Source organism: Mercenaria mercenaria, chromosome 3, assembly GCF_021730395.1.
Source record: "Mercenaria mercenaria strain notata chromosome 3, MADL_Memer_1, whole genome shotgun sequence".
Lineage (NCBI taxonomy): Eukaryota > Metazoa > Mollusca > Bivalvia > Venerida > Veneridae > Mercenaria > Mercenaria mercenaria.
Window position 1 is genome coordinate 55,164,361 of NC_069363.1, and position 226,214 is coordinate 55,390,574.

Here is a 226,214-nt window from a genome sequence, read left to right on the forward strand (position 1 = left end):
TAAGAAGTCCTTCCAATGAACATTTCTCACACAATAAAAAGGGACACCGTAGTAAAAAAATGTGAGCGTGCAGCAATGCAAAGATCACAGGTTTGACGCCCTTTCTCTAACGAAAAAGGGGCGACATTTTGTAACTACCATATAACTTTTTGGATTAGGTTTATCATTCTAATATACTATTTTAAAACAAGGACATTATGAAGAATAGTTTATATATGATCTTTTCTTACGTTTAAGCGGGTAATTGTGGCATTTGTTTTGACTTTTGACATTTATAACCGAATATGTTTATATATATTTTTGGAAAAATATGACGATGTTTATTTTTTTTCAGCTCTGCATAATGTTTTATTAGTACTTTTAATTATTCCTGTAGTGGACATCGGTCGATACGTTTAAATTACGTTTTATAAGTTCTATCAGGTGAATTTATTCCAGTACGCTAAAACATACTGAATTTTTGTATGGCAAGCTTTGTTGAGGCAATATGCGCACAATAAATGAATTGCATTGAAAAATGTCTATGGATAATACGACTTTATCCGTTGTCCATTGATAACAAATTATAAATAAAGGTACTATATATAGTATTTAGAACAAATTCTAATCGTATAAATGAACCAATATGTAGCTATTCTGATGTCAGACTCATAATGGATAATAAAATACTTGCTTGGGGAAATACAAAACTTAAAACAGAATAGAAGAAACTGAAACAAAATTGGCTTTTATCCTGCATAAATTGAGGAGAAGAACTTAGACACATTGTAGCAATATGTTAAACTTCAAGTTATTTTCTGTTTACTGCTTGTAATGGATATAATGTCACATTAGTTTGTGTACCTTTTACAAAGTTTTTTATGTAATAAATCATATTTGTAATTCTTTGTATAGTTAATCCTTTGGTGAATTCTTTGAATTCATATATTTTTAGTTATAATTTTGAAATCTACAAATTTGTGATATTGAAGGGCTAAATTTTGAATTGTTTTGAAGGAATTTGACCTTAGACCATATTTTTTTTACTTTAAATGTAACCATTAAATGTTTTACATTTCATGAATAGGTGTGTTGCATTATCTCTACAAAAACAAGGCATGCTGCAGTTTATTTAATCAAGAGATATGAACAAAATTTATGTTTTTTACCTTATTTTTTTTACAAAAAAGGCCCTTTTTATCATTTCATGGAGGCATCTGGGCGCCATCTTGGATTCTCAGGTCGCCACCCTTTATTCCAATTTATTGCCGCGGCACTTTCAGAATTCTGCAAATTTTTCGACATTTCGGTATTTAAACTGCCTTTTTTAAAGATTGGGTCAGGCCTGGCTTGTCTTTTATGTGCTCAACCCCAGTTTTGTATACTACCTTATTTCTAAGGATCACTACTGGACGATGTTGAGTGGATATTGGGTTACAGTAGAACTTTATGAGGCGTCTTTTCTTGTGCTTTCAAAACTAAAAAAAAAAAAAAAAAAAAAAAAGAAACATGCAGACCTCGTCTAGATTCTTCAAAGGTTTTGATAATAATCTGACAAGAAATATGCATTGACATCAGGGATGTTTCAGGTTTACTAGTAGAAATCTACATGTACTTAGCAATGACTGACCGATATTTTCAATGAATTTTATATCATACATTGACTCATCCACATATGAAAAGGGACCTCTGTGATCGAGAGGCGAACGACGCTAATTTCGAATCACTCGCCCCTCGTCGTTCTGAGTTTGCAATAGTGTATAGAATTCTGTTTTGTGAGAAAGCCATTCAGCAGGCTTACTGAAGGACGGTGGTTCTACCCAGGTTCCTTCAGTGCCTTCAATAATGTTCGATGGGGTACTGGGGTGGTTCTCCACCATCACAAGCTGGGAAAGTCGACATATTAACCTATATTTGTATCGGTGTGTCGTAATACCTACAAAATGAAATGGCGGAATCGTAAAATAAATGACAGTGTATATAATAAATTATTAATTAGGTTAAGTAATTATGCTTGCGGCAGTTAATAGGATTTGTAAAGGTCAATAGGGCTTACGACCACTACGCCTTGAACTGCATTTCCTTTGGTGCACTTTTGTGCCGTAAGTTTCAATCAGGACCTGAGTCGTATTTGTTCTAATGAACAGGTGATAAATACACATATAGTTTTGATCAATAAATGTCCATATACTTACTTGATCGTATCATTCATTGTATCCACTCGATTTTTCTTGTTGACGCTTTTGTGCCAATTATCTTTGTTAACAATCTGCTGGAAATCGGATTGTTTTTACTCAACAGCGACTGTAATTTAATTATTTTTTATTACGGATTTGTTTTTGAATCGGATTTTCACCTGTTAATTAGCAATTAGAATGTGGACGGAGTAACATACGTGCTACAGTGCAAGTAAGCTATATTATGAGGGGCATTAAAAAAGTATCGATACGCAGACCGTAACATTTTACTAACATATCCGTTTGATGTTTCGACTTTACGCACAACGTCGCTACCTGCTAAACGGAATGTTTGGCACATTATTTATACAGTTTTGTACGACCAAATTCCCACATTGTCAAATTAAACCTGCAATATTTTTTTTGCGGCTAATGCACACATTTACGTTTATTTGCGTTTCAAGCCATTTGACGTTTTCTGTTTGAAATGGGAGGGGGGGGGGGGGGGGGAATTTTATACTTCGCCTTTATGCAGTAATGTATATGGTTTATGCGTTATTTCAATGCTTAATTATGGAACTTTTCAAATATTAATTGCTTCCAACATTTTAACGCGACTGAAAAGGGAAACGTAGTAATGATGTTAAAAATAACTCTTTTTCTAAAGGCGGCAGTTTCTGTTTCACCTAGTAAAAAGAAAAAGAAAATCAAGGAAAAAAATTAAACAAAAAGTTTACTCATAAAATGTTTGTTTTATAACAACATATCAACTCGGAAAATTTATTAACTAAAATTATTTCTAATAAAACAAAGGGACATGATGTGTATGGCCCGACATTGCATCTTCAGTTACGTTCACGTTCATGTTATTCGTTTTTGTATTGGTTAGGTCCAATCGATATCGATCGAGTTGCATTCTTTAATTCTATTCAGATTCAACCCGCCAAAACTCTTTTAGCTTAAAATATGGACGCACTCAACGTAATTTCAACAGGTATTATTTTCGAAAAAAATTTAATTGGTAAGACGTACTCTTTGTACATAAGTAAATAACTTTATTGTATTCCTTGCAAACATGTCTATAACACAAGCATAAATTAAAAAAAAAATGTATATGAGCCGTGCCTTGGGAAAAACCAACATTGTGGGTTGCGACCTGATGGATCCTGACCAGCTGAACGGCATCGCTCAGTCGGATAAGGATCCATTGCGTTCGTTAACAGTTTCTCAGTTCCAATAGGTTTTGAAGCGAACACAGCATGGTTCCTGGCCAGACTGCGCGGTTGCGCCAGGCTGGTCTGGATCATGCTGGTCGCCAACCCTCTATGTTGGTTTTCATGGCGCTGCTCTTATGGTATGCTTTCATTTTTGCTCATAACAGGTTTAAATTACATGAATATTACTGCTGCCAAACTAGAAAAAAGAACATCTTGAATACCCTAGGACTCTGTGTACGTTAAATATGATACGAACTCTACAGGAAGAGAAATTCAGCATTTTCGGCAGAAGATGGCGCAGCGTGCGAAGCAGTTAAAGAAATGGAAAATGCGTCAAATGTATATCTCTCGGTACAGCACTCCCTAAATAATGAATACAACTGTAGGCGGTCGTGGCAGGTTATATAGATCAACAGTTGGGCCAAAGAAAACGTACTTCTATGCAGATGCCGCTGCAACCAAAAGTAGAAATTTTTTAAGAAGTAAAGCGGTATGAGTATATTTCGCTTCTTTCAGCATGTAGGGTTGGGCGAACCTTGTTGTCGTACGTTTTCGTTTTTGTAACTGTTTCGAGAACGACTGGAAAACATACTGGACAGGTTCATCATTAAAAAAATCAAATGTTTTTAAAGTCACGTCATTGGTAAACGTCTGCACGACCGTTTTTCTTCGGAATAAAAAGTATTGCAAACATGACGTAAACGACGACTTTGCAAAACATGTTTTCGCAGTAAACCACACTGATTTTTTATTTTGGAAACACTTTCGACTTACTTGGTTTAAAAGCGTTTCAGAAACGTAATGAAACGTGTCTACGTGCTTTAAAATGACAGAGTTGGGCAAACGTATGCACAAAATTTCAGTAGGAGTTATAGTTTGGACAACCTGTTTTGCAAAAAAAATTATTGTGATCGTTTCGAAAGAAATAATGCAAAGCGTCATGAACAGGTTTTAAACACATTTTTAAGGCAATCGGAGGCGGGCGAGTGATGTATAACATATTTATGTTACAATATTTATACGTTTCTCATATGGACGTTTGTCAGCATTTTAGTTTTTCAATTAGGGGGCCCTACTCAGGACGTTGAAATGTTCTTTCTAGAGTAAAACACCGCTCAACAAACAATTTGGGGAAGATAGGGTGGGGAGGTGGGCGAGGGAATCAAAACAATACAAAATGCAGTTAAAATAACGGTAGCTGTTTGATTAAACATCGGGTAAACTTAGTCTTTGAAATTTATTTTACCAACTGGATACGGAATCAATCTACGTTTGATACCAAGAACAGTGGAAGAAAATCAACACAGGATGATATTTGTTTACTTATAAAATCGAAGTTTCGGCACTCACAATACAAGTCTTCTTTAGGCTACTTTTATTCTAAATTTGTATTTGCTCAATTAGACGTTGATTAGTCGATTAGTAAGTCCCGCGTGATGTGCACGATTTCCACTTGAAATGCCTGAAAAGTCTGCAATGTGTAGGTAGACTAGCTATTTGTCAAGACAATGTAAAATCTGTCAAAATCAAAACCGGGAAGTCATGCGTAAGGTGGTCTTTAAAAAGCAAAAATTACCCATTAGATGACATCAACAAATATAGAACATGTACGTGTGGGTAGACGTTTCTCTTGTTTTCAACTTGAATTTCAATAACCAATTGCCTACGCACTACGTCATTAGTTTAAACAATTTGCTAACTAAGGTAGTTTCACACTGCTGACACCTGGACACATCGGGCGTGGCTGCTCTTATTTAGCCTCTAGTTGTTTTGTTTACTATCGTGTAACATGTGGATTTCATTTTGAGCACGTGTACTCCGTATTTTAACAGTCAGCGTCTAGCTGATCTGTTTATCATCATTTCTAACATGTGGATTTCAATTTGAGCATGTGGATTCTGTATTTTAAGAGGGTCTTACCAGGGTTTGGCTGATCTGCTTACCTTCATTTCTAACATGTGGATTTCATTTTGAGCATGTGAACTCTGTATTTTAACAGTCTTTGGCTGATTTGTTTACCATATTTTCTAACATGTGGATTTTCTTTTGAGCATGTGGTTTCCGTATTTTAACAGTCTTATCAGGGTCTAGCTAATCTGTTTACCATCATTTCTAACATGTGGATTTCATTTGAGCATATGGACTCCGTATTTTAACAGTCAGGATCTAGCTGATCTGTTTACCATCATTTCTAACATGCGGATTTCAGTCTGAGCGAATGGAATCTACAATTGATAAAGCAATTTCAACAGCGGTCTTACATGAGTCCTTTAAGCCAAGTAGATAAAACTTAAGGAGGAGGAAAACAGTTATAAAATAAAATGTTTCGAAGTTTATTTAGAATTCATTTGTACATTTCCTTTGCAAAAGTTAGTCAAAGCCTTAACACTAAAAATATCAAAGTAAGTTGTTTTTTTATATCTGTACAAGTAGCCACAGTGTTTGTCACATCTATAGATGACTAGAACTTTTGAATTACAGTATCATAAATATCTATATTCAAAAAAATATAAATTTATGAGGTTTTATATACCTTTATGAAAATGGCTTTTGGGCTTGTTTGAAATTGTAAAGAAAAATTACAGAGATAGTCAAGGCTTCGATCAATGCCAATTAAAATTCCCTGATTTTTTCATTGAACATATCATGATTTTCACTGACCAATTCCACTCTTCAGCCAGCCAATTCATATATGTACTGTTTATCCTAATTCCTTTTTCCAGTTAAAACATCTGAAGAGTGAAACCCACAAATTTGTTTATATGAAGAATAGAAGATACATAAATGTATAGTAAATAATGCCCAAATACTGTGAGCGAAGCCCAATTTATTTTAGACAATAAGATATCTTCATCTAAAATCTTTAATTTTATCCAGGAAACTTCTTATCATTTTCCGCTGACTTTTGCCTGACTTAAAATTTACCCTGCTATATTTCTAAAATGGACTGATCCATCATTCAATCTGGGGAGTACCACTTATTTTTCAAAGGGGTTTTCACTGAAAATTTACTGATTGAATAGAGAACAGTGTAGACCATGATCAGCCTGCACATCCATGCAGGCTGATCTTGGTCTGCACTGGTTGCAAAGGCAAAATCACTTGCCGCCAGCAGGCTTATGGTTAAAATTATATTTTTCACCAACCAATCTTCAGAATTCCCCTAGCCAATTCACTGACACTGTTGCAAAATATGATAATACTGTAGTAACTTTAATTCTTGTTTACAAAAATCTCAATCACTTATACATAAATGTTCAAACATTTTTTTTTTCATAACCACTGCAAACTGATACCAAAAAAATGACCAGACAAACAAAAAATGAATACATTGTAAGAGAAATCATCAACTGAAGACAAAAAAAAAAATTAATGCTAATATTGATTATGACGGTGGAAAATATCAACCTTTTTTGCTTATCACCTTAGCAACTGAAAATCAGTAACAGATATCTGCTTGTAAAACTTCTCTTAGATGCATATATACATGCAGGAAAACCATGTATAATTTCAGAAGGGTTAGTAATTGTATGACATTTACATACTTGTATGATATTCACAAAGTGCAGTGCCTAGAACTTACAATGAACAGTTCAAAAATCAGAAACAAAACAGCAACAAACTTAAATAGGAACAGATGCTCTCAGAAAGTTTCTTTTTAAAATGTGATGATGCGAGATATTCACACAAAATGACTTCCGATTATGCCCCGTAAATTGGGTATCCAGTGTTTTTAATATCATTATTTCTCACAACAGTCTTCCGATCAAGACCATTAATTTCAAAACAGTATGTTTTCTAGTAGCTATACAGAAACGCAGCTTCGCAGAAAATTAAAGGCCACTGTTTTTAGTTCTGTGAGCATGAATTTTTTATTTACATTTTTCAAACCGAAAAATGAGTAACACAATGTTATGACAAAATGCCTTCTATCTTATGAGAGTGTGGCTCTGTGCCTGATGCGGTGAGCCTTGAATAAATATCACAGTAGCCAGATCTGTCAATGGTATATAATCTCATTTATCAGCTGTAAATGCCTGCAGACCCGTGATTGCACGTCCAAGGATCAACGCATGGATATCATGTGTACCTGTAACAAACAGGAAAAGTTACAGAAAGGTATTAAATGGAGAAAATATCACATGAACAGCATTGCCATGGTAACCACTCAATAAACTTATCAAAAAAATTATTTTCTTCAATATGAGCTGCTATCTATGTAGAGAAAGAAAAACTTCATCACAAAAAAAAATTCTGAAAGACTGTATACTTGTATTTTTTATATAAATCTAACTCAAAATATTCTTGTTTACCATAAAACAATTCTACAGAACTTGTTTTTTCACATTTTCACCTGCGTACCCAAGTACAGAAATATACTTAACTTTCAATGAAAAGTAACTCGAGACTCTAATTCCAACTGTCATGAGAGACAATTAGGCAATAACTTACAGATAGATAAACAGCACAAAGAAAGAACATCTGGTGCAAATATTTGGCTCAAATAACACAAGTTTCAATGATTTATCTATATTCTTTTTACAATCTATCATGAAGAACTTCTCAAATCTAGGACTATTAAAAACATGTATGTAAGATAAAATTTCTGAAAAGCAGATAATAAATTTTTCATTAAATTACTTTTGAAATTATTTTTTTTAGTAATAATGTAATTGATATATTTCTATCTAATAGTCTTACCTTCATATGTATTGACTGCCTCAAGATTCATGACATGCCGTATGACATGGTACTCATCGCAGATTCCATTTCCTCCCAGCATATCTCGTGCAGTACGTGCAATGTCTAAAGCTTTACCGCACGAGTTTCTCTTGATCATAGAAATCATCTCGGGTGTAATCCTTGACAAAAAATGGGCCAGAATTAGAATTAATCAATTGGTATTCTTGTTGCATTAATTACCATGGCTTTAGATGAGGAAACAAAATAGAATATTGAAGAATTTTACACATGTAGGATTTCATGTTGAAAATAATGTAAATTCTCAAGTGGAAATGCTTAAACATCTTTTTAGTTATAAGCACAGTCATCACTCCTTCACACATTTCACAATATCCATGAATTTTTCTGATTTGTTCTATTCAATAGACACTTGTGCTTTAGCTTACTGTCATTTTAATCATATATTACTTTTTTTTTTTTAACTTTCATAGAGCCTTAGGGTAAAGGTGTCCGTGTACCGCTGGGGGTTGGGGAGGGAAGGATACTACAAAATATCATCAAGAAACACAGGAAAAGATGAAACTGAAAGAGTAAGCGCAAGTAAGTCCCAACAAAACTTCAGGGGCTTAAATTCATACGCTGAAAAACATTCTTACAAAATTTCGTGAGTCAAGGTCAAATACTTCTTCAAATATATGCAACACAAATTGTTAGGACCTATATTCGTATTTTACTAAGTCAAGGGTCATAAATCTGTTCTTGCTGAGTGAAAGCACAAACAAAACCCCAGGTGCAAAACATCACAAGCCATTTTGAGGCAAAATTGAACTTGATGTAACAAATGTAATCCATTCTGGAGAAATCTGCGACAGCCGAATACATCATTGCAGATCAAGGTACTGCTTTAATGACCCTTTTATCATATACATGTCTTTACTGTAATAACAGCCAAAATGAGGCTGAAAATCTGTTTGAAGTGGTAAACTTTTTGACGCAAAATAAATAGTCACAACATTCAATACTTTTCCCAATCCAAAGTGAGTTTAATACATTTAATACAGAGTTTTGTATTTATTAGAGAAATACAGGCTATATTTCATACAGAGAATTTGTATGTATATCATGTATTTGTTTCCTACTCTGATTATCACAATGTAAATCTACTATTTCTAACCAAGATAAATTATATCAAACTTACTGTCCTGCATCCTTCAGTCTGCCTGCCTGCAGACAGGCCTGTAATGCTATTGAGATTTCTGTCAACATGTCAGCCATTTTCTTCTGCATCAGCTGATTCTTGGCAAGTGGTCTGCCAAACTGCTTCCTGTAAAATACATTATCCATATAGCTCGAAAAACATACAGTTAAACTTACTTTTAAATTAGTGGCCACCTGTAATGAACAACCACTTGCCTTAAGCAGCCAATCAGTTAACTCTCTAAATTGGCATTTTGTTCTAATTTCAACCTTTCTTTAGCAGTCAGACTGTGCCACATCCTTGACTAGCTGTTTAAAACAGGTTTGACTGTATGTAATATGTAATGTGTTACACTGTATTGTTTCATTATAAGAAAAAAATTGACAACTCTATCAAAATATTTCAACTTTATTTGCTGGAAGTTCTATAAATGATACAAATATTTCAATACTAACAGACTGTAATGGAACAGGGACTCAAATATACACAACTGTGTTTCTCCAGCTGAATGATGTAACTGCCACTCACCTGTCCAATGTGTACTGTCTGGCATAATCAAGGCAAAACTCGGCAGCACCTAGAGTTCCCCATGCTATACCATAACGAGCATTGTTCAAACAACCGAAAGGACCCTGAAAACAGACACAGTCAAATACAACATCAAACATTTCTAAACAGATCACTGAAGAAATCAGACACACAATAAACACCAACTTCATTAGGTACTGGTAAACTACACTTACAACTAGTATGCTGACGTTTGGTATTGGTATACTAACTTACAGCTAGTCCCCTGACATTAGGTATTTGTATACTACACTTACAGCTAGTCTGCTGACGTTATGTATTGGTATACTACACTTACAATTGGTCTGCTGACGTTAGGTTATGTATTGGTTTACTACACTTACAGCTAGTCTGCTGACGTTAGGTTATGTATTGGTTTACTACACTTACAGCTAGTCTGCTGATGTTAGGTTATGTATTGGTTTACTACACTTACAGCTAGTCTGCTGACGTTAGGTTATGTATTGGTTTACTACACTTACAGCTAGTCCCCTGACGTTAGGTATTCGTATACTACACTTACAGCTAGTCCCCTGACATTAGGTATTCGTATACTACACTTACAGCTAGTCCGCTGACGTAAGGTACTGGTATACAATCCTTACAACTAGCCGATATATTGGCATTAGGTATTGGTATACTACACTTACAGCTAGTCCCCTGACATTAGGTATTCATATACTACACTTACAGCTAGTCCCCTGACATTAGGTATTTGTATACTACACTTACAGCTAGTCCCCTAACATTAGGTATTTGTATACTACACTTACAGCTAGTCCCCTGACATTAGGTATTTGTATACTACACTTACAGCTAGTCCCCTGACATTAGGTATTGGTATATTACACTTACAGCTAGTCCACTGACATTAGGTATTCGTATACTACACTTACAGCTAGTCCCCTAACATTAGGTATTCGTATACTACACTTACAGCTAGTCCCCTGACATTAGGTATTTGTATACTACACTTAAAGCTAGTCCGCTGACGTTAGGTACTGGTATACAATCCTTACAACTAGTCAGCTGACATTATGTAAGGTATACTACACTTATAGCCAGTCTGCTGACATTAGGTATTGGTATACTACACTTACAGTTAGTCCGCTGACGTTAGATACTGGTATACTACACTTACAACTAGTCGATATATACTGGCATAAGGTATCATTATACTACACTTACAACTAGTACGCTGACGTTAGGTATTGGTATACTACCCTTACAGCTATTCCCCCGACATTAGGTATTCGTACACTACACTTACAGCTAGTCCCCTGACATAAGGTATTTGTATACTACACTTACAGCTAGTCTGCTGATGTTATGTATTGGTATACTACACTTACAGCTAGTCTGCTGATGTTAGGTTATGTATTGGTTTACTACACTTACAGCTAATCTGCTGACGTTAGGTATTGGTATACCACACTTACAGCTAGTCTGCTGATGTTAGGTTATGTATTGGTTTACAGGTTATGTATTGGTTTACTACACTTACAGCTAGTCTGCTGATGTTAGGTTATGTATTGGTTTACTACACTTACAGCTAGTCTGCTGACGTTAGGTTATGTATTGGTATACTACACTTACAGCTAGTTTGCTGATGTTAAGTTATGTACTGGTTTATTACACTTACAGCTAATCTGCTGACGTTAGGTTATGTACTGGTTTACTACACTTACAGCTAGTCTTCTGACATTAGGTATTCGTATACTACACTTACAGCTAGTCCCCTGACATTAGGTATTTGTATACTACACTTACAGCTAGTCCCCTAACATTAGATATTTGTATACTACACTTACAGCTAGTCCCCTGACATAAGGTATTTGTATACTACACTTACAGCTAGTCCCCTGACATTAGGTATTGGTATATTACACTTACAGCTAGTCCACTGACATTAGGTATTCGTATACTACACTTACAGCTAGTCCCCTAACATTAGGTATTCGTATACTACACTTACAGCTAGTCCCCTGACATTAGGTATTTGTATACTACACTTAAAGCTAGTCCGCTGACGTTAGGTACTGGTATACAATCCTTACAACTAGTCAGCTGACATTATGTACGGTATACTACACTTATAGCCAGTCTGCTGACATTAGGTATTGGTATACTACACTTACAGTTAGTCCGCTGACGTTAGATACTGGTATACTACACTTACAACTAGTCGATATATACTGGCATAAGGTATCATTATACTACACTTACAACTAGTACGCTGACGTTAGGTATTGGTATACTACACTTACAGCTATTCCCCCGACATTAGGTATTCGTACACTACACTTACAGCTAGTCCCCTGACATTAGGTATTTGTATACTACACTTACAGCTAGTCTGCTGACGTTATGTATTGGTATACTACACTTACAGCTAGTCTTCTGATGTTAGGTTATGTATTGGTTTACTACACTTACAGCTAATCTGCTGATGTTAGGTATTGGTATACCACACTTACAGCTAGTCTGCTGATGTTAGGTTATGTATTGGTTTACAGGTTATGTATTGGTTTACTACACTTACAGCTAATCTGCTGATGTTAGGTTATGTATTGGTTTACTACACTTACAGCTAGTCTGCTGACGTTAGGTTATGTATTGGTATACTACACTTACAGCTAGTCTGCTGATGTTAGGTTATGTACTGGTTTACTACACTTACAGCTAGTCTGCTGACGTTAGGTTATGTACTGGTTTACTACACTTACAGCTAGTCTTCTGACGTTAGGTATTGGTATACTACACTTACAGCTAGTCTGCTGATGTTAGGTTATGTACTGGTTTACTACACTTACAGCTAGTCTGCTGACGTTAGGTTATGTACTGGTTTACTACACTTACAGCTAGTCTTCTGACGTTAGGTATTGGTATACCACCCTTACAGCTAGTCTGCTGATGTTAGGTTATGTACTGATTTACTACACTTACAGCTAGTCTGCTGACGTTAGGTTATGTACTGGTTTACTACACTTACAGCTAGTCTTCTGACGTTAGGTATTGGTATACCACCCTTACAGCTAGTCTGCTGATGTTAGGTTATGTACTGGTTTACTATACTTACAGCTAGTCTGCTGATGTTAGGTTATGTATTGGTTTACTACACTTACAGCTAGTCTGCTGATGTTAGGTTATGTATTGGTTTACTACACTTACAGCTAGTCTGCTGATGTTAGGTTATGTATTGGTTTACTACACTTACAGCTAGTCTGCTGATGTTAGGTTATGTATTGGTATACTACACTTACAGCTAGTCTGCTGATGTTAGGTTATGTACTGGTTTACTACACTTACAACTAGTCTGACGTTAGGTTATGTATTGGTATACTACACTTACAGCTAGTCTGCTGATGTTAGGTTATGTACTGGTTTACTACACTTACAGCTAGTCTGCTGATGTTAGGTTATGTACTGATTTACTACACTTACAGCTAGTCTGCTGACGTTAGGTTATGTACTGGTTTACTACACTTACAGCTAGTCTTCTGACGTTAGGTATTGGTATACCACCCTTACAGCTAGTCTGCTGATGTTAGGTTATGTACTGGTTTACTATACTTACAGCTAGTCTGCTGATGTTAGGTTATGTATTGGTTTACTACACTTACAGCTAGTCTGCTGATGTTAGGTTATGTATTGGTTTACTACACTTACAGCTAGTCTGCTGATGTTAGGTTATGTATTGGTTTACTACACTTACAGCTAGTCTGCTGACGTTAGGTTAAGTATTGGTATACTACACTTACAGCTAGTCTGCTGATGTTAGGTTATGTACTGGTTTACTACACTTACAACTAGTCTGACGTTAGGTTATGTATTGGTTTACTACACTTACAGCTAGTCTGCTGACGTTAGGTTATGTATTGGTATACTACACTTACAGCTAGTCTGCTGATGTTAGGTTATGTACTGGTTTACTACACTTACAGCTAGTCCACTGACATTAGGTATTCGTATACTACACTTACAGCTAGTCCGCTGACGTTAGGTACTGGTATACAATCCTTACAACTAATCAATATATTGGCATTAGGTTTTGGTATACTACACTTACAGCTACTCCCCTGGCATTAGGTATTGGTATACTACACTTACAGCTAGTCCCCTGACATTAGGTATTTGTATACTACACTTTCAGCTAGTCCCCTGACATTAGGTATTCGTATACTACACTTACAGCTAGTCCCTTGACATTAGGTATTCGTATACTACACTTACAGCTAGTCCCCTGACATTAGGTATTCGTATACTACACTTACAGCAAGTCCCCTAACATTAGGTATTCGTATACTACACCTACAGCTAGTCCCCTGACATTAGGTATTCGTATACTACACTTACAGCTAGTCCCCTGACATTAGGTATTCGTATACTACACTTACAGCTAGTCCGCTGACATTAGGTATTCGTATACTACACTTACAGCTAGTCCCCTAACATTAGGTATTCGTATACTACACGTACAGCTAGTCCCCTGACATTAGGTATTCGTATACTACACTTACAGCTAGTCCCCTGACGTTAGGTACTGGTATACAATCCTTACAACTAGTCTGCTGACATTATATACTGGTATACTACACTTACAGCCAGTCTGCTGACATTAGGTATTGGTATACTACACTTACAGCTAGTCCGCTGACGTTAGATACTGGTATACTACACTTGCAACCAGTCGATATATATTGGCATTAGGTATCGCTATTCTACATTTACAGCTAGTCTGCTGACGTTAGGTTCTGGTATACTCAACTTACAACTGGTCAATATATATTGGCAATAGGTACTTTATACATGTATAGAACTCTTATAGCTTGCCAACCCACATTAGGTTTTGGTATATTACACTTACAGCTAGTCCACTGACATTAGGTATCATGTTCTCTTCTGGTACTTCCACATCTTCCATAACAATTTGTCCAGTAATACTGGCTCGCAATGAAAATTTCCCTTCTATCTTTGGTGCTGAAATGAGACAGAATACTTCATGACAGAGGACTTCATAACTAACATTTATAACATGTCTGACATCATGGGAATGAAATACAGCCATTATACAGTTTTGGTATTATACTGTACTGCCACCCTCACTTTTAAAGTGAGGTAAAGAATGTAGAAATTTTGATGTTTCAAAAAAAGGTGACTTATGATAAAAAGAATTTCACATTTCTGTCTTTCTACATTGAATTTAATAACTAAAGCTTGTTATATAGAAATAGAAATTCATAAGGCAAAGATGCTCATGTAATATTCTCTATTTATGACATAAAAAACCTTTTCAATAGCTCATTAAGATATCTATAAATATGTTCGTAAAAAATTAAATTTTATGGCTAAACACGACAGACTGGTAAAATCCAGAAAAAAACATATCTATGAGCTACACAGACCAGTTACAGTCAACCCGTAACAGTAGCATCTAGTGTATACATAAAATTGTTACTTTTGGTTATTGTCAGTTTTTTTTTTTAGATTTCAATTTTACATTTCTGATCTAGCTAAGCTAGTCTAATGACAACTGAATGCACTTTAATCAGAACAGAAAGTTGAATACCACTCTTCCTACTAAACACCAGTTAACACTGTTTCTGTAACTGACACATCTTCCTCTAGTAGACATCTCAATACAGCACTTACCAGATAATCCTTTCATCCCCTTCTCCAGTATAAACCCTCTTATTCTGTTATTTTCGGCTTTATTTTTCGCCCACACAATAAATACATCTGCTATTGGAGAATTAGTAATCCTAAAAACAAAAACAAAAAACCACTACTCTACCCATAAAACATTCACTATTTGCATATTTAAAGTAATTTACATTAAAATATTCATAACTTAAGCCTACTTGATTTAACAGTTTTGTTGTATGCTTCTTATATCTTTCACCACTCTTAAAGACCTGTCTCTGAGTAACAACATCAAATGACAGATATGGCCTTGAATTCCTTCTTCTACAATCTTTTAAAACTGTTTATCCCATATAATTTATAACACATTATTACAGAACTGTCTGCCTTTCTGCACACTAAACAATACCCTTGTAACTAAGCACTCCTCATCAATGAAGACATAATTTACAGGTGTAAAATGTCTATAAAAAACCAGAGTTTTAGATTTACATCACTATGTAGAAGTTTACCAGGGTATAATGAACTAGAAGATGCTTTTGTATAAAAGCGCATGTCTCCCCCAATGCATAGTCACAACAGGCAAGAAGTCAATAGAACACATGAGCGGAAGTCAAAGAGACACTGATGGTTTTCTGCAATAGGGATCATATGCTTGGCATGTCCAATCATCCTATGAAGTTTCAACATTCTGGGTCAAGTGGTTCTCAAGTTATTGATCCGAAACCATTTTCCATGTGCAGGCCCTTTTGACCTTGATCGAGTAATCCCAAAATCAATAGGTGCCACCTACCCTGCATGTATAACTATCCTATGAAATTTCAACATTCTGGATCAGGTGGTTCTCAAGTTATTGATCAGAAATGGTTTTCCATGTTCAGGGCCCTGTGACCTTGACCTTTAACAGAGTGACCCCAAAATCAATAGGGGTCATCTACTCTGAATGTCCAATCATCCTATGAAGTTTCAACATTCTGGGTCAAAGTCATTCTCAAGTTATTGATCGGAAATGGGTTTCCATGTTCAGGTCCCTGTGACCTTGACCTTAAATGGAGTGACCCCAAAAACAATTTGGGTTGTCTAATCTATAAGCTCTGCCACCCTCTGAAGTTCGCAGGTTCTAGGTTAAATGGTTCTCCAGTTATTGATCGAAAATGAAGTGTGACGGACAGACTGACAGATGAACAGACAGGGCAAAAACATTATGTCTCCCCCAGTGGGTTGGTGGGGACAAAATTAAATCTAAAATCTATTCCTCCCTTCATCTATTGAAGTTACAAAAAAAGTAAGTCTAAAGGTGCCATAACTCCAAAAAGTAAATTGTAGCCAAAATCTAATTAGGCCTGTATTTTTTAATCTTACACCTGTGTACCAAATCTGAATTCAATCAATTCATCTTTTCAAAAGTTACCAAATAGACATCGACATTTTGCAAATAACTTAGACAGAAAATGGATACTTTTAGCCAAAAATTGGTGGGTTGTAACTAAAACTGAACTTCGTGATTTTATACCCGTGTACTTAAAATGAACTCAATCCTTTCATGCGTTCAAGAGTTGTTGAAAAGACAAGCAGATTGTAAGTTGAAAAGGTGCTATACTCTGCCAAATATTTGCATGTATTGCATAATATTATTCAATGATCACAATTGACTTAAAACAGCCAAGACACAAAAATAAGGTTTTAAATTACCATGACTTGGATCCATTTAGTGTGTAAGTTTTGGCAGAATCATTGTAAACAGCATTTGTCTCCATAGATGATGGGTCACTTCCATGATTTGGTTCAGTGAGGCCGAAACATCCTATCAATTCTCCAGTTGCTATAAATATACAGTTGCACCAGTTTTTACTATGAGACAGAAACAAATACAATTAACATGCTTTTACAACAGTTGCAGACCCAAAACTGACTGTGTTGCTCTGTAATTTCTATGATATGGTACTAACTCATGTCAGAACAGAGTATTGATTTTGCTAAATACTAGGGCATTACTCTCAGTACTCATGAACATTTTACGAGTACCATACTACAGATTCAAATTTGCAGAAGTTCATCTGATTTTTTTGTTTCTGTATAGTAGAAATATTGTCCTACCCATGATTTTCTAAGTCCAAAAGGGGCCACAATTCTTGCAAAAAGCAATGTAGAGTTACGGTATTTGCTGTGCAGAGTCAGCTTTTAATAAAAATAACTGCTCAAAGTTATAAAGCAATAGCTTTGACTGTAAAGGAGAGAAGTTGACCTAAACGCAAAACTTAACCAAGAAATCTGATATTTTCTAAGTCCAAAAAGGGCCATAATTCTTGCAAAAAGCAGGAGGAAGTGATGTTTCTTGCTTTACAGAGTCAGCTTTTGATGGTGTACAAGTGTTGCAAGTTTTAAAGCAACAGCTTTGATAGTTTAAGAGAAAAGCTGACCTAAACACAAAACTTAACCAATTTGATTTTCCAAGTTCAAAAGGGGCCATAATTCTTGCAAAAACCAGGATGGAGTTATGTTTCTTGCTGTACAGAGTCAGCTTATGATGGTGAACAAGTGTTGCAAGTTTCAAAGCAATAGCTTTGATAGTTTAGGAGAAAAGCTGACCTAAACATAAAACTTAACCAAGAAATCTGATATTTTCTAAGTCCAAAAGAGGCAATAATTCTTGCAAAAAGCAGGATGGAGTTATGTTTCTTGCTGTACAGAGTCAGCTATTGATAGTAAACAAGTGTTGCAAGTTTTAAAGCAATAGCTTTGATAGTTTAGGAGAAAAGCTGACCTAAATATAAATCTTAACCAGGCAACGCCAACGCCAACGCCGACACCGATCAAGAGATGACAATAATTCATCTTTTTTTTTTCAAATGGTCAATAGCATATACTTCTTATTGCTCAGTTCTACACAAACTCTTATATGATAGTAGTTGCTCCATTTCTTCTGATAAATTTGTACCAGAACACCAGTGCAATATTTCAAAATTGATGTTTTCAATTACATATGTATATCTAATTTTTCACTTCAGATAAAGCAGGGGAATTTCATCTTCAAGCGCTCCAGTTCTTGATGCTGGCTTAAACATTTTTACTGTTGAGAGCTTTCAAAAGTTCTGAGCACAAGTACCTTTTTTTTTCATGAGAACCGAGTGCTTGAGGGTACTAGGAAAACTGGTACTTGTACTCAAAATACTTAAGTTCTGAAGTGCTCAACACAACTCTGAATGGTGTACTCTCTTCTGCACAATGTTTTTGGCTATTAAAGGGATATCATGCAAAAATCATATGTCAATAAGTTTGTACCACTGGTCGTTTTCACAGTACCCACATTTTATGGATTATTTTTAAAATCCAGTCAAAAAGATGATTTCTAGGGTGTTAATATTTTTTCGTGTTTATAATATTTCTCTATAGTTTTACCTTCCCGGTTTTAAAATTACCATATATTTCATAAATAGTATAACATTTTCACCAGATTACATGTAAAGGTTTATAAGATTGGCATTGAGAATGATAATGTGTTTTATAATGGTGTAAAAGCAATTTTTCATCATTATATTATGCTATAGAAAGAGTTATGATATACTGCATATTTGGCAGTCTAAGTTTAAGACATTAAATGTTGTTGTATCACAGTACAATACCATTTTTCATGTAGATCTGATACAAAAATATGATTCTAGAATGTTAAAAAGGCCTTTCTATGATTTGACCCAGTGAGCTAAATTCTGACCCTATTTACCACAGCATCAAATTCACACGTGATTTATATATACAAGGAAACATTCTGACTAAGTTTCATTCAGACTGGACCAAAACTGTGACTTCAGAGAGTTAACAGCAAAAGAGACAATGGATGACAGATAGTGAATCATCCACCTGTACTATTAGGTCACTCTAAAACTTGTGGTTCAAATAAGCTTGAATAGAAGACAGCACACGCATGCTTTTAGAGGCTTTTGTAGAATTTTCAAGCATGACTAAAGAAAATTTCATTTGTACAAAGCAAGCATGGAAGCCTTAGGACAATATCTTTTTCTACTTCAGACTGGATGGAAGATCATCAAAACACTATAGAAGTAATGCCATTTTCACATACCAAGTTTTGGGAGGTATTTCTGTCTGTGTTCCTCTGTACCGTAAGCATTTATTGGATGCATGACCAGAGAAGACTGTACACTCATACATGATCTGTAACTACTGTCTACCCTGTAGAGTCATAAAGTACATATTAACTGACTGATTAACTTGTATGACCATTACTGTGTTGTAGTGTCTGTGAATTAATTATCAAAATTGAATACCTTTCATGGCCTAAATTTAGTAACAATTCAAATGACACTGAATATCTAGGCAAGACTGCATAGTTTTGTATAAAAAAACACTCTGTTTTCTACAGCTGGATATGTAAATATTGCCATGGTAACATAGAACAAATGGCAACTGGTTTTCACAATGACATGCTGTAACTGACTTAAAAGATAATTTTCAAGTAAAATAACAAGGTCTTTTAAAGACTGGTTGTATTAATGAGCTAGTCATGCTTTTAAATCAGTTACCTATTGACGGTTTAATGTTTTTTCTATCTCAAAGTTTAATTAGGTTCAAAGCTGATGAAAATTTACTTACAAATGCTATTAAATGTCCCCTTAAACAGAGTTAGTACAAAATTTCTACTTAAACTTAGACAGCAGCTGAAAAAATTTAGTTAAACAAAAATGTATAGTTACCAACTTTATCAATTTTGCAATAACACATTGTAAAATCCAGTTCTTACCTTTCACATTCTCTAGCAATGAGACCATATGCGACTGAAGAAACTCCGGCACAACCATAGCCTTCTATTGTAGCACCTAGCACCCCAACCTCTCCCATCTCTCGCATTATCTCAGGATGAAATACTGAAATACAACTTAATATGAGAAACCATGATACATCTGTGTATGTTTACAGAAAAGGTCACTGAGTGAATAATTTAGTTTATAATAATTTATTTTAGCTTGACTGAGATGAAAGCTTCTAGCTTATTTGAACCTCTCGGTATTGATATCATATGAGAAGGTGTGGTCGTGACCCCAGTGGGGCTCGAACCCACTACCCCCTAGTTGAGAGGCACACCTTAACCACTAGACACCACTCGCCTTCAAATGTGAATAATTTGCTGCTGGCATAGGCCTTGTGTCAATGGTTCACATATCAAAAGTCACACTACTTCTTATGACATACAGTAAAATGCTAATTGCTTTAATTAAGTTCAAAGGGGATAAGCAAAATGTTTGAGTTATCCGGGGTTGCAAATGATTCAAACATAGACAATATAAGGCAAGCAACCTGGGCCCATGTGAATTCCTTGTGTTAGCCATTGATATTCAAACAAGCGTATTTCACTATAGGTACTTCGTTGTTTTTTTCTGAACTTCAGAGTTATTCAAATAAGCGTCAATTTTACATTTGTATCATATGTTAACATTCAAATACATCAGTACAAACAGCATATAATTTTAAGAATATTGGTTACAAAGGTATTCAAATACTTCTCTCCAACAAAATAATGCTTTGCAACCTTTTTTTTTACCAAAAGTTAACCATGAAATTTAGTAGGACCATGCAAATTTCAAATATCCATGTTCTCAAGAAATAAATATTTACCGGTAGGCAAAAACTGCAAATTCTATTCTTAAGAAATTAACTGATTTTGGGAAAGTGACAAAAAATGACTATTAAGATTTGTAAAGAACCAGCAATGGTACTATTTATCCCCAGCAGTCTAAATACAATGTTGACAATCAATCTGAAAGTTGCTACATAATCATGTGAAATATCTGAGTTTTCATTTTCCTTATTTTTTTTGTTTCTGAAACTACTGAAAAACAAGAGGGCCAAGATGGCCCTAGGTCGCTCACCTAAGAAACACTCCATAACAGTGTAAAACATGTTTGACCTAGTGATTTCATGGAAACAAATATTCTGACCAATTTTCATTAAGATTGGACCAAAAAATTGGTCTCTTGCGATAAAACAAGCATTTTCTTATATATGACCTAGTTTTTGACCCTAGATGACCCATGTTCAAACTCGACCTAGATTTTATCAAGGCAATCATTCTGACCAAAATTCATGAAGATCAACTGAAAAATACAGCCTCTATCACATACAGAAGTTTTTTCTTTGATTTGACCAAGTGACCTAGTTTTTGACCTCAGATGACCCATATTCAAATTCGACCTAGATTTCATTTAGGCAATCAACCTGACCAAATTTCATAAATATCAACTGAAAAAAACAGTCTCTATCTCATACACAAGATTTTTCTTTAATTTGACCTAGTGACCTAGTTTTTGACCTCAGATAACCCATATTCAAAACCGACCTAGTTTTCATCAAGGCAATCACTCTGACCAAATTTCATGAAGATCAATTGAAAAATACATCCTCTATTGCATACACAATGTTTTTCTTCGATTTGACCTAGTGACCTAGTTTTTGATCCCAGATGACCCATTTTCGAAATCAGCCTAGATTTTATCAAGGTAATCATTCTGGCTAAATTTCATGAAGATCAGTTGAAAAATACAGCCTCTATTGCATACACAAGGTTCTCTTTGATTTGACCTAGTGACCTAGTTTTTGACCCGAGATGACCCATTTTCGAACTTGGTCTAAATTTCATCAAGGCAATCATTCTGACCAAAATTCATGAAGATCAATTGAAAAATACAGCCTCTATCGCATACACAAGGTTTTTACGTGATATGACCTAGTGACCTAGTTTTTGAACCCAGATGACCCATTTTCGAACTCGGCCTAGATTTTATCAAAATAATCATTCTGACCAAAATTCATGAAGATCAATTGAAAAATACCACCTCTATCGCATACACAAGGTTTTTCTTTGATTTGACCTAGTGACCTAGTTTTTGACCCGAGATGACCCATTTTCGAACTCGGCCTAGATTTCATCAAGGCAATCATTCTGACCAAAATTCATGAAGATCAATTGAAAAATACAGCCTCTATCGCATACACAAGGTTTTTCTTTAATTTGACCTAGTGACCTAGTTTTTGATCCGAGATGACCCATTTTCGAACTCGGCCTAGATTTCATCAAGGTTATCATTCTGACCAATATTCATGAAGAAAAATTGAAAAATACAGCCTCTATCGCATACACAAGGTTTTTCTTTGATTTGACCTAGTGACCTAGTTTTTGACCCGAGATGACCCATTTTCGAACTCGGCCTAGATTTCATCAAGGTTATCATTCTGACCAATATTCATGAAGATTAATTGAAAAATACCACCTCTATCACATACACAAGGTTTTTCTTTGATTTGACCTAGTGACCTAGTTTTTGACCCGAGATGACCCATTTTCGAACTCAGCTTAGATTTCATCAAGGTTATCATTCTGACCAATATTCATGAAGATTAAATGAAAAATACAGCCTCTATCGCATACACAAGGTTTTTCTTTGATTTGACCTAGTGACCTAGTTTTTGACCCGAGATGACCCATTTTCGAACTCGGCCTAGATTTCATCAAGGTTATCATTCTGACCAATATTCATGAAGAAAAATTGAAAAATACAGCCTCTATCGCATACACAAGGTTTTTCTTTGATTTGACCTAGTGACCTAGTTTTTGACCCGAGATGACCCATTTTCGAACTCGGCCTAGATTTCATCAAGGTTATCATTCTGACCAATATTCATGAAGATTAATTGAAAAATACCACCTCTATCGCATACACAAGGTTTTTCTTTGATTTGACCTAGTGACCTAGTTTTTGACCCGAGATGACCCATTTTCAAACTCAGCTTAGATTTCATCAAGGTTATCATTCTGACCAATATTCATGAAGATTAAATGAAAAATACAGCCTCTATCGCATACACAAGGTTTTTCTTTGATTTGACCTAGTGACCTAGTTTTTGACCCGAGATGACCCATTTTCGAACTCAGCCTAGATTTCATCAAGGTTATCATTCTGACCAATATTCATGAAGATTAATTGAAAAATACAGCCTCTATCGCATACACAAGCTAAATGTTGACAGACGACGGACGACAGACGACAGACGACAGACGACGGACGACGGACGCCGGACATTGAGCGATCAGAAAAACTCACCTGAGCATTGCTCAGGTGAGCTAAAAAAAAAGAAATCAATAATTTTATACTGTAAAGTGGCTAAAACTGATATAAGAAAATTTTGAAGCAAAAAGCGAGAACACATTATATAAAATACCTTCATTTCTGTTGGCCATGATGATTCTGGGCATAAGCTTATCATCACAGTACTGTTTGAACTGGTCTCTCACCATCTTCTCCTCTTCTGTCAGCTGACTCTCTAGGTTTAATGCATCCTTCCAGTTGAACTGGGCTGTTTCCACTTTATGTGCTGACTCTACTTTTCTTTCTAAAATATACACAACAAATTCTTCAAAATCAGTGCTTCTAATAACTAGATTTTGTTATAGCCGGAAAACATATATGTGCCCTCCCTAACCTAAGTGTTGTTCAGTTTGTACAGACGTTGTTACAGGATATATCAAGTACATGTACCATGATATGAAGAACTTGAGATAATTGTTATTACCCAAAATTATAGATATATGTTAGTACTAAAAAACATGTGCCCCCTAACTAATGTGTGGCCAATAGCTATTCATAGCTAATGTTGTAATGTTGACACCCGACTATAAATAAAAATTTGCATCTTGTATCTTGTATCTTGTGCTGTTATGTTTGTACACATGTTGTTGCAGGATATATCAAGTACATGTACCATGGGCCGATATGAATTTGACACAGTCCAATTGCTAGTGTTTCCCTCCTAATTCCTATCAATTTACTTGTTTTTGCAATATTTCTGTACAAGCTAGTTTGTGGGTCATTGTGCTTGGTAATCATGGTTGTTAACAGCTTGTTCATGATATTCCCAAGTGTTTGAGGCGAAGTTCGGAACTGTGAAAATTATTTCTGTATGTAGTAGCTGCAGTCATTTTTTTAGGTGTCAGTAATTTTTCTAGAAGGCAAATCAATAGAAATATGACATTTATAATTTGCAGTCTTTTTCTTATTTCTTCATTTGAGTGAAACAACGAAAAGACTACAGATTCAATGCAATGCAGTGTTTATTGGTCTGCTACTAGCATCGTCAGTACTTGTATCTTGAGCATTCCCTATGCTGATAATGGTGTGCTAAAGTGTTGTCTTTTTGTGTTTTGATGATGTGATTTAAGCTAAAAAGCCAGAATGAAAAGACAGAGAAAGCATTGTCTTTTCATAAGCCAAAAGATGACATAAGGAAGAGATGATGCAGACCAGGAACAGCCACCACTGCAGCAAGATAATCATAAACTGAAGTTTTACACAGTATATAGCATAGGTACTCTGCAGCTAAACATATAGATGACGAGTTTACTTCAGTAATTTAACCGATATGTATCCTACAACAAGTAGCCCAGTACTTTTGATTTAAATTCTTCTTTGAAATATTCAGAATTTGCTGAAGATAATAAAATGTCAACTTGACAAAGTATATACAATATATAGTTCTCAAGATAATTTTTTAACCAATGGAAGTGGACAGAACCCGACTTGGCAATGAAAACACCTGCCGCACCAGGAATCTTGCTCTTTCTGTCTATTTCAAAGAATATGTTGTTTTCATTGCCAAGATGGCCAAGCTGGATCATAGCCTTATTCATTTGGCTTATCGGGATGACTTATTTTATGATCTGATATTTTATAGTTGTCATCCCTCTAAGCCTTACCCGTATCTGCATTTTACTGTTAGGAAAATGAAGACATTAAAAAATCCAAAAAAGTCATAATATACTGGTCAGACTTACTTGCTTTAATAAATTAAACATTAATATTCATGTAGAAACTTCAAATGGGTTGAATTTAATCCATGTTTTTAAATAAGAGACTTAAATCTTCGAAAATATGACAGGTGCGAGGAGATATCTACCCTGACACCAGTTTCAATAAAACATCAAACTGACGCTGACACTAAATTGCAGAAACAAAACACAAAATATACATTCATAAAATGTCAGCGAGGCAAGTTTATGCTTTAATGTCAACATAAATTCATTATCAGAGATCAGGGTCTTTCAAAAATGAGTGACCCTGCAGAGATGTAATAATTTCATATACTTTGTACATGTCCCAGAAAACGTTCCCAACAGATTTTCATTCAGGATTTTCTAACAGAAATATGCAGAATAAGTTTGGATGTGACAGAGACAGTGACCGTCAAAAGTTATCACGCTGTCGCGAAACGTCCTATTATTTAGACTAGCCAGGTCCCAGAAAAGTCACAAATTAGCTATATAGCTAAATCCAGCTATATATAGCTAGAAATAGCTATAAAACCAATAACAGTTGTTAAAAATATGTGAATATCAAATATAAAATAGTTATTATCCCGTTCAAGTGGTTTATAAGACAAAAGACAAACACAAAGAATGGAGATCTATGTAGTTTCAGTTTCAATACATGTTGCGAATTTCTGCGATTAGTCATTTATAAATTTTTCTTATACTACGATGATATCACAAGCGAAAAATTCAGTGATGATTTATCGCAAAATACTGCCGCAGTTATTGAAAATGTGACTACAAAGATCGTAGTTTTGTGTTATTGTCTTTCATCTTATAAACCTTTTGGACGTGATTATGACCATTTTGCATCTTATTTTGACATATTTTGCATTATTGGTATTGGTTTTATAGCTACTTCTAGCTATATATAGCTACATTTAGCTATATAGCTAATTTGTGACTTTTCTGGGACCTGCTAGCTGGATCACTGCTGTCGGTGTCACAAATCAACCTTGCTTAATTAGGGCATCAGTGGAAAGACAAAATGACAAATATTAAACTTCATATGAACGAGTTATGCAACCTGATTGGGAAATAGAAAAGCATTTTAATCATTTAAATGGTAAAGGTATGACTTCTCATAAGTTAAAAAAATGATGTAGAAAATTCATGACAATGGAGTCAAAGACAATTTGGGGGCATACCTGCAGAGCTGGATGCTAAACGTTGACAGACGGTCGATACCGGTGCCAGTTTATCAGCTGTTACAAGTTTTACAAGTTGTCGAAGGGCTGCCATTTTCATAAATCTTATTGTATAAAACTAAAAACACAGCTTTGCATAACAAACTCGACCTTGACCGATCTTACTTTTCTGGAGGTGTGTGCTTCCGGGTTAAATATTGACCACGTGACACATTTTGGACAAGATGGCGGACGAACTTGCAGCCAGCGTGCTGAAATACTTGAGTGAAAATGAACCGATTGATACACAAGATCTTGCTAAAGTACTAAATGTTGATCACCAAAAAATTGTTGGTGTTGTAAAGAGTCTTCAGTCACTAGGAGAAGTAAGAGAATCTTTATTTTAAGCTATATTTCTTTTTACAGTGGTTTGACATGTTGACAACACATTGCATCAGAAATAGATAAGCACTGTCAAAGTCTGTCGCAGTATTATATTACACTTTCAGACCATTAAACTGTCTGCCTATGTAGCCCATTAACATACACACTGTATGGGCATTTGAATTGTATTGTAGTGAGATGCGACCAGTCTAGCAGCTGTTCTAGCTCTATCTAATGTGAAAGCAGGGTTTTTTTTGTGCGTTTTAGCACACTGATTTTCAAAATGACCCTCAAAATAATTCTGAACGCGTCATTGTTGACCCAACTCAACTAACGGCCGAAATTACGACGACACGAATTTTCGTACCCACCCTTACGGAATTATTATAGTTTGCCGTGAACACTTGCTGCGATTACACCGCGAATATCCAGCGAACATGCCGCGAAAACTTTTGATACAATTGGTATAATTGTTCGCGGGATGTTTGTTTGGTGTTCACTTTTCACATGCAAATTAGTTTTGCCGCGAACAAGTTGCTGCGAACTTCCCGCGAACAAGTAGCTGTGAACTTCCCGCGAACAAGTTGCTGCGATCATCCCGCGAACTAGTTGCTGCGAACATCCCGCGAACTAGTTGCTGCGAACATGCCGCGAACTAGCTGAAAACCATCACTACAGAAATTGTGTACAAAAAGAATGTACAGAAAAAGTGCAAAAACAAATAAATTACCTAATAGGAATCAGGGATCTGAATTTATTGAATAAACTTGAACACTGAGGTTGTAACAAATTTAAATTGTCTATGTCTGAACTTTTTCATATCATATTTGGAGCATTTTAAACAAAGTTTTAATGATAAAATATGTTTGAATTTTAACTGTTACTTGTCATTTCAATAATGTGTCTGAGTGCATGTATTCATTTCATCCCAATGTTTTCTCTTCACACTGCTTGTAAGTTATATGTATCACTACAAATCTGTCATAACCCGCCCGCTTAGCTCAGTAGGTAGAGCGTCGGTCTACGGATCGCGGGGTCGTGAGTTCGATCCTCTGGCGGGGCGTATGTTCTCCGTGACTATTTGATAAACGACATTGTGTCTGAAATCATTAGTCCTCCACCTCTGATTCATGTTGGGAAGTTGGCAGTTACTTGCGGAGAACAGGTTTGTACTGGTACAGAATCCAGGAACACTGGTTAGGTTAACTGCCCGTCATTATATGACTGAAATACTGTTGAAAAACGGCGTTAAACCCCAAACAAACAAACAAATCTGTCATAGTTTTACATATGTTAATTATCAGACTTATGAAGCTTAGAAATTGTCAAAATAAGCTAGTTTTACATTTCTAGATTATCTGATACAGCTCTGCAAAAGGTTATAAGCATATCTATTTCATTTGCAAAATTCCTTATGTTTATTGAGATTTATGAGTATAGATATTAAACATAAATTTTCTGACTTACCACAAAAAAGTATATATTCCTAACAGCCTCTAAGAATCACTTGTGAAAACTGTCTGTAATGCACACAGATTTCCTTCTAAACATGTCCAGAATATCTGGTTGTAATTAACTTATCAGACTCATACTGTGACCTTAGAGATAATGTTACAAATTAGTTGATCTACAATTACCTGCTCTTATAGATGCTCTTCAGTAACAGTTTACCAAAAGATTATAATCTTCTAAGTTCTTCTCGCGAACATGCCGCGATCATTGGTCTTCCTGCGAATATCCCGCGAACTAATATCAAACCAATCGCGGCATGATCGCGGTAGCAGCGAATATCCCGCGAATACTTCCTGCGAATAGGTATGTTCGCGGCATGTTCGCAGCTTTTTGACCATTTCGTAAGGGCAATATTGTAAGTAAGTACCGATTCGCGCGTAGGTACGAAGTAGTAAAGGTAGACTGCGTTCTATGTTTAATTATCTGCTCGATATCGATGTCTCTTTATACGGTAAACCATTCAACAAAATGGTGCATCAACAAAAGATTACGTTTTTCTTGTCATCTGCACGGAGGAAACCCTGTTAAAAGGTCCTCGACCGAAAATATAAACATTCATATAATCATATGTCATCAATTCGAAATGAAATGCTGGCCATGTATCAGAGATTCAAAACAATCCTTTCGTATTGGGGTGCGAAAAATTTTGCAACACTACACTTAAGTTGGGCAAAAATTCTTTACGAAACTTGTTGAAAGATCCCTCCGTCACGCAGATGCACACAAAAGGTTGAAATTACTGTCTGATATCAAAAAAGTGTAAAAAATTAATTTGTTGATGTATGCTGTTTTCTCCTTGATTCGAGCCTCTTAAATCTTTTAGGGTTGTGCATATTTTTGTAAACCTGTTCAATTAAATATTTTTTGTTTTTAGGTACAAAAATATTTGCATTTAACAATGGACAATAAGAATTACAATGTTACTCATCTTTTATATGAACTTTTTTGCAAAAGACTGAAGGAGGTCAAACTCCACATCATTTTAAACCTTTCTCATCGATTCGAGCCCTTTGTTTGGTAGGTCAATAAGTGTTAATGTTTGCACAGTCTATTTCCATAAAGCAAATTTCTATAAAGATTGACTTTTTTTTCACTTGTTACAACAGTCAAAATATGCTCAGGATGCTTTTAATTTGGAATTTTGGGTCACAATATTGCCCACTGTGTATTTTCCTTTTGAAATAAGCAATTTTTGATGTAAAATATTAAAAGAGGTATTTGCTCAATTTCCCAGTGGTTTCATGACTAATATTTCCCAAGGCATTTTAAAATGTAAATGACACAAGTTTCTGATGGAAGAACATACTACTTGAGCATGATTTTTACCAAAATACAAGGGCTCGAATCGATGAGAAAGCTCGAATCGACGAGAAACAGGCATACTAGTATTTCTTTTTGTTCTTTAGTAATCTTTACAGTACATTGCAAGTTAATTTATGATAAACACACTGTTTTCTTCTGGATTTTTTTTATATAGATTTCAATACCTTTTTAAACTTAAAAAAATGACCCCTTGAAATTGAAAATGACCCCCAAAGTCAAACATGAAGGGGTCATAATGACCCCCTGTCAAAATTTTCGAGGGAAAACCCTGTGAAAGTAAATTATTCAGAATTTCAACATGTGAAATGGTTTTCATTTAACATTCAGTATTCTTATATGAAAAATCCATGCACTCCAAAGTTATTCCACAGAATGTGTTACATCCCATATTTTAATATTCAATGTTACAGATTGAAATTATTCCACAAGTGTATAACCTCATCATATTGTTTTGATATGTTAAAACATGGTTTGCTTTAATATTATATAATATTTTTATATTTCATACAGTCAAGGCTTTTTTACAATTAAAAGAACCATAAAACATATATATATTATGTTCAGGTTTTATAAAGTATTCTGTCAGAAAATAGCCAAGTGAGCATTATTACCATTTATTGATGTATACACATTTAATTACAGATTATTAATGCTGAACAGCGCCTCAACAAAAGTTATGAGTTGACAGAGGAAGGCAAACAAGTGGCAGAAAAGGGCAGTCATGAAGCTTTGATATTCCATGCCATTCCAGATGGTGGAATTCCTCAGGCAGAACTTATGGTAAGCTAGTTGAAATGTACAGCACCATTTTATAATCCAGCTGCCATTAGTTACCCTAGAATTTATTTTGTATCAAATATTAATGAACAGAGTTAGAAATGTCAAAGTCATTGTTCAGGGCATGATATTATGTGGTATTTAGTTCATGTAATGGTAATTCAAGACATTACTATTTCCAAAATGTGTAATTTGTGTAATGTATAAATATCTGCAATACAGTGGTAATTCAATGCATTACTCAGTTGACATGATATCTGCAAACATATGATAAATTTACTCCTGTCTTAGCTGAATTTACCACCATAAAAATGCCATTTCATTAACGGAAAACTTTACTTTCTAGAAAACAGTACCAAATGCCAAGATTGGTTTCAGCAAGGCAATGCAAGCAGGATGGGTACAGATGGACAAGAAGTCTGAAGGAGGACCAAAAGTTTTCAAAAAGGTTCTGTTTGTAATACTTTAAAGTTACTCATATTGTATTAAATTGGGTATATTAGATAGAAAAATGATAGGCATTGAAAAGGGGTTATGAGAAAAGAGAAGCCAGTTTCTCTTTTAAATGTTCAGTACCAAGCAAAGGAGCTACTGGTGCCATTTTTCACGATTGGTGTGACATGTCAGATGAGGGAAGCCATACTCCAAGTAGGTGCTCTACCACTAGGTTTCAGAGGCAATTAATGAAAATCCATCTATTAAATGATAAAAATCTTACTGTGAAAGTGGAATCTGGAATCAAAGTCTTGTATGTAGAAGACTGACATTCTAGAATTTGTCGGTCAGTTGATATTTAAAAATGTATTACCAAGGTTGGTAATATAGAGTATAGTCAACAAGATGATGTTTACTTATTATATTGCATTGTTTAGGTTGACAAAATAGAGGACAGTGTACAAGATTGCATGAGAAGAATACAGGACCTAAATCTTGATGGTATTACAGATAACCAGAAAAATGAATATAAGAAGAGAAAATTGGTACAAGAGGTGTAAGTACATTTCTTATACAGTAATACACTGATTGCTTAAGTCTTATCATGCTGGATTGATTCTGCCTTTGCGACCAGTGTAGACCGTGATCAGTCTTTAACAGTTGGTGGTGTTGTCCAAATTGAAAGATGGACAAGTTCATTATAATAATTTGGCAGGATAAGGGTTAAGCCCACAAGGGTATGAACAAAGTGCTCCAGTTATTCAGAGTTTCAAGTGATCTATATGTAGAAAACATCAGGAAAATAGTCAGGGACAATATGAATTGTTGGAGTAAGCCTGGGTGCTTGAGCCATTGATGGGTGCTTGAACTATTGATAGGGGCTTGAGCCATTGATGGGTGGTTGAGCCATTGATGAGTGCTTGAGCCATTGATGGGTGCTTGAGCCATTGGTGGGTGCTTGAGCCATTGATGGGTGCTTGAGCCATTGATGGGTGCTAGAGCCATTGATGGGTGCTAGAGCCATTGATGGGTGCTTGAGCCATTGATGGGTGCTTGAGCCATTGATGGGTGCTTGAGCCATTGATGGGTGCTTGAGTCATTGATGGGTGCTAGAGCCATTGATGGGTGCTTGAGCCATTGATGGGTGCTTGAGCCATTGATAGGTGCTTGAGCTATTGATGGATGCTTGAGCTATTGATGGGTGCTTGATGGTAGAACATTTACTAAATTGATAGTTTGGCAGCCTCCCAACTGGGCTGAATGAGCTTTATATAAATTGCAAACTGTTGCTGATATATATTTATATGTATGCTTGAGTTAGATTGCAATATTTTTGTTTCTATTAATAACACCTTATAATCAATGTTCAAGTTAAATGATTCAATATAACTTACATATACATGGAGTCTGCAATCCAGCAGTAGAAAATTAACAAGCTACCTTTTATCAAATGTGTTAATGTCTATTTATCTCTTGTAGGAAATTTGCAAGCTATTTATTGTCAAAGGGAGCTGACTTCAAATTGTCTATAGCCAAACAGGAAGTAGATCTTACGCCAGAGATGATATCAAAGTATGCAGTTTTCAATAATTTTCATTTTTACAGTGGAAAAGCATTGTTATAAAAAAAATCATGAATTGAAAACATGCATTAGTATTGTCCGATAATAAAGAGAATAATGTTGCTGACTATGCAGTCATGAACTTAAAATTACATGGGTGGGGAAAAACCAGTAGTATTAAACTAGTGTACCTTGTAATAAAGACAGAAATATTGTACAAGTGTTCCTCTCATGGCAGTAATATTGGATCAGTAATCGAATACTGATACCACATAGCTACTTGGGTTAAAGTAGTATTAATTTATATGGAATATTATATTTATTTATTTGTCTGATGTAAACAGTGTTGTTTTTTTTTCAATGTGATAAGCAAGTTTAAATGTTTCATTTGGGTTAAATGACTGTAGAACATTTACTTTGTCAAAACCCTTCGTGTGTCTGATGCTTATTGTATACACTCTTTATAACACAACTTTTGATTTGAATTTAAGATTAGACATGTGGAATCAAGATAGAAAAAAAATATTAGAGAGCTAGTGAAGATATCCTGAACCTTTTAATGAAGGAATAACAAAGATTATTACAGAGCAACTTCTGTTTACAGGGGCAGCTGGAAAGACAAAACATTTAAGGAATATAATTTTAATGCTCTAGGAGTTATGCCTCATTGTGGGCATCTTCACCCATTGATGAAAGTACGGGCAGAATACAGACAAATCTTCTTGGAAATGGGGTAACTTACAAACTTTTTATATTTCAAAATACTTGAAAATTATGCCATATTGTTTTAGTCATTACACGAGGGCTGCAAGTGCCTTTTTTTCCTGATATTTGACTTAACTCAGTAGAAAATCCGGCATTGTAAAACGGAATAGAGAAAATATTTTCCAACACTGACAACAGCATGTGTTCATATAGGGCTAAGTTATTAGCAAGTTGTTACTATGAGATATTTATTTGACGAGTAAAGGTATTTGTATTAAAGTATGGTTTTCAATGCTTATAATGTAGGTTCACAGAAATGCCAACAAACAATTTCATAGAGAGCAGTTTCTGGAACTTCGACGTCCTTTTCCAGCCACAACAACATCCGGCAAGAGATGCTCATGACACTTTCTTTATATCAGGTATATACGGGGTATGAGAGAGGTACAGAATTCATACTTGTATGTTTATTATTCATTTCTAAGCACTTGTGGTATCAAAGATCGGAACATTACAATTTTTTGTTTTTACAGGCTGACCATGGTCTGCACTGTTCCCTATTGTCAGTAAATTTTCAGTGAACACCCCTTTGAATAAGAAGTGGTATTGCTCAAATTAAATGATGGACAAGTCCATTTTAGAAATTTAGCAGGGTAAAAGTTAAGTGATTAGCTTATTCATATACAATTGAATGATTCAAGTTCCTACCACATAAGATATTACTGCAAATAACTTGGGTTTTTGGTCAAAAGGACAGATGTAGTCACTTATTTACTGCCAGGTATATATATAATAATTACCATAGTAACAAGATTATTTTGGAAATAATATTTTATCACTTTTAATTCAGATCCAGCATCAGCTCACACTTTCCCTATGGATTATCTAGAGAGAGTGAAGAAAGTGCACTCTGTGGGAGGATATGGCTCACAGGGGTTTGTAACTTTTAACTTGCACAGTGCCAATCTTATTTCATTTTTAGCTCACCTGTCACAAAGTGACAAGGTGAGCTTTTGTGATCGCGCGGTGTCCGTCGTCCGTGCAGGCGTCCGTCCGTGCGTCCGTAAACTTTTCCTTGTGACATCTCTAGAGGTCACATTTTTCATGAGATCTTTATGAAAATGGGTCAGAATGTTCATCTTGGTAAATTCTAGGTCAAGTTCGAAACTGGGTCACGTGCCTTCAAAAACTAGGTCAGTAGGTCTAAAAATAGAAAAACCTTGTGACCTCTCTAGAGGCCATAATTTTCAGTGGATCTTCATGAAAATTGGTCAGAGTGTTCACCTTGATGATATCTAGGTCAGGTTCGAAACTGGGTCACGTGCGGTCAAAAACTAGGTCAGTAGGTCTAAAAATAGAAAAACCTTGTGACCTTTCTAGAGGCCATATATTTCACAAGATCTTCATGAAAATTGGTCAGAACGCTCACCTTGATGATATCTAGGTCAGGTTCGAAACTGGGTCACGTGCCATCAAAAACTTGGACAGTAGGTCAAAATTATAGAAAAACCTTGTGACCTCTCTAAAGGCCATATTTTTCATGGGATCTGTATGAAAGTTGGTCTGAATGTTCATCTTGATGATATCTAGGTCAAGTTCGAAACTGGGTCACGTGCAGTCAAAAACTAGGTCAGTAGGTCTAAAAATAGAAAAACCTTGTGACCTCTCTAGAGGCCATATATTTCATGAAATCTTCATGAAAATTGGTCAGAATGTTCACCTTGATGATATCTAAGTCAAGTTCGAAAGTAGGTCACGTGCTGTCAAAAACTAGGTCAGTAGGTCAAATAATAGAAAAACCTTGTGACCTCTCAAGAGGCCATATTTTCCATGGGATCTGTATGAAAGTTGGTCTGAATGTTCATCTTGATGATATCTAGGTCAAGTTTGAAAGTGGGTCACGTGCCGTCAAAAACTAGGTCAGTAGGTCAAATAATTGAAAAACATTGTGACCTCTCTAAAGGCCATATTTTTCAATGGATCTTCATGAAAGTTGGTCTGAATGTTCATCTTGATGATATCTAGATCAAGTTCGAAACAGGGTCATGTGCGATCAAAAACTAGGTCAGTAGGTCTAAAAATAGAAAAACCTTGTGACCTCTCTAGAGGCCATACTTGTGAATGGATTTCCATAAAAATTGGTCAGAATGTTCATCTTGATGATATCTAGGTCAACTTCGAAAATGGGTCACGTGCCTTAAAAAAGTAGGTCAGTAGGTCAAATAATGAAACAAGAGTGCAAGAATGTCACAATATACGCCCGTCACAGCAAATTTCTTTACTCTAGCACCTGTATTTGCAAATGGAATTTTAATTTTGTGGTTGTATAGTAATAACTGTAAGTGTTTTGTTTTTCTAAGTCCACAAAAAAACTCCTTACTAGGTAGAGATACCTTAAAATACACCTAAAATTGGAAAGTAACATCTATGTTGTACCACAGAAAAGTGGTCTTGGTTTTTCCCTATGGTCAATTATAAAAAAGTTACAATATAAGTTATTTATAGTAACAACTAAGGGAAGTTAATCTTAAAAAAAAAAAAAAAAAAAATAAATAAATAAAAAAAAAAATTGTAAGTCCTCATAAAAATCTTTACCAGGTAGAGACTGGTCAAAATACACCTCAAAATTGGATGTAGCATGCATGTTGTACTACAGAAAAGTGGTCTCGATTTTTCCCTACGACTTGTAATGAAAAAGTTACAATATATGCTATTTATAGTAACAACAAAGGGAAGTAATTCTAAAGAAGGGAACTGCGCATGACAATTCGTCTCATGATGGTGCATAATTGTGTCAAGTTACATCAAAATCCCTCCATGCATGAAGAAATGCTTCAGACAAAGTCATTCTTGTATCTGACCTTTGGCCTCTAAGTGTGACCTTGACCTTAGACCTAGGGACCTGGTTCTTGCGCATGACACTACGTCTCGTGGTGGTGAACATTTGTGCCAAGTTATATCAAAATCCCTCTATGCATGAAAAGAAATGCTCCGGACAAGGTTTTCATTCTTGTATCCTTTGACCTCTAAGTGTGACCTTGACCTTAGACCTAGAGACCTGGTTCTTGCGCATGACACTCCGCCTCATGGTGGTGAACATTTGTGCCAAGTTATATCAAAATCCCTCTATGCATTAAGAAGAATTGCTCCGGACAAAGTTTTCATTCTTGTATCCTTTGACCTCTAAGTGTGACCTTGACCTTAGACCTAGAGACCTGGTTCTTGCGCATGACACTCATTCTCATGATGATGAACAATTGTGCCAACTTTCATCAAAATCCCTCTATGCATGAAGAAGATATGCTCCGGACAAAGACATTCTTGAATTTGACCTTTGACCTCTAAGTGTGACCTTGACCTTAGACCTAGGGACCTGGTTCTTGCGCATGACACTCCGTTCCATGATGATGAACAACTGTGCCAAGTTTCATCAAAATCCCTTCATGCATGTAGAAGATATGCTCCGGACAAAGTCTGTGGACGCCGCCCGCCAGGGGCGTTCCCATAATACGCCCCTTTTTTTTAAACGGGCGTATAAAAACGTTGTGACCTCTCTAGAGGCCATATTTTTCATGGGATCTGTATGAAAGTTGGTCTGAATGTTTATCTTGATGATATCTAGGTCAAGTTTGAAACTGGGTCAACTGCGATCAAAAACTAGGTCAGTAGGTCTTGAAATAGAAAAACCTTGTGACCTCTCTAGAGGCCATACCCTTGAATGGATCTTCATGAAAATTGGTCAGAATGTTCACCTTGATGATATCTAGGTCAAGTTTGAAACTGGGTCATGTGCCTTAAAAAACTAGGTCAATAGGTCAAATAATAGAAAAACCTTGTGACCTCTCTAGAGACCATATTTTTCAATGGATCTTCATGAAAATTGGTCAGAATTTTTATCTTGATAATATCTAGGTCAAGTTCAAAACTGGGTCACATGAGCTCAAAAACTAGGTCACTATGTCAAATAATAGAAAAAACGACATCATACTCAAAACTGGATCATGTGGGAAGAGGTGAGCGATTCAGGACCATCATGGTCCTCTTGTTTTCTTTTTTGAATTAGAAATTACTTTTATTTGTTAGTAACTAAGAAAAATTTCAGTAAAAATAATGCTGTTTGTCAAGTTATGTTCAATATTTACTTACAAAAATACATGAATGTGCAGTCTGTGGAATGCTGTCTACTGAATGAATCGTAGAGTAAAAACCTGTGTAAAATAACTTAACACCATTTCATTTCATGAACACATAATTCGATGGTTTTTGCCACTATGCAATTAATCAGAGTTATGAATTCGTGGATGTTAACTTTTGAATATAAAATGAATGGAAATTTACTTTTTCTTTTGATTAGCTTCTGTAGGTTGACTAAACCACAAAGTTCATAAAAAATAGTCCCCCACGAATATTACTGATTTCACAGTTGGAGAAATTTAGCTGTATACCAGTATATATCTTAATAACCACGGATTATTTATGATTTTTGATGTTTTACTTATTTTTTTTTAATTATGTCAATATGATGAAGATCTGACAGTGCAATTACGCAATTTTTTTCATTTTCTCTGAGGGGATATGAAATGAAGAAGCTAATTGGCTTTAATCATGTATTTTGACTGCAGGTATAAGTATGACTGGTCAATAGATGAAGCAAAGAAGAACATCCTGAGAACCCATACAACAGCTGTCACCTCCAGAATGCTGTATAAAGTAGCTCAGCAGGTAACCTCATATTCAAATATGATTGATGCTGATACAAAATAGCTCTTGCTATGGCATAATATTAGTAATACACTGAGAAATGCAAACTATAAAAAAACTGGCCAATTACTCAGTCATATGGTATGGAAAGAGAAATCTTTCTCTTATGGTTGGTGTAGATGGTAAGAAGAGCTTTGAACATCTAGTAACTGGAAAGTCTTAAGCACTTGTTCTCTCATAGGGTTGAAATTCCTCCCTTTGATGTATGATGTTGCATATTTATTATCAAATATTTTGAAATAATTTGTATAGGAATTTTTATGGAGAAATGCATGTGTCAAAGTCATTAAAATTGAATTGTAATAAAGTTTGAATATTCTATGTTTATTTCAGCCTGAGTTCAAGCCCGTGAAGTATTTCTCCATTGACAGAGTGTTCCGTAATGAGAACCTTGATAATACACATCTTGCGGAGTTTCATCAGATAGAAGGTGTTGTGGCCGATTACGGACTCACACTTGGTGATCTAATTGGAGTCATCAATGAGTTCTTCAAGAAACTAGGTATTATATTGCATAGATATACAATGCACTTATTATGCCCCTTTTTAGACTAAGCAGTTTTAGGAAGTTTTTGTATGTGAAATGGTATCTCATTAAGCATTAAAAAAGGGAAAATCTCTGTGTCATGTTTAAGAAAAATTGTTGACCCCAATTGTACTTATTTATGTTTTATTCTTGTGACATTACGGCTTTTAAATGGTTTAGCTTTGCTGTTGTTAACTAATATTGAGACAACTTCATTTTAACATACAAAGTTTGAATGAGTTTCTGTATTTTTACAGGTATAACAAAGCTTAGGTTCAAGCCAGCATACAACCCATACACAGAACCTAGTATGGAGGTCTTCAGCTATCATGAAGGTAACTTTTAAATTAAACTTAAATTTTAAAACACTGTGAAGTCATTGATATTTGTGGGGGACCAAATTTTGTATCAATCCACAAAATTTACCCTTAACATACAAGCAAAGTTCTTATTCTTTTATTTTGATATGTGAGGTCTATATGAAACAGCTATTTTTGGGTGAAACCACAGAATGTAATACCCACTAAATTCAGTGATTTTGCAGTAGTCCAGAGTTAGATAATGTGTATAGTTCATTTGTTCAATAATCACATAGCTTTACCCATCATAGAATTCTTTAGTTACATACTTTAATTTAGATTTTATACTTGACTGTAGCTCTTGCATTTATATCCATATATTTCGAAACATTGATAGATAATATTTGATTTATTTGAAAAAATTGGAATATTGTTATTCTTTTTAAGGTTTAAAAAAGTGGGTGGAGATCGGAAATTCAGGTATATTTCGTCCTGAAATGTTGCTGCCAATGGGTCTACCTGAGGGTGTGAATGCTATTGCTTGGGGATTGTCCCTAGAAAGGTATGTTTTATTGTTATGTTTAAAGACCAACCACACAGTAACTGTATTCTGTTGTGTTTCAACCTTGGTAATTATTCATTATTTCAACAGAAAAACATGTCGGAGTAAAAAGTTATTTTGCATGGTTTATGAAAAGCCCATTAATAATTACAGGATTTGAACATATAGCCTTTTTAACAAAATCAGTTCGTTTTATAAAAAATTCTATAAAGAGCGATTTATAGGTCAGTTTTTATTAGCTCACCTGAGCATGAGTTTTTCTGATCGCTCAATGTCCGGCGTCCGTCGTCTGTCATCTGTCATCTGTCTGTCAACATTTAGCTTGTGTATGCGATAGAGGCTGTATTTTTCAACTGATCTTCATGAAAATTGGTCAGAATGATTACCTTGATGAAATCTAGGCCGAGTTTGAAAGTGGGTCATCTGGGGTCAAAAACTAGGTCACTAGGTCAAATCAAAGAAAAACCTTGTGTATGCGATAGAGGCTGTATTTTTCAGTTAATCTTCATGGAGTTTTGGCAGAATGATTACCTTGATGAAATCTAGGCCGAGTTCGAAAATGGGTCATCTGGGGTCAAAAACTAGGTCACTAGGTCAAATCAAAGAAAAACCTTGTGTATGCGATAGAGACTGTTTTTTCCAACTGATCTTTATGAAATTTGGTCAGAGTGATTACCTTGATGAAATCTAGGCCGAGTTTGAAAGTGGGTCATCTGGGGTCAAAAACTAGGTCACTAGGTCAGATCAAAGAAAAACCTTGTGTATGCGATAGAGGCTGTATTTTTCAATTAATCTTCATGAATTTTGGTCAGAATGATTACCTTGATGAAATCTAGGCCGAGTTCGAAAATGGGTCATTTGGGGTCAAAAACTAGGTCACTAGGTCAAATCAAAGAAAAACCTTGTGTATGCGATAGAGGCTGTATTTTTCAATTAATCTTCATGAATTTTGGTCAGAATGATAACCTTGATGAAATCTAGGCCGAGTTTGAAAATGGGTCATCTGGGATCAAAAACTAGGTCACTAGGTCAAATCAAAGAAAAACCTTGTGTATGCGATAGAGGCTGTATTTTTCAATTAATCTTCATGAATTTTAATCAGAATGATTACCTTGATGAATTTAGGCCGAGTTCGAAAATGGGTCATTTGGGGTCAAAAACTAGGTCACTAGGTCAAATCAAAGAAAAACCTTGTGTATGCAATAGAGGCTGTATTTTTCAATTAATCTTCATGAATTTTGGTCGGAATGATTACCTTGATGAAATTTAGGCCGAGTTTGAAAATGGGTCATTTGGGGTCAAAAACTAGGTCACTAGGTCAAATCAAAGAAAAACCTTGTGTATGCAATAGAGGCTGTATTTTTCAGTTAATCTTCATGAATTTTGGTCGGAATGATTACCTTGATGAAATTTAGGCTGAGTTGGAAAATGGGTCATCTGGGGTCAAAAACTAGGTCACTAGGTCAAATCAAAGAAAAACCTTGTGTATGCGATAGAGGCTGTATTTTTCCATTAATCTTCATGAATTTTGGTCAGAATGATAACCTTGATGACATCTAGGCCGAGTATGAAAACGGGTCATCTGGGGTCAAAAACTAGGTCACTAGATCAAATCAAAGAAAAATTGTGTATGCGATAGAGGCTGTATTTTTCAATTAATCTTGATGAATTTTGGTCAGAATGATTGCCTTGATTAAATCTAGGTCAAGTTCGAATATGGGTCGTCTGGGGTCAAAAAGTAGGTCACTAGGTCAAATCAAAGGAAAAGCTAGTATATGCGATAGAGGCTGTATTTTTCAATTGATCTTCCTGAAATTAAGTCCAAAATGATAACCTTAATGAAATTAAGGCCGAGTTTGAAAATGGATCATCTTGGGTCAAAAAGTAGGTCACTAGGTCAAATCAAAGAAAAACCTTGTGTATGCGATAGCGGCTGTATTTTTCAATTGATCTTCATGAAATTTGGTCAGAATGATAGTCTTGATGAAATCTAGGTCAAGTTTGAATATGGGTCTCATGCTCTGGGGTCAAAAATTAGGTCACAGGTCGAATCAAAGAAAATACTTATTTATACTCAAGATTTTTGCTCCAATTTTAATGATAATTGGTCAGAATTTTTATTTCCACGAAATCACTAGGTCAAACATGTTTACAACACTGTTATGGTGTGTTTCTCAGGTGAGCGACCTAGGGCCATCTTGGCCCTCTTGTCTTGATAGTACAATGTAGCACTTTAGTAGAAACATAGCTTCTTAAGTTGTGAAGTATAGCTCTTTAAATGCCCATTCAGTAATTTATTCTAAATGCTTAGATCACAGACTGGCTTGGTAGATAAACCAAAGGTTTTTTCCACTAGTATATAAAAGTTTGGAACTGCACCAGTTTTATTTATTATCTCAGTCATAAACCATTTACATTTCTTTTTTTGTTACAGACCAACAATGATAAAGTATAAGATTGACAATATAAGAGAATTGATTGGTTCTAAAGTAAATCTACAGATGGTATATGACAATCCTGTATGCCGGCTAGACAAGTGAACATTTAGTCATATGACCTTCACCTTTAGGACCAGACGTCTTTCGCAAACAATTGTCGTGCGACAGCTGCAACATGCAACAGGGAATCTCCACTGATCTTTATTTTGTGCTGGTGTATACTTTATTAAATGAATAGTGAGAAATGGCTGTGCGATATTGCTTGCAAAAAAGTAGTTCAGATGCATTCTTACTTTACTACAGGCAAAAATTGTTCTGAACCGGATTTCATTCATTCATCAGAATGGACAGTGATTATGACATAGTGAAATTTTATTACTGTTTTAAGTGCTCTTCCAGTGTTACTATACATTTGTATTGGTAGACTGCAATTGTTTATTAAGATGAATTGTAACTGGTGTTATGAGGCACTCAAACTAGGACAGTGGTTAATACTGTTACATTTCTGTTACTGTTTTGTTCAATAATGAAAGGCTTAGACAAGTAGTTGTTGATCAGTTGTTGAAAAAAAAAATTGGTCTTAAGTAGCAGTAATTTGTTCTAAGGTTGTCAGAAAGAAATATTTCAATTTACATTAGTGTTGTTTACATTTCTCCATTATAATCATTGTTAAAACATAGATCTAATATCTTTTTTTTTATTATTCATGACCTCCCAACACTGTCACAGTGCAATACACACTATATCTTTTTCTCAAAATGTGAAAAAAAATCTTCGGCAATGCCTTTTTTACAGTAAAAAGAAATTTCTACATTTCTGCTTTGAAAGCTCAATGAATTATGATGCATGCCTGTCAATTCATTTGTTTATTCATTACATTTTTATGATTTTCTTTTGAAATAATCAAATGGAATTTCGACTTTGGGTTTGTGTTTTTGTCTTATGTTTTGTGTACATGTAGTCCCAATCTGGAACTTGTTACCTCCCCTGATGCTCCATCCACAGATACCAGACTGAAATGAAAGTGATAATGATGCCGCAAGTTAGATTACTGTACATGTAGATGTACAAAAATAGAATTTGGCAATAATTATAATGGGAGTGTTGTTCATACAAACTGATACTAGGCATCTACCAGTTTTATACAAAGGTCACATGTCACAGAAAGTCTACTGCTTTTATTAAAACTGTAAATTTCTTGACATGAGTTTAACATTATTGTGGACAACAGCTTCCAAACATCAGTTGTCCATGAAACAGTATGCTTGGCTACTCTAAACACTTTCTAAATGAAACAGTGGAAAGGCCTTGTGTAATAGAGTGATGATGACAACAAGTTGCATGCAAACTTTCTGCCTTGCGTAACAGAATGATGATGACAACAAGCTGCATGCAAAACTTCAAACTTTCTAAGTAAAATAAAAGCCTATATTTGAAATAATTCCAACCAAGCATTCTCTAACTTGGTTATATAAGTAAGTTTGGTAAGAAGAATGATTTGTGTAAAGTTCCAATCCAGTCATGATGAATGTTTCTATGTATAAATGGTAAACCTTATAAAACAAGACTATTGCCTAGGAACATGTGTCCCCTACTGGTAGCTGACTTTTTGTCACGTTTTTAGACTATTTGTTGCTATAGCATCCATGTATGGACCTCTCTCACAAGTCTGGGCAAACTGTTCCATATAGCCATTTACAGGGGAGCTTAAAATAGAAAAATTATATAAATTGGTTCTCATGATGGACATTTGTATAAATGCTTGATCCCTTCTAGTGGTGGAGCACATAATGCATGTTCATCAAACTTGGCCAGAACCATCCTCTAAAGGTTGGGCAATGTGTTGAGATGAATGTTTTTCTAAGTAAACAAAATTGTTGCATTTCATGATAGTGTGCAATGGGCGTATGTTATATTTAGTCAAAAGGTCCTGGTCATACCAGTTAGGGCTATCTAGGCCTCTTAAGAATTTGTATGGTAATCACTTAACTTATACAGTGTAAGATTTTAGTACTAACCTGAAAATGGCAACTTCCAGGATAAGAGATGGAGGACGAATGACCTTGTTACATTTTGAGAGAGAACATTTGTTACTTATTTGAGGGTGGAACATGGGAGCTCTGGATTGTCCGTTTTGTGTTGTCCACATTCAGCTAACACTGTGGGCTTTGTAAACCCTATATATCATGCTTTTGTGTAAGAAATCTTCAAACATTCTTTATCCAGACTTTCTGCCAACATACTCGATTGTTAATAACAGCATATATTGTTACTACCATGTTCATCGAAGCCCATACTGGCCATGTACCTTTTATATTTGTTTCCTTTTTGAACATATTATTAGCTCACCTGAGCACGAAGTGCTCAAGGTTAGCTTTTGTGATCGCCCTGTGTCCGTCGTCCGTCAACAATTTGATTGTTAACACTCTAGAGGTCACAATTTTGACCTAATCTTAATGAAACTTGGTCAGAATGTTACCCTCAATAAAATCTTGGACGAGTTCGATATTGGGTCATCTGGGGTCAAAAACTAGGTCACCAGGTCAAATCGAAGGAAAAGCTTGTTAACACTCAAGAGGTCACAATTTTGGCCCAATCTTAATGAAACTTGGTCAGAATGTTACCCTCAATAAAATCTTGGATGAGTTTGATATTGGTTCATCTGGGGTCAAAAACTAGGTCACCAGGTCAAATCAAAGGAAAAGCTTGTTAACACTATAGAGGTCACATTTATGACTATATCTTCATGAACCTTGGTCAGAATGTTAATCTTGATGATCTTAAGGTCCAGTTTGAATCTGGGTCATGTAGGGTCAAAAACTAGGTCACCGGGTCAAATCAAAGGAAAAGCTAGTTAACACTTTAGAGGCTACATTTATGACCATATCTTAATGAAACTTGGTCAGAATGTTAATCTGGATGATCTATAGGTCAAGTTTGAATCTGGGTCAGGTGGGGTCAAAAACTAGGTCACTAGGTCAAATCAAAGGAAAAGTTTGTTAACACTCTAGAGGCCATATTTATGACTGTATCTTCATGAAACTTAATCAGAATGTTAATCTTGATGCTCTTTAGGTCAAGTTTGAATCTGGGTCATGTGGGATCAAAAACTAGGTCACCGGGTCAAATCAAAGGAAAAGCTAGTTAACACTTTAGAGGCTACATTTATGACCATATCTTAATGAAACTTGGACAGAATGTTTGTCTTGATAATCTTTAGGTCAATAGGTCAGGTGAGCAATACAGGGCCTTCATGGCCCTCTTGTTTTTTAAACTCTTTAATTTTGTTAGCCAGGCAGCCAGCCTAAGAGACCATGTAAAATATAAAACAATGTTTAAAAAGATTCAACTGAATATATGTGTTGGCACAAATCTTAACTGGTAATTCAGAGGCTTCCATGGCAAAGTGGTTAAAGTTTCTGACTTCCAGTCACTTGCCCCTCACCACTGTTGCTTTAAGGACACGTCACGCCTGAGATAGTTTAGCATTATTGCAATACACCATCGGTATTGTGTTTCCAATACATGTGCTCATTAGATAAATCCTCAATATCTATGTGGAAATAAGGGATGTGTTTTGTATGATTGCAACACTGTGAGTTGCTCGAATTAGTGACAAATGACTGAAATAATAGGAATTCGTACGTGACTTGGATAGACAAAACGACAGTGAGGTAACAATATATTCTTTTATTTTATGCTAACTAATGAAATACTGTATTCTATCAGTTAAATATTTTTATATCTCATCACTCACACTGTGAAAATATGAAATCTATATTTTCACACTGAGAGATATAGCTCCGCCCCCTCATACATTGTGCATGAATTTTAAATTATTTGCTGAAAACAGGATGAAAATTGTAGTCGCACTTTGTTCTTTATAGTATACTTCTCGATTCAAATTATTTTACTTAATGAGAATTTCATAACGTTATGCATGAAAAAATAAAATAAAATGGAACTTTATGTTGTGTGCGTCTTTCTAACGTCACAACAGGTCCGACGTCATGTCTGTTTACGCGTGTCTGTTTCCCGCGCTGAGATTAAAATTGTTGCAAAATGCATATTTCAGCGTAATTGAGCATAAAATAAAAAGAAAATTTGTTTGTTTTGAGTGAATATGGAATATATCTCACTGAGAAGTGAAAATTTTCTCACTTCGAATATCCTCTAAATATTGTTTTTATTCATGAGTTGTAAGCTACAATATAGAATACCCATTTTTAAGAAAATCAAACTGGAAGTTAGAAACAAGAGGGCCATGAAGGCCCTGTATCGCTCACCTGACTTATTGGCCCTTAAAATCATCAAGATTAACATTCTGACCAAGTTTCATTAAGATATGGTCATAAATGTGGCCTCTACAGTGTTAAATAGCTTTTCCCTTGATTTGACCTGGTGACCTAGTTTTTGACCCCCACATGACCCAGATTGAACTTGACCTAAAGATGATCAAGATTAACATTCTGACTAAGTTTCATGAAGATACAGTCATAAATGTGGCCTCTACAGTGTTAACAAGATTTTCCTTTTATTTGACCTAGTTTTTGACCCCGCCTGACCCAGATTCAAAGTTGACCTAAAGATCACCAAGATTAACATTCTGACTTAAGTTTCATGAAGATACAGTCATAAATGTGGCCTCTAGAGTGTTAACAAGCTTTTCCTTTGATTTGACCTAGTGACCTAGTTTTTTAACCCACCTGACCCAGATTTGAACTTGAACTATGATCATCAAGCTTAACATTCTGACCAAGTTTCATTAAGATATGATCATAAATGTGGCCTCTACAGTGTAAACTAACTTTTCCTTAGATTCTGGTGACCTAGTTTTTGATCCTACATGACCCAAATTCAAACTGGATCTTGAGATCATCAAGATTAACATTCTGACCAAGTTTCATGAAGATACAGTCATAAATGCGGCCTCTACAGTGTTAACAAGCTTTTCCTTTTATTTGACCTGGTGACCTAGTTTTTGACCCCGGATGACCCAATATCAAACTCGTCCAAGGCTTTTTTGAGGGTAACATTCTGACCAAGTTTCATTAAGATTGGGCCCAAATTGTGATCTCTAGAGTGTTAACAAGCCTTTTCTTTAATTTGACCAGGTGACCTAGTTTTTGACCCCTGATGACCCAATATCAAAGTCTTCCAAGACTTTATTGAGGGTAACATTCTGACCAAGTTTCATTAAGATTGGGGCAAATATGTGACCTCTAGAGTGTTAACAAGCTTTTCATTTGATTTAACCTGGTGACCTAGTTTTTGACCCCAGATGACCCAATATCGAACTTGTTCAAGATTTTATTGAGGGTAACATTCTGACCAAGTTTCATTAAGATTGGGCCAAAATTGTGATCTCTAGAGTGTTAACAATCAAATTGTTGACGATGCTGCCGCCGCCAACAGACAATGGACACAGGGCGATCACAAAAGCTCACCTTGAGCACTTTGTGCTCAGGTGAGCTAAAAACAGAAAAAATTTAATTGGGTCACGAGTCATCATATACCTGTCAAAATTTGTCATTAGTTTTCACAAGCTGTCAAAATTATTTTTATCCCTCTATTTTGCAAATGCATTGTTTTTGTAAGTATCTTGGTCAGATATTGTAGTGTGTAACTTACTTTACATTCCACATTATTATTTGTGCTTAAAATTGCTTTGATTAGCTCACCAAAGTCACGTATGAATTTCTATTGTTTTAGTTTATTGTCTGTTATAAAGGTACCAAACCTCAATATTATGATATAAGAATTGTTTCTTTCTGGTAGACAAAGGAAACTATTTGGTTGAATCATAACATAACGGTTTTTGGAAAGAACTGAATATTCTTTGGTTTTTTGTTATTCACCGGAAATTCAAAAAGTGACATCACCTTAAAAAACCTGGCTTAGGGTGTAGAATCCTTTTATATGAAGACAGCATCCAGCTGGCTCATGGAAGGTAAGTAGTTCTGTCCTACATGTGCCTCTGCCTGAAACAAAGCTCAGAAGAGAATTTTCAAAAGCTGAAACAAGAGGGCCATGATGGCCCTATATCGCTCACCTGAGTACCAAACAAAATTTTGACTGATGAAGCCCAAAGGACAGGAACAATAAAGGGAAGAAATTAAAAATAAATCCTCAGAAAAAATATCCAAGTCCAAATGACAGGAACAACAAAGGGAAGAAATTTAACCAAAAAGAAAAAATAATTCTTACAAGGTACAGATAGTCAAAATACACCTAAACATTGGAGGTACATCAATGTCATCCGGTTTCTTTGAAATCCTTCAAGGGGTTCAAGAGTTACAGAGCGGAAGGGAAATTGCTAACCAACAGACAGACAGACAGACATCGAGGAGATAACATAATACGTCCCTTCGGGCGTATAAAAAGCAATCAAGATCTTATGGGGATACAAGTTGTGTGCAAGTTTGGTTAAAATCAAATCATAAATGAAGCTGCTATTGTGCAGACAAGGTCAAAATAGCTAATTCTGGCCCTATCAGGGGCCATAACTCAGGAACCCATAAGGGAATCTGGCCAGTGCAAGAAAGGAACCAAGATCTTGTGGTGATACAAGTTGTGTACTAGTTTGGTTAAAATCAAATTATAAATGAAGCTGCTATTGTGCAGACAAGGTCAAAATAGCTAATTTTGGCCCTTTCAGGGGCCATAACTCTGGAACCCATTATGGGATTTGGCCGGTTCAAAAAAGAAATTGAGATCTTATGGTGATACAAGTTGTGTGCAGGTTTGGTTAATATAAAATCATAAATTAAACCACTATCATGCAGACAAGAAATTGTTGACGGACGGACGCATGCACGGGAGGACAGACTGATGACGGTCGAAGGGTGATCACAAAAGCTCACCTTGTCACTATGTGACAGGTGAGCTAAAAATTCTATACAACCCAAAATTGTGTAGGTGTGACACAACCCCCCAACAAAACACAAACAACTGATAGTTCAGATAGTGTGTGAAGACCTTGAGATATCTCTTTAAAAGTATTTCACTTAAAACAGACTATATTTAATAGATCCTAGAGAAGTTATGTTGTCATTTTTCTTTCACAAGTTATCAGTAGTTTTATCAACCAATTATGTGATAAAGCATACTTTATGAATTACCATGTTTTTTCTCTGACCGATGTTTTACTGTGCTCAGATACTTGTGAAATCTTCAAGTAGTATGCAAATAAAAGTATCTTATCTTAGGCAGATGTTTCACAAAAATTTGTATAATAGATAGCACAGTATCAATATTACAGATATTTAAGGTTAGAAATTCTGAATAAAATCAGTATTTTTATTGAAACTGTTAATTGTTTTATTCACAATGGATACAAAATTCTGGCCGTACATAATCAGATGCCCAAACAGGAGGCTAAAAAAACATGTGTAAGTGCTTTTTGTATACTACTGTTATTTAATACTTCAATTGAGACAGACCCTTACCAAATTTCATTATTTATGTCTATTGTATTTAAGTCTCTTGATGTATATAAATGACATGTGAACTTTAACATTTTTACTAAGTTATTTCATTTTTAATTAAAGCAATTCACTGGAAAAAGGATACTTAAGAGAGAATATTTTATAAATGTTTGCACATTTAAACAAGAGTCCTGCAAAGCGGGGCAATATATGCCCGAAGGGTTATATCAGAGGAGGACAGAAGCAAAACTTAAAGAAAAAGCAATATCAATATTTAAATTTTTTTTGGTGAGAAGTGGGGAAGCATGATGTGTGTGTGTAGTGGTGTTGACTGGATACGAAAGGGCTAGAAACTAAATGAAATTTGTTTTCAATCTTTTATAGATTTTTAAGAAGTTAATTTTTCTGAGTGCCACCTTAATCATGAGAATTTTTTTAACAATATTTTCAGTGTTTGCCTTGTTTTTGGGATGTGCCTAGTTACAGCAATGTATCTAGTGCAAACACACAATGGCTGGATTATGGACAAAATATTTCAGCTACATTCACAGCAGTGTACAGAAATACAGAACATTGTTTTTTTGAAAGTTCATAAAACAGGTAGCTCAACAGTGGCAAATATTCTGCAGAGATTTGGCTACTTCAGGAATCTAAACTTTGCACTTCCAAATAAAACTGCTGGACAGTTGCGGTATAATTATTTTGGAGGAGTTGGAGAGACTTTAAAACCTGGTGGGACGATCCCCTCAAAACCGAAGTCAAAACAGTACAACATATTGTATAACCATGTTATCTTCAACTGGAAGCCTTTCTTGAAAATATTTCCGAAGAATACTACAGTTTACGTGACGACGCTACGGCAGCCCGTCAACCAATTCCTGTCTTCATTGTTATTCTTTTTGCATGAGGAAATTCTGGATGCAGCTAAGGAAAATATTACTTTTTACCTGAAGAACCCCGAAAAATTTGAACCAGAAGAAAGCCCGTATCTGTCATTCACAAATAATAGGCAGGCCCTTGACCTTGGACTTCCACCATCGAAAGTCAGAGACAAAACCTACATAACCAGGTATATAAATATGCTTGACAAAGTATTTGACCTTGTTTTGATAATGGAATACTTTGATGAGTCCTTGATACTGTTAAAAAGACGAATGTGTTGGAACTTTAAGGATATTCTACACATACGGAAAAACAAAGCATATCAGTCTTTTGATTTTCAACTGAGTTTTAATGATAAAACTTTACTCAAAGACTGGGCACTGGCCGATCATCTGATATATGAACATTTCTATAAAAAATTTCATATCATTTTGAAAAGGGAACCAAATGTTATGGAGGAAACACACGACTTTAAAATGATCCTCTACAAAACACAAAGGTTTTGCAACAACAGTGGAAGTGAAACCCAGCTGGTTATACAGAAGAGCAAATGGAACGAACAGTTTAAAATTACTGCCCTTGACTGTGCCTACATGAAGTTAGGAGAACTACAGTTTTTAAATAAAATTTTGCATGATATACGTAGATAAATAAAAAGTTGTTTTGCTTTATTACAGATCTACTTGTTCTCAAAAAAGTATTGTCACAGTGTCGTAAAGTTTTGTTATTGTGTATGTTACATAACCCTGGACATGATTGATTCCGCCTTTGTGATCAGTGTAGATCATGATCAGCCTTTACATAACAAAATCAAATAATTAACCCAATTTCACTAGTAAATTTCAGCCACATATGTAACATATGCAATAAAAAAGTTATAATGCAGGACTGGTGTCACTAAAGCCCTCATCACCTTATGGCACACAAATCCTGTGTTAGTACACCCTATGGGTCCCGCCCCTTGTCCCAAGAGCAATAATTGATGACATTTTGAATGTCTACTGCTCAGAGACCCATTCATCAAAAAGTTAAATTTCATTTTCAGTTTAACAGTCATAAACTGTTAAACCCTTACTACACCATGGGGGCCTCATCGCTTATTCCCAATCCACCAGAGCCTTCATTTGTAGAAACCTGAAGCCCTATCATAAGGATTTTGCAGCCACAACGTCCATCTACACTAATAGCTTACACTGGAGGCCACAGCATCCACCTGCCCAAGTTGTTCACACTGAATGCCACAGCATCACCTGCACAAACTGTTCACACTGAAGGCCACAGTATCCACCAGCACAAGTTGTTCCGTGCATTATTTCATCATAAGCAGGCACCTGGGTAGAACAACGGCCTTCCGTAAGCCAGCTGGATGGCTTCCTCACATGAAGAATTCCACAGAATCAATATACACCAATAGTTCACACTGGATGCCACAGAATCAATATACACCAATAGTTTACACTGGATGCCACAGAATCAGTATACACCAATAGTTCACACTGGATGCCACAGAATCAATATACACCAATAGTTCATGCTGGATGCCACAGAATTAATACACACCAATAGTTTACACTGGATGCCACAGAATTAATATACACCAATAGGTCAAACTGGATGCCACATAATCAATATACGCCAATAGTTAACACTGGATACAACAGAATTAATATATACATATAGGTCAAACTGGATGCAACAGAATCAATATATATACCAATAGGTCACACCGGATGCCACAGAATCAATATACACCAATAGTTCACACTGGATGCCACAGAATCAATATATACCAATAGTTCACACTGGATGCCACAGAATCAATATACACCAATAGGTCACACTGGATGCCACAGAATCAAAATACACAAATAGTTCACACTGGATGCCACAGAATCAACATACACCAATAGTTCACACTGGATGCCACAGAATCAATGTCACGGAATTAATATACACCAATAGTTCACTCTGGATGCCACAGAATCAACACACACCAATAGTTCACACTGGATGCCACAGAATCAATATACACAAATAGTTTACACTGGATGCCACAGAATCAGTATACACCAATAGGTCACACTGGATGCCACAGAATCAACATACACAAATAGTTCACACTGGATGCCACAGAATCAACATACACCAATAGTTCATACTGGATGCCACAGAATCAATATACACCAATAGGTCACACTGGATGCCACAGAATCAATATGCACCAATAGTTCACACTGGATGCCACAGAATCAATATACACCAATAGTTCACACTGGATGCCACAGAATCAACATACACCAATAATTCACACTGGATGCCACAGAATCAATGCCACAGAATTAATATACACCAATAGTTCACTCTGGATGCCACAGAATCAACACACACCAATAGTTCACACTGGATGCCACAGAATCAATATACACAAATAGTTAACACTGGATGCCACACAATCAGTATACACCAATAGGTCACACTGGATGCCACAGAATCAATATACACCAATAGTTCACACTTGATGCCACAGAATCAATATACACCAATAGGTCACAACTGATGCCACAGAATCAATATATACCAATAGGTCACACTGGATGCCACAGAATCAATATACACCAATAGGTCACACTGGATGCCACAGAATCAACATACACTAATAGTTCAAACTGGATGCCACAGAATTAATATACACCAATAGTTCACACTGGATGCCACAGAATAAACATACACCAATAGTTCACACTGGACACCACAGAATCAATATATACCAATAGGTCACACTGGATGCCACAGAATCAATATACACCAATAGTTCACACTGGATGCCACAGAATCAACATACACCTATAGTTCACACTGGATGCCACAGAATCAACATACACCAATAGTAAACACTGGATGCCACAGAATCAATACATACCAATAGGTCACACTGGATGCCACAGAATCAATATACACCAATAGTTCACACTTGATGCCACAGAATCAATATACACCAATAGGTCACACTGGATGCCACAGTATCAATATATACCAATAGGTCACACTGGATGCCACATAATCAACATACACTAATAGTTCACACTGGATGCCACAGAATCAACATATACCAATAGTTCACACTGGATGCCACACATTCAATATACACCAATAGTTCACACTGGATGTCACAGAATCAATATACACAAATAGTTCACACTGGATGCCACAGAATCAATATACACCAATAGTTTACACTGGATGCCACAGAATTAACATACACCAATAGGTCAAACTGAATGCCACATAATCAATATACACCAATAGGTCACACCGGATGCCACAGAATCAAGATGTCACATAATCAATATACACCAATAGGTAACACTGGATGCCACAGAATCAATATGCACCAATAGTTCACACTGGATGCCACAGAATCAATATACACCAATAGGTAACACTGGATGCCACAGAATCAATATACACCAATAGTTCACACTTGATGCCACAGAATCAATATACACCAATAGTTTACACTGGATGCCACAGAATCAATATATATCAATAGTTTACACTGGATGCTACAGAATTAATATACACCAATAGTTCACACTGGATGCCACAGAATCAATATATACCAATAGGTCACACTGGATGCCACAGAATCAATATACACCAATAGTTAACACTGGATGTCACAGAATCAATATACACCAATAGTTCACACTGGATGCCACAGAATCAATATACACTAATAGTTTACACTGGATGCCACAGAATCAATATACACCAATAGTTTACACTGGATGCCACAGAATCAACATACACCAATAGTTCATACTGGATGCCACAGAATCAACATGCACCAATAGTTCACACTGGATGCCACAGAATCAACATACACCAATAGTTCACACTGGATGCCACAGAATCAACATACACCAATAGTTCACACTGGATGCCACAGAATCAATATACACCAATAGTTTACACTGGATGCCACAGAATCAATATACACAAATAGTTTACACTTGATGCCACATAATCAATATACACCAATAGGTCACACTCGATGCCACAGAATCAATATACACCAATAGTTCACACTGGATGCCACAGAATCAAGATACACTAATAGTTCACATTGGATGCCACAGAATCAACATACACCAATAGTTTACACTGGATGCCACAGAATCAATATACACCAATAGTTCACACTGGATGCCACAGAATAAATATACACCAATAGGTCACACTGGATGCCACAGAATCAACATACACCAATAGTTCACACTGGATGCCACAGAATCAATATACACCAATAGTTTACACTGGATGTCACAGAATCAATATACACCAATAGTTCACACTGGATGCCACAGAATCAATATACACCAATAGGTCACACTGGATGCCACAGAATCCACCCAGACCAATAGTTCACACTGGATGCCACAGAATCCACCCAGACCAATAGTTCACACTGGATGCCACAGAATCCACCCAGACCAATAGTTCACACTGGATGCCACAGAATCCACCCAGACCAATAGTTCACACTGGATGCCACAGAATCCATCCAGACCAATAGTTCACACTGGATGCCACAGAATCAAAATTTACCATTAGGGTCACACTGGATGCAGAATCAATATACACCAATAGGTCACACTAGATGCCACAGCATCCACCTAGATCAATAGCTCAAACTTCATGCCTAGGCATCCACTTATACCTGTATTTTACACTAAACGTCACAGCATCCTCATAAACCAATTGCTCAAACTTGATGTCACGTCATCCACCTGTATCAATAGCTCACACAGGGAACTATAGGATCAACCTACATCAATAACTCAATCAGGACACTACAGGATCAACCTACATCAATAACTCAATCAGGACACTACAGGATCAACCTACATCAATAACTCAATCAGGACACTACAGGATCAACCTACATCAATAGCTCAATCTGGACACTACAGGATCAACCTACATCAATAACTCAATCAGGACACTACAGGATCAACCTACATCAATAGCTCAATCTGGACACTACAGGATCATACTACATCAATAGCTCAATCTGGACACTACAGGATCAACCTACATCAATAACTCAATCAGGACACTACAGGATCAACCTACATCAATAACTCAATCAGGACACTACAGGATCAACCTACATCAATAGCTCAATCTGGACACTACAGGATCAACCTACATCAATAGCTCAATCAGGACACCATAGGATTCATCAACATCACACTTTGGATGCCATCGAATCTACCTAACAATAGGGCCAAGATGGCCCTAGGTCACTCACCTGTGTAAACACACCATAACAGTGTAAACATGTTTTACCTAGTGATTACATGGAGACAAATACTCTGACCAATTTTCATTAAGATTGGACCAAGAAACGTGGCATCTTGGGTGTAAACAAGCATTTTCTTTGATTTGACCTAGTGACCTTTTTTTTTTTACCCCACATGACCCAGATTGGAACTTGTCCAAGACTTCATGATAACAAACATTCTGACCAAAATTTATGAAGATAGACTCAAAAATGTGCACCCTATGGTGTAAACAAGCTTATTCTTTGATTTGACCTGGTGACCTAGTTTTTGACCCCACATGACCCAGATAAAAATTCATACGATATTTCATGCAGACAAACATTCTGACCAAGTTTCATGCACATCAAATGAACAAGAGTGTTAACACACTTTTCCTTTCATTTGACTGGGTAACCTAGTTTTTGATCCAATATGACCCAGTTTCAAACTTGGCCTAGGAACCATCAAGATAAACATTCTGACCAAATTTCATGCAGATAGGGTCATAAATGTGGCCTGAAGAGTGTTAACAAGCTTTTCCTTTGATTTGACCTGATGACCTAGTTTCTGACCCCATATGACCCAGTTTCAAACTCGGCCTAGAAATCATCAAGATAAACATTCTGACCAAGTTTCATGCAGATAGGATCATAAATGGGGCTTCTAGGTTGTTAACAAGCTTTTCCTTGGATTTAACCTGATGACCTAGTTTATGACCCGACATGACCCAGTTTCGATCCAGGCCTAGAGATCATCAAGGTAATCATTCTGTGCAAGTTTGTATCAAATCAAAGCATAAATGAAACCTCTATATGGCTGAAAAGGCCAAAATAGAAAATTGTGCCCCTTTCAGGGGCAGTAACTCTAGAACCCATGACGGAATCTAGCCGGTGTTCGAAAGGAACCGAGATCTTACTGTGACTTAAGTTGTGTGTAAGTGTGGTTAAAATCAAATATAAAATGTCACTTCTATCGTGTTCACAAGGCAAAAATTACCAAATTTTGGCTCTTTTAAGGGTCAATAAGGGGCCGTAACTCATGAACCTAGGATTGGATCTGACAGATTCATCATGGAATCCAAGCTTTATTGTTGTTGAAGACATTTTGCAAGTTTGTATCAAATCAAACCATAAATGAAAAGTCTCAATATGGCTGCAAAAGCCAAAATAGCAAATTTTGGCCCTTTAAGGGGCCACAACTCTGGAACCCATGATGGGATCTGGCCAGTTTTCGAAAGGAACCGTGATATTATGCCCATACAAGTTGTGTGCAAGTTTGATTAAAGTTGATTGCAAAATGTGGTCTCTATCCTGTTCACAAGAAAATTGTGAACGGACGGACTAAGGGCGATCACAAAAGCCTGTGACAGGTGAGCTAAAAACAGCTTAATCTTGGCGCAATAGGATCCACTATTCTTACAGCAAATACTGAACTATGAGCTTATTTGATCTAAAAACTAGAACTATCTGAAGAATGAAGGTCTGCATAAATCATGATTAACAAAGTCCCTTGATAATCTTTTTTTCAACCGCTTCATTAAATAGGGGTGTTTACATGTGCATGGTTATAAAAACTTTAATACTACATGTAATCAACATTTTATTCTTCACGTAAATATATATAATGATGGCATGATAAGGAAATATTTAAATTAAATTTTATTCAATTTATAAAAAATTACCGTATTTTAGTGTGTATAGGTCGCACTTTTTCTACCCATTTTGCTGCCTGAAAAAGTTCCTGCGACCTATACGACAGAACATTGCCAGCAGTTTTTTTTTCGGGCCAATATTCTGACCGTAGCTCTCGCAAAATTACGTGCATCTGTTACGAACGAACAAAATGGATAAAAAAATATCAATATCGGCGGCTTTTCAACCAATAGCGGTTACTTTCAATAAAATATATCGTAAATAACCCATACAGACTATTAAAATTACGAATGACTTTAATTCAAAGATGTTTTTGCAGTCTGAATTACGTTTGTTTCTACTTTCGTTTTACTGGACGCCATTGACATGTACTCCGGGTTGGATAAAATCCGGACAGATCCGTCCTCCATTCCAAACATTGTTTATACTAATTCTTAGTGTATTAAAAAGCTTGAATGATTATTTTTTACTTTTGATTTTTAAATAAAAGAAAAAAATCCAAAAAGAGATATTTTGTTAATCTTTTTACTCAGAATCAAAAGAACGCGGTTAATTACATGACACGGAAAGGTGTTATAATTGCTGTGCAAACAATTCACACTTAAACTTGCATGATAAGAGACGTCTGCTGCCAATTAGTGTCAAAAAGCCGCTTTTCTTTGATGTAGTCTGTTACCGATACTACTGTTGGTACGAAACGGTTGGGAACGAAAATAACACAGTCCGATTTCCACCAATCAGGTTCTGATAATAATTCAGTCCGCGGCATCAATATGGCCGCCGCCATAACTTTTTTGCCGGTAAATATTAAATATTGCTGGGGAAAAAATCCGAAATTTAACTGCGACTAATACGCTAGAAGTTAAATTTTCCGACCATTTCCAGAGCAAAAATTAGATGCGGACTGTACATTACCGCGACCTATACACACCAAAATACGGTATCTCAATTCTATTTCAAAACTGCAAAATTAATAACATGGGTTTCAGTTCAAATTCATTTTTCAGGCAAATGTAAATCCATAAATGACCTCAATGATGTTATATTCAGAATGCCTTTGAACTGCCTACAGAGAATGCATTTGCCATTTCAAAGGTATTTTTGACATAGAAAATGAAACAATGAACTTATCTGATCTTCACAAAGCAGTTGATATGCATAAAATTGATACAAAATACCTAAAATAATGCATTTCTTTTATTATTCTGCTTCATAATAGGCAGATATCTTGAGAGAACTACTAACTTAGTTGAACTGGAAATACATAAATTCTTCAGTTAAAATTATACTGTGTGTCTAACTTTAAGTAAGGCACTTGGTAACTTAATAGTTTAGTTTTTGGTAGTTAATATGTACTGGCTAGGAACCAGTTTCCAGGTAAAATTCTATGTTTTTTGTACAATATTTTCTTAGGAATCATTTGACAAAACTGAAATTCTTCAGCTCAAAAATTAGAACTGTCACAGGAGTGACTCATACCCCCACCATACGGTCTTGTCACAGAAGAATGGCAACCATAAGAAATCTTAAAAATACTTTGGAGTACTTCATCCTGGGCTTCCACATATAAGTAATACTAGTATAGTAATACTAGTAAATATATTAAATCTCTAATATTAGAGATACACTAAAAGTGAATACAAAAAAGTGTCTTACTGACCCATATTACCACAGAAAAATGTTTTTTACTTTTTACATAGGACTTACAATAAAAAAGTTAGAAAAATACCTAAAATATTGAAAATCTAAAAATAGGATTTCTAAAAATAGACTAATTCCTGGAATTTAAGGGGAAGAAACTCAGTACAAAAGTTAAAAAAAGGTTACTTCTCTTTGGCTCAAAGCCAATCAGAATGAGATAAAGTGAAAATACATCAAAATTAACCTTAAATTCTAGGTAAAAGGGGACACAATTCAAGAAAAATTAATGTCAGAGTTATGCATCTTGTGTCACATGATGTGGGTGACGAGGTGGAACATCTATTTTAAGTCTGAATCAAATCCATTCAGTAGTAACTGTGATATTGTGAAACTACATCAAAATTAACCTTAAATTCTAAGTAAAAAGGGCCATTATTCATGAAAAATTGGTGTCAGAGTTATGCACCTTGTGTCACATGATGTGGGTGATGACGTGGAACATCTATTTTAAGTTTGAATCAAATCCATTTTGTAATAATTGAGATATAGTGAAAATACATCAAAATCAACCTTAAATTTAAAGTAAAAGGGGACATAATTCATAAAAAATTTATGTCAGAGTTAAGCACCTTATGTCACATCATCTGGGTGATGAGGTGGAACAACTATTTTAAGTTTGAATCAAATCCATTTAGTAATAACTGAGATATAGTGAAAATACAACAAAATTAACCTTAAATTCTAAGTAAAAGGGGACATAATTCATGAAAACTAGGTGTAAGAGTTATGCACCTTGTGTCACATGATGTGGGCACATGATGTGGGTGATGAGGTGGAACATCTAATTTTAAGTTTGAATCAAATCCATTCAGTAGTAACTGAGATATAGTGAAAATACATCAAAATCAACCTTAAATTCTAAGTAAAAAGGGGCATAATTCATAAAAAAATGGTGTCAGAGTTATGCACCTTGTGTCACATGATGTGGGTGATAAGGTGGAACATCTATTTTAAGTTTGAATCAAATCCATTTAGTAATAACTGAGATATAGTGAAAATACAACAAAATTAACCTTAAATTCTAAGTAAAAGGGGACATAATTCATGAAAACTTGGTGTCAAGAGTTATGCACCTTGTGTCACATGATGTGGGTGATAAGGTGGAACATGTATTCTAAGTTTGAATCAAATCCATTTGGTAATAACTGAGATAATAGATTTCGGGACGGGACGGGATGCGACGCGACGGGACGCCACAAAACTGACTCCTATATACCCCCCTCAAACATGTTTGGTGGGGGTATAATAATCAATACTATCTATTTAAATTCTCTGCTTCTGAGGGGACTCAAACAGGGTTATAAAAAATGCAGCATTTTCCCCTCAATGTGGAAAGCTAGCAGCCAAATACTTTAGTATGACTGACTGTAACTGAGAGATGAAAACAGGTAACTGATATATATTTATGCTTGTCTAACTTATAATCTTTCTAACAATGCATATTAAAGGTAACAGGCCTGTCAAAAGCAGCCGTGAAAGTTAAAAGTAATTCATGCTGCCATTGCTAAAAGAAATGTACAGGTTAATTATTTCAAATCCACTTGGTAACTCAGCAAGCCATATGATTTCGGACTTGGGTGAGATAATATTATAAATTTTGGGACACTCCTAGGCATCTGAATAATTTAAATCAAACGACATAATGGATAATATCAAAATCAAGTGGTTACTACACTTGTCTTGAAACTAGCCCTGTACGACTACTGGTTCCTAGCCAGAAAATCCTAAATCTAAATTTCAATAAATTAAAATTTAAAATCACAAAATTTAACATAAAACAACTACACATTCTGAATTTAAAGTAATATTTAGTAAATGACTGGATGCCTTGTGGGTAATATAAAAACATGTTCAGTAGAAACTTTTCCAAGACAAAACAGCCATTACTCCCAAGCTGCATATAAAACAGATTTCCTAAATCTACTTAAAACAAGAGATCACAGAGTGATCTTGGCGCCCACCAATGTGCCATTTTTGAGTGTTCCAAATTTCAAGACTTATTGACTAGCTCAAGGTCAAATTTCATTTCCGTACACAACACTGTGCATGTGGTCCAAATTCGAAAGCTGTAGCTTGAGAAATGTGAAAGTAGGTCACTAGATCAATTTCAAGGACAAAGTTCTTTGTACACAAAACTATGCAAGTGGTCCAAACTTGAAGGCTGTAGCTTGAGAAATGCGAAAGTAGGTCACTAGGTCAATCTTAAGGTCAAAAGTTCATTTCGGTACACAAAACTATGCAAGTGGTCCAAATTTGAAGGCTGTAGCTCGAGAAATGTAAAAGTAGGTTACTAGGTCAAAATCAAGGTCAAATTTTATTTCAGAACACAGAACTATGCATGTGGTCCAAATTTGAAGCCTGTACCTTCAAAAATGTGAAAGTAGGTCACTAGGTCGATGTAAAGGTCAAAGTTTGTTTCGGTACAAAAAACTATGCATGTGGTCCAAATTTGAAGGCTGTAGCTTGAGAAATGTGAAAGTAGGTCACTAGGTCAAAATCAAGGTCAAATTTCATTTCGGAACATGAAACTATGCATGTAGTCCAAGTTTGAAGCCTGTACCTTCAAAAATGTGAAAGTAGGTCACTAGGTCAATGTCAAGGTCAACATTTTTTTCAGTGCACAAAACTATGCATGTGGTCCAAATTTGAAGGCTGTAGCTAAAGAAATGTGAAAGTAGGTCACTAGGTCAAAATCAAGGTCAACTCATGTCAAGGTTCATCTTGCCACTCAAAACCATACATGTGGTCCAAATTTGAATGTTGTAGGTTATTGACAAGAAGATTTTAAAAGCTTTTCCCTATACAAGTCTATATGAACCATGTGACCCCCAGGGCGGGGCCATATTTGACCCTAGGGGGATAATTTGAACAAACTTGGTAGAGAACCACTAGATGATGCTACATTAAAAATGCCAAAGCCCTAGGCTTTGTGGTTTGGACAAGAAGATTTTCAAAGTTTTTCCCTATATGTCTATGTAAACCATGTGACCCCCCGGGTGGGGCCATATTTGACCCCAGGGGGATAATTTGAACAATCTTAGTAGAAGACCACTAGATGATGTCACATACAAAATATCAAAGCCCTGGGCCCTGTGATTTTAAACAAGAGGTTTTTCAAAGTTTTTCCCTATATAAGTCTATATAAACCATGTGACCCCGGGGCGGGGCCATATTAGACCCCAGGGAAATAATTTGAATCGTCTTGGTAGAGGACCACTAGATGATGTTTCATACCAAATATCAAAGCCCTAGGCTCTGTGGTTTTGGAGAAGAAGATTTTCAAAGTTTTTCCCTATATAAATCTATGTAAATTATAGAAATAAACAAAGGGCCATAACTCACTAAAAAGTTGTTGAACCAGTCTGATTTTCAGGGGGACACAACTAGGGTACCAATACATCATTCTGACAAAGTTTGGTCAAAATCCCCCTGGTAGTTTCTGAGGAGATGCGATAACGAGAAATTGTTAACGGAAGGACGGACGACGGAAGGACGACGGACCACGGATGCAGAGTGATTTGAATAGCCCTAAAAAACTTTGAAAATGTCTCACAAATTATTCAATGGGTGAAATATATCTTTACAACAGTATGGAATTATTCTGCTGATAAAATCTGGATGTCTAAAAATGACAGAAACTTTCATATGATCCGACTGTGTAGAACGGATCATGCATTTTGAAGAGGATACAGCTAAAAATTACACAGTGCAAATCAGATTTTCATAAAGAAGTTGTATGACCCCTGTATTATGCATTTACATATTTGAGCCGTGCCATGGAAAAACCAACATAGTGGGTATGCGACCAGCATGGATCCAGACCAGCCTGCGCATCCGTGCAGTCTGGTCAGGATCCATGCTGGTCGCTTTTAAAGCCTACTGCAATTAGAGAAACCGTTAGTGAACAGCATGGATCCTGACCAGACTGCGCGGATGCGCAGGCTGGTCTGGATCCATGCTGGTCGCAAACCCACTATGTTGGTTTTCCCATGGCACGGCTCATTTAGTGTTTTGTTTGAACCTCTCTACAAATGTGCTGCATTTTCTTGACATTTTTTCTTTTGACAGAAAGAGGAAATTCTGTCTTTCAAATTATTCTAAAACCTATGAATAACAAATCTTTTAAAACATCCTAAATCGCTACAAAGACTTTAAGTCAGTTAAAATACATGTCATCCTAATTTACATATTCACTATACAAAATTGATACAACGGAACAGAATTTTGTTGTGACAAAAAATAAAATTTTATTACACCAGAAAATTCTACACCCTTAAACTATCTGTTCACAAGAGTTATCTTATTACTAATAATTCACTTAATACCCATAATTCATAGTTAAAAATATTCTGTGTACATGCTCTATGTTACCATGAGAATGCTCTAAATGGAATGCATATCAGGAACTCTTGTGCGGGATAAGAACAGTATTTAAAAGAGAGCACTCAGTCTATTAAGTGAAGCACGTCTCTGGTAACCATGGAAACAATAGTTCTTAGCACCATGTTGATAATGTAGGTAACACTTTAATCCTTGTTGCTGTAATATTCATTCTTCACTGTAACCCCTGAAAAATATATACAGTCCAGATATTGATCCTCAGTTACACTGAATAAACATCAATATTACTAATAATATCTGTCAGATGTTAACGAAGTGGATAGGTGTTTACAAAGCAGACAGAAATATCCGTTCCGAGGGCACCTGCACATTGGGCAGTAACAAGGCTTGCTGAGTTATGCCCATGCGCAGGTGGTCAAGGGACGAATATTTCTATCTGATATGTAAACACATGACTGATATTTTTTCTTGCATATCATATACATATAAGCTTTTTATTCCAACAGATTATTTTTCTTGCATACCGTATTTTACAAATAAAAGAATAAATAAAGCAAAAACTTTCTTTGTAGCATACTTTCTTATAGCATAGTACACAAAGCACGGGAAATTAATGTCCGTAAGCAGAAGTGACGTCATGACGTTTCATTGATGCACAATAAAGTTCCACTTAAGTTTTATCGTTTCAAGTGTAACAGTAATACTACGTTCTTACCTTAAAATAACGTATTTTGAATCGAGAAATATACTGCAAGGAACGGAGGGAAACTATCAAGGTGCCTGATTTTTTTGTATTTTACATAAACAATATATAATCAATGCATGAATCACTAAGGTTGTCATTAACAGCACGAGAGTCATCTGGCATGGGGGGTGCCAGATGGGTTTTGCTGGCATAGGTAAAATCACCGGAAACACCAGTCCGGTGTGCAAGAATGAGTTATATTCAACAAAGATTAAAGTCTGAAATTTACACTCAGACCACAATAGGTAAACATTTCTTAATATGACACATCATATTTGCACTACTAAAATTCTGTGTAATTATTTAACAACACAAAGATTGTCATACAATTACTATTACTGTGAAATCATTAATATATCTATATATTAATATATTTGTTGGGGACTAATTTTCGTAGATTTAGTGGTTGTTTCAACCCATGAATTTAACCCTTACCCTGCTAAATTTCTATAATGAACTTGTCTATCTTTCAATTTGGACAGTACCATTAACTGTTAAAAGTGGTGCATACAAAAAGATACTGACTGAATGGCGAACAATGCAGGTCATGGTCAGACTGCATGGATGTAGAATCAATCACGTCCAGCATGATGAGGGTTAAATCCCAATGACTAAGTAAATTTCTATTTATTTCATCTTTAAATTTTAAAATCCACAAAATTCATGCTACTAAGAAATAGTTGTCTTAGACAAAACCATGAAATTTAATACCCTCAAAATTTCATAATTTTACAATATCTTGACAAAGACAGAGCAAGAAAAATGATGACAAATAAAGCAGATATTTTACTGTATGCACATTACACTATGTTTTGTGAAGTGAAGGCAGACACTGAAACAGGTTCTGTTGGAAAAGGACTTGAAAACTTACCAAAATCTGGTACTTTCTCCCTATTGCCAGACTTCTGCACACTGACTTTTCTTTCTGCTGATAAAGGAGACTGCAACACAAAAAGATTTCTTTTTAATCTTGGATTCTTAATACACCCTATATAAACATCACATCAATGTACTTTTCTGCCAAACACTGAATTTCCTTGTATAAATGTTGAAATATAAATGACTAGATCTAAAGTCATTAATGTTAACAAAGATATAATATCTAATGTTTATTTATCAATTTAAGACGTTGTTACACTATCAAGAAAGCATCCTTTCAGAAAAACAGATTTTTTTAAAACCGTAAGTGACTGCTATTACAAATTTAAATCCCATTTCAGTAAAACTGTCAGATAAAACAGAGATATCTTTTAAAGCATCGTGTGTCTTTTATCATGTTTTATCAATAATCAGAATGTTGAGAAATATAAAACTTTTAGTGCAGAGAAATTTTGTCATAGATTGCAAACAGCAAAAAGACTACATATGAGCCGCGCCATGGGAAAACCAACATAGTGGGTTTGCGACCAGCATGGATCCAGACCAGCCTGCGCAGTCTGGTCAGGATCCATGCTGTTCGCTTTTAAAGCCTATTGGAATTGGAGAAACTGTTAGCGAACAGCATGGATCCTGACCAGACTGCGCGGTTTTCTCATGGCACGGCTCAATTATCTGCTCATTAATGGGCAAGATATAATGGTGCAATGCACTGTGCTTCTACTGCTTTCGAAGTTTTAAGCATGTTTGTTTTAAAGTAAAATTAATCATCCATAAAATATGTTCAGATGAAGCAATCCATCTGACTGACAGGCATTTGACTTTATTTGGTTTAGAACAATTTTCTAATGGATTTGGTTAACTTTTGTGACTTCTAAACAGAAGTGCAGAAGTCAATTTATAATGTCGAGAAACTAGTAATTTGCTAATACTGGTGAACTCGAAACAGGTTTTCCTGCTATCAAATTGTACTGCCATTTTACACTGTTTTAAAATCACTGGTGAAAAATAGGTACTGACAAAGTAGTTCATAGGCTTTAATACCATTGTAGCCCTTGCACCAACACAACTAACATTTCAAATTAAACCGATAGCTCTACATGAATACCATACAGATCTGTTTTGATGAAAATCTCATAATGTTTAGAGCAACAAAACAACAAAACAGTTTACAATTCAACAACTGTAGCCTAAAAAACAATACCTTTACTTACAGGCACTTTTAAAGTTATTGGTAATCAAGTGTTAGATGCTGTCCTGTTGTAATACACATGCAACATGCAAGGTCAACAGAAACATGCACTTCAAAACATGCCAGTTGTTAACATCAATTCTGATTGTTCAGACTTGTTAGGGTTATTGTTACAAAACATGTTATTTACATCAATCATCAGCTAGCATTACACATACAAGTGACTGTCATAGTTTTTGTAAAGGCTATTAGATGTTAGCAACAGCTTTTGCGAAAAAGAGATTTCATTCATGAAATGATCTTTAAAAAGTCCTGTTTTTTAAACAGTAACATAGTAAAAACAAGAGCACCGCCTTGCGGGTGCTGACGCTCATCTGATTTTTTTTGTATAATAGAAATATTGTCCTACCCATGATTTTCTAAGTCTAAAAAGGGCCATCACTCTTGCAAAAAGCAGGATAGAGTTATGTTTCTTGATGTACAGTGTCCACTTATGATGGTGAAAAACTGTTGCAAGTTTTAAAGCAATAGCTTTGATAGTTTATGGGAAAAGTTGACTTAAACATAATATTCAACCAAGAAAATGATTTTTCTAAGTCCAAAAGGGGCAATAATTATTGCAAAAAGCAGGATGGAATTATGTTGCTTGCTGTACAGGGTCAGCGTATGATGGTGAACAAGAGCTGCAAGTTTTAAAGCAATAGCTTTGATAGTTTAAGAGAAAAAGTTGACCTAAACATAAAACTTAACCAAGAAATCTGATATTTTCTAAGTCCAAAAGGGGCCATAAATCTTGAAAAAGGCAGGATGGAGTTATGTTTCTTGCTGTACAGGGTCAGCTTATGATGGTGAAAAACTGTTGCAAGTTTTAAAGGAATAGCTTTGATAGTTTAGGATAAAAGCTGACCTAAACATAAAACTTAACCAAGAAAACTGATTTTCTAAGTCCAAAAGGGGCAATAATTCTTGCAAAAAGCAAGATGGAGTTATGTTTCTTGATGTACAGGGTCTGCTTATGATGGTGAACAAGTATTCCAAGTTTCAAAGCAATAGCTTTGATAGTTTAGGAGAAAAGTTGACCTAAACATAAAACTTAACCAAGAAATCTGATATTTTCTAAGTACAAAAGGGGCCATAAATCTTGCAAAAAGCAAGATGGAGTTATGTTTCTTGCTATACAGGGTCAGCTTATGATGGCGAACAAGTATTCCAAGTTTCAAAGCAATAGCTTTGATAGTTTAGGAGAAAAGTTGACCTAAACATAAAACTTAACCAAGAAATCTGATATTTTCTAAGTACAAAAGGGGCCATAAATCTTGCAAAAAGCAAGATGGAGTTATGTTTCTTGCTATACAGGGTCAGCTTATGATGGTGAACAAGTATTCCAAGTTTCAAAGCAATAGCTTTGATAGTTTAGGAGAAAAGCTGACCTAAACATAAAACTTAACCAGGCAACACCGACGCCGACGCCGACGCCGACAACCGCTCAAGTGATGACAATAACTCATCATTTTTTTTCAAAAAATCAGATGAGCTAATAAGTAACTAGAAGATGCTTTTGTAGAAAAGCGCATGTCTCCCCCAATGCATAGTCGTATAAGCAAGAAGTCAACAGGGGACAGGAACGGTAGTCAAAGTGACACTGATGGTTGGCTACAATAGGGATCATCTACTAGGCATGTCCATTTCATTGGAAACGGTTTTCTATGTTCAGCCCGTGACCTTGACCTTTGATTGAGTGACCTCTAAATCAGTAGGGGTCATCTACTCTGCATGTCCAATCATTCTATTAAGTTTCAACATTCTGGGTCAAGTGGTTCTCAAGTTACTGATTGGAAAGCGTTTTCGATGTTCAGCCCCCTGTAACCTTGACCTTTCACGGAGTGACCCCAAAAATAATAGGGGTCATCTACTCTGTAAGTCCTATCACCCTATGAAGTTTGAAGGTTCTAGGTCAAATGGTTCTCAAGTTATTGACCGGAAATGGATTTCCATGTTCTGTCTGCTGCGACCTTGACCTTCAATAGAGTGATGCCAAAATCAATAAGGGTCATATACTCTGCATGTTCAATCATCCTATGAAGTTTCAACATCCTGGGTCAGTTGGTTCTCAAGTTACTGACCGGAAGTGGTTTTCGATGTTTGTGACCTTGACCTTTAATAGAGTGACCCCATAATCAATAGGGTTTATCTGCTCTGCATGTTCAATCAAACTATGAAGCTTCAACATTCTTGGACAAGTGGTTATCAAGTTACTGATTGGAAATGGTTATCCATATTCAAGCCCCTGTGACCTTGACTTTTAACAGAGCTATCCTAAAATCAATAGGGGTCATCTACTCTGCATGAACAATCATCCTATGAAGTTTCAACATTCTGGGTCAGGTGGTTCTCAAGTTACTAACCGGAAATGGCCCCTGTGACCTTGGCCTTTGATGGAGTGACCCCTAAATCAGTAGGGGCCATCTACTCTGCACGTCCAATCATCCTATTAAGTTTTTATAACTGTGGGTCAAGTAGTACTCAAATTATTGATTGGAAATGGTTTTCAATGTTCAGGTCCCTATGACCTTGACCTTTAACAGAGTGACCCCAAAATCAATAGGGGTCATCTACTCAGCATGAACAATCATCCTATGAAGTTTCAACATCCTGGGTGAAGTGGTTCTCAAGTTATTGATCAGAAATGTTTTTCCATGTTCGGGCCCCTGTGACCTTGACCTTTAACAGTGACCCCAAAATCAATAGGGGTCATCTACTCTGCATGACCAATCATCCTTTGAAGTTTCAACATTCTTGGTCAGGTGGTTCTCAAGTTACTAACCAGAAATGGTTTTCCATGTTCAGGCCCCTGTGACCTCGACCTTTATGGAGTGACCCCAAAATTGATAGGGGTCATCTACTCTGCATGTCCAATCATCCTGTGAAGTTTCAACATTGTGGGTCAAGTACTACTCAAGTTATTGATTGGAAACGGTTTTCCATGTTCAGGCCCCTGTGACCTTGACCTTTAACAAAGTGATCCTAAAATCAATAGGATTCATCTACTCTGCATGACCAATCATCCTATGAAGTTTCAACATTTTGGGTCAGGTGGTTCTCAAGTTACTAACCAGAAATGGTTTTCCATGTTCGGGCCCCTGTGACCTTGACCTTTAACAGTGACCCCAAAATCAATAGGGGTCATCTACTCTGCATGACCAATCATCCTTTGAAGTTTCAACATTCTTGGTCAGGTGGTTCTCAAGTTACTAACCAGAAATGGTTTTCCATGTTCAGGCCCCTGTGACCTTGACCTTTGATGGAGTGGCTCCATGTTCAGGCCCCTGTGATCTTGACCTTTATGGAGTGACCCCAAAATTGATAGGGGTCATCTACTCTGCATGTCCAATCATCCTGTAAAGTTTCAACATTGTGGGTCAAGTAGTACTCAAGTTATTGATTGGAAATGGTTTTCCATGTTCAGGCCCCTGTGACCTTGACCTTTAACAGAGTGACCCTAAAATCAATAGGATTCATCTACTCTGCGTGACCAATCATCCTATGAAGTTTCAACATTTTGGGTCAAGTGGTTCTCAAGTTACTAACCAGAAATGGTTTTCCATGTTCGGGCCCCTGTGACCTTGACCTTTGATGGAGTGGCTCCAAAAACAATCGGGGTCGACTACTCCATAAGCCCTGCCACCATGAAGTTTGAAGGTTCTAGGTCAAATGGTTCTCTAGTTACTGATTGGAAATGAAGTGTGGGGTACGGACTGACGGATGGACAGGGCAAAAACAATATGTCTCCCGAGAGACATAATTAGGCTTGCCCAATACTTGAAGAAAGAATGATTAACTAAGCAATTAGCCAACAAGATCAAAACTACTGTGTCAAATACTGCAACTTTATTTGAATCATTTAAAATTTACACAACAACAAACATTTGGCCTTCCGTCAAGTAAATCCTCTCTTAAAGACATTTTAGTCAGTTTGATCAAGATTGGCTAAATACAGCTATTTCAGAAACTACTAGAATTTTATCCATTAAAATGCATCTAGCGATCAAGTGTGCATAAAAATCAAATTTAAAATAAATTCAATCAAATCCTCTTTAATACCCAGACTTCTTTATTTCCTAAACCTTACTGGTTAGCTGTCATGTAGCAAAGACTACTAATTACTTTGGTTATAAAAGAGAACACTACAAGACTGTTCTTGAATTTAATATGGAACAGTGGTTGGCAAAGATGGTCTCTCATAAACATTGTTCCAAATATGGAAGCATGTGTGATTAAGACTAGGAGGCATGCGAATGTGGAAAACTGTAGAGTGGAGTGTTGTATGTTATGTTGTACAAACTTGGTATGGAAAACTTAATTTGCTTCAATCAATATTTGGTGGCAGTAGATGAGAGTAAAACTGGGAAAAGACTGGTCAGTGTAGCAGGAAAGGTTTCTGCACAAAAGGTAACACTTTGCAAAGGCAGAATAAGCACTACCCTAAAGCAACACAAAATGGTACCTTTGACAGCTGCTCAGTCTCCTGTAACCGAACTTGTTCAGAACTTACTTCCTGTTCAGTACTGGTTTTCTGGCCAGCTGCTGCAGGCTGCTCATCAAAGACTGGCAAAGGAACAAATGCTGGGAACCAGCCTGGTGCAGAGACTGGTACTCCATTATTTTGAAAATTAACCATTGATGAAGAAGTTGCCAATGGAACCAAAGGCTGATATGCATGATTTACAGCCATGCTTGAATTTACAAACATAGGAGGCATTGATGAAAAAACATTCACTGGAATGTTAAATGGTGGATTAGTAAATAACACCCTTGGAAGTCCATCACTTTCAGGGTTGCCTGAACTAACAAATACCTGAGGGGATCCTTCATAGTATTGATTCCTGAACGGTGGACGATTTCGATGCCCGGTAGGGGATGATGGGTAATTGATGCTATCTCCCTGCTGCATGGCGTTTTGCTGCGATCTGAGATCATAGTTCTGGTTCACAAAATATTGTGGACCATTTCTGTTACGATTCTGACCTTGACCTTGATTATGGAATCTTTGACTAGAATTATCATTGTGGTTGTCAGGATAATATTGCTGATTTTGTTGATTTCGGTATCCTTGCTGTCTATACCCTGAATGTCCTTGCGCAGTATGAGTCCTTGGTGAATTGCTTTGAGGTCGCCGGTTTGAGCCATAGTGCTGCTGGAAGTCACGATGAGGTGATCGAGGACCTTGATAATTCCCGTTGTAGCGGTCTGGTACAGGTATATTTAGTAAAGGTCGCATCTGTATCTGAATAGGCAAATTTGGAAATATTTCAAGCCAAATCACACAAAAAAGCACTCTATCACTGTTTAAGACACTGACATATATAACTCAAACACTTGTTATCTTAAATTACTATGTTGAAGATGTATTAAGTTAACAGCCTACAATAGGCTGTTAAATGAATGCACAAATTCATTATGTCATCAGAGCATGTAAGCTTTTTTAAACCTTTTCACACAAATCATTTGATAAAGAGAATAAGTATGGAAAATAATACTACTGCAATCTGTGTATTAAACAGAAAACTTCTATAAAAGCAATATCAGAAAGGTAACAAGAACTGTCCATAAGAAAGCTAGTGCTCGACTCTAGGAATTGTTGTCCTAGAAGCAGAAATATTACCCTAAATGTTACAATATCTATAGAGTTTCAATCCAGTATCTGCATTAGTTTTGGAGGTTGTAACTTGCATGCAAAACTTTTTACAGAAATTTTTAAGTTCAAAAGTTGACATAATTTTGCAAAATATATGACAAAGTTATGGGACTTAATGCTTTGATCCAAAGAAATGTGTGAAGTTTGAATTCAATATTTGTATTAGTTTTTAGATAGTAAATTGTATGCAAAACTTTAACCTTTACCCTGCTAAATTTTTAAAATGGACTGGTCTATCATTCAATTTGGACAGTACCATTTATCATCTGAAAAGGTTTTCATTGAAAATTTACTGACTGAATAGCGAACAGTGCAACCAAGATCAGCTTGCCTGGATGTGCATGCTGATCTTGGTCTGCATTGGTCGCAATGGCAGAATCACTTGCTGTCAGCAAGCTTAGGGTTAACTAGGATTTTCTAAGTCCAAAAGGGGGCATAATTTGGCCAAAATAAATGTCAGAGTTATGGAACTTGAAGCTATCACCTAGTTTTATAACCCCGAAGACACAAGTGAAGTTTCAAACTAATATCTGCATTAGTGTTGGAGAAACTTGAACCAGGATTTTTTTTAGTCTAAAAGGGGACATAATTTGGCCAAAATAGGTGTCAGAGTTATGGGACTTGATCCTGTGAGGTTGGTTATTGACCTAGAAAAAGAAAAACTAGAATGTGTCTGTAGGACACAGGGTGTGCCCCCCACTGGTACATTTGTCACAAATAAGGGGCAATGATTCAAATGTTTGCAGTCTTAATGGGGTATAGCCTCAAAAAACATTTTATGAAAAGGATTCATTATTCTAGGCCCTATACTTTTTGAGCTATGAGCATCAAAACAAAAAAATCCACTATTTTGGCTATTTCAAGGGCCATAACTCTGTAATAAGAGCTAAGATTCTCAAGAAGAATGCCAAGTGTGCAAGGTCACATGACAATAAAGACTCCAGCAAGGATTCCTGAATTTACGTCTAATACTTTTTGAGCTAGGCACATAATTAGGTGAAAAAGTGCATTTTCTAACTATATCAGGGGCCATAACTTTAAAAATAGAGGGTGGAGCCAGCCAAAAATTAGAGGTGTGCAAGTTTATATCATGAGAAAGACTTATGCAAGTTTTCAACCATTTATATTAAATACTTTTTGAGCTACGTGCGTCACAAGGTAAAAATGTGCATTTTTTACTATTTCAGGGGTCATAACTCTAAAAATTTGGGGTTCATATCATGATTAAGACTCATGCAAGGTTTCATGAATCTATATCAAATACTTTTTGAGCTAGGCATGTCACAAGGTGAAAATGTGCATTTTTAACAATTTCAGGGGCCATAACTCTGAAAATAGGGGACGGACCCAAATGAAAAATAGGAGGTGCGCAAGTTCATATCATGATTAAGACTCATGCAAGGTTTCATGAATCTATATCAAATACTTTTTGAGCTAGGCGTGTCACAAGGTGAAAATGTGCATTTTTGACTATTTCAGGGGCCATAACTCTGAAAATAGGGGGCGGGACCAGACGAAAAATAGGAGGTGCGCAAGTTCATATCATGATAAAGACTCATGCAAGGTTTCGTCAATTTATATCAAATACTTTTCGACCTAGGCGCGTCACGAACTTCGGACGGACGGAAGGACGGACAAGACCAAATCTATATGCCCCCACAGAGTATGATGTCGATTTTTCTATTATTTGACATAGTGACCCAGTTTTTGAGCTCATGTGACCCAGTTTTGAACTTGACCTAGATATTATCAAGATAAAAATTCTGACCAATTTTCATGAAGATCCATTGAAAAATATGGCCTCTAGAGAGGTCACAAGGTTTTTCTATTATTTGACCTAATGACCTAATTTTTGAAGGCACGTGACCCAGTTTTGAACTTGACCTAGATATCATCAAGGTGAACATTCTCATCAATTTTCATGAAGATCTCATGAAAAATATGGCCTCTACAGAGGTCACAAGGTTTTTCTATTTTTAGACCTACTGACCTAGTTTTTGACCGCACATGACCCAGTTTCAAACTTGACCTAGATATCATCAAGGTTAACATTCTGATCAAGTTTCATGAAGATCCATTGAAAAATATGGCCTCTAGAGAGGTTAAAAGGTTTTCCTATTTTTAGACCTAATGACCTAGTTTTTGATGGCACGTGACTCAGTTTCGAACCTGACCTAGATATCATCAAGATGAACATTCTAACCAACTTTCATACAGATCCCATGAAAAATATGGCCTCTAGAGAGGTCACAAGGTTTTTCTATTTGACCTAATGACCTAGTTTTTGATGGCACGTGACCCAGTTTCGAACTTGAACTAGATATCATCAAGATGAACATCCTGACCAATTTTCATGAAGATCCATTGAAAAGTATGGCCTCTAGAGAGGTCACAAGGTTTTTCTATTTTTAGAACTACTGACCTAATTTTTGACCGCAGGTGACCCAGTTTTAAACTTGATCTAGATACCATCAAAGTGAACATTCTGACCAATTTTCATGAAGATCCATTGAAAAATATGGCCTCTAGAGAGGTCACAAGGTTTCTCTATTTTTAGACCTACTGACCTAGTTTTGGAACGCACATGACCCAGTTTCGAACTTAACCTAGATATCATCAAGATGAACATTCTGACCAACTTTCATAAAGATCCCATGAAAAATGTGACCTCTAAAGTGGTCACAAGCAGAAGTTTACGCAAGGACGCCGCGCGATCACAAAAGCTCACCTTGTCACTTTGTGACAGGTGAGCTAAAAAAGTTTCAAAGCTATATGCCTTTAAATAATAGTTGTATGTACTTGCATGCCAAACTTTGAAAATCAAGATGTGATGCAGATGACGACGCCAGGGTGAGCAGAACAGCTCGGACTATTCAAAGAATAGTTGAGCTAAAAAGTCAACCTATTTGCATTTAACATACAATGCTAATACTATTCACACTGATGGAAACAGTCTTACTGAATCTGGAGACTGACTTGGCTGCGAGTTTTGTCTCTTGTAAAATTGTTGATGACCTTGACCTCTTACAGGACTACCTCCATTTACTGGGTCTGACACTGATCTTTGAGTATTCTGTCTGTCTATAATACCAAGAAAATATTGTTTTGTATGCAAGGGGCATAATGAATAACAGATATCTTTTTATATACAACATATTAAGACTTAACGCCTGTAACAATTAAAAAGGAATAGCCTCTTCAACCTAAAGCATTAGAACAAACTGAAAATATCAGACTTTGATATGAATTGATAATCCAACAGACAGATTTAACAATTTTATTCCTATATATCTCTTCTTTCTAAATTCACTTATTGCGGCTTTGGTTACTAGGCAATTCTCAAATATACAACTTCATTTAGCAGTCAGATATTCAATTTCCATCGTATAAAATTTACTGTCAGCATAACAAAAACTGAACAACTTAAAAAACCTGTAACATCTCGGCAAAACAAGAGGACCATGATGGTCCTGAATCGCTGACCTCTGCCCACATGACCCAGTTTTGAGTATGACATCGTTTTTTTCTATTATTTAACATAGTGAACTAGTTTTTGAGCTCATGTGACCCAATTTTGAACTTGACCTAGATATTATCAAGATAAAAATTCTGACCAATTTTCATGAAGATCCATTGAAAAATATGGTCTCTAGAGAGGTCACAACGTTTTTCTATTATCTGACCTATTGACCTAGTTTTCGAAGGTACGTGACCCTGTTTTGAACTTCACCTAGATATCATCAAACTGAACATTCTCACTAATTTTCATGAAGATCTCATGAAAAATATGGCCTCTAGAGAGGTCACAAGGTTTTTCTGTTTTTATACCTACTGGCCAAGTTTTTGACCGCACGTGACCCAGTTTCGAAACTGACCTAGATATCATCAAGGTGAACATTCAGATCAATTTTCATGAAGATCCATTGAAAAATAAGGCCTCTAGAGAGGTCAAAAGATTTTGATAATTTTAGACCTACTGACCTAGTTTTTGACCGCAGTTGACTCAGTTTCAAACCTGACCTAGATATCATCAAGAAGAACATTCAGACCAACTTTCATACAGATCCCATGAAAAATATGGCCTCTAGAGAGGTCACAATGTTTTTTCATTATTTGACCTACTGACCTACTGACCTACTTTTTGACAGCACGTGACCCACTTTCGAACTTGACCTAGATATCATCAAAATAAACATTCTGACCAATTTTTATGGAGATCCATTCACAAGTATGGCCTCTAGAGTGGTCACAAGGTTTTTCTATTTTTAGACCTACTGACCTAGTTTTTGACCGCACATGACCTTGTTTCAAACCTGACCTAGATATCATCAAGATGAACATTCAGACAATCTTTCATACAGATCCCATGAGAAATATGGCCTTTAGAGAGGTCACAAGGTTTTTCTATTATTTGACCTACTGACCTAGTGTTTGACGGCACGTGACCCACTTTCTAATTTGACCTAGATATCATGAAGATAAACATTCAGACCAACTTTCATACAGATCCCATGAAAAATATGGACTCTAGAGAGGTCACAAGGTTTTTCTATTATTTGACCTACTGACCTAGTTTTTGAGGGCATGTGACCCACTTTTGAACTTGACCTAGATATCATCAAGGTGAACATTCTGACCAATTTTCATGAAGATCCCAAGAAAAATATGACCTTTAGAGAGGTCACAAGGTTTTTCTATAATTTGACCTACTGACCTAATTTTTGATGGCATGTGACCCAGTTTCGAACCTGACCTAGATATCATCAAGGTGAACGTTCTGACCAATTTTCATGAAGATCTTGTGAAATCTATGGCCTCTAGAGAGGTCACAAGGTTTTTCTATTTTTAGACCTAATGACCTAGTTTTTGTCAGCACGTGACCCACTTTCGAACTTGACCTAGATATCATCAAAATGAACATTCTGACCAATTTTTATGGAGATCCATTCAGAAGTATGGCCTCTAGAGTGGTCACAAGGTTTTTATATTTTTAGACCTACTGACCTAGTTTTTGACCGCATATGACCTTGTTTCAAACTTGACCTAGATATCATCAAAATGAACATTCAGACCATCTTTCATACACATCCAATGAAAAATATGGCCTCTAGAGAGGTCACAAGGTTTTTCTTTTATTTGACCTACTGACCTAGTTTTTGATGGCACGTGACCCACTTTCTAACTTGACCTAGATATCATCAAGATGAACATTCAGACCAACTTTCATACAGATCCCATGAAAAATATGGACTCTAGAGAGGTCACAAGGTTTTTCTATTATTTGACCTACTGACCTAGTTTTTGAGGGCATGTGACCCACTTCTGAACTTGACCTAGATATCATCAAGGTGAACATTCTGACCAATTTTCATGAAGATCCCATGAAAAATATGACCTTTAGAGAGGTCACAAGGTTTTTCTATAATTTGACCTACTGACCTAATTTTTGATGGCACGTGACCCAGTTTCGAACTTGACCTAGATATCATCAAGGTGAACGTTCTGACCAATTTTCATGAAGATCTTGTGAAATCTATGGCCTCAAGAGAGGTCACAAGGTTTTTCCTCTTTTTAGACCTAATGACCTAGTTTTTGTCAGCACCTGACCCACTTTCTAACTTGACCTAGATATCATCAAGATAAACATTCAGACCAACTTTCATACAGATCCCAATAAAAATATGGCCTCTAGAGAGGTCACAAGGTTTTTCTATTATATGACCTACTGACCTAGTTTTTGAGGGCATGTGACCTACTTTCGAACTTGACCTAGATATCATCAAGGTGAACATTCTGACCAATTTTCATGAAGATCCCATGAAAAATATGACCTTTAGAGAGGTCACAAGGTTTTTCTATAATTTGAGCTACTGACCTAATTTTTGATGGCACGTGACCCATTTTCGAACTTGACCTAGATATCATCAAGGTGAACGTTCTGACCAATTTTCATGAAGATCTTATGAAATCTATGGCCTCTAGAGAGGTCACAAGGTTTTTCTATTTTTAGACCTAATGACCTAGTTTTTGTCAGCACGTGACCCAGTTTCGAACTTGACCTAGATATCATCAAGGCGAACATTCTTACCAATTTTCATGAAGATCTTGTGAAATATATGGCCTCTAGAGAGGTCACAAGGTTTTTTCTATTTTTAGACCTACTGACCTAGTTTTTGAAGGCACGTGACCCAGTTTTGAACTTGACCTAGATATCATCAAGATGAACATTCTGACCAACTTTCATAAAGATCCCACAAAAAATGTGACCTCTAGAGTGGTCGCAAGCAAAAGTTTACGGACTGACGCACGCACGCACACACGGACGGACGACGGACGCTGCGCGATCACAAAGCTCACCTTGTCACTTTGTGACAGGTGAGCTAATAATTCATGGCAAGATAAACCAAGTATTACCTCTATTCTGAAAGTGTCTAGGTCCCATATTATGTTGCGGGGAACCATTTACGCCATCCTGCTCTGCTTTCTTCATATCTTCCTTCCTCTTCCTCTCTGCAGCTTCCCTACATAAAAATAATCTCAAGTACTTCATATGATCAAATCAGAATTACCGGTACAAGTAACAACCAATTCACTACACATAAAACATCAGCACATTTTCTATAGACAGCCTATACATTTTTCTCTGGAAATTTCCCCTGCTATACATATTTGAAGACAGGCCTAATGTAAAATTTTCTGGCATTTACTTCAAATATTACTGGCTACTCTATTTATGTATAGAAGTATAAATTAACCACACAACAAGTGTAAATTATCATGCTTCATGAGCAGAAAAAGAAAAGACTTTACACCCTCTAAAATAAATAGTCTCATTCTACTACAAAATCATTATGTTATAACTAAACCACTTATCAGTGTCAAATTTACTCTAACAGACTGATGAATAAACATACACTAAAAGTACATTCTGCATGCCCACGGGCAGAATGTCGAGCCCGCCAGCACCTTTGGCCTCTAAGTGTGACCTCGACCTTAGACTTAGGGACCTGGTCCTTGCGCATGACACTTTCATCTCATAATGGTGAACATTCATGCCAAATTACATCAAAATCCCACAATGCATGAAGAAAAAATGCTCCAGACAAACTTCAATTTGACCTTTGACCTCCAACTGTGACCTAAACCTTTGAGATAGTAACATGGGGTTTGTTCAAGATTGGTCCATGCATGTCCAAGTTATGGTCCGGACAAACTTCAATTTGACCTCCAACTGTGACCTTGACCTTTGAGATAGGAACATGGGGTTTGCATGACACTCCTCATTGAGGTAAACATTCATGCAAAATATAAACAAGGTTGGTCCATGCATGTCAAAGGTCCAGACAAAATGGGACGGACGGACATACATCGACCCGCCAAAATCGAGCTCACCGCAAGCGGGCTCAACAAAAATGCATGAGGAAATTCTTCAGATACCTTTGAAGTCAGTATCATAAAAAGACCAAAAGCAGTGATTTACCTTTCTTTTTTGGCAATAAGGCGTGGACACTCTCTGGCAATATGACCTATTTTGCCACAAACACGACACAACCTGTCTGAAGGTGGTTCCCCATCTACCAACTGACTCTGGTCAAAGAAATAGTCCTGAAAAAGAATTGTAACTACTATTTTGTAAATGGTAAAATACACAAGAAACACAACAAATAGCAATAAAAGTTGCATTTCAACACGTAATGACAAATATGCTGTAATACAAATACTAAAAGGCATCTTGATATAAAAGCAAGATAATCTCTTTTTGAATCCAAGAGAATCTGAAATACTAAAAGGCATCTGAAAACCAAGATACTCTATCAACTGACTGTCCTAAACCTATCAAAACTAGAGTTGTCACAGGAGTGACGAATTATTACCCCACAATATGGCCTTGTCACAGAACTAAGCCAATGTCAAAGCCGAACTTGCTTGACCTTTGACCTACTGACCACAAAATCAATAGAGGTCATCTGCTAGTCATGATCAACCTCCCTATGAAGTTTCATGATCCTCCGCCCAAGCGTTCTCAAGTTATTGTCAGTAAAAGGTTTAAATGACCTTTGACCTTTGGAACACAAAATCAATATGGGTCATCTGCTTGACATGACCAATCTCCAGATTAAGTTTCCTGATCCTAGACCCAAGCATTCTCAAGTTATTGTCCGAAAACTGTTTAAATGTTCCGGGTCACTGTGACCTTGACCTGTGACCTACTGACCTCAAAATCATTAGGGGTCATCTGCTAGTCATAACCAACCTCCCTATCAATTTTCATGATCCTAGGCCCAAGCATTCTCAAGTTATCATCCGGAAACTGTTTAACTGTTCCAAGTCACTGTGACCTTGACCTTTGACCTACTGACCTCAAAGTAAAACTTGACCTGTATTTCATGATGTTACATCTGTGTACCAAAATTTATGAACCTAGGCCCAAGCGTTCTCAAGTTATCATCCGGAAACCATTTAACTGTTCTGAGTCACTGTGACCTTGACCTTTGACCTACAGACCTCAAAGTCGAACCTGACCTGCAATTCATGATGTTACACCTGTGTACCAAAATTTATGATCCTAGGCCCAAGCGTTCCCAAGCGTTCTCAAGTTATCATCCGGAAACCATTTAACTGTTCCGAGTCCCTGTGACCTTGACCTTTGACCTACAGACCTCAAAGTCGAACTTGACCTGCATTTCTGATGTTACACCTGTGTACCAAAATTTATGATCCTAGGCCCAAACGTTCTCAAGTAATCATCCAGAAACCGTTTAACTGTTCAGGGTCACTGTGACCTTGACCTTTGACCTACTGACCCCAAATTCGAACTTGACCTGTATTTTCTGATGTTTCACCTGTGTACCAAAAATTATTTAAATTGGTCACGCCTTTCTTGAGTTATCATCCGGAAATTTATGCAAAACCAACAGACCGACCGACCAACAAGCTCACTCCTATATACCCCACCCCACCCCCCCACAAACTTCGATTTGTGAAGGTATAAAGAGTTAATCATATCAAATTTATATTGCACCTTTTCATATATTTAAAACATTCAAAGTGCTACAAATTCCAAATAATAAGATGGAAAACTTTCATTTGGTTAATATAGAACTGTGCTCAAATGTATGTTTTTTTTTTTTCAAAGAATGAGTCTGGAAAACACTGGAACAGTACTATACATCTCAAGTGATTCATCTTCCGCCTCTAATTCCTGTGAGAAAATTGTCAGTAACCGCAGTCATCAGTTTATCATAGGTGACTAACTTTTGTGGCTTTTGTAGTTCTGTCAAAATTTAAGGCACTTGAAATTAAAATGTTTCCACTGTACTTGCAGAGTAGAGTGAAGAATATGTACAGAATGTGTGATAGTAGTCCTACCTGTATAGTATTGAAGCCTTCAGGTTTCCCCTTGATACATGTCCCATACAACTCCCTGGCATTAACACAGGTACACTGGATATAATGGTTCACTGAAATATATGACAGCATTGAAAGAAATATAACATGTTTCAACTTAGCTTTTTTCCTGCAATGCCAAAGACAATTTGCTGAGTTATCGAACCTGCGTATTCCAGAGCATGCTCGGCAATCTGAAAATTTTATCAATACCGGCTTACAAGCAAAAGACTTATCAGAATTTAAGAATAAAAACAATGGTATTATTTTATTAAAATGTATGCATCCTGGTTCTTTAAGGTCATTTGATGATGCCAAAGACTTGAAAAATAGATCAAAGAAATGCAAATATTCATACTTTTTCTAGTCAGCCCACCTCCCAGGTTATGACCAAGATCAAAAGGATCTGAAATACAACAAGAAGTAATGTCATAAACACATAACTATACCATTCAGCAAATAATCTTTCATGTATTCCTACAGCAGTAGAGAAGTTAACCCTTACCCTGCTAAATTTCTATAACGAATTTGTCCATCTTTCAATTTGGACAGTACCATTAACTGTCAAAAAAGGTGCTTACCAAAAAAAAACAAAAAAAAAAAACGGACTGAATGGCAAACAGTGCAGATCTTGATCAGACTGCATGAATGTGCAGGCTGATCATGATCTACACTGGTCGCAAAGGCAGAACCTATCGTGTCCAGCATCAAAAGGGTTAAGATTTCAAAGTTGTATGGTAGGATGTACATATAGGATTTCCTTCTTTATCTGAATAAACATCCGAGGTGCCAAAACAAATTTTTCACTAAAATATAGCTGCATACATTCAAATGTACATGTTAACCTGAACGTTTTAAACATGTAGATTTACGTGTAGCAAGCAATTCAATTACAACTACATAAGCAGAGCTGAAAAGGCAACCTCTTGCAGCTACACTTTTTGTTACATGTACAGACACATGTCAACAATGAAACAAAGACACCTGAAATGAGATAATTTCAAATATAACTTTCAGTTCAGGAAGGAGGAGCTTAAATCGGAATTTTTTAAAGAAAATCTCGAGCATCTGCTTAGTGAAATGGATAAATACTGGGTTTCGAGTTTTATTTACATGTCATGCCAAGTAAATTAAAACTTTCTTGCAAAATTAGAACTTTCTTGCAAGTTGGCAGTGAGTTTGTTAACATCTTATTTTTCATTCTTTTTTGTAACCTTTACTTCAATTACACGTAACGATAAATCCAAAATAAATACAGAATATGCATAATTTAAACTAAAAATTAAATATTTAATGAATTTGGAAAGGCTTAAAATGTCGGAATTTTGCCAATGATCTTTTAAATACCAGGAATCACAAAGTAGTCTTACACGAACACACTGTCTGAGTGATACATTGCTATAAAACACACCAAAACAGTCAATTGTATTAAAATAGCTTAAAGAAACAATACAGCGTAAATCTGTACTACCTTCAATGGCAATGCATTTTCCATTCCAAAGCTTCTCAAATTTTGTGAGTGGCTCAAACTGTCGTATCGTGACAACCTGCTCAGCAAAGTTGAATTCCTCAAGGTAATATCTGAAGAAGCCAAGCCACAGTTCCCCTACACACTGATTGTTTTGACCACACTCTGGCCATATGTATGGCTGTAAAACACACAAATTTCTTCATTCAATACTTTTTACATGTCCATTTTAGACTGAGGTTTATAAGGTTGAGTTTCATTTATCTTTGTTGAATTTTTTGTGAAATTTATTACTACAGAACAGCCAATTTTAAAATGCAATAGACATTTTTAAGTGATATAACATGATTTTGTTTCTATGTTAACCTGAGATATAATCAGCATTCATCATCATCAATGTACTCAAACGTTTTAGAAAAATCTTGATACATTATATAATCATATAAAAATTCAGTTACTTGTAATTCCAGAATTTATCAGTTTATGTGCCACACTATGCTTCAGTGTCCAGCAAGTCTCATCAAATGAATCAATAATATACTTATAACTGCTTACCAATTTACTAATGTCATCAAAGAACCAAGTGTTCCATCCTTCAACAATCCGTTCCGGCTTAGGACCATCACCAGTGTGCAGCTGAAATTATATTAAACATTTTCAGTTTCTTTTAACCTATACCCTAAAACATAAAATATCAGTATTTCACCTTCCTTAATCACCTACAGATATATTTTAACATCTGTTAGCTACAACTATTTGCCATTCATGTAACCTTTTGACCCCGCTTCTGACCAATGTGAACCAATAAGCAGCAAAGTTTTTTTTTTTTTTTTTTTTTTTTTTTTTTTGCCACAATGGCCCTATAGAGCAAGCATGTTGCTGAATATCAAGTTTGGTCTATCAAATTCATGAAAAGTTGTTTAAGACTTTTTTTTCAGCTGTCAACATTTAAATACAAGAGATCACAGAGTGATCTTGGCGCCCACCAATGTGCCATTTTTGAGTGTTCCAAATTTCAAGACTTATTGACTAGCTCAAGGTCAAATTTCATTTCCGTACACAACACTGTGCATGTGGTCCAAATTCGAAAGCTGTAGCTTGAGAAATGTGAAAGTAGGTCACTAGATCAATTTCAAGGACAAAGTTCTTTGTAAACAAACCTATGCATGTGCATCAAGTTTGAAGGCTGTAGTTTGAGAAATTTGAAAGTAGGTCACTACGTCAATCTTAAGGTCAAAGTTTATTTCGGTACACAAAACTATGCAAGTGGTCCAAATTTGAAGGCTGTAGCTTAAGAAATGTGAAAGTAGGTCACTAGGTCAAAATCAAGGTCATATTACACTTCAGAACACAAATCTATGCATGTGGTCCAAATTTAAAGCCTGTACCTTCAAAAATGTGAAAGTAGGTCACTAGGTCAATGTCAAGGTCAAAGTTTGTTTCGGTACACAATCCTATGCATGTGGTCTAAATTTGAAGCCTGTAGCTACAGAAATGTGAAAGTAGGTCACTATGTCAATCTTTAGGTCAAAGTTCATTTCTGTACACAAAACTATGCATGTGGTCCAAATTTGAAGGCTGTCGCTCGAGAAATGTGAAAGTAGGTCACTAGGTCAAAATCAAGGTCAAATTTTATTTCGGAACACAGAACTATGATTGTGGTCCGAATTTGAAGCTTGTACCTTCAAAAATGTGAAAGTAGGTCACTAGGTCAATGTAAAGGTCAAAGTTTGTTTTGGTACACAAAACTATGCATGTGGTCCAAATTTGAAGGCTGTAGCTTGAGAAATGTGAAAGTAGGTCACTAGGTCAAAATCAAGGTCAACTCATGTCAAGGTTCATCTTGCCACTCAAAACTACACATGTGCTCCAAATTTGAATGTTGTAGGTTATTGACAAGAAGATTTTAAAAGTTTTTCCCTATATAAGTCTATATGAACCATGTGACCCCCAGGGCGGTGCCATATTTGACCCTAGGGGGATAATTTGAACAAACTTGGTAGAGAACCACTAGATGATGCTACATTACAAATGCCAAAGCCCTAGGCTTTGTGGTTTGGACAAGAAGATTTTCAAAGTTTTTCTCTATATAAGTCTATGTAAACCATGTGACCCCTGGGGCGGGGCCATATTTGACCCTAGGGGGATAGTTTGAACAATCTTAGTAGAAGACCACTAGATGATGTCACATATAAAATATCAAAGCCCTAGGCCCTGTGGTTTTGAACAAGAGGTTTTTCAAAGCTTTTCCCTATATAAGTCTATATAAACCATGTGACCCCCGGGACGGGGCCATATTAGACCCCAGGGAAATAATTTGAATCATCTTGGTAGAGGACCACTAGATGATGCTTCAAAACAAATATCAAAGCCCTAGGATCTGTGGTTTTGGACAAGAAGATTTTCAAAGTTTTTCCCTATATAAATCTATGTAAATTATAGAAATAAACAAAGGGCCATAACTCACTAAAAATTGTTGAACCAGTCTGATTTTCAGGGGGACACAACTAGGGTACCAATACATCATTCTGACAAAGTTTGGTCAAAATCCCCCTGGTAGTTTCTGAGGAGATGCGATAACGAGAAATTGTTAACAGATGGAAGGACGGACGACGGACCACGGACGCAGAGTGATTTGAATAGCCCACCATCTGATGATGGTGGGCTAAAAATTGAGAAAGGTCCATCCAACAATGCTACAGACAAAGTTTAGCCAAGATCTTTCAAGCATTTCGAGAAGTATCTTAAAGATTAATCTGTTTTCAGCTCTAATGAGTAGAACAATCTGAATAAAATATAGACAGGTACAAGCAAGGAGGCTACGGAACAAGTTCCATGAAGATCTATCATTTAGTTCATTAAAATAAATAGCTTAAAGGTTTTGTGTTTCTAGCTCTAGCATCCCATAAGCAAGATCATTTGAATGATACTTGAGGGAAGTCCATACAAGGATACTAAAGACCAATACTTGGTGAAGGTCCATCATCTGGTCCATGAAAGGAAGTTGTCTATAGTTTTTTCTAACTGTAGCTCTGGCAACCAGCAGACCTTATAAAGATGCTACAGACCAGGTTTGGTGAAGTTCCATCAAGAAATTCATGAGAAGTCATTAAAAGTTTTTTTTGAAAACCTTTAATGCCTCAAATGGAAAAATTTGAACAAATTTGAGAAAGGACCTTACAACAATGCTACAGACCAGCATGGTGCAGATCTATCATCCGGTTCATGAAAAGAAGTTGTTTGAAGTTGTTTTTTTTATTTTTAGTACTGGTGGCCCTTTTCTATTTTTAGCTCTGATGACCTCTAACATGGATCTAGCATAATCATTTTAATATATTTGAGAAAAGGCCATGCAGGCATGCTACAAACCAGGTTGGTGAACATTCAACTGGTTTATGAGAAGAAGTTTCTTAAAGGGTTTTTCTACTTTTAGCTCTAATGGCCCCTAAAATGATCCAAACTTGACTAAATGAAGAATCTTGAGACAGGTCCATGCCAGGAAGCTACTGACCAAGTTGATGTAATTCTAACCAGTAGTGTCAGAGAAGCTGTTTAAGTAAAACTATTGGCACAGAATGACATGCTAGATCATCCACCTGTACTAACAGCTCACCCTGAAGTAAGTTCAGCTACTTCTCATGAAACAACTTATAAATGACATGTTTCAATCTCTTCCTAAAAGGCTCTAATAATTCCCACTGCATTACCTCCCAGGAACTTTTATCATGCAACACCCTTGCAGTTATTTATACCACTAAGCTTGACATTTCTCTTATAGAAAAAGGAGAAGCTCAAGTAACACTAAATTGACCTTCTCGAGTACCTGATAATGGTCTGGTTACAGGTAGAGTAGTCATTTCACCTACCTCTTGCAGTACTGGTACGACAGGTGGTTTTGTGTGCTGTAGATAGTGTATCATCATCAACATATAGGCATAGGATGATAGACTGCCTCTTGATGCATCTCCGATGTCGCAAACTTTAGCAAACACCTTGATGGCATACCCAAGGGTCTGTACTCTTTGATCTATGTTAGCATATGCATGTAATAGTCTTGTGTTCTCCATAGCCTGAAATGTATCTATAAATTTAACATCATTTTTCAGACAGTTAGATGAAAGATTTCTGTATTAAAGGAAAAGGAAATTTGTTCAAAAGAACAAAATTGCTGCAGTTTAATTACATGTTTTAAATTCCTATTAAGACCCATTAAATCTGTATGCATTAAATAATTCTCTAAAATACTTACATCATTCATTACTGTAAAACACTGTAATATCTTAGTGCTATATGTTGTAGATCTTGATCAAACTTCATACAAATATGCAGAAAGATAATATGTATCTATAATAAATTATTGCCCTTTAGTAAGGTTGGTTTGAGGACTGACTGAACTTAAAAAGGCAAAAATAATTTTATTATGAAATCCAACAATATTAAAGTTGAGTAGAATAATCAAATCCAAACATTCTTTTTTCTCACTTCTTTGGGCCTTAAATGGTGTAAAACATCACAGTGTTGTGACATCAAAAGGTCATAATGTCATAGCTGGCGACAAACACCTAACTTTGGCTCTACAGATTCAATTATATTATAATACCTGGCACAGATAAGTTATGCAGCAGACACAATTTCTTTGAGATTAGAGATATCAAAATCTTGACAACATGTATTTACCAGAATATTGTAGAGGCTGATGTCACCTTCAAGCTGACTATTACGGTGTTTAAATTTGACGATCGGAACTTTGGCTGTTGTAATGGGAAATACTGCATACAATCCTCGATGTGTCTTGAGACTTTTACATATAGCTTCTATATGTTCAACAAAATTGATGTCCTGAAGAAAACAAAATTTCACATTGTTTCGAAAGCACCGAAAGTCATACAGTTCGAAGAACTAAACAGAAAAAAAAAACAGTTTAATTTACATCTAAATTATTTTTCAACATGAGGCAGTCACCTTATAATCAGAACCTGTTTTATCATTTAGTAATATCAAATATATCTTTAAATTACACTTTATGGAAAATGTGCAAATTCATTATGCTCACATATTCATTTGGTAGTAAATTCTACATGCTTATAAATTTATACCTCAGGGTCTTTGTCCTTGAAGGTCACGCAGATGTCAAGGTCACTCTGATGAAATCCAAACCCATTCATTGAAGATCCGAACAATCTTAACTGTGCATCTGAATTGAATAAATTCAAAATAACAGAATCTTCAGTGTCAGCTCACATGCACTAGAGGTACTGGTTTAAAGCTTTAATCTATTTACTCCCAGCAGAAGCATGTGGTCATTTGTTTCTTTTCTTGATGTGGGTTCGACATAATTTTCTATCAGTATGACAACAGTTGATAAACCTACTCTGTATTGCTGAATACTGTTCCACTATTAACTTGTTCTCCACAAGCAAATGACAACTTCCCTTCATGAATCACAGGTTCAGGACTACTTCTAATATATTGTTTCCAGTCAAATCTTCACAGAGAACACTTGGCTCACCTGGTAACACAAATCACACCCTTTCAATATACAATCAGGTTGTGCTTACCCTACTGAGCTAACTAGGGGTCAAGGTTATAAGTCTGAGTTTGGAAACCAGTCAAAGAATACAGCCTTGTCATTGGTCGATTTTGTTTTTTTACAGAGACACAACCAATCAGATGTTAGCGATTTAAGACTGGTTTCCAAACTCATATTTCTTTCAAAAGTTTGGCCATGACCAGTGAAACATGTCTTAGACTATGTATCTGAATTGAGACATTTTCTAAAACTAAACCAATGCTCTCAAATATCATGCTAAGGCCTTCTTTTATTACAATACTAACCTGGGTATAATCCCTGTATATGGACCTCCAGATTTCTTCTCACAAACTCTCTGTCATTGATCTCCTCATTTGATAACTTGAAATCTTCTACAAGCACATTAAAGATTGGGGTTTTATTTGCTATTTCAAATACTCGTTAGTATCTTATGTCTTTATTTTAAGCGATATTTAAAGTGACAATCACCCATAAAGCTTTACACAATACATAATATTATACAGTAAGACAAGGATACAATATAACTAGGCCATGATAAAGGTATTTCACTTCCCATCTGAACATGATCTTTATTACCCAACCTTTATTATAATAAAAATGTAATTTACAAGTCGAATTAAACTAAAAGTGTAACTGAACTATTAAACTAGAATGAAGTCTGGACACAAAATTTCTTTAAAAGACAGTGTGGAAAAAATGAAAGTATAAAAAAATCACAGGCAATGAAATTGCAAGTTTACTTATTGAAAAAGACTTAACTCTACAAACTTAAAATTATTGAAACATTAAAGCCTTAAGGTAGTAGAAGCGTAATAGAGTAACTCCTTTCTGAAGAGTATTCAATTCCTACCATAAACCCACTTTTACTGCAATTCTCAGGGGGGGCGTAGGTTCAAGCCCTACTGTGACCAAATTTTTCCCCCCTTATTTTTCATTTTTTCTAGTAAGTTTTAACTTCTTTCAAAACTTATGATTGATTTATTGTACAAAAATGGAAAAAAATTAATTTGATAAGCGATTTCTTGCTGTTCAAAGTGAATTTACTACTTAAACAGAATTGGTAGAGTTTAATATCTTTAAAAATATTGAGTTACATGTGGTAAAAGTTCTCTATTTTGCTTTCACTCTTAAGATTATATATCGTGGAAGAAATTTAGGTAGGTTTTACGTCTGCCCCAAGGTTATTTTTGAATGAAGTAAGCAAAATTCAAAACAGAAACACAGGATTCAACCTTATTTTTTCAAGGTTGAAGTTAGAATTCTGTATCATTAAATCAGTTTACTTGAGGAACCCTTGATAAAATGATATTCACATTTTTATTTTGTGTTTTATAATTGTTTACCAATAGTCTGATGATTCTTTTATTAAAATTAATGGTAAAATGAGTTCTCTGCAAACGTTTTGTATAGTGGCCATCACTTTGAAATTTGTCTCTACTTTAGCTAGAGGAGACACCATAAGTTATACAAAATTTAGAAAAAACAGCACGGTAAAACTTGATAAACAAGAGGGCCAAGATGGCCCTAGGTCGCTCACCTAAGAAACACACCATAACAGTGTAAAACATGTTTGACCTAGTGATTTCATGGAAACAAATATTCTGACCAATTTTCATTAAGATTGGACCAAAAAATTGGTCTCTTGTGAAAAAACAAGCATTTTCTTAGATTATAATATGACCTAGTTTTGACCCTAGATGACCCATGTTTAACTCGACCTAGATTTTATCAAGGCAATCATTCTGACCAAAATTCATGAAGATCAATTGAAAAATACAGCCTCTATCACATATACAAGTTTTTTCTTTGATTTGACCAAGTGACCTAGTTTTTGACCTCAGATGACCCATATTCAAATTTGACCTAGATTTCATTAAGGCAATCATCCTGACCAAATTTCATAAAAATCAATTGAAAAAAACAGTCTCTATCGCATACAAAAGATTTTTCTTTAACTTGACCTAGTGACCTAGTTTTTGACCTCAGATAACCCATATTCAAACTCGACCTAGATTTCATCAAGGCAATCACTCTGACCAAATTTCATGAAGATCAATTGAAAACTACATCCTCTATTGCATACACAATGTTTTTCTTCGATTTGACCTAGTGACCTAGTTTTTGTCCCCAGATGACCCATTTTCGAACTAGGCCTAGATTTTATCAAGGTAATCATTCTGGCTAAATTTCATGAAGATCAGTTGAAAAATACAGCCTCTATCGCATACACAAGGTTTTTCCTTGATTTGACCTAGTGACCTAGTTTTTAATCCCAGATGACCCATTTTCGAACTCGGCCTAGATTTCATCAAGGTAATCATTCTGACCAAAATTCATGAAGATCAATTGAAAAATACCGCCTCTATCGCATACACAAGGTTTTTCTTTGATTTGACCTAGTGACCTAGTTTTTGAACCAAGATGACCCATTTTCGAACTCGGCCTAGATTTCATCAAGGCAATCATTCTGACCAATATTCATGAAGATCAATTGAAAAGTACAGCCTCTATCGCATACACAAGGTTTTTCTTTGATTTCACCTAGTGACCTAGTTTTTGACCCGAGATGACCCATTTTTGAACTCGGCCTAGATTTCATCAAGGCTATCATTCTGACCAATATTCATGAAGAATAATTGAAAAATACAGCCTCTATCGCATACACAAGGTTTTATCTTTGATTTGACCTAGTGACCTAGTTTTTGACCGAGATGACCATTTTCGAACTCGGCTAGATTTCATCAAGGCAATCATTCTGACCAATTTCATGAAGATCAATCGAAAATACAGCCTCTATCACATACACAAGGTTTTTCTTTGATTTGACCTAGTGACCTAGTTTTTGACCCAAGATGACCCATTTTCGAACTCGGCTTAGATTTTATCACGGTTATCATTCTGACCAATATTCATGAAGATTAGTTGAAAAATACAGCCTCTATCGCATACACAAGGTTTTTCTTTGATTTGACCTAGTGACCTTGTTTTTGACCCGAGATGACCCATTTTCGAACTCGGCCTAGATTTCATCAAGGTTATCATTTTGACCAATATTCATGAAGATTAATTGAAAAATACAGCCTCTATCGCATACACAAGCTAAATGTTGACAGACGGACGACAGACGCCGGACGCCGGACATTGAGCGATCAGAAAAACTCACCTGAGCAATCAGGTGAGCTAAAAATTGCAAAACAGTGCGAAACACGGTCATCTTTAAGAATATACCGTCATCCTACGAATATAAGACGCACATTTTTTTACGAGATTCTGGTCTCGAAGGACCAATGCATCCTATATATGGGGATAGAAAAAGACCACACGTTTTGCATTAAAATACTTGAAACTCCATATCAGGTAGCCCGGAAATCGATTATCTTATCTTCAAACATAATTTTGATAGCTGTCTATAATCTTCTTGTTCATCGAGAAATTCACGCCCGAGGCATTACTTATCTTACACCTACTTCACAATCTGCAAACAATTAACCATTTAATCATAGCCGGAGGCAATTGTAAACATGTGCATGCGAGATTTTAGACTGATCCAATATGATCATAGTCGCTGATCCGTAATGTTCGAAACAATTTGCAAACCAGTCTTAAAATTACGTTATTTTACTGCCACGTGCCAAAGTGTACTTTCGTTTTCACTGGCGTCAATATTCATGGAGTGGTCAGAGGATGCGGCAGTTTAGTGCTTACACACAGTTTATGCTTTTCAATTTAAATTCTTGCCACAACATCCAAAAACATCGACAATGATTAAGCAAAAACCGGCGAGTTCGTAGAAACTATAGCAAATTTCGGACAAACATAAATTCGGATAAGTGATAAGTGGGTATAAGCATTTTTCCAGAATTCTGCTGATACTTTTTCACTGCGTCCTATACACGAGTGCGACCTATATTCGGCCAATTACGGTACCAAGCAAATGCCATTTTGTGAACACTGCTATTATGCCTCTACTACCTTAAAATAAATTCTGTTAAACTCACTTGGGACTCCTGTGATGACCGATGTGAGCAAATGTAGATGTGTTTTGGTTACTGGTGGAAGTTTTTTCAGATTGGGCAACTGATCCTCTGGACAGCTGGACTTCAAATGTCCCTCTTTCTCACATATTGGACAGAATACAGAAGGACCCTACAACATGAAAATAAATCTTACAGTGATGTAAAATAAAACTTTCTTAGTTATTTTGTCCTTAAATTACAAGTAAACTGAAGTAAAAATGGTTCTGAAAATTTGATGTGGTTTCATTCATCAAAACAGACACAACTGAGTATGCTGTATTAAATAATACTAATATTTAAGGAATAATATATCTCATCTTGTTATTTGTCGTTGAATAAAATCACTGTTTAGGCCAGAGTTTTTTAATAACTTGGGTTACGGGAGATTTTCCAAAAATGAGCATTAGGAGGAGGGAATAAAAATAAAAATAAAGTAGGAAAATGTTAGCATCGGAAAAAAAAATAAAAATAAAACAAGAGCTGTCCGTAAGACAGCCAAGCTCGACTATTCGAAATATTGCCCCAGAAGCAGGAAAATATTACCCAAAAAAGTTAAATATCAAAAGAGTTTTAAGTTCAAAAGGGGGAATAATTTCACCAAAATGCATATCAGTTATGGGACTTGCTGCTATCAACTAGTTTTATAACCCCGAAGGCACATGGGAAGTTTCAATTCAATATCTGCATTAGTTTTGGAGATAGAAACTTGCATGTAAAACTTTAACCAGAATTTTCAAAGTCCAAAAGGTGGCATAATTTGCCCAAAATACATGTCAGAGTTATGGGACTTGATCCAGTGAGGTTAGTAATTGATCTAGAAAAAGAAAAAATAAGTTTCAAATCTATATGCCTTTTAGTAATAGCTGTATGTACTTGCACGCAAAACTTTAACCAGAATTTGCTAAGTCCAAAAGGGGGCATAATTTGGCCAAAATGAAGGTCAGAGTTATGAGACTTGATCCTATCAACTGGTTTTATAACCCCGAAGACACATGTGAAGTTTCAAATCAATATCTGCATTAGTTTTGGAGATAATAACTTGCATGTAAAACTTTAACCAAAATTTTCTAAGTCTAAAAGGGGGCATAATTTGCTCAAAAAAACATGTCAGAGTTACGGGACTTGACCCAGTGAGGTTGGTAACTGATCTAGAAAAAGAAAAAATAAGTTTTAAATCTATATGCCTTTTAGAAATAGTTGTATGTACTTGCACGCAAAACTTTAACCAGAAGTTTCTAAGTCCAAAAGGGGGCATAATTTGGCCAAAATGAAAGTCAGAGTTATGGGACTTGCTGCTATCAACTAGTTTTATAACCCCGGAGACAAATGTGAAGTTTCAAATCAATATCTGCATTAGTTTTGGAGACAGTAACTTGCATGTAAAACTTTAACCAAAATTTTCTAAGTCTAAAAGGGGGCATAATTTGCTCAAAATACATGTCAGAGTTATGGGTCTTGACCCAGTGAGGTTGGTAATTGATCTAGAAAAAGAAAAAATAAGTTTCAAATCTATATGCCTTTTAGAAATAGTTGTATGTACTTGCACGCAAAACTTTAACCAGAATTTTCTAAGTCCAAAAGGGGGCATAATTTGGCCAAAATGAAAGTCAGAGTTATGGGACTTGCTGCTATCAACTAGTTTTATAACCCCGAAGACACATGTGAAGTTTCAAATCAATATCTGCTTTAGTTTTGGAGATAGTAACTTGCATGTAAAACTTTAACCAAAATTTTCTAAGTCCAAAAGGGGGCATAATTTGCTCAAAATACATGTCAGAGTTATGGGACTTGACCCAGAGAGGTTGGTAATTGACCTAGAAAAAGAAGAAATAAGTTTCAAAGCTATATGCCTTTCATTGATGGCTGTATGTACTTGCATGCAAAAACTTAACCAAGGTGTGACGCCGACGCCGACGCCGACGCCAGGGTGAGTAGAATAGCTAGACTATTCTTCGAATAGTCGAGCTAATGAAAAAAAACACAAAAATTTTTATCTTGTAAAAAGTGCCACTGGGTTAAAAAAAATTGTTGTTTCAGGCAAATGTAGATTCACAACACAGTCTAGATAAATCAGAAAAGTTATTTTCCCAATTTGAAGCATTTTATTCCCACTTTCTTTATTAAAGCCTCCATGTTGTATGTTATAATATTATATGTTGTAGAAACTATAAAATACTTGAAATTTTTTGCATGTTGCTTGCCTGCATTAAACATATATATAGCTTGCTAATAAATAGAGACTAAACACGTCTGGCATTGTATTCTGTTTCTGGTGTTTGATGTGATTGTATATAGTGTAGTGTAGTATTGTTGTCACATCCTATGCATATTGTGTTTCTTTTAACGGATGTGCAGGCTGATCTAGGTCTGCACTGGGCGCAAAGGCAAAACCAGTCGGTTGTACCATTGTATGGAGTTAAGGAAGACGGAAATACTTTTCACTTTTTTCTTTTATGATTTCTCCATTTTTCATTTATGCACCGACATGGTTTTACACAATACATGCCAGGCAGTCCCAAGCCTGTTAAGTGTGAGGGGTCTGTTAAAAGTTACTGGACTCCATATCTGGCTACAAGTTTGAAAGTAATTTGAGGTAGACTTTAAAATTTAAATTGCGAATTTTAAAAACAATCAGCAAAGGTTCTACATTCAAACTTACACATACTTTTTCTTTAATAGCTCAAAATTTTGTAATATTACTCAGTTTCAAATGTTTTAAAATATAGAAAGTAATTGGTCCATACATGGAGTTCAGTACCCTTGCAGGGCTTCCATTATTATTCAATTTCATGGAGTCAGGACTGCCTAACATTCAGATTTTGGAGTCCCTCTTAAATTTTCTTGGAGTCCTACATATTTTCACTTTGTACAGTTACCTTCAATACCATCAACATCATCATCACCATCATCATCATAATCATAACTATCATCACCATACTAATTGGTTCAGAACAGTGCATAAAATAATAGAATTTAGAGAAAAGGACCACTAGATTGTTTACAAAACATCTTATTTAACAAAAAATATTTTATTGTTTTTTAAATTTACAGCAACAGTTAGCATTTTATTAAAATCACCAGACTTACTGTTGTTCAGCTGCAAAACGAAAATCCACTTAAAAAAATCTGAAGTACATTTTACTTGGAGTAGAATTATGTCAAATTACGTCATTCACCTTGCAATACCCAACCAGTTAACTTTTATCCCACATCAAAGAAAATCAATAAAGGAAAATTTTGCTGACACTCCTTTTGATGTCAGCTGCCATGTGCTGGTCGAAATGTGTCAAAGATATCAGTTTTTAATAGGTCAGGAGACAAATTGAATGGGTTTTTTTTTCTTCTAAAAATACTGTAAAAGGATTTATCATTGATGAAAATCCAAAGTAAGTAGCAAATTTATTACCGGTCGGAAAAAATGTATTAATTTAAACTGGATGTGAAATGTCATTTGCTAAAATATAGTTACTTATTGGGGTTTTTGTGCTGAAATTATCAATATATTTTCCACAATTAAGTTACTTTGTCTTCCGACTTAGGAGCTTGTTTCACCAATTTAATCCAAGCCTTTTGTTGTCTGCAATTAATGCCTTCTAAACATGTCAGCTGATCTGAATAACCGTTTATATTTACAGACGTTCTCTATCAGACACGATACTTTCACACTGTCAAACACTGCCGGCAGATTTTACCAAAGAGCTATAAATTTTTTATACTTCTTTGTTTTTACGAGGCTGCAAATCATCAAGTGTTAAACCGCTTTGATTAGTTATGGGGCGGAGCTAGTCACGTCATTCTAGTAAAGTTACGTCACGGTGTATTGACTTTGTCGTCCTTTGAGAATATCGGAAGTCCTTTGTACGCGCTGTGATATTTATTGTAGGTTAATAGACAGTTTTATTTTCCACCACGGAAAGTAGATGCAAGCGTCGGGGAAAATAAAAATAAAATCGCAATTTTGAATTTTATTTTTATTTGGGTTTTTTGAGAATTAGGACCGGCGCTCCCATAACCAAAGTTATTAAAAAACTCTGGCCTTAGAGTTCATATGCGTAGGAATTACATCACGAGGGTGCAGCCCGAGTGATATAATAATACGCATCTGAACAACAATGATTTTATTCAAGAGCAAATCACTAAATGAGAATCAATAAAGGATATTGTGAAAAGTTTACCTTTCCATCAGTCAATGTATGAGAATCAAACTTAAACTCATATTCTGCTCCAACAGGACTTGATACTCGCTTCTTTCGTTTCAACAAGGGACTGGAATCTGGTGACTCTGCTTCCATGTCATTATCAGAGCTTAAACCTGAACTAGTATCTGATACCTCTCCTCCACCATCAACTTCACAACCAGTTATATCCTCAAGTTCTTTTTCAGCTAAAACATTTTCGTCTGTTTCAATCTTATTTTCAACTACATGATCATTTTCCTCAGTTTCTGCCCTAGAGTGATCAATAACTGATTTTATTACAGAATCTACAACATCGGCCACTATTACACTTGCATTTTCAGTGCCAAGTGACACATGATCTTGTTTCTCTTCACTACAAGATGTGGAAGTTCTTTCATCAAATGCTACATTTGATCCTTCAAGATTAGTTTCATAATTGATTACTTCATTTTCATTGTTCTCTGTTACATTACTAGGATCATCTTTGTGTTCTAGTGTTTCACACTTCAAACACTCACTGTGACTGTCTTCAATATTTTCACCATTTGAATTCTCAATCACTTTTTGTTGGACTGTTTCACAATTTGTACACTTACTAACACTGGATACACCTCCTTGAACAGCACCATCAATTTTTGTCTGATTATCATTTTCCACTATATCACAGTCTGACAAACTGTCATGTTTACATTTTTCAATTATCACATCTTGAGACTTATTCAGAGCACAATCTTTAGACAAGTCTACTCTTGCTTCAACATTTTCTTCCTCTTGCACTGCCAACTTTTCTAAGTGAGGAACTAAATCTTCACCTCCTTTATCATTATCAGTCTCTCCTTTAGAGCTACTGCTTTCTTGTTCTGAAAAATTTAGTTTACATTCTTCCAAAAACTTGTTTTCTTTTATACTACAGTCACTGCTAATTTCTTCATCATTTAAGAGATCAGATTCTAATTTACTGTCACTTTCTATATCTGCTATGCATTCATCTTGTTTTCTTTCACAGTCTGAGACCTGCTCCTTCATTTTATTTGTTTCTTCCTTTGGAATGGTCCCAATATTTTCATCTACATGCATTATAGTTTCTGTCTTTGATACTGAACCAGTCTGACCTGCAGAGACATCACTTCCTGTATGCTGCAGCCTAGACTGCTTCTCATTTTCTTTAGCTTTATGACTGGTTTTTCTTTTACTTTCGTAGTATTTAGATAAATTCTGATGTGACGTAGGAAGACTGAAGTAAAGACCAGCTTTACGGAGACAGTTGTAGAAGTAATCAAACATTCTTAAGTTCTGAAGTGATCTTGCAACATTTCTCTTGCTTGAAAATGGATCTGAAAACAAAATGAATCTTTTAGTATGTGATGGCCAGAAATTTTTCAGCTGTTAGTCTTAAAGTATCTTCAAAACACTTATATTTTTATCAGTTGTCCATAAAAGTTACATCATGTTCACTGTATATCTGCAGAAATTTTGATCACTCCCAAGGGTATTTCTTGACAAAACCAATATCCTAGATAAAATATAAGTCTACAACCGATAAGCCATATTATGGCTGCTCTAGCTCTACCATTATCTATATCAGCATGTACATCAAACAACAGGTCATTAAATCATGTAATGCCTCATTATTATCTTTTATTTCTAATAATGTGGAACATTTATAGTGCCGCTAGTTAGATGCTCCCATTGACAAGTATTTAATTTAAACAAGTGCTTGTATAACACGAAATGCCCCCCTTGATGCATTCAGCAATTGCACAAGGAACAGAAATTGCTTGGTCACTGTGCACAAAAGTTCTACTGCTCTGCGTCAATGTGACCTTGACCTTTGACCTATTGACCTCAAAATCAATTGGGGTCATATGCTGGTTATGATCCACCTATTAAGTTTCGTGATCCTAGGCCCAAGCGTTATCAAGTTATCATCCAGAAATGATTTAACTGTTCCGGGTCAATGTGACCTTGACCTTTATCCTACTGACCCCAAAATCTATATGGGCTATCTGCTGGTCATGACCAACCCCCCTGTCAACTTTCATGATCCTAAGCCCAAGCGTTCTTGAGTTCCTGTGACATTGACCTTTGACCTACTGACATCAAAATCAATAGGGGTCATCTGCTGGTCATTATTAACCTCCCTGTCAACTTTCATGATCCTATGCCCAAGCGTTCTTGAGTTATCATCCGGAAACCATTTAACTGTTCCTGGTCACTTTGACATTGACCTATGACCTACTGACCTCAAAATTAATAGGGGTCATCTGCTGGTCATGACCAACCTCCCTATCAACTTTCATGATCCTAAGCCCAAGCATTCTTGAGTTATCATCCGGAAACCGTTTAACTGTTCTGGGTCAATGTGACCTTGACCTTTGATCTACTGATCTCAAAATCAGTAGAGGTCATCTGCTGGTCATGACCAACCTCCCTGTCAACTTTCATGATCCTAAGCCCAAGCGCTCTCGAGTTATCATCCAAAAACCGTTTAAATGTTCCGGGTCACTGTGACCTTGACCTTTGACCTACTGATCTCAAAATCAATAGTTGTCATCTGCTGGCTATGACCAACCTTCCTATCAACTTTCATGATCCTAGGCCCAAGCATTCTTGAGTTATCATCCAGAAACGGATTGGTCTACATACCAACAGACAGATCGACCCGACATCTGCAGAACAATATACCCCTTCTTCTTTGAAGTGGGGCATAAACATTTAAAAGAGATCATAAAATGGAACTGTCAACAAACATTCAAAGAGGACCATTAATAGACCTTTGATCTGTTAACTAACAAGTAACACTATTAAGTGTTCTATTTTGTAAGCAATATATTTGTGTTACCTTCAATAGCAACACGCCTACTCTTCCATTTCTTTTCAGCTCGAGGTATCACCTTCAGTGACCTTACACAGATAATGTTCTCTGCCAGGTCAAAATGTACACCATAAAACATCAGCATATCCTTCCATAATGTACCCACTGCATGCTCATTGTTAGAGCTCCAGACCTTTAGACAATGAAAATCTTTGGAACATTCTGATAACAAAAATGTTCTAATAACTCTAAAACAAGTTTTGCAATTATTCATTTATAGACATGAGATAGACATTATTTTTCTTCAAGTTTCCTTCACTAGTGTCCTACAGGAAATGCCTGATACTATCAAATCACTATATTTTCATGGGGACTAACTTTCTTGGATTTTGTGGAGTCTCAAAACTTAAAATTATATCCCAACAAAAATACAAATTTTCAATTCTTTTTATCTATAAAATGTATTAATATCATATTAATATCCCCAAGAATTTGCCGTTCTGTTCGAAGCCATGAAATGTTATGCCCATGTAATAAAACCATTTCACAGCACCTAAACAACACTTACAGTCCACATTTTATTAAGAGACCACCTAAGGGACAATTAAAAAGTGGTCTCTTAATGGAATGGTCTCTTAATGAATTTCAGTCTGGTGAAGAGAAAAGTTTTTAACTGTTAATGTAACTAAAATCTGTTTTAAGATGGTGAACACTTTTCCAAGTCCACATAACCATGAAAATTATAGCTGGATTGTTTCAAGGTAGCATATCTTCCAGAAAACTGACAGTACCTGAGACTGGCAATGCTGCAGGTAAAATATTGTGTTTCCCACCTTTCAGTCAACAGAAAGTACTGGAGGTTGGCACTGCAGCAGGATTGTTTGTCAGTTCGACTGTTACAAAGGTTAATTGCATTCAGTCAGGTGCTAAACATACTCACTAATTATACAGGTGAAGAAATGCCCGGCGGGACTTTGGTACCCAGTTGTTTAATAGATACTTCGGTCGAATATTTTACCTGTCGGGACTACATTAATGTGGACGCTAGTCGTTTAATAAAAAAGCCATTTAATGGACTGAATTTATATGGAGGGATTTTGACTGTTCGTTTAATAAAACAAGAGGACCATGATGGTCCTGAATCGCTCACCTGTCCCAACATGACCCAGTTTTGAAACTGAACTGAGTATGACGTCGTTTTTTCTATTATTTGACATAGTGACCTAGTTTTTGAGCTCATGTGAACCAGTTTTGAATCTGACCTAGATATCAACAAGATAAAAATTCACACCAATTTTCATGAAGATCCATTGAAAAATATGGCCTCTAGAGAGGTCACAAGGTTTTTTATTGTTTGACCTACTGACCTAGTTATTGACGGCACATGACCCAGTTTCGAATTTGACCTAGATATCATCAAGGTGAACATTCTGAACAAATTTTCATGAAGATCCATTCAAAAGTATGGCCTCTAGAGAGGTCACAAGGTTTTTCTATTTTTAGACCTACTGACCTAGTTTTACACCTCAGTTGACCCAGTTTCGAACTTGACCTAGATATCATCAAGATGAACATTCAGACCAATATTCATACAGATCCCATGAAAAATATGGCCTCTAGAGAGGTCACAAGGTTTTTTTATTATTTGACCTACTGACCTAGTTTTTTGACCGCATGTGACCCAGTTTCAAACCTGACCTAGATATCATCAAGGTGAACATTCTGACTAACTTTCATGAAGATCCATTCATAAGTATGGCCTCTACAGAGGTCACAAGGTTTTTCTATTTTTAGACCTACTGACCTAGTTTTGGACCGCACATGACCCAGTTTCAAACTTGACCTAGATATCATCAAGGTGAACATTCAGACCAACTTTCATAAAGATCCCATGAAAAATGTGACGGACGCACGGACAGACCACGGACGCTGCATGATCACAAAAGCTCACCTTGTCACTTTGTGACATGTGAGCTAAAAATCACTTAATAGAGGTGGTCGCAAGTACAATGTCGACCGTATTTATAAAGTGCAAACATAGAACAAACTCTTGTACCTCCTGTTTTAATTCCGCAAACATATTTTGGACATCTTCTTTAGTCTTTGGTCTCTTCAATGCTTGCTCTGACAAATCCTAGAAATATTCAACATACAAGATATATAAAGTTAGCTCAAACTCAATGGCTACAAACAGAATTTGGATATAACCATCTATGATATGGAAGAGACTGTCAATATATTACTCGCTGAAATCTTACATGATGCTATGCATAATAAATTGATACACATTAAAAATGGTTTACAAATACAATAGGTATAACTTGGGTATAATTATTTTTTTGTGAAAGAGGAAACCAAATTTGCTGTATCCAGATTATATACTGAAGGTGTAAGAAACTTCCAATTTTATTTTCATACGATACAAATCCAGTTAATAGACCAAGCAGCTAAACATTTATTGGAGGCTGGTAAAATACTTTGTAGCTCACATTAAAGAGACTGGCAACACAGGAGGCTAGCACTGCTGTTGGTGAAACATTGTGTAGCTCATCTTCCTTACAACACGTAGTACCAAAGAGTGGCATAACTGCAGGTAAAATTTTGTATTGCATACTTTCCAGCGAACAGGCAGTAACATAGACTGGCACTGATTCAAGTAAATTACTGTGTAGCTCCGAAGAACAGGCAGTCCCGAAGGGGCACTGCTGCAGATAAAACATTGTGTAGCATACCTTCCAGAAAACTGGCAGTACCTGAGACTGGCAATGCTGCAGGTAAAATATTTTGTTTCCTACCTTTCAGACAACAGAAAGCACTGAAGGTTGGTACTGATACAGGTAAAACTGGCAGTACCACATGCTAGTACTGCTGCAGGTAAAACTAGATGATGGTTTTGTAGAAAAGCACATGTCTCCCCCAATGCATAGTCATATAGGCAAGAAGTCAATCGGGGACAGGCGCAAAAGTCAAAGCGACACTGATGGTTGGCTGCAATAGGGATCATTTACTTGGCATGTCCAATCATCCCACTAGGTTTCAACATTCTGGGCCTAGTGGTTCTTAAGTTACGAACTGGAAACGGTTTTCCATTTTCAGGCCCCTGTGACCTTAACCTTTGATCAAGTGACCCCAAAATCAGTAGGGGTCATCTACTCTGCATGTCCAATCATCCTATTAAGTTTCAACATTCTGGGTCAAGTGGTTCTCAAGTTATTGATTGAAAAAAGTTTTCAGCCCCCTGTGACCTTGACCTTTGATAGAGTGACTCTGTCATTCCTACCATCCTATGAAATTTGGAGGTTCTAGGTCAAATGGTTTTCAAGTTATTGACTGGAAATGGATTTCTATGTTCTGTCCCCTGCGACCTTGACTTTTAATAGAGGGATCCCAGAAACAATAGAGGTCATCTACTCTGTAAGTCCTATCACCCTATGAAGTTTCAATATTCCGGGTCAAGTGGTTCTCAAGTTACTGACTGGAAATGGTTTTCCATGTTCAGCCCCCTGTGACCTTGACCTTTACCAGAGTGACCCCCAAAAACAATAGGGGTCATCTACTCTGCATGTCCAATCATCCTATGATGTTTCAACATTCTGGATCAAGTGGTTCTCAAGTTATTGATTGGAAATGGTTTTCCATGTTCAGGCCCCTGTGACCTTGACCTTTAACAGTGTATCCCCAAAAACAATAGGGGTCTTCTACTCCGCAAGACCAATCATCCTATGAAGTTTCAACATCCTGGGTCAAGTGGTTCTGAGGTTATTGATCGGAAATAGTTTTCCATGTTCAGGCCCCTGTGACCTTGACCTCTACCAGAGTGACCCCAAAATCAATAGGGATCACCTACTCTGCATGATCAATCATCCTATGAAGTTTCAACATTCTTGGTCAAGTGGTTCTCAAGTCATTGATCGGAAATGGTTTTCCATGTTCAGGCCCCTGTGACCTTGACCTTTGATGGAGTGACCCCAAAAACAATAGGGGTCATCTACTCCATAAGCCCTGCCAACCTATGAAGGTTCTAGGTCAAATGGTTCTCCAGTTACTGATCGGAAATGAAGTGTGATCGACGGACCGAAGGATGGACGGACAGACAGGGCAAAAACAATGCCTCCCCAAGTGGGAGGAGACATAATAATGTGTAGCATACCTTCCAGAGAACAGGCAGTACTGGTGGCTGGATCTGCTGCAGGTAAAATATTGTCATCAAACCAAAACAGTACGCAGGTAAAGATCCCCGATCCTGACTGTCTACTTCACAAACCTGCAATATTTCACCATGCAATACAGTTGTTTAAAGGGAACAGTAGCATATTCAGTAACATGTAATTAACCTGTATAAAATACATCTTTTGAAAACATTACATTTATATGTAATGAGGGACCACTGTTGCTACATGGATAAGGTTAACTTATGTCATTTTCCCAAACAAGAGGGTCATTATGACCCTGGATCGAACAAATTTTGTAGAGGTGCACTAGGCAATGCTACATGTCAAATATCTAAGCTCTAGGCCTTCTGGTTTATTTTTAGAAAATTTTGAAGATTTTTCTATGTACAATCAAGTAACCCCATGGGACAAGGTCAATTTGACCCGGGGGTCATGATTTGAATAAATTTTGTAGAAGTCTACTAGGCAATGCTACATGTCAAATATCTAAGCTCTAGGCCTTCTGGTTTATTTTTTAAAAAATTTTGAAGATTTTCCTATGTAAAATCAAGTGACCCCTGGGGCGGGGTCAATTTTGACCCCAGGGTCATGATTTGAACAATTTTAGTAGAGGTCCACTAGGCAATGCTACATGTCAAGTATCTAATCTCTAGGGCTTCTGGTTTTTGAGAAGAAGATTTTTTAAGATTTTCCTATGTAAAATCAAGTGACCCCTGGGGCCGGGTCAATTTTGACCCAGGGGTCATGATTTGAACAAACTTGGTAGAGGTCGACTAGGTAATGCTTCACACCAAATATCTAAGCTCTAGGGCTTCTGGTTTTTGAGAAGAAGATTTTTAAAGTTTTTCCTTTTGGTTGCCATGGCAACCAGAGTTCTGCATGGAATTCAATTCTTTGAACAATTTTGAAAAGGGGCCACCCAAGGATCATTCCTGTGAAGTTTGGCGTAATTCTGCCCAGTGGTTTTCAAGAAGATTTTTTTACAAATTGTTGACGGACGACGCACGACAGACATCAAGCGGTCACAATAGCTCACCTTGTCACTTCGTGACAGGTGAGCTAAAAACACTCTGGGTTCAAATCCAGTCTAGGATATACAATTCTTTCACACACAGCTGGTTTATGGCAGATTGGTGGTCTTACTACAATGCTGCCCCTTGTTTAGAGAAGCTACCTCTTCCACTAAACAAGCTGGAGAGTAGCCATATGACCGAAATTGTGTTGGTGTGACTAAAAACCCAACAAAACAAACAGGAAATTCTGTTTCATGAAATTGTATATTTGTACCTTCTGATGTGCAAAAATACTTCACACTAGGAACTGTTTCACAATCACTATAACAAGTTCATTTGAAAGTTAAATAACTTCAACCTTCTCATTTAACATACCTTTGCCCAATACTTGAACGTCACTGCCAACTTCCTCAACCGTTCATCAAGCTGTGAGTATATAGCTAGATACTGACTTGTCTGACAAGCTAACTGATTTCCTACAGTGATCTGACACTGCAGACTCCCACAAGGGGAGGTAAAAAGTACTGACGGCACCTTAGCTTGAAAATCACTCTTCACATCTTTGAATTGTTCTACAAAAATATACAAACTATGATACTACCACTTGCCAGCTAACACTATGGAATAACTGTGACACAAAATATGAAGTTAATGTACTTGTTACCTATAGTAATCATTGAATGACTTCCTTTTTTTTCAGTTAAGCACAGCCAGAGTACAGATGCTGTATAGGGAGGATTTGTGAACTAACAAGAGATGTCACAGGAGACAAGGCGCTCGACTATTTCGATGCTAGATAGTGAAACTGGGCACATCTGAGGAAACTGGAGCTGTAATTGGAGTGTTTAATGACACCAATGGTGGATGAAGATATTGCACAATAGCTTGAGTCTGTGTCAAAAATATTAAGTAATAAGAGAGGGAAAGACAAAGTGTATCAAAACACTATATAAGTATAATTCTAAGCGAAAAGGGGGCGTAATTCATAAAATATTGGTGCACCTTGTGTCATATGATGTGGGTGATGATGTGGAACAACTACTTCAAGTTTGAATCAAATCCATTTCGTAATAACCGAGTTAACTTTAAATTCTAAGTAAAAGGGGGCATAATTCATGAAATATTGGCACCAGAATTATGCACCTTGTGTCATATGATGGGGGGGATAAGGTGGAACAACTACTTTAAGTCTGAATCAAATCTATTTAGAAACAAGGCAGTCTAAAAGACAGCTAAATCCCCCGCCACTGGTATGGATAGTGAAAAGGTAAACCTTTCACCTTGAGCTGTGACCTTGACCTTGAACTGACATGGCTGACCCATGAATTCTGCACATTGTCTAGATGAGGTGATCATTTGACCAAAGTTTCATGAAAATCCTAAAATGGGTTTAGGAGATACAGAGCTCAAACCTTTGACCTTGAGTTGACATCACTGACTCATGAGTTCTTGATGAGATGATCATTTGACCCAAGTTTAATGTAAATCCTTCAAGGGGTTTAGGAGATACAGAATGGTCACAAAATGGAAGGCTCAAACCTTTGACTCTAAGTTGTGACCTTGACCTTGAGCCAGTATAGCTGACTCATCAATTCTGCACATCATCTTGATGAGGTGATCATTTGACCCAAGTTTGATGAAAATCCTTCAAGGGGTTTGGAAGATACAGAGCGGACACAAAATGGAAGGCTCAAACCTTTGACCTTGAGTTGTGACCTTGACCTTAAGCCGACATGGCTGACTCATGAGTTCTGCACATTGTCTTGATGAGGCGACCATTTGACCCAAGTTTCATGAAAATCCTTCAAGGGGTTTAGGAGATACAGTGTGGACACAAAATGTTACAGAAGGACGGAAGGACGGATGGAGACCATTCCAATAACCCACCACAACTTGTGGCAGGGGATTAATAACTGAGATATAGTGAAAGTACATCAAAACTTTAACCTGAAATTCTAAGTAAAAGGGGGATAATTCATTAATTATTGGTACCAGAGTTATGGGCCTTGTGTAATATGATGTGGAACAACTACTTTCAGTTTGAATCAAATCCATTTAGGAATAACTGAGATAGAGTGAAAGTGCGTCAAAACTTTAACCTGAAATTCTAAGTAAAAAGGGGGGATATTTCATGAAATATTGGTGTGAGAGTCATGGCCCTTGTGCCATATGATGTGGGTGATGATGAGGAATAACTGTTTTAAGTTTAAAGCAAATCCATCAAGTAACTAGAAAATGCTTTTGTAAAAAAGCGCATGTCTCCCCCAATGCAAAGTCCTATAGGCAAGAAGTCAATAGGGGTCAGGAGCGAAAGTCAAAGAGACACTGATGGTTGGCTGCAATAGGGATCATCTACTTTGCATGTACAATCATCTCGCTAAATTTCAACACTCTTGGCCTAGTGGTTCTCAAGTCACTGTTCAGGCTTCTGTGACCTTGACCTTTGATCAAGTGACCTCAAAATATATAGGGGTCATCTACTCTGCATGTCCAATCATCCTATTAAGTTTCAACATTGTAGGTCAGGTGGTTCTCAAGTTATTTCCAAAAAATGATTTTACATGAACAGGCCACTGTGACCTTGACCTGTAATAGACTGACCCCAAAATCACTATGGGTCATCTACTCTGCATGTTCAATCATCCTATGAAGTTTCAACATTCTGGGTCAAGTGGTTCTCAAGTTATTGATCGGAACTGGCTATCAATGTTCAGGCCCCTGTGACCTTGACCTTTAACTGAGTGACCCCAAAAACAATAAGGGTCATTTACTCTGCATGAACAATCATCCTATGAAGTTTCAACATTCTGGGTCGAGAGGTTCTCAAGTTATTGACTGGAAATGGTTTTCCATGTTCAGGCCCGTGACCGTGACCTTTAACCCTAAAATCGTTAGGGGTCATCTACTCTGCATGAACAATCATCCTATTAAGTTTCATCATTCTGGGTCAAGTGGTTCTCAAGTTACTGACCGGAAATGGTTTTCAATGTTCAGGCCCCTGTGACCTTGACCTTTCACAGAGTGACACCAAAATTGTTAGGGGGTCACCATCACATTTGTCATTTGTACAATCCCTCCTGACTACTTGGAAGTTATCTCAACATTCATGGTCAAGTATTCGTCAAGTATTTACTGACCAGAAATGGTTTTCAATGTTCAGGCCCCTGTGACCTTGACCTTTAATAGAGTGACCCCAAAATCGATAGGGGTCATCTACTTTGCATGTACAATCATCCTATGAAGTTTCAACATTCTGGGTCAAGTGGTTCTCTAGTTATTGATCGGAAATGGTTTTCCATGTTCAGGCCACTGTGACCTTGACCTTTGATGGAGTGACCCCAAAATCAATAGGGGTCATCTACTCTTTATGATCAATCATCCTATGAAGTTTCAACATTCTGGGTCAAGTGGTTCTCTAGTTATTGATCAGAAATGGTTTTCAATGTTCGGGCCCCTGTGACCTTGACCTTTGACAGTGTGACCCCAAAAACAACAGGGGTCGTCTACTCCAGCAGCCCTACAACCCTATGAAGTTTGAAGGTTCTAGGTCAAATGGTTCTCCAGATATTGCTCGGAAATGAAGTGTGACGTATGGACGGACGGACGGACGGAAGGACAGATGGACAGACAGGGCAAAAACAATATGTCTCCTGGGGGAGACATCATTACAGAGATAAGAACAAGAGTGCCAGAATGTCACAATATACACCCGTCATAGCAAATTTCTTTACACTAGCACCTGTATTTACAAATGGAATTTTAATTCTGTGATTGTGTAGTAATTATTGTAATTCTTTTGTTTTTCTAAGCCCACAAAAAAACAACTCCTTACCAGGTAGAGATACCTTAAAATACAGTCGACATCGTACTTGCGACCACCTCTATTAAGCGTTTTTTGTATTAAACGACCAGTCAAAATCCCTCCTGAACGTTTTCAGTATATAAAATCATTCCATTAAACGACTAGCGACCACATTAATGTAGTCCCGACAGGTAAAATATGACAAAAGTATCTATTAAGCGACCAGGTACCAAAATTCTATCGGGCATTTCTTTATCTGTGTAATTAGAGTACGTTTTGCACATGACTGAATGCAATTAACCTTTGTATCAGTCAAACTGACAAACAATCTAGCCATAAATTTCACGGTGGACTTGGAAGTGTTCACGATGTTAAAACAAATTTTGAAACCATACATGTATGTTCATAATAAATACAGTTACATTAACAGTAAAAAATAACTTTCCTTTTCATCTGACTGAAATTCATTAAGAGACCATTCCATTAAGAGACCACTTCTTAGCAGTCGCTTGGGTGGTCTCTTAATACAATGTCGACTGTACACCTAAAATTTGAAAGTAACATCTATGTTGTACCACAGAAAAGTGGTCTTGATTTTTCCCTACAGTCAATTATACACAAGAGGACCATGATGGTCCTGAATCGCTCACCTGTCCCCACATGACCCAGTTTTGAACTGAGTATGACTTCGTTTTTTCTATTATTTGACATAGTGACCTAGTTTTTGAGCTCATGTGACCCAGTTTTGAACTTGACCTAGATATCATCAAGATAAAAATTCTGACCAATTTTCATGAAGATCCATTGAAAAATATGGCCTCTAGAGAGGTCACAAGCTTTTTCTATTATTTGACCTAATGACCTAGTTTTTAAAGGCACATGACCCAGTTTTGAACCTGACCTAGATATCATCAAGATGAACATTCTCACCAATTTTCATGAAGATCTCATGAAAAATATGGCCTCTAGAGAGGTCAAAAGGTTTTTCTATTTTTATACGTACTGACCTAGTTTTTGACCGCATGTGACCTAGTTTTGCAACTTTACCTAGATATCATCAAGGTAACCATTCAGACTAATTTTCATGAAGATCCATTGAAAAATATGGCCTCTAGAGGTCAAAAGGTTTTTCTATTTCTAGACCTACTGACCTAGTTTTTGACCGCAGTTGACCCAGTTTCGAACTTGACCTAGATATCATCAATATGAACATTCAGACCAACTTTCATACAGATCCCATGAAAAATATGGCCTCTAGAGAGGTCACAAGGTGTTTTTATTATCTGACCTACTGACCTAGTTATTGACGGCACATGACCCAGTTTCAGACTTGACCTAGATATCATCAAGGTGAACATTCTGACAAATTTTCATGAAGATCCATTGAAAAGTATGGCCTCTAGAGAGGTCACAAGGTTTTTCTATTTTTAGACCTACTGACCTAGTTTTTGACCGCAGTTGACCCAGTTTCAAACTTGACCTAGATATCATCAAGATGAACATTTAGACCAATTTTCATACAGATCCCATGAAAAATATGACCTCTAGAGAGGTCACAAGGTTTTTATATTATTTGACCTACTGACCTAGTTTTTGAAGGCACGTGACCCAGTTTCAAACCTGACCTAGATATCATCAAGATAAACATTCTGACTAATTTTTATGAAGATCCATTGAAAAGTATGGCCTCTAGAGAGGTCACAAGGTTTTTCTATTTTTAGACCTACTGACCTAGTTTTGGACCGCACGTGATCCAGTTTCGATCTTGAACTAGATATCATCAAGATGAACATTTAGACCAATTTTCATACAGATCCCATGAGAAATATGACCTCTAGAGAGGTCACAAGGTTTTTATATTATTTGACCTACTGACCTAGTTTTTGAAGGCACGTGACCCAGTTTCAAACCTGACCTAGATATCATCAAGATAAACATTCTGACTAATTTTCATGAAGATCCATTGAAAAGTATGGCCTCTAGAGAGGTCACAAGGTTTTTCTATTTTTAGACCTACTGACCTAGTTTTGGACCACATGTGACCCAGTTTTGATCTTGACCTAGATATCATCAAGGTAATAATTCTGACTAACTTTCATGAAGATCCATTGAAAAGTATGGCCTCTAGAAAGGTCACAATGTTTTTCTATTTTTAGACCTACTGACCTAGTTTTGGACCGCATGTGACCCAGTTTCGAACTTGACCTAGATAACACTAAGATAAACATTCAGACCAACTTTCATAAAGATCCCATGAAAAATGTGGCCTCTCGAGTGGTCACAAGTAAAAGTTTACGGACGGACGCACGACGGACGCTGCGCGATCACAAAAGCTCACCTTGTCACTTTGTGACATGTGAGCTAAAAAGTTACAATATAAGTTATTTATAGTATCAACTAAGGGAAGTTAATCTTAAAAAAAAAAAAAATTGTAAGTCCACACAAAAATCCTTACCAGGTAGAGATAGGTCAAAATACACCTCAAAATTGGATGTAACATGCATGTTGTACTACAGAAAAGTGGTCTCGATTTTTCCCTACGACTAGTAATGAAAAAGTTACAATATAAGCTATTTATAGTAACAACAAAGGGAAGTAATTCTAAAGAAGGGACCTGTGCATGACACTCCGTCTCATGGTGGTGAACATTTGTGCAAAGTTATATCATATATAAGAAGAAGAAATGCTCCGGACAAAGTCATTCTTGTTTCTGACCTTTGGCCTCTAATTGTGACCTTGGCCTTAGACTTAGGGACCTGGTTCTTGCACATGACACTTTGTCTCATGGTGGTGAACATTTGTGCCAAGTTATAGCAAAATTTCTCCATGCATGAAGAAGAAATGCTCCGGACAAAGTTTTCATTCTTGACCTCCAAGTGTGACCTTGACCTTAGACCAAGGGACCTGGTTCTTGCACATGACACTCCATCTCATGATGGTGAACAATTGTGCCAAGTTACATCAAAATCCCTCCATGCACGAAGAAGATATGCTCCGGACAAAGTCATTCTTGAATTTGACCTCTAACCTCTAAGTGTGACCTTGATCTTAGACCCATGGACCTGGTTCTTGCACAGAACACTCCATGTCATGATGGTGAACAATTGTGTCAAGTTTCATCAAAATCCCTCCATGCATGAAGAAGATATGCTCCAGACAAAGTCTGTGGATGCCGCCCGCCCAGCCGCCTGCCCGCCAGGGGCGTTCCCATAATACGTCCCGTTTTTCAAACAGGCGTATAAAAAAGAGAAAACCTTTACCAAGGTGGGATGCGGAAAGAACGCCAACCTGATCGCGGTAGAAAGCCTCCATATACTTCGTATAGTCAGCTAAAAAGTAGCATGATAAACACTTTCATAACAAGCCAGTATTGTAAGGTAAGACTTTATCTAACAATGGCCAAGAGGAAAGTGGATTTATAAAAGGGCTTGTTTAAAAACCACATTTCACAGTGAAGTCGTACATTCTATTTGAAGGAATTTGGAAAAGTAAATTCTTTCAAATCATGATTTGTGTCAAGCTAAAGTCTGCACAAAAATAATGACACAAATCATTTAGCAACTCAAAACATAAATTTTGAAAGAAACAGCAAGAGTAATGTCATATACTCATTGAATTCCAGTCAGTATATTAAAGTTCATTTCACACACAAACTGACTATTTAAGTGAAAACATCAAAACTAAAAAGAAATTATTTTCTCAGTGGGCATTACTACTGACACAAGTGTTCTGTAAACACTGACAGACTGATGCTGGTGTAGCTCCTTGTGCAACACTAGCTTATAGTTTAAGTCCGCGTTTCACCAAGTCCATTAATTGATGAACCAAATATACACAAACTCACATCTGGAAGTAATAAATGAAGGACAAATATAAACTGTATATTAAAGATAGAAATCAGACATTTTAGTGAAATTCTACATTAACAGATGTATTAACCAGATCTGGGAATCAATCAATATCTATCAAAATTCTTCTGTTGATAAATCAGTACAAAACATACAAAAATATCTGCATTTGATTAATCATGAAGAAAATCAGATGTACATGTGTATCAATTCTGGGTAAAATAAGATGAAAATGCCATCTTTACTAGTTTTGGGAAATAACATAATTCTAGTAATTATCACTTCTTAATACACATACTGATTTGTTATTATACTCTGATGAAGTCCAATGGATGAAACATGTTAGTTTTGAAATAAAAAGTATATATCTGGAGTTAGTTCTTCGCTTTATCTATTTCTTACACATTACTAAGAAATTCCAGGAAAATAAAAAGTTGCGAGTCTAATGGTTTTGCTCGACTATAAAAGAAATCTGGACCTCACTAAGTTTACATAACCGGAGTCTATGCGAAAATCACAATTTTGGTAACATTTCTGTGAATAGAATTTTCTTCATAATCTAGATTTTAACGATACTTTACACAGTTTCACACTGTTTGCTATATGGTCAAATAAAATGTTTAAGTGTATTTGATCATTTCTGATATATCTGATCCTGAGATCAACAAATTTCAAGAACATCTGAAAGCATTATTTGGAATTACATCAGATGTCAACTTTTTTGTAACCTTTGTTTTCTTAAGAACAAATTAGGTTGACATTTTTGTAGATGTATACACAGGATGACATTTATAAGAAAGACAATTTTCCTTTTGATATACTGGGACCAGGCTTATTCTACGTTGTCCATTAAATGACCTCACATATAAATGATTTCCTGTTTATCAAAAGTACAAATTTACCTTAACATATATTTCTGAGTAAACAAATTAATCTTTGCTACTGCTTATATAATATAAACAGAAACTCATAGTAATTCTGTACATCAAACCACTTACTGTTCTCACTCCAAACTAGAGCTATCACTTAAGGTGATTAACCAGACTACCACCAGAGGATGCTCTGATGCAAGGAAAGTAAAATGTTGTGATCATGACTTCTGACTTTCAAGTATGACCTTGACCTTGGACCTAGCTGACCTGGATATTGCACTTTGCATGTTGTCTGGATCAGGCTGACAACCAAGTTTTATGAAAATCTTCTCAGCGGTTAAGAAGACATGGAGCCGACACCAGGTCACTATCAAATTTTGACCTCCAAAGTGGAGTTTTTAAAATAATAAATGAAATTTATTATCTCTTTACGACAATTTTTTCTGCTGGATTTAGAGTTGGACAAAGTTACCTTGTAATTTTTCTCTGAGTAAGTCCTGTATTTGATTAACTACTGTCTGTCTGTAATTAAGCTCCTCGTCTGTAAGACCATGTTGCTTGTAAATGTTCTCCACAATGCCATCCAGAGCTTCTACATGCCGTTCTGAGGGCAGGGGTAAGTTTTTCAACATTTTGTCTTGTAACATAATCTGTTGAATCAGAAATACACAGTTCTTTTTAAGAAAACAAGTCATTATTATTACACTAAAATGTAATATAATTTTTAATGAATCACAGTTTTTTTTTCTTTGTTTTAAAGACGGCTGTTTAAACAGCAAACAGTGATGTCACAGTTCATAATTTCCACAAAATGTATGTATTTTGTAAAACAAAATCACATATTAAACAATAATGGCAAAACTAGCACTGTGACATCAAAAAGGTTTTTGTTAAATATAATTCATCACGAATTTCAAAACAATGCATGTAGGGTCAATCACAGAACACATGTGGACAATTAATAAACTTATATGAGACATTTTATAGAAATATTACCTTTAACCTCAAAGAAAGAAATCTTACAAAAGCAAATACCGTCTCCTTATTACAACATTTAAATTTTTAGGTATCTTTGTTGTCAAATGGTTTTACCTTACCTCTTTTCTTCGCCTGTGCCTTTTATCATTAGCATGCTGTCTACACGTTTGGATATTGTCACAATGATATTCACACAGTCGACAGAAATACTTGGCGTTGGTAAATTTTGCAGACTTCTGAAAGGTCAAACATCAGAATAGAAAGCATAACAAGAGGTGCCTAATGACAGAGCACTTGGCAATTTGAAACTCTTCCGTATAATATTAGCTTCTAAAATTTCACCAAAACGTTTCAAGCGAAAAAGGGACATAACTTTGCAATGTAAGCCATAGTTATGAAACCTGCTCTGTGAAATCAATGCACGATGCTGAGTGTTCCTGATGAATTTGAAATTGCTCAGTGACTCAAGCAGTTTCTGAAAAAACTGATTATTTGTAAAAGTATGTCAATGTCAGAAAAGGTAATAACGTTAACAAACTAAAAGGTCATCTTATGACACAGAGCGATCTGACCTGTGGGACAGAGTGAGACAAAGCCCCCAGAACAAGTAGAGAGAAATCCTCATAGATACAGGTCTGTCCTGCTGACTTAGCCTAGCTCTTTGTAAATAGACAGTCAGTAGGCATTGTAACTAAAATTCTAATATGCTTTTCTCTGTTAAAACACTCTTACACTAGAATGACATCACGTTAACGTGCGGTGGCATCAATGTTTTTGTTGTGACCAAGAAAGAGCGCTAATATATTTTATCTACTGTTTTAGATTAAGGGCATATTAGAATCGAAATAATTTACAGCAAAACCGTGTTTAAGCACTATTTATACACTCGGGCGGCAATACTTTGTACAAATAATTTCACGAGGGCACAGCCCTCGTGAAATTATTACGCCCAACGTATGACTGCCCATTGTGTATAAATAGTGTTAAAACACTCTTTTGCTATGAATTATTTCTTAAATACAAACTTCAAGTAGGCACTATCTATTTAAGATTATATGTAGCTAACTGCATCAATGTACGCAGTCTGAAAAAATATTTTAGGTATCATTTTCTGAAAAAGAGTTATTTGAGCTGAAAAGAATGATCCTGGGTAAAGTATCTGAAAACAAGAGCTGTCACCATTGGTGACAAATGCCCCCTAAGTAGGCCCAAGAATGCCACAGTTGTATGCGCAAAAAAAATTACATATCATTTTGTGACCTTGACCTAAGAGGCCTCGGTCATAAGCATGACACATCTTCTCAATATGGTTAACATTTGTGTCAAATTATTTTCATATCCCTTGATAAATGGCAGAGTTATGGGCCAGACAAGAAACACCTTTGACTTTTAAATGTGACCTTGACCTTGGAGCTTAGGGTCTGGGTCTTGCGCATGACACATAATCTCATTATAGGGAACATTTATGCCAAGTAATTTCAAAATCCCTTCATCAATGGCAGAGTTATGGACCAGACAAGGAACAGACCATGTTAACATTTGACCTCTAAGTGTGACCTTGACCTTGGAGCTAGGGGTCTAGGTCTTGCTCATGACACATCATCTTATTATGAGGAACATGTATGCCAAGTAATTTCAAAATCCTTTCATGAATAGCAAAGTTATGGACCAGACACGAAACATACCCTGTTAATCTTTTACTTCTAATTGTGACCTTGACCTTGAAGCTAGAGGTCTGGGTCTTGTGCATGACACATTGTCTCATTATGGCTAACATTAATGCAAAGTTGTTTTAAAATCCCTTCATGGATGGCAAAGTTATGGAGCGGACACGAAACCATGTTAACCTTTGACCTTGACCTTGAAGCTAGGGGTCTGGGTCTTGCACATGACATGTCGTCTCATTATGGTGAACATTTATGCCAAGTTATTTCAAAATCCTTTTATGGATGGAAGAGTTACAGCCCGGACAAGAATTTACCGGACAAACACATGCACAGACGGACCGGTCGATTTTAATATGCCAACCTTCTGGGGCATATTGCACTGCTATAATGAATACGAATATGCATAATTTATTCAAGCATAAAACATTCATGACAATGTTTATTGCCTACATGGACAGGATTATGATTGTCAAACAGTGTTCACTCAACAATTTCACTCTATAAACAGACTGTTTCCCTTGTGTAAAGACGGCTTAGGTTAAGTCTCTACAGTCTGGTTCTTTATTGAGCCCAGTGTATAGCACTGATACACAGGAAGCTGTCTTTCCTTGGAAGAACCAGTACTGACCTCTTAGTTAGGTGGGAGCCACTTAAGACCATCTCAGAAATTTCCAGTATCCGGACTTGGATTCGAACCCTGAACCTCTGGATTGAAAGTAAAGCGTGTTACCACTAGACCACCGGGCCACTCTTAAATCATCAGTTATATATTCTAAGTAACAACTGTTACTGTAAATTTCAAGAAACAGTTATGGCAAGTTATGCAACTTAGATTTCTTGTTTAATGAGCATTATAATGGTACATTTCCATTAGGTACAGTCAGGACAAACAGTAAACACCTTTACCAATTTTGAAGATTTCATTAAAAATTATAAAATGAGCAATGCCAAATATAATCAGTGCAATCTACATTAATAACCCACAAGAAAATGGCATGCATCTTTTTTCAATGAGCAGTGAACTTGGTAGAACAAATTGATTCATGCTGTCAAAAAATCGCTGTAAAAATCTGCGGCCGCATACATACAAAGAATCTCATTACATGTTAGCACCAACCTTTTTTAATGGGAATATTCTCTCCGATTCCAATTCATTCAAAATAGCTTGCGTCAACTGGTCATCTAAATCTACAAAACAAAATAAACAACATTTTAATAAATGGATTTATAAACGTGTCTATTACACAATGTTATGACAGTTTCTGTGTAAACAAAAGTCTCTGAGACAAACTTACAAAAAAAAACAGCCAAGACAGTGAAAGTCTAAATGCTTTGAACTTATATACACAATCTACAATAAATAAATACAGTCAACACTGTATTAAGAGACCACCCAAGGGACTGCTAAAAGTGGTCTCTTAATGGAATAGTCTCTTAATGAATTACAGTCAAGTGAAGAGAAAAGTTATTTTTAACTGTTAATGTAACTGTATTTATTATGAACATACATATATGTACCGTATATTTCCGGCCATACGTCGACTTCGGCCAAAAGACGAGAGCCTACTCTGGATAAAAAATCTTAGATTTTCAACTTGCCCCGACCATAAGTCGAGGGATGGATAGTTCTAGCATTTTAACAACTGCTACGGCACAAAATACTGTGAAAAATGTTTCTAGCAAGTTATCTTTATAATTTCACTCACGATTTATGACCAATAAATGTGTTTATAACGATAGTCAAACATTTGTTAATTATCGTACAAACAAGCATTAAAATACGCGATTTATCTAGCACCATTAAAAAGCGTGAAAAATTACCAAGTGAAAAAAAAATCAATAATCAGACACATGAACAAAATTATAGATTTGTAGTTCTACCTACATTTCAGTGGTTTTTCCATCAGTCATTAAAATCCACCGAACTCTCTAACAGAATCACTATTGAGTATTTTCTGCCAGTAATGACACTAAATCATAAGGATCAAGGCCCTCTTTGTCCTCTTTCATAAATTAATGATCCATTCAGTTAAAAAAAAACCCTGATAAAATGCAATAAAACTGTCAACAACTCTCAGATGAAAAATCAATGCAGTTGCTGCAAATTATCTTGTCTTCTCCCCATCCTCCGCTGTCAATCAAATTGCCCTTAGCCAAACAAAGATCGATCAAGGGCCATTGTTTTTCGGCAAGACATGACATTTATCTTGGCATACTTCAAAACAACACCTGGGATGTTGTTTAGAACTTGTCAAGACAATGAAAGTCTTTTGAAGCTGTAAATTTCAAAGCAAAGGGGAGTTGTACATTTGAAAGTTGTAAGGGGTTAGAATTAATTGATTTTAACTGGCTCTGATTAGTGAGATTAAAAATGTGGCAGTGGATCAGTCTAAGTGTTCCATTAAACTGTTAATTGTTTGCCGATTGTGACAATAGGTGGTAAGATAATTAATGCCCCGGCATGTATCATTCGTTAAACAACAACAAAAATGGCACCAGAATGACATCAAGTTCTTAATTCAAACCAAAACTCGTCCTTTGTAACGATCTGTTAAACTTTATAGATCAAATGGCCAGTAATTATCGGCAATTTGTGAGATGCCTCGTGTCAGTTTTGTTGTTCACAGTCTGATCTCAGTTAAAAGTAATACAGTCGATCTTTTATTAGTATAATAAAATTTACGATTTTTTCTCTTTTTTTTTCAAAATACAATTAACTTAAACTTGTTTAGTTACGGGATGTAACGGCGATCGTTGTTTTGACAATTAGTGCACAAAGAGAAGTTTCCCTTTATCAAAATTGAGAAAATCATAAACTTATTAGAATGCCTTATATGCGCTGTGTTCGATCCGAAAATGGAGAGAGGATCATGACTGCGTTTGGCCGGAAATATACAGTAAATATATTTCACAAAATGAAAATTATAGCTGAATTGTTCGTCAGTTCAACTGCTACAAAGGTTAATTGCATTCATGCAGGTGCAAAACGTACTCGCTAATTACAGTGGTGAAGAAATGCCCGGCTGGAATTTGGTACCTAGTTGTTTAATAGATACTTTTGTTGAATATTTTACCTGTCGGGACTACATTAATGTGGTCTCTAGTCGTTTAATAAAAAAAGCCATTTAATGGAATGAATTTATGTACTGAAAACGTTCGGGGTGGATTTTGACTGGTTGTTTAATACAAAAATCTCTTAATAGAGGTGGTCGCAAGTACGATGTGGACTGTAATTGGAATTGTGTATTGATACCCTATGTACTTGCTAGAATCAACAATGTAGTACCACTGTTCCTAGAAAATGTCTTACATTTTGCCCTATGGAAGTCTAGATTGAACTGTTTGTGAGATTTAGGTCTACTATCCTCTGCTTCACTGTCCTCGGAATCCTTTTTTTCCTTTTCTTTTTCTTCTATCAAACTTGTAGCATCTTTTATCTTTTTCTTCCTTGGTTTTTTGTTCTTCTTCTTACCCACTGGTTGACTTCCATCTAGATACAGAAAATTAAACATGAATTTATTATCACTTTTTTGGTAGTTGTTGGGTTTAGTGTCATTCTGACACAATTACAGGTCATATGGTGACTTTCCAGCATTTGATGGCGAAGGAAAACCCAAGGTGCCACTCTGTATTTACTTCATCACCAGTAGGCACCTGGGTAGAACCATTGACTTTCTGTAAGCCAGCTAGGTGGTTTCCTAGCATGAAGAATAATTAGAATTCAATGCTCGAACCCACATCGATGAGGGGCAACTGATTTCAAGTAAGCAACCATAACCACTTGGCCAGAGAGGCCCCTGAATTTATTATATCACATTTGCATGTGTAGATATTTATATCAGAATGTTACAACTATCTCTAGTGATATAATGTGTTAATTGCATAAATTTATTTTATTTTTAACTAATTTTAGGTGCTCCCTTTTCTCATTTTGAGGTAGCTGAGTGTTATGGTATGGAGGATATGCCTTCTTTTTGGCTGGCTGAAGCTGTAACTGTAGGTGAATTAGTATACAAACGTAATGCAATTACATTCATTGCACATGGGAGTATGTATTTGAGGAAAAGCTTGTATTTTGTTAAACCAATAACATACAGCTTTTTTGTCAATAATAAACCTGCATTTTACTGTACATAAACTATATTTAGAATTGGACAAAGTTTCATCATATATTTTGGGAACAAAATCTATAGATTATCCCATTATTCCTTCCAAATCCTTATGCTCCAGGGACCATTTTCCTCTCTCATACTTTACTGAATTTCAGAGACACAAACCTGGTGTAACAGCACTGAAAGGTTCCTCCTGGTGCTGACGATGATGATGATGATCAACTTCTGGATGATGTTTCTTTTTTTCCTTTTTCTTCACAGGAGGTTTCTTTGTCTCCTTTGTATTAAAATAACAAAAACATATAATATAAATGAGCCGTGCCATGGGAAAACCAACATAGTGGCTTTGCGACCAGCATGGATCCAGACCAGCCTGCGCATCTGCGCAGTCTGGTCAGGATCCATGCTGTTCGCTTTCAAAGCCTATTGCTATTACAGAAACTGTTAGCGAACAGCATGGATCCTGACCAGCCTGCGCGGCTGGTCTGGATCCATGCTGGTCGCAAACCCACTATGTTGGTTTTCTCATGGCACGGCTCAAATTATAAAATTACTGACCTAATTCTTTTACACAAGCACAATTTAATCCAGACAAACTATATATATAGTTTGAATTACTATTGTCAGAATATATGTAATTTTACTGGAAACACAAATAAACATTATGAAGTCTTTGACACATACACTTAGTATCTCTATATATGAAAAGTATTACCAAACAATATTTTTAGTTTGATAATACCAGACTAGCAAAGGCAGACGGTAAGTAGTTTGTACACTATCTTAACAGCAAGTCTAGACCATTAACTTTGACCCTGGGCTCACTTATGCTTTTATAGTGGTCAATCAAGAAAGAGAAACAATCTGATGAATTTACTCCTTTGTTCTTTGTTTAGTGTGTTTACCATTAGTCTCTAAAAGGCAGGTATTCTGTCATTTTTAGGCAGTCAAACTTCTCTTTGATTTATATTACCTTGACATGACTATAAGAGCAGTTATTGGCTAGAGGAAGCTAAATTGTATGTCTGAAAATAGTTGACTACAGTCAGTATTTAACCTTAAGCCTGCTGGTGGCAAGTGATTCTGCCTTGCGACTGTGCAGGCTGATCATGGTCTGCCCTGTTCGCTATTCAGTCAGTAAATTTTCAGTGTACATCCCTTCGAATAATAAATGGTACTGCCCAAATTGAATGGTAGACCAGTCCATTTTAGAAAATTAGCAGGCTGAAGGTTATATCATTTAATACTATATATTTGTACCTTTGCTGACTTAATGCTCAACAAATCTTCTTTTGTTACAACTACAGCTTGAGACATGTTCAGCATTCTCTTCAAATCTGCTTCTATTTCATGTGTGTTTGTCATCTCCCGCACCTTTTGTTGAGGTTCTTTACCTAACATCTTCCTGAGATCAGCCTCCATCTCGTCTGTGCTTTTCTTATCCGTCATTGTATACAACAGGGATCTATCACCTAGATATAAAGTAATCAAATGATCATGTTCTGAGGCCTGCAAAAAAGGGAAGGGAAGGGAAGGAGGTGGTGGATAGACAGAGAGTGGGAGATGTTAAGTGGGTGAGGGAGGCAAAATATGCTTTAGGGTGGATGGGGGCTGTTATAGACGGTGAGTGCAGACATATGGACAGACATATAAACACATTTCTATATTTCCCCTTTCCAATTCACAGAAATATTAACAAGAGGATCATGATGATCCTGGATCGCTCACCTAAGTAATTGGGCCTACAGCCTCTACAGTGTTAAAAGGCTTTTCCTTTGATTTGACTGGGTGACCTAGTTTTTGGTCTCACATGACCCAGAATCTATCATAGGGTAGACATCATCAAGATAGACATTCTGACCAGGTTTCATGAATACAGTCCTGTTCAATAAGGGTTGTTATCTCCCCTGATTTATTACTCCCCTTGTGAACTCTTCAGTGCAAAAAGATAAGATAAGATCAGCAAACATGATTAACTGATTTTGCATATGTTATAAATTGCTGATTACAATCTGTTGACAGAAATTGAATATTTATCATATTTACCGTAACAATATAAACAGCATGTCATCTGGTCTGATCTTGCATTATCAATTATGTGAGAAATTCTGTTTCTTTGATTACATTATTAACAAGAGCTGTCGGAGGACAGCAACGCTGGACTATTCAACAGCCTTGTCATTTGAATGAATACAAAAGTTGAAAAAGGGGCATAATTTTGTAAAATGCAAAGTAGAGGTATTGAACCTCTGTACTGCATGTCATATCATGACAGTGAACAAGTGTGTGAAGTTTCAATCCTTTCCAATTTGTGGATACTGAGATACCAGCTTACATACAAAAACTTAACAAAAAACTGCTAAGTCAAAGGGGCATAATTTTGTAAAAATGCCAAGTAGAGTTATGGGACCTTCACAGTGCATGTTAGATCATGACAGTGAACAAGTGTGTGAAGTTTCAATCCATTCCAATTAGCGGATACTGAGATATCAGATTACATACAAAAATTTAACCAAAAACTGCTAAGTCGAAAAAGGGGCATAATTTTGAAAAAAAAAAAAGAGAGTAGAGTTATGGGACTTGCTTAGTGCATGTCAGATCATGATAGTGAACAAGTATGTGAAGTTTCAATCCATTCCCATTAGTAAGTACTGAGATACCAGCTTACATACAAAACCTTAACCAAAAATTTCTAAGTCGAAAAAGGGGCATAATTTTGTAAAAAAGCAAAATAGAGTTATGGAACCTGTGCAATGTAGATCAGTTCATCACAGTGAATAAGTGTGTGAAGTTTCAATCCATTCCCACAAGTGGTTACTGAGTTACCAGCTTACATACAAAACCTTAACCAAAAATTTCTAAGTCGAAAAAGGGGCATAATTTTGTAAAAAAGCAAAATAGAGTTATGGAACCTGTGCAATGTAAGTCAGTTTGTCACAGTGAATAAGTGTGTGAAGTTTCAATCCATTCCCACAAGTGGTTACTGAGATACCAGCTTACATACAAAACCTTAACCAAAATCGGGACGCGGACGCGGACGCAGACGCCGACGCCGACGCATGGGCGAGTGCAATAGCTCACTATTCTATGAATAGTCTAAGTCGAAAAAGGGGCATAATTTTGTAAAAAAGCAAAATAGAGTTATGGAACCTGTGCAATGTAGATCAGTTCATCACAGTGAATAAGTGTGTGAAGTTTCAATCCATTCCCACAAGTGGTTACTGAGATACCAGCTTACATACAAAACCTTAACCAAAATCGGGACGCGGACGCGGACGCAGACGCCGACGCCGACGCATGGGCGAGTGCAATAGCTCACTATTCTATGAATAGTCGAGCTAAAAATTAATTGAAATCATGAGTGTCCTGATATCCTAGTTTATGCAGGATCTGAAATGAAATTCTAAGCCTTACTGATTTTATTCTTTTTGAACATTTTTTTAAATATATACAGACACTGCTGCTTGATCTAAAAGAACAATATAATACAAATAGTAAAGTTACAGATCACAGAATGACAACAAAATTTTATAAATGATTTTTAAAGAAGTTGAAACAAATGCCAAACATTGTTAAAAAGTGAAGCGAGTGTTGATTTCCTATTATATATTTTAAAACTATTACAGACTTACAGGACACTCGATTGTTTCAGTTTAAGACTGAAATATATTTCACAGATTGTAACACCATATGTAATATTTCTATGAGTGGGCAGCCACAAGAGAGAATTTAAATTATGGTGTCCACAAATGAAATATTATATATCTATTTACACGTGCAATGTTATGTGCATTGTGTCACGACATCACAATGTTGTGACATACCGATTAATTTACTTTGTCAAACGATGTTATGAAGTTTCCATGTGTTCAATTTCATGATAGTTTGAACCTCATTTAAACAGCCACATTTATCACTTTGACCTAAAGACGTACTGTCCTTTAGACTGTAACATTTTAACTGGTAGGTAGCAGGAGGGGAAACAAAGTTTTATTTCATAGTGAAACATTCATTTTAGCGATTTTTTTCCTTCTTTATATGGCGCGATCAGTTCAGTCGGTACCGGACCTTTTCCCAAAGTGACAAAAAAATCGCTGAATTTATACTCCTTTTCAGGCCATTATTTGACAGTCGAAACTAGAAAGCTTATATACTGATCATGAACCAACCCCCCAGTCATTATGCCATCTCAATGATATTGAAGTTACTGCCATCTGACAATTGTTGGGTTTTGTTTTAAAACTTAAAAAATTATTTCAAGAATTCTCTCAAATTCATGAAAAAAGTCAGCTAGTTGTGAAAAAATAAATATACGGAAAATAATATATCATATTTTGTTCAGCGAAATATTTCAACTATTTAGGAGGCGTAATAGCTCTTGTTGATCAGTATGTAGGTAAGTTCCATTTTAGGATGAAGAAGCTGCTAAAATATGTTTTCTTCTTTGAATCATTTGGCAGCATTTGCTTTGACATTATAGCAATGGGAACAATTATCTGTGATTTTGTGATATCTGACTGTGTAGATGACCATCTTCGTAGAATACTTTCGCTTTCAACTGCCTTTTAGCATTCATGTTTTCAGAGTCAAAAGTCCTTGCATTATTCAAAACCAGGTAATTATACAAATCCTGTGATCTGAAAAATTGTAAACGAGACAAATCGTTGTCCGACACACATTTTAAAGTCTTGGGCTCCGGTATTTTCTCACCAGGAGGAGTACAAAAAAGTTCTGATTGTCGTTGTTTGTATATAGCGCTGATCATCCTCAATTTGCATTTCACGAAGTGGCCTCGTACCTAATTTAACAAGTCATTTAGCAGGTTTTATTAATTCTGGCCTTGGGCTCCAGTATTTTCTCACCAGGAGGAGTACAAAAAAGTTCTGATTGTCGTTGTTTGTATATAGCGCTGATCATCCTCAATTTGCATTTCACGAAGTGGCCTCGTACCTAATTTAACAAGTCATTTAGCAGGTTTTATTAATTCCGGCCTTGGGCTCCGGTATTTTCTCACCAGGAGGAGTACAAAAAAGTTCTGATTGTCGTTGTTTGTATATAGCGCTGATCATCCTCAACTTGCATTTCACGAAGTGGCCTCGTACCTAATTTAACAAGTCATTTAGCAAGTTTTATTAATTCCGGCCTTGGGCTCCGGTATTTTCTCACCAGGAGGAGTACAAAAAAGTTCTGATTGTCGTTGTTTGTATATAGCGCTGATCATCCTCAATTTGCATTTCACGAAGTGGCCTCATACCTAATTTAACAAGTCATTTAGCAGGTTTTATTAATTCCGGCCTTGGGCTCCAGTATTTTCTCACCAGGAGGAGTACAAAAAAGTTCTGATTGTCGTTGTTTGTATATACCGCTGATCATCCTCAATTTGCATTTCACGAAGTGGCCTCGTACCTAATTTAACAAGTCATTTAGCAAGTTTTATTAATTCCGGCCTTGGGCTCCGGTATTTTCTCACCAGGAGGAGTACGAAAAAGTTCTGATTGTCGTTGTTTGTATATAGCGCTGATCATCCTCAATTTGCATTTCACGAAGTGGCCTCATACCTAATTTAACAAGTCATTTAGCAAGTTTTATTAATTCCGGCCTTGGGCTCCAGTATTTTCTCACCAGGAGGAGTACAAAAAAGTTCTGATTGTCGTTGTTTGTATATAGCTCTTATCATCCTCAATTTGCATTTCACAAAGTGGCCTCATACCTAATTTAACAAGTCATTTAGCAGGTTTTATTAATTCCGGCCTATTTACTGACACATGTGCACGACTGTCTCTTAAATAAACACTCAATTCACACACTGATTGTTTGTCAAAGTCACACGGTTCATCGATTCCTGTGTTCGTCGCAATTTTCTGATGTTTTTTTGCTCACCGGAAGTAGTTTTTATCAATAACAACAACTCGCGCAAGGGAAGTAACAACCTTACTGAACGGGACTATAGGATCATAAATGAGGCCTCTACAGTGTTAACAATCTTTTCATGTGATTTGAGCATGTGACCTAGTTTTTGACCCCACATGACCCAGATTCGACCTTGACCTAGGGATCATCAAGATAAACATTTTGATCAACTTTCATGAAGATAGGGTAATAAATGTGGCCTCTAGAATGTCAACAAGTGTTCCTTTTATTTGACCTGGTGGCCTAGTTTTTGACCCCACATGATCCAGTTTCAAACTGGGCCTAGGGATCATCAAGATAAACATTCTGATAGAGTTTCATGAAGATAGGATCACAAATGTGGCCTCTAGTGTTAAAAAGCTTTTCCTTTGATTTGACATGGTGGCCTAGGTTTTGAATCCGCATCACCCAGATTCAATCCTGGCCTTAGAATCATCAATATAAACATTCTGACCATGTTTCATGAAGACAGGGTCAGAAATGTGGCCTTTAGAATGTTAACAAGCTTTTCCTTTGATTTGTGCGGGTGACCTAGTTTTTGAACCCACATGACCAAGTTAAGACCTTGGCCTAGGAATCAAGATAAACATTCTGACCAAGTTTCATCAAGATAGGGTCATAAATGTGCCCTCTAGTGTGTTAATAAGCTTTTCCTTTAATTTGAGTGTGTGACCTAGTTTCTGTCCCCACATGACCCAGTTTCGAACTTGGCATAGGAATCATCAAGATTAACATTCTGACCAAGTTTCATAAGTAAGGGTCATAAATGTGGCCTCAATGTGTTAACAAGCTTTTCCTTTGATTTAACCTGGTGACCTACTTTTTGATCCCACAAGACCCAGTTTCGAACTTGACCTAGAGATCATCAGGATAAACATTCTGTGCAAATTTGTATCAAATCAAAGCATAAATGAAACCTCTATATGGCTGAAAGGGCCAACATAGAACATTTTGCAGTAACCGTAGAACCCATGTTGGAATCTTTTTAAAAGGAACCAAGATTCTATTATGACTTAAGCTGTGTGTAAGTGTGGTTAAAATCGAATGTAAAATGTCACTTCTATCATGTTCACAAGGTAAAAATCAAAATTTTTTGCTCTTTCACATGTTAATCAGGGGCCGTAACTCCTGAACCTATGATTGGATATGAAGGATTCATCATGGAATCCAAGATCTATTGTTGTTAAAGATATTTTGCAAGTTTGTATCAAATCAAACCATTAACTAGAGTTGTCACAAGAGTGACGAATTATACCCCCACAATATGGCCTTGTCACAGAACTAAGCCAACGTCAAAGCTGAACTTGCTTGACCTTTGACCTACTGACCTCAAAATCAATAGAGGTCATCTGCTGGTCATGCTCAACCTCCCTATAAAGTTTCATGATCCTCGGCCCAAGCGTTCTCAAGTTATTTGTCCGTCAAAGTTTGTGGATACAAAGAACAACCATTTCATATTTGAATAAAATTAGCAAACAGCAACAAATGAATACTTACAATTAAATATTTAATCCATATCCTTTTAAAAGACATGCAAAAAGCCTGAAAAATACCATAAACCTTCCAGAAATATGCAAAACAAAACATGCATGTCTGTCAGTTAACCTACTTTCATTTTCATGTAAGTTCGTGGATGACGTCATCAGTTTATGTGCTCATGAGAATTGTCAAAACGAAATCCGAGGCTGTCAAGTTAATATTTAAACAAAGCAGAGGAGTTGATATTTGGGAAATAAAATTGTCATTCTATTGCTTTGAAGGGAATTATGAGCAGAGTTCTGCCGAGGCTGCGTTTTTGCGCCATTGGCGCGAAAAAAATACGAATGGCGCACCAAATTTCGCGTCGGTGGGCCTTTGGCGCGCCAGAAAATCTAAAACTCAAAACCGATATTTGATCGCTAGTTTGCCGGTCTTGCACGGTAGATAGACATACTTCCAGGGGAGATCACTGCGACAGATTGAAAATTTAATGTGTCGTGATAATTGCACCATGATTGAATCAAAATGGCGACCGCACCGAAAGGAAAAGCTATTATGCACGAATTTCTCTGTTCTCCTGCCCCTAGGAAAATGAGCTAGACTCTAGTTACACTGGGGAAAGATACAAATAAAAATGATACATTGAACAAAAATGACGATTTAACTATAGATATCGCTGAACATTAAACAACAACCTCAGAATTACAGATTGATCCGACCCCCACCCAGTCAAAGTAATTTGGGTAAAGCAAGTAAGAGTAAAACGTCTGGCAAACCAGAGCTTTCAGAAGAACTTAATGGTTGAGCATACATGGTTAAGTTATAAGGAAAAGAGAATTAATGACATGTACTTTGTGTATAATTTTACATTTAAAAAAGTTTATACTTCTTTTTTAAATGTAAAATTTGATTATTTTGGAATGGCCCAAAAAGTTCCAGAATGGCCCCATGTTTTCAAGGTAGATGGGCCATGGGCCCATCATGCTGAAATCCTCGGCAGAACTCTGTATGAGTAAGGGGTCATTTGGGACTAGTATATATGAGGTATTTCTGCATGCCTGGGCTTTTATTGGTGTTCTTACCTGTTTAAACCTCAAATTTTGACATTTTTTGGTGGTTGACAAAAGTTTGTGTTTACTTCCGGATTTTCTGATGGCAAATGCCCACGTACGCCAAAGCTGGAGTGTGACGTCATATGTGATGGGGAATCTACGAACTTAGGCTAGACAACGATATTATATTTACCGGTTTCTTGGGCATTTTGACTGTTAAAGTGAGGTAAAAGACTTGTTGCGAAAGTTGATAGGTACTACGACATGCGCAGTGGTCGCGCGAGGTGCCATTCCTTCCGTTTTGGGGGCACAAATTTGATGTTAAGGCACAAATCGTTGGTAACTGGCCATATTTGCCTTTCAAGTTGCCGATCTGTTTATTTTTATAGCTCTTTGTTAAAAGAAACAAAATTATATGTGAATTTTGGCAGCTTCATCGAAATAAACTTCCGGTCTCCCTAGCATATGCACGTGGTTTGGCTAGAGAACCGATTCAGGATGAATTAGTTCGCTGTCTAGGGAACCAGTTCCGGTTCTCTAGCCACTGCCTTTTCAGAAAATGGCCTACTTTCAAATTCAATTTTTGAAAAATTATAGGCCCTACCTGATGAAAATATAGTAAATAGTTCATTAGTATGTTCATGCCTTTACCAGCAAATACAAATGTTACACTCGCGGAGGAGTAGAAACCTTCCTGAGCAGTGTGCTACTATTCTGACATGACTTTCCATTCCTACCGAAAACCTGACGTAACTTCTCTTTGACTTGTGCAAAACTTCATAACTGTCACCCAATCAAATATTTCTAAAGAAGACGATCAAACAAAGCTTTTACCTTGGAACAATTTTAAAACAGTGTCAATTCAATATAAAGGCATTTCTATTAGATAAACTGGCAGAAATAGGTGATGTTTTTAAAAATTACTGGCCGCAGCCATAAGAAATGGAATTGTGGGATAGTTAGACTGGTTGCCTATGCACGTTATGTGAGACGAAACGGTCGAACTAGGCGGAGTGCCTTAATACAGTAATGTATATTTATCTAAGTAATGATGCAAAATGAGGCGTAATGAGGCGTAATGCTATATAATGAATGGGGGAATTGGGCGTAATGTAAATATATCTTGGTTATTGATTGTTGTAATGGAAGGAAAAAGATTTTATACGACTAAATTATGCATTTATAGCCTAGAAATCAGGCATAGGTATATTCAAAACTAGCAACAAAACATTTACAGCCTATAATTAATCTGCAAATAATATCAATGATTTGATAAGATAGGGATAAAAATGTGAAATAGTTATTCAAGTATTATAATGTTATGATCGATACCGCGGTTCAAATTCCATGAATTCGTTAAAGTCATTGTCACATTTGATTTAATCAAAATTAAATCGCATCATGGAGGAATGTTTATTAAGCAAACAAGGGGATAATAACCTGCTACTGCCGTGTATATCGCACGTGTCTTCTTTAATCAACTACCGTGTATGTCACACGTGTCCTGTTTGATTGAAAAGAAAAATGCGTCGGGTTACCTGTGAAATACGATACCGTGAATGTGTTGATTATGGAAATAATTGCGTGAACCTTTCACATTAGTAATTGTGTAACTTTTAGTAATTTAAGTTGATATTGATATAATTGTAGAACAGAACAGAACAGAACAAAACTTTTATTTCACCCAGGTATAATTAAGAAATACAGCATGGGGTTTTAACATATATACAAATGTAAGAAGAGAAAAAAGGCATTCCGGTCAAATCACTAAATAGTTTTAGCATTGAAATAAAACAATTATACATGCTTCAGATCTCCGATGGGGAGGGGGAGCTAGGGATACTTATAAATATTAACTAAAATTATGTCATTTCGCAGCTCTTATAATCATTTCTGTTTAAGAAACTATTAGCATGCTAAGTTAAAATATTACATTTGTTTATTAAAACATAATTCTAAGCGTAGTCGTATTTGCATGCAACATATATGATAAATTGTTAAGTAAATACGTAATAATACAATCATACACAATTAAACAAGGAAATTCATTGATGCAAGCATCAAAGACGCCGCCAAGTGTTGTGTATGAAATACATTTATTGCAATATGAGAAATCACCTAATCAATACATTATTAGTCTGACTGGCTACAAGTTATCAACATTAGCGCATAAACAATATAGGTTATAAACTGTTTAAAACATGAAGAACAAGCAAATTCGATGAATTGGAATCCCCCGCCGAAAGGGTCAGAGTTGAGGAACGGCAAAAAAATATATCCAGCAAAAAGTTAAGAATGTTACCAAGAAGCAAATAATTTCATTAGTCAAAATCAAATTAAAAGAAAATGAATGGTTTGTCTGGGTGGGTGGTGGGGCGAGGATACAACAGTTTATATGTTGATTATAAATATTGATAGAAAACGAAAAATGAAAAAAAAAAAAAAAAAAAAAAAAAAAATTGGGGGGGGGGGGGGGGTGACCAAGGTAAGGTGGTGACCAGGTGTACACAACATGTTTATAATAAATGTTCATGGAAAAGAATGAAAGAAGTTTAATGAAATTCTTCCAATTGGTTGGTTTGTTATGTACAGATCTGTGGATTTTAAACAATTAAAGGGCAATAACTATATGGAAAATTGACCAATCGAAAAAAAACTTGAAGGACATCGTCGCAGTATCTTGGTTCATGTCTATTTCAAGTTTGATGAAATTCTACCTGCTAGTTACTGAGAAATGGCTGCAGACGGACATTTTTCATTAAATCAAGGGCAGTAACTCTGAGGGAAATTGACCTATCAAAAAAAAAACTTGACGGGCATCAGCGCAGTATCTTGGTTCATGTCTATTTCAAATTTGATGAAATTCTACCAGTTAGCTACTGAGAAATGGCTGCAGACTGACATTTTTTATTAAATCAAGGGCAATAACTCTGAGGGAAATTGACCAATCAAAAAAAAAACTTGACGGGCATCATCGCAGTATGTTGGTTCATGTTTATTTCAAGTTTCATGAAATTCTACCAAGTAGTTACTGAGAAATGGCTGCGGACGGACGGACGGACGGACTGACGGACTGACGGACGGACTGACGGACGGACAACGCCATTTCAATACCCCCCTCCCGATTTCATCGGCGGGGGATAATTAACGTGATAGAAAGTTCTACTATGCAATACAAATCATCTACCTGCAATGACATTAACACTGCGAGTAGGTGGTCTATTTACAGACAAAATTAAAGTAATTATTTCACTAAAGTCAGCACCTGTGAAAAGTTCTTATACGCAGGAGCGTGTGTATGAAGTTTCACAGAAATGCAGTTTGTTGGGAAATGAGGAAATGTTGAAAGATAATTATTTCAAAGTTGTGGTTCACAGAAACCATTATTTTTATTATCATTTAATGTAATGAGTGTTTTCTATTTACTGATGAAGTTTCATGGACCTTAGTCACCTACATTACAAATTTCGGAATGCAGATTATACACAGCATTTTACTGTTTCCGTTGCCAAAACAACCGAAAATTTTGTCCAAGAAAATAATGATATAACATGAATAATCTCTATATTGCCCCTATTCACAAAGCATGAATCTTTCTTATATACTTCTGGAATATCATAGAATTCATTTTTTTTTCGGACGAACGATAAACTTGAAGTCCTCGTTGAACCGTAATGTTACTAGGAATATGTCAGTGTCTAGATTCAAATCTAATATTACCTTCAGGCGTTGCAGTACGGTATATCTGCGGTGTGTTCTATTTATAGAAAATGAGATAGGTAAGTAGGTAATGCTAAGAATAGAAATAGAAAACTTGACTTACAGAGTAACCTCCCTTATCAATAAATCGGATCAACATTTTGACGAAATTGTAAATAAAAAAATATGTTCTGCTCTACAAATAAGGAGAGGAAAGATAGATAGCATTGTTTTAAATCACATAATAAGTTGCATTACATACATTTTTATGTTTTCTTTTTGCCATTCTTTTGTTTATTCACTAAAATCTATTGTGCAATATCATCGATCCTTTTACAAACTATTCACTGTGTTCAGTTTATCACTCCGAAACTATTCATTACCATCTTTACAGGGTCCGAAATAAAAGTGTATCCCATATACTCGACGCCGCCTTCTGGGCGGTGTCGAACAACGCTAGTATTAAAACGAAGGCAAGAAAAAACAGCTATGCGCTCATTTAATTTTGTGCGGTTGCTGCAAGGCTTTGGAATTCCTTACCTCTGTCTGTGCAAATGTTAATTATCTTCTGCTTAAATACATATGTTTTGATGTTTGTGTTCCAGTGATTATTTGTACTGCTAAATGATGTATGTGCTTTTCTTTTTATGTGGTTTTGAAATTCCCTTGCATCTTGCTACATTAACTAGAGGCTTTGTGTAAATGTTCATAAATCAAGCATTCTGTAGTAGCTTTTGCTTTTGTTGTTAGTACTTATCAGATGCCTTTAAATCTGATTTGAGGTAATACACATTTCTAAGACATTTTATCTTGCACAGTAGTCACACTGGCCATAGCTTTCGAAGAAGCGGTGGTTCCAACGCCGCGGCGGTAGAGGATTCGTCGCAGAAGCGGTGGATAAATATGGTCAACTGACTACATTTATGCTGTCACTGGTACATTTTCTAATGACCTTTTCACGTTTGACTGAAAACAACCAGTGAGACAGGAGCCCACATATGTATTCTTCCAACCAGAAATAACTATAGTGGATGTTACCCCTTGTGCCCTTTTTGTTACTAGAAGTATATAGGCTGTTACCTTTTGTTACTAGTGTTACTAAGGGGCCCGTAGATGAAAGTATATTTTACTTTTATAACTGTAGTGAAAGTTATCCCTTCTGCCCTTTTTGTTACTAAAAGTATATAGGCTGTTACCTTTTGTTACTAGTGTTACTAAGGGGCCTGTAAATGACAGTATATTTTACTTTTATAACTGTAGTGGATGTTACCTTTTGTGTCCTTTTTGTTACTAGAAGTATATAGGCTGTTACCTTTTGTTACTAGTGTTACAAGGTACACATAGATAAGCGGACATTTTTATTCACATGAACTATATGTCTGCATGGTTCTGATGTTACAATTTGTTACTAAGACACAGAACATCTGTTACTGGTAACAAAAATACTAGTGTATGTAGCAACCACCAGATTTAGGCCATATATGTGAATGTAAGCACTTCTGTACAGTTTGACGAGGGACTGTCGTTTTTGTAGAATTCCCATTAAAATGGTAAAATCTTGTATAAAACGACCCCTGAGCACATTTGCCGCAAATCGTAAGTATGGCCCTGTCAAGCAAAAACTATTTCTTCGTAATAGGTGAATTTTCATTACAGGCATATGAAAAAAATCGACCAAAAATGATTCCAACGCAGTGTGCGGTGGGTACAATTGCAACGCAATACGGTTGATCTTGTTTCTTTAATGTTCGTTATGGACTTTTAAATTAAGTAAACAGCATTTTCTTGGGATTTTGATTGGGGTAGGTTCATGAAATCACTTTGACATCAGACAGCAACAGAAACTTAATGTTTAGTAATAATATACTATTGATTTGCACTTCCGTTCTGTTGAATGCACACACGAAAAGCTTTATTTTAAACCATGATTATTTTACTAAATCAACTGCCAAATAATAACGCCATGTTCTCTCGTACTAAATACACCTCAATTATGATTATTGATATTAAAGCATGAAGGTTTTCTTCCTTTTCCTTTTCCTTGATTATATACAAAATATCAACTGACAATATCGATTGTTTGATTAAATGCTTACCACATGCGACTTTTACATCATAGAACAGACCAACTTATCTAATATACAAACTGACAGGGTTTCTGCTGTCCCTTATTTGTACCCCCCGACAACAAAGTTGTAAGGGGTGGGGTATACTGGTTTCAGGTTGTCCGTCCGTCCGTCCGTCCGTCTGTCTGTCTGTAGACACAATCTTGTGCGCACCATCTGTCCTCATCCCCTTGACACAATTGAATGAAACTTCACACAAGTGATCAGTAACAACAGTAGTTGTGCATGGGGCATTTAAGGTTCTTTCAGAAAAAAAAATGCAGAGTTACGGGACTTTGTTTTTTTGTTACTATACTATATACATAGACACAGTCTTGTGCGCACCATCTCTCCTCATCCCCTTGACTCAATTTAATGAAACTTCACACAAGTGATCAGTACCAACCCTTGTTGTGCATTGGGCATTTAAGATTCTTTCAACAACAAAAATTGCAGAGTTATGGGACTTTGTTTCTTGTAAACATACTATGTACATACAGTCTGCATATGCAGATATGTGCGCGCCTAATCTTCCGAACCTTGTGCATGGGGCATTTAAGGTTCTTTCAACAACAAAAATTGCAGAGTTATGGGACTTTGTTTCTTGTAAACATACTATGTACATACAGTCTGCATATGCAGATATGTGCGCGCCTTATCTTCCGAACCCTTGCACACAATTTAATGAAACTTCACACAAGTGATCAGTACCAATCCTAGTTGTGCATGGTGCATGTTACGTTCTTTTAGATAAATATTCTGCATAGTTATGGGACTTTGTTTTTGTTACTATACTGTATACATACAGTCTATATACATACAGTCCACATAATTATGCAATCTTGTGTGCGTCAAATTGCAATGTACTGTGTCAGTGCATGTGGGGCGTACATTCATCACCTTTAGTGATAGCTCTAGTTTTGTTTTGGCTACATAATATCGAAGTCGGGTTCGCATTGGGGTGGGGGCGGGGGAGTATTCTCCAACACACTGCACATGCTGCAACCACTTGTCATTTTTATAGGTTTTTTAATCATGTTTTAGCATATTTAAGTATGTTCCCAGCTGTAATTTCTCTTCAGTTGTTATAATAAGAATAACTGAAATGAGTTGATTCCTTGTCGTCCTCTTGGCACTAGAACAAGGAGTTAAAGATCTCTTAATATGTTTCATTGGCGCTGTAACAGTTTTCAGAGTAGAATGAAGTTTTTGTCTTTGATTTATTGTAACATTTCTTTCTGCTTGTCTGTTGTTAGTTGTTTGTACTCTCTTTCTCCGTTTATCTTTCAATGTTAAACCTAGCCTTAGAATCATCAAGATAAACATTACTGAAGATAAGGCCATGAATGTGGTGATGGCGTTAAGAGGCTTTTCCTTTGATTTGACCTGGTGACCTAGTTTTTGACCCCACATGACAAAGTTTCGAACTGATTTATAATTTTTGTTTACGTTTCCACTTTCACTTTCGAGCTCAAAATGACGTGAAACCTTATATGGCTGAGAGGGCCAGAATAGAAAGTTTGCCCCTTTCAGGGGTAGTATCTCTTGAACGTATGATGGAATCTAACTGGTTTTCAATAGGAACCGAGATCTTATTGTGACTTAATTTTTATGTAAGTGTGGTTAAAGTCGGAAGTTAAATGTCACTGCTATCATGTTCATAAGGTGAACATTTTGGCTCCTTCAGGGATTAAAATATGTTGAAAAATGAGGTCTCTATTGTGTTCAAAAGAAATTGTGGACGGATGACGGACGGACAGACGACTGACGGACGATGGACGAAGGGCAATCAAATAATCTCATCTTGTCACTAAGAAAAAAAATCTAAACTTTTTCCTTGACACTTTGAGATTCTGTGGTAAACGTCTAAAAGTAAAAGGATATTGTTGAAGAAGAGGTAAATTAGCCTACTTGTAAAAGGTCTTAACTCCAGTAGCACAGCTGCTCAATGGCATTTTGTTAAGGTATGCTACGTATTAGTAATTGTATTGTACTTTAGTGAAGTTGGTTTATCATACGGTGCAGAAGTCGCATGTGGTCAAATCAGAAAATTAATATTGTCACTTGATATTATGTATTTACGGATGTGAAAATCAATGTCATATTTGTTCTAAACTTTCAGTTTCTGTTGCTATCTAATGTCAAAGTGATTTCATGACCCTACCCAATCAAAATTCTGGGAAAATGCTGTTTTCTCCAATTTAAGGAGGTAGGTTACCTTGTTACAAGGGTAAATTCAAATTAGTTGAAACGCAGCATCTTTTTGTATTTCGTGTAATATGAAGTTTTAACTGCTAAAATCTCATTTTCGTTTGTCTCTGTCCCTTCAAGTTCAATTTTTATCCAGGTTTGAAGAACATGACCCTCCAAAGCTATTTCATATTGAAAGACGAAGGAAAATACGGATATTTAACACTTTTCGGTGTATTTTAGTTTCATTGATATTCGTAGAAGTCCGCATAATCTATAATTTTACTAGTATGCACGTTAGCTTTCTAATATAAGCTTAAAATGTATATGTCGCGGGGCTCGTGTTTCCATGGTAACGCATTTTCTCTCATTTTTAAACAATTATGTATAAAAATTGGGGTTTTCGACCGCTTCAGTGCCATTCTGTTAATGACCAACATGGAATATTTGGGTAATGTTGTTAGCAACATACCAAGCACTATACATGGTACCCTATTTTTCTTAAAGTTTAAAGTAACCATGGCAACAGAGACGTTTAAAATGGCTTATGTCTTGCGTTTTGTCGTAATTTCTTTTAAAATAATATTGAATAAGATTATCTTTCTAGTTGATGTAGCTTTAAAACATATTATTTCTAACGTAAGTTATATTTTCGTGTTATCTGCATTTATTCAAACAAATTTCTAAGCTTAGAATTCTTACAGCAGTGCCCCTCGTCTGGCATTTTTCATGGAAAAATCGTTCAGTATGCTACTATTATTCTCATGGATATTGTTGAAATGAAAATAAAAAGCCGAAGCTGTATTTCTTAAATAGACTAGTGTCAACGCTTTTGAATTTTACATTTATATACATAGGTCACGGGCTTCGTTTCCATGGAAACATCAATTCAATTCAAGAAACCACAATTTTCTACTGAAATTTGAACAATTTAAAATCTTAGTTTTAGTATATAAGTAACAAATATCAACGGAACCTGAAAAATAGGTATTACAAATGAAACTGCTAGATTTTTTATTTGAAAATGGCCGTAACAATTAAACTCTCACCCAACTATATTCGAAATAACATTGGTTACCATCGTCCATTTTCTTACATTCCGCATAACATTTCAATATAACTACATAAAAGAAGCAAAATATTGATTATTATTCAGAGCAAAAGATTCCTAAAAAATATTTCAGCAAATAATGGTTATTTGAAAATAGTTTGAATAAAGAAAAAGCACAGAATTACGTACTTTCAAGATAAAAGCTATTTATTTTGCGCGGTAACTGACACGTAACGTCATGACGTCAATGACGTCATTTTAAGGCAACATTGTTTTGAAGCGTTTCTGCGGCAATTTATTCATTATTTCTGCATTATTAAACCATAAAGCGTCAGATCGAAGACAGGTCTATGATTTGTTTTCAGAAGAATGAATATACAAACACATTTAGTTTGTCGTAAACGTCGTCGTAAATCGTCATGTTAGCTTCCGGTTGGACATGCGCACATTCAAATATAAAGGTAACCTACCTCCTTAAAGTTAATAGCGAACATTAAAGAAACAAGATCCACCGTAATGCGTTGCAACTGTACCCACCGCACACTGCGTTGGAATCATTTTTGGTCGATCATTTGTATGCTTGTAACACTTGCTGTGATCAATGAAGACTATCCTCCGGAATCATGGACTCATACAGACGGATCAGCTACATGCGCCGTCAAAGATGGAGGAGCTGGAGTTTTCATTCAATACCCATCTGGCAAGAGAGAAACACTACATGCAGCCACAGGAATCACACTGCATTAATTACAAGGCAGAGACTGAAGCACTCATGAAGGCCGTCTCAATGGTTGAAGACTCGGCAGAAGAAAGCTCCTCAGTCGTCTTTCTCACAGATGCACTGTCTGTCATGGAAGCTCTGATCAACAATAAAGCTCCGCAGCTAGCCAGGAGAATGCAGAGCCTGAGTATAACCTGCAAAGTAGCACTTCAGTGGATTCCATCCCATTGCGGACTTGCAGGCAATGAAGAGGCAGACAAACTGGCTAAGCTAGGAGCCCAGTCAGAACAACCAACAGAACCTGTGAGTTACAAGGAGAAAGTCAACATCATCAAGGCACTAACGAGACCAAGGATGGAGGAAGATGCTTTTCATCTCCTTGATCGGTCTGAACAAGTAATGATGGTCAGGCTCCGCTCAGGGCACAACAAGCTCAATGCTCACATGTACAAGAAATACAGACTGACATCATCGCCAACTTGTCCATGTGGCGAAGAAGATCAGACTGCGGAGCCTATACTTCAGAGATGAAAAAGGCATGACCAGGAGCGAGCTGCGACTTGGCCGATAGATACCTCAATCCACCAGAAACTGTATAGAGGCATTGAGGATCTGCGGCAAACCATCGAAGTTTCATCGAGGCTACTGGTCTGACAGTGTAGTCTTGAACGAAAAGAAGAAGTATGCTTGTAATGAAAAATCACTGACTAGAGAGGAAAAGTTTTAGTTTGACAGTGTCAGACTTACATTTTGATGCAAACGTGCTCAGGGGTCGTTTTGTACAAGATTTTATCATTCCTGATAGAAATTCTACAAACACGGCAGTCCCTCGTCAAACTGTACAGAAGTGTTTACATTAATGACAAAGAACTGAACTGAACAAGTGTTTGTGGCTGGAAGAATACACATGTAGGCTCCTGTCTCACTGGTTGTTTTCAGTCAAACGTGAAACACTCGTTAGAAAAAGTACCTATGAGAGCGTACATATAGTTAGTCGGCCATATTTCTCAACCGCTTCTGCGACGAATCCTCCACCGCCGCGGCGTTGGAACCACCGCTTCTGTGAAAGCTATGGCCAGTGTGGTAGTGTTTTTTCTTGCTTTTTCACATATTGTCTGATATTTTATATGCGGTCATAGGCATAAAATAGAAAAGGTGGAAACTTAAAAGTTGCTCAACACGACAAAAATGAAAATGTTGCAGGCTGTTTGATTGGGCCTGTTCATGGATGGTAGTGGAAATTCATGCTACCCTCCACGCCCTCTAGCCCTGGGTTGAGCAGAACTCATCATTCACACATGTTACAAAAAATACGTTTTAATGTTTGTGTTCAGTGTTTAATTCTTTGTACTGCCTAAAGTCTGATGTATGTGCTTTTCTTCTTTTTTTGTTGTTGCTTAATTTGATTTATCCACAGTTATGCAGTTATGTAATTCCAGTGCATCTTGCTACATTAACCAGAGGGTTGTGTTAATACTCGTATATCAGGCATTCTAGTAGTCGTTTTTCCTTTTGTGGTTATAGTACTTATCAGGTTACATTAAATCTGATTTGAGGTAATACACATTTCCAAGACATTTTATCTTACACTGGTGTGTTATTTCTTGCTTTTTCACATATTAACCAACATTTTTAAGCGGTCATAAGCATAAAATAGAAAAAGTGGAAACTCCACAAGTAGCTCGACACGATAAAAATGAAAATGTTGCAGGATCTGTTTGATTGGGCCTGTTCATGGATGGTAGTGGAAATTCAGGCTACCCTCCACGCCTTCTAGCCCCGGGTTGAGTAGAACTCAACATTTACACATGTTTCAAGTACCAAAAATAATTCCAGACATCCGCAGATGTGTTCAAACGGCGGTGCACATGGAACCTTCAATGATACACTAGTGTGTAATTCCATGAAAAGCGGCGTTTGGTCCCCAGTTAAAATAATGGAGTGCGGACAAAAGCCCTTCAAAGGTATATTTAAAATGCTTACAATTGCTCACGTTTTCTTTCTAAGTTATAATCAGTAAATGAAAATTTGATACCTTGACTCTACTTTTACATGTCTAAATTTATTAGGAAATTTTTTGAATTTTGAAAGAATTTAGTTTAAAACGAGCGATTAACCTTTAGCCTGCTGGCGGCGATCTATTCTGCCTTTGCGACCAGTGCAGACCAAGATCAGCCTGCACATCCGTGCAGTCTGATCATGGTCTACACTGTTCGCTATTCAGTCGGTAAATTTTCAGTAAACACCCCTTCGAATAATAAATGGTATTGCCCAAATTGATTGATGGACCAGTCCATTTTAGAAATTTAGCAGGCTAAGGGTTAAAGACTGTAAGCACATACTCTACTGAGTCATAACTGTCTGAAGAGTAACGATATCACAGACACTCATGCTTTAAGTAATAGTGCATTTATTCTCCCGATAAGTCCCACGCATTTTGTATTAAATAGTGTCCTTCATATTGAATGTAGAATGACGACGACGATGATGATGATGATGATGATGACGACGACAACGACGACGACGACGACGATGATGATGATGATAATAATAATAATAAGAAGAATAATAAGAAGAAGAAAGAATAATAATAATAATAATAATAATAATAATTTCAATATTCAGAAAGCAGTAAAAAAAAGATGTGTGAATGTTACATTTCTCTTGTATTGAAAATCCAATTCAATTTTAATTTGTGAACATATCAAACAAGAATTTACATACATGTTTGTAAGAATTGCATGTTCAGCCGAAATTTGTTAGAGATGCAAGTTTGTAAATTCATTATTACCTCCATATTGCCTTTATTGGTTGCTCAATCAAATTAGATTTAAATGCATAACCAACATTTGAAAGGTATATTTGATCCAAATTTCATATTGAAAATATGGACAATTACTTCATATAGTGTTTGTAAACATAAAATTAACAAGTTTATACAATACATAAGGTTTAAAATAGTACAAACTGTACACACATGTATAGATACACACTGTATAAATGTGTACTACCACACTAAAAACTGGCTGCTTTTTTTTAAACAATCAACTGTACGTAACTGCGTGACATTTAATTGTGAATGTAGTTCTATATACGAATTTAATTTATATATTTAGTAAAATTGAATACATTTGATGAGGATTTTATACATTTGAAGTAAATATCTAAAGATAAAATATTTTAGTGAAAGATGGCCATTGGATATCTTTGAATCGAAATCGAAAGAAGTATTCAGCTTTTTAAACAATTTCATATTAAAGGTGGAGTGGGGTGTTCAGTTCAGTTCAATTCAATTCAGTATTTATTTATTGTCGGTAAAGATAATAACATTACAAACATAAGCTGTGTGGGAGAAAAAAAGTCATGATATATTGCCGAAATGAGACTGACCTTCCTAAAATCATATCAAAACTTACAGATGTTCTTTAGTTAAATGTTATACTGCTAGATGTCTGACATTAGTTTGTTTAAATTTGTCGCCTCCATATAGAGGAACATAATTTTTGTGACAGGGCAGCCGTGTAATATTGTTAAAACTAGTGGGGTGGCCCTTTTACTTTATATGTAATTTGACAGTGGCTAGGGGTCCGGTAACCTCTTTTTTTGTATAACAAAGAGCAGACTATATTTTATCTATAAAAACGGAAGATGATTTCAAAAGTTTATTCTCATATTTTTCTTGATGTTTTACAGGAAACAGAAGTATTTATAATTATTTAATCCCAGGAAAAGTACGATCGCAAATTCGACAGATAATTAATAGAAATAAGTACCCTTTTATTTTTTTTCTTGTTTTTTTTTCTCGGGACTAATGAATAAAAAGAGGGTCATTGATCATAAAGCGCTCACCTGTGTACAAGGCTTCAAGTGTGTTTGTGTAAGTACAGAGTTAGGTTTCTTCTATGTTAGCCTATATATATACATGTCACACACACTTTTGAACCTAGGGTAATAATTTGAACAATTATGGTAGACATTACAAATCTGATATCGCACGCCAAATATCAAGGCTCTAGCTATTATTGATTCAGAGAAGAAAAGTGACCATGTCCCCTGGCAGCCATGTTTTTTGATGAATCAGAATAATTTGAACATTGTTGGTAGAGGGTCACACAAAAACCATTTGTGTAAAATTATTCTAAAATCGGGCTAGCAGTTTCACACAAGAAGATTTTTGAAGTTTCTGTTATATACATAATAGGGAAACGTGAGCATGCCCTCTGGCGGCCATGTTTTTGACGAATCAAAATAATTTGAACAATCTTTGTAGAGAGTCACACAAGGACCATTTGTGTAAAATTATTTTAAAATCGGGCCAGCAGGTTCATACAAGAAGATTTTTAAAGTTTCCACTATATACATATAGGGGAAAGTGACCACGCCCTTTGGCGGCCATGTTTTTTGACAAATCAAAATAATTTTGAACAATCTTGGTAGAGGGTCACACAACGACCATTTGTGTAAAATTATTCTAAAATCGGGCTAGCAGTTTCACACAAGAAGATTTTTAAAATTCCCACTATATAATTATAGGGAAAAGTGACCACGCCCTCTGGTGGTCATGTTTTTTGACGAATCAAAATAATTTGAACAATCTTGGTAGACGGTCAAACAAGGACCATTTGTGTACAATTATTCTAAAATCGGGCTAGCAGTTTCACACAAGAAGATTTTTGAAGTTTCTGTTATATACATAATAGGGAAACGTGACCATGCCCTCTGGCGGCCATGTTTTTGACGAATCAAAATAATTTGAACAATCTTGGTAGAGAGTCACACAAGGACCATTTGTGTAAAATTATTTTAAAATCGGGCCAGCAGGTTCATACAAGAAGATTTTTAAAGTTTCCACTATATACATATAGGCGAAAGTGACCACGCCCTTTGGCGGCCATGTTTTTTGACAAATCAAAATAATTTTGAACAATCTTGGTAGAGGGTCACACAACGACCATTTGTGTAAAATTATTCTAAAATCGGGCTAGCAGTTTCACACAAGAAGATTTTTAAAATTCCCACTATATAATTATAGGGAAAAGTGACCACGTCCTCTGGTGGTCATGTTTTTTGACGAATCAAAATAATTTGAACAATCTTGGTAGACGGTCAAACAAGGACCATTTGTGTAAAATTATTCTAAAATCGGGCAAGCAGTTTCATACAAGAAGATTTTTGTAAAGTTTCCACTATATACATATAGGGAAAAGTGACCACGTCCTCTAGCGGCAATGGATTTTTACAAATCGGTATAATTTGAACAATCTCGGTAGAGGGTCACATAAGGACCATTTGTGTGAAATTATTTCAAAATCGAACCATCGGTTTAGGAGGAGATGTCGTTTGAAGTTTTTTTCTATTTTAAGCTCGTGCAGCCCCCATGTGCAACCAAGCGGAGCCATTTAAAAAATTTTGGTAGAGGACTAACCCATGGAACATCATGGCCAAGTTTCATCAAAATCCAATTATTGGTTTTGGAGGAGATGTTGTATAAACATAAACGTTGACGACGAACGGACGACTTGTCGGACGCACGGACGGACGCACGCACGCACGACGGAAGACGGACGCCGGACACAGCGTGATCACAATACCTCACCATGAGCACTTTGTGCTCAGGTGAGCTAAAAATAATAAACTGAGTATCTAAGACATGGATTTTGCTCATGACTTGTTGAATTCATTTTACTGCTTGAGTAAAGAAATTACGTGACTACCGAAAATCGCTGTTAAATTTTCTTATTCAATTCGAACCCGAGAGAGAGCTAATTATGCATAAAATATTTACTAAAATAAACGTAACAAGAGGGTCATGATGTCCCTGGATCGCTCAACTGAGTAATATGAGCTGCATGTTTCAAATGTCAAACTGATGCTAAAATATTAAGAAAGTAAGTCAGTAGGTCACATTAATGGACACTGAAAGAAGTCAGTTTTAAGGAGGTAGGTTACCTTAATATTTGTATGTGCGCATGTCCAACCGGAAGCTAACGTGACGAGTTACGACGACGTTTACGACAAACTAAATGTGTTTGTATATCCATTCTTCTAAAAACAAATCATGAACCTTCCTCCGATCTGATGCTTTATGGTTTTATAATGCAGAAATAATAATACATTGCCGCAGAAACGCTTCAAAACAATGTTGCCTTAAATTGACGTCATGACGTTATGTGTCACTTACCGCGCAAAATTAATAGCTTTTATTTTGAGAGTACGCAATTCTGTGCATTTTCTTTATTTGAACTATTTTCAAATAACCATTATTTGCTGAAATATTTTTATGAGTCTTTTGCTCTGAATAATAATCAATATTTTGCTTCTTTTATGTAGTTGTATTGAAATCTTATGCGGAATGTAAGAAAATGGACGATGGTAACCAATGTTATTTGAAATATAGTTGGGTAAAAGGTTACTTGTTACGGCCATTTTCAAATAAAAAACTAGCAGTTTGATTGTAATACGTATTTTCCAGTTTCAGTTAATAATTTGTTACTTATATACTAAAACTAAAATCTAAAATTGTTCAGATTTCAGTAGAAAATTGTGGTTTCTTGAATTGAATTGATGTTACCATGGAAACGAAGCCCGTGACCTATATATCTAAATGTAAAATTCAAAAGCGTTGACACTGGTCTATTTAAGGAACACAGTTTCGGCTTTTTACTTTCATTTCAACAATACCCATGAGAATAATAGCAGCATGCTGAACGATTTTCCATGAAAAATGCCAGACGAAGGGTACTGCTGTAACTATTTTAAGCTGTGAAATTTTTTGAATAAATACAAATAACACGAAAATATAACTTACGTTAGAAATAATATGTTTTAAAGTTACATTAACAAGACAGATAATTTTATTTAATATTTCTTTTAAAGAAATTACAACAAAAAGCAAGATATAAGCTATTTTAAACATCTCTGTTGCCATGGTTACTTTAAACTTTAAGAAAAATAGGGTACCATGTAAAGTGCTTGGTATTTTGCTAATAATATTACCCAAATATACCACGTTGGTCATTAACAGAATGGCACTGAAGCCGTCGAAAACCCCCGTTTTTATACATAGTTGTATAAAAATGAGAGAAAATGCGTTACCATGGAAACACGAGCCCCGCGACATACACATTTTAAGCTTTTATAAGAAAGCTAACGCGCATACTAATAAAATTATCAATTATGCAGACTTCTGTGGATACCAATGAACCTAAAATACACCGAAAAGTGTTAAATATCCGTATTTTCCTTCTTTCAATATAAAATTTCTTTGGAGGGTCATGTTCTTCAAACCTGGATAAAAATTGAACTTGAAGGGGCTGAGATAAACGAAATTGAGATTGTAACAGTTAAAACATTATATTACACGAAATACAAAAAATTGCTGTGGTTCAACTAATTTGAATTTACCCTGGTAACAAGGTAACCTACCTCTTTAAGATCGATGTGCAAAACTGTACATGACATCCAAATTTCAAGGCTGTATCTTAAAAAACAAGAAAGTAGGTCAGTAGGTCAAGGTCACAGTCAGGTGACCCCTAATTACTTGTGGTCATCAAGTAATTATAAATAACAGTCTAGGAAATATGATCAAATAATTTTTGAAGTATTTTTCCTATGTAACTCATATAACAAGAGACCCCCGGGGCAGGGCCTCTTTTCACCCCAGGGGCATAATTTGAAAAATCTTGTTAGAGATCCACTAGGCAATGCTACATACCAAATATCAAAGACCTAACCTTAAACTTTCAGACAAGAACATTTAAAAAAATATCCTATATAAGTCTTTGTAAAACTTGGGACCCCCAGGGCGGGGCCTCTTTTCACCTCAGGGGCATAATTTGAACAATCTTGGTAGAGGACCACAAGGCAATGCTACATACCAAATATCAAAGGCCTAGGTCTTGTGATTTCAGACAAGAAGATTTTTAAAGTTTTTTCCTATATAAGTCTATGTAAAACTTGGGACCTGCTGGGTTGGGCCTCTTTTTAACTCAGTGGCATTATTTGAATAATCTTGGTAGAGGACTACTAGGTAATGCAACATCCTAAATATCAAAATCCTATGCCTTGCAGTTTCAGACAAGAAGATTTTTTTAAGTTTTTTTCATATGTAAGTCTATGTAAAACTTGGGACCCAGGGGTGGGGCCTCTTTTCATCTCAGGGTACTAATTTGAACAATCTTGGTAGAGGGCCATTAGGTAATGCAACATACCAAATCCAAAAGGCATAGGTCTTGTGGTTTCAGATAAGAAGATTTTTAAAGTTTTTTCCTATATAAGTCTATATAAAAAATGAGATATGTGGATGGCCGGACGCTGGACGGTGAGTGATCACAATAGCTCACCCCGGTCACTTTGTGCTCAGGTGAGCTAATAAAGGCAACTTTATGATAACTAATCATAACTTTTACCAGCAATTGCCTCACCAGCAATTACCTTATATACTGGTATTACAGTTCATAATAGTACATGCATATTGCTAGACTCCGGGTCTTACCGTTATCTATTTACTCAAACAGTAAAACGAATTCAGCAATTCATGAGCACAACCTATTAAAGAAAAAAATAAGTTTATTATTTTAATTCATCAATCCCGAGTAAAAAAGTCTGTCCCATCCCATCGGTTAACATCATCTTGGATGCACGGTGACAAAACTGGTGCAGCTATCGGTAAAGTAAATGGCGTTAGTTAAACTACAAAAAAGTATTCATATTGATTACCGGACCTCTAGCCTGTCCTGTAAGGGTAGTCTAGCCACTTCCATTAAGGCAATTTGAATACCCATGCATTTACAAGGTGTCATCTTATTTTGGTAGGTGTCAAGGGGTCAAACCGTCTTTGCTACCGGGAACTTTTCGTGAAATTGGGTTCATTTCTATATTTAAAATCGCTTGGGGTTTTTCATTTTTCTATTTAGTACCAGACTAATAAAATGGCAGCGCCCATATGCAATTTTCAATTTTCTTCTTAGTTATATATTTTGAAGATTTCAAAGAAAATGTTTGCGTCGACTGGTCTTTTCCGTGATATTCCGTGTTCTTACTTTCTGTTTGGTCTTTGTGAAAGACCTTACTGCCATTTCAAGCATTCTAGGCAAGATGAAGCCAAAGGTAAGACGGTTGTAAAATTTTCAATGTGGGTGGGGTGTTTAATATAAAAGCAGTGTAGTTGTGTAATCCATCACTGTGCAAAGTCAGCAGAATTTTCTCATGAAGTCAAGTTGGTAAATGTCGGTAAATAGCTATACATAGCTAATGTTTTCCTGTTAACATATATGCACCGACTTTAAATAAAATTGATATTGTAAGAACAGAGATCTACGATCATAATTTATGCAGTAACATACTGTTTCATTGTTTTACTGACAATAAGTACTGATGGAAATATTTGTGACTCCAGACATGATAGGTAATTAGAAACAACAACTGTTTTTTTGGATTAATATGAACTTAGGTGCAACCTAGAAGGCAGAGAATGTGTCACCTTATGTACCAGACACTTTATGTACCAGCACTTTATGTACCACTTTGGACACCTTATGTACCACATATAGTGGATAATCATTTTTGTATTGATTTGATTAAAATGTTATATTTTTTGTTACTTGAAATGTTTTTTACTAAATTTAAAAGTTAATTTTCATAATTAATCAGGTAAAATTTAACACTTTCTCATAGAAAACAACATTCTGTGGACTTGAGCTGATTAAATCAATGTTGTTTTCACAAGTAATTATCACATATTCACAGTGCTACACAATGATACACAATTACTATATAATATATAGGTGGTACACTAAGTGTCAAAGTGGTACATAAAGTGTCTGGTACATGAAGTGACTGGTACATAAGGTGTCGCACCCGAAGGCAGAGCTCCCTTGAAAAATCACCAGTGCCCCTTGAAAATTAAAGGAGTGCTGCTGGAATTATGGATCCGTTTTAACAAGTTTATGTTCTTTAAGATCTATTAAAATTTTAAGAAATGAAGATAATTCATGATTTCTGAATGAATGTCTTAGAATGCATTAAGATTAAATCTTGACATGCGAAAATTCTACAAATATGCTATATACGAACTAAAGAAAGTTACTGTTCTTTTTAGACGGAAGAATGTGTCCAACTTTAAGGCAAAAATACTGCTATGATAGACGTCTGGTATGGGGGAATGAAAATCATTTACATGTACAAAGCTTGTTTAAAACCCAAAAGACAAGCCATCTTTAAAAGTTAGTGATGAGAATTTTACCAAGAGAAAATCACTGTTTGCCGAAATTCTCGAAAACTCCTGTTTTATTTACTGAACTGCTAAGTTAACAGTTTATGACATTTTTATGGCACTACTGGTATAGAATAGGAATGGTAGTAGGAGCCTTTTTGATATTTATTGATAATTCATAGCCAGTAGTTTTTTTTCCCCTAGTAATACACTCTGGTCAGTGATTTTAAGCTTGTGGATGACATATATGTGAACGGGAAGAACATTATTGTGCTTTTCACAGTTCAATACCTGTACATTTTGTTCCCAAAACCTTTTTAAAAAATAAGTTTTATCTACAGACAGTACACTGGAACCTGACATCACTAACAAAACACTTGTTAAATTTCACATGAATGACTTTATCTTTTACAATGCTTTCAAAACTCATAAAAAAACAAACAAAAAAAACAAAACACAAAAAAAACAAAAAAAGCAACACTGAAATAAAAAAGAAATTTTAAAAAAATTGCCTGCGGTGAGGATCGAACCCCCGACCTTTGGTTTTCAAAGTGAACTCGGTAACCACTGCACCATTGTGGAAGTATGACGTCATCATCACAAATATAAGTATACATAATAAATTTCAGCTATGGCAGCGTGATGAAAATCGTTTCCCATTGAAAATATTGTATTTTATATTTTTTTTGTGGAAAATATATTTAGCACTAAATTCTTATTATCAGACGCTCATTTATAGTTTTATTCAACGTTCAAAGCAGTAAGCGAAACGCTTTTGTCAACCATAAACAGCAAGCGTCTACTGACGTCTTACTGATTAATTACTTTGAGCATTGTATACTGGAAGAAACCCGAACAACACCGATTCCAAAAAAGTACCACGTGACGAATTTTCAGCTCGATAGTAATTCTCTATACACAGTTTTATTCATTTTCTTTTTCACACGTTTAACCGTAATGCGACGCTGCGGTGCCGGTAGCTTTGCTATTATCATGAGTCAAAGTTTTTTGGTTTATTCCAGAATAATATGAATTAAGGCATCGCCTAGAATGGGGATTCATCTTTTATATATCTGCTTACAAAGAAACTATTCACTACTCAGAAGAAAGTGAAACTTTGCTAGAACCTATTCACTTGAAACAGTAAAGTTTACATTTAGTGTCATTATACCTGTTACAGTGAATATCATACTTTGCCAAATTTATGGAAAGCCAGTGTGACGGTGACATCATTTGCCGTGTTCTCGTACTGCCTCTAGGATTTTTTTGGTTTGTTTGCACTCCACACAGAAACTTGACGGCCGTTACACTTCCTTACTGTTTAAAAAGTGTTTTTCAGTTGCATATACATTTTTCATTATGAAAAAGAAATAAAAGAATCATTTTGGCATGGTTTACGAATTTCTGTGACTGATTCGAGGTGCTCTTTTGTTCATGCAGACAACCAGTCTGCGGACTTACATAAACTGGAATCAGAAAACTTCGAAAAAATTGCCTCGGTATATGCAGACAACAAAGACGAATAACTATACGGACGTTACCGTCTCGGGGATTTTCATCCCCTACGTTTTTATATGCATTTAGAGGTCTTTTTCGCAAAATGTGAAAATCTCTTTAGAAATCAGTGGTAGGGTGTGTAATAGAGAAGTCACAGTCGTCTTTTGTGGACTTTTACCGTGCTACCTGCATGAAAATAGTTTTTCCATTAAAATAAACTGAAATGGAACAAAAACTTTGCAGAAAATCGCCTGTGAGAAAAACAGTGAAATTCAGGAAGTAGATGGGGCTCACAGAGTTAGATGCCTATAAATGGCACACAACTGATATATTTAGTTATTCTTGAAATGAATTTGATCTACAAGTGTGTGATTTTCATTAAATTATTTAAACAGTTTGATCAGTTTATTTCAGGTATTAACAATTTCAGAGTAAGTGTTAGTAATTGCATTAGAGTGGTGGAACCTATGCTCGCGGTATTCCTATGCTCGCGGTATTTCGATAAATATGCTCTCTGCAGAAGCAAAATATGCTCTCTGCAGAAGCACTAATAAAAATATTTCATCATGCTATATTCTACACCGACCAGTGGTGAAATACCTTTACAACAAACGTAGCGATAGCCGCGCGTGCCGCACACGTGACGTATACACCAGCCGATACATTTTACGCAATCTGTATCCGTCGCACAAATCTCACACAAATATGTCAAAATCACTCAACTAAAGTTAGTTTTTTTGAAATCATGCATTACATTCAGATATAAGATACATTTAAGAGCAAGATGTGATGAATGTGGCGCCTGGCTACACTACGAGTGCCTTTCGAACCATGAAAAGGTCTTAGTATTTTGAGAAAGTCCAAATGGTTCTTCCTGAGATGTAGGGAGAAGTAAATTTCCTACACACAAAAGAAGTGTAGAAAGCATTAGCGAGTTAATCACTGTCGTTGTTTGAATCTTTAATACTTGAACATTCTATTTTTAAACAACATTGTTATACGTTTTTAAGCTTTGTTCTAATTCATAATTTTAACATGTCCAAAACATTGTGGAATGATACTTATTTCACTTGGGTATTGATTACATTTTACTCGGACTTTATCATAGACTCCCTGTGTAAAATCTCAAACTTTTAACTAAAATAAAGCTATTAAATCGATATGATATTTCAATGAAACTTCAAAGTTTTGTCGTTTGTAGCATCATCTGGGACATGAGCAGTGAAAAATCTTAATTTGATTTCTAAAATGCTGTGATATTTGTTTCTAAAGTCACTATATGTTCATTGTAAATATACTTTGTTATACCCAAGTGGAAACTGGCAGGTACTTGAAAATGCAGCTCTCTGATTGGTCAGTTAGAACCCCTAATGTACTGTGATGTCATGATAAAGTTATGAATAGTGACTCCATTTCTGTAAGGGAAATATACAAATAGAGGCACATACTAAATTCTATCCTCATTTCTTTTGTTTTTCACATAATAAATGAGTAATGTTCTAAATATTATATTCGCATATGCTTGTTTGTTCCTTTTTAGCCTGCTGTTTTTTTTTTTCGCCCTTAGTTTAATCGATATAACATACCGCCAGCATAGGTTCCCTTCAGGGCGAATTTTCACCTTTTCACGTATGCCGTGTCGATAGCTCACGAGACGACTAAGTCCCGTGATGACACACATCAACAATATGTTTCGACAAAAGGAGGATAACTTTATGTTTTTGCATAGGCAAGTCGGAATAATAATTTTTTCTTGCTTCTTAAAAAGATTATTTATGTACAAAATACCGCGAGCATAGGTTCCACCACTCTACATATATTTTGGCTGAAGTAAATTGCTGTAAAGTAAGATATCTTAAGGAACAGTGCCTGCAATAACAATAAAAGTAATGCAGCTAAAGGACATTTTTTAGTAATTAAGAGTTCAATAACCTATTTTACCACAAAAAAAGTAATAAAACTATAATAATATTTTACTGTAATTTCTAATTTTCAAAACCAGATACAAACAATATGATGCATGTCCCAGAAGTATTCAAGTTGATCTATCTATGGTACAGGTTTGTAGTCAATCAGTGGAAACAGTTAATTTGTTAAATAATTGTTAGGACGCTATAAAGAATAAAAAACTGTAAGGTCGTCCCCTTCTGGAAAAATGAGATCTTTTTCCAGCAAAAGTACATTAAGGAAGATTGTATAAATCTTTGTTTACAGTTTATTAATATAATGTTATTTTTATTTGTTTTGTTTTACTTTTTAGCACGGATAGAGGCAGAGAAATCTGCTTTACAAAATAAAGAAGCAGATGGTGAGTACAAGCCGCCTACATCTTCACTTCAGAGAACACTGCAAGACATTGAAAATAGCATAAAGTCAGAGAAAAGAAAACTAGGTGGTCATGATGTCTCAGACAATGGTGAAGCTCAAAAGTCAAATCAGAGTACATTGAAAAACAAACCAACTGGAACTCCTGAATATAATCCCACCCCCATTAGAGAGCTAAAGAAAAAAAGAATTGAAGGTAAGTTAGGGCGTTCCAAGTATGATTTAGCTTTGCTTGATGACCCAGCAACAGATGGGGAATATGATCCAGCGAGTAACTTCTCTACTGGAAGCAAATCTTCTGCAGAGGCAACTAACAGTAATAGTTTTGAAGAAACAGAAGCAGATTTAGGTTCCATTCCAGATTATGCAAAACATTTACACGGCACTAAAAGACCAGCCGAAGAAGATACTGAAGAAGATGAAAGTCCTTTGGCAAAAATTCCAAAATTTGTGTCAGTTGAATACACTCCAGCAGTAAATGATTCTGTTGAATTCAGTGATGAAGAACCTTTAGGTGAGAAAGAAGACTGGTTTTCAGATGAAGCAAGTAATAAAGGAAGTGAAAGTGGTAATGTCTCTGAAGCAGAAAGTACTGATATGACAAACAAAACAAACCAGTCTAGTAGTTCAGTAAATGAAGAAAAGAAAACAGAAGATAGCAAAAATTTGTTACCTATAGAATTTACTGCCGATGGATTTGTAAAAAGTGCTTATATAGAAAAACATGGAGAGAAAAAAGACAAAACTAAAGCTAATAATAAGAATAAATCGGTCAGAAAAGAACATGATAAACGTAAGGAAGATACTTTATTTAAAAAGACTGCTTCTGGGAAAGAAACTTCAAAAGTCAGTTCTGTGGATGAGGATGCAGAAGACATTAATTCAAGTGAAAAACACAGACCAGATGTAAATATATTTAGTTTATTCAAAGAAGAGTTTGATAGTGCATTAGAAAATTGTGCCACGCCTTCAAAGCAGGATGACAGTGGTAGTACACCTAAGGTGAAATTAAAATCAAATGACTCTAAAAATAGATCAAAATCACCTGTGCCAAAATTGAGCAAAGTTAGTGACAATACACATGGATCTAAGTCAAGCTGGAAAGAAAAACATGACAGTTTGAAAGTAAAGAAAACTGAAGAAGATGACACATCCAAACATAAAACAAAATCTTCCTCAGAACATAGACATTCTTCAAAAACTTCAGATAGTAAGCAGAATTCAGCTAGTCACTCAAAAAGAGACAGAGAAAAGGCAAACGGAGCTATCACTGACAAACATAAACATGAATCATCAAGAAAAGAGGACCTGTCCATATCGAAACACAAATCATCATCATCGTCATCATCATCAAAACATAGGGAATCTTCTTCATCAAGAGACAAGCATTTGGAATCAGACAGCCATCATTCTTCAGTAAAACATGGCAGTTCCACTTCAAAATCAAGTCATGACTCATCAAAACTCAACAGTCACCATTCTAAGGACCATAAAAAATCAGAAAGGCATTCTTCTAAAAGTGGTGAGAAACATTCTCATAGCAGTTCAAAACATAAGCATCATTCAGAGAAACATGGTAAATCTTCTGGATCTAAATCAGGGAGTGAAAAGTCAAATAAAAAGAAAAAACATATAGTGAATCTGGATGTGGATTTATTTGGTGTGGGAAGTGAAGATAGTCCTTACAGGCATGTTGTCGATGACGATGACCTGTCGGATTTAGACAAGTATTTCATGGAGGATGATCCCTTTGATGAATGTCTGAAGATCTTCAATGAGGGAGCTGCCAACAAACCGTCCACTAGTGGTGAAGGTGACAGAAAGGTTTGTAGTATTTAATACTTTTATACAATAAAACTGTATATAGATGGAGTAACAAAATGTTTATCATGACTTATGCCTCTTTTGAAATATTAAATGATCGAATTCTGAGGCAGAAACTTATTTGCCTTTACTTTTATATGCATTTTTTATTTACAATGTATTATTAAGCTTATATAGAGATTTTATATTTACTTGCAGAAACTGAAAAAGTCATCAGACCATGATGACATTCCAACAGCTGTTGCAGGAAAGAAGAGAATTGCTTTAAAACAGAGTGACCCTGTAAGTATAATGACATTGTGTTATGTAGTAAAGCTATGTAGAGCTTTCATTGAAATAGCATAGAGTTGATAGCTTTTGCAATGCATGATGGATTCTTTGTTTAGCTTACAATTTGCTGTTATAAACCATAAAAAATATGGTAGTTTCACAACCATGACAAAACATACTGCCACTACAAACTAAATTTGGTTATGAAAGTAACAAGACTTTTAGGGAAGTCTTGCTTGACAATGAGTAAAGTTAGAAGTAACAAATTGGCATGAATTATAAAACCTTTTTGAGTTTTTTGTTTTTGTTTTGGAGAAAAAATATAACAAAATACATGTATGTCAATGCCATTTAACTATTACATTATAGCTTCTGTTAAGAACTAAAAGTTTGTTATAGAATATAGTAAATGTCCATGCAACATTGCTAATATATCTGTCCTTTTCAAGGGATACTTAGTTTAAACAGATAACCCAAAAAGGCCTAGTGAGCTGTTGCATAGCATGAAATATTTTTTAATTTAAATTAGATTTTCGTACTGGAACAACGGAAGGTGTATAAGATACGTGGAGTTAGCTGTAACATGGCATGAGACATGTTTTCATTAATAATTAAAAGTAGATTTTCTTATTGGAAGAACAGTAGTTGTGTAAGATATGTAGAGTTACCTGTTGCATAGCATGAGAAATGTTTTTATTAAAGTAGATTTTCTTATCAGAACAGCTTACAGTGTGTTTAGGATAGATCTATGGAATCATTCTGTACATGAGAAATTGATTATTTGAAATCTTCTTCTTCTTCTTCAACAGTCTGAGAGGAAAAAAACTGTGTCTAATAAACCAGCACCGAAACCATCACCTGCACAGGTAATGATGAATAGATACAAGATGATGCAGGACCGTATACTGCAAGCTGAACAGGAAAGTAAAGAGAAAATGAAGGTCAAGGTCAGACAGATATCACAACAAAATGCAGTGAAAGCTTCGACATCTGTGAGTTATATTCTGTATGAAACTGCTTCAATAGCTGATACAAGTTTGAACACTCAATTATATGAAAGATAGTTATTTTTTAAAATTTTTATAAATATTCCTGATTATTGATTATTCATGTAATTCCATATTTGAGTGTATTTCTTTATCAGTGAGAGATGTATTTTATATTTTCACTATGCAATTATTAGAGGTATTTTACCTGGTGTGTCTAAATAAACCACTGAAATACGTAGTAACTATATTTTTTGGGGAGAATTATTAATATTCAGGGTTGGGTGGGGGTGGAGACAAATTCTCATGGATTTTGTGAATTGTGTTTCTGCAAAACAGTGGTTTTGACCCAAACCATGAAATTTCATACCTACAAAACTTACTGATAAGACAGTATAATTTAATTGTTGTTTTATGAAAAATTTTTGTGAAGTAAAACTTCTATTACAGACTGGGCCATCGAAACCAAACCTTGCGAGTGCATCGGCTACATTTTCTACATATATTGCCAACAAGAACAAGAAGACAACTGCTGTTACTGTTGCTAAAGGAAGCAAGAGAAAGGCTCACACACCAACAGTGGTATGCTTATTGTTGTCAAGGACTTAAATAGAATAAATTCACAGCTGTCATTTTTTATTGGGCAGCACTGTCACAAAGCTTGTCCGCACTCTAAGTTGAACATTTCTCATCGGATCTTCACCAGACTTGAACAAAATGTGTTTGACCATAAGACCTCGGCCAAGTTCGATAACTAGCCAAATCCGCTTAGGCACTTTTGAATTATGGCCCTTGAATTACTGATTGGATCCATTCGTCTAGACCATCCAGAGAAACTAGTCATTTTTCATTGGGCAGTTGTGGAAGACATGCGCTTTTCTCAAAAGCATCTCTAGTTGATAGTATTGTTAATATTAGACAAAGGCTGTGTTGTTACATGTATCACCTGTAATCAAGTAGTCTAAAAAACTTCATTTCGTCCACATACATCAGTTTAATTGACTGAAGCAGATTGGTTTTGTAGTTTCTCCCTTCTTTACTCAGTTTACAAGAATATTTGAGCCGCACCATGAGAAAACCAACATAGTGCATTTGCGACCAGCATGGATCAAGACCAGCCTGCGCATCCGCACAGTGTGGTCAGGATCCATGCTGTTCGCTAACTGTTTCTCTAACTGCAATAGGCTTTGAAAGTGAACAGCATGGATCCTGACCACACTGCATGGATGCGCAGGCTGGTCTGGATCCATGCTGGTCACAGATGCACTATGTTGGACTTTGTTGGTTTTCTCATGGTGCGGCCCATTTATGCTTTTACAATTGATAAGTATGGAGCTATTTATCAGTTTCTCATAAGGATCTTTGTTGTTGTCAGTAGAAATGGTTTTTGACCAAAAACAGTAGATAAAATTATCTGTCTGAGACCTTTGTCTGAAACTGTTTCTTTCTGCTAGCATCAGTCACTGAAGAAATATTTGTATCAGAAGAGTTTCTTTCTTAATATGCAACACAAATCTCTCACTGAAAGTAACAATGAATTTTTGTTTATTGAAAAAGGTCTAATAACTTCCAGACTGCAGGTTTTGCACCCTTTAAACTTTGCAGTTGCAGTAAACTTTGACAGATTGCAGATTTTAAATCAGATTGTAGGTTTTACATATTTCAATTGGCAGATTGCAGGTATAACACCAGTTAAATTATATTACACCTTATGTTTTTTCGGTTATTTTTACTCAGTCTGTATTTGAATTTCAGCCGATTGCCAAATTGAAGCGTCCCACTGTTGAAGTGAGTACAAGTTCCAAAGTTGGAACCAATGTACGCCAGAGGTACCTTAATCAGTTTATTGATGAAATACTCAAAATAAACCCAAACGAAGAAGAAGCATTTAAAAGGGTAAGTTTCTGTAGATGTTTCACATTAAGTTCATATACATTTTAAATTCTTAGCAGTTAAAAAGATGGTACAGTTTCTAGTTAACAATTTTAACAGTTGCTAAGAGCAAAGCAAGTTTAGTTTCAGCTAGGGTTAAAACTTTCAGTTAAGTTTTCTTTCGTTTGGTGGGAAGAAAACATCATTGTTCAACATCATACCGGTTTTGTAACAAAAGCCATTTAACCGTATATATGTTCCATGGATTCTGTACCAGTACTAGGTAGTTTTCTGCTTGTAATTGACAACTTCTCCACATGACTTACAGACGCATTGTCCTCTATTAACCTTTAGCATGCTAGATAAATTGTCGTCTGCTGGAAATGTCGTCTGCTAAAATTTTAAAGTTCATTCAGTTTGCTCCAAAATTGGCAGAAATATTGTCAGAGTAGCAAACAGCTTGGAACCTGATCAGACGCCGATTTAATCGGCGTCTGATCTGGTTCCAAGCTGTTTGCAAAGGATGTTAAATTCGCCTGCAGCAGGCTAAGGGTTAAATCTTAACAAAGATCATTCACTTTGCCAGGGAATCAAGCTCACAAGTATCTACTCATATTCATTTTAATTCTCTACTCTTATTCATCTATTTAAGTTCCCAACTCATGTTCATCTACATACTGTATTAACCAGGCAGTTTGACTTTCATTAACTGAAAAATTAAAATGACCGGCAATGACTTGCAGTGGAATAAGTTGATTGGTTAGATCAATTTATAACTGAGTTAAATGTATTTACACAGTCATCCAATATGCAGATACTGTTGCTTACATGCTGAGAGTGATATACAATATTGCTTATCGTAAACATTAATGTTGTAACTCCTACAGGGACATGGTCTCGTACAGAATAAATAGATTGAGCTGGAAGTGATATAGAGGAGCATGACTAAAGTTTTGACTTCTATTTAATCAGAATTATTGGTAATTACTATAATACTTAATTCAATATTCTGATAGGGTAAGGAAGAAGAAGAAGCAGTATATAAACGCTGTTCCAATAAACAAATCTACCTCAACTGTGCTGTGAACACAATTAAACGACTACGCAGTGAACTTGAACAAAAGAAATCAGGGAGTAAACCAGTATCAACTCCCAAGAAAACCTCTCATGCAACAATCCTTGATGGTGCTGGTGCTCACAAAACAACTTACACTCTTCATAGGTCTGGTGGAGCAGCTAAACTCCGGGAGGAGGACTTTACTGGTAATAACACATTTATTCAATAGATCTCCTAAGGCCTATGAAGTAATAAGCTTTGCATATTCCATAGAAGATACACATCTTACAAGCTTTTGATATACTTGAATGTTTTAATTTTCATAATATTATTATATTTGTTGTTTTTATGCCCCCGAAGGGAGGCATATAGTTTTTGAACCGTCTGTCTGTCGGTCTGTCCGCATTTTTCGTGTCCGGTCCATATCTTTGTCATTGATGGATGGATTTTCAAATAACTTGGCATGAATGTGTACCACAGTAAGACGACGTGTCGCACGCAAGACCCAGGTCCATAGCTCAAAGGTCAAGGTCACACTTAGACATTAAAGGATAGTGCATTGATGGGCGTGTCCGGTCCATATCTTTGTCATCAATGGATTGATTTTCAAATAATTTGGCATGAATGTGTGCCACAGTAAGACGACGTGTCGTGCGAAAGACCCAGGTCCGTAGCTCAAAGGTCAAGGTCACACTTAGACATTAAAAGATAGTGCATTGATGGGCGTGTCCGGTCCATATCTTTGTCATCGATGGATGGATTTTCAAATAACTTGGCATGAATGTGTACCACAGTAAGACGACGTGTCGTGCGCAAGACCCAGGTCCATAGCTCAAAGGTCAAGGTCACACTTAGACATTAAAGGATAGTGCATTGATGGGCGTGTCCGGTCCATATCTTTGTCATCGATGGATGGATTTTCAAATAACTTGGCATGAATGTGTACCACAGTAAGGCGACATGTCGCGCGCAAGACCCAGGTCCGTAGCTCAAAGGTCAAGGTCACACTTAGACGTTAAAGGTCATTTTTTATGATAGTGCATTGATGGGCGTGTCCGGTCCATATTTTTGTCATTCATGCATGGATTTTAAAATAACTACGCATGAATGTGTGTGTGACACAATAAGATGACGTGTCGCGCGCAAGACCCAGTTCAGTAGGTCAAAGGTCCTAAACTCTAACATCAGCCATAACTATTCATTTAAAGTGCCATCGGGGGCATGTGTCATCCTATGGAGACAGCTCTTGTTTTTACTTAGTTTGATAAATAAGACAGCTGTATAAGTAAAGCAGTTGTCAGATCAAACCTTGTCTATATTTAAAACTGTTTAACATTTTTTTGCTGTGTGACATTATATAGATGAATAAACAAGTTTAATTCAAAATAAACAAGTTTAATTCAAAATAAACAAGTTTAATTCAAATGTTACTGTAATGGTCAGATATTACATTGTCTTTAACATAGCGAAATACATATGACAAGTTATTTAATAAACCTTATGTTAGAATCATGTGTTTCAGCTTAATGTACGATGCAATAATTGGATCAGTATCCATGGAAACCAAATGCTAAGATGTATTTGTGTAGTTTTTATGCCCACTATTTAATATTCTTAAAGCATTTTTTTACACAGACAGAAAGCATTTTATATTTTCTTCATGTTGTTCTCTTCTGTTGTGATCAACATTTTCATGAAATATCTTAATTTAGGCGCAGAACTTTATAAAAAGTTGCTGTCATATGTCCTGACTGAGGATCAGTTAAGAGAGAACAACTTTCCTAGACCTGATCCAGACAAAGGTGGCACAGCAATATTTTATGGTGAAGTGAAAAAGTCACAGAAAGGAAGCACTAAGGGTAATGTATTTACATGCGTTTAAAAGTATCAGAATTCATAGGCGGACTTGTCAAAGTGAGAGGGAAGATAGCTTTTGTTTAAGAGATCCCAAAGGTCAAGGTCACTGTAAATAATTTTTTGCTTCTTACTTTCTTGGATATGCCCCACTTCAACCCCTTCCTGCTATCCAATCCCATTGAACCCTTAGGCAAATTAGATTTTACATGTACCATCCTGCTTAATTTGTCATTGTGTACCTCTGTTATGTTATTTAGTACACCCACCTCCCTCTTTTACACACACATCCAAAAGTAAAAATAACAATTAAGGTAATTCATATGCTCCTTTCATTTTCAAATAGTTTATATTAAGCTAAATTAAAACGTCTCTTGTTCATTAGGAAACAGTAATAAATAATGTTGTAAATATTCCTGAAGTGCTGTATTTACAAGTCAGTGTGGAATTAAATATGCTTGTATTAAATGTATGTTATTTACAATTTCATGTATGTATGTATGATTGGTAAAGGTTTCACAGTATTTGTGGGGTACTAATTGTTCTAATTTTCATGGATTTTACGATTGCATGTATTCATGAAATTTAATCTGAAGGAACAAATAAAGTTTGCATTTAATTTATCTCCTGAGGTTGAAATTCATATCCCTACGATATAATAGTTTATGACAAAACCACCAAACTTCATGGCCATGAAATTAAACTACTTCCATAGTACCTTATCATATTATGTGTACTACTGTTTTTCAGATTTCTGTAGAAACTAGCAAAAACTGAGTATTGCTATTGAAATTTCCAACAGATTCCTCTGTTGTCACATAATTTTGTTTTCTTTAAAAACTTCATTGTTTAATTAATTTCAATTAAATTGTTCTTTAGGTTATGAGAAGTTGTGTGTACGATGTGGCAAAGTCTTCGAGGTGTATCCAAATGGAAAATACGCAGTGAAACAGGAATGTGTATACCACTGGGGAAAGGCATGGAAAAAGAAAAGTAAGCCCCTTTTAAATCATTTTTTTACTTAATTACATTCACCCTTGATTTCTCTGTTTGTTCAAAGAAGAAAGTATACTGTTTGGAAAACTATCTTACATATATGGTATACTTTTAGGTAGAAGTTTCTTAAAAGTTGGAGGTGTGTGAGTTTTCTTCAGTAGTTGGCCCTCTGTGGCCAAGTGGTTAAGGTCATTGACTTTGAATCTCTTGCCTCTCACTGATGTGGGTTTGAACCTCTCTTGTGACATAGGATGAGAAAGCATCCAACTGGCTTACAGAATGACGATGGTTCTAACTAAAGGCACTCCCATGTCTGAAACAATGTCTTGAGGGGCAGCTTGGGTCTGCCTCCACCAGGAGAGGCTCCATATGACCTACATTGTGAAGGTTTGACTCTAAACCAAACAAAAAATCTTCAGTAGTTCAAGGTTTACATGTAGGTAACAGTAATAGGTCTGGTTTAATTGGACTTTAATAAGGAATTAACAGGTTTTCATACACTATATTATGACAATTTCAGTGTACACCTTTTATTAGGTCTAAGAAATGAAATGTACTTATATATTAAATTGCACATATCGGTTGCCCTTAGGAATATATTATATAGGAGTGAGCTTGTTGGTCTGTTGGTCAGTCCGTTGGTTTTCATGGTTTTCGGACAATAACTCATGAAAGGCTTAACAGATTTAAATAATTTTTGGTACACAGGTGTAACATAATAAAATACTGGCCATATTCATCTTTGGCTACAAACCACCATTTTGTGACATAGTTTTGGCCCCTTTCCAACTTAAGATTTCCCAAACTTATGGTAACTCCTGAAAGGCTTGACAGATTTAAATAATTTTTGGTATGCAGGTGTAACATCATAAAAGACGGTCAAGTTCGACTTTTGCTACAAACCAACAATTTTTTGACATAGTTATGGCCCCTTACCAATACTTCTATGATAAGGCCATATTGTGGGGTATTATTCATCACCCATGTGTCAGTTCTAGATTGTTATTAAAGACAATTTTTCTTTCAGTTGCTGGTTCTATAGAAACAAGGTACACCTGTTGTCAGGGAGATCTTGCTGCAGAAGGGTGTCAGGTTGCCAAGGTAAGACAATGGTGTAAGGGAGGTCCTGCTACTTTAGGTTGTCAAGTTGCCAAGCTAAGTGTTGTCAGGGAGATCATGCTGCCAAAGGGTGTCAAGTTGCCAAGGTAAGTTTTGTCAGGGAGATTCCGCTGTTTGATGGTGTCAAGTTGCCAAGGTAAGACATTTATATTTTTGAGGTCTTGCGCTTAAGGTTATAAAGTTGCCAATGTAAGACAATGGTGTTGTTGGTGAGGTCTTGCTGCTGAAGGTTGTCAAGGTGCTAGCTGCTGAGGGTAGATTCCTACTAGATGGAGAGAAAACTTGTCAGAATTATTTTGCTGCCAAAGTTTGGTAAGTTCTTGAAGCAAGATAGATAAGTTTGGGAGGGAGACCATGTTGCTTGATATTTTTAAGAGATATACCTGTTGTCAAGTAGAACTTTTTGTTTGTCAAATTGTAACAGATACCTGTTTTGTGAGACATCCTGTTTGACATGGTTTTCAGGAACTAACCAGGTTAGATGTACGTAATAATGTCATAAAGGCAAACTTGCTTGCAATATATGTTAAAAACTGTCTGCATTTCTCAGATTTGTTGTAGTTACCAGTTTATTCATTCTGTAAAGAAACTGCTATATCGTACACATATTCTCATTTAAAATTTTAAGATTAAATTTATTTAAGATTTGAACTTAATGTTTAATTCATTTTATTTTACAGCTACATGTACATGAAACAAACAAAATGGAGAACATGTCCGGCTATATGAAGACAATACCCTGCTCCCCGCCCATTGATGGGGACTATGGTGTCTATGCACTGGATTGTGAAATGGTAACTTACAGTTCACTGTTTTATTTCAATTTAGTCAAAACGCCTTCAATGGCTGAGTGGTTAAGGTGACTGACTTATAACAGTTGCCCCCAATGCTGTGGGTTCTAACTCCTTAAGCTCATTTAGGATGTAGAATTCTGTATATGAGGAAGTCATCCAGCTTGCTAACAGAAGCTTGGTGGTTCTATCCAGATATGCCTGTCTGTGCCTGAAACAATGCCCAAGGGGTGACTTGGGCCTCCTTCCACCACCTAAAGCTGGAGTGACCATGTTACATAATTGTGTCCGTGTGACGTTAAAACAAATGAAAAATTTACTATAGTTAATAAGGATTTATTTTACAGAGGTTTATTTGTTTATTTTCATTCTTTGGGGCTAAAAGTACCATTATTATGATACCTAGCATACTGTTTTACATATTCTTTCCGTAAAAAGTGTATGAGATGAAATGTGATATAAATATGTAACTCTGTTGATTTTTAAAAGAAAAAAAATTAAAGTTAATGTTAGTAATAGCGTGTTAGATATGTATTGAAAAGTAGGCCTTAAATCAGTTGCAGAGATAGTGAAAGAAAAGTGCATATTTCTCTATACAAACCAATTATCTATTTACTGCATATACATATGTTTATAACCCTGTTTGTAGCCCTGAAAGAGTTTGAAAATCAGTATGTCCTGCTTTGTTAATTTGTTTTCCATTTAATCTTACAATATTTCACAGAAATCACCATTGGCTCAAAGTCTGACAGGATTGCCAAAACAAACTAATAAATATAAAACGAAAAGATCTAAAATTTGTGCTTGCTGCTATTTGCGTTTGTAAAAAAAGATTCTTTTTTTTTGTAGGTGTACACAACAATGGGTGTTGAACTAGCCAGAGTGACTGTAGTGGGAGCGGACCAGGAACCTGTGTATGAATCTTTCGTCCTTCCTGACAATCCAGTTGTTGACTTTAACACAAGGTTTGTGTTTTCTGTTGTAACAGCATTTAAAGTGAAACTTTTATCTTAACGTGCAGTCTTGATATTGACTTTAACACAGGGGTTTTGAACTGTTTTGTAATGAAATTAACATTTCCAACATTATTGGAAAATAAAAATCAGGAAATATGGCAAGATTAAGTGCTGTTAAAATATCTACAGTTTTAACAGTTAATGGTATTGTCCAAATTGGTGGATGGACAAGTTCATTATAGAAATTTAGCAGGGTAAAGGTTAATATTATATAAATGCTATAGATTTGTTCTTTAGCCTTGAAATTATTACCTTTAATGAATATTGCAATTGTAACATCCTACATAAAAATGATGTCAAATGGCATAACATATCAGATATGAAATTTGTATGACAGTAAAGAAAAGTATTGTTGTCTCGGGTCCTATAGGAAGTACATGGAGATTGAAAACATATATGTATTGTTTCAGTATATTGTGTGTTACAGGTTTAGTGGTATAACAGATGATGATATGGAAGATGTACATACAAGTCTACGTGATGTACAAGCCGTACTTCTCAGCCTGTTCACTGATAAAACAATACTCATGGGACACAGTCTGGAGAGTGATCTAATTGCTTTAAAGGTACCGATATATACATAACTGATACACTTTAAATGTATGTAAGAATATTTCGTAAAGTTCTCATATCCTTAGGGATATTTATTAGAGTGGGAAATATCTTTTAGACAATGTGACATCCTAAAGAAAAAACAAAAGAAAAATCACTGTAATTGTCAGGGTTCTCCCCAGGATTTTGTTATAGCCGGGCTCTGTGGAATTATAGCCGGGTACACTTTTCATCCGTTTATCGCGATAAACATATTATTCATTTAAGTAAATTTAGGTGATGAATTATAAGAATATCATGAAACAGCTTCTGAAACTGTAGCATATTTATCAAAAGTAGGTTAAGTATGTAAAAGAATAAATCATGAAGAATTCAATATGAGAATCATTATTTAATATTTTCTACTTGATTTTCTTTTTCAAGCCTGGTTTAAAGAAAATATGCATTGTGATTTTTTCTTGCATTAATTGAGTATTTACAGAAACATAGCAATTTTGAGAGGAACTATAAATGTTGATCTATTTGGTCCTTATGTAGTGACAAATTTAATACAATTTTGTTAGATATATAAAAGTTTTTAAACTCTTATGTATTTCTGCTCAAAACAAAATGTGGTTTGCAATAAAATCGTCATGCACGAAAACGAAAGTACAATTTGACAGTTGGCGGTAAAATAAGCCGATTGTTTGTAACACTGTCAGTGACGACGTTCTGCAACTATATCATTATCGAGTTTGCCTGCAGGCATGTTCAAAACAGGTAATTATCGATTGGTTATGTTTACAGGTGATAAATTGTATACATGAAAATTTATATATTGAAATTTTATAGCCGGGCGCTAAGATATTTTAGCCGGGCACAGCGCCCGGCTGAAAGGGCCTGGGGAGGACCCTGATTGTATTTTCTTGCAAGAAAGACAGCTTTCTGTGGCACTGTCTGAGGATATTTTTCTCTAGAATTATCATATAGCTGAAATTTCTGCATGTTAACAGTGATATAACAGTTGAATAACTTAATTTCTCAACATACTTTACATGTATTTTATTTCACATATTTCAGTTAATACACAATACCGTTGTTGATACATCCATTGTTTTCCCACATCGACTTGGTTATCCATTTAAAAGGGCATTGAAGAATCTCATGGCAGAATATCTGAAGAAAATTATTCAAGATGATGGTGAGTTACTCAAGAGTAATTCTTTTAAACAAAATGTCATGCTTTATTGTTGCTTGTTTAACAGTATTCATAAGGACCATTTTAACCTGCGTGACTTGGTCAGCCTTTCAATTACAGGCTCGGAAGTTTCAGGTGATTCTAAATAAGGAAGCAAAAACGAATTTGAAAAGTTAGCATGGATGTCTTAAGAAATCTACTACTGACTTTTTAGCTCGACTTTTCGAAGAATAGGGGAGCTATCCTACTCGCCCTGGCGTTAGCGTGAGCATGAGCATCACACAAATGTTAAAGTTTGCGTACCGCCCCAAATATTTTCAAAGTCCATTGAGATATTGCTTTCATATTTTGCATAGTTGTTAACCATCATGACCCCAGTCTGTAAAACGGAGGAGGCAACTCTAACAAGCATTTTGACAGAATTATGGCCCCTTTTCGACTTAGAATAAATGTTAAAGTTTGCGTACCACCCCAAATATTTTCAAAGTCCATTGAGATATTGCTTTCATATTTTGCATACTTGTTTACCATCATGACCCCAGTCTGTAAAAAGGAGGAGGCAACTCTATCAAGCATTTTGACTGAATTATGGCCCCTTTTCGACTTAGAATAAATGTTAAAGTTTACGTACCACCCTAAATATTTTCAAAGTCAATTGAGATATTGCTTTCATATTTTGCATACTTGTTTACCATCATGACCCCAGTCTGTAAAAAGGAGGAGGCAACTCTATCAAGCATTTTGACAGAATTATGGCCCCTTTTCGACTTAGAATAAATGTTAAAGTTTGCGTACCACTCCAAATATTTGCAAAGTCCATTGAGATATTGCTTTCATATCTTTCATACTTGTTTACAATCATGACACCAGTCTGTAAAAAGGAGGAGGCAACTCTATCAAGCATTTTGACTGAATTATGGCCCCTTTTCGACTTAGAATATGCTTATTGTAATGTTAAAGTTTTACTCATTGCTTATATTATACTATCAAGCACAGAGAATAGTCGAGCGCGCTGTCCACTGGCAGCTCTTGTTGATTTACATGTATCTCTATAAACCTGACCCATATATAAAAATGTAAATTTCTGATGTTCTCAGTTGCTGGTCACGACAGTTTGGAAGATGCAGTAGCATGTGTACAGTTGATGCAATACCGACTGAAAGAGGACTCGAGAACAGATGGCCGCCGACTTTCATCATGAAATGTATAGTTAAGTAAAACCGACCCAACTGAAAGAGGACTTGTGAATGGAGGGACATCGACTCTCGTAATAAAACTTGAAAGCTGCTATTGGTGCATTAGATAGGACATAGAAAATGGATATTTATTGTTTTCTGCTATTTTCATGCTGTTGCCATATCTGATTTTTGTGGCAACAGTCTGGAAAAGTATCAGCTGAAAAGTTCCTACCTTTATATCTGTGATATAGTGCCAAAATTATTTACAAGATTAAAATTATAGATTTAGTGCTTCATTGATTTAGTGGTAATTTATTTTTGTTCATTACTAATGATTATAATGGCATGTCGAGAATAGTAAAGTAAATTATGCGTTAAAATACCGGGTAGGCCATTTACTGATGCTGAATTATATAATACATGAAGAGAAGCATATTTCACTTTTGACCTATTAGATATTTCGCTTTTGACATATTTCGTATTTCAAAAGAATTTAAACAGAATACATATCATAACGGATTAATCATGAAGAAAATGATCTGAGAAAGTATTACATTTTTGGGGGACTAAATTTTTGTGTGGATTTCATGGTTGTGTTAATCCACAAAATTAAGTCCACAATATTAGATCCATTGAACATATAAGCCCGCCCGCTTAGCTCAGTAGGTAAGAGCGTTGGTCTACGAATCGCAGGGTCGCGAGTTCGATCCTCGGGCGGGGCGTATGTTCTCCGTGACTATTTGATAAACGACATTGTGTCTAAATTCATTAGTCCTCCACCTCTGATAATTCATGTGGGGAAGTTGGCAGTTACTTGCGGAGAACAGGTTTGTACTGGTACAGAATCCAGGAACACTGGTTAGGTTAACTGCCCGCCGTTACATGACTGAAATACTGTTGAAAAACGGTGTTAAACCCAAAACAAAACAAACAAAAAACAAAATTGAACATATAAAAGTTTCTACTCATGTTAAAACCACAAAGCCATATCTACATGAAGTAGCCATTTTTTGTAAAAAATGTGAATTTCATGCCCACGGAATTTGATGGATTTACAGCATGCATTTTTTTCTACTACCAGTTATAACATTATTATAGTAGTATATATACTTCCATAACATGTTTAAATTGTAATTTTTTATGGATGGCATTAAAGTATCTGTAGATAACTTTCTCAGATTTTCTGATTTTCGATTGTGTTGTGAAAATCTAATAGCTTATGTTGTCAGCATGTATTGTATAACTATTGGTTATGTATTTAAGTCTGCATCTTTTGAAGACAAGTCTAAAAAAATAAAACAGAATGTCTTAAAAAAGGTTACACAAAGGGTAAACATTGAAATACATGAAATTAAATTGAAATTTAAAAGTACATTACAAAGTTCTTTTAATTAATTGAATTTTATTAGGATTTTTCCAGAATGTTGCCTATATTTCACAACTGCATATTACTGCTATAAAAATATTCTCTAACATATTACTTGAAAAATATGTTATCACATATTTGATGTAATGGTAGTGAAATAAAGCTATTATATACTTTTGATATTACACTAGTGGGATAAAGCTTTGACATTGAAGTTGTTTTAAGTATTAGAGACATTAATGGAATTGACTTGGTCTGTGATAGGTAAAGAATGAAGAAATTTTGATGTTTTTGTAGGAAAAGCTACCATGTATCATAAAGAATATTTCATTTGTGTCTTTCCACATTGAAAATATTAAACTCTTCGAATAAAATTGATAAAATGCTTGGCAGAGCCTCACATTTTATTGTTTTATTCAATTTGTTTAATAAATTCTATTTGAAAAGACACTCATGTAATATCCTCTGTATAACGGTCTGTGTGAAATTATTGATGCTGATTTGGGGTATTTATTGGTTGAATGCAGTTGAATGTTATTTTTGTTAGGGACAGTGGTGCAAATTAAAGTCATGTAGATAAAAATCTTTGTTGATTTGATATTTATATACAATGTTTTCAATATTCTTGGTGTTTATAGCAATACGAAATTGGAAATACCTATATTTTGTTCATTGTATAAATTGACATGTGATTCAATAAATTCTTTCTCTAATGACCTTCCGTAGAAAGTTGATGGCATAAGAGCATGGGAAATGTGTGCAGTTTATGCGGGATATGTATTCAATAAACAAGAACAATATTCAAATTAAATCACTAAATGATAGTCTGAACCCTTCTTTACATATATTATATTGTACAAAAAATTTTTGTTTTAAGGTATTGGATCTGTAATGGCAATCGGTAATTACCATGCAAGTACCTATTCTTGTAATGGTGTTTTTGGCATTCCACAGACAGTAATCTAGCCAATACAAGCTCCTGGCTTTCAGTTCATACTGGAGAATACCAAAATCACACAGGGAGAATACTTAACTGAACGGAAATTTTCTATTGTCATTGCAGGTCCACTGCCTTAAGAATGTATTTGAGCCGCGCCATGAGAAAACCAACATAGTGCATTTGCGACCAGCATGGATCCGCCGGTCTGGTCAGGATCCATGCTGTTTGCTAACGGTTTCTCTAATTGCAATAGGCTTTGAAAGCGAACAGCATGGATCCTGACCAGACTGCGCGGATGCGCAGGCTGATCTGGATCCATGCTGGTCGCAAATGCACTATGTTGATTTTCTCATGGTGCGGCTCATCTGCAACAAACTTCACAGTATGTGAGTGTTACTATGAAGACTATGAAAGATTATTGCGTATATGAACTACTGAGTAGCATATAACAGTTACAGACCCTTGATTGTAATCTGCAATTTATGTTCAGTTTCATATTTAAGCATACTTAGGTTCTGGTAAAAAAAATATATGTATGACCTACATTAACCACTAGGATGCTGAAAAAGCTTACAAGTGTACATAATAATGAAGACTCCATCGCTTAATGTCAGAACAGGTTCACTACCTTAAATGTGCTGTATGATTAGACTAGTTGACATGAAGGTCTGTAGGATTGTTGTTGTTTTTTGTTGTTTTTTTTCTGTATTTCTATGTAAACAGAATGTAAATATTAAAACATGGCAAATATTAATTTCTTGTGCACTTGATATAAAGCTCATGCATTTGTCACCTAGACTACAGAATGAGTAGTTTGATATTTTGACATGATTTCTTGAAATTGACATGTCTATTCCAGGATTTGTCTTACCAGTTAAAAAGTATTAAGTTTTGAGTTACTTACAAAAGGAAAGGCGTTATATTTATTCAATATATAAAAATAAGAAATATTGTACACTACTACTTCAGAGCATAGTTCAAATATACACACTTTTGAGGCTAGTCACAGCCTCTGCACCTTGCAATACCTCATTTACATAATACATCTTCCCAAAGTGTTCTTGCACACAGCTTACAAAATACATTTTTGACGGAGGATACAACTTGCCAATTTGCTTCCTATGTATGTGTTACTCAACATCTGTGTTGTTAATTATCATTGATTTGTACATAAGTTTTTTTGTTGTTTTTTTGTTTAAGATAACACATATAAGAATTTTTCTTTTAATTCTGCATGATAACTTTCTTTTTGCACTTAAAGGATCTAAAATACACCAAAACTATAATTTTTGGGTTCATTTTCACTAGTTAACAGAATCATATGGTTTTTCAATTTTATAAAAAGTTCTATTCATGTGGGCTTCCAAGTTTTACTTTTCAGTATAGTTTAATTTACAGACCTGCTAAGATACTGATGCGTCATGCACAGTTTTGGGGTAAATCAGATTTAGTTCATGCTATGGCTATATTAAACAAACATTTTGTACTTTATCTACTGTATATTGTCACATATTTACTATGTATTGTATTACAGGTAATTTCCGCCTCTTGGATAGGCGCACCCTCTGGAGAGGTATTTTTCTTTATATGAACTGTGCTCACTAAGTGCTTTTATTTACAAGTGCACACTACATGTATATATACAAGTGTCTGACAGATGCAGACTAGTTGAAGAGACAGATATTCAGATACAAGGGAATCTGGGTACCAGACCCTAGCTCTCTTTGAATAGACCTGTTGGTTTTTTAACGTGCCCGGTGTATATCACAGATACACGCAAGGATTGCCTGGATTTCTGACCAATACACCTCTAGTTTGGTGGGAAACACTGGAAGCGTTTCTGACAAATCCCGAGGCATCTATGTGGGATAGAACCCCGGATGTCTGAATTGGAAAGTCAGTGTGCAAACCACTGAGCTAATCCATCCACCCATGACATACAAACAATGATTTTATCATATAGTAATATCACACTACCAATCTTCCTTGTTCAACAGGAAAACAAATTTTATTGTGTAAGAAAACTTCAGAGAAAATATACTGTGAAATCGTTAATACTTGTGGGGAACTAATTTTCATAAGTCCATCTCAAAATATTTGATTGTCCAGCAGAAGAATTACATACTGTTACAAATAATACATGCATTTACTTGTTTTAAATTGATTTTTTGAATCTACTGTTTAATATTTAGCACTTAATATAGACAAGCTGCAGCCATTTTGTCCAGGTGGAGAACTTTTTTAAGCTTCCCCAGTGTCAGTGTATTAATTTTCATCGTTGATATTGTTGATTTTGATTCATTTTGTAACACAAACACGATTAGATATTTTCGAACTTATCTACCCTGAAAAAATCTTAATAATTCATTTTAAATAAAAATTATTAAACTTAAGAGGTAAAGCAGTACTTTTCATTTTTGACGTCTTTGTGAAAATATTCCCCAATACTGTGCACAACACAACTGCTTAAAGTTGTGTAATGGTATCATTTATTATTTTTGTTAGCCTCTATACTATTTATGTATACTTAAAGGGGCAGGCCCTAGATTTATCTCAAATTTAGATAGTATCTATATCTGTTGTTGCTGTGTATTTGTAAACATGTGATAGAAATTGGATCTATGAGTTCAGGGTAGTAATTCTTTTTCATTTTTTATACGCCTGTCTCTGAAAGAGCTGGGCATATTATGTGAACACCTGTGGCCGGCTGGCGGGCGGTCAGCGTCCAAAAGCTTGTCCTCTCTCAAAGTAAAACAGTTTTCATCAGATCTTCACAAAACTTGCTGACAATGTTTGTGGGCATAATATCTCAGCCAAGTTTGATAACCAGCAAAATCGCCCCAGGCACTCTTGAGTTATGGCCCTTGAATTACTCAAAATCTGCAAATTTAGCCTTGTCCGCTCTCTAAGTCGAACAATTTTCATCCGATCTTCCACAAACTTGCAGATAATGTTTGTGGGCATAATATCTCAGCCAAGTTCGATAACCAGCCAAATCGCCTCAGGCACTATTGGATTATGGCCCTTGAATTTCTCGAAATCTGCAAATTTAGCCTTGTCCGCTCTCTAAGTCAAACAGTTTTCATCCGATCTTCACCAAACTTGCTGACAATGTTTGTGGGCATAATATCTCGGCCAAGTTCGATAACCAGCCAAATCGCCCCATGTACTCTTGGATTATGGCCTTTGAATTAGGCCAAGTTTGATGACCGGCGTATTTTGTGACAGTCTGTAGAGATGGTATCTACCCAAATAAATCAAAGGGGGACAACTCTGAAGTGACCAATAAACTGAAGCCAACATTAAACATTGATCAAAAGTGAAACAAAAATCAGATAGGTCCTTTTTCAAACAACTTATCAGGCAGACAAAATATGACCTACATTTGTTTAAATCTCTTTGTATTCAATATACAATATGCACGCTTTTCTCATGACTTACACTAACAGTTATTTTGTAAGTTGTAGTGAGGCCCTGATAGAAAGTTTAGTAATGCATGAAGATTATATAGAATAATGCATACATTCCTTTGAAGAAAATTAACGACATTAAGAAACGTTATTAAGTTTTGATCTTTTAGCCAAAGTTATTTATTTATTGTTCTCAATGGTGATACATTGGTTTACACAACATTTATGTATCAAAATGTAAAATGTATATATCCAACAATGAGAAATAACAAAAAAAGTTAAATTGGTAACACAAAAATTCATTGTCATCAAATATAATTACAATGTTTTAAGGTAGTGGTTGTAATTACTATATGTTAAGGTAGCTGACAGGTAATGACTCTTATGTAATGTATTTTAAGCAATTCTCAATTTAAACATTCTCTGGAGGGAACTAGCGTGATCATTTGCTTTCCTTGAAAGACGAATAAATGCTGAAAAAGCATATGGAGATTACTCTATTTGATGATTTTCGTTACAGGTCAACTACCCTAACAAATTAAAAGGTGTTTTATTTATTGTTGAAAACAAAGTAATCGGATAATTTCAGATATCAACATTAAGTTTAAAACTTATACTGTTTACACAACTTGAAAAAAAAGGTTTTTGTTAGGGCCTCTCATTTACAAATATATCAACAATTATCACCTGAATTGAGTGCATTCATGAGTGGAAATATTGATGGTAAAATGGTGTAGGGGTTTGTTTACAATATAAAATCTTTAATAACTTCTTTAAGGTAAATTTTTGGTATGGTTTTGGTAAGCTTATAATAAAGAGCATGTCATTCTCTTTCACTCAGAATTTTTTTCAAGCATTTTAGACTCTTGGCTAGACTTGGAATTTGACTTTATTAAAAGACAAAAGGAAGTTCAGTATAGGCTCTTTCAAAATGTTGAAAGTAGAGTAAACTTACATTATACTCTATTGAATTTATTTAGCTGTGAGAGCGTTTGATATAGACTATAATATTGGGGAAGTCCTAAAATCTTTGAAAAAGGGTCAATACAAGAATTGTCCATTTTGCTTCAGATATTTTGAAAAAGTCAATTTTTAGATATCAAATATTTCTATTTTTGACATGGAGAAGAGGGAAACCATCAATATATTTAGAAAATTGGTGCACTTAGCTATCATTTCACTCTGAAAAAACCCTGTAAAGATGAATTTTATTTTTTTAGGTACCATCTCTACAGTCTGCCACTCTTGTTTTTAGCTCACCTGTCACAAAGTGATCGCACGGTGTCCATCCGTCCGTCCGTAAACTTTTGCTTGTGACCACTCTAGAGGTCACATTTTTTGTGGGATCTTTATGAAAGTTGTTCAGAATGTTCATCTTGATGATATCTAGGTCAAGTTTGAAACAGGGTCACATGCCATCAAAAGCTAGGTTAGTAGGTCTAAAAATAGAAAATCTTGTGACTTCTCTAGAGGCCATATATTTCACAAGATCTTCATGAAAATTGGTCAGAATGTTCACCTTCATGATATCTAGGTCAGGTTCGAAACTGGGTCATGTGCAGTCAAAAACTAGGTCAGTAGGTCTAAAAATAGAAAAACCTTGTAACCTCTCTAGAGGCCATATATTTCACAAGATCTTCATGAAAATTGGTCAGAACGTTCACCTTGATGATATCTAGGTCAAGTTTGAAACTGGGTCACATGCCATCAAAAACTAGGTCAGTAGATCAAATAATAGAAAAACCTTGTGACCTCTCTAAAGGCCATATTTTTCATGGCATCTGTATGAAAGTTGGTCTGAATGTTCATCTTGATGATATCTAGGTCAAGTTTAAAATTGGGTCAGCTGCGGTCAAAAACTAGGTCAGTAGGTCTAAAATTAGAAAAATCTTTTGACCTCTCTAGAGGCCATATTTTTCAGTAGGTCAAGTTCGAAACTGGGTCGCATGCGGTCAAAAACTAGGTCAGTAGGTCTAAAAATAGAAAAACCTTGTGACCTCTCAAGAGGCGATATATTTCATGAGATCTTCATGAAAATGGGTCAGAATGTTTACCTTGATGATATCTAGGTCAAGTTCGAAAGTGGGTGTGGGGTCCAAAACTAGGTCAGTAGGTCAAATAATAGAAAAACTTTGTGACCTCTCTAAAGGCCATATTTTTCATGGGATCTGTATGAAAGTTGGTCTGAATGTTCATCTTGATGATATCTAGGTCAAGTTTGAAACAGGGTCATGTGCAGTCAAAAACTAGGTCAGTAGGTCTAAAAATAGAAAAACCTTGTGACCTCTCTAGAGGCCATACTTGTAAATGGATCTCCATAAAAATTGATCAGAATATTCATCTTGATGATATCTAGGTCAAGTTCAGAAGTGGGTCACGTGCCTTCAAAAAGTAGGTCAGTAGGTCAAATAATGAAAAAACGCTGTGACCTCTCTAGAGGCCATATTTTTCATGGGATCTGTATGAAAGTTGGTCTGAATGTTTATCCTGATGATATATAGGTCAAGTTTGAAACTGGGTCAACTGCGATCAAAAACTAGGTCAGTAGGTCTTGAAATAGAAAAACCTTGTGACCTCTCTAGAGGCCATACTCTTGAATGGATCTTCATGAAAATTGGTTAGAATGTTCACCTTGATGATATCTTGGTCAAGTTTGAAACTGGGTCACGTGCCTTAAAAAACTAGGTCAGTAGGTCAAATAATAAAAAACCTTGTGACCTCTCTAGAGGCCATACTTTTCATGGGATCTGTATGAAAGTTGGTCTGAATGTTCATCTTGATGATATCTAGGTCAAGTTTAAAATTGGGTCAACTGCGGTCAAAAACTAGGTCAGTAGGTCTAAAATTAGAAAAATCTTTTGACCTCTCTAGAGGCCATACCCTTGAATGGATCTTTATGAAAATTGATCTGAATGTTCACCTTGATGATATCTAGGTCATTTTCGAAACTGGGTCACATGTGGTCAAAAACTAGGCCAGTAGGTATAAAAATAGAAAAACCTTGTGACTTCTCTAGAGGCCATATTTTTCATGAGATCTTCATGAAAATTAGTGAGAATGTTCACCTTGATGATATCTAGGTAAAGTTCAAAACAGGGTCACATACCTCCGAAAACTAGGTCAATAGGTCAAATAATAGAAAAACTTTGCGACCTCTCTAGAGACCACATTTTTCAATGGATCTTCATGAAAATTGGTCAGAATTTTTATCTTGATAATATCTAGGTCAAGTTCAAAACTGGGTCACATGAGCTCAAAAACTAGGTCACTATGTCAAATAATAGAAAAAAACGATGTCGTACTCAAAACTGGGTCATGTGTGAAGACGATCATGGTCCTCTTGGTAGTTCTGGATAGACCAAAAAAGTTCTTTCCCCGAAGATTTTAGGCCTGAATCGAGGGTGTGCATTATACATGGGTGCACATTTTACTTGGGTATTGATGGTAAACACATTTCATGTACTAGTAGTCTGTGTTATATGTAGAAATACTCCCAATTGTGTTAATCGCACAATAAAAATGTGATGTAAAATAGAACTCGTATATTATCATTATTATTAGGTATTTTAGAGGTTGTGTTAGTAATGTTCAGGCTTTCAAGTAGTCCTACTTTTTCTGACTTTTCCGACTTTTTAGCTCACCTGTCACAAAGTGACAAGGTGAGCTTTTGTGATCGCGCAGCGTCCGTCGTCCGTGCGTGCGTGCGTGCTTGCGTCCGTAAACTTTTGCTTGTGACCACTCTAGAGGTCACGATTTTCATGGGATCTTTATGAAAGTTGGTCAGAATGTTCACCTTGATGATATCTAGGTCAAGTTCGAAACTGGGTCACGTGCCATCAAAAACTAGGTCAGTAGGTCTAAAAATAGAAAAACCTTGTGACCTCTCTAGAGGCCATATATTTCACAAGATCTTCATGAAAATTGGTCAGATGTTCACCCTGATGATATCTAGGTCAAGTTCGAAACTGGGTCACGTGGGGTCAAAAACTAGGTCAGTAGGTCTAAAAATAGAAAAACCTTGTGACCTCTCTAGAGGCCATATTTTTCATGAGATCTTCATGAATATTGGTCAGAATGTTCATCTTGATGATATCTAGGTCAAGTTCGAAACTGGGTCACAAGGGGTCAAAAACTAGGTCATTAGGTCTAAAAATAGAAAAACTATTTGACCTCTCTAGAGGCCATATTTCTCAATGGATCTTCATGAAAATTAATCAGAATGTCCACCTTGATGATATCTAGGTCAAGTTCGAAACTGGGTCACGTGGGGGTAAAAACTAGGTCAGTAGGTCTAAAAATAGAAAAACCTTGTGACCTATCTAGAGGCCATATTTTTCATGAGATCTTCATGAATATTGGTCAGAATGTTCACCTTGATGATATCTAGGTCAAGTTCGATACTGGGTCATGTTGGATCAAAAACTAGGTCAGTAGGTCTAAAAATAGAAAAACCTTGTGACCTCTCTAGAGGCCATATTTCTCAATGGATCTTCATGAATATTGGTCAGAATGTTCACCTTGATGATATCTAGGTCAAGTTCGAAACTGGGTCACGTGCGGTCAAAAACTAGGTCAGTAGGTCTAAAAATAGAAAAACCTTGTGACCTCTCTAGAGGCCATATTTTTCAATGGATCTTCAGGAAAATTGGTCAGAATGTTTACCTTGATGATATCTAGATCAAGTGCGAAACTGGGTCACGTGGGGTTAAAAACTAGGTCAATAGATCTAAAAATAGAAAAACCTTGTGACCTCTCTAGAGGCCATATTTTTCATGAGATCTTCATGAATATTGGTCAGAATGTTCACCTTGATGATATCTAGGTCAGGTTCGAAACTGGGTCACGTGGGGTCAAAAACTAGGTCAGTAGGTCTAAAAATAGAAAAACCTTGTGACCTCTCTAGAGGCCATATTTCTCAATGGATCTTCATGAAAACTGGTGAGAATGTTCAGCTTGATGATATCTAGGTCAGGTTCATAACTGGGTCATGTGCGGTCAAAAACTAGGTCAGTAGGTCGAAAAATAGAAAAACCTTGTGACCTCTCTAGAGGCCATATTTTTCACGAGATCTTCATGAAAATTGGTGAGAATGTTCACCTTGATGATATCTAGGTCAAGTTTAAAGTGGGTCATGTGCCTTCAAAAACTAGGTCATTAGGTCAAATAATAGAAAAAGCTTGTGACCTCTCTAGAGGCCATATTTTTCAATGGATCTTCATGAAAATTGGTCAGAATTTTTTATCTTGATGATATCTAGGTCACATGTGCTCAAAAACTAGGTGACTATGTCAAATAATAGAAATAACGACGTCATACTCAGTTCAACACTGGGTCATGTGGGGATAGGTGAGCGATTCAGGACCATCATGGTCCTCTTGATAGGTCTGTTCCTACTTTTTTCAGACTTTTTTTGGAAAAAACTCCTACTATTCCTACTTTTTATGCCCCCGAAGGGAGGCATATAGTTTTTGAACCGTCTGTCGGTCTGTCCGCAATTTTCGTGTCCGGTCCATATCTTTGTCATCGATGGATGGATTTTCAAATAACTTGGCATGAATGTGTACCACAGTAAGACGACGTGCAGTGCGCAAGACCCAGGTCCGTAGCTCAAAGGTCAAGGTCACACTTAGACGTTAAAGGATAGTACATTGATGGGCGTGTCCGGTCCATATCTTTGTCATCGATGGATGGATTTTCAAATAACTTGGCATGAATTTGTACCACAGTAAGACGACGTGTAGTGCGCAAGACCCAAGTCCGTAGCTCAAAGGTCAAGGTCACACTTAGACGTTAAAGGATAGTGCATTGATGGGCGTGTCCGGTCCATATCTTTGTCATCGATGGATGGATTTTCAAATAACTTGGCATAAATGTGTACCACAGTAAGACGACATGTCATGCGCAAGACCCAGGTTCGTAGCTCAAAGGTCAAGGTCACACTTAGATGTTAAAGGATAGTGCATTGATGGGCGTGTCCGGTCCATATCTTTGTCATCGATGGATGGATTTTCAAATAACTTGGCATGAATGTGTACCACAGTAAGACGACGTGTCACACGCAAGACCCAGGTCCGTAGCTCAAAGGTCAAGGTCACACTTAGACGTTAAAGATCATTTTTCATGATAGTGCATTGATGGGCATGTCCGGTCCATATCTTTGTCATTCATGCATGGATTTTAAAATAACTATGCACGAATGTGTGATACAGTAAGACAATGTGTCGCGCGCAAGACCCAGCTCCATAGGTCAAAGGTCCTAAACTCTAACATCGGCCATAACTATTCATTCAAAGTGCCATCGGGGCCATGTGTCATCCTACGGAGACAGCTCTTGTTTATCTAAAGAAGAAGAGATATGTTAACAAATGTTGTTGGTCTATTTGTATAATGAATTTTGTTACATAATGTAAGGACTGATGGTGTCCTGGTGAGGCCCTAGAGACCTTTGATATGCTGCTGGTGACCTTTCATTATATGAGTTGAATACTGACCTTGATATTGGAGCATAAGAGGTTGCAGGTAGCTATGTACAATGGGGACCTCAAAGCATCGTGAATTTAGAAAGACCTTATATATTGTGCTGCTGTGTAATTGTGAGTAAATGTACAAGATTTAGGCCCAGATCCAGGGCTGGAAAGAGGGTGCCCATGCGCCCCCCCCCCCCCCCCCCCCCAGTTTGCTGAGAAGTGACCTATACTCATCAAAGTTGCACCCAAATATTTTGGCTAAAGATAAATATTTTCTCAAAATTTAGACCCAAAAGTGTACCAGAGGCCTCCATTTCATGCTTACATTTCAAAATTTTCCAGAGGGAGAACTCAAAATTAAGACCAAAAAATGCACTAGAGCCCACCATTTCATACTTGTATTTCAAAATTTTACAGGGGAGCGCACCCCCACCCCCATAAAATGACTGGGATACCTTCTCCCATGCCTCAAAATTTAGATGAAAAGAATGCACCAGAGCCCACCATTTCATACCTGTGTTTCAAAATTTTCCGAGGGACAGCTCCCTGACCCCTCCCCTAAAATGACTGGGATACCTCTTCCCATACCTAAAAATTAAGACCAAAAATGCACCCAGAGCCCACCATTTCATACCTGTATTTCAAAATTTTCCAGGGGGATAGCCTCCTGACCCCTCCCCTAAAATGACTGGGATACCTCTTCCCATACCTAAAAATTAAGACCAAAAATGCACCCAGAGTCCACCATTTCATACCTGTATTTCAAAATTTTCCAGGGGGGCAACCCCTTGATCCCCCTAAAATGAATGAGATACCTCTTCCCATACCTAAAAATTAAGACCAAAAATGCATCCAGAGCCCACCATTTCATACCTGTGTTTCAGCATTTTCCAGGGGATAGCCCCCTGACCTCTCCCCTAAAATGACTGGGATACCTCTTCCCATACCTAAAAATTAAGACCAAAAATGTACCCAGAGCCCACCATTTCATACCTGTATTTCAAAATTTTCCAAGGGGACAGCCCCCTGACCCCCCTAAAATGAATGGGATACCTCTTCCCATACCTAAAAATTAAGACCAAAAATGCATCCAGAGCCCACCATTTCATACCTGTATTTCAAAATTTTCCAAGGGGACAGCCCCCTGACCCCCCTAAAATGAATGGGATACCTCTTCCCATACCTAAAAATTAAGACCAAAAATGCATCCAGAGCCCACCATTTCATGCCTGTGTTTCAACATTTTCCAGGGGGATAGCCCCCTGACCCCCCTAAAACGACTGGAATACCTCCTCTCATATCTCAATATCTAGACAAAAAAGATGCACCAGAGCCCCACCATTTCATACCTGTATTTCAATATTTTCCAGGGGGAGAGCCCCCCTGGCCCCCCTAAAATGACTGGAATACCTCCTCCCATACCTCAATATTTAGACCAAAAAAATGCACCAGAGCCCCACCATTTCATACCTGAACTTCAATATTTTCCAGGGGACAGCCCCCTGACCCCCCACCCTCACCCCTTAAAGGAGGGGAGTACCCTACAGTACTTCAGAACTTAGACATTATATAAAAAAAAATTGAGGGAGAGACCCCACTTATCCCTCCCCCAACTTGGACAGAGGCCCTACCTTCCATACCTACCCCCTCTTGGTGCTATGCACTTCGCTGGTGAGGCGCGCAGGTGATGCTTTTGTTCTAAAACTGGCAAGCTTGTTCTCGTAAATTCCTACTATTTATCATCAGATTTCTACTTTTCTCCTACTTTTTTATATCAGAGGCTCCTACTTTTCTCCTACTTTTTCATCAAAGGTCACTTGAAAGCCTGTAATGTTCATATGTATGCATGCCCTTTTAAGTGTGTGTAAATTATGCTTACTGAAAAAGAAACATTTAAAAAAAATAAAACATTTAAAGAATGTAATTGTTGTTATTGTTAAAGGGATTTAGGCATGTTTTGGATACATTTGTTTAGTCTAGGTACCTGCTTTAGAGCACAATACAGTCATACCTGTGTTTACAGACCACCTCTGAATAAAGGCCACTACCACTAACACCTGTTTATTGAGGTCATTATTGTCTCTTCTGTTTTGACCATAAATGAAGTAGATTTACTAGTGTTGTGAGACCACCTGTCAACAAAGACCACGTTTTAGTTCACCTAAGTCAGAAGTGCTCATGGCAGACTTTTTGGATCATTAGGTGTCTGTTGTTTTTCCGTCCCATCATCCCTCATCATCCACTATTTCTTTAAGGAATATCTCTTCCTAAATCGCTATGCCAATTTCAACCAAATTCACAGGAATGTTCCTTTGGTAGTCTCCTTTCAGATTCCTTCAAGTGTAGATAATCATTACAGAATTCTTGTTGCCATGGCAAGCAAAAGGAAAAACTTTTTAAAAAATTCTCGTCAGAAACTGCTGGCCAGATTTTGCAATAATTTCACAGAAATGTGTCTTGGGTGACCCTCAACCAAATTCCTTCAAATCATTCTGTTTTGTTAAAAAAACGATGGCTGCCAGAGGATTTTTCTGTAACTGCTTACCTGATTTCAAAATAATTTCACAGCAGTATTCTTTTAGTGAAACTTTACCAAATTCCTCCAAGTGATTTTTGTTTGTTAAAAAACATGGCTTCCAGAGGCAAGAGCTAGTTTTCCTTGTATAACAATATGGAAAACTTAAAAATCATCACCTGAAATTGCTGGCTTGATTTCAGAATAGTTTAAGAGCATTGCTCCTTGTTCCAAAATTATTCACTCAGCTGTGAATGTCAAATGAAAGATCTAGGCCTATCATGGCCCCTTGTGTGGCCCCCTTGTTTCATTTCAAAGGGTGGTCCTTACAGACAGTTTTGACTGAGTATTGTTGAGATAATTTTGAAACATAGTCCTGTATTGCTGCTTGGAAAATATGTCTGGTTGATCTATACTATAAATAGTAAAGACCCAAGTCTGATAGCTGGACAATTTGAATGATACAACTTTTGAAAGAGAAAATGTCTGAAGTTATTATTTTCCAGCTCTTATCTATTTGCAGGAGTAAGTTAGTTACTTGTATTGAACAGGTTCAGTGGGTACTGAATCTAGACTTTGTGTCTGAAGTCATTTGGCCTCCACCCCTGATTCATGTGGAGAAGTTGGCAGATACTTGTGGAGAACAAGTTAGTATTGCTACAGAACATTGAGTAAAAGGGGAAAAAATGCCTTTTCATAAATAGAATACTAGCACTGTTAAAAAGACGTTAAGCCCAAAACCAACAAACTACTTGAGAAGTAATCTTCATGTCTAATATTCATCTACTGAAAGTGTTTATTAAAACTCTAGAACATTGTTTTAGAGTTTTAGGATATCTTCTTAATTTTTTGTCAATGGAATGTAATAGCACACTGTTCTGCTTTGGTACCAAGTCTGATTGAGATAATACATAGGATGTTATTTTCTAATGTAACATTCTTCATGTAACTGTTCTCTCTGCACCTGATTTATTTAGACCCGAGTTCCCACATGCTTCAAAAATTGCAGAACATTGCTTTGTTTTATTCCATTGAATTAGGGAATGAGCAGAATGTTTGAGTGCGCAATAGAATGTGTGATATGTTATTAATGTCATTTTTTATAAAACTTTGCATTGGGAATATTGTTTCTGTTAATGTCCCAGGTGTAAAAGGGAACACTGTTTCTTTGTGCCCCCTGTGTTAAAGACCTGTGAACTGTCAAGCCATCATTTAGTCTGTCACACTTTCTTATGTACTCAACTCTGCTTACAGTTTCCATCTGATTCAAATGAAACTTTGTTGACATCATCAGTATCAAGTGAACATGTTCATGTTAGTGGGACTTCCTTGTCCAGCTTTTTGTTGTGCCCTCTTTTTGGAATTAACACTATCTGTACCTTGTTTTCTCAACTCAAACTTGGTATACATCATCAACTTGAAATGGACATACACATTGATGAGACTTCCATGTTTGATTTTATTTCAAGTTAGTCCCTTTTTTGAACTTTATAATTTTCTTAAGCATTTTCTAGGGGCATGACTATTGTGTCATATAATGTTGACAACACTCTTGTTCTTACTAAAACTATAAAGAGAAATATACAAACAACTACTTAGAGAAAAGGAAATATATATTGCAATAATTATTGTGAATTTTTGAATCATTTAACAATTTTTACCATTTTATTCTTCATATTTTTGTACCTTCATTATAAAAGGCTGGCATGCTTATGTGGTTTCAAAAATTTGAGCATAGATTTCGGAATACTGCTACACATATTTTGTCTTAATAAGAACATGTTTATCGACAATTTTTTGTGTGTTGCTGTATTGTATCATAACTAGGATATCTTTTTTTCTTTTCTTTGTGCTTGATTTGTATTCTGTACAATGTATACATGTGGTAGTTTGTTGAGCTTGTTAAATTTTAGTGAATAAAAAGGAATTATCAAATCATTTGTGAGTTGCTTTTCTTTTTAGCTTTCCTACATGAGCTTATTTCTCAGACAAAGCTGTTAATCCTCAAAGTTAGTTTTGTTTTTGTTGGGTTTAACGTGGCATCGATACAATTATAGGTCAACTTATGGCGACTTTCCAACTGTGGTGGTGGAGGAAGACCCAAGGTGCCTTTATGTGCATTGTTTCATTACAGGCGGTTACCTGGGTAGAACCACCAGCCTTCCGTAAGCTGGCTGGATGGCTTCCTCACATGAAGAATTCAACGCCCAGAGTCACCGCCATTGGTGAGGGGCTAGTCATTCAAACTCAGCTACCTTAACCACTCGGCCACAGAGGCCCCTTCAATTAGGGTTAAACATTCTATTCTTTACCTCTCTGTTTTGGTCCAAAAATAAATCTTCCAAAGGTGGAAAAAGTTAATTTTTCCAAATGTTTGAACAATAATTCTAGCACTTTTAAGATTTTCTTTTATATAAAAGAAGGATTTTACCAAGTATTGTCTTGTCAATTAAAACATGTTTTGCAAAATGACCTAATTTTGGATATTACGCCTAAAATAGGATTCCAGATTAGTATCCCTTCCTGGTGTAATTCGAATGTGTTAGAATGGAAATAGAGTTTAGTTTTGTGTGCTTTGTTGGCAAATAAAACATGTTTTTTCATTCAGATGCGTCATCCTTCCTGATTAGATTACTACGCATCTGAACTCAAAACTGTGTTTTATTTGCCAACAAAGCAGCAAAACTGAAATCTATTTCCCAACTTAAGACTACTGAAGCAAAGAGCTATAAAATAAAATGTATTTTATAGTTCTTTGACTGAAGGTAACTCCAATAAACTTGTGATAATGGGTATAACAAGAGAAAAGTTTTCTGAACTCAAGTCAGAATGTATTGACCTTTCTAGTTTCGTAATCCTTTTCTCTTTCCCTATTAATTTTCAGGTTGTGTCTTAAAGATGGTGATTTATCTCTCATATATTTTTTTTGTTTCTGGGTTCTTAAGTAAAAAAAAGTAATACTATATACACACACCTATCATATCAAACTTTACACAATGATTAAGTACAAGTAGACGAAGATGTCATTAATTTTGCAGTCAGTAAATTTGTGTAACAATTCAAAAAATTTAAATAGAAAATGGCAAGAGACATCTTTGTAGACCACAAGTAAGCAAGTTTAAACGGAGTTGTTTCCCGTTATATTATGTATACCATTTACAACTTGATTCGCAGCGGAGCACATATTCACGACAGGTAAATGTAAGTTTTGCTTACAATACAATTTTACCTAAACTAGATTTACATCCATTTGCATCCGTTTTACAAAAAAAAGGTGTAATTGAAACGGTGTTATCAGATTAGATAGTGTACTACATACAAATTGTTATCTGTAGGTATTGAAGATTGCACTGTTGCAACGGTATTTGGGAATACCGAAAACTACTCCATTACCGAAAACTACCGAAAACCAGTTTTGATTACCGAAAACTACTTATATTTCTAAAAGTATTACTGTTTTGGAATTTAAGTTAATATATTCTGATAACATATAATAATATATATTAACAGACGAAATTTTGAAGAAATTTGACAATTTTAAAGTGGTTTAATTTGGATTTTATTAAAATGAGTGATAATTGTAAACTGAGTTACTTCCCTTTGATAAAATAATCGAATAGTATTAAATGTCATTGTCGTCACAAGTTTGTTTTATTTGAAAATAATGTTATAAATAATTGTATTATTAAACATTATCAAATTATGATTGCATATGATTTTTTAAAGACCAGTGTTTTAGAGAACAGCGGATGTTAATGGATTATTATAGGTAGATAAAATAAATAATTGTATCATGTATCGTAGAAAAATAAATAATTAGTCAGCTACACAAGTATTAATACTGTGTCATGTTTCTTGAGCTGTTCTCACATTTAATCAATCAAATTCGCTATCTCATATATTTGATTGCATATTTTAAATTGACATGTACATAATCACAAACCTTTAGCCTTTTTTGTTACCGTCACCGTACGTACATTAATTTTCCGTTTACGTTGTCCAGTTTTTTTGCCTTCTGTCCTTGGGCCAACTACAGTACTTCGTCCGTCAGTCGAAGTGACAAGTTTGTCATCCTTAACAACATATTGTCTGTAGCGTCGGTACAGCTTAGTCCGTTCTTGTTCAGTCATGTCGATCCTGTGACAACTCGTTTTGTGAGGCGAACAAACTCTGATAGACTTTTGGTTTCCCAATTGACAGGCTGTTTAAGGACGTGGTTGATGGACTCAGAGTTGTTGTTTGTCCAGTTGCTGGGGATTAAGCCTTCTCTCATTGGTTCATTAACTTTGGATTTTAGGTTTGGTTGAAGTCTTTTGCTAAAGTACTGAACAAATTTACTGGAAAAATTTGTACAGTATTCTACAATGTCGTCACTAAGAGTGTCAAAGGTAGCGTCGTCTGTTGCGTTCACAAGTCCGTTTGTCCCAAACATTTTCCCCATAATGACCTCCCTGTCTGCAATAGGAACCCCCTCGTCAATCAAGTGCTGTCGGGTGTTTTCCTTCAAATGTCTAGTACATAAAACATGACTAGAGCATGGAAACTCAGTCACGATTGCCTTGACCATTGCCTGTTCTTCGTCGGAACCTATAACGAGTTTCGCTAGGTTCGTCCCCAACTTCAGTCTAAGATGGTGAAAAAAGTGACTATATGTTTCATAGTCACTATTGTCATGGATGAACATGGGTCCAATGAACAGTGGCGGTTCGTTCGTCTTGTCACCGGTCACTGTCAACTGCTTGAAACAAGTGACCGTCACGTGCATCTTACATAGGTTGAATGTCTTGTCCACGCCTAAAGCAGTCCGTCCAGAGCAACACATCGTCTTGATGTCGTCAATTTGTTCGTCTGTATAGAGTAAGAATGTCGGGGTTTTACCACCAGTCCTGATTGAGGCCTGTACGAAATTGTCATTGTCTGTAACCAAATTGTCCAGATGGCATATCTGGTTTGCAATGTTTGTCGTAAGTAATTGTCCGTTGTCTTCAGCAGTCTTTGACTTGACGTAACGAGCTTTCTGGTAAATTGTCTCTATCTCAGGTCTTGTCGTTTCGTCGTATTTGTCCTTCATTGTCAAGTATATGTCAGCAGGTTTACATTTCTGTTTCGTCATCTTTTCAATGTCGTCCATCACATAGTCGGGTTTGCGTACGTATTGTTGTTGGTCGTTTTGAGATAAGCCATGGGGTGCATGCCCAGGAAATTTCCCGACGTATTCTACAATGGCCAACGGACTTTCAAGACCCCCCTCTCCTAGCCAGGTGACTTTCTTTTTATAACCTTTATCCTGCTTGAGAGTTGTATAGTAGCGGTGAAGTACAACTATCTGTTCTTTCTGAGGCTGAGGATTTAAGGGAGTGTATACAACTTGTTTGACCGTCTATTCATACAATACACATAAATCGTCTTATTTTTAAAAATAAAAATAACTATAATTTAAGGATCTTTTTATAATGCCACCGACCGAAATATGGTAACTATGTTTTAAAATAAAATGATACATATAACTGAAATGCAAAAAAGAAAATAGGCCTGAAGGCAACGACGTTAAGGTGTAATAGCACTTTGTAATTTTTACCAGTGAAACTTTTTAGAAAAAAAAAATGATGAAAAACGACATTCACAATGTTTCACTAGTAACCAAGAAAACAGAATTCATGCCGGTGATAACGTCTTCTTTAAAATGATCTAAAATCACAAGGAACTTTAACAACGTATAAACCTTTGAATTTCTTTCCTTCTTATATTTCATTATTTTATCTTTACGGACGTGCAATGCGGTATGGGGACATTTGCTAAATGACGGACGGGAAGCAGACATGAAAAGAATTTGTAAACTTTAAGGCTATAAGTTATAGCCAAATACTATATTGCAGTGTATTATATTATTATACAATTATACCTTTTCGTACGGCACATATGTGCATATATTACCAGTCCGTACGTGACGGAAAATATATATGACCAATCATGTGACTTGACTTCTCTGCACGTGCTTGTGGAAGTAATTAGATTTTGTCATTGAGAATTACCAGAGACTTAAAAAACATGAGATAAGCAACTTCATTGAATCCAGAAATATCTCATGTGACTGAATTTGTAACAATTAAAACTCACAGACCATTCATCATACAAACATACAAAAAAAACATATTTTCTGAAAGCTTAGATATTCAAGGTAAAAATATTTTCATATTTGCATTTATCTTTTAAATTTTATCCTCGCATACTTGATGCTTTTAGGAAACGTAAAGCATAAAATGTTTTATATTTGCTACAAATTGAAGAAATTTCTGCTGACACGCGTGAAATTTGAAGCATATAACAGGTCAGTACCATATAACAGTCTGTGACGGTAAGCTATATAAACGAAATCGTACTCAAAAGACTTTATATGAACATTAACGTGAATAACATGATCTCCATTTTCAGATAAAGTACATCAATTAATTAGATTTAAATAACAAATAACATGTTTGACGGGTCACGGCATATTTTATGTCCGTACTGGACGGAAAATAGACTGTTTGCACGTGTTATGAGCGTTGCAAATTTCCTGCATATTCAAGTAATTATTGCTTGATAAATGTTTATAACTATCCTGCTGGTTATTGGAAAAGACATTTTTATTTTAAAAAAAGACATCAGTCAAAACGATTTCTTGAAGATTGTTGAAAGTTTTTATAATTGGTCAGTGAAATACGTATCTGTTTTAATGCATACTAATTTTGAAAATACTTCATTATTATCCAAAAATCAATACGTTTATCCACAGTTGATTCTAAAATCATAACGGCTGAATATAAAAGAAGTTATATTTACCTTGACAAGCTGCACTTGCATCGTAGTTAAATCCAGAGAAACACACACATTTGCACAGAAAGTTTAAGTGAGCAGCAGACCAAGTTTTTCAAGTCCTTAGAACTTAAATTTGCACAATCACTATGTACCCAATTCTGACAATTGGAACAATGTATGCCTTCATGGCACTCAAGAGCACAGACAGAGCATGGATATTCCATAATGAAACCAAAGACAATGGTACTGAGGCTACTTTTTCGTAAGCTTAAATATCGTTAAAAACAAAGAAGACAACAAGCTATGAAGAATTAAAATGAGTGACAAAACTTTTTTTTATGTAGTTTCTTCTGATGTTAAGTAGATTAAAGAGAAGCGGGTTCAATAAGAATCAATTTCAAGATATATTGTTTTTAATAATTACCTTTAATGTGTCGTTTGAAAGCTCAGATTAAAGACACATTGTTATCACCTTAAAGAACTTGAGCGGGAATGTATTTAGCACCATACAGATGGATTAAAGATGCACGTGCAAACCTGAAAAGACTCTAAATTTAAAATTAACACTCATTAAATAATAAGTTAATATATCAAAAAAATAAATTTCAACCAGGTATGAAAAACATTTATACTTACCTTTGAACTTCTTTCTTCAAACACTCTACAAATAAACTCACCGTTTTAATGACTCGTTGATATTTTCTTTCGACTAAAAGTGCAAACTTTCTATTAAGACAACAATTAATTTTTCTCAAAAATCAACTTAATAATTTTATATTCATATTACGGAAACTCTAAAACAAATCAGTGTAACTGATTTTGTACAGTATATATATGAAAGGGAAGTAACTCAATGTTTCATTTTCAAAGCGTAATCAATAATGTCGGATTAAACACTTAAACATGGACGAATTAATTCAAAATTTCGTCTGTTAATATATATTATTATATATTAATAGTATGTATTAAATTTAATATCATAATAATAATACTTTTAGAAATATAAGTAGTTTTCGGTAATCAAAACTGGTTTTCGGTAGTTTTCGGTAATGGAGTAGTTTTCGGTATTCCCAAGTACCCCTGTTGCAAGGATTATTGTGGCATATAAATAATTTAGTACAAGTTCACTACAAGGTCAAGCGACTTGCTTCAAGTTACATATACAGGTAAGTCATTATCAAAGCTCTGTACTTTAAAAAGACTTTCACCAGACATCATCACCTCAATGTAAAAAGTTGAGGACTGCTTCTTATATATATTATGACAATACACTTAACCCATTTTCAACAATCTTTATCATTGTTTGGTTTAAGTACAGTACTGAATATGTTTAAAAATATGAGAATTTAACTGTTTTTATCTCACATGAGCATGAAGTGCTTGGATTGAGCTATTGTGATCATGCACTGTTATCTGTCCAATGTCTGTCCACAAAATTATACTAATCATGCACAATAGGCTCAAAATGGCCACACCCTGGGGTTCTCTTCCTTTACATATAGACTTAAATAGGAAATACTTGAAAAAATCTTCTTGTCTAAAACCATAATGTCCTGAACTTAGATATTTGACATGTAGTATTGTGTTGTAGTCCTCTTCCAAAAGGTGTTCAAATCATGCCCTGGGTTAAAATTGGCCTTGCCCTGGGGTTCACATAGGCTGATATAGGAAAACTTTAAAACAATCTTCTTGCCTAGAATCTAAACCCCGAGAGCATAAGATATTTGGCATGTAGCTTTTAGCAGTTGTACTCTACCAAGTTTGTGCAAATCATTGCCCCTTGCATCAAAATTGACCCCACCCTGGGGTTCAGTTGTTTTACGTACAGGTCTGTAGATTTATATAGTTCTTGACAAAAACTTTAATGCACTGAACTTAGATATTTAGCATGTAGTATTGGTAGTATTGTGTAGTGGTCTTCTATCAATTTTTTTCAAATCATGCCCCTAGGGTTCACTTGTTTAACATAACTTTAAAAATCTTCTTGTCTAAAACCTTAAGTCCTTGACCTTAGATATTTTGCATGTAGCTTTTTGTGGTTTTCCTGTACCATGTTATTTCAGATCATGTCCCTGCAGTTAAAATTGGCCTCGTCCATGGTGATCACTTATTTTACATGGACTTATATAAGAAAACCTTTAAATATAATTAGATATTTAGCATGTAGCGTTGTTAAGAGGTCATCTACCAAAATTGTTTAAATCATATAGCCATTTGAGTCAGGTAAGCAATATAGGACCATCATGGCACTTTTCAGTCTTGTATATGTCATCTCACAGTGTGAAGGTGACAGAGTTGACAGTGACAAGATCATTGGCCAAATCATTTGAGCCGCGCCATGAGAAAACCAACATAGTGCATTTGCGACTAGCATGGATCCAGACCAGACTGACCATCCGTGCAGTCTGGTCAGGATCCATGCTGTTCGCTTTCAAAGCCTATTGCAATTACAGAAACCGTTAGCGAACAGCATGGATCCTGACCAGACTGCGCGGATGCAAATGCACTATGTTGGTTTTCTCATGGTGCGGCTCATTTATTAGAAATGTATAGATAATGACAACTGTCTTGTGATACGAAATAGCATTTTTTTATCAGGGACAATAAAAAGACATACATTATTCATGATTGAGAGCATGAGTTATGGCTAATATATGTATTAACACAGTAATCATTTAATGGGGTACACGTTATTGAAAAGCATGAAAGTATTTGACCACCCACTGTTGCCCATTAAAACCCAGCTAAGTTGGGTTTTATAAGTATTACTTGGCCTTTAGCCAAGCATGATTTTGGGCATTATCCAGTTTGATTTTTAAACCACTATCTAATTTGAAAGAATCATTCAGACAATTTTGAACATATTTCTCATAAATTTCATTCATATTTCTTATTTTGGCTGTAGTCTATGGACCTGTTTGTGATTGTGCATCATTATATCATATTCTCCACAGCAGTTACCAGTTATGTCCGGTAAAGTTGTAGAAACTGATCTTGATGCTGGTGTTTGCAACAACAAGGAATGGGTAAAGCGTTGGGCAGAGGGTGACACTCCGTTCCACCAGAGCACACATGATAGGTAATAGAATATTTGATAATATAAAGTAAAAAAGTTCAGTTGCATAATGATTATATAACATTTAATACATATTGGCAATGTATGTTGTGTTACAGGTGAAATTTAAATTAGGCAAACAGATTATGTCTATGTCTATGTTCTACTGCTTAGCAATCGTTTACGATTATGACTAACAGGCGTGTTGTCAGGGATAGCTGTTAAAAATAGTAAAAAACAGAAATAATGTGCATCACAAAGATAGAGTAAAAGAACTATTTTACAGGCCAGGTTAAAAGTAAAAGCAGGAAGTTGAATTAGAACTGATAGAAAGGTGGCAGCTGCCCAGCAAATATTTCTAGGCTATGCAAGGTTATGCAAGCTGGGTTTTCTTTTCATTTACAGTGTGCATCTTAATGAAGGGAAAGATATATTGATTATGAGATCAAAACTTTTAAAACAGGCTACAGATGCTGGACAATGAGGATGATGAAAGAACAAGTTGTTGATAAAGTCTTTGTATAAAATGACTGTTGAAAGTGTATTAATAACTTTTGTTTGGATATTTACTCCGGTTCATTCCAAAGAAATCAAGTAAAAATGGTTAAGAAAAGTAGCTTATGACTTAAGAAACAATAAGTTCCCAAACGTGGTTTATCGTAGAATAACCCGAGTTTTGAGTTCTTATGCGTAAGAATATATCATGAAGGCCGTAGGCCTGAGTGATATATTGTTTCGCATAAGAACGAAAAACTCGGGTTATTCTATGATAAATCACACTTGGGAACTTATTATTTCGATTCTAACACGACATACTAGTATTAACAGTGTAAGAAAAAGTGGTTACTACTTTTTACGACCGTGCTACGCATCTGGATCGTATGACGTCATTGCACGCGAGTGGTTTATTGCAGAATAACCCGAGATAGATTTTGCTCTACATGTATGTAGATTATTTGCTGGTCGTGTTAGAATATAAGATATAATAATTTTCCTTATTCATACATCAATGTTATTAAATGCTTTACTGAAAAAATGTATGACCATTTATCAAAAGTGTCATAGGTATCATTATGTGAGCATGTTTTATGTGTTTTATGGTGCTTAAAATTACAATTAACATGCAATATCCAGAAGTTGCATATATATATTGATTTCTTCATGGCATTCATTAAAATGTTACTTTGTAGATTTCTGGATGAGAGAGAAGAGGAAATGTTCCAAGGAAGAAAGAAATCCATATTTATGCCATTGTGTGGAAAAACTTTTGACATTTTGTGGTAAATATTTGACATCTCATTATGTCTCTCCTCTACTGGAGGAGACATATTGTTTTTGCCCTGTCCGTCCATCTGTCCATCCGTCACACTTCAGTTCTTTTCTACAAAAGCATCTTCTAGTTTGAAATATTATTTTAGGTATAAATGCTTTAGATATTCGACTTCGAGTCTCTTGCCCCTTTCCTCTGCTTAAGGTGTAGAATTCTTTATTGAGAGGAAGCTGTCTAGCCGTCATGTAAAACTCTCTACATAAGTGCCCGCCTGTGTCAGAAGTAATGTTCAAAGGGCACCTGGAGTCTTCCTCCACCATTAATGTTGGACAATAACCATATAGCCTTTTGAATTATTAATTGTGTTGGCATGACTTAGAGTTTGTGTTGTTTTATTTTATGGTCCTTCGGGATCATGGAGTCCATTCGATATATATGTAATATAATTCTGCTTAAGCCAGTGCTTGGGGGGCATGAGGGGTGTTGCACTTTCCATTACCTCTCATGAACAGACTTAGTCAAACTGAGTCTGCTTTTATTTTGCTTGGTTGCATTCTAAGCTTCCAAATTTTTATATAGATTTTATTAGAACCCATTGAACAGAAAACATTTGAAGTATCATGACTGTGATATAGAGTCTGGTTGTTTGTTTCAGTTTAAGATAAAATCCATGAAGGGATTTTGAAATAACTTGGCATAAATGTTTACCATAATGAGACAATGTGTCATGCGCAAGACCCAGACCCCTAGCTCTAAGGTCAAGGTCACACTTAGAAGTCAAAGGTTAACAGGGTCTGTTCATGTCTGGTTCATAACTCTGCCATTCATCAAGGGATTTTGAAATTATTTGGCATAAATGTTCCCCATAATGAGATGACATGTCATGTGCAAAATACAGAGCCCTAGCTCTCAGGTCAAGGTCACACTTTCAGCTTAAAGTTTTAACATGGTCTGTTTCTTGTCCAGTCCATAACTCTGCCATCGATGAAGGGATTTTAAAATTACTTGGCATAAATGTTCCCTATTATGAGATGAAGTGTCATGTGCAAGACCCAGGCCCCTAGCTCCAAGGTCAAGGTCACACTTAGAAGTCAAAGGTTCACATGGTCTGTTTCTTGTCTGGTCCATAATTTGCCATTTATCAAGGGATTTGAAATAATTTGACACAAATGTTAACCATATTGAGGTGTGTCGCACTTATGACCCAGGTCTCCCAGGTCAAGGTCAAGGTCACAAAATGATTCATACCTAAACTAATCTGGCGTATTTTGCGCACACAACTGTAGCATTCTTGGGCACACTTTGGGGCCATTTGTTACTAATAGTGACAGCTCTTGTTTTAATCCAAAGCTCAACTAAACCCTTGTTTTTCAGGATGTACAGAAATGGGCATACAGTTTGTGGGGTAGAAATAGCTGAACAGCCAGTCAAAGAATTCTTTGAAGAAAATGAAATTGACCATGAAATTCAGGCAGTTGAAAACATTGGAAATCTTTACAAGGTATAATTTTTAAAGTCTGCCAGGATATGAATTATATTGTTAGATATTTAATGTTTTTAAAACACTATGACTCTGTGACATTGTATTAACTATGCTTGAAAACAGCTTCCTGAAGGTCTAAACATACAGTCAAACCGGCTATCTTACCCTCAGTCTTACTCTCAGTCCAACACACAACCTAACCCAGAGTCTTACCCTCAGTCCAACACACAACCTAACCTAGAGTCTTACCCTCAGTCCAACACACAACCTAACCTAGAGTCTTACCCTCAGTCCAACACACAACCTAACCTAGAGTCTTACCCTCAGTCTTACCCTCAGTCCAACACACAACCTACCCTCAGTCTTACCCTCAGTTCAACACAAAACCTAACTTAGAGTCTTACCCTCCGTCTTACCCTCAGTCCAACACACAACCTACCCTCAGTCTTACCCTCAGTTCAACACACAACCAAACCTAGAGTCTTAACCTCCGTCTTACCCTCAGTCCAACACACAACCAACCCTCAGTCTTACCCTCAGTTCAACACACAGCCTAACCTCGAGTCTTACCCTCCATCTTACCCTCAGTCTAACACACAACCTACCCTCAGTCTTACCCTCAGTTCAACACACAACCTAACTTAGAGTCCTACCCTCCGTCTTACCCTCAGTCCAACACACAACCTACCCTCAGTCTTACCCTCAGTTCAACACACAACCTAACCTAAAGTCTTACCCTCAGTCTTACCCTCAGTTCAACACACAACCTAACTTAGAGTCCTACCCTCCGTCTTACCCTCAGTCCAACACACAACCTACCCTCAGACTTACCCTCAGTTCAACACACAACCTGACCTAGAGTCTTACCCTCAGTCTTACCTTCAGCCCAACACACAACCTAACCTAGAGTCTTACCCTCAGTCTTACCCAAAGTCTAATACAAAGTCCAACCCACAGTCTAACATACAGCCTTACGCACAAACTTACCCTCACTCTAACTGTCTTACCTTCAGTCTATAACCATCAGTGTTACTTTATGCCCTTGTTAGAGGAAATGCATAATATTCTGGAAGTATTCTGTAGTCATCTATGCTCATGAAGAGATTTAAACAGTGTTCATTTTCTAATCGATTGATATCTAATTCAGAACTGCTTGTGGTGTACATTATTAGCTCACCTGTCACATAGTGACAAGGTGAGCTTTTGTGATCGCCCGTCGTCCGTCATCATCTGTTCACAATTTCTTGTGAACACAATAGAGACCACATTTTGCAATCAATTTTAATTAAACTTGCACACAACTTGTATTGGCATAATGTATCAGTTCCTTTTGAAAATTGGCCAGATCCCATCATGGATTCCGGAGTTATGGCCCCTTAAAGGGCCAAAATTTACTATTTTTGGCTTGTGAACACGATATAGACCACATTTTGCAATTCATTTGATACAAACTTGCACACAACTTGTTCGAAACTGGGTCATGTGGGGTCAAAAACTAGGCCATCCTCTTAAATCAAAGGAAGTGCTTGTTAACACTCTAGAGGCCATATTTATGACCCTATCTTCATGGAACTTTAAAAGAGTGTTTATCTTGATGATTCCTATGGCAAGTTCAAAACTGGGTCATATGGGGTCAAAAACTAGGTCACCCGCCAAATGAAAGGAAAAGCTTGTTAACACTCTTGAGGCCACATTTATGATCCTATCTTCATGAAACTTGGTCAGAATGTTCATCATGATGATTTCTAGGTCAAGTTCGAAACTGGGTCAAAAACTAGGTCACCCTCTCAAATCAAAGGAAATGCTTGTTAACACTCTAGAGGCCATATTTTTATACCCCCACCATAAATGGGGGTGGGGGGGCTATATAGGAGTCAGTTTTGTCGCATCCAGTCCCATCGCGTTTCACTATATCTCAGTTATTACTAAACGGATTTGATTCAAACTGAAAATAGATGTTCAACTTATCATCCACATCATGTGACACAAGGTTCATAACTCTGACCCCAATTTTTCATGAATTAAACCCCCTTAACTTAGAATTTAAGGTTAATTTTGATACATTTTCACTATATCATTCTGATTGGCTTAGAGCCGAAGGGAAGTAACCTTTTTTTTTTAATTTTTGTACTGAGTTACTTCCCCTAGTCTATTTTTAGAAATTCTATTTTTAGATTTTGGGAACTTTTTTATTATTAGTCCTATGTAAAAAGTAAATACATTTTTCTGTGGTAACATGTCGGTAAGACACTTTCTTGTATTCATTTTTAGTGCATCTCTAATATTAGAGATTTTTATATTTACCTCATCCCTCATACTAGTATTCCTTATATGTGCCGCGGAAGCCCAGGATGATAGTTTAAAAAATTTTTACGTTTTAGATTATTCTAAATATTTTTAAAATTTCTTATGGTTGCCATTCTTCTGTGACAAGACCCTATTGTGGGGGTATAAGTCACTCCTATCTTCATGGAACTTTAAAAGAGTGTTTATCTTGATGATTCCTATGGCAAGTTCAAAACTGGGTCATATGGGGTCAAAAACTAGGTCACCCGCCAAATGAAAGGAAAAGCTTGTTAACACTCTTGAGGCCACATTTATGACCCTATATTCATGAAACTTGGTCAGAATGTTCATCTTGATGATTTCTAGGCCAAGTTAGAAACTGGGTCATGTGGGATCAAGACTAGGTCACCTGCTTAAATAAAAGGAAATGCTTGTTAACACTCTAGAGGCCATATCTTTGACCCTATCTTCATGAAACTTGGTAAGAAAGTTTATCTTGATGATTCCTTTGCCAAGTCTGAAACTGGGTCATGTTGGGTCAAAAACTAGGTCATCATTCAAATCAAAGGAAAAGCTTGTTAACGCTGTAGAGGCCACATTTATGACCCTGTCTTCATGAAACTTGGTCAGAATGTTTATCTTGATGATTTGAAGGCCAAGTTTAACAGGTGAGCGATATAGGGGCATCATGACCCTCTTGTTTAAAAGTATGAGGAAGCCATTCAGCTGGCTTAAAGAATGTTGACAGTTCTATCAAGATGTCAGAAATAATGCCTTGAGGGGCACTTGGGGATCTTCTTCTACCATCATCAGCTATAAAGTCACCATATGACCTTAACTTGTGTTAATGTGATGTTAAGTGCAACAAAATAAATAAATGGATTTGATTTTACTAATTTTTTTTTTATAAAAAGATTTCTTCAAAGTTTGTAGTTCCTAATTTATGTTTCTTTAATTTAATTCACTTATGAAGAAAACTTGAAGCTTATTTCAATCCACTCCAGTTCCTAGTTTCCATATGGGATTTTATACCTGTCTTATAACTGTTTGAGGTGTGAAACTCAGGTGAGTGATCTTGGGTCCCTCTTGTTCTGTTTATTAATTTGATTTTAAATTTGAGCTCAGTAAGGAGAAGGCAGATCAAAATTTTATTTTCTTTATGAAAGCAATATATTCATGTATATTCCAGAGTAAGGATGGAAGACTGAAGTTATATGTAGCAGATCTGTTTGATATGTCCAGGTACTTTTTCAGTGTGTAAAGTGAAATTTTAATTTACTCAAGAATAAAAATATATATAAAATATATGTATAAAATTTACATTTAGCATTTTGACATTTACTTATAGCTGTTTCTGAAATGCAGATACCTTGGAAATGATTTTATACAGGATTATAAGAATGATTTGAGATACTAGCCCTTACCCTGCAAAATTTCTTTAATGAACTCATCCATCTTTCAATTTGGACAATACCATTAACTGTTAAAAGGTATGCTTACCAAAAAGATACTGACTGAATGGTGAACAGTGCAGATCATGAACAGGCTGTACGGATGTGCAGGCTGATCGTGATCTACACTGGTCGCGAAGGCAGAGTCAGTTGTGTTTAGCATGATAAGGGCTAGTATACATATTTAAAGGCGTATGCTAGAATTCTCTGTATATGAGATGGGCGAAAATTTTCCCAATAACAGAATTTCTTTAAACTTTGGATATTGAAGAACAATCATCTAAGAAACAAAAATATGCAATAAAAATCATAGGTCACCGGTATCGAAAAAGAGTTATCTGCCCTTGAAAACGTCATTTTTGGGGGAAATGCCGTTTTCAAGGTCAGATAACTCTTTTCCGATACCGGTGACCTATCATTTTTATTGCATATTTTTGTTTCTTAGATGATTGTCCTTCAATATCCAAAGTTTAAAGAAATTCTGTTATTGGGAAAATTTTAGCACCAAATTCTAGCATACGTCCTTAACTGCTAGGTTTTGCTATCTTTTGCTGTTCAGTTTAAGCAGTTTCGAAATTTAAAAGGAAAATGTACAAGACTTAGTATCATTTTATGTTCATGTTTATATTCATGTCTTTGTCACTTGATATTTTGTTTACCACTAATATAAAGTCTTTAATATATATTTAGGGAAATTTGTGGACAGTATGATGTAGTATGGGACAGAAGATCATTTCAGGCCATAAATTTAGTAGATCACCAACAGTGAGTAAATCTATATACATGAGATACTTAGATAACTTTATAATACACCAGTGTCAGAAGTATTACTTATATATGCATTAGGCAGAAAAGCTTCCCAAAGGGTCTTTATGCATGTGCTTACATGGATATATGAACAGGTGGAATTGCTAAAAAAAAACTTTGAAGGTAGCACAGATCGAGGGGTGAATGCGAAAAAGTTCTAAGTGCTTCTTTATTTATATGCACTTAGAACTCTTTCGCATTCATCCCTCGAGATATACTTACAACTTAAATCAATTCGAAAACCAAACATTTTCTGAAGGAGTACTTCCTCAGACACTTCAGCATCAGTCTGCCTACACATCAGATTATACCAAGTTTTATTGAAGTTTGAAGAAAAAGTACCACAACATTATAAAACAAAATAAAAAAAAAATTAAAAATATCCATTTCTACATACTGACTTTCATCACATATCCAGAAGTATCTTGTTTTTTCTCTGACTATATCTCATTCAGTTGTTAATGTATTCTAGGTACAGAGACTTGCTGGTGTCACTGATGAAGGAAGACACACTGTATTATCTGGGAACAGTGGAGTATGATCCGACAGTATGGCCAGGTACATATACATTACACATCTGATACAAGATGCATTATACTAATGTTTTGCCCTTTACAAATACAGAATATCCTTTACTCCATTATGACAATGTTTTGTAGATATAAGGTATAAATTGACAATTGAGCCGTGCCATGGGAAAACCAACATAGTGGGTGTGCGACCAGCATGGATCCAGACCAGCCTGCGCATCCGCGCAGTCTGGTCAGGCTCCATGCTGTTCGCTTTTAAAGCCTATTGGAATTGGAGAAACTGTTAGCGAACAGCATGGAGCCTGACCAGACTGCGCGGATGCGCAGGCTGGTCTGGATCCATGCTGGTCGCACACCCACTATGTTGATTTTCCCATGGCATGGCTCAATTGTCAAGTTATACCTTATATCAACAAAACATTTTCATAATGGAGTAAAGGATATTCTGTATTTGTAAAGGGCAAAACATTAGTATAATGCATCTTGTATCAGTTCTATCCTAAAACACATTTAAGTACTGCATGCATATCCTGATAACTATAGGCAATGCATCTCAGTGACTGTATACAATTCATCCCAGTGATCATAAACAATGCATCCTATTGACTGTAAACAATGCATCACAGTGACTGTAAACAATGCATTCAGTTAACTGTAAACAGTGCTTTCCAGTGACTAGACAATGCATCACAGTAACTGTAAACAATGCATCCCATTTATTGTGAACAGTGCTTTCCAGTGACTGTAAACAATGCATCCCATTGACTGTAAACAATGCATCACAGTGACTGTAAACAATGCATCACATTGACTGTAAACATTGCATCCCATTGACTGTAAACAATGCATCCAAGTGACTGTAAACAATGCATCCAAGTGACTGTAAACAATGCATCCCGGTAATGGTTAACAAAGCATCCCATTGACTGTAAACAGTGTTTCCAGTGACTATAAACAATGCATCCCCGTGACTGTAAACAGTGCTTTCCAGTGACTGTAAACAATGCATCCCATTGACTGTAAACAGTGCTTTCCAGTGACTGTAAACAGTGCTTTCCGGTGACTGTAAACAATGCATCCCAGTGACTGTAAACAGTGCTTTCCAGTGACTGTAAACAATGCATCCCAGTGACTGTAAACAATGCATCCAAGTGACTGTAAACAGTACATCCCATTGACTGTAAACAATGCATTCCGGTAATGGTTAACAATACATCCCATTGACTGTAAACAGTGCTTCCAGTGACTGTAAACAATGCATCCCCGTGACTGTAAACAATGCATCCCAGTGACTGTAAACAATGCATCCCGTTGACTGTAAACAGTGCTTTCCAGTGACTGTAAACAATGTATCCCAGTGACTGTAAATAGTGCTTTCCAGTGATTGTAAACAATGCTTTCCAGTGGCTCTAAACAATGCTTTCCAGTGACTGTAAACAATGCACACCAGTATCTGTTAACAATGCATCCCAGTGACTGTAAACAATGCTTTCCAGTGACTCTAAACAATGCTTTCCAATGATTGTAAACAATGTACCCCAGTATCTGTTAACAATGCATCCCATTGACTGTAAACAATATATCCCAGTGTCTGTTAACAGTGCTTTCCACTGACTGTAGCAATGCATCCCAGTGACTGTAAACAGTATATCCCAGTGACTGTAAACAATGCATCTCATTGACTGTAAACAATACATCGCAGTTACTGTAAACAATGCTTTCCAGTGCATCCCAGTGACTGTAAACAATCCATCCCAGTAACTGTAAACAGTACATTCCAGCGACTGTATACAATGCATCCCAGTAATGGTAAACAATGCATCCCAGTGACTGTAAACAGTGCTTTCTACTGTAAACAATGCATCCCAGTGACTGTAAACAATCCATCCCAGTAACTGTAAACAGTGCATTCCAGTGACTTTATACAATGCATCCCATTGGTAAACATTGCTTTCCAGTGACTGTAAACAATGCATCCAAGTAACTGTAAATAATGCATTCCAGTGACTTTATACAATGCATCCCATTGGTAAACATTGCTTTCCAGTGACTGTAAACAATGCATCCCAGTAACTGTAAACAGTGCATTCCAGTGACTGTATACAATGCATCCCATTGACTGTAAACAGTGCTTTCCAGTGACTGTATACAATGCATCCCATTGTTTGTAAACAGTGCTTTCCAGTGACTGTATACAATTGTTCTCCGTGACTATTTGATAAACGACATTGTGTCTGAAATCATTAGTCCTCCACCTCTGATTCATGTGGGGAAGTTGGCAGTTACTTGCGGAGAACAGGTTTGTACTGGTACAGAATCCAGGAAAACTGGTTAGGTTAACTGCCCGCCGTTACATAACTGAAATACTGTTGAAAAATGGCGTTAAACCCAAAACAAACAAACAAAAGACTGTATACAATGCATCCCATTGACTGTAAACAGTGCTTTCCAAAGACTGTATACAATGCATCCCATTGACTGTAAACAGTGCTTTCCGGTGACTGTAAACAATGCATCTCAGTGACTGTAAACAGTGCTTTCCAGTTACTGTAAACAATGCATCACAGTATCTGTAAACAATGCATCCCAGTTTATGTAAACAATGCATCCCAGTATATGTAAACAGTTACTGTAAACAATACATCCAATTGACTGTAAACAATACATCCCAGTTACTGTAAGCAATGCTTTCCAGTAACTGTAAACAATGCATCCCAGTGACTGTTAACAGTGCTTTCCACTGACTGTAGTAATGCATCCCAGTGACTGTAAACAGTATATCCCAGTGACTGTAAACAATGCATCTCATTGACTGTAAACAATACATCACAGTTACTGTAAACAATGCTTTCCAGTGACTGTAAACAATTAATCCCAGTGACTGTAAACAATGCTTTCCAATGACTGTAAACAATGCACCCCAGTATCTGTAAACAATACATCCCATTGACTGTAAACAATGCATTCCAGTGATTGTTATGTCTCCCTCCATCTGGGGGAGACATATTGTTTTTGTCCTGTTCTTCCGTCCGTCCGTCCATCTGTACGTCACACTTCATTTCGGAGCAATAACTGGAGAACCATTTGGCCTAGAACCTTCAAACTTCATAGGTTGGTAGGGCTTATAGAGGAGACGACTCCTATTGTTTTTGGGGTCACTCCGTCAAAGGTCAAGGTCACAGGGGCCTGAACATTGAAAACCATTTCCGATCAATAACTCGATAACGACTTGACCCAGAATGTTGAAACTTCATAGGATGATTGGTCATGCAAAGTAGATGACCCCTATTGATTTTGGGGTCACTCCGTCGAAGGTCAAGGTCACAGGGGCCTGAACATGGAAAACCATTTCTGATCAATAACTCGAGAACGACATGACCCAGAATGTTGAAACTTCAAAGGATGATTGGTCATGCAGAGTAGATGACCCCTATCGATTTTGGGGTCACTTTGTTGAAGGTCAAGGTCACAGGGGCCTGAACATTGAAAACCATTTCCGGACAGTAACTTGAGAACCACTTGACCCAGAATGTTGAAACTTAATAGGATGATTGGTCATGCAAAGTAGATGACCCCTATCGATTTTGGGGTCACTCTGTTAAAGGTCAAGGTCACAGGGGCCTGAACATCGAAAAACTGTTTCCAATCAATTACTTGAGAACCTCTCGACCCAGAATGTTGAAACTTAATAGGATGATTGGTCATGCAAAGTAGATGACCCCTATCGATTTTGGGGTCACTCTGTTAAAGGTCAAGGTCACAGGGGCCTGAACATCGAAAAACTGTTTCCAATCAATAACTTGAGAACCTCTCGACCCAGAATGTTGAAACTTCATAGGATGATTGTTCCTGCAGAGTTAATGACCCCTATTTGTTTTTGGGGTAACTCCATTAAAGGTCAAGGTCACAGGGGCCTGAACATTGATAACCATTTCCAATTAATAACTTGAGAACCTCTTGACCCAGAATGTTGAAACTTCATAGGATGATTGAACATGCAGAGTAGATGACCCCTATTGGTTTTGGGGTCAGTCTGTTAAAGGTCAAGGTCACAGGGGCCAGGTCATGTAAAATAATTTCCGGAAAATAACTTAGGAACCACTTGACCTAGAATGTTGAAACTTAATAGGATGATTGGACATGAAGAGTAGATGGCCCCTATTTATTTTGGGGTCACTTGATCAAAGGTCAAGGTCACAGGAGCCTGTTGAGTGTTGAAACTAATAGGGGTGACTGGACATGCCAAGTAGATGATCCCTATTGCAGCCAACTATCAGTGTCTCTTTGACTTTCGCTCCTGACCCCTGTTGACTTCTTGCCTATAGGACTTTGCATTGGGGGAGACATGCGCTTTTTTACAAAAGCAATTTCTAGTTTACAGTGCTTTCCACTGACTGTAGCAATGCATTCCATTGACTGTAAACAGTGCTTTCCAGTGACTGTATACAATGCATCCCATTGACTGTAAACAGTGCTTTCCGGTGACTGTAAACAATGCATCCCAGTGACTGTAAACAGTGCTTTCCAGTGACTGTAAACAATGCATCCCAGTATCTGTAAACAGTGCATCCCAGTATATGTAAACAATGCATCCCAGTAAATATAAACAATGCATCCCATTGACTGTTAACAATGCATCCCAGTGACTGTAAACAGTGCTTTCCAGTGACTGTAGCAATCCATCCCATTGACTGTAAACAGTGCTTTCCGGTGACTGTAAACAATGCATCCCAGTGACTGTAAACAGTTCTTTCCAGTGACTGTAAACAATGCATCCCAGTATCTGTAAACAGTGCATCCCAGTATATGTAAACAATGCATCCCAGTATATATAAACAATGCATCCTATTGACTGTAAACAATGCATCCCAGTGACTGTAAACAGTGCTTTCCAGTGACTGTAGCAATGCATCCCAGTGACTGTTAACAGTATATCCCAGTGACTGTAAACAATGCATCCCATTGACTGTAAACAATGCATCCCAGTGACTGTAAACAATGCATCCTATTCACTGTAAACAATGCATCCCATTGACTGTAAACAATGCATCCCAGTTACTGTAAACAGTGCTTTCCAGTGACTTTATACAATGCGTCCCATTGTTAAACATTGCCTTCCAGTGACTTTAAACAGTGCATCCCAGTGACTGTAAACAGTGCTTTCCAGTGACTGTAAACAGTGCATCCCAATGACTGTAAACAGTGCTTTCCGGTGACTGTATACAATGCATCCCATTGACTGTAAATAGTGCTTTCCGGTGACTGTATACAATGCATCCCATTGACTGTAAACAGTGCTTTCCAGTGACTGTATACAATGCATCCCATTGACTGTAAACAGTGCTTTCCGGTGACTGTAAACAATGCATCCCAGTGACTGTAAACAGTGCTTTCCGGTGACTGTAAACAATGCATCCCAGTGACTGTAAACAGTGCTTTCCAGTTACTGTAAACAATGCATCACAGTATCTGTAAACAATGCATCCCAGTTTATGTAAACAATGCATCCCAGTATATGTAAACAGTTACTGTAAACAATACATCCAATTGACTGTAAACAATACATCCCAGTTACTGTAAGCAATGCTTTCCAGTAACTGTAAACAATATATCCCAGTGTCTGTAAACAGTGCTTTCCAGTTACTGTAAACAATACATCCCATTGACTGTAAACAATGCACCCCCGTGACTGTAGCAATGCATCCCAGTGACTGTAAACAGAGCTTTCCAGCGACTGTAAACAATGCTTTCCAGTAATTGTAAGCAATACATCCCATTGACTGTAAACAGTGCTTTCCATTGACTGTAAACAATGCATCCCATTGACTGTAAACCATGCATCCCATTGACTGTAAACAATGCATCCTAGTGACTGTAAACAATGATTTCAAGTAACTGTAAACAATACATCCCATTGACTGTAAACAGTGCTTTCCAGTGACTGTAAACAATGCATCCCATTGACTGTAAACCATGCATCCCATTGACTGTAAACAATGCATCCTAGTGACTGTAAACAATGATTTCAATTAACTGTAAACAATACATCCCATTGACTGTAAACAGTGCTTTCCAGTGACTGTAAACAATACATCCCAGTGAGTATAGACAACTCGTATCAACAAAACACACATCCTGGTGACTGTAGACGACACTCCCAGTAAGACAATGTATTCCAGTACATTTTTAACTATAGACAATGCACCTTAACAGCAGACAAAGCCTCCCATTTATTAAAGACAATGCATCCCAGTTAAAATAGACAATTCATCCCAGTAACTATAGACAATGCATCCCAGTAACTATAGACAATGCATCCTCTCGTGAAATTACTTCATTTGTGAATATTTACGGCATGATTATAATAGAAACAACAATACTGATGACATCATACAATAAGAGGCATGAAATAAGGCAAATCTGAGGTTATAATGTTTCGCTTCAGGTCCACCACATTCCTTATCGGATGAAGTTGTGAGAGATGTGTTTGGTATGTACTGCATAGATACATTCCTTTCCACTAAATACCTTTCACATGATGTTTTTGTATGAAATATTATCAGTATATACTTTAGAGTAAACAAAGTGCTTTAACATACTTGTACAGAAAAGAGTCCTGGAAATCAGAAAGCGTAGTCATGTGTTATCGGCGTGACATGTGTCATGCACTGTACCTCCTCAAGTGTCATGTGCTATAATAAGGCACTAAATGATTAGAATAAGATATTTAATAAACCTGCATGATGTACACACAGGTGCCAATTTATGGGGTTTTTTAATGCCAAAAATTCTTAAAAGCATTCATTAGCTATAACTCTTTACAGTGTTCGTTCGTTGTCCATTATTATGATAGGAAGAAGTAGAAGAACAAATTTCACTCGAAGTGAGATGTGTTGAAAAAAAGCAAAATATTTCTGAACTGATTTCTTTTAAATAGACGTTCAGGGCGAATAGCTGAGGAAACATTTAATCTTTATTGACAAGCATAATTATGATGACGTGAGCGCACACTTTTCTTGACTTTATGCTTCTGCGTGAGGAATGTTGCTCTTTCCTTTACCTCACACAAACAGACTATTAAACCGAGTCTGCTATTATTTTGCTAGGATTCATTCCATGCCTTGTAGGTTGTTTTTGGTAACCTAACCTATTTATGTAAGGTTAGGTAGGGTGTTACCTGAAAATTGCATTAGACTATGATGTTCCACCTTTACTCATTTTTAGCTCGACTATTCAAAGAATAGGTAGAGCTATTGGACTCACTCATGCGTCGGCATTCGTGGGTATCTATTAGATATATACGAAACGTATTCAAGACCGCTATATAATTTGATAATATTTTGTTTGAGGATGTTTCATTTGTCTTATATTTTTGTTGACAGGTGAGTATTGTATCATCGAGTTACTTGAAGAAAAAGAGCGGGAAACGCAAGATACAAATGCTTCCCAAATTGAAACAGAGTCTGACGGAGGAAAACCCGAGTCTGACGGAGGAAAAACAACATCCAAACCGAAGTCTTTTGGCGAGGCTTGTAAGATGTCATCTTACGTTTATGACAGATGGTACAAAATGACTTTAAAACTGTCATAACATATTTTGTGTAAGAATGTCGTGAGGCGCATTTTGTTTGTGCAATATTCAGTGTTTTATGACACATTACTGTACAGTAAGCACAAATTATATAACTATATTACATATCAGTAATTTTATAAAATGCAGTCATGATATATGTAGCATATTGTCAAAGAGACAAGTTACATAAACATTTCGTAAATATGGGCTTGTGTTAGACGTAAAATAGCGAAAAACTGGCTACTGTCTTTTGGTATCAATGTTATCAGGTCGAGGTTGATATGGACTGGAAGGTGTGAGGGAACCGAACCCCTTCCGCTCGTATCTGCCGAGCCTGATAATATTAATATCAACAGATATTTGTCTGTTATTCTATTTACCATGAAACTCATACAACCTGCCTAGAACTACATATGTCCTCATCTCTTATTTTGTAAAATTGACTTCCGAAGCAAAAAATGAATTAATTCATACTTTACGGATTTGAAAATTCAACCGCTCCTGAAACATCTGAACGAAACAATATGGCAGCCACCTTGAATTCAACTTGGACAATGTTTATTGACTTTCTGATATTCTTGATAAAACTAACAATAAGATAGACTCTTACTTGCGTAAAAAAACATCCTCTTGAATAAATCACATGCTTTATTTCCACACTTAAACTTTTGACTCGGGCAACATCACATGGTCCAAGCACTGAAAATTTCACTTCCAGCTCCAGACTCAATCACAGAGATAAAATATGTGGAAAGATCCTTTGGAAGCATAGAACGTAACCAAAAGCAAGTTAAATCCACAGTCTAGTACCATTTAGTATCCGCTCTTTACGTTGCCATGGCTTTTTATTCGCATGTTTAAAACTATGTCGGTTATGGCAGACCCCAGCTCACTTGAACATGTATGTGTGAATAATATATATTGTAGACGGTGTTTTATATATAAGTCTTAAAATATCTGTTCTGTTCAGTTTTTGTTCTATAAATGTGCAGTGTAGAGTGTAAAACTTGTGCAATTGTTATGAACCAGTGTATACAAGTTATAGACGGGTATAAAATATACAGTATAATATGATAAATATGATTAATGTATACTACAATTAAATGATGGAGGATGTTGTTATTTTATTTTGTTTTTGTAAGTCCATAAATGTTGTCTTGCATCTTATATATCGTTTTATCCCATTCAGCGAAACAAAGAAGGCGCGAGAAAGTACAATGTACTTTGATAAGGTACACGTGAATTCTGGGGAAAATCTAGTCTGGTCTGTAACGTTCTTGATATATTTTTAGCTCACACAGACAGCTCTTAAACAAAGATACCTTTCTTAGCTAAAATGTTGTCTCTCTTGACTTAAAATCTAATGAAATTTAGGAGATCTCTTGTTAAACGAATATGCTACCTCTTGAACCAAAAAAAAAAAACACACACAACTTTTTCAACAATATTTAGAAATAAATTCATTATTATCGTAGTCCTTGCGAAATGATCGACAGAATATCTATGAATTACTGTAGCGATTCTAGTTAACACAGTCGTCGCTAACTCGCCACCAACGCAAAATATATGACCGCAACCAACCGTAACTACGAAATGGTGTTCATAATCATGCCCAAGTCAGTGCTGGAACAACTGATACGTATTAGACCTTCCTGGTCAGTGTAACAATGTCTGATGTCAAAAACTGCTGCGGATGGTTCCAGTAGCACGAAAACCATATCAATTGTAGCAAAAACAATGAAGGATACCATTCTGGAATTCCGATAGGTAAAACTGGATTTTCATTAGAGCCGACTCAATTGGGTCCAACTTTCTGTATGCAGACTGCAGTTCCTCGCCAAGTGTTACAAGGTTGCGTTCTGTCTTCTTGTTGATTTTATTTTTTGTTTTATCTAGAAGCTACCCTCATGGAATATCAACTACCATTTCCAAAGAAATGAGTGGGAGACGGGACATGAGTATGTTTTGGGAAGTATAAAGTTCCAAGCCAAGTTTATCCATACTTTTTATTTTTGAAAAAAAAAATCTTTGGTACACACCCTCAGTCTCTCGGTCTGTAGATATAACGTTATAAACCACCCAGGCATTTTTGGTTCCCATGTCTGTATCGGAGTTTAAAAGATTCGTTCCGAAATTTTTAGAATAGTTAGTCTAACATCTTCTGTTGCAGGAGTCAAGTCTCAAAACAACTCGTTATTACATGTGTCCACCTGATCCGATGTAAATAATTCGTTCGTTTGAGCTTATATCATTCCATATGTTTTCAAAAACTGATGGAAAATTGCTGAAAATTGTGCATTACTTTGAAGAAAATAACACTAAATACTGGAAAAAACTGCTGTAATTGCGATCAGCCCATGTGTGTGCTTGCTAGACTTCCTGGAATTGACAACCTAGATAATAAACATTATTCTTTGCATTTTGCAAAGTATATAAAAAATGACTTGATAGGAATTAAAATACATTCAACTCATGTAACATAGTGTTCAACTTTTCTTACAAGTTACATAAAGTAGTAGGTTTTGTCTGTTGTTCAAATAGACCGGGTAAATTGTTTTGCTTCTGAATAATCTTATGACCTTACCATACAATTATAACAATGGTTTTGTTACACTATTACACTCTACAATCCATATTTATAATCAATATATTCTTAATTTACAAAGAAAGGTGTTTCAATTTGGAAATATAAGTTATTACTTCATATTCTTATCTTTGTCGGCCATCTTGGTTTTCAGAAATGCTTGGCGTGACATCAAGGGGCTCAAATTGGCCAGTCGTTTTTTTTACCTCGGCTGAGCACGAAGTCTTCAGATGACATCTTCTCTAAAACTATTGATTAAAATTTCACCAAACTTATCCAGTATCATTCTGGCATGGTCCTCTAAGATTTATCATATATTTCAGCCTGGCCCCTTCAAGGGGCCGCCAGAGCTAAAAATAGACAAAATATAAATTACTTTTTTTCACGAATCGCAAGATGGATCTTCATCAAACTTGGTCTTTAGCATCATTATAAGGTCTCCTCTTAAATTTGTTCAGATGGCGATGATTGGCTCCTTTAGGAGCCGCTAGATCTTATAAATAGAAATACATTTAAACGACTTCTTATGAACCGCTGGATGATCTTCATCAGACTTATTCTTTAGCATCAATATATTTTTATTTTATTTTTGTTGGGTTTTACGTCGCACCGATACAATAATAGGTCATATGGCGACTTTCAAGCTTTGATGATGGAGGAAGACCCCACGTGTTCCTCCGTGCATTATCTCAATATCAGGTTCTCTCCCAAATTAAAAACAAATTGTTGAAATTCGGGCACTTAGCCGCTTATAGGAGCCGTTAGAACTAAAGATAGAAATACCTATTAATGACCTCTACTCGTGAACGGCTTGATGGTTCTTCATTAGACTTTATCTGTAACATCAGTATAAGATCCTCTCCCAAATTGTTCAAATGGGGGAGCTTGGCCCTTGGCCACTAGAGCTAAAGATAGAAATACCTTTAAATGGCCTCTACTCATGAACCGCTTCATGGATTTTCATCTAACTTGATCTGTAGCATCATTGCAAGGTATTTCCCAGATTTATTCAAATAGAGCAGCTTGGCCCCTGTTAGGGGCCACTAGAACCACTAGAGTTAGAAATATAAATACCTTTAAATGACTTCTTCTCTTTAACCTTTGTATGACTCTTCATCAAATTTTAGATGTGGCATCGTTGTAAGGTCCTCTCCCAAATTTGTTCAAATAGGGGCACCCGACACCTTTTAAGGACGCTAGTGCTAAAAATAGAAATATCTTTAAACGACTTAGCCTAGATGGATCTACATCACACTTGGTATATAGCATCATTGTAAGACCCTTTCCTAAAATTGTTCAACAGGGGCACTCACCTCCCTTTTCAGGTTCACTAGAGCTAAAAATAGAAATACGTTTACACAACTTCTTCGCATGATCGTTTTTTTGGGGTTGCTAGAGGTAAAAGTAGAACTAAACAAAAATACCCCGGCCTGCTTCAGTAGTCTGTGTTTTTCCACCCAATTTTAAAGACTTAAGAACCATATAATGCTTGAACCGTTTGTCATCTTTCCTTGCTTTTACTCGAATTCATGTAATTAACTTCTGCTGCCTTTGGAACTTTTGACACTTGAGCATGTTCTGGTCCTCTCCCGATATTGCACACTCTGTAGCCTGTATAAGCTCTGAAATTCAGGTAAGCGATTTAGTGCAGGGCCCTCGCGTTTAAATATTTACAATAGGCGTATTAAATCAGCTTTATAGCTAGGCCTTAAACTTAAAAGATTGGAAAATATATGGCTGCACTATCATTCTTTTTTTTTTCTTTTTTTTTTTTTTTGATGATGTTAGATCTATACTATATTCTCTAATTTTTAAACAGCAAGAAGTAAATTTCAATGATATATTTTATGATTAAAGATCGATAAATGTCTATTCCAACAATCTTTATGTGTTAAACAAAAATACGAATCTTGCAAACTAACACCGATAGTCTGAGTTGCTCCCCCTTATTACGGGTGCGCCACTTGCATGTCAAAGTAAAAAAAAAATATCACTGGGTTATCTAGCTGTATCTTACATACTTAACTGAGATCAAAAGTAAGTATTTTTAATTCAGATTTATCGACTTATAACTGAGCTATAGCCTACCTTAGGTATACATTTTTAACCAGCAGAGATTATTTTATGACAGTTTAAATGCGTGTACTAATTTTTGACCTGTTGCTACGCAGGTAACAGCCAATTTATGATCTTATCGACATTGTTAAATAACAGTACCGTGATTGTAATCCTTTACTCTTGTACAAAATGGACACGATAATTTAGGCCTGTATACAGTACATGACAAAAATATGCCAGAATCAGATTTTTAAGGTTCTTGTCAAGTTGTCAAGTCTTGAAACAACCCCTCAGGTGAATATTTTTTTTTGACGCCACATCCTTAATGTGCCAGGTGTATAGTACACGGGAATCTCAGTACTGCACTTGGGTGGGAGATCACACAAAAAAATCTCCGAAATTTCAAGTGCCCGGACTGTGATCTGAAGGAAAGAAAATGGTTTTTCGAAAAGGCAACATTTGGGCCGCATTCAAAGTGTATGTGGCTGCTGCTACATACGACCCCGACGTAATTCATATACATGTAGGCCTACGTTAATTATCTCAAAGAAACAGAATCTTACCTTTAAGAAAACTTAATTTTATCATTTTTCCCGTTTAAAAGGTGATCTCATAAAAATGTGAAAATAATTGGTATATCATTGTATATAAAATTGCAGTGGAAAAGGTGTTCTTAAAGCGCTGAATTTCAAAATTTTCGGGGGACCCCCTAGCTGGTCGGCTACTTTCCTATTTTAGCCTGTTCAACAAAACAAAAAAAACTTATTGACAACCCTGTACTTGTGAACGGCTAACATCCACACAAATCCACATCTAATTATTTAGTGTATATAGACACATGTTTGTCAAAGAAAGGGTTCGGTCGGACCCCCTCCCCCCCCCCCCCCCCCCCCCCCACACGCCTTGAGAAAATTGGCTGGACCGCGCATGTCCGTCTTGTAATCACAGGGACTGTACTGTGCTTGGATTCCAGTCAAAGTGCTAATTTGATGTCGATAAATCAATTGTTAGGGTTGGAATGAAGTTCCCGATAGTGTGGTTTTCCTGAGGACCGAAAATGATTACTTTTGGTAAAATTTGTTTTGTTTTCAACTTTTCCTAACCATATTGCCTTCTGATCATGTCAAAGATTACAAAATTCAGTTTCATTTGTGCAGAAACCTTTTTAGTGATATTAAACTGCCAAAGTCCAAATCATAGAATATTTAACATATTACCCGATTGCCCTCAAAGTTAAGTTGCAATTCTTTAGTTTAATAAATTCCTTTGAATATTTTAAAAATTAATGGACGATGTTTTGTCTCAAATGAGCATAATACTCGTATATTGTTGAAATGTCACAGTTGAAAAGTATGTAACAGTTTTGATGTCGATGTCAGTTTTTGAGTCACGTTGTCAAAGAACATTTTTGCTGCCAATATATCTTTGTTCTAGGTCACCTAGTAGAAATTTAAATACTTGAGAAAGAGAAAAAAGTCAATTTTCAAATGCAGTTTCATCACTTAAATAATTAACTGGTGAACTACTGTTAACCGTCTCAACGATCCATTTGTTTAAAAATCTCACAGAACTTGCGGCGCACGTAAAATGGTCTTCATACATAACTACAAGCTGCAATCCTATTAAAATATAGCAATCATCTATCTTGTTCTTTCTGTCTGCCAAAGACAGTTTCTTGTAATCACTTTAAATGAAAATTGCTTGAAGTCCTTGTGGGACTCACTGTGTATGGTAACGTAATCATTCTATGAAGTTTGATGCGTTGTTATTCCCCGCATGCGGGGGAGAGGGGGATATAGTTTTGGCGTTGTCCCTCCATCCGTCATTTGGTCCGTTCTTCCAGATGGCTTGGAGTATTGAAATAAAACTTGGTCGAAATGTTAACTAATATAGGGAAAAGCCGACCTGCAAGTTTCAGTCCGAATTCTTGAGGAAGACAAGATTTATGGCATTTTGTACTTTTATATATAGTACGTTATGTAGTGTTCTTATTCCATTTTCTGTTATTCTGCATCTATATCTCAGACATATCTGGTTTGAAGAATTTCATTAAAAAATAGTAGAAACATTAACTAATATAGGGAAATGCCTTCCTGCAAGTTTCTGTCTGCACGCATGACTGCTTGAGGAAGACAAGATTTATGGCCCTTTGTACTTGTATTTACTTATAGTAATATGTTATGTAGTGTTTTTATTCCATTTTCTGTCCGTCCGGAATCATATCTCAGGCATGTTTTGAAGGATTACAATAAAACGTGGCAGAAATATTAATTGCTATATGGAATTGAGGCCAAGCAAGTTTCAGTCTGATTTCTTGAGGAAGACGATAGTCATTGCCTTTTGTACTTACATATACTTGTACTTATTTAATGTTTTTTTCGGCTCCGTCTTTCTGTCGTTCCAGAGTCGTATCTAATTATAAGACATGGTTAGGAGATAGTAATAATTTTGACTGTTGTTGGTAAATGGCAGTGAAAATGCTTGAGGAACACTAGAGTTATTGCCCTTAGTTCTTATTTAATGTTTACCATATAGGATACTCCTTAGTTCTTATTTAATGTTTACCATATAGGATACTCCTGTACAAATGGCATAGGTCCATTTTTGATGTGGAATTTAGAACATAATATTAAGTATCTTTCTGGTATAATCAGGTATGCATTCTGATCCTATTCTACACTAAAAATGTAATTATTACATAATTTCAGAAAAAAGGGTTTTTATTCTTGTGCGCTGATGCAATGATTGAGGTATCTAGTTATGTTATATATCCTGTGCAAATTTCTTCGAAAATGTATGAAAAAAAAAAGATAGTTTAAATCATTTGCGAATCTGCATATCTGTATCTAAAACGTTATTGTTAACCTTTATCATGTTGGACACGAATGATTCTGCCTTTGTGACCATCATGGTCAAGATCTGCACTGTTCGACATTCAGTCAGTACCTTAAATTTTTGGCAAGCACCCCTTTTGACAGTTAATGATACTGTCCAAATTGAAAGGTGGACAAGTTCATTATAGAAATTTAGCTGGGTAAGGGTTACATAAAATCGTGTTTTCTTTAGCAGAAATGTTTGTGACTCTTAGATCCAGTCGATGACATTGTTTTTTATTCGTTCTGAACAATATATAAAAAACTGCCGAATTAATAGGCTTCAGCCATCAAAACCATTACAAATATTACAAATACATGTATTACAAAACGGAGACATTTATCGACGCCAAACCGTTACATAACTCGGAATGCAGCCATTCCTTGTGTTACCTAGTACAATCGCTGTTATAATGTTGGAAATTTATCTTGGGTACAACCTATACCCCTCACCGATGTGGGTTCGAGCCTCACTCGGGGTGTTGAATTCTCCATGTGAGGAAGCCATCCAGCTGGCTTACGGAAGGTCGGTGGTTCTACCCAGGGGCCCGCTCGTGATGAAATAATGCACGAAGGGGCACCTAGGGTCTTCCTCCGCCATCAAAACTGGAAAGTCGCCATATGATCTATGTGTCGACGAGACGTTAAACACACACACACACACACACACACACACACACACACACACACACAAACACAAAGAAACAAACTATACCATTCTGTGTATTCCTCAGTTACAATCCGTTTGCGGCAAACGCTACAAAATTAACTCTTTTCCTCTGATAGGGAATGTCGACCGCAAGTGCTGAAACAAATGTTAAAGACGGTGTAGTAGACAATGCAGGATGGATCGACGCGTGGGCTTCTGGGAGAACGGACTTTCATCAAAGCACACATGACAGGCAAGAAAAATAAGAACTTTGTAACAATATATGCTTGAGTAGACATTTGCGTATGCAAAAATTATAAGAGCAGCCAGAGTCCTATTCCCAGCTTCTTGTGTGGAAGGGGAGTTAAATCCGTTACGCTCATTCCCATGTTTTACATTACATATACATGTAATGGTATGTTCTTGGACAATTTTTAATTGAAACCATTTGTTAGGCTACAATTTAGAAATAGGAACTTCGACTGAATGTTAACTTCTGTCGCAAGATTATTGTCAATTTTGTACTTGCAGGTTTCTTGATCTGAAGGAAGCAGAAGTGTTTGAAGGAAAAACGAAATCAGTATTCATGCCACTGTGTGGAAAATCTCTCGATATTTTATGGTAATTGTATAGCTATCATTTCGTTTGCAATACCTTTCCAGTATTACCATCTTTTATTGTCCTAGCATTGTAAATGGAGGATATTACATCATGAGTGCCGTTGTGCCTTTTTCATATAGAAATTAAACGAGTTGAACTGAATAGAAATAAAAAGCAAGGCTGTGTCGCCCATGTTCTCATTTTTAGCTCGACTATTCGAAGAATAGTCTAGCTATTTTACTCACCCTGGCGTCGGCGTCGGCGTCACACCTTGGTTAAGTTTTTGCATGCAAGTACATACAGCTATCATTTAAAGGCATATAGCTTTGGAACTTATTTATTCTTTTTCTAGGTCAATTACCAACCTCTCTGGGTCAAGTCCCATAACTCTGACATGTATTTTGAGCAAATTATGCCCCCTTTTGGACTTAGAAAATTTTGGTTAAAGTTTTACATGCAAGTTACTATCTCCAAAACTAATGCAGATATTGAATTGAAACTTCACATGTGTCTTCGGGGTTATAAAACTAGTTGATAGCACCAAGTCCCATAACTCTGACCTTCATTTTGGCCAAATTATGCCCCCTTTTGGACTTAGAAAATTCTGGTTAAAGTTTTGCGTGCAAGTACATACAGCTATTACTAAAAGGCATATAGATTTGAAACTTATTTTCTCTTTTTCTAGATCAATAACCTACCTCACTGGGTCAAGCCCCATAACTCTGACTTGTATTTTGGCCAAGTTATGCCCCCTTTTGGACTTAAAAAATTCTGGTTAAAGTTTTGCGTGCAAGTACATACAGCTATTACTAAAAGGCATATAGATTTGAAACTTATTTTTTCTTTTTCTAGGTCAATTACCTACCTCACTGGGTCAAGTCCCATAACTCTGACACGTATTTTGGGCAAATTATACCCCCTTTTGGACTTAGAAAATTCTGGTTAAAGTTTTACATGCAAGTAACTATCTCCAAAACTACTACAGATATTAAATTGAAACTTCACATGTGTCTTCGGGGTTATAAAACTAGTTGATAGCACCAAGTCCCATAAATCTGACATGTATTTTGGGCAAATTATGTCCCCTTTTGGACTTAGAAAATCCTGGTTAAAGTTTTGCATGCAAGTACATACAGCTATTACCAAAAGGCATATAGCTTTGAAACTTATTTATTCTTTTTCTAGGTCAATTACCAACCTCACTGGGTCAAGTTCCATAACTCTTAACATGTATTTTGAGCAAATTATGCCCCCTTTTGGACTTAGAAAATTCTGGTTAAAGTTTAACATGCAAGTTACTATCCTCAAAACTAATGCAGATATTGAATTGAAACTTAACATGTTTCTTCGGGGTTATAAAACTAGTTGATAACATCAAGTCCCATAACTCTGATATGTATTTTGGTCAAATTATGTCCCCTTTCGAACTTAAAACTCTTTTGATATTTAACATTTTGGGTAATAATTCCCTGCTTCTGTGACAATATTTCGAATAGTCGAGCTTGGCTGTCTTACGGACAGCACTTGTTATTCAAAGAGTTTTGAAAAATTAATTTATAATTTTGTTTTTGCAGTTACAAATAAGCAGTTATCTGTCGTATATAAAGATCTTGGCATGGTAATCAGTGGCTGGCAATGGTAACCCTTGACAGCAAATAGCTATTGGCTGAGTTGCTTTGTCTGGAATAGAAATCGGCCTTTTTACTCTTGTCGGCGCTCTAAGTCGGACAGTTTTCATCTGATCTTCACCAAACTTGAACCAACTGTTTTTGACCATAACTCCTTGGCCAAGTTCATTAACTAGCCAAATCGTCCAAGGCACTTCAGAATTATGGCCATTGAATTACCCAAAATCATTCCTTTTACTTTTCAAAGGTATATTTGTAGTGAGTATAAAGACTGACTTACTGTTTAGATGATTAGGCAGTTGTTGGAGTCATGCGCTTTTCTCAAAAGCAGCCATAGTTAATGTATACTCTTAGGTTGTACAGTCATGGGCATGCTGTGTGTACAGTAGAAACTCAAAATGGTGTCTCTTGACATATTGATACCTTGTATATTTTAGGCTGTACAGTCTTGGACATTCTATGTCTAGAGTAGAAATTCAAAACACTTGGATACTGACTGTGAGCATATAATTTTCGGTTGTACAGTCATAGACATAGAATCTACTAGATCTATGTCTGGAGTAGAAATTCATAAAGCTTGGATATTAATATAACTTTATTTTATCCTAATAGGATGTACAATCATGGACATACTGTATGTGGAGTAGAAATTGCCGAACTAGCAATTCAGCAATTCTTTGAAGAGCATGGCATTGAATTTGAGGTCAAAACTTTAGAGAATATTGGAAAACTTTACAAAGTAAGTTCTCTTTGGTGAAAATTTCAACCAGTCACAGTGACTTATTTAGCAAGTTGACTAAGTGAACAGTTGAAGTTTGAAATAATCATATTTTAATCACTTACCCCTCACCGATGCAGGTTCAAGCATCCCTCGCGGCGTTGAATTCTTCATGTGAGGATACCATCCAGCTGGCTTAAGAAAGGTTAGTGGTTCTACCCAGGTGCTATGTCGTGATGAAATAATGCACAGAGGGGTCTTCATCTACCATCAAAAGCTGGAAAATCACCATATGACCAATAATTGTGTCTGTGTTACTTTAAATCCAACAAAAAACATGAATAAATGCATGAATTTTGTTCAGTATTTAATGAAGCTGCAAGGTATAATTGATTTAGGACAAAGCTCTAGTCCACGAGATAAATATAGAATGTATTTTCAAGATCGCATTTGATGCTAATTTAAAAATATTTTTGTGCCGCCTCCCCCACCCCCCACCCCCATAAGTGGTGGTGGCATACAGATTTGGTCTTGTCCGTCCGTCCGTCCGAAGTTCGTGACGCGACTAGCTCGAAAATTATTTGATGTAAATTGATGAAACCTTGCATGAGTCTTTATCATGATATGAACTTGCGCACCTCCTATTTTTCGTCTGGCTCCGCCCCCTTATTGTCAGAGTTATGGCCCCTGAAATAGTCAAAAATGCACATTTTCACCTTGTGACACGCTTAGCTCAAAAAGTATTTGATATAGATTCATAAAACCTTGCATGAGTCTTAATCATGATATGAACTTGCGCACCTTTTATTTTTCATTGGATCAGCCCCCTACTTTCAGCGTTATGGCCCCTGAAATAGTCAAAAATGCACATTTTCACCTTGTGACGCGCCTAGTTCAAAAAGTATTTCATATAAATTGATTAAACCTTGCATGAGCCTTTATCCTGATATGAACTTGCGCACCTTCTATTTTTCGTCTGGCTCCACCCCTTATTTTCAGAGTTATGGTCCCTGAAATTGTCAAAAATGCACATTTTCAGAGAGAAAACTCATGAACCAGTTTATAGATCGTCACTAATCTTGGTCTGTAGCATCCTTGTCCTCTTTTTTTCAAATTGATTTGCTTAGCTGTAAGGAGCTGGCAACATAAAAAAGAAAAGACTTGAAATAAGTTTTAATGAACTGCTTCTTGGATGCTTGCCAGACTTGATTTTGAAAGAAGGTATTAAGGTCACAGTCCTCTTTAGGTGAGCGACTTAAGATCATTTCGGCCTCATGTTTAATGGGTCTTGTCTTTGCAGTTACTTTTATAAACCCTATCATAATAATAATAAAATGAGTTCTCTCTTATCTTTGCAGAGTAAAGATGATAGGCTGCAATTGTATGTAGCTGATCTGTTTGAAATGACTCCGTAAGTAGCATCCAAGTGAAATGTTTACTGCACATCTACATAAAGTGTTTAAGTATCGAATTCACCATCTTTCAGAATGGTTCTCTTAATTGTTTTGCTTGCTTGACCCATTTGACTGTTGTTAAAATATTTTTGGTGAGCTGTATAGAGAGATAAACTTTAAATTTGTCGTTTTTAGAAATATACAATACTTTGTTGCAAAATATCCTCCCCCCCCCCCCCCCCCCCAAAAAAAAACTGTTTCAGAAATGTGTTTCAAACTTTTGAAGCAGTTTATTGAATTTCAGTGTAGATGTATGTTTTGCAAACTTGTCAGGTTTATTTAATGATTTTCCTGCCCAAAGAAAACGGGTCGAAATAAAGAAATGAACAAACCTGACACTGTTCTACAACGTCACAAAATGTCAATGCATCGACGTCACATCGCTTTTATCAATGCATAAACTATTTATTGAAGACCAAGGCTCTTTTCAAATCCTAAAATGACATTAAAGTGCCCATTGATTCGATTTGCAGCTTTGTATGTCAACTTATATTCTTTGGACAGTGATATCATTGCATAAACATTGTGAATTTGCAACATAATTACATCCACATAAGACAATGCAGTGCTTCAGAAGCCCATACCAAACATGGTATGATTGGATTGTTGGAAAATGATGATGTTTTGGTGGAAACTACATCTAGTACTAAATTTTATACATAGTATATTTTAGCACGATTGTTAATATCCAACGGGAAACTGACATTACATGAACTTCAACCATATTTTTCAGAGAATTGTGCGGTCAGTTTGACATCATATTTGATTCAAAATCTTTCGTAGCCATCAACAAGTCAGACCGTCAAAAGTAAGCCTATCTTTATATGATAAATCTTATTTTGCCCTGAATGATTAAAACGTGTATTTTAAGCAGTTCTTATGTTAGACAAAGCGAACAGTTTTTTTCTCAGGCAAGGTCAATTCATCATACATGGTAAGAAATCCACTTGTCTGTTCTAAACTGACTGAAATGTAACTGATAGATAACCTTTCATCCAAACTTGTGCATAGTCATGTCTAAAGTGCAACTGAGTAGTGATACATTCCGCCTGTAAAAACTGGCTGAGAAACTGATGAAAACTCGAGCGAAATAGGTAATATTGCAATGTTTCAAAGATAGTGTAGATTGCAAGTATTTTTTGCCTCATCGTTATTTCAAGAGACAACGTTAATTAGAATTCAAGCATTACATATTTTTTTATACTCTTTTGGAAATATTGCGTTCTAAGTTATCGAAAATAAAAGACCTTGTGGGTATCACGCTATGTACAGTAATTTTTTACATTGCAGATATGTCAATGTTCTTCTATCACTCATGAAGACAGACGGAAAGTATTATTTGTCGGCGTTTGACTACGATCAGTCAGTATGGCCAGGTATGTATCAAATTGCTATTAACTTTAGAATTTGTATTTTTTATCAAATTCTACTTCGCAACATGGTTTATATGTAAATTTCTGCTTTGTAATGCAAGATAAAGATATATGTTATACATAGTTAAAGATCTTCAGTGGTAGTAGTCGAGAGTCGAAAAGTGTTGCTGTGCTTGGAGTTCTTCTGAATGATGTACAATTTAACATAAACCAACGAAATGCCCAGAAAATGTGGCTCCAATAGTAGTGCTTTATGATCCTTTTTATTTGCTGACCAAAAACACCCTGTGCCATTTACGAACACAATTGTATTAACAAACACACAATACATTGTGATTTCTTCAGCATACTCACTTTACCACGCTGTCATCAATTGTGGAAATAAAATTTAAGACATTTATGATGTGTTTACACGTCCCCAGTTTCTTCCGCAAAATATGAATTGATTTACATGTTCGCTATGTACAGATGTTTTCTTTGATATCGCACTATATAGGCCTACATCGTCCTAAAAACTCGAACAGTGTTCATTAATGGAACCTTTTTTAATGTTTAAAATGTCTTGAGCAGTCAACAAACTAGATTAGTACATGTTACTTATCATTGTAAATTTCGGACATCCGAGCCTGAGAACTTCGGACGAAAAATGCAAATTTGCCACCATTGTTTCTTGTATGTCATTTTGCTCTCCCTCGGGGTGGGGAGGGGGGGAATAAAAGCATTTATCTGTCTCTATCACAATTGGATCCGTATTCGGTCCATCATTCAATTTGGGCAGTACCACTTCCTAAAGGATGCTCACTGAAAATTTACTGACTGAATAGCGAACAGTGAAGACCATGATCAGCCTGCACGGTCGTGCAGGCTGATCATGGTTTGCACTGGTCGCAAAGGCAAAACCACTTGCCAGCAGCAGGCCAAAGGTTAATAAGCCTTTGCTTCTGGATCTTATCAGACTAAAGGTTAATGGGAAAAGAAACACTCAGATAAGAATTTAAGATTTTATCATAATTTTATTTCATTTTGAAACTCTGAAACTGGAACTATTTGATTAAACGCCTATTTTTAGCCCACCAGAGCACGAAGTGCTCAAGGTGAGCTATTGTTACCTGTCATTGTTCGTCGTCCGTCGTCCGTGAACATTTGCCTTGTTAACAATCTTTATGAAACTTGGTCAGAATGTCTGTCTTGATGATCGATCTCTGGGTCAAGTTTGAAACTGGGTCATGTGGGGTCAAAAACTAGGTCAGTAGGCCAGATCAAAGGAAAATCTTGTTAACAGTCTAGAGTCCACAGTTTAAGTTTGAAACTCATGAGAATTGGTCAGAATGTTTGTCTTGATGACCTCTAGGTCAAGTTCGAACCTGGGTCATGTGGGGTGAAAAACTAGGTCGCCCGGTCAAATCAAAGGAAAAACTTGTTGACACCCGAGAGGCCACAGTTGTGACCCAATCTTTATGAAACTTGGTCAGAATGTTTGTCTTGATGATCTCTAGGTCAAGTTTGAAACTGGGTCATGTGGGGTCAAAAGCTAGGTCAGCAGGCCAGATCAACTCTGGTGAGCGATATAGGGCCATCATGGCCCTCTTGTATACAAATATATTCAATGGCGTTGTGCAGTAAGTTTTTAAACACAAAAAAATGTCATTACGATACATCTAGATAATCACAAAATACATTTGAAAATATTCATTTTACGTAAAAAAAGATAGAATCTACAAAAATCCAAATTAAAGGAAAAAGACAAGGATGTAGCGGACATAGTCCGCAAACCGCAATATCCCTACTGTGACCAAAACAATGCATAAAAGTCTGTAAAATAAATGTTTTCAGATTTAATGAAAAGCCCAGGATTTAGACTGCCTGATACTCACAAGGTATATTATTGTACAGTCTTAGACCTACAGTACTATAACTTCTGTCATTAAAAGACTTTCTTATATTGAATGGAAAAGCACAGCACCCCACAGCATTGTGTCCGAAGACTTCAAACGTCGTCTGTTGGGACATTATTGAGATAAAAGCTCAGTCAACTAGACTGATGGGTTTCCAACAAAGCAATTAAATATGATCCTGGCTTTGATAGGGCACCAAATGCAGGTGGAAATGGACTTGCTTAGAACTGCCAAATTCCCTACCTTTCTTACTGATTCTTTAGCCTATATTTAAAGGCTTTTAGTAGTATCGATGATCCACGTAATATTATAATAGTAAAATTATTTAACCCTTACCCTGCTAAATTTCTACAATGAACTTGTCCATCTTTCAATTTGGACAGTCCCATTAACTCTTTAAAGGGGTGCTTACCAAAAGATACTGACTGAATGGCGTGTCTGTGCAGTCTGACCATGATCTACACTGGTCGCAAAGGCAGAACCAATCATGTCCAGCATGATAAGGGCTAAAAATGATAGAAATCCTTGTCTAAATTTGTAAGTAAATGTCCTTAGATGTGATTTATTTGAAGAGTTGGCGAATCTTCATTTGTTCTTGTTGTTGATTAACTAAAAGTCAAAGTAGTCAAAGCAAATTTATTTTTCCTCATGTCTGATACAGCAGCTGAAGTGGATGTCATTTTGTACCTAGTTAAAACAGGTACATTTAACGGTATACACCTGTATCGTTTTTATATGATGACAAACGTCCTTTGTATAACTAGACATTTTTACGAGTCGAAATTAATTAGTTTCGGTACTTATTCATTCACGCTTTATTAAATTACACACAGTTTATCTTCAAAATTTTAATTATTTTCATATAAGCTAAAGTTTAAATCTGTTATGCTTTATTAACAAGACCTTTATCTGTTCTGTCTGAAAATTACTATCAACAATGTGTGAATATTCGGTGTACTATGTCAAGCAACAAAAGCAATGCATGGCTTTCTTTGTCTTTTCACTGTCTCGAATATGGTATTGTAAAAGTTTATTGAATAGATATCAGCTGCCTTAAAAGGTCTAATACATGGTTCTAGAAGATTAGGTCAACCACAGTTTCGTTTGGGGTGATATCACGTTTTCAAATGTTGACACCGCTGCTGTCAAAAAGTAAAGAATGGTACAGTACAGTCTAGAAAATCATATCAACCCGCAGTTTTTTCATAGGTCCACAGGTTTTATCCCGATTTCGAGTAACTATGATTTTTCGTCTTTATGTACAACACATATATTTTACATGATTAAAATGAATATATAATTACACATTACAATATATTATATTTCAGGTCCACCACATTCGACCCCTGGGGAGGTTGTCAATTCCTGTTACAGTAAGTTATTTTTATTGTAGATAGACACCAGTTTTTGTACTAATAGTGAAATCTAAGTGCGTTGCCTAAATACCGACCTGAAATTATTAGACCACTAGTGGTGTTTCGCCTGAAATGCTTTTGCCACGCACTCTATGTCCGTCGGTCAGTCACACAGAGCGGGAATCTGCGATAACTTAGTAAGTACAGTATATTTTTCATGAAACTTGGTATATGAATAAATGGCAATATCAGAATATGCAAGACCCTTGATTTTGTTGCTATGGCAAAACATGTGGTTGTTATTTCAACAAATAGTCCAAAAACAATGACAAAAAGGTAGCAGAGTTGAATCTTTCGATAGCCTTAAAAGTGCAAGATATTTCTCGTGAAATTTGTACATGAATAGATGTCAGTATGGAGAATATACATTTTGCTCTGGCAAATATGTGGTTGCTATAGCTACAAATAGTCCAAAAATACAGCAAAAAGTGGATTCATCGATAACTTTTAAAAGTACGAGATTTTTTCATGAAATTCGATAAGTAGGTAAAAGACAGTGTTGAAAACATGCACATTGTTTTATTTTCACATTCTGTTTGTCCACCTGTCTGTCCTTCTGTATGTCACAGAAGATGGTTTATGTCATAACTTTAAGTATGAGAGATTTTTTTCACGAAACCTAGGACACAGAAATCAATTCATAGAATACACAGATCAATTTATTTTATCCTTTTGTTTATCCGTTCTTCAATATCAATCCGTCAGTTCCAAAGGACAGGTTCTTTTTATGAAATCTGACATTTAGATGGTTTGTTATTTGAAAAATATGCTGGTTTTTCATTTAGCCTAAGCTTCAATACAAAAATACGGTTGCTACAAATGCCTTTTCAAGAAGGCTACTTAAATTGCTGGGCAAAAGTCTTGTTAAAACATTATTTCACATTTTGTCTCACATATGACGAACTTATAAACTTCAGTAAAATTCAGAATAAATAATTATGTAATTTGTTATATTTTCTATGAACTTTGCAGAGCATAGTTACAGTCTGCTGTTTGTCTTATATGCATTGTTGACTGAAAATAAAAAAGTATAGATTATACCGCAAAAACGTCATTTAAAATATGTTCATAACAAAACAAATGAACTTATCTAACCTTGATATTTTGAATTTGAATCTAGTTTGAAGGTTTTACCTTTAATTTAAATGCCAGTAATAACTTGAATACCGCGGCATTCTGGTTTCATATGTCTTTTATGCACTCACTGCATTATGCACTTACGGGTAAGGTGTTTAAAGCCGCCGGAGATTCTGTCCTGTTTTCTCATGTTAGGAATCAGACAAATGTAACCCTTACCCTGCTGCATTTCTATAATGAAGTTTTCCATCTTTCAATTTGGACAGTACCATTAACTGTTAAAAGGGGAGTTTACCAAAATATACTGACTGAAGGCGAACAGTACAGATTATGATCAGACTGCACGGATGTGCAGGTTGATCATGATCTACACTGGTCGCAAAGGCAGAATCAGTCGTGTCCCGCGTGATAAATGTTAATCAGGAGCGTTGAACAATCATAAAGAAAATCAGATGCACCAGTTCTGGCCAAAATGTAATAAAAAGCGGAAGGCAATAACCAGTAATTTCACAATAACCAAGAATTGTCAGTTGCCATAATACTGTCTAATTAGAAATCATTTTACGTGCACATAGTTGTTAAAAGTGACAATTTTACTGCCTTTAGCTTATGCATTATTTGGACGGCAGAAACAGGTTCGTCGGAGATGACGTCACGGACCATTTATTCATGATTCGTCGCATGTCTACTGCTTTCTACTTGCTGAACAAAATCTGCAGTGCATGTAATTTGTATATTTTATACAGGCGACAGATGTAATATCGAACTACTTGAAGACGCCGACCAGGTTATGAAAGAGAAACAAGCATCTAGTGTTGAACCTCCGGTACCACAACAAGACTACGAAGATTTCCCGTCGGCAATACGTGCCGCCACGTACGCAATGTTTCGCTGGTACAAGCTCACTATGAAACAGTCGTAACAGAACTCAGTGAAAATTCTACATTATAAAATAGCATGCATTTATACTTGATAAATCTCTGTTTATACAGAATGTTTATGCACTGTCTAGATTTTATACGTATTAAAATTGAAACTGGTTGTCATGTGTGTGTTTTAAGAGAAGAGAGAGAAAAAAAACAGTTAAATTAGTCGTGTAAGTAAGTGTTCCAGTTACATGATTCTCTATCACAATAACCTTTATCATAATTAAGTACGGTTTACTTTTTAAGTTTTATTTGAAGTCCACATTGCATTGCAAAATAAAGCAGCAGCAACAATATACCCCATTGTAACCAGCTTTTAGTATTCCGCAAATTTCACGTCGTCGTTCTAGCTGCAATTTCTTGTTGTTCAGTTGATAAGTTTGATATTTCGTGAATAACAGCATAATACAAGATACGTTTCACTGCATCGTGCCCTTATTCACGAAATCTCTTTAGATTTTTCCGCTCCAGCATGATCGTTTCCTTTGCGAGATCTCTGTAGATTTCCCCGCGCCAGCAAAGTCATCTCACTGCATCGTGTCCTTATTCACGAGATCTCCATAAATTTCACCGCTCTTGCATGGGCGTTTCATTGCACCGTTTCCTTATCTACGGTG

At 36.2% G+C, this 226,214-nt stretch overlaps 7 protein-coding genes across 8 annotated transcripts; 5 read left to right on the top strand and 2 right to left on the bottom strand.

The window, feature by feature from the left end:
* Nucleotides 1-5,692: 5,692 nt before the first annotated feature.
* On the bottom strand, nt 5,693-26,655 carry LOC123524691 (glutaryl-CoA dehydrogenase, mitochondrial-like). Its single transcript, XM_045303053.2, has 11 exons — nt 26,484-26,655; nt 23,694-23,864; nt 20,221-20,344; nt 19,543-19,652; nt 17,157-17,286; nt 15,474-15,583; nt 14,689-14,801; nt 9,783-9,886; nt 9,255-9,380; nt 8,075-8,235; nt 5,693-7,463 (listed from the first exon to the last, which is right to left on the bottom strand). The coding sequence occupies exons 1-11, from the start codon at nt 26,581-26,583 to the stop codon at nt 7,390-7,392; spliced, it is 1,323 nt and encodes a 440-aa protein (XP_045158988.2). The 5' UTR covers nt 26,584-26,655; the 3' UTR covers nt 5,693-7,389.
* Nucleotides 26,656-26,689: 34 nt separating this feature from the next.
* Nucleotides 26,690-42,664, top strand: LOC123524690 (phenylalanine--tRNA ligase alpha subunit-like). Its single transcript, XM_053538611.1, has 13 exons — nt 26,690-26,848; nt 30,324-30,461; nt 30,805-30,906; nt 31,331-31,449; nt 32,373-32,465; nt 33,059-33,187; nt 33,466-33,581; nt 34,010-34,094; nt 37,782-37,881; nt 38,254-38,422; nt 38,704-38,781; nt 39,193-39,307; nt 41,742-42,664. The coding sequence occupies exons 1-13, from the start codon at nt 26,708-26,710 to the stop codon at nt 41,845-41,847; spliced, it is 1,491 nt and encodes a 496-aa protein (XP_053394586.1). The 5' UTR covers nt 26,690-26,707; the 3' UTR covers nt 41,848-42,664.
* A 6,022-nt stretch (nt 42,665-48,686) lies between these two features.
* LOC123523474 (galactose-3-O-sulfotransferase 2-like) lies at nt 48,687-50,728 on the top strand. The gene is made up of 2 exons (XM_053538613.1): nt 48,687-49,136; nt 49,624-50,728. Exons 1-2 carry the CDS (start codon nt 49,075-49,077, stop codon nt 50,702-50,704), a joined length of 1,143 nt encoding a protein of 380 aa, XP_053394588.1. The 5' UTR covers nt 48,687-49,074; the 3' UTR covers nt 50,705-50,728.
* Nucleotides 50,729-56,967: 6,239 nt separating this feature from the next.
* On the bottom strand, nt 56,968-128,875 carry LOC123524689 (terminal uridylyltransferase 7-like). Its single transcript, XM_053539715.1, has 28 exons — nt 128,738-128,875; nt 120,723-120,934; nt 119,628-119,739; nt 118,661-118,840; nt 116,468-116,538; nt 113,803-113,919; nt 113,178-113,355; nt 111,790-111,831; nt 104,559-104,755; nt 103,149-103,262; nt 101,055-101,132; nt 99,026-99,191; nt 96,181-97,517; nt 91,988-92,135; nt 88,274-88,360; nt 87,535-87,632; nt 87,116-87,277; nt 86,305-86,508; nt 82,994-83,074; nt 82,442-82,619; nt 81,329-81,376; nt 80,953-81,044; nt 79,064-79,188; nt 77,998-78,104; nt 74,543-74,664; nt 70,393-71,172; nt 64,692-64,761; nt 56,968-63,301 (listed from the first exon to the last, which is right to left on the bottom strand). Exons 2-28 carry the CDS (start codon nt 120,909-120,911, stop codon nt 63,261-63,263), a joined length of 5,124 nt encoding a protein of 1,707 aa, XP_053395690.1. The 5' UTR covers nt 120,912-120,934; nt 128,738-128,875; the 3' UTR covers nt 56,968-63,260.
* A 17,735-nt stretch (nt 128,876-146,610) lies between these two features.
* Nucleotides 146,611-167,339, top strand: LOC123524688 (RNA exonuclease 1 homolog). Its single transcript, XM_045303048.2, has 15 exons — nt 146,611-146,777; nt 151,640-153,528; nt 153,727-153,810; nt 154,608-154,790; nt 155,235-155,366; nt 156,540-156,680; nt 157,673-157,919; nt 159,426-159,572; nt 160,447-160,560; nt 161,591-161,664; nt 162,363-162,476; nt 163,323-163,438; nt 163,917-164,055; nt 165,101-165,221; nt 166,316-167,339. The coding sequence occupies exons 1-15, from the start codon at nt 146,666-146,668 to the stop codon at nt 166,417-166,419; spliced, it is 3,717 nt and encodes a 1,238-aa protein (XP_045158983.2). The 5' UTR covers nt 146,611-146,665; the 3' UTR covers nt 166,420-167,339.
* Nucleotides 167,340-184,188: 16,849 nt separating this feature from the next.
* On the top strand, nt 184,189-207,464 carry LOC123524686 (probable thiopurine S-methyltransferase). The gene is made up of 9 exons (XM_053538614.1): nt 184,189-184,295; nt 190,847-190,971; nt 192,138-192,227; nt 193,592-193,718; nt 197,176-197,228; nt 198,128-198,202; nt 198,717-198,802; nt 205,220-205,264; nt 206,157-207,464. Exons 2-9 carry the CDS (start codon nt 190,859-190,861, stop codon nt 206,363-206,365), a joined length of 798 nt encoding a protein of 265 aa, XP_053394589.1. The 5' UTR covers nt 184,189-184,295; nt 190,847-190,858; the 3' UTR covers nt 206,366-207,464.
* Nucleotides 207,465-210,850: 3,386 nt separating this feature from the next.
* LOC123524685 (probable thiopurine S-methyltransferase) lies at nt 210,851-225,712 on the top strand. Of its 2 annotated transcripts, none has more exons than XM_045303045.2 (9): nt 210,851-210,968; nt 214,649-214,764; nt 215,043-215,132; nt 217,352-217,478; nt 218,816-218,868; nt 219,645-219,719; nt 220,202-220,287; nt 223,508-223,552; nt 225,418-225,712. In XM_045303045.2, the coding sequence occupies exons 2-9, from the start codon at nt 214,652-214,654 to the stop codon at nt 225,591-225,593; spliced, it is 765 nt and encodes a 254-aa protein (XP_045158980.2). In that variant the 5' UTR covers nt 210,851-210,968; nt 214,649-214,651; the 3' UTR covers nt 225,594-225,712. The 2 variants fall into 2 exon arrangements, with proteins under 2 accessions (XP_045158980.2, XP_053394590.1); XM_053538615.1 differs by lacking the exon at nt 210,851-210,968 and adding an exon at nt 213,716-213,739.
* The last annotated feature ends 502 nt before the right edge of the window (nt 225,713-226,214 follow it).

Excerpts from the sequence above, each read along its gene's own strand:
- LOC123524691 (XM_045303053.2), bottom strand. The coding sequence starts at position 26,583 with ATGAAAATGGCAGCCCTTCGACAACTTGTAAAACTTGTAACAGCTGAT. Across the intron at positions 20,345-23,693 it reads CATGGCCAACAGAAATGAAG|TATTTCATCCTGAGATAATG; the intron begins GTATTTTATATA and ends GTTGTATTTCAG. Across the intron at positions 15,584-17,156 it reads CTAAATGGATCCAAGTCATG|GATTACTAATTCTCCAATAG; the intron begins GTAATTTAAAAC and ends TTTTGTTTTTAG.
- LOC123524690 (XM_053538611.1), top strand. The coding sequence starts at position 26,708 with ATGGCGGACGAACTTGCAGCCAGCGTGCTGAAATACTTGAGTGAAAAT. Across the intron at positions 26,849-30,323 it reads GTCTTCAGTCACTAGGAGAA|ATTATTAATGCTGAACAGCG; the intron begins GTAAGAGAATCT and ends ATTTAATTACAG. Across the intron at positions 31,450-32,372 it reads AGAAAATTGGTACAAGAGGT|GAAATTTGCAAGCTATTTAT; the intron begins GTAAGTACATTT and ends TATCTCTTGTAG.
- LOC123523474 (XM_053538613.1), top strand. The coding sequence starts at position 49,075 with ATGGATACAAAATTCTGGCCGTACATAATCAGATGCCCAAACAGGAGG. Across the intron at positions 49,137-49,623 it reads AGGAGGCTAAAAAAACATGT|TGTTTGCCTTGTTTTTGGGA; the intron begins GTAAGTGCTTTT and ends CAATATTTTCAG.
- LOC123524689 (XM_053539715.1), bottom strand. The coding sequence starts at position 120,911 with ATGACGGATAAGAAAAGCACAGACGAGATGGAGGCTGATCTCAGGAAG. Across the intron at positions 99,192-101,054 it reads TTGCGGAATTAAAACAGGAG|GTCTGGAGCTCTAACAATGA; the intron begins GTACAAGAGTTT and ends CATTGTCTAAAG. Across the intron at positions 78,105-79,063 it reads CTTATTGCCAAAAAAGAAAG|GGAAGCTGCAGAGAGGAAGA; the intron begins GTAAATCACTGC and ends ATTTTTATGTAG.
- LOC123524688 (XM_045303048.2), top strand. The coding sequence starts at position 146,666 with ATGTTTGCGTCGACTGGTCTTTTCCGTGATATTCCGTGTTCTTACTTT. Across the intron at positions 154,791-155,234 it reads CAGTGAAAGCTTCGACATCT|ACTGGGCCATCGAAACCAAA; the intron begins GTGAGTTATATT and ends CTTCTATTACAG. Across the intron at positions 160,561-161,590 it reads AAAGGCATGGAAAAAGAAAA|TTGCTGGTTCTATAGAAACA; the intron begins GTAAGCCCCTTT and ends TTTTTCTTTCAG.
- LOC123524686 (XM_053538614.1), top strand. The coding sequence starts at position 190,859 with ATGTCCGGTAAAGTTGTAGAAACTGATCTTGATGCTGGTGTTTGCAAC. Across the intron at positions 190,972-192,137 it reads CACCAGAGCACACATGATAG|ATTTCTGGATGAGAGAGAAG; the intron begins GTAATAGAATAT and ends GTTACTTTGTAG. Across the intron at positions 198,803-205,219 it reads TGATCCGACAGTATGGCCAG|GTCCACCACATTCCTTATCG; the intron begins GTACATATACAT and ends GTTTCGCTTCAG.
- LOC123524685 (XM_053538615.1), top strand. Across the intron at positions 214,765-215,042 it reads CATCAAAGCACACATGACAG|GTTTCTTGATCTGAAGGAAG; the intron begins GCAAGAAAAATA and ends TTGTACTTGCAG. Across the intron at positions 218,869-219,644 it reads GATCTGTTTGAAATGACTCC|AGAATTGTGCGGTCAGTTTG; the intron begins GTAAGTAGCATC and ends CATATTTTTCAG.